The sequence below is a fragment of the Chiloscyllium punctatum genome, chromosome 3 (assembly GCF_047496795.1).
Source record: "Chiloscyllium punctatum isolate Juve2018m chromosome 3, sChiPun1.3, whole genome shotgun sequence".
Lineage (NCBI taxonomy): Eukaryota > Metazoa > Chordata > Chondrichthyes > Orectolobiformes > Hemiscylliidae > Chiloscyllium > Chiloscyllium punctatum.
Window position 1 is genome coordinate 116,977,253 of NC_092741.1, and position 288,358 is coordinate 117,265,610.

Sequence of the window (288,358 nt, forward strand, 5' to 3'; positions counted from 1 at the left end):
CTGTCAATACAACAGTACTTTATAACATTATTTCTTATTTATAAAAGTTTAGTGCAGAATTCTTATGTGAACACTTGTATTTAAATGGTTTGGTTAATTCTTTTATAAGAGGAAAAAATATGGTTTAAGTTCTCTTACATAGTCCTTTACTAGATCTGCATCTGTGGCACATTTCAGACTCTGGGATTGTCATGTATCAGATGTCGAGACTGAGTATTCATGCATCACTCTAGTGGGGAATAACTAGGATCTTGTGGAGTTTCCCATGGAGTTTTATCGTCATTTGAGCACAGAAGTAACCCATTAGAATGTTTTTTTAAAAACTGGGTGAGCCAACTGCCCCATCAACTTGTTAATTTACAGTTTGATAAATTTACAGTTTTACCTAACGTGTAATTTATAGTGTATTCAAAAGACTGCAAAATCAACAAGTCTTCCAATTTGCTATACTGGAAAAAAATTCCAAAGAACACAGCTAGGACATTTAATATAAAGCTTTTAATATTAAACTGTTTTTGTTATTTTGCACCTGTATATTCTGCTCCTACAATATTAGTTTCCTTTGCTGCATTTATGAGTTACATGCGTGACACTGATCTGCGTGCAGTTTGGTGCTCCAGTTTGTAATGGTTCAGGAAAGGATGAACCTCTATCACTACATCTGGTTGTAAAGAAATAAAATACTTTTTGATTCCTGACTTTAAGACTGTTATATATAAATCTTTTAAGTGCATTTGTTTTTGTTTTTAAAGTTTTGGTGTGAATCTTATTTTTAAAAAGGCTTTTTATTTTCTAGTGTGTCGTAAACAAAGTCACAGCAATATTGAAAAATGCATGTTTTCCCAGAAAGGTATTAAAGCTAAATAATGGCTAACAGATCATTTGCTCTTGGCTCCAGTATGTATTTTAGTAGTCAGAATTGTATTTTTTTTAATATTAATTTAGTCTGCTTGGCCAGCTTGTTGATGGATGTGTTGTGGGTTTTAGAAATCAGTAACTGCTACACACCGACCCTGTGCCATCACCACAATAGCTCCCAACTCCCATGCATGTCATGAGGTTCAAGATCCTTGCACCTAATTCAGTGCATGCCTGGTATTTTTCCCCATGGAATAACATTGTCTGTAGCTATTTCCATAATAGGTCAAATGACCCCATGTTGTAACAATTATGCTGTGCTTATTGGAGAGGCCTTGACAGTGAATGCTTTGCTTGTACTGAGAATTCCTGTATTCTGTAATCGGATGCACAAAACAGCATTTGGTAGCTAAAGGAATTTTTTGTGTAGTTTAATCAATGCTACGTTTTATTAGTTGCACACTTTATCTGAAACCCCATACTCTGAGCATTTTAATACTTTTATCTATCTGCACTTTGAAGGAATTAATTATAAAAACTAATGTTCATGTTTATCTGTACCATTCAAGGTCTTACTGTTCAGTACATTTTCCTAATCCCTATATTTCTGTACAAAATTTAGCTTGCAATTCTGCTAACTTGCCTTTCACAGTCTTTGCTGCTTTTTTTTTGCATTAGCAACCTTTAGTGATATTGTTCTTTTATATACAAGTCCAAAACAGTTCTGAACGCTTAAAAGCAAAATGTTCCATGATGTGAATATTTCTTCAAGCTAAGAATTTAAGGGTGGAAATCACTAATATTCTCCAAAATGTACCTATCCATAAAAGCAAGACCAGACTAACCATATGTGATTGGAAATTACAGGTGTAGTTATTTTTTACGTGTGGAAATTCAATTTCCTGTTTGTTTAAAATCCCCACTGTCTTGTTCAATCTAACCTAATAAACAGTCAGATTATCTAACTGCCAGAATCAAAATTTGAGACCTCGTGCGTCATTGCATTAAAACCAAACAAATCTGACTTAATCCCAGAGATCATCCTATGTACAGGAGAAAATGATGGCTAGCAAAGCTTATGGTTTTGACTTTCTTTTTGTGTGTAAAATTGTTCTGAGTATAAGGACTGTTTAATTGTAAGAAAGAAAATGCATTTCCTGTGGGTTGTCTCTGTAGGGTCTATATAATTATATTCCTGTTTGTAGGTACTTATAGGGATTGTGTTTTATGGTGTTCTTCCTCTTGATTTGGGATATTTGTGTTCCTTGCAAATTTTAATATTATACATTTAAATTGATGCTTCTGGGAAGGGGTTAACATTTGTGAAGTTTAGTTCTTAAAATTTTAGTTGGTGTGGGGAAGTTGAATCTTTTGACTATCTTCCTGCTATTTCTAGAGAATGTTAGACAATTGTCTAAGATTTGTCCCAGGATATCGCAGGAATTCTAACTATGGTTATGTTTAGGTGTTTGGAATGTTAAAAGGTTGAGATAATAAATTAAAACCTTTTTTAGGCAGAAAACATGAGAAACTGAATAGTTAGAGATTGAAATAGAGACTGCCACTTAAACACAATTAGTGTCAACATGGGAAAATATACAATTGTCTGTCGTTCGTCAAGAACCTAAAACAAATAGTAATTATGTGGCTGCTAAGACGTTTTTAAAACATTGAATAAAGCTTGTTTAGACGTGAACCTAATCTGTCATCTCTGCATATCTTGACGCACAAAATGCAATTAGAAAGATTCCTTCTCTTATCCAGTTAAAGTCTGGGTTACCCCTGCCCCAAGGATCTGTCATTTGACAAATCCTATTCATCATCAATGTATTGCCCCTCTTGCTCTGGCCTTCTGCAGCCTTGCCTGTGCCCAGGTTGCTCTGAAGAAGAAGCATATTGAGTTTGTTGGTGTGTTTGAGGTTTTTGTGAACATAGGGCCTGCCTGGAACGTTAACAAAGATGGCAAAATTACTTTGTATAAATTTCCTTGTGCTTGGATTTCTATTTGTGTGCGGCTTCCTCTTGTTAGATTTTTGGATTTTAGAGTAAAAGGAAACTGGTGAAGCAGTGTGGTTGAGTCTCAAGGTGGAAGGTGAGGTGTTCTTGCTCCATTTGTCAGATGGCTAGAATTTGATGGTGGAGGAGGTGCAGGACTTCCGTGTCCTTAATGGAGGAGTTGAAGTGGTTGGCCACTGGTCAGTGGGGTTTGGTGTGTCTGTCCCAGAGATGTTCCCTGAAATGTTCCGTGAGTTGGCATCCTGTCTCCCTACTGTAGAGAAGACCACATGGAGAGCAATGGACACAGTAGATGAGGTGTTTAGATGTGCAGGAAAATCTCTGCTAGATGTGAAAAGATCTTTTTGAGGCCTTGGACGGAGATGAGGGGCAGGTATGGTTCAGGTTTTACATCTCTTGCAGCAATGGAAGGTCCTGGGTGGTTTGGTGGGGGGATGCGTGGACCTAATGAGGGAGTCATGATGGAATGGTCTCTGCAGAACACAGATAGGGGTGGGTAAGGAAATGTATCTCTGGTAGTGAAGTCTGATTGTAGTTGGCGAAAATGGCAGAGGACAATGAGTTGCATCTGGATATTAGTGGGTTGAAAGGTGAGGACCAGGGAGGTTTCTATCCTTGTTGCAGTTGTATGGGTGAGGTTCAAGGGCAGAGAAGTGGAGGAGATGCACTGGAGGACATTGATCACATGGGAGGGGAAATTGTAGCCTTTGAAAGAGGAAGCCAATTGGGATGTCCTGGAGTGGCAATGCTGCTTCTGAGAGCAGATACGGCAGAGGCAGAGGAATTGGGAGTAAGGGATCGTGTTTTTACAGGACAATGGGTGGGAGGAGGTGTAGTCCATATAGCTGTGGGAATCATTGGGTTTGAAGTAGATGTCTGTGTTAAGTCGGTTGTCAGTGATGTCCAGGAAGGGGAAGGACATATCAGAGGTGGTCCAGATGAACATAAGGTCAGGATGGAAGGTGTTAGTGAAGTTGATGAACTGTTCAACCTCCTCATGAGACCTTGAGATGGTGTTAATACAGTCATCAGTGTAGCGGAGATGGACTGTTCCACATATCCTACTAAGAGGCATAGCTGAGGCCCATGGCTATCCCTTTGATGTGAAGGAAGTGGGAGGATTCAAAGGCGAAGTTGTTGAGGGCGAGGACCAGTTCTGCAGTCGAATGTGTGTTGGTGGAGGGGTACTGGTTTTCTTTGCCATGTGGATGGACTGTATAAAGACTGGATGTCCATGGTGAAGGTTGGGGGTGGGGGGAAAACAAAAGTCATGAAGGAGGTGGGGAGCGTGGGTGGTGTCTCAAATGTATGTGGGAGTTTCTGGACCAAGGTGTCGATATATAACGAGGTACGTTCTGAGAGGCAGGAGCAGGCATGGATGATGGGTCAACCGGGGCAGTCAGGTTTGTGGTTTTTGGATAAGAGGTAGTGTGGGATTCCGGGACTGAGGTTGGAGGCTGTGGATGGAGATTCCCTGAAGTGATGACGTTGTGGATGGTCAGGGAGATGATGACGACGACTGTTGATCCACACTGGCTCACCTTGCTCCTCCCAATTTCTGCAACTATTTCCAGTTCTAGAATCCTCTAAGGTATCTGTATACTTCAGTTGCTCAAACTTGAATTCTATCAAAATATTATCTTGTTTTCTTCTTTGATTATTCTCCTAAGATATTTTTAAAATATTATTTTCATGAGATGTAGGCATTACGGAACTCCATTAGTCACCAGTCTCCATCCCGAAAAAGACCCCTTTATCGTCACAGTCAGCCTTCTGCCAGCCAGCCAATTTTCTATCATTGCCAGAACCTTGCAATTGACACAATGTGCTCTTTTATTTAGTAGTCTACTGTGTGGTATCTTGTCAAAAAAACCTGCAAATCCAGGTAGATAGCATCTACTGGCTCTCCATTGTCTAACTTGCTTGCTACCTTCTCAAAGTATACTAACAGATTTGTCAGGTAAGCCCCCCTCTTTCCCCCCCCCATTGACAAAGCTGTACTGACTCTGCCCTATTTTACCTTGAAGTTCCAAGTTCTCCACAACCTCATCCTTAATAATGGTCTCTCAACTTACCAAAACTAAGGTCAGACAATCCAGCCTATAGCTTCCTGTCTTCTGCCCCTCTCCGTTCTAATACAGGGATGTTAGATTAGCCATTTTCCAGTCATTTAGGACCCTCCCTGAGTCCAATGCCTCTGCAATCTTGACTATCTCTTCCGAACGCTGGGGTGTTGTCCATCTGGTCCAGATGATTAATGTATCATCTTGTTAATGATGACCACTACACTCACCTCTGGCTCTCTTGAAGTTCTGGTATGCTGTTAATTTTTCACAGTAGAAGATACTATGCAAAATACCTATTGGTTCCTCTGCCACTTCTTTGTTCCCATTACTACTTCTCCAGCCTCATTTTCCAGCAATCCAACGTCCATTCTTACCTCTTACCTTTTTAGAAATCTTTTTTAAAACTCCTGCAATATTTGTTTACATTGCTAGCTGGGTAACTCTCCTATTTTATCTCACTCTCTTTCTCTTTTTCCCCCCCCCCCCCATTGCTTTTTTTTAAGTTGTCCTTTGTTGGTTTTTAAAAGTCTTCCCAATCTTCTGTCTTCCCAGTAATCTTCACTACACTGTATGCTTTTTCTTTTGCTTTTATGCTGTCCCTCACTTTTGCTCAGCCATGGTTGTCTCATTCTCCTCTTGTATGTTTCTTCTTGGGTTGAATTGTTGCTGTGGCTGTCAATTTCCCAGAAAGTCCTGCCAGTGCTACTCCACCATCTTCTGTGTTAGACTCTCATTAAAATCAACTCTCGTGTTGTCATTACCTTTACTCCATTGTAATACAGTTACATCTGATTCAATCTTCTCCCTCTCACACTGCAATGTGAATTCTATCATATTATGGCCACTGCCCCCCTAGGAATAATAGTTATACAGCATGGAAATAGACCCTTCGGTCCAACTCAACCAAGTTTCCCAAACTAAACTAGTCCCACTTGCCTGCATTTGACCCATATCCTTTATTAACCTGTCTGAATGCCTTTTAAATGTTGTATCTGTCCCAGCACCTGCCACTACCTCTGGCATTTTATTCTGCATATGAACTACCCACTGTAGAAAAAGTTGCCCCTCAGCTGCCTTTTAAATCTTTCTCCTCTCACTTTAAGAATATGCCCTGTAATTTTGAACTCCCCAATCCTAGGGAAAAGACCTGTGCTATTTATGCCCCTCATGATTTTATTAAGCTCTGTAAGGTCACCCCTAAACCGACATACCAATGAAAAAATCCCAGCTATCCAGTCTCTCCTTATCACTCTAGTTACCCTTTCCAATTTAATATTATCCTTCCTATCTCAGGGTGACTAGAACAATACACACTATTCCAAAAGTGACCTCACCAACGTGCTGTACAATCTCAACATGATATCCCACTCCTGTACTCAATAGTCTGAGCAATGAAGCCAAGCATGCTAAGTGCTTTCTTACCCACCCTGTCTACCTGTGACACAACCTTTAAAAACTATGTACTTGAACCCCTAGGTATCTGATAAATAATTCTATCCAGGGCCCTACCATCAATTATACAAGTCCTGCCCTTGTTCGCTTTACCAAAAATCTCAAGAAAAATAATTTGTGGAATATCTACAAGATGGTTATTGGAGCAGCATGGGTAGAGCCCGCTAGGGAACAGGCAATTCTGTATTTAATGATGTGTAATGAGGCAGATTTGATTAGGGAGCTTAAGGTGAAGGAACCCACATCTGGCACAGATAACTCAATTATCTATAAAACCAGCAGGAGTATACAAAGTGGATGGATCAACTCAAAAAGCAAAGTGTATTTATCCAAATAAAACTCCATCTGCCACTCCTCAGCCCGTTGGCCTAATTGATCAAGATCCCTTTGTAATTTTAGATGACCTACTTCACTGTGGACTATACCACCAATTTTGGTGTCATCCATAAACTTACTAACCAATACTCTTATTCTCATTCAAATTGTTGATATAAATGACCAACAAGAGTGGACACTGCTGGTCAAAGGCCTCCAGTCTGAAAAACATCTGTCCTCCACCATCTTACTGTCAAGCTAATTTTGTATCCAGTTAACAAGCTCTCTGAATCTCACGCGATCTAACTTTACTATTCTGTCTACTATGCGGAACCTTACTGATGAAACCACATTGATGGGCTGTTTGTGTTGTAACATTTTTATGGTCTATGAAAAGATTCTTTCTGTTGCAGGAGCCACCCATCAATCATTACTCTTTATCTGCCATCCCTGAGCCTATTTATGTGCTCCACTCTTAGCTCATAGAAACCCTACAGTATGAAAGCCGGCCATTCGGCCAATTGAGTCCACACTAACTTTCCAAAGAGCATCCTACACAGGCCCATCTCCTTGCTCTATAACTCTGCATTTACCATGGCCAATCCACCTAACATGCACATATTTGGATCATGAGAGGAAACTGGATTGCCTAGAGGAAGCAAAGAGAATGTGTGAACTCCACACGCGGTTGCCGGAGTGTGGAATTATACCCAGGTCCCTGGTGCTGTGAGGCAGCAGTGCAAACCACTGAGCTATCATGCCATCCCAAATTATCCTCCTGCTCCTAATAAATTGACAGAACATCTTTTGGGTTCATCTTGATTTTATTTGCCAATATTACTTCATTTTTCTTTGTTTTCACACTTTGCTTTTTGAGTTGATCCATCCACTTTGTATACTCCTGCTGGTTTTACAGATAATTGAGTTATCTGTGTCAGATGTGGGTTCCTTCACCTTAAGCTCCCTAATCAAATCTGCCTCATTATACATCATTAAATACAGAATTGCCTGTTCCCTAGCAGGCTCTACCCATGCTGCTCCAAAAACCATCTTGTAGATATTCCACAAATTATTTTTCTTGAGATCCAATACCAACCTTTTTGCCACCATTTACAAGGAAAATAGAGTTCAATGCAGATAAATGTAAGGTGATTCACTTTGGGAAGAATAATAGGAAGGCAGAGTACTGGGTCAATGAAAAGATTCTTGGTAATGTGAATGTGCAGAGGGATCTTGGAGTCTATGTACATTGATCCCTGAAAGTTGCCATCCAGGTTGATAATGTTATTAAGAAGGCATATGGTGTGTTAGGTTTTACTGGTAGAGGGATTGAGTTCCGGAGCCGAAATGTCATGTTGCAACTATACAAAACGCTAGTGTGGCTGCACTTGGAATATTGTGTACAGTTCTGGTCGGCCCATTGTAGGAAGGATGCGGAAACATTGGAACAGGTGCAGAGGAGATTTACCAGGGTATTGCCTGGTCTGGAGGGAAGGTCTTATGAGGAAAGGCTGAGAGACTTGGGTCTGTTCTCATTGGAAAGAAGAAAACTAAGAGGGGATTTGATAGAGACATACAAGATGATCAGAGGATTAGATAGGGTAGACAGTGAAAGTCTTTTTCCTAGGATGATGATGTCAGTTTGTACAAGGGGGTATAGCTACAAATTGAGGGGTGATAGATTTAAGACAGATGTCAGAGGCAGGTTCTTTACGCAGTGTGGTAAGGGTGTGGAATACCCTGCCTGCCAATGTAGTTAATGCATTAGGGAGATTTAAACAATCCTTGGATAAACACGTGGATGATGATGGGATAGTGTAGGGGCTGGGCTTAGATTAGTTCGGAGGTTGGTGCAACATCGAGGGCCGAAGGACCTGTTCTGCATTGTATTGTTCTATGTTCAACCTGATTTTCCCAGTCCACCTACACCGACATCCCTCATGCTTATTGTAATCATGCCTTTCTTAACTGTCTTTTGATTTAATTTCTTCCCCATATCTGATAACTGCTACATGACTCCCATAAGGAACTTTTTTTCTTTTGTGGTTCCTCAACTCTACCCACACAGTTTCTACGAGAAAGTGAGGACTGCAGATGCTGGAGAAGTCAGAGTCGAAAAGTGTGGTGTGGAAAAGCACAGGTACCAAAGGAGGAGTAGGAGAATCGTCATTTCAGGCATAAGCCTTTTGTTGTAGTAAAATTAATAAAACACAAATTCAGAACTGAGTCAATCAAATTTATTAAATCAAAAGCTTTTGGGAGGGGCAGCTTGATTCTGACCCTAACCGTGGGACTTGATCACATCAAGTCTCTCAGAACAACTGGTACAGTAGTTTTTATAGTGTGGATGACGTTTACAAAAAAGCCCGCGAAAGACAGTTTCTTGTGTTCTGCGCAAGCGCCACAGAGATCGCTATTTCCAGGAATGGTGTATCACGCCATTGTGTTCTGTGCATGCACATGCATAGATCACTGTTTCTGGGAACAGTGTACCATAATGTTGTGTTCTGCAAATATTTCTTCTTCAGTTAGTTTTTTTCTTAGTTCCAAAAACATGACAAACAGACCACCTGCATCTAATGGGGCCAGAAAGGGGATACTCCTAGGTGACTCAATATGGAGGCTAGCGCCTGGCATAATCTTTGCTGACAAAACTTTACAACATGAGTTAAAGACAGTCATAACAACGCAACAAGTGATGACAATAACAATGAACATGATGAAGGCATGCAATAGGTACGAACCCCAAGATCTTGTAGCCATCCTCACCACCCCAGGGAATTACAATCGTGAAACCATTTCCCTTCCTGCCGGATCTTATCTGCCTCCAGATGGATGTGATCCGCTAGGTTAGTTATATTGTCCAAGGCATCCAGAATGTATGTGCAGCACTCTGGGCCAATAACAGCACAGATGCCACCTTGTGCCGCTAGCAAATAATCAAGGGCCAAACGGTTCTGCAACACAACAGTCCAGGTGGCAATAACCTCAGCTGCCACCTCAGAGATGGCCGTGCTAACAGCTGCAAAGCCATCGGTGGTCTCATTAGCCAGCCTTTCCAAGGTTGAGGCCGTATTTATCAGTTCCCTACCAGCCTTAGCATTCCCATAGGCAAGGAAAGCAATCATAAAGAATCGCTCAGTCTCAGCAATGGACCGTTTGGATTGAAGTAGGTGTATATTGGGATTAAGGCAGAAGGAACTGTAATGGCAAACAAAAGGGACCACATAGGCAAGATAGCAAGATCTGGACCAATCTGGTGGGAGCCAAGGGTAGGCCTTGAGACCACAGACAAAGTAAGTACCATTGTAAGTCCTCAGGTATTCAGGTATAAACAGAAACCTCCCAGAGCTTATTGAACGAGGTTTTTAGTCCAAAGGCTATACCATCTGCATGCAACAGCCCACGCTCTTGTTCTGTTCGCAATAACTGCGCATATACAATCAACATCAGCAAGCCTAAAGCAGAGGGTGAGGATCATCAACCAGTGTCTGTATATTTCTTCAGTTGTGACCAGTGTTACCAGAACCCCTTCCCTCACATGTCAATACAGGCACAGGTGTCACTGCTAATGATAACCATTCCACTTAGGGGGGCAAAGCCAGGTTTAATGGGTAGAGTCTTAACCATAACCTTACTACCTGCTGATGGGATATCTGAACAATCCTCTAATTGCCTCTGTTCAATGATGGACTCAGGTAGTTGCATTGCCCTATCTGTCGTCAACTTGTAAGGGATCAAACCAGTTGACCGGCTTGTGGTGTACTGGAGACACATGAGTATAGCAGGTAGGACCTCAGTCCAGCATTTGTCAGAGTCCTGCATGGCCTTAGCAAGGGAGGTTTTAAGAGTTCTGTTCATTCACTCCACCATGCCACAACTTTGTGGATGATAGGGTGTGTTAAATTTCTGTTTAATGCCCATCAGTTGACATATGTTTTTTACAACTCTTCCAGTAAAATGGGTCTCCTGGTCAGAGTCAATCTGGGATGGTACCCCCACCTGTCACACAGCGGTGACAGAATTGAGCTATATCTCTGCCCATGCCCTTCCACCACCATTCCTTCCTGATGCTGGTTATCATAGCATCATGCCCCACATGAGAAATGCCATGGGTGTAACTGCATAAGAGTATGTTGGATGCACGCCGAGGCCAGGACCTTGTCATTCAATCTCCAGACACCTTTCTTATCTGGCGTGGCCCCCTGCACCTTTCACCTGGCTCATTCATCTTCAGGGGTATCCGCAAGCAGTTGGGTAATACTTATGGTAGGCCATCCTCAGCAAAGATGTCAGACAAAGGATGGATGTCTTTTGTCTCTAGAGCTGATTGAGCAGCTTTGTCAGCAGCCTGGTTCCCCTTAAAAATGTGCCACTCGGGCTTCTGTTTATCTGGTTCCCTCAGGTGGGCCTTGACATTCAACACTGCAGCCTCCAATGGGAGCTCGCTGGCCTCCCGTAAGGTCTTTATTATCTGCCCATGGTTGACATGGGTGCCCCCTATGGTGACAAATCCCCATCTTCCCCAAATGTTCATGTAATCGTGGACAATCCTGAGTGCATAATCTACTATCATTGTAAATGTTAACCCTCTTCCCTGTCTCCTTGGTGAAGGCCTGACTGAGGGCCACTAACTCTGCCACTTGGGCTGACAGGTTTCCCTCTATTCTCTCCACTCGGACAACTTGTAGTTCTGTGTTCACTACTGCCTCTCCCATTTGTGGCAAACCATCTAAATATTTCCACAGGCCATCCCCCAAACAGGGTCTCATCTGGTACCTCCATGGGTACGTCCTTTATCCTACTTTCCTCTACTTCATTGTTCACATTCCTACACACGTGGTTCACCATCACCTAACATCCCTTCTGCTGGGTTTTCCCAGGTATCTCATACAACGTACTCACTATATACCCATGACTGCATCACCAAATACCAGACTAATGCCACTTACAAGTTCACTGATGACACCACCATAGTCAGTCGAATATCAGATGGCGATGAAACAGACTCATGCCCCCCTACACATTAACAGCACAGAGGTGGAATGAGTAGAGAATGTCAAGCCCTGGGAGTGGTCATCTACAACAAACTTTCTTGGACTCTTCATGTGGACGCACTGGTTACAAAGAACCAACAATGTCTCTTCTTCCTCAGGCAGCTGAGGAAATTTGGCATGATGGTGAATACCCTTGCCAACTTTTATAGGTGCACCATCGAGAGCATTCTTTCTGGATGTATCACTACCTGATATGACAACTGTACCATTCAAGATCGGAGATAGTTACAGAGAGTGGTGAACTCAGCCCGGACAATCACAAAGGCCAATATCCCAGCTATAGAATCCATCTATCAGGCCCGCTGTCAAGGAAAGGCTGCCAGCATTCTCAAAGATCCATCCCACCCTGGCAATGTTTTTCTACAACCTGAAGGTACAGAAACCTGAACACATGCACCAGCCGGTTTCAAAACAATTTCTACCGTACTGTTGTTAGAATACTGAATGGACTCACACACACTTAACATTCGCCGTATCTGTGTTTTTGTTTTTGCCGCTGTTTACCTATTATTTACTATCTGTGTTACTTAACTATATGATCTGCCTGTCTTGCTTGCAAGATAAAGCTTTTCACTGTGCCTCGGTACACGTGACAATAAATTCAATTCAATTCAATTCAATGGTAATGGATTTGATTGGTAGCAAAAGAACACTATTTTGCCCTTTTCATGTTAGAAACTGTGCATAATTTTCCCGCATTCTGCAAAGGTGTTTTTGGTATGCAAGACTATATTCCCTGTCATCACAATAGGCTCACTGACCCTCGCAGCCTACGCAGCACACTCTAAAGCAGCTATACATCTAGGCAACCCGTTCACAACGGGACCCTCAGCAGTAGCGCAGTACCCTATAGATCGCTGCTTATCGCCATGGAGCTGGGTTATCACTACTGAGTAAAAACCTCCTTCTTCGTTGCAGTAAATGTGGAAGTCTTTACTGGCATCTGGTAAGCCCAGTCCCAGTGCTGACATTAACTCTGCTTTCAATTTTGTATAGGAATCTTCTTGCTCCGGTCACCAGTCAACGGGGTCCATTGCAGGTGGATAAACCTTTTACCAATCGTTGTATGGGCTCAACAACTTTGGCAAACCCAGGGATAAAATTCCTGCAGTAATTAAACAAGGCCAAGACCTTTCTGACACCATGGACTGTCACGGACCATGGCATCTGTTGTATAGCTGTCTTCCTGTCTGCAGGCATTTTTTTGGTGCCTTAGGAAATTAAATGTCCCAAGTAAAGAACTCTAGTTTTCCCAATTTGGGCTTTCTTTGGGCTGACTTTTAACCCTCTGTCCTGGAGGTGCTTCAGAAATAAGTATAGCGCCTCCTGATGTCTTGGTTTGGATTCAGAAGCCAGGAGGATGTCATCGACATATTGGAGTATCGTACTGCTTTGGGGCAGGTCGATCTCCCTGATTACCTCACTCATTCCACGTTAAAAGTTGCTAGTCTATTATGGAATCCTTGGGGAAGTCTGATCCAAGTATACTGTTTATCCCCAATGGTAAACACAAATTTATTTGGGAGTCACGATGGAGGGGGATAGACCAGAATCCATTCGCAATATCCAGTACCGTAAAGAGTTTGTGGTTCGGGGAGAGCCCATTTAAGATTGTGGATGGATTGGCAACTATAGGGTGTAATTTCGGAGTGACCCTGTTTTGGGCAGTATAATCAATTGTGAGGCAGTAATTTCCATCAGGTTTACTGACCAGCCATATGGGGGAATTAGTAGTGCTCATAGTGTCTCAGAGAATTCCCCTCTCCACTAATCCTTTCACAATATCCACAACCTTCTGGTTTCGAGTTTTATGGGGTGCGGCTTGTGTTCCAGACCCTTCACGACTATGGGGTCGATTTTAATCAAGCCTGTATCTAATTTTGTCTCTGCCCATACCCCTGGGACGGAGGCACAAATGGCATCAAAGCCATAATCCTCTAGCTGCCAATTGTGTCCTATAGAGGAGGTGACTTGGACAGTGCTCAAGAAGCTCGCAAATGTCCCCATTTTTTACTTTCTCCCATTGGGACGGGGCCTGATTATTTCACCCTTTCCACTGTCTATAAGGACTTTGTACTCCTTCATTAAATCATTGCCCATAATAGTTCCTTCATTATTTTTACATACATAAAATCACATCAGTGTATACAGGTTATTGATTTCTACTAGAGTGGTCTCACTCAAGTAAGCAGGGGTTCGTGGTCCACTAATCTGCTTCACATTAATCATTTTGTTAGTTGTGGGCAGGGACAGGTGAGTTATTAGTATGGAGGCTCCCATGTTGACTAGCATCTCACACTGTCTGCCCCTTGCCAGTGCAAACATGTAAATCCTTCCCTCCTTATCACCCATGCCCATGCAGGCTGCTAGATGTTAGTCTGATGTATTCTGGGTGTTTGTTGGTTTGCCGTGTTTTTCCCAACAAGTGTCTTCAGAGTAGCTCATTTTGCCACAGTACTGACAGACACAAGTGGGTTTCCCAATGTTCTGTTTCCTTCCCTGCAATCCTGGACAAAATGGCCCGCTTGCTACAACTGGGTCTGGATTTTGTCTTTGTGATGGCGCCTAGGTTTTCCTGCTTTACATACACGGGGGGGGTTCCTCCTGTGTCCTCTTTAACACCTGTTGCCCATTCTACCAGGTTGGCATAGTCTTTGAGAATGACGACCCCCATTTTTAGGACTGCCTAGTGAATGGGAGAAAGCCTGAATAATGCCCAGTTAGAGCGGTTTGTCTGGGGAAGCCCTGAGCATTCTTGGTAGACCCCAAAGAGTCATTCCCCATATTTGGAGATGCCCTCCCCCTTCTATTGTTTGGTGTTTGTTATTTTTGCCCACTTGGTGGGCAGTTTCTCCAAAACATGCTGGATCTCGGCCATAAATCTGCTGAAAGGCTCCTGCTGATCCTCTATATCTGCTTTAATAGGGGTGCCCTGGGTCCATCGGCCTCTCCTATAATCTTGACTTAGTTGCTGTGTGGCATCGGCTATGCCAGACCTGTCAGATATGAGACACCACTTGCCATTGGTCACTGGAACAGTTGGTGGATATCCCTTAGATATAGTTGGTGGCCCCACACAGATGGTATCTAATTCAGCCCAAACTCTTGCGTATTACTGCGGGGTTATAAGCGACCCAGGGAAACTACGATCTGCAGCAATTCACCTCGTGTAAATGGCTTATATTTTGCATCCACGTTAGCTCCTTCCCCACTGTGAGTTACCAGAGCAGCATGATCCTTGGATACTTAGTTCCCAGTGCTGATTCCTTGCAGCCTTGTCTCTGTGATACCCTCAACATTTGTATCCACCACTTTCAATCTGCACTACAAGCCCGTTTACCTTGTTTTGTATGCCACGTGCATTTAAGTACAACACCCTCAATCCTGTGTTGACTGGCACCTTCTCATAGTTGACCCCTTACCTGTTGTGCCTGAAGTTAGACTCTTGACCCTTCCATACTCTCTGACCTATTACTTGTTCTGAAACATTTTACCTCCGCTGAGCTCTCCCTGCTTTAAACTTTTTCCATAGTTGTTCATGCAACAACCACCGCCCTCCACTCCGCCTTCCCACTCTATTTATTTCAGAGCTCTACCCATAGCCCAAGTTTGCAGTTTGAACTCTGGTCCCAGTATGATTTGGGTGGAGCCCATCCCATTGGAGCTGCTCCAGCCTTCCCCAGTCCTGGTGCCAATGTCCCATGAATTTGAACCAATTTCTCCCGCACTAATCTTTGAGTCACGTATTTACCTCTTTAATCTCATGGCTCAGATTGCAATCTGGAGATTATCACCTTCTTGTTTCTGCTTTCTAATTTAACCTCGAGCTGCTCACATTCCCTCAGAAGAATACTTTTCCTTTTTCTACCTCTGTTGTTGGTACTTATATAGACTACGACAACTAGATCTTTCCTCTCTGTGCCCCATATAAGATATCCTGAACTCAGGCACCAGACAGGCAATACAGCCTTCTAGACTCTTGACCCTGGCCACAGAAAAGTGTCTCTTCCCCTAACTATACTAGCCCTGATTACAACGATGTTTCTCTTCCCCTTCTTGAATCACTTCCTGTACTGTGGTTCTATGGTCAGTTTGCTCCTCCTCCCTACATCTCTCATCCACACAGGGGGAGATAATTTCAAACCTGTTAGACAAGCTCAAGGGCAGAGGCTCCTTCAGCACTAACACCAGGACTCCTCTACCTGCCTCACTCATAATCACACCTCCCTGTCCCTGACGACTGACCAAATTTGAGGTAGTTAATCGAGGGGATGTGATTGCCTCCTGAAACACTGCATCCAGGTAACTCTCACCTTCCCTAATGAGTCACAGCGTTGAAGCTCAGACTCCATTTCATCAACTCCGAGCCAGAGTTTCTCAGGCAACCAACACTTGCTACAGAATTGATCACTAGGAACCACAATGGGGTCTGCCAGCCCCTAGGTCATGTAGGATGCTTGAAGAACCCAGCAAGCCAGGCAGCATCAGGAGGTGGAGAAGTCAACATTTTGGGTGTAACCTTTTTTTTCGTATTTCAAAAATATACTTTATTCATAAAATAATTTGATGGTCTGTACAGTTGGACATGCCATAGATATGAAAACATTCCATTTGTTTGCATACCGAAACAGAGTAATCATTCTTATTTACAGGTCTGTACGATTACATTTTTAGCTGAGGCGTCAGCAGAGCCCAAATGACTGCGTGGGCCCCCTGTTATTCTTTAGGCAGGCAGACGTTAGACGGTGGTCTTTCCCCACTGCGCCTTGGCAGCAGCTGCCCCAAGCTTCAGCGCGTCCCTCAACACGTAGTCCTGGACCTTGGAATGTGCCAATCTGCAACACTCAGTCGGGGTCAACTTCTTCAGCTGGAAGATCAACAGGTTTCAGACCGCCCAGAGAGCGTCCTTCACCGAGTTGATGATCCTCCAGGCACAGTTGATGTTCGTCTCAGTGTGCGTCCCGGGGAACAGGCTGTAGAGCACGGAGTCCCGCGTCACGGCGCTGCTCGGGACGAACCTCAACAAACACCATTGCATTCCTCTCCAGACTTCCTCTGCATAGGCACATTCCAGAAGGAGGTGTGTGACAGTCTCGTCCCCCCCGCAGTCGCTTCGAGGGCAGCGTGCGGTGCGGCTGAGAGTCCGGGCGTGCATAAAGGATCTCACAGGCAGAGCCCTTCTCACCACCAGCCAAGCCACGTCTTGGTGCTTGTTGGAAAGTTCTGGCGATGAGGCATTCTGCCAAATGGCTTTGACAATCTGTTCAGGGAATCCGCCCTCTCCTTTTCCCGAAAGGTCTCAAGGACACCATGTGCTGACCACTTCCTGATGGACTTGTGGTCGAAGGTGTTTTTCTTCATAAACTTCTCCACGAAGGACAGGTGATACGGAACGGTCCAACTACTCGGAGCATTCCGCGGCAGCGAGGCCAGGCCCATCCTTCACAACACCGAGGACAGGTAGAACCTCAGTACGTAGTGACACTTGGTGTTTGCGTACCGGGGATCCACACACAGCTTGATGCAGCCACACACAAAGGTGGCCATCAAGGTGAGGGTGGCATTGGGTGTATTTTTTCCCCCGTTCCCCTGATCTTTGTACAGCAAGTCCCTTCGGACCCGGTCCATCTTTGACCTCCATATAAACTGGAGATGGCCCGGGTGACTGCAGCGGCACAGGTTCTGGGAATAGGCCAGACCTGTGCCACATATAATAGCAATGACAGTGCCTCACACCTGATGACCAGGTTTTTTCCCGTGATGGAGAGCGACCGTAGCTTCCATCTGCCCAGTTTTTGCCTCACTTTGCTGATACACTCCTCCCAAGACTTGGTGCACGCCCCAGCCCCCCTGAACCAAATACCCAGCACCTTCAGGTGGTCGGCCCTGATGGTGAAGGGGATCAAGGATTGGTCGGCCCAGTTCCCGAAGAGCATGGCCTCGCTCTTGCCTCGGTTTACCTTGGCCCCCGAGGCCCATTCAAACTGGTCACATATGCACATGAGTCTGCACATGGACAGCGGATCCGAGCAGAAAACGGCAACGTCATCCATGTTCAGGGAGGCCTTAACCTGCAGGCCCCCGCTGCCAGGTATAGTCACCCCTCTCAGGCTCGCATCCTTCCTGATGGAGTCGGCGAATGGCTCTATGCAGCACACAAACAAGGCAGGAGAGAGAGGGCAGCCCTGCCTGACTCCAGATCTGACTGGGAAGCTATCTGATTCCCACCCATTGATTGAGACCGCACTGACAATGTTGGTGAAGAGCAGTCTGACCCAATTGCAGATTCCCTCCCCAAAGCTCATTTTGGAGAGAACATCTCTCATATACCTGTGTGATATCCTGTCAAAGGCTTTCTCCTGGTCCAGGCTGATCAGGCAGGTGTCCAACCCTCTGTCCTGCACATAGACAATCTTATCCCTGAGGAGTACAAGACTCTCAGCAATCTTCCTTTTTGTTTATTTCAAAAATATACTTTATTCATAAAATGATTTGATGGTCTGTACATTTGGCATGCCATACATATGTCCACATTTACAAACACAGATTTGAATTTATCCTTGTCATATACAGGTCTGTGCATTTTTCAATCTTACACATATATTTGGCTGAGGCATCAGCAGAGCCCAAAAAACGTCCGCATGGGCCCCCTGTTCTTCTTTAGGCAGGCTGATCTTACACGGTGGTCTTTCCCCACCGCGCCTTGGCGGCAGCTGCCCCAAGCTTCAGTGCGTCCCTCAACACGTAGTCTTGGACATTGGAATGTGCCAGTCTGCAACACTCGGGCGGGGTCAACTCCTTCAGCTGGAAGATCAACAGGTTTCGGACCGCCCAGAGAGCGTCCTTCACCGAGTTGATGATCCTCCAGGCGCAGTTAATGTTCGTCTTGATGTGAGTCCTGGGGAGCAGGCCGTAGAGCACGGAGTCCCGCGTCACGGCGCTGCTCGGGACAAACCTTGACAAGCACCACTGCATTCCTCTCCAGACTTCCTCTGCATAGGCACATTCCAGAAGGAGGGGTGTGACAGTCTCGTCCCCCCCGCAGCCACTTCGAGGGCAGCGTGCGGTGCGGCAGAGAGTCCGGGCGTGCATGAAGGATCTCACAGGCAGAGCCCTTCTCACCACCAGCCAAGCCACGTCTTGGTGCTTGTTGGAAAGTTCAGGCGATGAGGTATTCTGCCAAATGGCTTTGACAGTCTGCTCAGGGAACCGCTCGACAGGATCCGCCCTCTCCTTTTCCCGAAGGGTCTCAAGGACGCTACGTGCTGACCACTTCCTGATGGACTTGTGGTCAAAGGTGTTTTTCCTCATAAATCTCTCCACGAAGGACAGGTGATACGGAACGGTCTAACTACTCGGAGCGTTCCGCGGCAGCGAGGCCAGGCTCATCCTTCACAACACCGGGGACAGGTAGAACCTCAGTATGTAGTGACACTTGGTGTTTGCGTACCGGGGATCCACGCACAGCTTGATGCAGCCACACACAAAGGTGGCCATCAGGGTGAGGGTGGCATTGGGCATGTTTTTTCCCCCATTGCACCGGTCTTTGTACATTGAGTCTTTTCGGACCCGGTCCATCTTTGATCTCCAAATGAATTGGAAGATGGCCCGGGCGACTGCGGCGGCACAGGTCCTGGGGATAGGCCAGACCTGTGCCACATATAGCAATACTGAGAGTACCTCACACCTGATGACCAGGTTTTTTCCCACGATGGAGAGCGACCGTTGCCCCCATCTGCCTAGTTTCTGTCTCATCTTCCTGATCCGCTCCTCCCAGGTCTTGGCGCACGCCCCAGCCCCCCCAAACCAAATACCCAGCACCTTCAGGTTCGGCCCAGTTCCCGAAGAGCATGGCCTCGCTCTTGCCTCTGTTTACCTTGGCCCCCGAAGCCCATTCGAACTGGTCACAGATGCACACGAGTCTGTGCACGGACAGCGGATCCGAGCAGAAAACAGCGACGTTATCCATGTACAGGGAGGCCTTAACCTGCAGGCCCCCGCTGCCAGGAATAGTCACCCCTCTCAGGCTCGCATCCTTCCTGATGGATTTGGCAAATGGCTCTATGCAACACACAAACAAGGCAGGTGAGAGGGGGCATCCCTGCCTGACTCCAGATCTTACAGGGAAGCTATCTGATTCCCACCCATTGATTGAGACTGCACTGACAATGTTGGTGTAGAGCAGTCTGATCCAATTTCCAATTCCCTCCCCAAAGCCCATTTTGGAGAGGACATCTTGTCAGCAATCTTCCTGCCTACTCCTCAGGATTGAAGGTGGCTGTGGGAGAGCTGTAGGTAAAGGAGGTGGCGGGGGCTGGGTGATGAAATAGGGATAGCCCCTTGGTCATGCAGTTACAACCTATCGCCTGGCTTTGCATGTCTATTTTAATTACATCGTTCTTAATTTGATGTTTAAAATTTTGTACTGATCTTTTAGTTTGTAGCCTGTAAATATTTCCCCGTTTACCTTCAAACTAAAAGTAATCTATAATATATAATCAAATTAGTAGCTATCACCAACCAATGAACTTTTGATTTACCTGTGATGTCACTCTTTTGTCCGGGCTCCTGATGCTGGGTTTCAATTTACTGTATCCTGTTAAAGATTACAAACTATGAGCCAGAAAAAGGCAAGCAAAAGTACTAATTTCCCTCTGCACCAAATTCCCACATTACCTCCAAATTCTCAAACTGTATTCTTATTTAGGCTGTGTCTCACTTTGGATGTGACCTATCCTTCCTGAATGTGCAAAGCTTACTGATCCTACAGTATTAAATGGCTCGTCTAGTTCAGATCCTGATCAATGGTAACCCCAGGATGTTTATAGTGGGTGTTTCAGTAATAATAGTTCCATTTAATGTTAAGGGTAGATGGTCCAATTCTCTCTTGTTGGGAGTTGTCATTCCTTGGCACTTATGTGGCATGAGTATTACATGCCCCTTCACAGCCCATGCCTGAATGTTGTTCAGATGCTGCATTTGGATACTGATTCCTTAAATATGGATAGTGCTAAACATTGTGGCATCATTGGTGCACATTCCCACTTCTGACCCTTAGGATAGAGGGAGGTTTTAATGAAACAGCTAAAAATGATTTTGAATCGAACACTACCCTGAGGAACACAAAGAACTCTGATAGCACAATGGTAGTGATCCTCTCTTAGAGCCAGCAGACTTGGGTTCAAGTCCCAATTGCTCCAAAACTGTGTCATAACATCTCTGAACTGGTTAATTAGATAAATACACCTTAGGGAACAGCTGTGGCTCTTGTGGAACTGTAGTTGTGCCCCAATTCCGAGCCAGGTTCAAAACCTATTTGCTCCACAAGTGGTTAAATCACATCCTTGAACAACTTGATTAGAAAATATCTAATACACTGGTTAGAAGTATCAGATGCAACAAAAGGCAGTTTGAAGACATGGATCAAATAATTACCCTAAGGAACTAGCTAAGACTTTTGAGGTGCAGTGGTTGTGTGCCTATCTCTCCCCTATCCTGGGAGGTCTGGGTGCATGTCCCATCTGCTCCAGTGGTGTGTAACAACATCTCTGAGCAGGTCGACTATAAAATATTTACCCTGAGGAACTCTGAAGTGATTTGTGGGACTGAGATTATTGACTTCTCACAATCATCTTCCTTTATGCTGGGTTTTGACTCCAACTGGTTAAGGATTTTGCCCCGATTCCCATTTATGTTGGTTTTGCCGGGATTCCTTGAAGCCCAAGAACAGTATTTCTTATCTCACTCCTCACCTTCAACTCTTTTGCCAATGTTTGGACCAACGAGTTGAAAAACTTGGCCAAACCCAAACTGAATATCAGGTGACCATTATGTAATTTCCACTGGATGTTACTGTCATGACACAATCCATCATTTTTCCTATATTCAGAGTAGACAAATAGAGCAGTAATTGGCTGGGTTGGATTTGTCCTTTTCTGTAGGCCAGGCATACCTGAGTAATTTTTTCAACGTTGCCAGGCAAATGCCACTGTTATTGCCATACTGGAACAACTTGCCTGGAACAGCAAGTTCTGCAGCACAACTGTTCAGTGCTGCTCCCAGATCGTTCTTAGGGGTCCGTAGCCTTCACAGTATTCAATACCTTCAGTCTTTATTGATATTGTGTGGTTTGACTTTGTTTGCTAGTATTTCGATGAGTTTTTTTGTGTGTTTTAATGTGTTAAAGGCGCTATATGAATGCAAGCGATTCTTGGAACCTTGCAGTCAAATTGTGCAATGAAAAGACTCAACAGATGATGAAGTGGTAAAAACAACGACTGCAGATGCTGGAAAGCAAATACTGGATTAGTGGTGCTGGAAGAGCACAGCAGTTCAGGCAGCATCCAACGAGCAGCGAAATCGACGTTTCGGGCAAAAGCCCTTAAGTGGGACAGGGCGAGTTATATGTCACTGCAATGCGAGGCACAAACACCAGCATAAACGGGCTGAACAGGAAAACCGGTTTCCCTGTTCTAATTTTTGAAAAAGAACCTGACATACGTTTGAATGGGATTATTCTACAGAAGGTGAAAAAGGTAAACATTTTTAAAAGGGGGGGGGGGGAAACCAAAGCTGCTGAACTATCATCAAAATTTGTGTTACAAAATAAGCTTAGTGTGGTATTCGGCAGCATACTATATCCCTTCTGTTGGCAAGACTTTCTGCACTCAGCTGATTTTCTTTATTTTTACTTTTTTTTATAAAGTCGAAGATTGTTACAGACTCAGAACAGTGCACTGCAACCTAAACTACAGAGCAGGAGGGTTACGGCTTAGTTACGAGGCACAGCCATGTGAAGGGGGCAGTCCCACTCTCAGCCCCAAGTAACGTTCAAATCTCATGAGATGTAGGGTTTGTGGGAAGGAGTTGTTCTGTCCTTGTTTTGATCGGATCAGCTGATATTCTGCCTTCTAGTCTACCTTACGGTAGGATGGTTACCTGCTCAGATCTTTTCTGAATCACAAATCTTCGGCTCCCAGTTGACCAGGCAAGTTACAGAGGGGAGGGTGGGACTTTTTTTGGTTTTGGTCGACACTTTAGTTCGTGTGTTCGCTGCTTTGATTTTATTCAGGTTTCTACTCGGTTCCTCTTTTCCGACGTGGGTTTGGGAACAGAGCGAAGAAACGAGAGGCCTCTGATACTGGGCCAGAGACAAGGAGGCCTTGTCTTCTATATTCATGACAAAAATACAGCTTGTAATTCCCATTGTACGCTACTGTGGTGTTTTGCTGCTTTCATACGGCACAAATCGGTAACCACAAATAATAAGTGCTCGACCAGCAATAATAAGGGCTTTAACGATCGTTCTGAAAATAAACTTCTCTGCAAAACAGAGGATTGGGGAGTGGGGGGAATTAAACCTTAATGAGGAGGTGCGAATACTGCAACCGATTAGTCAGAGTAATAGAATCGTAGAGATGTACAGCACGGAAGCGAACCCTTCGTTTCAACTCTGCCATGCCCACTAGACATTCTAACCTAATCTAGTCCCACCTACCAGCACTTGGCCCATATCTCTCTCAACTCTTCCTATTCATATACCCATCAAGATGCCTTTTAAATGCTGTAATTATATCAGCCTGCACCACTTCCTCTGGCAGCTCATTCCATACATGCACCACCCTCTGTGTGGAAAACGTTGCCCCTTAGGTCCCATTTAAGTCTTTTCCCCCCTCACCCTAAACCTCTGTCCTCTAGTTCTGGTCTCCCTCACCCCAGGGAAAAGACTTGTCTCTTTACCCTATCCGTGCCCTTCATGATTACATTCCCCTCGGCCTCCAATGCTTCAGGGAAACCAGCCTCCTCCTATAGCTCAAATCCTCCAAACATAGCAACATCCTTGTAAATCTTTTCTAAACAATAGACAATAGATGCAGGAGTAGGCCATTCTGCCACTTGAAACTCATTTCAAGTCCTTATTTTTGATTGCTAACCCTGCCCCAGAAACACCCTGGAGTGTCCAGGAAGAAAAGGTTAAACTTTTGATTTCTACCTGCAAGCAAGCAGACACCTAGGAGATAAATCATAAGGGGGATTTTTTTTTAAAAAAACTTTGTTTTATCCTTTTATTTCTCCAGTTTCCCATATTTTTACAAGCAGTGCAAAAAGCAGTTTGACTGATTATATCAAATGTCACTCAGTTGGGTGGCGTTAAGTCTCTTTGATTTCCAGTTGGCAATGGGGAAGGTGAGGTGCTATGAGTATGATCATGATGGACACTCGGGGGTGAGGGTTCCCAAGTCGTGCAATGAAACTTCAGAGAATATTACCAATGACAGTACAAACGTTTCCTATAGATGTCAGGATTCTGCAGCTCCAAGTTCCCTGTCACCGTGAATCAGTCTGTGCTTCAATGCTTGTGCTCTATTTTTAAACTGGAGGAGAGCAAGCTGTGGTGCCATCTTGTTGTAATGGCCATTGACACAATAAATGTTAATGCGTTAACAATCACTGAATTGGATGTGCCAAGACACATCTCTTTAGAGCAAAGAAAATTAAAAGGAGCTTCATTACTGATGTTAAAAATCATTAAAGGATTTTGATACAGTAATTGAGGAGGAAATATTTCTACTGGCAAAAATGTCAGTAAACAGAGGGCACAAACTTGAGGGCACTGTCAAAAGAACTGTGGAAAATGTGTTCTTTTTTAACATAAAAATTGTAGTGATCTGGAATGTGCTTCCTGAAAGGTGAATGGATGCAGACTTATCCAATTATCTTTTGAAGTTTGCTCATAAATGTGAGACAAGAAAAACAAAAATACAGGAATATGGGGACAGAGTACAGGTTTGAGACTGCTTGTGTTGCTCCGTTAAAGAGCTAACATGGGTATGATGGACCAGATGTGACCTCCTTTGTGCTGCGAGATGCAATGATTCAGCAATAAAAGGGAATAGCTTGAAACTCAGGGGAGTGGGAACCAAAAGATTTAACCACTTTATACAGAGTATGGTATATGTACAGATTGGAATGCAAGTCAAGTGGTTAGTGATTGCATCGAAAAGAGAAAATGCTGGAAAATCTCAGCAGGTCTGGCAGCATCTGTAAGGAGAGAAAAGAGCTGACGTTTCAAGTCTAACTGACCCTTTGTCAAAGCTAGTCAGTGACTGCATCATTGACTTCGAGTGAATTGGATAAGTGCCCAGTGCAATGTTCACATGATATCAAGAAATGGCTGAAAGTACTGGATACTGTGAAGGCTATGGACCCTAAGAACAAACTGGCAGCAGTACTGAAAATTTGTGCTCCAGGACTGCTTGTTCCCCTTGCCAACCTGTCTCAGTACAGCTACAACACTGACGTTACCTAGAATATTAAAAAAATTGTCCAGGTATGTCTGGCCTACAAAACAAGGAGAAAATTCAACTTTAAATTGATCATCTACCCTATTAAAAAGATTACCTTTTTCCATTTTCTTAGCATTATGTTCGGGACACCAATTCCAAGTAGTGTGAGAGTTCTTACGCTTATATTTCTGACATCAGTCCCTCCAGACACTGGCTCCTCCTGGTTATATTAGCAAAGCTGTCTCCTTGTAGTTACATTACCAGTACTGGCTCCCTTTGGCCAAGTTAACAATGCCAGTTCTGCATAGTTACATTAATAAATCTGACCCTCACTGTTAGATTATTAAAACAGGTCAGGTCTTGCAATATGATGAGTTGGCTGAATACCATAATTGAAAGGAGTTACAGTACACTGAACAACATCAATTTTCTGGAGGTAATATTTAACTGCAGTGTTCTTCATCTGTTCACTGTCATTGTCTTTATGTTTTCCAGAGTTACCTGGCTATTGTATGTGAGATTATCCACTTGTGCTTGCAGAAAGATCGTTCATGATTTCATCAGATAGCGAAGAGGAACTGTACACTGAGAGGACGGCTCTGATGTCAGCCAGCTCCTCTACAATGCCTTCCTATCAGGAGAGGGATGGGATGCCTGGTGCTGCCAATGTCCGGACTAACCGAGTAAGCACACCAACAGATCAGAGTGAGCCATCCAATGCTGGGCTATTGACAGTCTTTGTGCAATTTAAAATCTGAAGTTGAATTACATAGTATTCTATAAACATACACACATTTCATAGAATTAAATATATGGCAGAAATAAGTCCATTGCAAAGGGTAATAGTGTTCTTCAGCATGGAGACAGGCCCTTTGGCCCAAACTGGTTCGTTCTGACCAACATGTCCATCCACACTAACCCTGTTTCCCTGCACTTGAGACGTACCCTTCTAATCCTTTTCTAACCACATATTTGTCCAAATGCCTTTCAAATGTTGTTAACATACCTGCCTCAACCACTTCCTCTGGCAGCTCATTCCATATACATACCACCCTCTGTGTAAAAAGGTTGCCCCTCAGATTCCCTTTTATTCTTTCCCCTCTAACCTTCAATTGATGCCCTCTGGTTGTCGATTCCCCAACCCTGGGAAAAGGACTGAGTATATTCACCCTATCCATGCCTCTCATGATCTTATACACCTCTGTAAGATTCCCCCTCATTTTCCTATGCTCTAAAGGAAAAAGTCCTAACTTGTCCAACCTCTCCCTATAACTCAGACCATTGCATTCTTGCAACATCTTGTAAATTTCTTCTGCACTCTTTCCAGTTTAATAACATCCTTCTTATCGGCAAAAGTGAAGACTGCAAATGCAGGAGATCAGAGTCTAGATTAGTGTGGCGCTGGAAAAGCACAGCAGGTCAGGCAGCATCTGAGGACCAGGAAAATCGATGTTTTGGGCAAAAGTTCTTCATCAGGAATGAGGAAAATCGCAAGGTGACCAAAACTAAACACAATACTCCCGAGTGCGGCCTCACCAATACCTGCAACATAACTTCCCAACTTCTATACTCAATGCCCTGACTGAGGAAGGCCAGTGAGCCAAAAGCCACCTTCACTGCCCTGCCTACCTGTGACAGGGAGCTGTGAACCTGAACTCCAAGATCCCTCAGTTTCACTACACTCCTTAAGGCCTGACCATTCACCATGAAACCCCTACCTTGATGTGACTTTTCAAAATGCAAGACCTCACACTTATCTATATTAAACTTCATTTGCCATTTCTTGACCCACTTCCCCAGCTGACCAAGATCATGCTGCAATTTCTGATAATCTTCCTCACTGTCCATGATACCGTCTACTTTAGTGTCATCTGCAAACTTACTAATCATGTCTTGTACATTCTCATCCAAATCATTGAGATAAATAGCAAACAGTAATGGATTTAGCACTAACCCCTGAGGCACTCCACTAGTTACAGGCCTCCAGTAAGCATCCTTCCACTATTACCCTCTGCTTCCTACCATCAAACCAATTTTGTAATCAATTTGCCAGCTTGCCCTGGATTCCATGTGATCTAACCTTGTAGAGCAGCCTACTATGTGGAATCTTATCAAAGGCCTTACTGAAATCCATATAGACTACATCTACCATCCTTCCCTCATCAACCTTCCTGGTGACTTCATTAAAGAAGTCTAACAAATTTGTGAGGCTCGATCTTCCACTCACAGTCATGCTGACTACTCCTAATCTGGCTGGTTATCCACTTTGGTGGCAAGAACAGGAAGGCAGATTACTACCTCAATGGTATCAAATTAGGTAAAGGGGCTGTTCAGAGAGATCTGGGTGTTCTTGTCCACCAGTCAATGAAGGCAAGCATGCAGGTACAGCAGGTCGTGAAGAAGGCTAATAGCATGCTGGCCTTCATAACAAGAGGGATTGAGTATAGAAGCAAAGAGGTGCTTCTGCAGCTGTACAGGGCCCTGGTGAGACCACACCTGGAGTACTGTGTACAGTTCTGGTCTCCAAATTTGAGGAAAGACATTCTGGCTATTGAGGGAGTGCAGCGTAGGTTCACGAGGTCAATTCCTGGAATGGCGGGATTGTCTTACACGGAAAGACTGAAGCGACTGGGCTTGTATACCCTTGAGTTTAGAAGACTGAGAGGGGATCTGATTGAAATGTATAGGATTATGAAAGGACTGGACACTCTGGCAGGAGGGAACATATTTCCGTTGATGGGGGAGTGCCGAACCAGAGGACACAACTTAAAAATACGGGGTAGACCATTTAGGACAGAGATGAGGAGAAACTACTTCACCCAGAGAGTGGTGGAGGCCCAGTCTCTGGATTCATTTAAGAAAGAATTGGATAGAGCTCTTAAAGATAGTGGAGTCAAGGGGTATGGAGATAAGGCTGGAACAGGATACTGATTAGGAATGATTAGCCATGATCATATTGAATGGCGGTGCAGGCTCGAATGGCAGAATGGCCTACTCCTGCATCTATTGTCTATTGTCTAATCAAACCCTGTCTTTCCAAATGCACATATATGTTATCCCTCAATCTTCTTAAGTAACATACCTACCACAGATGTTAAGCTTACTGGTCTATAGGTCCCAGGCTTTTCTTTGCAGCCCTTTTTGAATAATGGCACAACATTTGCTACTCTCCAGTCTTCAAGGACCTCACCCGTAGCTAACAATGATGCAAAAATATCAACCAGGGCAATTTCTTCTCTAGCCTCTTGCAATGTTCTTGGCTATATCTGGTCGGGACCAGGAGATTTAGCCACCTTCATATATTCTAATACATATAACACCTCCTTTACTGTGATATGGATGTCCCCAATATATCACCACTAACTTTCCCAAGTTGCTAAGTCTTCATGTCTTTCTCCATGGTCAACACAGAGGAGAAATATTCATTGAGGACCTCACCCATCTCCTGTGGTACTACACATGTCCACTGTGGTCCTTGAGGGGCCCTATTCTCTCTCTAGTTATTCTTTTTCCTTTTAATATACTTAAAGAGCCTCTTTGGATTCACTCTAATCTTGTCAGTCAAGGCTATCTCATGCCCCCTTTTTGCCCTCCTGATTTCATTCTTCAGTAAACTCCTGTATTCCCTTTATACCTCCAGGGATTCCCTTGATCCCAGCTGCCTGTACCTGACCCATGCCTCCTCCTTTATTCTGGTCAAAGCCTCAATGTCTCTTGTCATCCAGGGTTCCCGATTCCTGCCAACTTTGCCCTTCATCCTCATAGTTACACTGAACATACAGCACAGACAAAGACCATTCAGCCCACATGGCCATGATATTGTTACACTCTATGCAAGACTCCTCCCACCTCTTAGGATATCCTATCAGCCTATCCTTCTAGTCCTCCTTGTGTGTATGTCTAGCTTCTCCTTAAACACATTCTTGTTATTTGCCGCAATCATTCCCTGTAGCAGTAAGTTCCACATCGTTTCACTCTTGAATAAAAAAGATTCTCCTGAATTCTTTATTAGGTTTATTCATGACTATCTCACATTTGTGGACCCTTGTTTTACTTCCATCACAAATGGAAACATCTCTGTGTCTATCCTGTCAAATCCCTTCTTTAAAATCACACTAGAAATACCTGTGTTCTAGAGGAAAGGGCCTTAGTCTGTTCATTTTTTTTACCCTGGTAGATAGTCATAGAGATGTACAGCATGGAAACAGACCCTTCGGACCAACCTGTCCATGCCGACCAGATATCCCAACCCAATCTAGTCCCACTTGCCAGTACCTGGCCCATATCCCTCCAAACCCTTCCTATTCATGTACCCATCCAAATGCCTCTTAAATGTTGCAATTGTACTAGCCTCCACCACATCCTCTAGCAGCTCATTCCATACACGTATCACCCTCTGCGTGAAAAAGTTGCCCCTTAGGTCTCTTTTATATCTTTCCCCTCTCACCCTAAACTTGTGCCCTCTAGTTCTGGACTCCCTGACCCGAGGGAAAAGACTTGTCTATTTATCCTATCCATGCCCCTCATAATTTTGTAAACCTCTGTAAGGTCACCCCTCAGCCTCCGACGCTCCAGGGAAAACAGCCCCAGACTGTTCAGCCTCTCTCTATAGCTCAAATCCTCCAACCCTGGCAACATCCTTGTAAATCTTTTCTGAATCCTTTCAAGTTTCACAACATCTTTCTGATAGGAAGGAGACCAGAACTGCACACAATATTCCAACAGTGGCCTAACCAATGTCCTGGTAAAAACAATAACTGCAGATGCTGGAAAGCAAATACTGGATTAGTGGTGCTGGAAGAGCACAGCAGTTCAGGCAGCATCCAACGAGCAGCGAAATCAACGTTTCGGGCAAAAGCCCTTCATCAAGGGCTTTTGCCCGAAACGTCGATTTCGCTGCTCATTGGATGCTGCCTGAACTGCTGTGCTCTTCCAGCACCACTAATCCAGTATAACCAATGTCCTGTACAGCCGCAACATGACCTCCCAACTCCTGTACTCAATACTCTGACCAATAAAGGAAAGCATACCAAATGCTGCTTTCACTATCCTCTCTACCTACGACTCCACTTTCAAGGAGCTACGAACCTGCACTCCAAGGTCTCTTTGTTCAGCAACACTCCCTGGGATCTTACCATGAAGTGTATAAGTCCTGCTAAGATTTGCTTACCCAAACTGCAGCACCTCTCATTTATCTGAATTAAACTCCACCTGCCACTTCTCAGCCCATTGGCCCATCTGGCCCAGATCCTGTTGTAATCTGAGGTAACCCTCTTTGCTGTCCACTATACCTCCAATTTTGGTGTCATCTGCAAACTTACTAACTGTACCTCTTATGCTCCCATCCAAACCATTTATGTAAATGACAAAAAGTAGAGGACCCAGCACCGATTCTTGTGGCACTCCACTGGTTACAGGCCTCCAGTCTGAAAAACAACCCTCCACCACCACCCTCTGTCTTCTACCTTTGAGCCAGTTCTGTATCCAAATGGCTAGTTCTCCCTGTATTGCATGAGATCTAACCTTGCTAATCAGTCTCCCATGGGGAACCTTGTCGAACGCCTTACTGAAGTCCATATAGATCACATCTACAGCTCTGCCCTCATCAATCTTCTTTGTTACTTCTTCAAAAAACTCAGTCAAATTTGTGAAACATGATTTCCCACGCACAAAGCCATGTTGACTATCCCTAATCAGTCCTTGCCTTTCCAAATATATGTACATCCTGTCTCTCAGGATTCCCTCCAACAACTTGCCCACCACCGAGGTCAGGCTCACGGGTCTAAAGTTCCCTGGCTTGTCTTTACCACCCTTCTTAAACAGTGGCACCACGTTTGCCAACCTCCAGTCTTCCGGCACCTCACCTGTGACTATCGATGATACAAATATCTCTGCAAGAGGCCCAGCAATCACTTCTCTAGCTACCCACAGAGTTATCGGATACACCTGATCAGGTCCTGGGGATTTATCCACCTTTAACCGTTTCAAGACATCCAGCACTTCCTCCTCTGTAATCTGGACGTTTTGCAAGATGTCACCATCTATTTCCCTACAGTCTATATCTTCCATATCCTTTTCCACAGTAAATACTGATGCAAAATATTCATTTAGTATCTCCCCCATTTTCTGCGGCTCTGTACACAGGCTACCTTGCTGATCTTTGAAGGGCCCTATTCTCTCCCTAGTTACCCTTCTGTCCTTAATATATTTGAAAAACCCTTTGGATTCTCCTTAATTCTATTTGCCAAAGCTATCTCATGTCACCGTTTTGCCCTCCTGATTTCCCTCATAAGTGTACTCCTACTTCCTTTCTACTTTTCTAAGGATTCACTCGATCTATCCTGTCTATACCCGACATATGCTTCCTTCTTTTTCTTAACCAAACCCTCAATTTCTTTAGTCTTCCAGCATTCCCTATACCTACCAGCCTTCCCTTTCACCCTGACAGGAATATACTTTCTCTGGATTCTTGTTATCTCATTTCTGGAGGCTTCCCATTTTCCAGCTGTCCCTTTACGTGCAAACATCTGCCTCCAATCAGCTTGCAAAAGTTCTTGCCTAATACCGTCAAAATTGGCCTTTGTCCAATTTAGAACTTCAACTTTTAGATCTGGTCTATCCTTTTCCATCACTATTTTAAAACAAATAGAATTATGGTCGCTGGCCCCAAAGTGCTCCCCCAGTGACTCCTCAGTCACCTGCCCTGCCTTATTTCCCCAAGAGTAGGTCAAGTTTTGCACCTTCTCTAGTAGGTACATCCACATACTGAATCTTAGTGTAGCATCATTCTTGTAAGTATTTTTGCTCTGTCATTACTTCTTTAAGGTTTTTGTAACAAAGACCATTTCTGTGCATGCTACTCCAGCAGTGTGCTGTCTGCAGGGTTCTTTGTGTGTTTAATATGACCTTTAATGGTACCTTGTGTTGTTTTGCCTGCACAGCGCCGATTGGCAGCCAGTCAACCAGCAAATCCTGCAGAGAGGAGCAATGGCACTGAGAGTGGGCCTGCAAACAGAGATACAGGTGGAGAGGGGGAGGAGGAAGAGGAAGAGGAACTAATTCTAAAGTATGGGGCGAAGCACGTCATCATGCTGTTTGTTCCTGTTACACTCTGTATGGCAGTCGTGGTGGTGACAATTAAATCCGTCAGCTTCTACACCCAGAAGGATGGGCAACTGTAAGTGACCTGCAAATTACTACTGCCTTCTGATTTGGAGATTTGAGGATCTCTCTTGCAAATCTTGCTCATGTCTCCTGTATTTAGACAGCTCAGACACCATTCAGCCAAACAGCTCCAAGATGGTGTTAATGCTCCATACAGATCTCCTCCCATTCTTTTCATTGAACTCTATTTATATTGTCTTCCATTTCTTTCACCTCGAGCATTTCTCTAGCTTTCTGTTAAATGCATCTATACGTTTCATTTCAACTACGCCTGTTGGTACTGAGTTCCACATTCTCATCATTCTTTGGGTAAAGAAGCTTTTACTGAATTCCCGAAAGTTGAAGCATGTTCTTTACATCTATTATATCAAAGCCCTGTCTGACCTTAGGACTCCTATCAGGTCATTCTTCTCCAAAACTGAGAGAAACGAGCCTTGGCCTGGTCAGTCTCTCCTCACATGTATAGTTCTGGTATTGGACTTGGAGTTTTGTTTGCACTTTTTCCTGTGCCTGTATGACGTTTTTATACTGTGGAAACCAGAACTGAGCACAATGTTTTAATTGTAGGTCTAACTACGCTGAATGTATGCATTATTTTTAAATTATACTAGAGCAAGCTAATGTCACCCTTAAGAATTTTGTTTGGGAAGAAAAGTGGATTTTCCTTTCCTATAATGATTCAAAGATGTTTTATTTATTCCCAGTTCCCCCTCCTGATCATACACGTTCCATCTGCGGGAGAGACTCATTCAAATGTTACCCAGGCTGCAGGCTTTTTTTGCAGACCAAAGCCAGAACAAGCCAGGATAACTGTTGTGGATTTGGAAATCCGTTATTCTAGCACTGTCTTCAGGTGTCCCTTCTGTGAGCAGATGGAAAGGGGCGAACAGAAATTAGTTTCTGGCCATGAATCGAGACCACTTGCTCCAGCTTCAGTTCATGATGCTGGCTGTAACTTGCTAGTTGCAGAAAGCAGAAGAGTTTCAGCTGCCTGAGTGACCCCAGGGCAGGTTCTCATTTGGAATCTCGGAGAAACAGAGCTCAGGGCACCTGCTGTTGCAATTTCAAAAGTAATTTTTCTGAGTGTGTGAAGGGGCTCTCTAAGGCCCTGTTAGTTTCAGCAACAGCTCCAGTTCTAACTTCATGCAGTCTAGTAAAGCCCAAAAGATGTTCTTTGTCGGTGTTAAGTCCACAAAATGTTAAGACACTGAAAGGACAGCCCTTGTTTCAGGGTTTTTAATTCTTCTAGATGTTGTGCTCCAGTACAAATGAATTCCCAAGTGTACCATCAGGACAGAATATTTTCAATTATTACACGCATTAATCCTTTTGCTACATGGCAGGCACAGGAAATCTTACTCAATAGTTAAATGATGAAGCTGCTGATCATTAGTAGATATAACAAATTTTGCTAGTTTAGATTTTCATCACAACAACATAAATTGTTATAGCCCCTGATAATATGATCTGTAAATCTGCGAGTGTGTTAATCATTCTATTATGACTGATGAGAACCTAAGCTTTGCTGTTCTGTCTTCAGATCTCTGCACATCTCTTTTCAAGATGCTTCTGAAAACCTGTCCTTTTGACTAAACTCTTGGCCTTCCCTCTGAACATCACTGAATTTGTTACAATGTTAAATTTTAATTGCAGTGCTCCTGGGAAGTGTACTGAGATGTAGTATGTTAAAGTTCAAAGTTTGTGAGAAGATTTTAGCTCGGGTGCTCGTTGTTATGGTTCTGTTCGCCAAGCTGGGAATTTGTGTTGCAGACGTTTCGTCCCCTGTCTAGGGGACATCCTCAGTGCTTGGGAGTCTCCTGTGAAGCACTTCTGTGATGTTTCCTCCGGCATTTATAGTTAAAGTATGTTAAAGTGTAAGTTGTTCTTGCTACAGCTATCTAGGAAGACCTGAACAACAACTGAATTGTTGGGAATGAATTAAATTCTATTAAATTCTGTTCTCACTTTTTCCTCCACAGAATCTACACCCCATTTACCGAGGATACGGACTCTGTTGGACAACGTATCCTTAACTCCATCCTGAACACATTAATAATGATCAGTGTTATTGTCGTAATGACTATAATTCTTGTTTTTCTTTACAAGTATCGATGTTATAAGGTAGGGATTTTTAAATTTGCATTTATTGTATAATTATATATTCTTCAAAAGGAAATGATTTGGATGTGAGCACAAGAGGTACAGTTAATAAGTTTGCAGATGACACCAAAGTTGGAGGTGTAGTGGACAGCAAAGAGGGTTACCTCAGCTCACAACAGGAACTTGACTAGATGGGCCAATGAGCTGAGGAATGGCAGATGGAGATTAATTCAGATAAATGCAAGGTGCTGCATTTTAGGAAAGCAAATCTTAGCAGGACTTACACACTTAATGGTAAGGTCCTAGGGAGTGTTGCTGAACAAAGAGACCATGGAGTGCAGGCTCATAGCTCCTTGAAAGTGGAGTCGCAGGTAGATAGATAGGATAGTGAAGGCGGCGTTTGGTATGCTTTCCTTTATTGGTCAGAGTATTGAGTGCAGGATGGGAGGTCATGTTGCGGCCGTACAGGACATTGGTTAGGCCACTGTTGGAATATTGCGTGCCATTCTGGTCTCCTTCCTATCAGAAAGATGTTGTGAAACTTGAAAGGGTTCAGAAAAGATTTACAAGGATGTTGCCAGAGTTGGAGGATTTGAGCTATAGGGAGAGGCTGAACAGTCTGGGGCTATTTTCCCTGGAGCGTCGGAGGCTGAGGGGTGACCTTATAGAGGTTTACAAAATTATGAGGGGCATGGATAGGATAAATAGACAAAGTCTTTTCCCTGGGGTCGGGGAGTCCAGAACTAGAGGGCATAGGTTTAGGGTGAGAGGGGAAAGATATAAAAGAGACCTACGGGGCAACTTTTTCACGCAGAGAGTGGTACGTGTATGGAATGAGCTGCCAGAGGAAGTGGTGGAGGTGAGTACAATTGCAGCATTTAAGAGGCATTTGGATGGGTATATGAATAGGAAGGATTTGGAGGGATATGGGCCGGGTGCTGGCAGGTGGGACTAGATTGGGTTGGGATATCTGGTCGGCATGGACGGGTTGGACCGAAGGGTCTGTTTCTGTGCTGTACATCTCTGACTGACTCTAAAAGGAAATAATTTTGTACCTTAGTGGCCTGATAAATTGGCATCCCAGCCACCACCTTAAACATTCACTTCTTCAATCATTGATGTACAGTTCCAGCAGTGTGTACAATCTACAAGATGCACTGCAAAAGCTCACCAAGGATTTTTCAAAAGCACAGTCCAAGCCCATAATTTTTACCTCTGAGAAGGACAGGGACACCAGATAAATGGTAGCTCCAGCATCTGCAAGTTCACTTCCAAGCCACACAGTTTGGAAATATGTTAGCTTTTCCTCACTATCACTGGGTCAAAATCCTGGAACTCCTACTCTAACGATACTATTATTGCCACTTAATCGTATTTGGGGCTTAAAACCATTTATTCCATCAGTCTTAAACTCCTGTCTCCTGTCTCCACTTGATCACTAAGATCTAAGAACATTCCTCCCTTTGATCAGGAACTATGGGAGCGTATTATAGAATTTTGAAAATGCAGGAGAGGAGCAAAGCACCTCCTTTTGGGCAAATGTTGTTTCCCTACATGCCTGGGATGGATTCTTGTTCACTGAACTGGAATCAGAGATAGGACGATAAAACTACAGACTGATCCATTAGCCTGCACTCCTCGGGGAATATCACTAACTGAGAGGAGCTTGAACTCTGTGATCCTGTCGGCCATTAATAAACTATCATTGGCTATGGCTCACTAAGTAGCATTCTCACCTGTTATAATGACAGTGCTCAAATCTGATTTAAACAGAAAATGCCTGAAACATACAGCAGGTCAGGCAGCATTGGTGGAGAGAAATAGACTTAGCATTTCCGGTTGATTTCTTCGTCAGTAAACATTAACTATTTCTCCATAAGTATTTCCTGAGCTCCTACTTACTTTGAGCATTTTATTATTTCAGATTTCCAGTATTAGCAATATTTTACCCTTGAACACTTACTGTGATGCTTCCAATCTAGTACTGAGACAATGCTTGTGCTGTTGGAGGTGCCAGAGACATTACATCAGGGCTCTATCTGCTCTTGTCTGAATGTAAAAAATTCCCATGGTGCTATTTTGCTGAAGAGCAGGGGAGTTCTCTTTTGTGTCCTGACAATCAATTACCTGATCATTAGCCCATTGCTGATTGTAGGAGTGTGCTATTTGTAATTTATTGCTGTGTTTCCTATATGGCAGTGTAATTCGGTGCCACTGCAGATGCAGTGTCAGCCACAGTGTATCAGAATCTGTGACTGTTAAAAGTGAGTGATGATTTTTTGTGCATTTGTGCTTTCTGACAGTCAGTTATGCATTTTGTTTTGCAAGCTGGTCTTTCATAACTGTCTTCTCAATAATAAAATCAGTTCACAGAACTGTAGCAAGCGAACAGTTTAACAGGCAGTTTCTTGTAATGGCATTATGAATGATTGTAGTTTATTTTTCAATAGTTCATTTTCAATATCAATTCGCCTAGAATTTTTGATGTCAGTTTGTTATAAACAACAGAGTTCTCATAACTGGCTGAGGAAATCTACCTATGCATTGCTGAAAATAGGAGTTTACGTTTATCGGAAGTGCTTGAATATGTGTTTCTTTTGTAGCTGTGTGTTTTTTATTGATTTTTTTAATAAAAAAATTAATAAAAATCATCAAATGCAGAACTGAAGACATGACCCTTTCACTGCCAGCTGAGCCAGCAGGCTATGTAATAATTCCCTCCATAAAGCCTTTTTGACTTTGGGGACAGCTGTGACCCTTCGTAAGGAGGCTTTATTAATACAGTTTAAATGTTTCATATTTCTGAATATCAGCCTTTGTACAGATTAGCTTTTATTCTAAACTTGCTATCTCCAGTTAACAGTGGTTGAACCTTTTCAAAACTGTCCCCAAGCTCCACAAACAGTAATTCTCCTGGGGACTTTAACAGCAATGTTTCAGAGCAATTTTAGTATTTGGAAAGATAGGTGTTGCCAACATTCATAATGTGAGCCAAGTGGATATGCGCAGCCATCCCTGATGCCTTTCTACTTAGCAGCAGGAGTTATACTGTTCCTATGTGACACCAGTGACTTCACTTCAAAAGTACTTGCTGTATAGCACATCGGGGCACTACATTGTTGTGAGTGGCATTGTATAATTCATGTTCTGTGTTTAATCACTGTGATATTATACGTAGGACTATATTTAAGTTGTGAGATATTATAGGCTGTGTAGAAACATGTGATATTACAAACTGTGGACTGTTCAGTAACGTATGTTTGAGATTATAAAGGGTTTAACGCAAAACTCTATGAAATGTTGCAAACTATTGTTGGTATTTGATATCGGTTCCGTACCCAATAATGTGACCAGTGGGTGATATTAAATTGGCATCATTAGGATGCAATGGAGGAACCACCTTCAGCTTGAGTCATTACCTCTTTGCAAAGCTATTGATAGCAGACGTGGCTCAGCCATATACACTAGAAAGGTGGTTGATTAATGGTGCTACTGCAGAAAAGACCTGCCTTGTGTCACTTACTCTCTGAAGGTTACCCAGCAACTGGAGTCTTCTTTACCATGAGACGAATACACCAAGGGAGGTTTCATTTCTCACTGTTGACTCCACGTAGCAGTGGGATCAATCATGTATTTCAATCATGTGAGGCTCCAAACAACAAGTCCTTTCTATAATTGTGTTGAAAACAAAACTGGCATTCAACTCGCTGTTCACTAGCATGACGTCAGTATCCACTGCATTAAAGACTAATAACAGATCAAGGCAACACCGCAATAGCAAAGAAGAAGTAAGAACTTGCTTTATATTTTCTCTATATCTGATCCATCTCATTCCAGAGAATGGGCGGGGCAGTGTGTTTTCCCATGTATCCACGTCAATATTTAACATTCAGTTAACTTTAAAAGAAAGTACTGGGTCATTACCCCGTTGCTGTGTGTAAATTGGCCACTGTATACCTTGCATGATGACAGTAGATGCACTTTAACAGCTCTTCATTGGGGACTGTGAAAGGTGCTGTAAAAATGCACTTTCTGTCTAATTTATTATTACTCTGTAAACCTGCCAAAAACTTCAGTTGGAGTTTGATATCGAGCTAGCATTGAAGAATGTGAGGTTTTTTCTCACTGCTCTTTGGATTCAGCAGCAGATGGAATAAACAACTGAAAACAGTCACCTAACCAGAGCTTTCATGTTTTCCAGTTTATCCATGGATGGCTGATTCTATCCTCTCTCCTGTTGCTATTCCTCTTCACGTACATTTACCTAGGGTATGTATTTGTATTTTCCCTCCCATCTTCCTCAAGTTTTTGTCACTTGCTCCACTTACAGCTCAGTTTGTCTCCATTCTAGTGAAGTCTTTAAGACATACAATGTGGCCATGGATTATCCCACCCTGATCCTAATCATTTGGAACTTTGGAGCAGTAGGAATGGTTTGCATCCACTGGAAGGGACCTCTGCAGCTCCAGCAGGCTTACCTCATCATGATCAGTGCATTGATGGCCTTGGTCTTCATTAAATACCTCCCTGAATGGTCAGCTTGGGTCATTCTTGGCGCAATATCTATTTATGGTATGTGCAAAACTCTCATCAGGATTCATAAACAGAAAGCATTTAATATTCAATTTATCACATCGATTGAGTACAGGATAGTCTCAGTGGGTTATTTTACTAAAAATAAATGACAACAGCTTGTGTAGTAAGGTGCAATATGTGCCTAAAAATAATGGAGAACAGGATGTTATCATGGCTGCGCTAACATAACTGCGATCAGCGTGGCTCAGTGGGTAGTCCTGTCTTCTCTGAGCCTATCTTTCTGAGTGCCTCTCTGGAACTTAGCACACTATCCAGACACTCATGGTATAATGCTGAAGGAGTGTTGCACTATCAAGAGGTGCTGCCTTTCAGCTGAAACATCCATGCAAGGTCAGGCAGTTGTAAAAGACCCCATGGCATTATTTCAGAGAAGAGCAGGAGAATTTTCTCCAGTGTCCCTGTAAATATTTATTCCTCCACTAATGCCTTAAAAAAAAACCCTGCAGTTTGTGGGAGCTTGCTGGGTGCAGTTAAATTGCTGCCTTTTTTAAATTACAATGGTGATGACACTTCAGAATACTTCTTCAGCTTTGAACACTCAGCATCCAGCTCCATCGAGATTGAAATCTTTCTTTAATGGTAACTGAGTGTTCAGCAGTTAGAAATGAAAGCAGTATAGGAGCTAGTATCATCATTAAATTAACTCAGGGCTATCACGTGACCAATATGATATTTTATAACTATTGCACATAGTGGTTTTCATTGAGTTCAATGTGATTGTGTTGATACTTCATTATGTCTTTTTTTTTCTACAGATCTAATAGCAGTGTTGTGCCCTAAAGGTCCCCTGCGTATGCTCGTGGAAACAGCACAGGAGAGGAATGAACCAATATTTCCTGCCTTAATATATTCCTGTAAATATACATTAAACCGCACCTACACATTTAGGGATTTTTAAAATCCAAATATCACTGATTGTAAAGGAAGGAAACACCTTGTAGTATGAGAACACCACAAAGGCTGATAGAATTCCGTATCATAGGGATTAAATTGGAATGCTAGGATTCAGTCTAATAGGAACTGAGTTGGGATGGTGAGGTTCAGTGTACTATAGAGGGCATTTGGAAATGTAACTGTGCAGTGCAAGTGGGAAGAGGTTCGGATGTTGTATTATCGAAGGGAGTTTGAGAATGTTGGGCTATAAATTGGTAACAATGAATGGTGCATAAAAATGTAGTAAATTGCATATTTGAAGTTTCAGTACATCAGTTTCTATGTTTGGTTTGGTGAGTTGGCTTAACATTTGATTATATTTCAAAGGCTGGTTCTGTAATTCAGGCTCACGTTGAGGCATAACATGTTTGTGATTCTCAAGATAATCGGTTTACGGTGGGTCAGTTAGCTCAGTTTGCTGAATGGCTGGTTTGCAATTCAGTGTCACGCCAACAGCACAGTTTCAATTCCTATATTGGCTGAGGTTACCTTGAAGGCTGTACTTTGTCAATCTCACCCCGGCCTGAGACATGGTGACCCTCGGGCTAAATCACCAACAGACATCTGTCTCTAATGACAAAGCAGCCCTACAGTCTGGTAGGACCGTGGCAACTTTACCTTATTTAGTTTGGGAAAGACTAGCTCACACTCTTTTGTGTTTGGAATATGACAGGAAGAAGAACACAAGTCAGACTTGTCTTGAGCCTAACAAGTGGACACTAACTAGAAAATAAAAAAATTAAGTGCTGGAGAAACTCTGGTCTGGCAGCATCTTTGGTGAGAGAAACCAAGTTAATGTTTCAAGTCTGATATAACTCTTCTTTGGAACTAAAAAGAACTGTGAAATGGTGGTTTTATGTTGTTAACAGCAGAGGTGGAGAAGCAAATGTAACAGGTTGTAAGAGTCCCCAGAACAAAAGACATAGGAAGTGAGAATAGTGGTAAAAGAGATATAGCATGTAGAATGAAAACATATAAAAGAGAAAATAGGTTTGCTCTGCTGAGAGCAAAGTCAACAAGACATGGCCAGGGAAGGCTGGGGTATAAGAAAAATGGAGGACAGAGGTAATTGGTTGAAGTTGTGGAATTCAGTATTTCCAATGCTGACATTTCTATGCTGGGCCTGCTAGAGTGTTTCAATGATACTCAACGCAGGCTGGAGGAATAACACCTCATTTTCTACTTAAGCACTTTACAGCCTCTAGAACTGAGTTCCACACCTCCTTTCAGTTGCAACTCCAGTGATATTTTGCTTTTATGACTGTGTCCTAACCAGTTCCTTTTCTCTGCAGCCACAATGGTTTGGTTGGTAACAATGGCGAAGCGAAGTGTGGACACTGAAGAGCCTCTGAACTACACCTGTAATGCAGGTTAGTGTGGGACTCGTGCTGAAGTAACTTCCATAAAGCACTTTAAAATCTTAATCTGGGTAGTTTGTTTGTGGAATGTAGCTCCCAAACTCATTTGTCAATCACTGTGTGCTAATCATGTGTTATTGTAGGCTCTTGGCAGCATAGAGAGAGAGACCATCCAACCCACTATGTCTTGTGCTGATTTTATTTTTTGAAGTATTTCTGATTTTTCTGGAGTCGATAGTAGTAATCCATCTTGAATGCTGGGAGGTGTCTGATTGAAAATGCTTACACGTTGCCAGAGTAGGAGGAGGCAATTCAGTTAAATCATTGCTGATCTGAAATTTCACTTCATTTATTCACGTTTGTTCCCTGGCTATTAATATCCTCACCCAGCGTATCAGTCTCCACCTCAACATTTTTCAGAAGACCCCAGCTTCATCAGATTTTAGTTGAGTGAGCATTCCAGATTTCTACTATTTCCCTGTATGAAGAAGTTCTTCCTGACCTCACCCCTGAAAGGTTTGACCCCTTCCTCCCCAGGGTAAACTGTTTTTTGGTATCTACCCTATTTTTAGTCATTTTAAAACATCTTGTAAGGTTCCCTGAATCTGATACCTTATAAAATATAAAACTAGCTTTTCCAACCATTTGTCGTGAGGTAACTGTTTTGTTTCTGATATTGTTCTATTCACTTAGCATTGCACTTTCCTCAAGGTTGGTATGTTCATCTGAGGTACAGTGCCCAGAACTGAATTAAGTGTAGACCTAACCAACATCTCTCTCCAGTTGTAGCACAACTTTCATCTCTTCCAACAACCTCACTTTCCCACTCTTTCTCCACAGTCTTGCAACTGAATTTCCATCTTCTTTCTAACTTAGATAAATAGTGGCCATTCTTTCATCTCCACTTGGCTAATGTCCCGAAACTCCCAATGTAAGAGCACCATGAAAATGCCTGTAAAACATGGACTAAAGAAAATCCACCTTGTCAAGGAAGCACTGGGAATGTCAGCCTTGCTAGTAACGCCTACATCTTGAGAATCAAGTGCTGAAATTTCTACTGTCTGTCATCTGAAAAGCAGTTTATCTGCAGAAGGCAAGATAGTAGCCAGGTCTGACAAATTAGCTGAGGCAGTTCAAAGGGACTCTGGTAAATAACCATCTGAGGGCTAAACATTGCCTAGCAGTCACAATAAAATCTGGCTGTCAGAGGGGAAGTTCATTTTCTAATATTGGATCCTGTTGTATTTTTACCTTTTTATTTTCGTGGAAGCAAGCCCAGCTTCCTGGAGGCCACTTACAGGAAGTTTGTGCACATAGTTCAGTGGGTAGAAAGATTAAAGACTGAATATTACGTCAAATGACATATGGGGAGTGAATAGGCAATAGGTCCAATCTAGTGAAAGGCGCAGCATGAACAAAAATTCTGAATTGTTACACAGACACACACACACAAACACACACACACACGCCCCACTGTGCAACAGTCCTCTGAAAGTTTACAAAATTATGAGAGGCATAGACGGGGTAGACTGTGCAAATCTTTCCCCCATGGCAGATGTGTCTAAGACCAGAATGGCATACATTTAACATACGGAGGAAGTCGTTTAGAGGGAATCTGAGGAAAAAGCTTTTCACCCAGGCGGTGTGGAAAATGTGGAAAACGCTGCCTGAGACGGTGGTGGAGGCAGGTACTTTTACAACATTTAAGCAGCATCTTGATGAGTACTTAAAATACCAGGGCATAGTAAGCTATGGAGTAAATGTAGGTAAATGGCATTAGTGTAGTTTGTAGTCTGTTGGTCAGCACGGACCTGGTGGGCTGAAGGGCCTGTTTCTATACTTCATGACTATGAGAACTGGTATATTTTGGCAAATACTTGAGTGCTGTAATGAAAAGAGAAGCAGCAGGTGGAATGGTTGGGTCACAGGAGTGGCTGAATGGCCTCCTTCATCTATAACTATAACTATACTATTCATCTTTAACATTAATCTGTTATGATAATGAAAATTAGGACACTATTTGCTATCTTAGAGATGAGGGATAATATCACAACATGTCTGTGTGTGGGTAAGCTTCAGGGGGAGCACTATAGCACTAAACTTCCCAGTATTTGCTGTCAGTGAGGAGGGGGAGGGGTTCAAGACATTACCATAGCAATGAAATTGCTTTGCCCTCCGTTCCCAAAGAAGGCCATTCAGATATGACAGATGAGAGTGGGTGGTGCACCCTGGTGTCGGGAACACCCAGTAGAACAGACTTCAGGGGCGAAACAGCCTGGTTCTGTGTTTGAGGTCAGTAATTTACTGTCTGCCGTGGCAAAACCATGAGAAACAATCTGCTTATAAGTTTTTACAAGGTCACTCATGGGATGTGGGTGTTACCAGGCCAACATTTCACAAATGGGATGTGAATTTATTGTCTGTCCCTAATTGCCTAGAGGGTAGTTAGGAGTCAGCCACATTGCCTGGGGTCTGGAGTCTGGAGTCATATGTGGGTCAGATCAGATTTGTTTCTCTACAGGGCATTAGTGAAACCAAGTGATTCTTTTACTGACAACTGACAGTGATTATATATCATTATGAAACTAACTTCTAATTCTTAATTCTTCTTAAAAGAAGAATTCAAATTTCATCATCAGTCCTGGTGGGATTTGAACCCACATGCCTGGTACTCTGGATTACTAGTCCAGTGACATTACCACTATACTACCATCTTCTCCCCACAAGTAGGGTTCCTCCTTGCTGCCAATTCAACTGAGGCATTTAGTGCAAGGTTTTCACTTGCCCAGCTGTTCTTCAGTGAGTGCACAGCCCACTGTGCGATAAGAGCTTCACATTCTGAGGATGAAAATACAGTAAAGAAAAACCTATGAAGGGGAAGATGAATAGTGCATGGAGATTCATTGAATAATTTTCACAGATTTCCAGGTTATTTTCAGTAAAATGTGTCCTATAAGTTGTCTTTTGAAAAGGCTACAGTAGAAATCTGAAGGAAAGGGAGCTTTGGGAACAGGTGAGGAGTAGATTTGTTACCTGTGATGGGTTTCATGCTGCATGGTTTGAACTCATTAAAATGGTCTCATAAGGTCTCACCCAGCAATGCGCTCTCAAAATTGTCAGCCCATAGCAACAGTGAATTAGGTGTTCCAGTCCTCCAGGCCTGAGGATTAATCTCTGGTACATTACCCTCAGCAAAAAAAAAAATTCCAAGAGGAAAATCAGGGGTTCTTTTAAATAGGTGGTGTTTTTGCTTGTAACACTATTGGAATAGAGAAGAAAGACTGTTTGACTGAGGGTTGAAAATGGTCCAACTAGGTCATTAAAAGAACCTTTCCACCTTCCCCTGGGATGACCATTGACAGGAGTATGTGGGTGTGAGCAAGGTGGTTAGAGCCAAATATCCAGTCTAAGACCATAATCAACTGCACGTGTGGAATTGTTTATTTCAGTTGGAGTATTTAGTGAGCATTCTTTCATTCAGGCCAGGTGCTGATATCTTGTTGTGTTTCTGCCTAGATAATTATCCTGATGTGGAGATTGAGGCAAATCACCACCCTACTGAAGGATTGGAGAATGTTGCTGATTTGCCTCCAACTCAAATCCAAGGGGTGCGCCAATCAGCTGCCGGGGGAGAGGAACTCGAGGAAGAAAGTATGTGACCGTATCCTGCTCATTTATTAAATCTCCTCATCCACGTGCACACACACGCAACCTAAACTTCATGCAAGTATTAGGCAACACCTTGTGGAATTCCTTCCCTAAAATCTCTCCACCTCCTTTTAAGACTTCCACAAAATCCATCTGTTTGAACAGCTGTTAGTCAATCTGAATATCACCACCTTTTTGCTGTTTACTGCCAGATTACACTCCTGTGAAGCACTTTAGGGATATTTTCATATATTAAACATGCTACAAAAATGCAATATTTTATCAAGCACAGCCTCCACCTGGTTCAGTAAGGTCACACTCTCCTCTAATTCTTCCAAGGGAGAACTTAGATTGAGATTGAACTAAAATGTTGTTCCTGCCTTCCACTGACATTAGGAAAACTGCCCTGTTTTCTAATAATGTCGTGGCCAACATTCCTCCCTCAGACAGATGTTAAAGCCAGAATTGGCTCCAAGCATTGTTTTCCTCGGCTAGGCTTGGACCCTGACTCCAAATTCAAAAATAACTTACATTGTAACTGTAGTATTGGGCTCATTAAAATCACTTCACAATGGTGCTGCGGTTATACAACCCATATTCATATAATTCTCAGAACAGTATGCTCCTAAGGGTAGTTGGAGTGTGGAAATCATTGCCTAAAAGATGCAGAACGCCTCAGCTCCTTTAGCAGGGGGCGTCTGGATATGCAGCTCAAGTATTTTAACCTGCAGGGCTATGATCAAATGCTGGTGCGATTCAGCCAGATGGATTGTTCTTTTCGCAGTGTCTTATTGTGCAGTAAATTTTTTATAATTCCTCTCATCACCATCTGCCTTTAAGTAGCATTTTCACCCTCTTAAAAATTAGAAAAATACTCCAAAGAGGTTTCAGTTCATGGTATAGTGAGCTAGGCTATAGCTAGATTAAACAACACACAAGATCTATTGATCCAGTTGGTCTATTCTATGTTTATGTTCGACATGAGCTCCTCCCATCCATTTTATCAGTGGATCCTTCACTTTGTTTCTGCCTCATGTTTACTCAACTTCCCTTTAAATTCATTTATTTCCCTCACGATGAAGCCTATTTCACATTGTTATTGTCCTTTAGGCAGACGTGCTTTGAAAAAGAATTTATGAGCAAATATCTTCTATTGATAGTCCCCAGTTTAGTATTCTCCCAGAAGTAGAATGTTTACCAAATCAAATCTCTTCATAATGTTTGTGTCTTCAATCAGGCCATCTCTCTAGCCCTTTTCATTTCTAACCTATTCAAGTGTTCTTGATCACTCTCTAATCTCTTAATGATGGTATCCTTGTGACTCTATTCACAGAGGGCGTGAAACTTGGCTTGGGGGACTTCATCTTTTACAGTGTCCTGGTGGGCAAGGCTGCTGCAGGTGCCAGTGGAGACTGGAACACAACCTTGGCCTGCTTCATTGCCATTCTGATTGTAAGTTTAGAAAAATATTGATTCTGATGTTTCACAAGGGATTGTGTCAACACTACAGGAACTAAAATCTCCCAGGGGAGGCAGTTGCAAACAGAAACTAAAAGTGCAAAATCATGGATCTCTTAAGTTGTTTTTAACATCTTTCTTTAAACAATGAAGCAATGCCCTGCATCATATTGGACATGGTGAGAAAAGCTTTGAAAGTACAGTAGTCAAGAATTAGCTAAGAAACCTGGTCAGACTTTGGTTGGTGGTGTAATGAAAAATGGATATGTGGGATGACCAATATGTGGAAGAGGAACGCAGGTTTGTTTATACGATGCCATCTCTTGGGAGTATATGCCTGCAGCATTGGCAGTCCCACATTTCTCCTGTTTAAGTACACTGATAACAGCAAAGTCACATCCTCCTTTATTTTCAACAGGGATTGTGCCTCACGCTCCTGTTGCTGGCTGTGTTTAAGAAAGCCTTGCCAGCTCTCCCCATCTCCATCACCTTTGGCCTGGTGTTCTACTTCTCCACTGACAACCTGGTTCGGCCTTTCATGGACACACTCGCTTTTCACCAGTTTTATATTTAAGAACTCGACTAAAACTCCACCTCACTTGGACTGCTGATAGTAGGTGCCGGGTTGGGGAAATTTCAGCACTGATCTTACCTTGTAGAGGTCCAGTAGGAAAAAAAAAATCATTTATATATTCATAATTTAATGATGCAAATGTTATAGCCATTTTGAGTCTGACCAATTGTGCAAGATTGAATTTTAAGAAGTGTCTTTATAGAAATAAAAGTATGTTTATTAGTAACTTAAACCCCCACATTTAGTTATGTAAGAGCACTCTGCCTCACACCAACCCCCACAAAGGATTTAGAATGTAAACGTGCAAATGGACTATGAGAGTGCGAGATGGAAAATGTGCCACGAGGTTTCAGACTTAAATATGTAGAAGCTTTTATTTATTTAGTGTTACAGGAATTTTGTGTTTTAGTTGGTCAGCAAGGTGGACGGAAAACTTTAGGGGAGCAAGGAGTTGGAAGTGAAGCGAGTTTATTAACCTAGCATTGAATTGTCATACGTTGAATATGAAGGTGAAAGATGCTCTTTCAGTTTATATAACCTATAAAATGTAGAACCAGTGCTCTCCAGTCAATGTAAGAATGGAGTCATCTCTGTGCTGTGGCAGAAGTGGGTACTGCAGATGCTGGAGATTAGAGTCAAGGTTAAAGTGATGCTGGAAAAGCACAGCAGTCAGGCAGCATCCAAAGAGCAGAAAAATCGACGTTTCGGGCAAAGGTCCTTCATCATTTCTGTGCTATGTTTAGTAGTGTCTGTTTACTACAAGAATCATTCTGTTTGTCTAATCATGTAAAAGAACTATAAAACAAATGTTTAATGTCACCTAAACTTGATCATGTGATCACACTGGACTATTTGTACCAAATCATGATTGTATGAGGAAGTGATTTGTACCCAACCTCCCCAAAACATTACCTCAGGGTTTTGTAAAGTTTAAGCAAGTAAAATAGAATTTTACAATTATGTCAGTCAGTATTTGTGACATACTCTGTATTGCTTTGCCAAATGCATTGGCAGGTGTCTTTTCCCTCGGATCGGGGCCGTTAAGACGAAAGGGCATATTTTTAAGGTGAGAGGAGAAACATTTTAAAAAGAACATGAGGGGCACTTTTTAATGGTGGTTCATATGTGGAATGGACTTCCAGAGGAAGTGGTAAATGCAGGTATAGTTAGAATATTTTTAAAAACTGGATAAGTTTATGAATAAGAAATGTTTGGAAGGATATGGACCAAGTGTAGGCAGGTGGGACTAATTTACAGATTAAGGTTGGCACGGACCGGTTGAACCAAACTGCCTGTTTCCATTGCTGTATGCCTCTGATCTTTTTAAATTAAGCTGTATAAGAGGTAAACATGCAATATTCCATGATCCAGTAAAATCCAACAGAAAGACAGGACTGGGATCGGGTAATAATGTTACTTGGCCACTGTTCCAAATCATACCTAGCAAAGTCTCGCCCCAGAACTGAAACTTCACAATTATTCACTAGTGACATATGAATCAGGAATAGGCCTGCTCTGCCATTCAATAAGATCATGGCTGGTCTGATTGTAACCTCATATCCACATTCCTAACTACCCTGACAACCTTTCACCACCCCCCCTTGCTCAACCAGAATCTATCCACCTCTTCCTTAAAAAAATTCAAGGATTTTGTTTCCATAACCTTTTCGGGGAGCCTACTCCAAATTTTTTTTTTAAATCATTTAATCAATGAATTAAAGAGATGACTACTTATTTTTACACTGGTTCTCTGATAAACACATCTACCTGTCAAAATCCCTTAGGATTGTATGTTTCAAACATACAATTGAGTCACCTCTTACACTTCTAATTCCACTAGATACAAGTCCAGTGTGTCCTATCTTTTCATGTTCGAGTAGAGGTGATGACTGAGTGGTATTATAGCTAGACTGTTAATCCAGAGACCCAAATAAGGGTCTAGGGCCATTGGTTCAAATCCAGACATGACCAGATGGTGGAATTTGAATTCCTAAAAATCTGGAATTAAGAGCATATGATAATCTTGAAAACATTGTTGATTGTCAGGAAAAGCCATCTGGTTCACTAATATCCAGAATCTATCCACCTCTTCCTTAGAAAGAAATTCATGGATTTTATTTCCATAACCTTTTCAAGAAGCATATTCCAAAAGACACTTGTGTTTCAGAATAAAAATAATCACCTAATCTATGTTTAATCTATGCTGGGGCGGCGCAGTGGTTAGCACTGCTGTCTCACAGCGCCAGGGACCTGGGTTCATTTCCCGCCTCAGGCAACTGTATGTGTGGAGTTTGCATATTCTCCCTGTGTCCATGAGTTTCCTCCAGGTGCTCTGGTTTCCTCCCACAATCCAAAGATGTACAGGTCAGGTGATTGGCCATGCTAAATTGCCCATAGTGTTCGGTGCATTAGTCAGGAGTAAATATAGGGTAGGGGAAATGGGTCTGCATGGGTTACTCCTCAGAGGGTCGGTGTGGATTTGTTGGGCCAAATGACCTGTTTCCATACTGTAAGGAATCTAATCTAATCCTTTTGGGGAAGAAAACTGCTGATCTAGGTGTGACTCCAGATTCCCAGTGATGTGGTTGGCTCTTAACTGCCTTCTGGGAAATTAGGGTTGGGCAATAAATGCTAGCTTAGCTAACAATACCCACATCCAGTGAAAGAATAATTTTAAAAATCCTGGCATTATAGCTACTATTCTGGTAAATCTTCCCTGAATTGCTTCCAATTGATTACATCCTTCTTCAAATAAGGTGCATAGTTCTCTCAACATGGTCTCACCAGTGTCCTGGTGAGACAGCATAACCTTTTCTACTTATATTTTCAATTCCTCTCACGACAAATGATGATGTCCTATCAACTTGCCTAACTACTTGCGGTGCCTGCATAATAACCTTTTATGATTCATGCACAAGGGTACCCAAATCCCTTTACATCTCAGAGTTTTGCAATCTCTCACTATTCAGATAATATGTTTCCTTTTATTCTTTCTGCCAAAATGGACAGTGTCTCATACTGTATTCCATTTGCCAGATCTCTGCCCACTAACAGGCCATTCTACTGTAACACAACAGTTGTGTTCTTCTGCAACCTCATGCAATGGAAAACTGCTATAGAAAATTGCGCTGTAAAAGATTGCTAATAGAAAATTGCTATACCCCGTTCTGTAGAATGTTTGGATAACACAAACTATGTCCACAATTCATCATCGTGTTATAGCTAATTCACACTGATGAAATGCATGTTTTAGCAGAATGACCTGTACTTAACCAATCTTGATCCTTTGTCATCTTCACATCTTACTTTCCTACAAAGCTTTGTAACATCATCAAATGTAACATCTGTACATTCTGTTCCTTTTATATAAATCATTTAAAAAAATTGAGGGCCCAGCACTGATCTTTGTGGCACACCACTCCTTAGATCTTGCCAACCTGAGACCCATTTATGCATCTTTTTCGTTGTTAGCCAGCCAACTGCTATACACACCAATATGGTGTCACCTACACTTATTTTCCGTGGTAACTTTTGATATGACATCTTCTCAAATAAATCAGTAATAAGTTAGCAAGAGGGGAAAACTCTATTGGTAATATGCATAAAAGTATCCAGACTACTGCAACATATTGGAGGTTGAAAATTGAAAAATTGTGAATGCATTGGGGTGTGCACAGTAGAAGTTTACAAGAATGGTTCCGGGATAAGAAATTTCAGTTCTGAAGATAGATTAGAAAATAAAACATTACAGCGCAGTACAGGCCCTTTGGCCCTCAATGCTGTGCCAACCTGTGGAACCAATCTGAGGTCCATCTATCCTACCCTATTCCATTTTCATCCACATGTTTATCCAATGACCATTTAAATGCCCTTAAAGTTGGCGAGACTACTACTGTTGCAGGCAGTGCATCCCAGGCTGAGTAAAGAAACTACCTCTGACATCTGTTCTATATATCTATCACCCTCAATTTAAAGCTATGTCCCTTCGTGCTAGCCATCATCATCCGAGGAAAAGGCTCTTGCTGTCCACCCTATCTAACCCTCTGATTATTTTGTCTGTCTCAATCAAGTCAGCTTTCAACCTTCTGTCTAATAAAAACCGCCTCAAGTCCCTCAGCCTTTCCTCATAAGACCTTCCCTCCATACCAGGCAACATCCAAGTAAATCTCCTCTGAACCCTTTCCAAAGCTTCCACATCCTTCCTATAACGCATTGTCCAAAACTGTACGCAATTAGAAAACTTGTTTTCCTTAGAAAGAAGAAGGCAAAGAAGAAATTTGATTGAAGTTTTAAAAATCATGAGAGATTAGGACAGAGTAGATTGGGAAATTCTTTTTGTGCTGGTAAACAGATTAAGAATGAGAGGATACAGATTTAAAGTGATTTGCAAAAGAAGTAAATGTGATGTAAGAAAAACCCTTTTCACTCAGTGAGTAGTTAGCGTGCACTGCCTGGAAGTGTGGCAAAGGCAGGTTGAATTGAGGTGTTCAAGAGGGCATAAGACAATTTCTGTACTTTAATAGAAATAATGTGCATTGTTACAGGGAAAGGGCAGGAGGATGGTACCAGCATGATGCTCATTTAGCGAGCAGGTGCATGCATCATTAGCCAAATAGCCACCTTCTGAGCTGTAACAGTCTTGTGATTCTATGTCTCTTAAAGATGGAAGAAAAGGGCAGAAACTGATTACAGTGGTAATAAAATCTGGAGTTTTAAAAAAAAGTGTCTAATGGTGACTATGTACTGACTGTCATTAAAAACCCATCTGATTTAGTGATATCATTTAGGGAAGGAAATCTGCTCTCCTTACCTCATCTGACCTACATCTGACTTCAGACCTTTGGTATTCTGGTTGACTCTTAATTACCCAGTGAAAGTGCCAGAAAGCCAATCAATTCGAGCTATTTGGGGATGGACAACAAATGTTGTCAGTGATGCCAACATGTCATGAAATAATACTAATAATGTTAGGATTGACATAAGAACTATTTCTCTCACAGCAAGTTACGATGATCTGAAATACACCGAACAATAAAAGGAATTCAATAACAACTTATAAAGGAGAATTGGATAAATACTTGAAGGCAAAAGAATTGCAGGCAGAGAGCAAAATGGGACTAATTGAAAAGGAATGGATGCAGCCGTTCAATAGGATTGTTGCTGATCAAATGCTTCAATGTCTTTTACTTACCCTATTCCCATAATCCTGTATGCCATTAGTAGTCAGAGATCTCTCAATCTCCACCTGAAACATACCCAAGGACCTGCCTCCAGAGCTGTCTAAGTTAGAGAATTCACACCACTCTGAGTAACAAGAGTCCAGAGACAGTATATTTCTGTTAGGGTGAAAGGCAAGGCTTGTAGCTGTTGGGAATGCTAAATGACTAGAGAAATTGAGGTTTTTGTTAAGAAAAAGAAGGAAGCATATGTCAGGTACAGACAGGATAGATCGAGTGAATCCTTACAAGAGTATAAAGCAGTAGGAATATACTTGAGAGAAATTAGGAGGGCAAAAAGGAGACATGAGCTAACTTTGGCAAATAGGGTTCAGGAGAATCTATAAATACATTAAGTACAAAAGGGTAACTAAGGAGAGAATAGGGCCCCTCAAAAATGAGCAATGCAACTTTTGTGTGGAACTGCAGCAGATGTGGGAGATACTAAATGAGTATATTACATCCGTGTTTACTGTGGAAGATATAGAATTTGGGAAAATAGATGGTGACACCTTGAAAAATGTCCATATTACAAAGGAGGTGGTGCTGGATGTCTTGAAATGCATAAAGGTGGATCCATGGGAATCTAGGGAAGTGATTGCTGGGCCATTTGCTGAGATACTTGTATTATCGATAGTCACAGGTGAGGTGCCAGAAGACTGAAAGTTGGCTAACATGATGCCATTATTTAAAAAAGGTGGTCAAGAAAATCCAGGGAACTATAGACCAGTAAGCCTGATATTGTGGTGGGAAGTTGTTGGAGGGAATCCTGAAAGACAGGATTTACATGTGTTTGGAAAGGCAAGAACTTTAGGGATAGTCATCATGGTTTTGTACGTGGGAAATCATGTCTCACAAACTTGACTGAGTTTTTTGTAGAAGTAATGATGAGGATTGATGAGGGCAGAGCAGTGGATGTGATCTATATGGACTTCAGTAAGGCGTTCGACAAGGTTCCTCATGATACTGGTTAGCAAGATTAGATCTCATGAAATATAGGGAGAACTAGCCATTTGGATACAGAGCTGGCTCGAAGGTAGAAGACAGAGGGTGATGGTGGAGGGTTGTCTTTCAGACTGGAGGCCTGTGACCAGTGGAGTGCTACAAGGATCAGTGCTGGGTCCACTGCTTCCCATCATTTATATAGATGATTTGGATGTGAAGGTAGGAAGTATGATTTGTAAGTTTGCAAGTGACATCAAAATTGGAGGTGTACTGGACAGCGAAGAAGGTTATCTCAGATTATAATGGGATCTTGATCAGATGGGCCAATGGACTGGGGAGTGGCAGATGGAGTTTAATTTAGATAAATGTGAGGTGCTGCAGTTTGGAAAGGCAAATCAGGGAAGGATTCATATATTTAATGGTAAGGTCCTGAGGGGTGTTGCTGAACAAAGAAACCTTGCATTCCTTGAAAGTGGAGACACAGGATAGTGAAGAAGGCATTTGGTATGCTTTCCTTTATTGGTCAGAGCATTAAGCATAGGAGGTGGGAGGTCATGTTGTGGCTGTACAGGACATTGGTTAGGCCACTTTTGGAATATTGCGTGCAAATCTAGTCTCCTTCCTATTGGAAGGAAGTTATGAAACTTGAAAGGGTTCAGAAAAGATTTACAAGGATGTTGCCAGGGTTGGAGGATTTGAGCTTTAGGGAAAGGCTGAATGGATTGGGGCTGTTTTCCCTGGTGTGTTGGAGGCTGAGGGGTGACCTTGTAGAGGTTTATAAAATCATGAGGGGCATGGATAGGGTAAATAGGTAAAGTTGTTTCACTGGGGTGGGAGAGTCCAGAATTAGGGAGCATCAGTTTAGGGTAAGGGGGAAAAAATTTAAAAGGGACCTAAGGGGCAACTTTTTCACACAGGGTGGTGCATGTATGGAATGAGCTGCCAGAGGAAGTGGTAGAGACTGGTACAATTACAACATTTTTAAAAGGCATTGGGTGAGTCTATGAATAGGAAGGGTTTAGATGGATATAGGCCAAGTGCTGGCAAATGGAATTAGATTAATTTAGGATACCTGGTCTTACCCGTACCTAACCTATCTATCCCTTTATGTATTTTGTAGTTTCCACTGACAGTTTCAACCTGACATTCTTTGCAACTCTCTAGAAAACACAGACCCAGTTTGCCCAATCTCTCTTCATAGGACAAGCTCCCATCCCAAGAATAAGTGGTGAACTTTTGTTGCACTCCCTCCATGGCAATATTTGACCTGAGATATGGAGATCAAACAACATACAATTCCAGGTGCTGTCTAACCAAGCTCCCATGCAATTGAATCAAGACTTCACTACTGTACTCAAATCCTCTTGCAATAAAGGCTAACATCTATTGGTCTTCCTAATACTTACTGAATCTATGTTGTCTTAATTGACTTACTAGATTAGAGTGGTGCTGGAAAAGCACAGCAGGTCAGGCAGCATCCGAGGAGCAGGAAAATCGACGTTTCAGGCAAAAGCCCTTCATCAGGAATGAATCTGATGAAGGGCTTTTGCCAGAAACCTCTCTTTTCCTGCTCCTCAGATGCTGCCTGACCTGCTGTGCTTTCCCAGCACCACTCTAATCTAGACTCTGATTTTCAGCATCTGCTGTCCTCACTTTTGCCTTGCTTAATTGACTTACTGACAAGGACTCCTATTTTCATTTTACATCTACACTTTCCATCCTCTTGCTATTTAGGAAGTACTCTGCACAAAAGTAATAATTTACCTTCTCTGCCATATCTCTATTCCCCATTATAATTTCTCCTGACTACTTGTATTGAACCTATACTGAAAACAAAAAATGCTGGCGATCTCAGTGGGTCAGGCAGCATCTATTGAGAGAAAGCAAGCTATATTGAACCCAGATTTGTTTTAAGCAAATGTCTTCTTTGTACGTTACCTACAGAAGCATTTAATCATGTTTTTTTTTTAAAAAGATTATATCATATTGTATTCTCCCTTTTCTTATTAGTTTCTTGGTCCCTTTGTTATATTCTATAAACCTTCCAATCCTCAGAATTACAATAATTTCTGGCAACTTTATTGGCCTGAACTTAATACAAGAAGTCTTAAGTTACTTTGTTTGTAATAGTTGACTGACCTTTTGAGTTCTTGGACATTTGCTGCAAGTCATGTCGTAGTTCTTTAAAGGCAGTCCATAACCATATACAGTCATGTGTTTTAAAGTCTGTTCCCAGTCCAGCTCAGCCTTTGTGCCTTATGCCTTTGTGCCTCCATCACACTGCTTATTCAAATCTGAAACCCTTGCTACAGATTGAACTACCTTCCTTTAAAACAATGTAAAATTCTGTCTTACTGTGGGCACTAATCCCTGAAGTTTCTTTTACAACAGGATTACTTAGATTTAGATTAGATTACTTAGTGTGGAAACAGGCCCTTCGGCCCAACAAGTCCACACCGCCCCGCCGAAGCGCAACCCACCCATACCCCTACATTTGCCCCTTACCTAACACTATGGGCAATTTAGCATGGCCAATTCACCTGACCTGCACATCTTTGGACCGTGGGAGGAAACCGGAGCACCCGGAGGAAACCCACGCAGACACGGGGAGAACGTGCAAACTCTACACAGTCAGTCGCCTGAGGTGGGAATTGAACCCAGGTCTCTGGTGCTGTGAGGCAGCAGTGCTAACCACTGTGCCACCGTGCCGCCCTAAATGGACTAGGCCAGACCACTCAAAACATTCTTAAGCAGGCAGCCCAGACCATAACTTTGCAATTTGTTTCGGTGAGTGTACAATGAAAATTACCTGGATTAAATTAGTGAGGTTGACTACCAGATTTAAACAAGACAAATTTATTCATAAGATTACACAATGAAACACTAAGAATAGAATAAGGAACGCCTACAGGACTCAATATATCCAAACTGGACTTAATTATGCTGTTCCGAATATACACGAAAGTCCCAATAAGCAAACCCCCTATAAAAAGGAGAGAGTTTCCACACAGCTCCCTGTTGAACTCCCAACCAGTTCTGGACTGAACTAAATTGCTCAGCTCAGCGAGAGAGCTGACCACTCCCCTTTCTTTATATAGGTCACTCATAAAACATGACCACTTTAGCTTGAAGTCTCATCTATTTACATATATCCCTTAATCTCTCTACCAAACCAGACTGATCGGAGCCCGGCCTGGTTTATTACCCCTCTGAAAAAATTCAAGGACACGGTATCTTTGAGCCAAGGAATTGCTTCTAAAGAAGAAAAAGGGACTAGCTTTGTGACAACTTTTTCATACTAGATCTAAAATGGCATGTTGGTATCTCCAGTGTGTTCTAGAAAACCATCCCTAACCATCATTCTCTATCAAACAGCTGGCAAAAGCATAATGGCCAAGGAGTATCTTAGTACTGCATCATTGAAATTCATAACGCCACAATTGCAAAAACAAAACTGGCCACCAACTGAAATATTTTGATTATTGGCCGTCTGAAATGGTCCTTGCCTCCTGCTATCTTAGCTTGGCTGAGTGCTCAACTCCACAGGCTGTGGATTCAAATTCCTCTCCAGAATATCCACCTGATCTATTCACCCACCATGCTGTTGTTGGATCCAACCACTAATTTCCCCCATGTACAGAGTGAGACTTGCTATTAATGTAATGTTTTGAACCTGTGTACACAGAAACAAACAGAGGATTAAGTATTTAAACTGAAGGCTGCTTTGGCCCTGCTTCAAGTTAGGACTCAGCAATTTATAAATTACCTAAGTTTTACAGAAATATAGCATACTTTTGATTACTTTTACAAGTTGTGATAATGGAGTCCAGTCACAAAGGTTGTTCTGTATAGTCATTCACTGCCCAAGAAAAAAATGTTGAGCTTTGGCCTTGTTTCACCAAAATTTAAGTGGTCACAAAGATTTGAGGGATACATGCAATGTCATGATTGAAGGGCATAATATTGTTTGTATGTCATGAGTGCTGTATCATTTCTTTCTGTTGAGTATACTGTAAAGATTAGATAGTGAGTTATCATCAGAATTTAGGAATGGGACCAATTATTGGGAGATGCTGATCGAAGTGAAGCTAAAAAGGCATTAGGGTAGCCTATAAATTTTTAACATCTGTTGATTATAATTTTTCTTGTTATCCCAAATTCGTTACTGATATGTATATCACAATGTTGAAATTATGTTCCCAATGTCTAATTCCAAATATCTTTTAAAAAAAAAAGGCAATAAGACTGTGTCATACAAACTGAGAAGCATCCATCATCCCTAATCTCAGTTTCTGGCAATCAACTCGCTATCCATCTGGCTTTACTTCCTTACACCATATGTATAAGTTTTGCAGAAAAACTTCCGACAATACATTTTATACCTTTGAAAAGCTATAATGCTGAATTTGCTGCATTCCTTTCATCTGTCCAATTTTTCAGTTGTCAACATAGCCTTCCACTTTTTAAAAAAAAACTAAGGCTAGGTAAATGGGATTTTGTGTAGTTTGGTGTTTGTTGGTCTATGATGCAAAGTTTTGGCTAAACAATTCCACTGTGCATTTTTAAATGCTCACTAACTTCAACGAGATTTATCCCCAACAAACATTTGTGTAATTGGTCTATATAGTTACCAATTTATTCTACTTTCACTTCAAGCACAAGCATCACACTAGTCACATCCCAGTCTGCAGTAATAATTATTTCATAACCAGAAGACTAACAAATTGGATTGAGATTTCCAGTTTGCTTACTTTAACAGAATGATGCATTCCATTAAAGACAGTTAACATCTATTTTGAATACCTTAACTTTTTTCATATCCAAATATTTTTCTGTTATCTGACATTTAGCTGTCATCTCCTCGTGGCTATAATGGTAACTTTCATCACTGTAAAATTTACAATTATACATTTTCACCTTATCTGCACCCTCCACAACTTGATTGTTTTCAATTAATTGGTCTTAGCTGCTCTCCAGTTGTTTTGTTCTTGATATCCTTAAGCTGGCTCTAATTATGTCATTTTTAATATCCTCAATTATATGCCACTGGACAGCTTCTCTCATTATCCCTTTTAATCTTCCTTTTCACCAGTTCACTTTCTTAATCTCCTTTCATCTGCAGTATTCAATCATTACTCAATCTGGACATACAACTCATTTGAAAATTTCCCACTGTTAGTACATTGTCCTGTTTGGTTTCCTTCCCAGCCCAGATAATTTAGGTCTGTTTCATATCCACCCCTCCATTATTTTGTTTAACCATAATTCTTTAATCCGTCAAATACTATCTCACTTGGATAATCACTGCAAAAGAAAACGTCTAGTAAGGCAGAGTTTTCTGAAGTCAGAGTGAAGCAAAGAACTGCACATTACTGAACCGATGTAAAAACACAACTGCTTTATTTAACATCACAAATGTTTACATAAATAACAGAAAATGGTGATGAGCTCTGCACAATTACCATTCTTTAGATGGATTATGGGCCACTTCATGCACATTCTGGTCTTCTGCATTTGTTTTTGTTTTATTCTCAATTGCTTTTACAAATCATATTATTCTAAGAGTCACCTCCCTCTTCTCAACTTCAATGGATCTGATGAAGTCTTCAGTTTTACATTATCTGCAAAAGCTAATTTCTCTCTTCGAACTGTGACTTGTTCTTCAAAAGGTATGCAGCCAAAAATTCAATAGGATTTGGAGGTCTGGAAAATTAGGCAGAATAAACCATTTGTTGGTAAATTAACTGATTTTTAAAATTGCACACTTAATGTTAAGGAATGACCAATGTACAAACTTAGCTCATATGAAAATGGATAAGTGCAAGCTTCTGCACAAGATATTTGCTTCATTGTCTTGTGGTTGCAACAATTTAGATTCATCTGAAACCATCAACTGCTGATATCAACTGCTTTGGTCACACTTGATAAGAGATTAACTTAGCTGGGACTAAAGGCAAATTAATTGTGGAGGAAAGGTTCATTTGGAATCTTCACATTCAAAACTACTTAAACTCAATAACCAAAGCTTGACAAATTTGTAGAAGTTGGGTATAATGTTGCTCTCACTGAATTGAGAAAGCTCAATTTGAAGTTGAAGTTTCAAATACTTGATAGAGTCATCGAATCAGAAATAATCAGGATGAAAACTTACCCTTCAGTCCAACTCGCCTATGCCAACCAGATATCCTTTATAAATCTAGCCCCATTTACCAGCATTTGGCCCATATCCCTTGAACCCCTTCCTATTCTTATACCCATCCAGATGCCTTGTAAATGTTGTAGTGTACTAGCCTCCACTACTTCCTCTGGTAGCTCATTCCATACATGCATCACCCTCTGCATGAAAAAGGTGCCCCTTAGGTCCCTTTTATATCTTTCCCCTCTTGCCTTAAACCTATGCCCTCTACTTTTGAACTCCCCAACCACAGGGAAAAGATCTTGCCCATTTACCCTATCCATGCCCCTCATGATTTTATAAACCTCTATAAGGTCACCGCCCCAGGGAAAACAACCCTAGCCTATTCAGCCTCTCTATAACGCAAACCCTCCAACCCCTTTCAACATCCTCAAATCTTTTCTGAACCCTTCCAAGTTTCACAACATCCTTCTGATAGGAGGAAGACCAGAATTGCATGCAATACTCAAAGTGGCTGAAACTATTGATTTCTTGACATTTATTTTCTGAAAGTTAAACGAGAGAATTCGGAAAATCCCAAAATTAGAGAAACATTGGATACTTGCTCCCAGTTTTCTATTAGCCTATTAGATGTATTACAAATGTTCAGTTGCAGACATAAGTTTTTCTTTGCAGCCTAATTATAAAATAGGATGAAAAGAACTGAAGGATTTGTGATTACAATTAACATCAGAGATTCTGGCACTAAAATATACTGCAGTACAAAAGCCATTTTCCCCAACAGGTCCATGCCTGCTTTTTGAACGACAATCTAGTGAGGTCCTCTACTTCACTGTATCCCCCCGTATCTCTACAACTTTTATTCTTAAAATAGTCATTAACAATTTCTTTGTGAAAACTGCAAGTGTATCTGTGTCCATGACTTCCAAATTCTAACCACTTAAAAAAAAGTAATGTCTCATTCTTTTGCCTTCTCCAAAACCTCCATGTCCTTCCTACAGTGTGGTGCCCAAAATCTGATATAATACTTCCGTAGGAGTTCTGTACAAACTTCCATACAAAACATCCTGACTTTTAATATCTATAAATAGAAATGTAAAGTCCAGGACCTAATATATTTTATAGATTGCTTTGTCAAACTGTCCCTCCGTGGTTAATAATCTGTGCACAAGTGGATCATTCTTCTCATTCACAACTTTTAAAAATTGTACCATTTATCATGTATTCTTTCTACCAAAAGAAAGTATCATCTCACAATGTTGAACGTCATCTGCAATATGCTCTTGTATTTCATTTGTCTGTCTACATCACCTTGAAGGGTATTACTCCCTATATCAGTGTCTCTCCTGGAAATTTTGAAATTATGCTGGTATCCCTAGTTCTAGTCACTAATCTGGATCAGAAACAGCAGTTGTTCTTTATACTTTCCTCCAGCATAAAAACAATACTATGACTATAATCATCATTCTATGCAGGTCTCAACATGCACATTTTGTTGGTGTTAACACAAAAGGATAAGGTAATCCCAGATTTAGCTACATTGTGGGACTTTGCTCCATGAATTCCAGAGTGACCCCTTGTACCCATTCTATAACAAACAACAATGTCACAAATGGAGGAAAGTGAGAAATCCTGGATTCATAGCAATCAAGTAGGCCCTACAACATACAAATGGTTAAATTGCTAAATTCAATAAAAACATGCTGGTTGTTACCATGGCACCTATACCTCAGAGTGATTCTCACAGCATCAATAGGATTCAGAGATACTGTTTCTCACCTCATTTTACAACACACACAAGATAATGTGAAATAAAAGCTCCTGGACATCCTATAACTTCTGAAAGAATGCTCTCAGCCCTCGCACTAGTGCACGTAAGGCTGAATTTTAAACAACTATGACCCCATGAGCCATATATACTCACTTTTCATAAGCATCTTACCTTTCTTTTGCCAGAACTGAAAGGCCTTGCAAAAGAATGGGTACCACTGTTTGATCCAGATATGCCCGAGTTGGAAGGGACTGCAGATCCACTTTCTGTTTAGATGTTTTCTCCGCATTCAGTTTTTCATTCTCAACTATCCTCTATCCCATTTAGACAAAAAAAGCAAAAAGTTTTCACTTTATTCCTTATGGTAAATCTTCAACTAAAGTGTTTCTAATGCAGTTTTTAACTCAAATAGGGTTGCTATCAATGACCACTAACAAAGTTCAATACAAAAGACATTTCTTTATGCTTTTTAAAAGTGAAGTTTATGATTCTCCTATATTATCCTTCTACTAATTTCTCCAAGCAAGGGGACAGCAAGCACTCCCAGGCAAATATTATTCAGACATTAATTAGTGAGGGAGGCTTAGGGCAACTATTGTAGACCTTCTGTTGAATGGAGATCATAATAAAGTTTGTGGGTTGGGGAGGGAATTAAATCTGTGGCAAAACATTGTGTAACCCAAAACAAACCCTTGAAATTATATTCTTCATGATGCAGCTTCGACTCACTCATCTGTATGAACACAAACAGCAAATATCAGTTGAGTTCTGAAAAGTCAAATTGGACGTAAAACATTAACACACACTCTCCACAGATGCTGTCGAACCTAAGTTTCCCCAGCATTTTCTATCTTTGATTTAGATTTCCCATTTCTGCAGTATATTATCCTTATTTAAAAGATCACTGGGCTATGAACTGCAAGGACTTTACGTTAAAGCATCAGACTGCCCAAATAGACTTTACAGCTATAGCTTCACTTAATAGCTATCAGGAAAGGCTGACCACAAGGGCAGTTGTAATAGCCAAGAACCTTAAATGTGCAGAGTATAAAATAGTTAATATACTTCCTCTAAGTATTCACAGAAACACAATTTTAAAAACCAAGCTATATTAATTCTACCAGTTGACTGACTCAGTGCTATGTGGAATAATGACAGCCACATAAGTCTAAGTAGGAGACTAGGAAAAGTTTAATGAAAAATAATAACTAGGGAGGTGTTTTTATTTATAATATTTCATAATTCATCCATATGTGCAAACTCCTGAGTTTTCGGCATTTAAATTAATTCAAATTGAATTTTATTTAATGGCATTTGTAAATCTGTGAATACTATGGGACTTATTGTAAATGCTTGGCAGTTTATACAAATGTATTTATAGAATCTGACAAGGTGCAAAGAGAAACGTGCAGCATTAAAATTTATATTTCCTCCAAACATTCACTATAAACAGTATTTTAAAATCCCAAGCCATTTTAGCTTTATTTCATACTTACTGGCTGGAATGTCTGCAAACAATCCATTGGAGTAAATTAGGAAAGCTTTGACAAAGGTTAACGTACTGAAGATAACTTCAATTTAATTGCACAGCTAAGCTTCAATACATAGAGGGGTGACTGTGCGTGAACCTGCCTCTGCAGTAAACTGCCACATGGCTCAGTTCAGTACCTGCACATTCTCAGAGAGACCGTACTCCGCGTGAGGATTTTCTGATATCTGAAAGAAAAACACTGTCTGAGAACAGTACAATTTTTGTCCTAGCCAAATAAAGACAAGAAATTTGTGTTCTTGAATATCACTTAATTCCAGTCTAGTATTACCTGCATCTGTCCTTCCATGTTTTGTTCTGCGAGCGTTTCACCATGCTCTAAGGAAGTAAAGACATGACAATAAAATCAAATCATGTTTCAGCACAATTCTTCATCAACGTACATCGGGGCAAGGAATTCCTATGGTGAAGGTCCATCAAATCTTCATTATATAAGCAGTCAGCAAATTCTGGCAAACGCAACTGTTGTTTCCTGATAACTGGATATGTTCCACTTATATAAGCATGTATGCCTGTTGATTATGACTGACATCTTCACAGACTGAATATGGAGGCTGAGAACCTGATGACAATAGTGGGTGGAATAAAACAGAAATAATAATTATGTACTGATAGCATCCTCTGCAATCACCCCAAGAATTTCAAATGTTGTTTGCCAACCTAAAGGTAGGGTAAGGAATATTTCTACATACCTAAAAAGGTAGGGAGAAAATCTAGTTATGATATTCATCTCATGACCAATGACTTAGGAACAGAGTAACAAGGAAGCAAATCCTGCCCTGCAATGACATGGAGAGTTCAAGAAGACAGTTCACCACTACTTTCTCAAGGTCAACTACAGACCGGCAATAAACAGTAGCCCAGCCAGCAAAGCCCACATCTTGTGAGACATACAGGGGGTTTCCCGATTTACAAACATCTGATTTACAAATGCTCATACTTTCACATGCAATCACATACAAGGGTTTAATTTTAAAGTCTCACCATACAAACATTGCCCGTATTTAGGAACATGCCCTTTATATTGTCCTGCATTGTGTTCCAGCTCGCATACAAATCGACTTCCGAATGGACTCCAGAACGAAATCCATTTATAAACCGGGGACTGCCTGTACAAAATTAACGGCTCAGACAGTGTTGGCAGGAAGGAATTTTTCCCCTTTTGTAGTGATCAGGGGCACAGATTTAATGTAACTGCAGATGGTTTAGAGCATATGTGAAGAAATTCTTCTTTTATCCATTTTGGTAGGAACAACAGAGGCGCAGAGTATTTCTCAAATGGAGAGTGATTACTAAGTGTTGACAAGTGAAGGACTCTAATTCCTAACTCAATGAAAGCTAACATGAAGGACCAGAAATTGGGAAGGCAAATGGTATGTGTGCCTTTATCGCAGAGGATTTGAGTATAAGAGTAAAGATGTCACAATTGTACAGATGATATTGAGGCAGTACCTGGAGTACTGTGTACAGTTTTGCTTCCCTTACCTAAAAGAAAGATTTATTTTTCACAGAGGGAGCACAGTGGAGGTTGACCAAACCTGTAGTCATTGGAGTTTAGTAGAATGCATTGTGATCTTATTGATCACAAGCAATAGCCTGACAGTCATACTCACGGAATCATACCTTACAGACTATGTCCCAGACACCACCATCAGAACCCTAAATACGTCCCGTCTCACCTGCAGGACAGACACAGCAGATGTGACGGCACAGTCAGGAGACAGTTGCTCTGGGAGTCCTCAATATTGATTCCAGACCCTACAAAGTCTCATGGCTTCAGGTTAAACATGGACAAGGAAACCTCCTGATGATTACCGCATACTATCCTTCCTCAGCTGATGAATCAGTACGCCACCATGTTGAACAACACTTAAAGGAAGCACTGAGGATGGCAAGGGCATAAAACATACTCAGAGGGGGGAATTTCAATGTCCACTACCAAGAGTGGCTCGTCAGCAGTGCTACACATTGAGCTAGTCAGGTTCTAAAAGATAGTTGCTAGACTGAGTCTGTGGCAAGTAGTGAGAGGACATACTTGACCTTATCTTTACAAATATGCCAGCTACGGATGCATCGGTTCATGACAATATCGGTAAAAGTGACCACCGCACAGTCCTTGTGGAGACAAAGTCCCATCTTCACACGGAGAATAACATATATCATGCTGTATGGCACTATCACTGTGCATAATGGGATAGACTTCGAACAGATCAAGCAACTCAAGACTAGGCAACCATGAGGCACTGTGGGCCAGCAAAAGCGGCAGAAATGTACTCCAGCACAATCTGTAACCTCATGACCTGGCATATCAACCCTGGCTTAATGAAGTGTACAGGCATGTCAGGAGCACATCAGGCATACCTGAAGATGAGGTGTCAACCTGGTGAAGCCACCAAACAGGACTTGCATGCCAAAAACCAGAAGCAGCATGTAACAGACAGAGCTAAGCAATCCAACCACCATAGGGTCCTGCCACATCTTTGCAGGAGTTCCTCAGAATAATGTCCTCGGCCCAACCATCTTCAGCTATTTCATCAATGACCTCCTCTCCACAGAAGGTCAGCTGTGGAGCTGTTCACTGATAATTGCACAATGTTCAACACCATTCGTGACCCCTCAGATACAGAAGTCCATGTTAAATTGCAACAAGATCTGTAAAATATCCAGGCTTGGACTGACAAGTAGTTAAGTAACATTCGTGCCACACAAATGCCAGACTATGACGTTCATGATTAAGAGACAATCTAACTACCACCCTCTGGCATTCAATAGTGTTATTATTACTGAATCCCCCACTATCAACATCCTGGGAGTTATCATTGACCAGAAGTTCAACTGGACTCACCAGAAACACAATGGCTACAATAGCAGGTCAGAAGCTAGGAATACTGCAGCAAGTAACCCACCAGCTGACTCTTCAAAGCATGCCCACCATCTACAAAGCACAAATCAGGAGTGTGATGGAATACTCTCCACTTGCCTGGCTGAGTAAAGCCCCAACAACATAAGAAGCTTGACACCATCCAGGACAAAGCAGCCCGTTCAACTGAAACCACATCCACAAGCATCCAGTGCGCACTGCTGCTACTATCAACAAGATGCACTGCACAAATTCACCAAAGATCCTCATACTGCACCTTCCAAACCCACAGAAACTTCCATGTAGAAGGACAAGGGCAGCGGATATATGGGAACACCACCACCTTCAAGTTCCCCTCCAAGTCACTCACCATCCTGACTTGGAAAAACATAGCCATTCCTTCACTGTAGCTGGGTCATAATCCTGGAATTTCCTCCCTAATGGCATTGTGGATGAATCCAACAGCACTTGGACTGCAGCAGTTCAAGATGGCAACTCACCACCACCTTCTCAAGGGCAACCAGATTAGATTAGATTCCCTACAGCGTGGAAACAGGCCCTTTGGCCCAACCAGTCCACACCGACCCTCTGAAGACTAACCCACCCAGACCCATTTCCCTCTGACTAAATGTACCCTACACTATGGGCATGGGCAATTCACCTAACCTACACATCTTTGGATTGTGGGAGGAAACAGGAGCACCCAGAGGAAACCCACGCAGACACAGGGGGAATGTGCAAACTCCGCACAAACAGTTGCCTGAGGCTGGAATTGAACCTGGGACCCTGGTGCTGTGACGCAGTGTTAATCACTGTGATGCCCTTCCCCCAAGGGATGTGCAAAAAATGCTTGCCAGGGAGCAACACCCACATCCCACAAAAATGAATACATTTTAAAAATTACAATTTAAGGTGATGGTTAACATGTCATAATACAAAAAGAGGCCTAAAATAATGTTCAAACTGTCTCAGCTCTCAGTATAGTTTTCCTCACGGCATGATTTAAAGACACCAGGAGAACTCCACTCATAGGGTTCATTTTCAAGACCTTTGCAATGGAAACATAATGGTCACATTATTCAGTACTGGTGACTCAGGTGATCATAGCAATAAGGCAGGACCTAATTTAAAAACAGAGCTTTCCACTGTGTCAGGATTTTTCATCTCTGTACCATACAGTTTCTCAAAATCTACATGTCATTATTAAACAAAAACTCTTAATTAACTGACATTTCAATATTTGATAATCACATACCACCTTCAATGTCCAAAACAATTCAGAGACTCTACACTGACATATAGGGCCGTGTCCAAAGAAATGGTAAAAGAGAAGGGTTTAACATAGAGCTTAGAAGAGCGAGTAGCACAGCAAAACTCTCGACTGGAGCTTGAGCAAACTACTGATAGTGTGATACACAAGAGGTGACTTTGTGGGCTGGAATAAGGTCGAGGGGTTGGATAAGTGAGCACAAAAGGGTATAAAGCACGGGCAAGAACTTTTCCCGAGGCGCTGAGGAAATCAGGAGCCAGTGTGAGTCAATGAAAGTTGTTACCGAGCATTCACCTTTGCCAGAAGCTTGTGAGGCAACACCATAAACCAGGAATAAACAGCTGACTGTAGGCGGGTGGGGGTGTCGAGTGTAAGAAGGTCGGGGAGGCGCTGAGAAACGCCGAGCGGCGGCTCTCTCACATCTCAGACTGAGACGGCCCTGACCACATTTACTCCAGGATCAGGATCAGGATCAGGATCAGGATCATCACCGTCATCTCAGGGAACGCCACTCCGACCATTCCAGCGGCTCACAATACCGCCCCGACCCCGGGCACGTACAACAAGCAACCAAATTGTATTTTTAGAGAGGGGGGAAAAAGCTAGGAGGCCCCCTAGCTCGACGCCGAAACACTCACCTTCCGCCATGTTTGTTGACCGTTTCTACGCACTGCTTCCCGTCCCCGGTGAGACGAGCTCGGCGATTGGTCACCACTGCCCCGGCCGCCATTGGCCGCAAGCTCTGATTGGTCCGATCGTTACGCCTTTTTGAGAGGCCGAAGGGGATTGGTCATGGTGGGCGGGGCCACACACCTGCCCGGAAGAGACCCGGGCAGGATTGGAGAATGTGCTCAGTTTACGCATGCTCAGTCCTGGCAGCCTGGAGGCGGGAGAAAGCACTGTGTTGGCTTTAAGTGCAAAACGATGGAGGGATCCTGAGTGTAACATTGACTCTGCTGTGCTTTTCCAGCACCCCACTGTCAACTCTGACCTCCAGCATCTGCAGTCCTCACTTTCTCCTCTTTAAGTGCCAAATGTTGACTGGGGAAACTGTTAAATTACAAGGATTGTGGAACAATTTTACCGTAAACATGATGAACTGCAGTTCAGTTGAGGCTGAATGCACGTATGATGCCTGGGCACTTCGGTTCAGTTCCAAATCAGCAAGGCTTGAGGGTAGAACAACATTTAGGTAGCTTCTTAAATAATGTAAAACAGCCCAATGCTCTTTGAAGGAGATTCATACAAAATGTGATACCCACCATGCAAGGAGATGTGCCTTGCCACTCATGTCAGATGACCAAAAGTTTTGTCAAAAAGGTACATCTTAAGGAGAGTCTTAAAGAAGGAAAGTGAGGGAAAAAGACAAGGAGGTGAAGGGAGGAAATTGATATTGCTGTTGGTGCTGAGTACCAATGGCTAGAATCTTGTGGGCATATCCAGCAGGTATTGAGCGCGCTAGATTTGGCTTTGAATGGCAGCCATCATCCTGTCAATGGAGGCAGCTAGATGCTTGCATGTCAGAGGCAGCATGGTACGGATATAAAACTGGAGTTCTAAAGAAGTCATACCAGACTTGAAATGTTAATTCTATTTCTCCGCACAGATGGGGAGCATGGTGGGCAGCACTTTTGCCTCACAGTAGAGGGAACTGAATTCAGTTCCAACTTTAGGTGACTGTGTGGAGTTTGCATATTCTTCCCGTTTTTGTGCTGGTTTCCACCAGGTTTTCTGGTTTCCTTCCACAGTCAGAAGTTGTGCAGATAAGGTGGATTGGCCATGCTAAATTGCTCAGTAGTGTCCAGGAATGTGCAGGCTATGTGGATGAGACATAGTAAGTGCAGAGATACAGGGGGGCTGGATCTGGGTCAGATGGTCTTCTGAGGATCAGTGCAAAACAATGGGCCAAATGCCCTCTTTCTGTGTTATTTGGATTCTATGAGATGGTGCCAATATGGTGCTGCAATCATTTGTGCACTCCTTCGACCTTGGAATTAGTCTGGCCAATGCCTCTGACAAACCTGCCTGCTACTCTTGTGTCTGCTTGTGAATTTGAATGAAATTATGGATAGCCAATACTCAGGAGTTCTTTTCAACCTGGTCTCTAGCAATCCTCTGAGCAGCAGCTACCTGGGGTGTTTCTGTGTCAATCAACTACAGAGATTAGCAGGTCTTAGTGGGATATGGAAATCTTCATATCATCACATGAGCAATCATGATCCTGTCCTAATAAGGAGATGAACATTGGGCACTCCACCACCCATTTTAGCTCTCTCTGAATTATGAAGAAATGTTTTCTCCTGGATTGAGACAGAGAGAAAGATTGAGTGAGATGTAAGTGGATTACATCACTGTTGGAAGTGGGGGAAAAGTGATAGGTGTTCCGGCTATTTGATTAGGTAGTGCAGAGGCCATGCAGGATAATTCATCTTGAGTGATTAGAATGGCTAAGAATGAGTGAGGGAAGATGTTTTATGCAATACATGACTCTTAGTGGGAAGTGGGTACAGCGACAGAGTCAGTGAGTGTGAGGTAGTAGAGAGAGACAATGATGGTATTTAACTTTGCAGAGTGTAGAATGTCATTAACCTTCTTTCTGCACTCCTGGGTATTCGTTCAGATTATGGGTGATGCACTGACCTGGGTAGCAACTTCAGACCAGGCTGTCAGGGTCTGGTGCTGTGTTTTCCTATGGTTGTCCTGAGGAAAGAAGTTTGGCCTTCCTCTGCACCACCCCATCCACCAGAATGGTATCTAAGTCCCTGTTGCTGAAGGAAGGAGCCAACTTCTTTTTCTGAGCTTTCTTTGAGACGTTTGTTCACACACAGAAAACCGTCAAGGACAGCTCCTGACTGACAGTGCTTGACTCAGTTCCCAGCTGCATATTAAAATGGTACTGGTGCCAGGAATTCCACATGTTTCTGGCAGTGACAGGGACCTCCACCACTGGTGAGTGCTTGATAGCAGGAGCACACACCATAGCTGTAATGTGCATACAGATTGTAGAATGTCATTAACCTTTTTTCTGCACTCCTGGGCATTCTTCCAGACCATGGTCGCTGCACTGACCCGGTGAATGGCAGAGAATTGCATGAGACAACTGGCTAGAACTCATGGAGAAACACCCTTACGTGAAAATCCCTGAAATTGACAATTAATGGATTTTGGTAAAATTCAACCCATAATCATGTTTCTGTGCTTACTGATGTTGATGTAATTACATACACATACACATACACACAGCGGAATACAGGGAGAACTAGCTATTTGGATACAGAACTGGCTCAAAGGTAGAAAACAGAGTATGGTGGTGGAGGATTGTTTTTCAGACTGGAGGCCTGTGACCAGTGGAGTGCCACAAGGATCGGTGCTGGGTCCACTAGTTTTCATCATTTATATAAATGATTTGGATGTGAGCATAAGAGGTACAGTTAGTAATTTTGCAGATGACACCAAAATTGGAGGTGTAGTTGGCAGCAAAGAAAATTACCTCAGATTACAAAGGGATTTTGATCAGATGGGCCAATGAGCTGAGGAGTGGCAGATGGAATTTAAGATGGATAAATGCAAGGTGCTGCATTTTGGGAAAGCAAATCTTAGCAGGACTTATACACTTAATAGTAAGGTCGTAGGGAGAGTTGCTGAACAAACAGATTTTAGAGTGCAGGTTCATAGCTCCTTGAAAGTAGAGTCGCAGGTAGATAGGATAGTGAAGAAGATGCTTGGTATGCTTTCCCTTATTGGTCAGAGTATTGAGTACAGGAGTTGGGAGGTCATGTTGCGGCTGTACAGAACATTGGTTAGGCCACTGTTGGAATATTGCATGCAATTCTGGTCTCCTTCCTATCTGAAGGATGATGTGAAACTTGAAAGGGTTCAGAAAAGATTTACAAGGATATTGCCAGGGTTGGAGGATTTGAGTTATAGGGAGAGGCTGAACAAGCGAGGGCTGTTTTCTCTGGAGGCTGAAGGGTGACCTTATAGAGGTTTACAAAATTATGAGGGGCATGGATAGGGTAAATAGACAAAGTCTTTTCCCTGGGGTGGGGAAGTCCAGAACTAGAGGGCATAGGTTTAGGGTGAGAGGGGAAAGATACAAAAGAGACCTAAGGGGCAACTTTTTCATGCAGAGGGTGGTACGTGGTATGGAATGAGCTGCCAGAGGAAGTGGTGGAGGTTGGTACAATTGCAACATTTAAAAGGCATCCGGATAGGTATATAAATAGGAAGGGTTTGGAGGGATATGGGCCGGATGCTGGCAGGTGGGACTAGATTGGGCTGGGATATCTGGTCGGCACGGACGGGTTGGACCGAAGGGTTTGTTTCAGTGCTGTATTTCTCTATGATTCTATGATTGAACACACTACACTGACTTTATTATACAGAGAGTGACTGCAGGTACCATCACATAAAAACATCACATATATTGATGTCTTGTAACTCTCTTAACACTGCTGTGCCTATGTCTTCTAGAATTTATGCTATAATACAACAGTTTGTAGGCAGATATAGCAAGCCATTAGGAAAGTTAATAGATAGTTGTAATTTAATGCAAAGGAAATTGAATCAAAATTAGGGATGTTATGCTTCAATTATACCATATCTGGAGTACTGTGCTTCCGTGTTGATCTCCTTATTTAAGGAAGGCGGTAAGTGCGTTGCAAACAGTTCAGAGAAGATTTACTATACTAATACCTGAAATGTTTGGGTTATTTTGTGTAGAGAGGTTGGACAGGCGAGGCTTATATCCATTGGGGTTCAGAAAAGTTGGAGGTGACTATGATTGGAAGATATAATCCTAAGGGGTCTTTATAGGGTTCATGTGAAAAGAAAATTCTATCTTGTGGAAGAATCTAGACATAGGAATCACTTTTTTAAAATCAGAGCTCATCCATTTAACACCAAAGTAAGGAGATTTTTTCTCTCTCTCAAATAGATAGATTCTTGAGAAGCAAGGGGATGAAAGGTTCTTGTAGATAGAATGTGGAGTAATCAGATCAGCCATGAACTAATGAATGGCAGAACAGACTTGAGAGGCCCAGTAGCCTATCCCTGCTAATCAGTCATATTTTTGTCTGTTCAATAGTGTCCCAGTTGCAGAAATATATTAGAAACTGTGCGAACAATATTCCACTGCAGATAGGCTGCTAAATATTGAAATGGGAGGGCAAATCCCCGAAACACTCAGCAACTGTGAAACAAGTAGCCACGTGGTCAGAGGCCACACTTGAAACTTCCAGCCAGAGGCAATAAAACCAATCCCAATCCAGAAAGAGAAGAGATGGGTCATGTGGTGAAGGTTTAAACAGACATCTCCTCTACTCTGGGGAGGCAAAGCACAGACTGGGTGACTGTTTTGCAGAACACCTATGTTCAGTCCAGAAAAATGATGCAGAGCTTTCAGTTGCCTTCCACTTCAACACACCACCAAGTCTCCTGGCCAACATTTCTGTCGCAGTCTTGCTGTAGTGTTCTAGCGAACCTCAATGCAAGCTCGAAGAACAATATCTCATTTTGCGCTTGGGGACCTTGCAGTTTCGAGGACTCAACATTGAGTTTAGAACCCGATTCCAATCTTCCTTTTTTTTAATCCACCCCACACCAGGTCCTATTATGGACATGGGTTGCTTTTAGCACAGTCACCCATTCACATGTACTCCTGGCCCCATTATCACATTGTACAGAACAAAAACAGAAATTGCTGAAAACATCTGTGGAGAGAAAGTGGAGTTAACATTTTAGGTCCAGTAACCCTTTTTCAGAACAGATTCTAGTTAGAAAAATGATATGTACACTGAAGATGGGCTGAGAGAGTGGGGAGGAGTAAATAATAGGTGAAAATTACTCACAGACAAAGGAATGGGAAAATCAAGAGCTGCTAATGGGACCATTAATAACTGAGAATGGGTTGGTTGTAGTAGCAGCCCATGTGATGACAAAGCCTGGTGTGTGGGGGTTGGGGTAAGGACTTGGGAGATAGTGATCAGGCTCCAATACTATTACGTCAATATTGAGTATTTGAATCACAGAATCATCCCACTGAGTCTTCACTGACACATGAGAAACACTGACCTTCAATCTAATCCTATTTACCAGCACTTGACCCATAGTGTTCATCTTGACACTCATCCAGGTAGTTTTTATAGGCAACTCACCTCTACTGCCCTCCCACGCAATGCATTCCAGACTGTCACCAACCTCTGGGTAAACCTTTTTCCTGACATTCTCCATAAACCTCCTCCTTGAACCTATTTACAGGAAGCAGGATCTGTAGTCAATTGTAGTCAATTGTCAGAGTCAGGAGTTTGTAGTAGATAGTGGTGGCCAGCCTATCCCCAAAAACGAGATGTCAAGGAAGGGGAAGGATGAGTCAGTGTTAGGTTCTTTTTTTTTTGAGATTCTTACACACTTGATGCAACTACAATATGTCAACATCTGTGAACAACCAAAATATAGTAAGCAAGTACAAGCTTTGGAAGATCACTTAACACTCTTTACAATGCTTGTAAAGCATGTCAAGAGAAGATCTCTGAACAAAGGAACAAGCCTTCTTTTATACAAAATCTTTACATCACAGTCAGTAACTCCCACAAGACAACCCCCCAGCCACTCCCTCACAGTCACATGTCACACAAGACACAATGCAGCAACCATTTCCAGAACAATGTAGTGTAAATCATTCTTTAATGGTAAGATCTGGTGTGAATCTTTTTTTTTAACCACAGGGAGTAGTCAGAATTTTAATTGCAATGTTTGTATTGATTCTGAATAGGAGATGACAATGTAAATTTGCTTCTGAATGATAGGAGATGGCAATACCTGCAAGACAGAGGAACATACCACTCTACCTTCAGAACATCCAATTTCTTGCAGGTCAGCAGAACAAATTAACCCCTTAACATCAGAGATGGACCAAGTGATGGTCAGGGCAAGGTGGAAATGGGAAGTGAAATTTATAAACTTTTCCAATTCTAGATGAGAGAGAGAAGGAGCACCCATGATGTCATTGATGTTCTGGAGAAAAAGTTGTGGGCATACACTTGAGTAACACTGGAACAAGGAATGTTCCACTTACCCTACAAAGAGACAGACATAACTTTGACCTGAAGAAAATGAGATGCGTCAAATGAGAAGTTGTTCAAAGTGAGGACTAGTTCAGCCAGGTTGGTGGTGGATGGGAATAGTTCTGGCCTTTATTTCCCAGAAAGAAGCAGAGAGCCCTAAGGCCCCATCCTGATGGGGAATGGAGATGTAAAGGGATTGCAAAGTTTTAGAGGTGATGACTAGATGTTTTGATAAGGGTAGTGCAATAGATGTAGTTTATATGGATTTCAGCAAAACCTTTGGCAAGGTTCCACATAGGAGACTTATCAAGAAGCAAATGCATGTAGGATACAGGGTAATTTGTTAAAATGGATTCAAAATCAGCTCAATTGTAGGTGACAGAGGGTGATGACAGAAGGCTGCTTCAATTACTAGAAGCCAGTGTACAGAGATCCATGCTGGGACCTCCTATTATTTATCATTTATATAAATAACATAGATAACTGTGTGTGGTTTGGATTAGTAAGTTTGTGGATAACACAAAGATTGGCCGGGTGGTTAACAGTAAAGTTGAGTATCTTGGGCGACAAGAAAATATAAACGAGATGGTCAAATGGACAGATAACTGGCAGATAGAATGTAATCCTGAAAAGGATGAGGTATTTATGGCTTTAAGAGTGTATTTTGTCCCAGGTTTTTTTATGAAGACAGATATGACAAGTGGTCTGTTCGAAGTTAATACATAGATATTACTTGGTTAAGTATTTTGATAGAGCTACAGTTAAGCTAATTCTTCTCTTTTCTTTTTATTTTGTCTGTATTTTGACAGTAGTGTAAAATAAAGTGTGTTTTGCTTAAAGTTGAGTAGTTTGACCAAACAAATTGCATCTGGAATGCAATGCCTTCCACTTACCTTTAAAGTAAGAAAAAAAGGTCTAGACTATCTTATTAATATATTTTGAGGGGGTTTGGTCTGGTCCATAGCAATGATACCCTTTTGAAGGAGTAATTTGACAAGGAAGTATCCAAGGAATTGCATGATACTAGGAAATCTTGTTTAGCAAAGGGAACTTAGAGTGTTTGACCATAGGTCTCTGAATGCAGAAGGGCATGTTAGTAGGGGTGCTGAAAAAGGTACTTTCCTCTATCAATTGAGGCATAGATTACAAAAGCAGGGAAGTCATTTTGGAGTTGCATAGAACTTTGGTAAAATCATAGCTAGGGTACTGTGTGCAGCTCTGGTGACCACATTAGAGAAAGGATGTGATTGCACTGAAGTTGTGTGCAGAGCAGATTCACCAGGATGCTGCCTGGGATGGTAAAGTTTGGGTTGTTTTCTTTGGATCAGTGAAGACTGAAGGGTAATCTAATTGGTTCAATTACAGACCCCTACATTTACCCCTTACCTAACACTAGGGGCAATTTAGCATGGCCAATTCACCTGACCTGCACATCTTTTGGACTGTGGGAGGAAACCCACACAGACACGGGGAGAACTTGTAAACTCCACACAGTCAGTCGCCTGAGGTGGGAATTGAACCCGGGTCTCTGGCGCTGTGAGGCAGCAGTGCTAACCACTGTGCCACCGTGCCGCCCACTTATAAACGACATATTTGCCAGCATGGACTTCAGAGGAAAGAATACAAAACTTATAGTGTCTGATGATAATGGCTTGTTAGAGTTTGTTTCAAGAGTAGTTTTGTTTTTCCACCTGAGTCCGTAATGAAATATTTGCCCTGAGGAAACTGATGTTGTACTTGCATGGTGAAAGTCACAGTTAAAGTACCCTTCAGCACTCCGCAGCCAAGAAGTGCGATTGAAATATAATCAGTCATTTCCTTCCATTTCAGGCCCATTACCACTGGGGTCCTCCAAGATCTTCATCAATGCCTCCTATTCCTCATGTGTTTCTCTGCTGCCACCCGATTAGGGATCTGACTGATTAGGGATAGTCAACATGGTTTTGTGCATGGGAAATCATGTCTCCCAAACTTGATTGAGCTTTTTGAGGAAGTAATAAAGAGGACTGATGAGGGCAGAGCAGTGGACGTGATCTATATGGACTTCAGTAAGGCATTCGACAAAGTTACCCATGGGAGACTGATTAGCAAGGTTAGATCTCGTGGAATACAGGGAGAACTAGCCATTTGGATACAGAACTGGCTCAAAGGTAGAAGACAGAGGGTGGTGGTGGAGGGTTATTTTTCTGGTTGGAGGCCTGTGACCAGTGGAGTGCCACTAGGATCGGTGCTGGGTCCACTACGTTTTGTCATTTATATAAATGATTTGGATGCAAGCATAAGAGGTACAGTTAGTAAGTTTGCAGATGACACCAAAGTTGGAGGTGCAGTGGACAGCGAAGAGGGTTACCTCAGATTACAACAGGATCTGGACCAGTTGGGCCAATGGGCTGAGGAGTGGCAGATGGAATTTAATATAGATAAATGCGAGGTGCTGCATTTTGGGAAAGTAAATCTTAGCAGGACTTATACACTTAATGGCAAGGTCCTAGGGAGTGTTGCTGAACAATGAGACCTTGGAGTGCAGGTTCATAGCTCCTAGAAAGTAGAGTCCCAGGTAGATAGGATAGTGAAGAAGGCGTTTGGTATGCTTTCCCTTATTCGTCAGAGTTGGGAGGTCATGTTGCAGCTGTACAGGACACTAGTTAGGCCACTTTTGGAATATTGCGTGCAATTCTGGTCTCCTTCCTATCGGAAGGATGTTGTGCAAAAGTGTTCTGAAAAGATTTACAAGGATGTTGCCAGGGTTGGAGGATTTTCGCTATAAGGAGAGGCTGAAGAGGCTGGGGCTGTTTTCCTTGGTGCGTCGGAGGCTGAAGGGTGACCTTATAGAGGTTTGTAAAATCATGAGGGGCATGGATAAGATAAGTAGACAAAGTCTTTTCCCTGGGGTGGGGGAGTCCAGAACTAGAGGGCATAGGTTTAGGGTGAGAGGGGAAAGATATAAAAGGGACCTAAGGGGCAACCTTTTCACAGAGGGTGGTATGTGTATGGAATGAGCTGCCAGAGGAAGTAGTGGAGGCTGGTACAATTGCAACATTTAAGAGGCACCTGAACAGGTACATGAATAGAAAGGGTTTGGAGGGATATGGGCTGGGTGCTGGCAGGTGGGACTAGATTGGGTTGGGATATCTGGTTGGCATGGACGAGTTGGACCGAAGGATCTGTTTCCGTGCTGTACATCTCTATCACTCTAAACACAACAGGTCTGGCAGCATCTGTAAAGAGAAAACAGAATTAATATTTATTAAGGGTCATTGGACTTGAAATATTAACTCTGCCAGACCAACTGTGTTTCTCTACCTCTCTCCATTTTTGTTTCAGATTTCCAGCATCCACGATTCTGTGTTTATTTTGTCTCCAGACTCTTCTCTGTCTTCTGCTCCCTATAGATTTAAACAGAATATGTCTAAATTCACATTAGACATATCGAACAGAATAAAATGGAGGTAATTAAAAGGCTGACAGAATTCAAAGAAGAAAATCATCTGGACTAGATGGGGTATATTCTAGGTTGCTGATGGAAGCCAGAGCAGAAATTGTAGAAGCTCTGGTCTAATTATTCCAATCGCCCTGAAAATGAAAGTGGTGCCAGAGAGCTGGAGCATTGCAAAATTTATGCCTTTGTTCAAAAACACAGGAGAATGAATAACTTAGCAGTACAAGATCAATCAGTCTAATCTTTTTGGGGGGGATTGTGGAGAGAAATTCCTGGAATTTGGCACTTGGAAAAATGTCAGATAATAAATGAAAGCTTTCACAAATTTATTCAAGGTCAATTGTTTTATTAACTTGGTCAAATTGTTTAATGAAGTAATGGAGAGAGTGGATGAGGGCAGTGCAGCTAATGTATATATGGACTTCCAAACTGATTTGGTCTGGAATGCAGCACCTGAAAGGTGTGGAAGTCAATTCAGTAATAAATATAATAAGAGAAACGGACAACAACTTGAAAAATAATCACTTTGCTTTGGGGAAAATGTCAGGAATAATTGGATGTCTCAGGGCAATCAGCCAAATTGCCTCCTTCTGTCCAGTTTCATTCTATTAAACTAACAGGTCAAAAGGATATCGATAGGGTCAAATAGGGATCAGCACTAAGTTCATTGCTACAGTTGTTAGTATATTATCCGTGTTAGTTTATTACAAAATATTGTTTGTAATGAATATTAACAAGCTCCTTTGAACTGTGTAAGCTCATGAACAGGTTTCTATTGGTTCATGCTGTGTAGTACAATCTGGTACAGCTGTATTCTCTGGCTCTGTTTTGGGCTTCTAGAAAGCCGTTGGAATGTGTCCAGAATATTGTGAGCATGCTGCAGACTTAGATAACATCTTATCATTTTAAGTCAGACTGTATTCATTAATCAGCAGTGTTTATTACCAGAGGAGCAGGAAAATCGACACTTTGGGCAGAAAGATTCCTGATGAAGGGCTCCTGCCCGAAACGTAGATTTTCCTGCTCTTTGGGTGCTGCCTGACCTCCTGTGCTTTTCCAGCCCCAGTCTAATCTTAACTCTAATCTCCACCATCTACAGTGCTCACTTTTGCCTAGTATTTATTACCAACCAGAATGTAAAAATCTGTGGAATTTCAGCAACAGCTACTGAAATTGAATCCAACAGCTATGTTTACACCTAGGATTTTCTCTAATCTGAACAAAAACTAAATTCTCTGTTAAAACATTTTAGATTTAGATTTAGATTTAGATTACTTACAGCATGGAAACAGGCCCTTTGGCCCAACAAGTCCACACCGACCCTCCGAAGAGCAACCCACCCAGACCCATTCCTCACCTAACACTACGGGCAATTTAGCAGTGAACACATGAAAAATGACAGGTAGGAAACTGATCCCTCATCCTGTGCCATACATTTGCACTGCTAAATGTATTGAAAGAAACAAGGCTTGGGAGTGACCTGAAGTAGATCTTTAAGATTATGGAAACATTTGTCAAGGTAGACCATAGGGAACAAGTTACACCAAACACCTGATCAAAATTTATTAGGGCGTCACAGTGACTCAGTGTTAGCACTGCTACCTCACAGCGCCGGAGACTTGGGTTTGATTCCACCCTTGGAGGTTTGTCTGTGTGGAGTTTGCATGTTGTCTATAGGTTTCCTCCAGGTGCTCCAGTTTCCTCCCACAGTCCAAAGGTGTGTGGTTTAGATGAATTGACCATGCTAAATTGCCCTTCATATCCCAGGATGTGCATACTAGATTCCGATTCTATGCTTGTGGGTGAAAACAAAATTATAGATTGTGAATATAGTCACTGATAAATTGAACAGGAAACTCAGGAGAACTATTTTTACGTGGTGTTGTTAGAGTGTGAAACTTGCATATTCATTGAGTTGACAGGATAAATACATTTTAATAGAGCTTAGATAAATATATGAGGGAGGAATGAGTAGAAGATTACACTTATAGAATTAAACTAGGTAGTAAGTGGCACTTGTAGGTCAGTGTTATATAGGAGGATTTTGTTGCTCATCAAACGCCAATACAAATTATATGGAATATTAATGAAACAAATGTACAATCTTTATGAAACAACTTCAAGATTTTAACCAATCGGCAATCAAATCTGATACACTGACTGATAGTACCAGGAGAACAGCTTCAAAAGGCTTTTTCTACACAACTGTTCAGCAAAATAAGACTCTTGTATATACTCTTGAAAGGTGGTGACAATCTGTTGACTCAAGTGTTCCATTTCCAGTATTCTCCAGTTTATTTGTAAAAACAAACTTATTCAAGAAGGACTGTCACTATTTCAGAGAGGGAAAAGAATTGTCAAATGTACATATTGGCTGTTGCTTTGCTTATACTCTGTCACTGTCATTACCAAACAAGGCACCAGGACATTGAACAGACTTTTGCCTCATGGTTAACCTCCTTTAATTTCTTCTTTTACACCAATAGTGTCCTATATTGTTTCATTGTTGCTTTAATTGATCTATTAAATTGAATGTTGTTACACATCACAAATTTGTTTAATCTGCACATGGATGTAAAAGATTCTATGGCACTATTTGAAGAAGAGAACAGGAGTTCTCCTGGTCCCCTACATAATATTTATCCTTCAACTAACACCTTTGATTACTATTTATGGGGGCTGGCTCATTACATATTTCATAATGTTTTCAAAATAAGTACCCTTCAAATATTTAATTGGCTATGAAGAACTTTGCAACTTCCTGACATTATACACTTGGTGGTAAGGTCTTGGGGAGTGTTGTTGAACAAAGGAACCTTGGGGCATAGGTTCATAGTTCCTTCAAAGCAGAGTAGCAGGTAGACAGGATAGTGAAGGCATTTGATATTCTTGCCTTTATTGGTCAGTGCATTGAGTAGAGTAGTTGGGAGGTCATGTTGTGGCTGTGGCGGACATTGGTTAGGCTACTTTTGGAATACTCCATTCAATTCTGGTCTCCCTACTGTAGGAAAGGTGTTGTGAAACTTGAAAGAGTTAAGAAAAGATTTACAAAACTGTCGCCACAGTTGGAGGGTTTGAGCTGTAGAGAGAGGCTGAATAGGTTGGGGCTATTTTCCCTGGAGTGTCAGAGGATGAGGGATTGACCTTATAAAGGTTTATAAAATCATGACTGGCATGGATAGGGTGAAAATCAAGGCCTTTTCCCCATGGTAGGGAAGTCCAAAACTAGAGGGCGTAGATTTAAGGTGAGAGGGAAACATTGAAAAGGAGGTAAGGAGCACCTTTTTTCATGCAGAGGGTTGTGTGTGGATGGAATGAGTTGCTGGAGGAAGTGGTGGAAGATGGTACAAATACAACATCCACAAGGCATCTGAATGGGTATATGAATTAAAAGGGTTTAGAGGGATATGGGCCAAATGCTGGCAGACGGGACTTGATTAATGTAGAATATCTGGTTGGCATGGATGAGTTAGACCAAAGGATCTGTTTCCATGCTATACATCTCAGTGAGTCTATTATACAATATTCTTTAGAATACAAGACTTTTTCTTTCTTAGTAGGACAGGCCCAGCAGAAGTGGCGGCATAGTAATTAGATTAGATTAGATTCCCTACATTGTGGAAACATGCCCTTCAGCCCAACAAGTCCACACCGACTCTTGGAAGTTGAGAATAACCTCCATCATGTTGTATAGCACAATCACTAAATGGGATAGACTTTGAACAGATCTAGCAACTCAAGACTGGATATTCATGAGACACTGTGGGTTATCATCAGCACAGAATTGTACTCCAACCCAATTTGCAGCCTCATGACTTGGCATATCTTCCACTTTACAAGTACCCTCTTGCCAGGGTATCAATGGACACTGCAGGAGAGCATGCCAAAAGCAGCATGAAGATATGAAGTGTCACCTTGATGACAGGCAGAGTTAAGCAAACTCACAACCCACGGTTCAGATCTAAGCTCCTCAGTCCTGCCACATCTAGTTCTGAATGATGATGGACAACTAAATTAGTCATTGGAGGAGTATACTTCACAAATGACCCCACCCACAATGATGGAAGAAATCAGTGCAAAATGTAAGTCTGAAGCACTCACAACAATCTTCTGCTCTTCAGCCAATTTGCTTCACTTCATTTGATATCAAGAAACAGTTACAGGCACAGAATGCTGCAAAGGCTATTGGCTCTGACAATCTTCAGCAAAAATGCAGAAGATTTGTGCTCCAGAACGCATCGCAACCCTAACCATGCTGTTCCAGTAAGCTACAACAAAAAACATCTGTCTAACAATGTGGAAAATTGACCAGATATATTCTATACACAAAAAGCAGAACACTTCCAGCCAGTTACCTCGCTGTTGGACTACTCTCTTGATCATTGTCAATACATTAAGCAAAACCTCCGGATGAATGACTTGCTCATTGTGTTCAATTTTGGATATACCAGGCTATCTTAGTTACTGATCTCCAATACAGCCTTGACTCAAATATTTCAAAGATCAAAATGAAAGTTTGAAAAGTAGAATGAAAAGTTGAAAGGTAGAGGAAACCAGGCTACCAGCTTATAGAGGCTTATAAAATCGTGAGGAGCATACATAAGGTGGATAGGAAAGATATTTTCCCCAGGTTTGGGGAGTTCAAAACTAAAAGGCATAATTTTAAGGTGCGAGGAGAAAGATTTAAAAGGGACCTGAGGAGCAAATTTTTCACACAGTGAGTGATTCATATGTGGCATGAACTGCCAGAGGAAGTGGTAGACGCATGTATAGTTACAGAATTTAAAAGACATTTGGACAATTACATGAATAGGAAAAGTTAAAAGGGAGATGGGCCAAATGCTGGCAAACGAGACTAGTTTAGTTTGAGATGGGTGAGTTGAACCAAAGGGTCTGTTTCTGTGCTGTATGACTCTATGACTCATTGACTATAAAGCATTTTGGAACAATGTGGCTGCCTGAAAAGGTACTTTATGAATGGAAGTCATATATTTTCTTCATAAATAATTCAGTATCTATGTGCTGACATATCACAGAGTATTTCAATTGGGATTAAACATCTATCAGGAAATTCAGATAGGATCGAACATTAAATATACCATGGTGGTTATTTTGAGAGTGTGAATTTTTGGATTAAACACTAGATAAAACAACTGTTTAACAGAATTAAGCAATCAATATGTCAATCTGTTTGAATTAAACTCAAATTTCAAAACTGAATTTCATAGATTTTGTAATCCAAGGATATTTGTATATAGATATATAATGATACAATGATGTACATAGATATATTAATATTGATATTTGAGGTAATCCAAGTGTTAAACAAACAGTTAAGGACAGAGCATGGTCTAATTGAACAACAAACTAAGCTTAAATGGTTTACTTCTATTCCAATGTTCTTTCCTATGGAACGAAAGCACTGAACAAGGCCACTTGGCCTATTGTGCATATGTCAGAATTAATCCTTACATTATAACATTAGTTGATGTTTACTTTAATCCACAGAGTAATAAGGAACTCAGATGAGGACAAGCAGAAACACTACTTGGCTTTGCAGGCAGCTGCTGCAGCCTGACCACTTTCAATAGATTTTTGTGGATTAAACTTCTCATATACTCGAGTCCATCAGCTGGGTCTAATCAGTTGATGATGTGTTAGTGCAAGCAGAGAATGATAATTCTGGATATGTCCAAAATAATTATTATGCTTAGTTTAATGGTATAATCAGGTAGGGCCAGTTAACACAGTTAACGAGAGCTGATCCTTAATCATAGCACCTGTGTGAGTTCAGACCCTCATACTTGGTAAAGTTGTTCTTCAGGCCTGCATCTTCTACCAGCCTATTCTATGAGTCATGGTTAGCACCTCTTGGACATTGCATGAACCAATAGAGTAATATGGGTGTGCAATGCTAGCTCTGATTAGAGTGAAGGTGACTGGAAAGTTGTATATCTAATTACAGTAATATGTTGAATTAGAGAATGGCTGAGTTTTAATTTTGCAAAAGTTAAGTTAGACTGTTTTTGAGTTGATTTCTGTACAGTTGGCCACCATACATGCAGCTGTGGTAACGTATTCAGATGCATTTGGGATTTGAAAAAAAAAGTTTGATATGCTAATTGTTTTAAAACTGCAAATGATTAATTTTGAGCTTACGTTGCACTGAACTTGTAAATAGTAGCACAGAGAAAGAAACCACACAAATCTAGGAATATTATTTTGAATAATATAAGCCATAACTATTAATTTAACCTGGGGCAGTGTTTGCAGAGGAATAAGACGGTATTCATTTCTGGGTCTGTAAATTGTGAAGGAGCAAAAATGGCCTTTAATAGAGTGATATGTACTTCTTGTCAGATTGGGAGTTTAAAGAGAGTTTAAGGGTTACTGCGGATTGTATCTGCCATAAATGCTGTTGGCTGCGAATCTTATTAGATCGAATGGATTGGTTGGAGAGACAGTTAGAAGCGATGAGGAATTTGCAACAGCAACAATATGTGATGGATGGCAGTTATAGGAAGGGAGGAAAGTCTCAGATACAGTCACAGAGGTGGGTTAACTCCAGGAAAGGTAAGAGAGGTAGGCAGCTAGTGCAGGAGTCTTTAATGGATATACCCATTTCAAACAGGTATGCTGTTTTGGAAAATGTAGTGGGGGAATGGATTCTCAGTGGAACGTAGCATGAACAGCCAAGTTTCTGGTATTGAGACTGGCTCTAATGCAACGAGGGATACGTCAGGTTCCAAGCGATCAATTGTGTTTGGGGATTCTGTAGTCTGAGGTACAGACTGACGTTTCTGTGGCCAGCAGCAAAAAAAGAGAATGGTGTGTTGCTTCCCTGGTGCCAGGATCAAGGATGTCTCAGAGAGGGTGTAGTGTTCTCATGGGGGAGAGGAGTCAGCAAGAGGTCATTGTCCACATTGGAACCAACGACATAGGAAGGGAAATGGTTGAGAGTCTAAAGGGAGATTAGAGAGTTAGGCAGAAATTTAAAAAAGGAGGTCTTCAAGGGTAGTAATAACTGGATTACTCCCAGTGCTATGAGCTAGTGAGGGCAGGAATAGGAGGATAGAGCAGATGAATGCCTGGCTGAGGAGCTGGTGTATGGGAGAAGGATTCACATTTTTGGATCATTGGAATCTCTTTTGAGGTAGAAGTGACCTGTATAAGAAGGACGGATTGCACCTAAATTGGAAGAGGACTAATATACTGGCAGGGAGATTTGCTAGAGCTGCTTGGGAGGATTTAAACTAGTAAGGTGGGGGGGGAGGGACGGAGGTGGGATCCAGAGAGACTGGGTACATCTGAGAACAGAAGCAAGTCAAACAGTCAGGACAAATAAATTAAACTGCATTTATTTCAATGCAAGGGACCTAACAGGGAAGACAGATGAACTCAGGGCATGGTTAGGAACATGGGACTGGGACATGATTGCAATTATGAAAACATGGCTCAGGGATGGGCAGGACTGGCAGCTTAGTGTTCCAGGATACAAATGCTGCAGCAAGGATAGAAAGGGAGGCAAGAGAGGAGGGGAAGTGGCCTTTTTGATAAGGGATAGCATTACAGCTGTGCTGAGGGAGGATATTCCTGGAAATACATCCAGGGAAGTTATTTGGGTGGAACTGAAAAATAAGAAAGGAATGATAACCTTATTGGGATTGTATTATAGACCCCCTAATAGTCAGAGAGAAATTGAGAAATAAACTTGTAAGGAGATCTCAGCTATCTGTAAGAATAATAGGGTGGTTATGGTATGGGATTTTAACTTTCCAAACATCGACTGGGACTGCCATAATGTTAAGGGTTTAGCTGGAGAGGAATTTGTCAAGTGTGTACAAGACAATTTTCTGATTCATTATGTGGATGTACCTAGTAGAGAAGGTGCAAAACTTGACCTACTCTTAGGAAATATGGCAGGGCAGGTGACTGAGGTGTCAGTGGGGGAGCATTTTGGAGCCAGCGACCATAATTCTATTAGATTTAAAATAGTGATGGAAGAGGATAGACCAGATCTAAAAGTTGAAGTTCTAAATTGGAGAAAGGCCAATTTTGACAGTATTAGGCAAGAACTTTTGAATGCTGATTGGGGCAGATGTTCATAGGTAAAGTGACAGCTGGAAAATGGGAAGCCTTCAGAAATGAGATAACGAGAATCCAGAGAAAGTATATTCCTGTCAGGGTGAAAGGAAAGGCTGGTAGGTATAGGGAATGCTGGATGACTAAAGCAATTGAGGGTTTGGTTAAGAAAAAGAAGGAAGCATAAAAAAGGTATAGACAGGATAGACCGCGTGAGTCCTTAGAGTATAAAGGAAGTAGGAGTATACTTGAGGGAAATCAGGAGGGCAAAAAGGGGCCATGAGATAGCTTTGGCAAATAGAATTAAGGAGATTCCAAAGAGCTTTTACAAATACCTTAAGGATAAAAGGGTAACTAGGCAGAGAATAGAGCCCCTCAAGGCAGCCTTTGTGTTGAGCTGCAGAAAATGGGGAAGATACTAAATGAGTATTTTGCATCAGTATTTACTGTGGAAAAGGATATGGAAGATATAGACTGTAGGGAAATAGATGGTGACATCTTGCAAAAAGTCCATATTACAGAGGAGGAAGTGCTGGATGTCTTGAAACATGTAAAGGTGGATAAATCCCCAGAACCTGATCAGGCATACCTGAGATCTCTGTGGGAAGCTAGAGAAGTGATTGCTGGGCCTCATGCTGAGATATTTGTATCATCGATAGCCACAGGTGAGGTGCCGGAAGACTGGAGGTTGGCAAACGTGATGCCACTGCCTAAGAAGGGCGGGAAGGACAAGCCAGAGAACTACAGACCAGTGAGCCTGACCTCGGTGGTGGGCAAGTTGTTGGATGGAATCCTGAGGGACAGGGTGTACATGTATTTGGAAAGGCAAGGACTGATTAGGGATAGTCAACATGGCTTTGTGTGTGGGAAATCATGTCTCCCAAACTTGATTGAGCTTTTTGAGGAAGTAACAAAGAGGATTGATGAGGGCAGAGCGGTAGATGTGATCTATATGGACTTCAGTAAGGCATTCGACAAGGTTCCCCATGGGAGACTGATTAGCAAGGTTTGATCTCATGGAATACAGGGAGAACTAGCCATTTGGATACAGAACTGGCTCAAAGGTAGAAGAGTGTGGCGTTGGAGGGTTGTTTTTCAGACTCTAGGCCTGTGACCAGTGGAGTGCCACAAGAATCGGTGCTGAGTCCTCTACTTTTTATCATTTACATAAATGATTTGGATGCGAGCATAAGAGGTACAGTTAGTAAGTTTGCAGATGACACCAAAATTAGAGGTGTAGTGGACAGCAGAGGGTTACATCAGATTACAACAGGATCTGGACCAGTTGGGCCAATGGGCTGAGAAGTGGCAGATGGAATTTAATTCAGATAAATGTGAGGTGCTGCATTTTGGGAAAGCAAATCGTAACAGGATTTATACATCTTAATGGAAAGGTCCTAGGGAGTGTTGCTGAACAAAGAGACCTTGGAATGTAGGTTCATAGCTCCTTGAAAGTGGAGTCACAGGTAGATAGGATAGTGAATAAGGCGTTTGGTATGCCTTCCTTTATTGGTCAGAATATTGAGTACAGAAGTTAGGAGGTCATGTTGTGGCAGTACAGGACATTGGTTAGGCCACTGTTGGAATATTGCGTGCAATTCTGGTCTCCTTCCTATCGGAAGAATGTTGTGAAACTTGAAAGGGTTCAGAAAAGATTTACAAGGATTTTGCCAGGTTTCGGGGATTTGAGCTATAGGGAGAGGCTGAAGAGGCTGGGGCTGTTTTCCCTAGAATTTCGGAGGCTAAACCTTAGAGGTTTACAAAATTGAGGGACATGGATAGGGTAAATAGGCAAAGTCTTTTCCCTGGGATGGGGAGTGCAGAACTAGTGGGCATAGGTTTAGGGTGAGAGGAGAATGATATAAAAGAGACCTAAGGGGCAACTTTTTCACACAGAGGGTAGTATGTGTATGGAATAAACTGCCAGAGGAAGTGGTGGAGGCTGGTACAATTTCAACATTTAAGAGGTATTTGGATGGGTATATGAGTAGGTAGGGTTTGGATGGATATGGGCCGGATGCTGGCAGGTAGGACTAGATTGGGTTGGGATATCTGGTCAGCATGGACGGGTGGGACCGAAGGGTCTGTTTCCATGCTATACATCTCTATGACTCTGTAATTGACAGAACCTTGGCTATGAGTCTGCAGCAACAATTTCCAAAATTTGGGTTGCAACCCCCACTTCAAGCAGTAAGTGCCATGTGGGCTCAGTATATCTGTGCTCTATGTTGGTCTAGGCCTAGATCAGCAAAGAGTGTGTGAGTGTTCGAAAAACTAGGGAGTCATACAGCTGAACTAGGAAGGCAAGTAGCGGCTTCAAACATTACTGTGTTTCTACTACTGTCAGCTCATTGGACAAGATCTTTAGCCAGCGATAATGATACTGCTTTTGTACCCACTAACAAGTTGGCCTAAAGGGTGGATTGTGAAGGAGGGAGTGGGCAGGGAACAGCAATGGAGGTAAAGATATTGATTACTATATTTGGAGGGAGAGGAAGTGACACTGGTTATAGTATGTGGAGTGGCGAAGAGGTGCTGAAAACAATGTGGGGGGCAAAGAAGAGTGTGGTGCTAGAAAAGCACAGCAGGTCAGGCAGTATCCGAGGAGGAGAATCAACATCTTGGGCATAAGCCCTTCATCAGGAATGCTGAAAAGTCATCCTGAAGGTCTTATGCCTGAAACGTCAATTCTCCTGCTCCTCGGACGCTGCTTGGCCTGCTGTGCTTTTCCAGCACCACACTTTCGACTCTGATCTCCAACATCTTCAGTCCTCACGTTGTCCAGGTTGAATACAGTGCATGGATTGTTAAGTGCACTAGGAGAGAGAGGAATGTGAGGGGTGGGGAGAGGGCCTGATTACTATGTGTTAGCGTGGGGTCTGTTTGGGGTTTCACTGAGTGTTCTTGTCATTCAGAAAAATGGAAAGCTTAGCTGATCCCTCCATGAGTATATATGATGTCAATTTACAAAGTATTTTAAGGGCATAGACATTTTAAATTGTATGTTAATTGGTAATGCCCAAAGTTTCACGATTATATACTGAATATTACCATGCCACTTCCTTTCCTGATGTTTGTAGTAACATTAATTTTCAAAAAAGGAATTGTTTTGAAAATAGTTTGGGAAGCACCATCCTCAGTTTAATTTTATGTGAGCACCAGACTGAACCCAAAAGAGAAACTATTCTTCAAGCAGTGCTTTTCCATGTCTGAAATACAGACGTGTTTGCAAATAACTCAAGGAGAAAAATCTTTCTTGTTTTAATATATCAATGTCAAAACTGGTTGTAACTCCTTTATGTTATATTTTGCACTGTATATTGATTTGTCAAACCTTCGTTAAATATTGGACTCAACATTGAATCTGTTTCTGTCTACATAGATGCTACCAAACCTGCTGAGCTTCTCAAGCATGTTTTGTGTTTGTTTCAAATTTCCAGCGATTGCTAGTTCTTAACTTCAGTTCCTTAAAGATAGAGCCTGTACAGTGAATCTGTTAATCTGGTTGTTGGTTGGTTATTGATCCCTAAGACTTATTTACTTGAGCAATAGGCAGGAAAAGTGGTGCAATGTCCAGTTCAGAAAATGAGCAGTAAACCCTTGAAACCCTACTTTTAGATGTTCAGGTAATGGCATGACATGCCTTTGGAGCAGGTGGGACTTCAGCCTGGGCATTTTTGCCCAGAGGTAGACACTACTGTTGTAGCAGTGCTGCCTTGAAGTAGAATATATATTTTCAATTACACAGCAATAATTTCTGTTACTCCATTTAGCACCACTAATATATTAAAAATTTGTTATATAAATGCAGATCTTTATTTTCTTTGACTTAACCCTGTTTCATATTTCTTTCTTTTTTATGCTTCAAGCTAACAATTCAATTCATATTTAATCTTCAGTTGCTCTTTACCAAGCTCATTGTTTGTTCTCCTGCGTCGTTTGTCTCATTTACTCCCTGCAATTTTTTTTGGTTGCTAATCTGTGATCATATTCACTGCTGAGGAACGAGGGAGTGAAGGTGTTTGCTGGGGACGCCTTGTCCATCTGTTTTTGCACAGAGCTGCCTGACCCACCAATGGTTTGTTTTGATTGACCGAGCGGCCGCTGCCCTGGACTCTGATTGGTTAGTTACCGCACCAGGAATCGCGGTAACACGCTGCTTCCATTGGATGGCTGGCGAAGAGCCCGCCTTCCGATTGGACAGCGGCGCGGCCATCCGGCCAGCGGATTGGAGGGTGTCGGGACAATGCTGAGCGGCCGGCGCGCCTGCGCTGTGCCTGTGGGTGATGGCGGACAGAGGGCGGGTGGATGAATACTCCGGGTGGCCGAGGCAGAAAGAAGAAGGGACCGGTGCGAGTGCCGCCCGACGGCACCAGCGACAGACTCTCGCTTCACAAGCGAAACCTTTACTACTTTGCGTATCCTCTGATTGCGGTTTTCAGCTTCCTGCGCTTCCTGGCCTTCCACCTTTGGCTGTTCTTCGCCTACGTCTGCCAGCGTCTGGCCGCGATGGCATCGCGCAAGGCAGCCCCGTCCATCACCACGGCGGAACCCGAGCAAATCCGCCAGTCCCACAAACTGGCCTTCGACTACATCTCCACCGCTCTCAAAATCGACGAGGACGACAAAGGTAAGCAAGGTCCCCCCCCCCCCCCCCCACACACGCACACACACACACACTTAAAGTGGACAGATTAGGGGGGGAGGGCTTTTGTTGGACAGTTGCAGTGGTTGTTGGGTCAGCGCCCTACCCGTTTGACCCATGTGAGAAACCAAAAGGATAGTGTTTATTTGCAATGTTAGTATGCATCACATTGTAACGGTCTGGCATTGTAATACAATTAGTGTTTTTTAATGGATTCTGTACTATTATATTAAATTATATAATGCATTATAGTGTAGCTGGTATTATATTTGTCTATCACACTTCTCCAGTTTCCTCATTCCCCCCCTCCCCTGTCTCAGTCCCCCCCCGAACTCAGCACCTCTCCGCCCCCACCCCCACTCCGGCCTATCACCCTCACCTTGACCTCCTTCCACCTATCCCATTCCCAACACCCCTCCCCCCAAGTCCCTCCTCCCTACCTTTTATCTTAGCCTGCTTGGCACACTCTCCTCATTCCTGAAGAAGGGCTTATGCCTGAAACGTCGATTCTCCTTCTCCTTTGATGCTGCTTGATCTGCGCTTTTCCAGCAACACATTTTCAGCTATCACATTATCCTGTAGTGTTACTATGTTACAGGCACTACTGTGTCGTTTTATACCTATTACCATGTTTTGGTGTTGCGAGGTAATGGGATACATTTTGTAGTACATTATATATTTCATGCCTTACTGTCATGATGCATGATAATATGCATGCCTTACTATATTACATGCTGCTGCATTGAAATATGTGTACATTACTGTGTTGTGTGCTACATTGTAATGTAGTGCAAGCCTTACAGCATCAGATAACATTTCCCTGTAAAGCAGTACACACCTTAACATGTCAAGTTGCATTGCCATGTCACAATGTTGTGCTGGTCCAGATTTTACCAGGCATCAAGTCAAAGTGTGGTGCTTATGACTGACCTCAAGGAAAGTGATGATCTAATGAGTTCTGAGATGTTGACTTCCCATATTTAGGTTTGATTCCCTACAGTGTGGAAACAGGCCCTTCGGCCCAACCAGTCCACACTAACCCTCTGAAGAGTAACCCACCCAGACCCATTTCCCCTATGACTAATGCACCTAACACTATGGGCAATTTAGCATAGCCAATTCACCTGACTTGCACATCTTTGGACTGTGGGAGGAAACCGGAGCACATGGAGGAAACCCACGCAGACACGGGGAAAATTTGTAAACTCCACACACAGTTGCCTGAGGCTGCAATCGAACCTGGGACCCTGGTGCTGAGGCAGCAGTACTAGCTGCAGTGCTAGCCACCGTGCTGCATTGGTATCATTGAGGTCCAGCTAAAGTCCAAGATTAGCAAGCTGAGCAGTCAACTAGATAAAAAAAATTCTTATAGTAAAGCAGAAAGGTGATTCATTTTTAATAGTTTTACAGCAAGTTAGATAAAGAGTTGGACATGCAGGTTTAAGGTAGAAACTGAATTATGAATAAAAGATATTTTGTAAAGTTAAATATAGAGTTAACATCATAAAAGGAATGAATGACCCTTAAGACTTTAGAGTCCTAGAGCTACGCAGCATGGAAACAGATCCTTCACTCCAACTTGTCCAGGCTGACCAGATATCCTTAATTAATATAGTCCTACGTGCCAGCATTTGGCCGATGTCCCTATAAACCCTTCCTATTCATGTATATCCAGATGCCTTTTAAATGTTGAAATTGTACCAGCCTCCATGATTGCTCTGGCACGTCATTCTGTGCATGCACCATGCTCTGCTTGAAAAAGCTGCCCCTTTAAATCTTTCCCCTTTCACCTTTAAACCTTAGTTTTGGACTCTCTGAGAGGTCCTGTTTTCTCCCTGGTTACCCTTTTTGTCCTTTAATGTGTTTATAAAATCCCCATGGATTCTCTCTAACTCTATTTGTAAAAGCTATCTCATGTCCCCTGTTTGCTCTCCTGATTTCCCTCTTAAGTATACTCTGACTGCCTTTATACTCTTCTAAGGATTCACTTGATCTCTGCTGCTATACCTGACATCTGCTTCCTTTTTTTTTGACCAAAATCTCCATTTCTCTAGTCATCCAGTATTTCCTCCACCTATCAGCCCTGCCTTCCACTCTAAAAGGAACATACTGTCTGTGGACCTTTGTTATCTCATTTTTGAAGGCTACCCATTTGCCAGCTGTCCCTTTACCTGCGAGTATCCATCCTAGTCAACTTTTGAAAGTTCTTGCCTAATACAGTACTGTCAAAATTTGCCTTCTGCTGATTTAGAACTTTAATTTTTAGATCTGGTCTGTCCTTTTTTTTTCCATCACTGTTTTAAAACTAATAGAATTATGGTCGCTGGCCCCAAAGTGCTCCCCCACTGACACCTAAGTCACCTGCCCTGCCTTATTTCCCAAGAATAGGTCAAGTTTTGTACCTGCTCTAGAAGGTACATCCACATACTGATCTGAAAATGTTTCCGTACAAACTTAAGAAATTCCTTTCCATCTAAACTCTTAACACTATGGCAGTCCCAGTCAATGTTTGGAAAGTTAAAATCCCCTGCTATAACCACCCTATTATTCTTGCAGATAACTGAGATCTCCTTACTAATTTGTTTCCCAATTTCCTGCTGACTGGGAGGGGTCTGTAGTACAATCCCAGTGAGATGATCATCCCTTTCCTATTTCTCAGTTCCACTCAAACAACTTCCCTGGAGGTTTTGCTAGGAATATCCTCTAAGTATTGCTATAATGTTATCCCCTACCAAAAATATCACTTCCCCCTCCTCTCTTGCTGCTGCCCCCACACCCCATTCTATCCTTCCTTTAGCATTTGTGTCCTGGAACATTAAGCTGCCAGTCCTGTCTGAGCCATGTCTTTGTAATTGCTATGGTATTCCAGTCCCACGATCCTAGCCATATTTTTAAATTTTAACAAAGAGACAGATATCAATAAAAGATATAATAAAAAAACCGTCTCTACTCCCTGTTGTAGATTTACAAAAAATGTTACACTTGAAAACCAAGTACTTAACTGCTCCTGTGCTGTGAGATCTCCCACATGGGTTCTTCTAAGGTCAGCTGTGATTATCACTGTTTGTTAATTTTTCTTGGATTCACTCCGTTCAGAAATACTTGAATTCAAGCATCAAAGGCAGTAGTTGTGCAGATTCACTGCTGTGTCAGTGACCATGTGGTCTCTGCCTTTGTCTCTCTTCCTCCTATTTAAAGTGCTGTTGTTTTTGATTTTTTTTTTCTCCCCAAAGTTCCAAAACAATGCAACAGCTTGTTAAACAATAATTACTGCTCCTGGAATCTAAGGAAATCAGCTCCAATATCTAAAATACTTCAAAAAAAGAGCAGGTCTGACAGCCAAATCTTTTCCTGTCCTCCATCATTGATTGGGTGAGGATTCTCAGTAATCAATATCCTGTATAGCCGCAACATATTACTTCCCAATTCCTATACTCCATGCACTGACCAATAAAGGCAATCATACAAAACACTTGCTTCACCAACCTGTCTGCCTGCTACTCTGCTTTCAAGGAACTATGAACCATCACTTCAAGGTCTCTTTGTTCAGCAACACTACCCAGGACCTTGCCATTAAGTGTATTAGTCCAGCCCTGATTTGCCTTTGCAAAATGTAACCCCTCACATTTACCTAAATTAAACTCAACCTGTCAATCTTTGGCCCATTGGCTCATCTGATCAGGGTCCTGTTGTACTCCAAAGTCACCTCCTTTGTTGTTCACCCCTCCAACTTAGCTGTCATCTGTAAACTTATGAACGTACATCCTATGTTCACATCCAAATCATTGAGTTTATTCAGCAATATTTATGACTCTATTAATCAACAGTGCAATGAAATCTGCTGTAAAAATATTCAGTAGGTTTTATAATAAGAAAGTGCACTCCAGGTCCCACCAGAATCCTTCATGACAAAATCAAAACTGAGTTCGCCCCAGTGGTGGTTCCTTTCCAATTTTCATTGTTCTACCCTTGCCTATGATGAGACAAAAGTCTGTAAACATCTGGCACAGATCTACCTAGTTCCTCAAAGCTTATGGAGGAAAATGAGGATGAGATGCTGAAAACTGGAGTTTAATTTAGTGGATGGAGACTGTTCATCTATAGTGTTTAGCACACATTTTAATTAGACAGTGCCTGGAGTAAATTCCTGCATTACAATAGAGAGAACGTGTATAAAATTGTGACTGCATTGCTGAACATTGCAGCGTTAGGTGTAACATTGAGTTAAGTTCTATAAAATCTTCAGAAAGAAACACTATTATACTGTGCAGGTTGGAATGCTTTACATTGCTAAATGTTTATATTGGAAATGAAATAACTTCTTTTTTTTTTAATTCTTGCTTACAATACCTCCTGCTTGTTGCTAATCATGCTTCTCAAATGTCTTGGTCACTGCTATTTCTCCACCTCCCTGAGCATCTAACATGCCCCATTCTCTAAATTTTTAGCTGACAATGAAGCTTTGATGCTTTCTTTTAATGCACCAGCTTGTCTCTTCCCTCTCTTGAACCCTTGCCGTGCCTGTGGCTTCTAAAAATGAATGGCTCTTACAAGAGGCTGGTGGATCAGATTTAACAATCACTTAATACCTGGATTATATTAGCCCCAACCTGGCACTTCTGCACCATTCTTGCCTATGTTTTTGCCTTTGCTTTGGATTGAATCTAGATCTTGAAGAAGAAGCCACATTCAGGAGACCGAACCAGTAAAGGTGGAGGTTTGGTGAGATGTGAGGTTAGGAAGGGGAAAAAATAATCCACGAATCGAGGGTTGGGCATAGAGAGAAGCTGCATGTTGGCAGCCTGAAGAGAGGGAGCATCCAAAGATCTGCCATGGAGCTAGTCCTGCACTATGCAGCCGGGGGAGGTTTACAGCCCATGGTTGCAGGGCTTGATTCTGAGATGCTACTTCAAATAGGAGCTGTTTGGTGTCTCAAGATTTTCTGTGACCTCAAATCTCATGATGCTCAGCAAGATTGTTGACCCCATTAACCTAGCATTCTTTTGGTTCAGCATTGAGAAATGGGGCAATGTTAAACAAGGACTCGCTGTACTTTATTAGATGTAAAATGCCTCAGCATATCCTGAGGTTGTTTAAAACTGTTGCTATTCATGTATTGTTGTGTTCTAGTTGCAAAAATGGATAACTAAGGCTACTGATTTGCTGTGCCTCAGCTTTGCAACTTCTATTTTGTCTCTTCAAGCAATGGTTTAAATGTCTCCATCTAGTAAGCTGGACCAAATATCATGAAAGCCGATAAAGTTTGAGTTGAAATTTTTTGTCTGTGTGCAGCTCATGACACAATGTAACTGGACAAGCATTGTATTGTAATTATTGGGCAGCATTTAATCCTTAACAAATGTCAGAAACAGATGACCTGCTCAGTTATCACATTTGTGTATATGGGACCCCATTGTGTAACCTTGCTGCTGCATTTACAATATTGTCTATGCTTCAAAATTACTTGATTAGCTTGTGATTTTTAGGATGTCCTCTGTATAAGATGCTGTAGCAATGGAAGTCCATCTCTTATATGCTGACTATGTACATGCCTATTGTAATTAGTAAGTAGAAGAGCAGAATTAACTGAAGGTGATAAAGAAACTGATTGATTAGTTTCATTTTATCTACTGGTATAGTACCAGGGTAATTGTGCCAGAACTTGGACTATGGTTTTATATTAGGTATGTAACTACAATAAATCCATGCAAAATAAAGTGAAAAGCTTTGAGCAGTACAGGCAGATCATAGCAAACAAGAACATAGAGAACAAAGGGTGCTTAGTGAGGCATACAGGTTACACTGCACAGGAGGTACGCAAAGCATGATTGACATTATTTGAAGTTAGAGAGTCCATTCATCAGTCTAATAACAGCAGGGAAGAAGCTGTTGTTGAATCTGTAGTTACGTTTTCAAGCTTCTGTATTTTCTGCATGATGGGAGAGGTTATAGGAGAGCACCACTGAGGTAGGAGGGGTCTTTGCTCTAGGCAATCTTTTTATGGAAACAAGAACTGTAAATGGCATCTATGGCTGGGAGATTGGCTTCCATGATGCCCTGGGCTGTGCACACACCCTTATGTCATTTCTTCTGGTGTGGGCAGAACAGTTGCCTAACCAGGCCTTTATGCACTCAGAATGTTTAAATCTTATGCCTTTTGTTACTTATTCCACATTTTGGTATCCTCTCATCAACCTGTTCAAAAATGTTACAGTACATTGCACACTTCCGGAGCTTGAACCCAAACTTTCTGGCCCAGAAATAAGCCCATTATCATTGTGCCCCAAGAGCCCTTTTATTTCATATTTATTAGGACAACATCTTCTGTAAATTTGTAATGTAGCAGCATACCACTGTCAGTGCCCCATTAGTTGAGAAGATGCATTTATGGCTCAAGGCATTTGCAAAATTATTTTATCAGTGCCATAGGAATTTGAGTGGTGGGGAATTTTTTTTAAACATGAAGATGAGTGGATACTTGGGTAACAATATTGATTCAGTCGCATGTTACTTGTTTTGAGAAGACGTATTTGAAAAAAATTGACTTAATTCTTTTGGAAGAATTGTAACATGATGGAAATATTTAAAATTGAAAGAATGGGCAGAGTTGATAACTACTTAAAATATGTAATCCCCATAAATTATTTCTAGAAGACAGGAGAATCCTGTTTGGGCAGATTTCAAAGGCTCTGGAGTTACCTTTTAAGAACGTATGGCTGAGACACAACCTGTTAATATTGAACAGTGGAACAGATTAAGGCAAAGGGATTTTGAAGCAGTTGGGATAGCTTTTGAGAATGTGATTTGCTTTTGAAAAGTAATGGATTGGAGGGTCCAAATTATATTTGAGTGGACTTGTCTAGTTATCCCTTACTATCTAATCTCACTTCACTTTCTACTTCATGCACACCATTCTGCTACAGGCTACTAAAACTTCCAACCTTCCAAGATCATCGGCAGAAGTATGATTAGGGAGGGAATGCCAGGATTTTGACCCAGTGTCAGTGAAGGAATGGTGATTATATTTCCAAGTCAGGGTGGTGAGGCGCTTGGAGGGACACTTCATGTGTTGGTGTTCCCAGGTATCTGCTGGCCTTATCCTTCTAGATAGAAGTGTTGAGAGTTTAGAAGGTGCTGTCTAAGTTTCTCTGGTGATTTTATACAGTACATCCTGTAGATGAATATGCTGGCGGCGTGATTGAATGGCAGAACACTCTCAAACAATTAATTGGTGGGTGGCACAGTGGCTAGCACTGCACCTCACAGTGCTGGAGACCTGGGTTCAATTCCCGCCTCCGGCAACTGTCTGAGGAGTTTGCACATTCTCCCCGTGTTTGCGTGGGTTTTCTCCAGGTGTTCTGGTTTTTTCTTCTCAGTCCAAAAATGTGCAGGTTAGGTGAATTGGCCATGCTAAATTGCCTGTAGTGTTAGGTGTCGGGGTCTGTTGGGTTGCTCTTCAGAGGGTCGGTGTGGACTTGTTGGGCTGAAGGGCCTGTTTCCACACTGAAAATAATCTAATCAAGCAGGATGCTTTGTCCTGGACGGTGTTAAGCTTTTTGATGTCCATGGAGTTGTATTTATCCAGGCAAATGGGGAACTTTCCATCATTTGTCTGACTTGCGTCATATAGATGGTGGACAGGCTTTGGGGACTGGGGAGGTGAGTTTGCTCACTACTACATTCCTAGCCACTGTATTTATATGGTGGGGTTTCGTTGAGTTTCTGGTCATTGGTAGCCCCATGGATGTTGATGGTTGGGGAGTCAGTGATGGTAACGCCATTGAATCTCAAGGGGCAGCAATTAGCTTCTCATTTTTTCCACCATCAACCACACAGTAGCTACTAATGTGCGGCAGTACAGATTCTAGACAATGCAATGTGCCAAAATCCCTTTGACAGCTCCTTACAAGTCGCACCACTCATAATGAGAAATATATTGTTGCTTAATTGTCCTGGATCCTTCTGTTTCAGTCGACCATAGTTGAGGCAACTACCTATAGCCATATATTATTATGTTATAAAATGGTGTGCTGTTGATTGTGAGGCATTGTGGGACCTGATCACCTTGACCACATTCCTGCATTTATTCAGTTACTGCAACCACAGACCTTAAACCTACTCACGAGGGCTTATCATTTCAATTCACAGATAGCTGCATGGAGTAACTCACTGCTAGAAGAAACAAACCAGACATGTAGGTGAGATAAGGAAATTCTGAGCACTGATATTATTAATTGTGAAGGTCCAGGGAAAATAGATAATGTCTAGTAAATATCATGAGATGATCACACATCGAATGATGCCTAATTACTAATTTGATTGACAAGTATGTGATCAGTTAATATTGCGCTTGGTTTGTAACCAGCAGGGATGGGCTGAAGTAAAAGTATAGGAGGGTATGATTTCATTTGTTCAATGATCTCAGTGACTTATTCCCTGCCAGTGTGGAATAAACCATTTGGTGATTGGAATGGACCTGCTGAGTGATGTGTTTTACCAAAGAATGACTTAACACTTACAAATCCTGGAACTTGCTGCTTAGTGATGTGCAACTCCTGTCACCAAATGGACTGAGGTAGTTTGAGACAGCAGTTCACCACAATTTTCTCAAGGGTAAATAGGGGTGGTAAATTAATGAAGACATTGCTAATGATGTGCATGTCCATGAGCAAATTCAGAACAATTCATCTGAAGACTGTATTTTGCCTTCACACAGTGTGTTCCTAGGACTTCAACCAGCATGTGGTCTAATGAATTGAAGCTGATTCCATTGGGACTTTGCATTTAGAGTTGTAGTTACAATATTGGATGGTACATTTAGAGGCTTGGCTACCTTAATATAAATAGAGTAGATTAAAGTTGGCATGTTTTAAAGATGCCCTATATTGCTGTATCATAAATTTTATGGATGAGCTGAGCGATATAGCTCAGTTTTGGAATTTACGTGCAAAATATATAATCTCAGTGGCTTGAAGACCAGCTGTGCTCTTTTCCCTTCCTTTCGTTCCTGCCAGCATTGTTTGTTTGCATCTTGACATTTTATGCTTTCTTGGCAGTTAAATTTTTTATTCATGCTTAAAATCAAGCACCACAGACCACATACAGCATTCATTGCTCCCATTAGTTTATATATGTCCCAACCTGAAAGTATTAAGTGATTCTTCTAACTTTTTTTTGATGTGTGATGTATCCAATTTACTTTTTAGTCGTACTTTTCATATCTTCAGACCCACACATTTTGATTGAGATGCTGTTGAGAGTAAGAAGCAGAAACTAGCGTAAATGAAGGAACCCAAGCCTCATGGGCTGATTGGTGCCGAGAAAGTTTGATGTTTGGATATCATGCCCACTTGAGTGGGCTCTTAGATTTTATTGGTCTTTGCTTATAAGTACATAAATGACTGCATTAAGTTTCTGTGGCTTTAAGTAACTGCATGGCATTGTTTGGGTCATCTGTGCATGTACTCATGTATTCATTATGATCAATGCCTTGATTCCTCCTGTTACTTTCACACAAAATTACTTTACCCTAGACTTTGTATAGTCCTGACTGCATGCTTAGGCAAGTTAAAAGTTTGACTGAACAATGTAAATAGGCTTACATGTCACACATTATTGAAATGTGTGCCAGTCTTCATAGAAGTAAAAACAGCACATTGTGTTCAATCCTGAAAAAGGCCAAGGTAAATTTAACAGTACTATTTTTGAGTGTTTGTGGACAATGACTGTCATTCTGTTCCTTTGTTCCACCAGGACAGAAGGAAAAAGCTGTAGAATGGTATAAGAAGGGGATTGCAGAACTGGAGCATGGGATTGCAATCCAGATTTCTGGATCAGGTAAGGCATGTATGTTTAAAATATACTAACCTGTTGCTGTAATGATTTGAGGGTGCGTAGAAAATAGATGGTTTTGAGTTGTCTCCCCATGTGGCTTGGAAGTCAAGTAAGGTTCAATGGGAATAAGAAGTGAAGAGGAGGTTGTGAATGGCTGATTGAAAAGACTTTGGCACAAGATTTTGGTGCTCTGTCATCTTGAATAATTGGAATTTATTCTGGATGGAAACTGTACATTTGTCAATTTTAAATATCACTTCAAATCAGACATTTATAGCAGTTCTTCCAAACTGTGGGCATCTCATCACTTCAGAATTGTTACCTTCTCCATGCTAACTCAGTGCTACATATCTGCATGCTGTGCTGTATCATCTTTGTTTCTGTGTTTTTGCTTTTTTTATTAAGTTAAACATTTGTGACCAGGAGCCCCATGTCATGCAACCCGCACAGAGGAAATTATTACAATCCCTCCATAGTGATTAAAAGAAGAGTTGATCCCTCGTGGGCAATTTTACTGTGAGCAGCCAGTGAAAGCTAAGTTGACATTGGCAGAGAGTAATGGGGTTCCTCTGTATGCATGTGTGATGTCTGAAATAAAAGTTTTAAAAAATGGATTAAAGCATTCAATCGACTGACCCTATTCTGTTTTTTAGTAAAATCATAATTAATCATTTACTTTACTTAACCCATCCTGTCTAATCAAAAAATCTAATGATTTGCATCTTGAATCTACTCAAACTAAGCATTCATAGCCCTTAGTGAAAGAATCTCCAAGATTCATAATCCTCTGAGTTAAGCAATGTTTCCTTTTTGATAAATGGTCAACCTGTTATCCTGATGCTGTAACACTCTTCAGCTAAGGGAGTCTTTATCCTAGTGTTGATCCTATTAATATTTTTATATTTCAATAAGATCACTTTTTTTTTTCTTTTAAGATCTTAGAAAAGACAGGTCTAGTCTACTTAATCTTTTCTCATAGGATAACGTCCCCATTCCAGGATTCTAACCCAGTGAACCTTGCAGGCAAGGGAACTATATCCATCCTTGGTCGAGAGCGGGGTGCTTGAAAAGCTCGCAAGTCAGTCAGTATCCGAGGAGCAGGATAATTGCCGTTACAGTCAAGAGACCTTCATCAGGAATGAGGATGAAGGGCTTATGCCCGGGATGGCGATTCTCCTGCTCCTTGGATGCTGTCTGACCTGGTGTGCTTTTCCAGCACCCCCACATTCGACTCTGATCTGCAGTCCTTGCTTTCTCTATATCCATCCTTGGATAAGGAGCCCAAAACTGTACACCGTATTCATGATGCCTCATACTTAAAATAAAGCTGCTTGATTCTTTTACGGATTGTTTTTCAATAATATCTAATGTAACATTTCCTTGTTGCTTGTTCGCCCATCTGGTGTTAACTTGGTTATTTGTGTACAAAGGCATCCAGCTTCCTCTAAAGATGGATGAATTCTTGTCTTTCTCAATTTAATAAATATTCTGCTGTTCTAACTTCACATTTTTCAACATTATGCTCTTTCCTGCCCACTCAGTTAATCTGTCACTTCACAGCCTATTTGCTGCATCCTTAAATCTCACTTTCCCACTTAGTTTACAGTTTGCAAACTGGGACATGTTACACTCCGTCTAGTTTAAGTCTTTGATATTGATTGCATTTGGCTGACACCTAGGCACTGATTCTTGAGGTATTCAACAAGTTTCATAGCCTGCTAATCTGAAAATGATCCTTTTATGCTTACTCTTTGTTTTTTGCCTTTTATCCATCCTATATCTGGGGATAATATGTTATTGCTAATCCTAAGAGTTCAAACTTTGTTTAAACAAGCACATCATAGGTTAATAGTAATCTAAAAATATCCACTGATTTCTTGTTACTTTAGCCTGCTGGTTACAAATCTATAAAAGATTTGTGAAACACTGTTTCTCTTTACCTAAAAATCTGCATTGATTTTGCTGTTATTATTTTCCATGAGCCCTTAATAATGGATCCTTAGTGTTCTGTTTACTGCTAACTATAGGATGACTGGTCCCTAGTTCCCTGTTTTCACTCTCCCTCATTTGTTGAACAGCAGTGGTATGTTTGCTCCCTTCCAATCTGTAGGGACGATTCTTTGTATTTATCTGTAACACTGTCTTTAAGAGCATGCACACACACCCACCTGTCCATCCAACCGACTGTCTGGGTTGTCGTCCATCAGGCCCAGGCAACTTTGTCAACCTTTAGTTTCATAATTTCCATGCTGTTGTTTATTTGCTTCTAGTAAATTCTCAAAGTTCCTCAATCTGCCTGTGTTCCTTGCTACTTCTAGAATTTTTACTGTCTTCTCTGGTGAGGTTAGTGACTTTGCCACTTCCTCATTCCCCATTTTAATCCTTGTTTCTTCTGTCTCTAAGTGACCCAAATTTACTTTGCTAAACTCTTTCCTTGCCTGTTGAAGCTTTTACATACCACTTTTATGTCTTTAACCTATTCTGACTGACCTGACTAATTTCTTAGCTATTCTTTAATTCTACTACAAAGCCAAATTCCTGAGGATTGCTCCTCTTTTTGACAGAACTATGAACCTCTTCCAATAATTTGTTAGCCATGGTTGAAACACCTTTTCAATGAGATACGTTCCCTTAAGGGATTAAAAGCATTAATTGTGAATTAACTGTCTAGATGTGAACTGTAGCTTATCTACTTAATCAATTAATCAAGTTTTCCACTTTACCTTTTAGGAATTATCTCATGCGGCAGCTTAGTTTGCTTTGGATTTCAGACCATAGTTTTGGCCTTAACTCAATGACTGTTTTTAAATTTGGCTTGATCTCAAGATTTGAGCACTTAAGTGCAAAATTTTCATACACTTTATGCACTGTGAAAATGTAACACTATCAGAATTATGTTGAAAATTAAATTGTGGTTCAATCTCTCTGGCATAGATAATCTCATTGTACCATTGAAAGAACAAGATTTAGAGTCCTAGAGATATTCTGCATGGAAATGAGACCTTTGGTCCAAGTTGCCCATGCCAACCAGACATCCTATATAAATCCAATCCCATTTGCCAGCACTTGCCCATATCCCTTTAAACCCTTCCTATTCATGTACCCAGTTGCCTTGTGAATGCTGTAATAGTACTAGTCTCCACCACTTTTTCTGGCAGCTCTTTCCATATATGCACCACCCTCTCCTTGAAAATGTTGCCCCTTAGTTCCCTTTTAAATCTGTCCCCTCTCACCTTTAGAGCTATGACCTCTAGCTTTGGACTTCCCCATCCTGGGAGAAATACCTTGCCTATTTATCCTATCCATGCCTCTCATGACCTTGTAAACCTCTATAAGGTCATCTCAGCTTCTGATCTTTCAGGGAAGATAGCGTCAGCCTATTCAGCCTCTCCCTGTAGTTCACACCCTCCAACCCTGCCCACATCCTTGTAAATCTTTTCTAAACCCTTTCACATTTCACAACATCCTTCCTATAGGAGGGAGACCAAAATTGCACGCACTATTCTAAAAGTGGCCTAACTAATGTCTTGTACAACTGCAACATGATTCCCAATTCCAATACTCAGTGCACTGACAAATATTTAAGTTGAGGCCATTACTTATTCCTGTGCTAGCACCATATTATCTTTCAATTTTCATTGCAGTTTGTAGGATTCTGCTGTGTTCAAATTGACTGCTACGTTTCCCTAAAATACACCTTAAAAGTATTAATTGGTTATGACTACTTTGGTCAAAGGTCATAGAAAGAACAGTCAGAGTAGAAGTTCATTCCGTCTTACATTTATAGAACTATGCTAGTTTTTCCTTGCATTTTGTCATGAAAAAATATATTTTGAGGAAGTTGTCTTGCCCTGTGTACGGTTTTAGTTGCCCTGCTGTAGGAAGAATATTATTGACTTGGAAAGGGCATAGAAAAAATTACAAGGAAGTTACTGGGACTGCAGGGTTTGAATTATAAGGAGAGGCTGGGACTTTTTTCCTTGGACCATTGGAGATTGAGTTGTGACTTTAGAGAGGTTTATAAAATAATGTGGGGCATGGATAAGGTAAATGTCAAAGGTATTCCCCTTAGGGTAGGGGAGATCAAAACTAGAGGGTATAATTTTAAGATGAGGAGAAAGATTTTAGAAGGGACCTGATTGGCAACCTTTTTACACAGTGGTTTGTATGTGGAATGACTGCCAGTGGAAGTGGTAGGTACAGATACTGTTACAACATTTTAGAAGATATTTGGACATAAACGTTTGCTATTTGTGTTTAGAGGAATATGAGCTAAGCACTGGAAATAGGGACCACTTTAGTTGGGAAACTTCATTTGGCATGGATGAGTTGGACCAAAGCATCTCTTTTAGTGCTGAATGACTCTGACTTCCAAATTCAATATAAGATGTATTTTATAATGTTGTTCTTGCTTGGAGGCTTCCTTGCTGTTGTTGATTCTCCCACACCGCATAAAATAAGTCCTTGCTTAATGTTCCAATTAAGTTCCTGAAATGTGGAACTTTAAATAGAATATGTAAGCAAATTAGAATTTCCCATATTGTAAAGGCTACAATCAGGTTTTGAAGGATTGTCCCTGGCAGAAAAAAATCCTATAAATTGATGTTCTTTATGTTGCTAAATTGCTATATTCATAACCTTTTAACATAAAGACATAAAAGATATATGCTATCTCTTTCTACATACCTTCAGAACTGCCATCTCCTCAACTCTCTGACTCTTGTCTGACATGGCCTAGCAAGCTGCTCAAGTTATGAGCAAAAAGACAAAGAACTGCAGATGCTGGAAATCAGAAACAAATACAGAAATTGCTGGAAAAAAAGCAGCATGTCTGGTGGCATCTGTGAGGAGAAAGCAGAGTTAATATTCTGAAGAGGGGTCACTAGACCTGTTATCTTTTTGCAGTTTCTCAGCAGTTAGGGATTGGAAAAATGGATACATCACATTAAATATGTTTTATCAGTCATGTACAGAATTAGTGTTCCTCTTTATTGCTCAAGATCAGTGTTTGTATGTAAAAGATCTGTGTTTTCATACCCACAGAGGGACTATTCCATTTGAAATTATTCCCAACAACAAACTTTTGAGTTTTAAAATGAAGTTTATTTAATATCGCAAGCTTATCCCGGATGTTTAAATGCAGTGTTTCACTCATTTATCCCTCAAGCATGGTTGTCAGATGCAGGTGAAGATAAAGCAATATGATTGCATTGGATCATTGTCTCTGTCTCAGTCTTTTTTTTCATGGCAGTCCTGTAACTTCTTAATGAGTTGATTCTGTAGATGAAGTTACATTGTAAAGCAGCGGATTCTGCGTAAGCTACAAGACTTTCTGTGGTTAAATTTCCAGGAGTTTGATGCCTCGGTAAACTTTATGGAAGAGGTTGGAAGGAGACAATCTTCCACTTTTTAAGTCGTTACCTTAAGTCAAATGACATACGCTAGTTTGATGGAACACTATCTGTAAAACAACTCTTGCTGTTATTTTAAAGGCAGACAACAAAATTGCATCCTCACAATGCAATGTACATTAAAAGCTGAGTTGGGTAAGGGAAGCTACCATACTATAGTGAATATTGAGTGTTAGGTAAATATGAATGGCTCTCAATGACTTTCAATGTTTTTGACGATGATGAAACAGTAAGACAAGTCAATTGAAGAGCTGATGTTATTCTGTTGATGGTTTGACTTCAAAGGCACATGTGAATTTCTGGCTGTAAATGTTCATATTTAATGTGCTTAAGATTCTGGAGATTGAAATTCCAAAGATTACATGACTTGCAGCAGACTAAAATTCTGAAAACAAATGAATTGTAAATGTATTGATGTCCTGGACATAATGTACTGCAATGTAAATAATGGGATGGTAGTTTAAAGCTGAATGGCCTCCTGTTCCTATATTTCAAATGGACTTGAGAAATGATTGAAGCATTTGACTTGGTCTTCATTTCTAAGATTCTGATTATGGCAAAGGTACAAATTTCAGAACACCCATTCCCTGCAGGATCTCACTTGTGCTATTTATTACTGATTTAAGAATATATTTACTGAACTAAGTCATACAGTCCTTCAAGGCAATTCCACTCTGATCATCACTGATCTGATCCCTTCAAATCTGTATCATTTGATGCCCTTTTTTAAACAAAATTACACATTTATTAGCAATGCCACAGCTGAGTGAAGCGTTGCTGTCCATAAGTATGAAGGTTAGTTGTACTTGATTTGGAAAAAGCGACTGTTGTACCAAAACTTGTTACAAGGGGGAAGTGAGTAACCAGTGTGCAACAATTTCTTACATTTAAATGTTCACCTAGATGAAAGATCTGGGAAAGGAACAATAATCAGCCTTTGATCTTCTTTGCAATTCTGTGCTTCTCGTAACTGCTACTTAACCTTGAGTTACAATCTTAACATTGAATAGCAGCTCTTTAGAGTCCAGGCTGATATGCTATTCTTTTTGAGAGAAATTCACCATGAAAGTAAGGATTTTATCCTTCACTTAGACAGGCATTGTCAATTCCTGCCTCAGGCGACTGACTATGGGGAGTTTGCATGTTCTCCCCGTGTCTGCGTGGGTTTCCTCCAGGTGCTCCGGTTTCCTCCCACAGTCCAAAGATGTGCAGGTGAGGTGAATTGGCCATGCTAAATTGCCTGTAGTGTTAGGTAAGGGGTAAATGTAGGGGAATGGGTCTGGGTTGGTTGCTCTTCGGAGGGTCGGTGTGGACTTGTTGGGCCGAAGGGCCTGTTTCCACACTGTAATGTAATTTAATCTAAACCACATCTTGAATACTGTGAGCAATTTTGATCTTTTTTTAAATTTAAGGAACAATGTAAATGCATTGGAGCTTTACTAGATTAATACCCAAAATGAGGAGTGAAGAGTGTGGTGCTGGATAAGCACTGCGGGTCAGGCAGCATCAGAGGAGCAGGAGAATTGACATTTCAGGCATAAGCCTTTCATCAGAAAAACCTTAATTAAGGGCTTATGCCTGAAACATTGATTTTCCTCCTCTTTTGATGCCACCTGACCTGCTGTGCTTTTCCAGCACCACACTCAACTCTGTCAGACATCTGGAGGCCTGACTTTCTCGCGCACAAAATGAGTTCGTTGAGAGGAGAGGTTCAATGGACTAGATTTGTTTCCTCGAGTTCAGAAAAGTGAGAGGTGACTTGATTGAAGATGGATGTGGAAAGGATGTCCAGGGTGCATCCTGAACTAGGGATCATGTTTAAAAATTAGGATTGCTCTTTTAGGATTAGAGTCAGAATCATTGAGATGTACAGCATGGAAACAGACCTTTCGGTCCAAACAGATGTCCCAACACAATCTAGTCACACCTGCCAGCACCCGGCCCCTCCAAACCCTTCCTATTCATATACCCATCCAAATGCCTCTTAAATGTTGCAATTGTACTAGCCTCCACCACTTCCTCTGGCAGCTCATTCCATACACGTACCATTCTCTGCGTGAAAAAGTTGCCCCTTAGGTCTCTCTTATATCCTCCCCCTCTCGCACTAAACCTATGTCCTCTAGTTCTGGACTTCCTGACCCCTGGGAAAAGACTTTGTCTATTTATCCTATCCATGCCCCTCATAATTTTGTAAACCTCCATAAGGTCACCCCTCAGCCTCCGATGCTCCAGGGAAAACAGCCCCAGCCTCTTCAGCCTCTCCCTATAGCTCAAATCCTCCAACCCTGGCAACATCCTTGTAAATCTTTTCTGAACCCTTTCAAGTTTCACAACATCTTTCCGATAGGAAGGAGACCAGAATCGCACGTAATATTCCAAACGTGGCCTAACCAATGTCCTGTACAGCCGCAGCATGACCTCCCAACTCCTGTACTCCATACTCTGACCAATAAAAGAGAGCATACCAAATCCCGCCTTCACTATCTACCTGTGACTCCACTTTTTCAAGGAGCTATGAACCTGCACTCCAAGGTCTCTTTGTTCAGCAGCACTCCCTAGGACCTTACCATTAAGTGTGTAAATCCTGTTATGATTTGCTTTCCCAAAATGCAGCACCTCTCACTTATCTGAATTAAACTCCACCTGCCACTTTTCAGCCCATTGGTCCATCTGGTCAAGATCCTGTTGTAATCTGAGGTTACCCTCTTTGCTGTCCACTGCACTTCCAATTTTGGTATCATCTGCAACGTTACTAACTTATGCTTGCATCCAAATCATTTATGTAAATGACAAAAAGTAGAGGGCCCAGCACCAATCCTTGTGGCACTCCACTGGTTACAGGCCTCCAGTCTGCAAAACAGCCCTCCACTACTACCCTCTGTCTTCTACCTTTTGAGCCAGTTCTGTATCCAAATGGCTAGTTCTCCCTGTATTCCATGGGATCTAACCTTGCTAATCAGTCTCAGATGGGGAACCTTGTTGAACACCTTACTGAAATCCATATAGATCACATCTACTGCTCTGTCCTCATCAATCCTCTTTGTTACTTCTTCAAAAAGCTCAATCAAGTTTGTGAGACATGATTTCCCACACACAAAGCCATGTTGGCTATCCCTAATCAGTCCTTGCCTTTACAAATATATGTACATCCTGTCCCTCAGGATTCCCTCCATCAACTTGCCCCCACCACAGATGTCAGGCTCACCATCTATAGTTCCCTGGCTTGTCCTTACCGCTCTTCTTAAACAATGGCACCATGTTTACCAACCTCCAGTCTTCCGACACCTCACCTGTGACTATTGATTATACAAATAGCTCAGCAAGAGGCCCAGCAATCACTTCTCTAGCTTCCCACAGAGTTCTAGGATACACCTGATCAGGTCCTGGCGATTTATCCACCTTTACCAGTTTCAAGACTTCCAGCACTTCCTCCTCTGTAATCTGGGCATTTTGCAAGATGTCACCATCTATTTCCCTACAGTCTATATCTTCCTTGTCCTTTTCCACCGTAAATACTGATGCAAAATACTCATTTAGTATCTCCCCCATTTTCAGCAGCTCTACACGGAGACTGCTTTGCTGATCTTTAAGCAGCCCTATTCTCTCCTTAGCTACCCTTCTGTCCTTTAATATATTTGTTAAAAACCCTTTGGATTCTTCTTAATTCTATTTGTCAACGCTATCTCATGTCCCCTTTTTGCCCTCCTGATTTTCCTCGTAAGTATACTCCTACTTCGTTTCTACTGTTCTAAGGATTCACTCGATCTATCCTGTCTATACCTTTACATATGCTTCCTTCTTTTTCTTAACCAAACCCTCAATTTCTTTAGTCTTCTAGCATTCCCTATACCTACCAGCCTTTCCTTTCACCCTGACAGGAACATACTTTCTCTGGACTCTCGCTATCTCATTTCTGAAGGCTTCCCATTTTTCAGCCATCCCTTTACCTGCGAACACTTGCCTCCAATCAGCTTGCGAAAGTTCTTGCCTAATACTGACAAAATTGAATAGGAAGAAATATCCTCTGAGCATTGAGAGACTTTAGAACTCTGTCTTACAAGATGGTGGGAAGGATTGCATTGAATGTTTTGAAGGCACATGTAGTGTATTATTAGATAAAGGAGCGCTATTGAAATATAATCGGTCATTTCCTTCCATTTCAGGCCCATTACCACTGGGGTCCTCCAAGATCTTCATTAATGCCTCCTATTCCTCATTTGCCACCTGACCCCCCCCCCCCCCCCCCCCCCCCAAACCAACCTTTCATCTGAGAATACAATGTCAGTTTCCACATGAATAAGATTGTAACCAAGCAATCTTGACACATGTGCTGTAACTGATTTGTTATGCTACTTCCTAACATCCAATTCTGAGTGAGATGGATGTTTTTTCAACTACATATTTGGAAGATGCAAGGCATTGTCTCAGCACGTTCTGAAAACATTCTGGTCCCTTGCCACTTATTATTGCTTCAGGCAAACTGTTTGCAACACCAGCATTCTATTCAACCTTGAACTGAGCCTCTGACCAAATTTTCTTGCCATCAGTATGAAGCTGTTGGGGATCAATAGCATTGTCTGTCTTTGCCTCAGTTTAGTGCAAGTTAATACCTTAGCCATACCACTCGTGACTGTATTAGTGTTCACCTGGCTGACTCTTCGTAAATATGAATTCCTCTGAAGTTCCCTGCTGTATCCCCCAACTTGCCTTTTGTTCTTTCACCCACTGATTTATGTTGGGTCCCAGACCGGCAATGCTTTGATTTTAAAATTGATTCTCATCTCGTATCCCTCTATGGTTGTCCCTGCCTATGTTTGTGATCTTCTTTTGATTCTATGACCAGTTGGGAACCCTGTATTCTGTCATTTGTGGCATCTTGTAAATTCAATTTTCATTGCTATTTCTAAGCTGTTAAGCAGTCTCTTGCGTTGATGGTGATGAGATTTACTTTCTCTTTAAAAGTTGAGTGTCTTTGGAACTCCTCCACAGAGAATAGTGGAAGTAGAGAACAGTGGAGGCAGAATTGCTCAACGTCAAGGTAAATGTACATGGATTCTCTTATGAATCAAGAGACTGTGGTTGTTGGGGCTAGATAATAAAGTGGACTGTGGCTTCAACTCCAATCAGCCAGGTTCTTATTGAATAGCAACTAGCTTGAGGGCCTACTCCTGACCTAATTCATATTTTGTATTCTACACTATCTTCAGCATGTGTCTGACATTCATCTGAGATTGTTGATTTCCAGAACTGTAACCCTTGTCTGTCTTTGATCTTCAGCTCTGCTTGCCCATTGATGTCTGATCTGGCTTTCTGAAATCCAATTCCAGTCAAGTTTCAATTTGACCAAAGCTTGCCTGCCCATTCTCAAGTTCCATTAAAGGTTCAAGCTGCCCATCCCCACCACTATCATTGCATTAATTTCTGAAAACGCTTCCTCATTTACTTTCAAATCTCTACTGTCTAGCATAGTAGATGAAATATGACATTGGAAAGTGTAAAGGTAACTGCTTTTGGGGGGGCAGCACAGTAATACGGAATAATAACTTTAGTGACTACCTGGGAAATATTGGCAATGAGAAGGACTAGTGTCCTTTTACAAGTTAACCTGCAGGTACTGCAACCAATAGGGGAAGTAGAAGGAGTGTTAAACTTTTTTAGTTTGAAAGGTTAGACTGTGATTGTGAAAAACTCTAACTGGAAGTGTATAGAGTCTTAGTGAGACCACACAGAGGCTTGACAGAGTAAATGCTGGAAGGACTTTTCCCTCACTGAAGAGTTTAGGACTGAAATGAAGTGCTATTTCTTCTCTCAGGTTGTGGATCTTTGAAATTCTTGATCCCAGAAAACTGTGAATGCTCTTTTATTTAAGCATGTCAAGAATGAGATTGCTAAGTTTTTAGATACTGAAGGAATTGAGAGCTATCAGGATAGGGTAGATTGGTGAAGTGAAGGTTGAAATCTGACCATGATCATGCTCAATGATAGAACAGACTCAAAGCTGCAAGTGGCTTACAGCAGCTCCTATTTACAAGTTATTTACCATGCCACTTTTTGGAGCTAATGATCTGCCAGCCATGTCATCATTCTCCACCTTTGCCTAATCATCATTTGAAGCCTTTACTCTTTCTCAAGCTGCTCATTCATCTTGTACTATCTCAGAGTCATAGTCATACAGCATGGAAAGAGACCCTTCAGTCTAACCAGTCCAAGTTGAACATAATCACAAGCTAGACTAGTCCCACCTGCACTTTCCTGACCCATATCCCTCCAAACCTTTTTTTATTCATGTACTTACCTAAATGTCTATTAAATATTATAACTTCCTTTGGAAGTTCATTCCATAAGCAAACCACCATCTTTTTTAAAAAAAAACCCTCATGTCTTTTTTAAATCTCACACCTCAGGGACAAATGTTAATGGACATCTGGTTTAATTGCTGACCACTAAATTTGTCTGGGCCACAAACCCTCTCATCTAACAAAACTACTCAACAGTACTGGATATAATCTTGGAATGAAAAGCAAACTCTTGGTTCTGTAATTGCAGATCTCTTTCCATTTGCTCTGTCCTTGCCTCCAAGAGCAAGTAGATGACTTTGGTAATCTATTTTCCTTTTTCTCAATATCGCATGAAAACACTTGGCATCCACATCTACTAGCTGACGTCCAGATGTGACTAAATTGTCAAACGGTTTCTCTGACTGACCTACAGTACTGCAATGACTTATAACCAAATGTTGGGAAAACTAAAGCCATTGCCTTTGATCTCTCAAATTCTAATCTGTAACTGCTGACTCCAATCCTCACATTGGCTCAGCTTCAGTTGTTGTCAATTTGACCTTGGATTGAACTTTCAGTTTCATAATCTGCTTCATTACTAACATTCCCTATTTTTACATGGGCAGCATTGTCCATGGCAGGCCTTTGTACACTTGTGATCATCCAAAACTTTGCTTTTGTCCTAAATCTCCACCCTAAACCTGCTGACCTATAAATGGTTGATCAGAGCATCTTTTAAAATTCACATCCTTGTTTTCAAATTCCAAAGGGCTTTGCTCTTACCATTTCTAATTTCCTTCAACTTCGGATACTCCATGACATTCCCCTCCAATTTTGACCCCATGAATAGAGAAACAAAGCATTTTATAAGGGCTAATTTTTGGTTTTTGGGACTCCTTTTTACATTTTCGCTAACTCAATAATTGAGTGATACAGTCAGGTTATTACAAGTGTGGAAAGTATCATTTTATCATACATGGGATTAGCCTCTCACCAAAATCGAATTAGAAAAATTGATCAGTGCCCTGAGCAATGATCAACATTCTGTTTAATACTTTCCTTCGGCTTTAAGTTAACTTAGTAGGCACGACAGTACTTATATGCCTGTTATTTTGTACCAATTTTTGCTTTCAAAATATCTGACAAACTTTTATGCAAAATGTCATCATCATCACAGTCATAGAGTCATGGAAACAGATCCTTCGGTCCAACCCGTCCACGCCGATCAGATATCCCAACCCAATCTAGTCCCACCTGCCAGCACCCGGCCCATATCCCTCCAAACCCTTCCTATTCATATACCCTTCCAATTGCCTCTTAAATGTTGCAATTGTACCAGCCTCCACCACATCCTCTGGCAGCTCATTCCATACACGTACCACCCTCTGCGTGAAAAAGTTGCCCCTTAGATCTCTCTTATATCTTTCCCCTCTCACCCTAAACCTATCATAGTCATGTTTTCTACAGGCTGGTGAGCTCATGCATTTACATCATATATGAACAAAGCTAGAAGACTTTAACATGGCAGTTGCTACCTTTTGTACTGAATCTCAGATCTTAATCTCCGATTTAATTTGAACGGTGGCACAGTGGTTAGCATTGCTGCCTCACGGCGCCAGAGACCTGGGTTCAATTCCCGCCTCTGGCAACTGTCTGTGTGGAGTTTGCACATTCTCCCCGTGTTTGAGTGGGTTTCCTCTGGGTGCTCCGGTTTCCTCTCTCAGGCCAAAGATGTGCAGGTCAGGTGAATTGGCCATGGTAAATTGCCGTAGTGTTAGGTAAGGGGTAAATGTAGGGGAATGGGTCTGGGTGGGTTGCTCTTTGGAGGGTCGGTGTGGACTTGTTTGGCCAAAGGGCCTGTTTCCACACTAAGTAATCTAATCTAATCTCAAATCTAATTGACACGCTTATAATATGCTATTTTTCCATTATAATAGCTGGTACACAAATGCAGCCTTAATCTCCAGAGATTCCACATTTATTTACAAGGCAATTTCAATAGGTCCTTGTTCCTTATTAGCTGGTATTCCTTTGTTGGCAAGTTTAGAACTTCCGCAGCAGCAGTTTTTTAAAAAAACCTTTCCGTTAGGTGCGTAACCTCAACTACGATACGCAGCTCCTGTTCGTCGACTGTGATGGTTTGGAGGTCGCCCTCAAGACGCTGCCTGTCTTTTACCAGGACCTGATCACTGTCTGGAACATGGTTGAATCGCGTCGCGCCTACCCTCCGGCAGGAGTAGTGGCTGTCGTCAGGGAGCCGTTGCTCAGGAATCTGCACCTCCGTACTCGCGGGTTCGAGTGGCTGTCGGAGGGAAGGGCCGTGGCGGCGAGGGCGATCAGGGTCGGGGACGTGCTGGGTGCCAGGGGCCTGGGCTGGACGCTGCCACAAGACATAGCGAGCAGGGCAGCGGTAGACGTCCGGTACGTGGCCACCGCCATCCGACGCCTTAAAACGGCGGTGCTCGGACCCGATGTAGTGCACCAGTTGGAGGACGCTCAGGTGTGCGGTGGGATCCCGTCCGCGCTCACCCCAGCCCGGACGGAATTTCACATTTGCCCCAAGGTCCCGTACTTCCCGCGGGAGCCCGTGCCCCACAACCTGAGTCGCCTCCGGAATTTTAATTTTGTTCCCTTTCAGGGGGTAAAAAGGCGGGCCCTATATAGACTGCTGCTGCACACCGTCCACCTCTTCTCCCTCATCCACTGTCCAGACAAGCCTTGGCGTGCCCATTTGCCACCGGGCGGTGGGGATCCCCAGTGGAGGGCTCTCTATGTGGGAGTCCTCCCCCTTTCTCTCGGGGATCTGGGGTGGAGGGTGCTGCACGCAGCAGTCCCCTCCAACCGCAGATTGCGGTGGTTCACGGACTCCCAGCCCAACTGTTTGTTCTGTGGCGCTGTGGAGTTCGTGGACCATGTATATATTGGGTGTTGGAGCTTTTGCACTCCCTTTTTGATTTTCTTAAAAACCTCCTCCTCTGCTTTTGGTTGCACTTCAGTCCCACGCTCCTGATCTTCGACCACTCGGTACGGAGGAGGGAGGGCAGGTCTGAAGACCTCCTCGTGGATCTGCTCCTGGGCCTGGCCAAACTGGCCACAAACAGGTCCAGGCATCGGGCCGTGGAGGGGGTTGTTTGGGCTGACTGCCTGCCCCTCTTCTGTGGTTACGTCAGGGCCTGGGTGTCCTTGGAGAAGGAGCATGCGGTGTCCACCAATACCCTGGAGTTGTTCAGGGAGAGGTGGGCGCTGCAGGGAGTGGAGTGCATTACTTTCCCTCTCCAACTCTATTTTGATTTAGTCCCTGCCCTCCCCTTCACTGTTTGATCACACAGCATTTGCCCTTTTGTGACTGGCCACTCAGGTGTTTTCCCGTCTTCCTGGTGGTGGAAATTGAATAAAGATGCGTACACCTTGTGTCTCTCACTGTGTCTCACACCTGCACACACACACACCATGGGTACTGGGGAAAAAATAAGCACTACCGCAGTTAGGCGGTAGTGTGGGGGTTATATATTAAAAAAATATATAAAAATAAGCAGGAGTGTGAGCATTACCCTTTGATGTGAAGGGCACTGCTTGTCACTGGCCACTTGGGTGTTTTCCTTTTGGAAAAAACGAAAAAATAAAAAACCTTTTCAGTCATGAGGGAGGGAATTCTAGAATTTTGACCCAGCAACATTGAAAGGATAATGAGATATTTACAAGACAGGACTTGTAAGTGGTAATGCCCCCATTTATCTGCTGCCCTTGTCCTTCTAGATCTGAGTAGTTGGTGTTTGGAAAATGCTATCTAAGGAGTATTGGTGAATCTCTGCAGTGTATTTTATAGGTGGTGCACACTGCTGCTATTGAACGTTAGTAGTGGAGGGGGCAAATGTTGTGCTAATCGAGCACTGCTTTGTCCTGGATGTTGTCCAGTTAGTGTTGAGGTAGCTGCACTCATCCAGGCAGTGGGAAGTATTCCATCACACTCCTGACGTTTGCCTTTATAGATGATGGCTTTGGGGAGTCAGGGTTACTTGCTACGGATTGGGAGCCTCTTTGTAATCATGTAATATGGTGTGTCCAGTTCAGTTTCTGGTCACTAACCCCAGGATGTTGATGGTAATACCATTGAATGTTAAGGGACAATGTTTAACTTGTTCTCTATTGGCGATGGCATTTGTGTAGTGCCAATGTCACTTGCCACTCTTCCGTTTAAGCCTGGATACCAACCAGGTCTTGTTGCATTTGGACATGGACTGCTCCAGTACCTAACTGGTCACAAAGAGTGCTAAATGTTGTGCAATCGTTAGTGAACATCCCTCCGTCATAAAGGTCAGAAGTGGGGAAGATTTGATGAAGTAGTCGGGGCGTGTTCAGCTTAGGAAACTATGCAGAGGAACTTCCGCAGAGAAGCGGAGATGACTGCCCTCCAACAACTACAAACCTCTTTCATGTGCTTGGTATAACGACAGCTAGCAGAGAGCTTTCCCCCTTTATTTCCATTGATTCCAGTTTTGCTCGGGCTCCTCGATGTTCGACAGTGTGGGGCATAGCCTTGATGTCGAGGGCTGTCACTGAAACCTCCCTTTGGGAATTCTGCTATTGTCCGTGTTTGAACCAAGACCATAATGAGGTCATAAAGCTGAGTGGTTCTGGTCTAACCCAAACTGGAAGTCAGGAAGCAAGTTCTTGCTGAATAGGTACTACTTGATAGCACTGTTGAAGATGTCTTCTGTCACTGTATTGATCAAGATTAGTTTGATAGGGCAGTAACTGACTGGGTTGGATTTGTCCTGCTTTTTTATGTACAGAACATACCTGAGCAATTTTACACTGGATAGATGTGTTGCAGCTGTACACAATGTACCTAGGGTTGTGGCAACGTCTGAACTATTTTCATGATGCATAGCAGTTGCAGCATCTAGAGTCTCCAAGTGTTTCTTGATATCGTGCTGAGTGAATCAAATTGTCTGAAAAACTGGTAGCTGTGATGCTGGGGACCTCTGGAGAAAGCCATGAATATCAGTTTAATGAGACTACTTAGTACCAAAAGAGAGGTCTGTTGGAAACTTGCAAATGTAAACATCAGTGTTTGAAGTTACCACTCAGTGCAGTCAGTCGATTGACAGTTTGGATGGTAAGTTCTTCACAAATTATATATCCAATGTTTGAACTATTGTTAATAATTGTGTGTGTACTAATTCATGCAAAACCTAATGGTATAAGGCTCCATTAAATTTTTTTAAAGAAAAAGATACTGATTGGTTTTCATTTAAACAATGATGGGCAATCCATAGTGAAAGGTAATGAAGTCATCGAGTCCTAGAGATGTACAGCACGGAAACAGACCTTTCGGCCCAACCTGTCCATGCTGACCAGATGTCCCAACCCAATCTAGCCCCACCTGCCAGCACCTGGCCCATATCCCTCCCAACTCTTCCTATTCATATACCCATCCAATGCCTTTTAACTGTTCAACTGTACCAGTCTCCCCCACTTCCTCTGGCAGCTCATTCCATACACCTACCACCCTCTGCGTGAAAACATTGCCCCTTAGGTCTCTTTTATATCTTTCCCCCCTCACCCTAAACCTATGCCCTCTAGTTCTGGACTTCCTGACCCCAGGGAAAAGACTTTGTCTATTTATCCTAATAGCTGGGATTGCCATTAGAGAAGGAGTAGGGTGTAAAGGTGGAAATTGCTCAGAACCAAGAATTGTAGGGTGCCCAGAATAAAAATATTCTGACATTAGTTTGCACCCAAATATTCATGGGAACAGTGATGCAATGAATGAGTGGTGGGCCAATTGTTGGGCAAAGTGATCTTCTAGTGTGTTCGTCACCTTGACATGAAACATATTTCATCAAAGATAGGTTGGCCTCTCATTATCTATGATAGTGTGCTTTACAAAACACTTCTGTTTAGCTCTTTGAACCTAAGCATATGCCTACGGTTTGAAGTGCAGTCCCAATTATTTTTCATTCAAAGTATCCAATCCTTTCTCCCAAGTGTTCTGTTGGGATTTATCTTCAGTTCTTGCTACCATTGTGTCCAATGAGTTCAGCTCGGTGTCTCAGTGGCTTGAGACTAAAAATATTGCATCAGACCATATTATGGAGTTGGGTTGTTTACCAAGCAATTGTACTGTTTTGGAAAAGTTGAACACTGAATGAGCCTATATTCCCTGGAGTTTGAAATGTAAAAAATTGCAGATACATTTGATTGAAGAGATTTCCATGTATGGGAGTCCAGAACTAGGGGTCAGATTTTTAGAATTAAAAATTTACTAACTTAGTATGAAGATGAAAATTTTCTTCACATATGATTGAGGGGCATGGATAGAATAAAGAGACAAAGTCTTTTCCCTGGGGTCAGGGAGTCCAGAACTAGAGGCCGTAGGTTTAGGGTGAGCGGAGAAAGATATAAAAGAGACCTAAGGGGCAACTTTTTCACGCAGAGGGTGGTACGTGTACGGAATGAGCTGCCAGAGGATGTGGTGGAGGCTGGTACAATTGCAACATTTAAGAGGCATTTGGATGGGTATATGAATGGGAAGGGTTTGGAGGGATATGGGCCGGGTGCTGGCAGGTGGGACTAGATTGGGTTGGGATATCTGGTTGGCATGGACAAGTTGGACCGAAGGATCTGTTTCCATGATGTACATCTCTATGACTCTATATGTTTGTGAATATTTGAACTCACTCCACCGTCTGTGGATCATCATTTGATGAATATATATAATTTAAAGATCAGTGTTTTACTAGAATGGGCTTGAGTGCTCTATTACTTGCATTATTTAACTATTAATTTAATTCTAATATGTTATGCTTAGCATTCATTGTTTATGGAGCTCAAAATAAGATAGGGCTATTAAAGATAGTAAAGTTCCAAAATCATAGAATCCCCACAGTGTTGAAACCCTCCAAAGAGCACCCCTGTAACCCTGCATTTCCCATGGCTAATCCACCTACCATGCACATCCCTGAACACTGAGCGATTTAGCATGGCCAGTCCACCTAACCTGCGGGTCTTTGGACAAAATAGAGGTTATTCTTTGAACTCTTGCATGTGAATATTAGTGTAAAAGACTCTTGGGTAGGGCAGTAAGAAGTGAACTTGTTGTGAACAGTGAAGAAGTTAGCTTTAATCCTTTATACATTGTTAAATTAAATAATGAAAGTAACTGTTCCATGAAGTGGTTCTGAAGAAGCAGATTAACCTACAACTGAGACTTGGTTTTATATCCAGGAAACTCTATGGAAATGAATGTCTGTGCAATTTTAAGAATAGAAAACAGATACTTTCTAGTCTTTAGCTATACTCTAACAAATGCAACTGATCTCTCCAAAACAAATAAGACTTTAAAAATTACTGGCTCCTTTAGTGTTTCTTCCGATATTGATCAACGAATTGAAGTTGCTAAACAATTAAAGAGATGGAAGCTAATCATGGTTAAATTTCTAGGATTTCTAGGACAAATTTATATTTGATCAAGCTTAAATAATTGCTTGAACATTAAGGAAGATGAGTGAAGGTAATGTGGTTCATATGTTAATGTCTTTTTTTTCCCAAAAATCATTTGGTAAGGATGCATATTAAGGGATTATTATGGCACGGGAACTGAGGTGAATGTAGCCAACACAGATGGTTTGAAGACGATGTAAATGAATAAAGTTTAAAGGAAATTTCTTTGACAGTAAAATTTCAATTGAAATACAGAAGCAGATATGCTGCATACAAATGCACATATTGTTAAGTGTAGATGAGATTGAGGAAAACTGAATTCCTGCTTTTGTCTGGAGAGACAATACAAAAAGTTGGGAATTACACAACTTTAATTAGGCAGCTTGGAGTGATATGTGGTGGTTTGGGCTTCTGATACTGAAAATAAAGAAATGTAAGTTGTAGGAGCAGTTCTTATTGAACATAGTGGATCTTAAGTAAACTATGTCCTGTCAGAGCTAGCTAATTTCTCAATTGCACACAGTTTCCTAATTGCTTAAGGTTGTAGATAACTTTGGTCCTTGAGCAGCCTGAATATGTTCTATATTAATTGTATACTGACAAGTACCTAAGTGTTATGTGACAGTAATTCTCAATATGTTTGTTTGGCTTTGTCTTTTAAATATCCAATGATCTCCCTTCCAGGTGAGCAGATTGAACGCGCCAGGCGCCTACAGAGCAAAATGACGACCAACTTGATTATGGCCAAGGATCGTCTGGAATTGCTGGGTGTGTAATACTTCTCCTTCTTTTTTAAAAAAAAGTTGATTTATGTGTCAGTGACTGCCGATTTATAAATAGGTTTATCTTATGCATGACTTTAATTGAGCACTGGTTGCATACACTAATCTTTATACCACTAAATGTAAAAGATAAAGGGTATAATAATTAACGTCATTAGTTTTTCGTCATCAGTCAAATCCATTATTGTGTTGGAAAGTTCAGAACAAAGGGATATATAACCAGTTAAAATTGCTAGCCTGTTCAGGAATTGATGTCAGTATACACAAACTGCACACCCACGCTCACTAACATATGCAGGGCTTAGCTTGAGGGTGAACTGTAAGTTTTTCAGAACTGAGATTGATGGATTTTTCTTCATGAATAAGAAGAGGTATGGAGCTGTGGTAGCGATAGTTAACAAAAGATCAGCTCTGAGCAAATTCATTGGTGGAACTCACTTAAAAGTCTGAATAGCCACCTCCTGTTTCTGTTTTCCACCCCTTGTCCTTCTTCCCACGTTATTTTTTTTCATTTTTTTTATATAGTTGTATTGAAACCCCTGTAATCCCCATTAGTCTGTTTACATCAGTTCTAACACTCAATCCTTCACTTTGTTTTCCTTCATGCCACCATGCTCGTTTCACCTGGAAGAATGGTCATTCTGCATGCCAATCTTCTATCCATCAATGTTATTTTAAGTTTGTAACAACTGCTAAATGCACCATAGGGAAGGAAACTTGCCTGATCTTCCACTAAAAGGCCTTTTTGTGATTCCAGTCCATGCGACATTGTTAACTCCTAACCACCTGCTGGTTATGTACCAGAGAAACTAAGATTTGCAAAAAAAAAACAAAATGCCAGTGACAGTTATTAACTGCAGTCAACCTCCTTTCTTCTATGCATCATAATGACATCTTTCAAGTAAGCATTTGAAGGTGGAGTAAATGGAACAGTCTATATTCATTTACAACTTGGGTGTATTATGAACCAGACCAAACCCCCTCAAAACATTTCAAGGAAATAGCCTAGGCCCTAACTTTTTCTCTTATTTAAGGGCAAGAGTAAAGTACTTTATTCCAGATGCGACTAGGCTTTAAGCAAAACAAAATTTATTCTACACTACAATTAGAATATAAACAAAAGAAAAATCGGCATAACTGTATTCAAATACTTAACAAAGTAATATGTTAACAATTACTCATCAATTGTTCCAATATAGCAGCATGCCATAAACACAGCCTTGGAAAAAGGCAAATTCAGCAAAACAGATTTTCCTGCCTTGCCATCTCCAGTGTAGGAGAAAGATTAGATTAGATTACTTACAGTGTGGAAACAGGCCCTTCGGCCCAACAAGTCCACACCGACCCACCGAAGCGCAACCCACCCATACCCCTACATATACCCCTTACCTAACACTATGGGCAATTTTAGCATGGCCAATTCACCTGACCTGCACATCTTTGGACTGTGGGAGGAAACCGGAGCACCCGGAGGAAACCCACGCAGACACTGGGAGAATGTGCAAACTCCACACAGTCAGTCGCCTGAGGCGGGAATTGAACCCGTGTCTCTGGCGCTATGAGGCAGCAGTGCTAACCACTGTGCCACCGTGCCGCCCAAGAACACTAGCAGCATTAATTTAGCAGCAGAGAGAGAACTCAAACTTTTTTGTGACAGCAGAGAGTTGTATCTAGTAGCTTTAACTCCAAAAATCGTATCATCCATCGTCATTTCCACCACCTCCAAACGGACCCCACCCCTATCAGCGTTCCCAAAAGACCACTCCCTCGTCAGGTCCACACCCCCCACCAACCCAACCTCCACTCCCGGCACCTTCCCCTGCAACCGCAAAAATACAAAACTTACGCCCACACCTTCCCTCCAAGGCCCTAAGGGATCCTTCCATATCCACCACAAATTCACCTGCACCTCCACACACATCATTTATTGCATCCGCTGCACCCGATGTGGCCGCCTCTATATTGGGGAGAGAGACCGCCTACTTGCGGAGCGTTTCAGAGAACACCTCTGGGACACCCAGACCAACCAACCCAACCACCCCGTGGCTCAACACTCCAACTCCCCCTCCCACTCCACCAAGGAAATTCAGGTCCTTGGACTCCTCCATCGCCAGATCATAGCAACACGACGGTTGGAGGAAGAGCGCCTCATCTTCTGCCTCGGAACCCTCCAACCACAAGGGATGAACTCAGATTTCTCCAGTTTCCTCATTTCCCTCCCCCCACCTTGTCTCAGTCAAATCCCTCGAACTCAGCACTGCCTTCCTAACCTGCAATCTTCTTCCTGACCTCTCCTCCCCCGCCCCCACTCCCACTCCGGCCTATCACCCTCACCTTGACCTCCTTCCACCTATCGCGTTTCCAATGCCCCTCCCCCAAGTCCCTCCTCCCTACCTTTTATCTTAGCCTGCTTGGCACACCCTCCTCATTCCTGAAGAAGGGTCAAAAGCCCGAAACGTCGATTCTCCTGCTCCTTGGATGCTGCCTAACCTGCTGTGCTTTTCCAGCAACACATTTTCAGCTCTGATCTCCAGCATCTGCAGTCCTCACTTACTCCTCCTTAACTCCAAAAACCTCAACTTCAACAACTAAAAGCAAAACTAAACCCTAGGTTTGTGTGAGCCTGACCTGACCTCCTCGTGCTGCTTTTGTCTAATTTAAAAAAAACCCAAAGCTATTTACTCTGTTTTCCTTGGAGCTGACACCTCTTCACCAGGTTTATAAATACCTCTTCAAGAGAAACTGGACAGAACAAATCCTTCTTAAAGGCACATCATGTCTCAGGCACATCAATCTGTGTTGTAAATAATTATTTTTTTCATAGAATCACAGAATCCCTAGTGTGGAAACAGGCCATTTGGCCCTGCAAATCCACACCTACCCTACAAGTATTAACTCTCTCAGACCCATTCCCCTGCCCTATAACTCTACATTTGCCTGAACACTGGGCAATTTAGCATGGCCGGTTCACCTAACCTGAACGTCTTTTGGATTGTGGGAGGAAGCCGGAGCACCTGCAGGAAACCTGCACTGACACTGGAAAATGTGCAAACTCCACATAGATAGTCAGCTGAGGCTGGAATTGAACCTGGGTCCCTGGTGCTGCGAGGCAACAGTGCTAACCACTGAGCCACCGTGCCGCCAGAGCTTTTTTGATTTCTAGTTTTATCTTATAAGACCTCCTGAAGAAGTATTGAAAACCATGCTCCTTCAGTTCCTGAATCCTTTGAAAACAGTCTCTTTGCTCAAGTAGTTGTTGTAGGGTCATAGAGCACAGAAACAGACCCTTCAGTCCTACTTGTCTATGCCAACCAGATATCCCAACCTGACCTAGTTCCATTTGCCACCATTTGGTCCTTTAAACCCTTTCAATTCATATACCCATCCAGATGCCTTTTAGATGTTGTAATGATACCCACCTCCACCACTTCCTCTGGCAACTTGTTCCATGCAAGCACCACTCTCTGCGTGAAAAAGTTTACTCTTCTCTCACCTTAAACCTTTGCCCTCTTATTTGGACTCCTCCAATTGATGAAAAAGACCTGGCTATTCACCCTATCCATGCCCCTCATGACTTATAAAATCTCTGTAAAGCCTCCAAATCTCCAAGGAGAAAAATGTCCCAGCCCATTCAGCCTCTCCCTATAACACAAACCCTCCAGTCCTGGTCACATCCTTGTGAATCCTTTCTGCATCCTTTCAAGTTTATCAACATCCTTCCTATAGAAGAAGGGTGGCCAGAATTGTATGCAGTATTCTAGAAGCTGCAACATGACATCCAAACTCCTATACTCAGCATTCTGATCAATGAATACAAGCATGCTGAATGCTTTCTTAACCATCCTGTCTACTTGTGACGCAACTTTCAAAGAAATATGTAGCTGAACCTCTAGGTCTGTCTGTTCGGCAGCATCAGACAGTGAACTTTCACAGCTGACTGCCTCTGCTGTTTAGTTTCAAGTATCTCTGGACATTGGAATTCGGTCAAAGAAAAATGAACAAACAGTGAAGTTCAAGGCTGACCTCTGAGAAACTCCACATCAGGAGCTCCTCACAGTGGGGGAACAGCTAAGTGCCTTATTAAGTCTAATCCTACTGTTTGTAAAGCTAAAGTGAGAAGGGTGAATTTTCAAGGACAGGTAGTCCAGAACTGGAGGGCATAGGTTTAAGGTAAATGGGGAAAGATTTAAGAGAACAAAGGGACACCTTTTTTCAGAGGGTGGTGCGTGTATGGAATGGGCTGCCGGAGGAAGTGGTAGAGGCTGGTACAACTACAACATTTAAAAGGCACCTGGATGTGTATATGACTAAGAAGGGTTTGAAGGGATATGGGCCAAATGCTGGCAAATGAGTCCAAATTAATTTAGGATATCTGGCCAGCATGGACAAGTTGGACTGAAGGGTCTGTTTCCATGCTGTACGTTTGACTCCCTAGGGCCCTATCATTAATGTACTGTTTAAGTAGTAATACACTTGAAAGCTGCTTGGCTCAGGTTAATCTTTAAGTCCACTCAAATTGTTTGAAGAGCTGCAGTTTTGACAGTACACTTTATAGTTTATATTATTGTTATTAGATCCTTGTACCCTTATTTATTACTCTAGCTTGCATAATTGTACCGTAACACTCATGGCTGATGTCAGTAGCAATCAATATTTCCTTTGAAGAGCAATTCTTGTAAATACTGTAGCATACATAAATCGAAAGCCAGAGGCAAACCACATTTTTCTCCTTGTGACACTTCAAACCATCCTGTTTATCTCACTAAGTCTGTTGCTTTAGGATATGATAGTAGTTAATCTTTAACTCCTCTATGTGCAACATATAACTCTATATCCCAATAGCTTGCCCCTCAATATAGATACAAAATGCTCAGAGAATTAAAACATTCTGGCTGCTGTCTCAGCTCTGTTTTGACAGTGTTCAGACCCTTGCTACACCAAACTATGACCAGCGTTGGGGGGAAGTAGACCATGAAAAGCTTTTCGTGCTCAGTTGCACATCATTTATTAATCAAATATGGTCCTTTTTCTTTAAATCAACAATTGTTTGAAATGAAGTGAAAATGATAGAAGTTAATTTGTAATGGAAGCATTATCCATGAATTAAATTTAACCAGTAGGAAGGGAAACTGAAACTGACTGCATATGTGTCACTCTCTGCAGCCTCTCCACTTCCTCATCAGTATTTGTCCCTCCACCTATCTTTGTATCATCTGTAAATGTGGCAGCAATGGCCTTGGTTTCTTTGTCTAGATCATTAATGTATAATGTGAATTTTTATGGCCCAAACACAGACAACTGGAATTCCAGGAGTCACCAGCTGCTATCCTGAAAAAGACCCCTGCTGCCGGTCAGCCAATGCCTGTACCGGGGCCATGATACTCTGGGCTCTTATCTTATTTTCGCTGAATATATCTTCTTTTCCATCTGGTTAGAAGACCAGTAAAGTTAGTTTTGCAACCTTCAGAGCTGCTTACACAAAAGCACTGGAGCAAAAATGTGAAATTAAATGTCAGAACTGGAGATATTTGTTGTGCTGTGCTAAATTATTTATCATTTTAATGACATTGAGGATACACAGTGTAAATTGAAAGATGGAAATGGAAGTTATGACAACAATGCTTTCTGAACTGAAATTGGTATTCTTGCTTGGAACAAAGATTTTTTAGATTAGATTTACATTACAGTGTGGAAACAGGCCCTTCAGCCCAACAAGTCCACACCGACCCGCCGAAGCGCAACCCACCCATACCCCTACATTTACCCCTTACCTAACACTACGGGCAATTTATCATGCCAATTCACCTGACCTGCACATCTTTGGACTGTGGGAGGAAACCGGAGCACCCAGAGGAAACCCACGCAGACACTGGGAGAACGTGCAAACCCTATACAGTCAGTGGCCTGAGGCGGGAATTGAACCCGGGTCTCTGGCGCTGTGAGGCAGCAGTGCTAACGAAGCACTGTGCCACCGTGCCGCCCTTAAGGAAGATTATAGGAACAAAACAAAAGGGCATTCAACCTGTCAAGCCTGTTCCACCATTTATTTATTTTGTGCTTCAGGTAAACCACAAATCCATCCACAGATCTTAGTTCGGTAAACCTCAAGCCTTCTCATTTAAAAATAGTTCATTCATTTCAGTTTAAAATTCACAGTTGATCAAATTTTTTTTTAAAAAAGGCAGTGTGTCCCAGATTGTCACTTACCCTTGCACAAAAAGGTGCTTCCTGATTTTTAGGCTGCATTACCTAGTACATTTAAGGTGCCCTTGTTCTAGACAAAATAATTCTTCCTCTTATTTACCCTATGAACTCCTTAAATCATCTTGCACACTTTGATTTTGTTGCACCTTAATCTTGTGTAAATGTCACCAAGTCACGTATGGAGATATTAGTACAGATGGCCCAAACAAGTAAATGGGTTAAAGGAAGAAAGTAAGAGAGAGAGTTTGAGAACTTTAGAGAAGAATTCTAGAACATGTGGGCTAGACAGCAGAAGGTACAACTATCAGCTTGAAGTGATTTTGATTGAGAACGTCCAAGACCTTTTAGAATTAAGGGATTGCATAGATCTTGGATGGATATAGGACTGAAGGACATTACAAAGATGAGAAAGGATGAACCATGGACATCTTTGAAAACAAGGATGAAAGTTTTAAACTTGAAGTGTTACTCAACATGAGTCCGTGATGCTTAGTAGAATTTCATGCATGTTAGGACAGCAAACTTGGGTGACCTTTTAGTTCGGGAAGGACTGAGTGAGAGACAAGCCAGGAGTACGTTAGAAAGGGAAGTCTGGAGGGAACAAAGGCATGGATGAGAACTTTAGTAAAAGATTAACTGCTGTAGTGTTGATCGTGGACATGTGATTGGCAGCCAATTGCAGGGTCAAATATGACCTCTAGGTGCCATACATTTGGTTCAACTTCAGACCTTATTAGAGAGAGATTGGATTTGATGGGGAGAGTGTGCCTTTGTGTTGGAGTCCAAAGGCTTCAGTCTTTCCAATATTTAACTTAAGGACATCTCTCGTCTAGTATGAGATAAGACCAGCAGATTAGAAACAATGGGGCGATTGAGGTGGTGAGGCGAAACTGGATACCATTGGTGTGCATGTGGAAAATGATGTTGTCATTTGAGAGGACACCAGCTCTGGTCTAGCTAACTCGGTGTTTGATTAATTTCAATAATCATTATCTGCTATTCAAAATCCAAATGGTGTCAGTTGATTGCAATTAGTTTGCAGTTTGTTAAATCCCATACTTCTGTATATTTACTGGCAAATATTATTCCCTATTCAACATTTACAGAAATTATTAGATCATTATAACATTGCTGTTTGTGGAATCTTGCTGTGCACCATGTTTCCTCCATTACGACTGTGATTTCCTTACAAAGGTACTTCATTGGCAGTAAAGATTTGGGGTATATTCATTCTTGCATTTAATGACCTCAGAACAGCCCAAAGTGATTTGCAACCAATACTGGGTCAATTTGCAAGGCAGCAAAAGATGAAACTTTTATGTTCTCCTGATTTGGTCCCTATTGCAAGCTGCAAAATAAGACAACATTGGACTTGTGCTTTACTTGGGATGGGATGTGGCAGTGAGCAAGTGTAATATCTCAGGAAGCTTTAGACCGAGTTGGCTGGAAGCTGAACCAAGTGGAAAATTCACATTAACTCTTAAAATAAAATGATTTAATTCCTCACCTTCATTTAAAAGTGCCAGCAAGCTTTCATTTAAGACAGCACTTCAAAATGTATGCTTTGGTAAAGGAACAGCTCTTGATTTATGGTATCTTTGAAAAGTTTCTGCAGGTTGGTTTATTTATCCACTATTTCTAATTAGACTCTCTCAGGTATACAACAGTAGATCATCACTACTCTCCCTCTTATTTTTATTTTCAACCAAATGGTCCTATCATGTTTCAGGATTTTTGACTAATTTCTTTACAAAAAAGGATTTGAGGGACCAAACCTCGGGATTTTCAAAGCAAAGTGTATTCACATAAGTAGTCTTTAAAGCCTTAAGATGAAAGGTGCTATGCCTACCATTGAAGCTAAACCTGCATTTTCATGAAGATGTATTGTAACTCTGATTTACAATTAATGTGGAGCAGACAGCAGGGTGTCAAAAGGTTTTTTGTGATTCTACAGCAAAGCAGCATCCAAATGTTTTTTTCCCTGGCACTGTTTGATTTTTTTTCTCTCTCTCTCAAATAACTTCCTCAAAAGTTTTTGAAAAAAAAAACTTCTGGCTATTTTTATTCTGAAACGCACTGCCCAGCTGTAGAAATTTTAAATCCACAATTTTTTTCATTCTATTTTTTTAGCTGGCAATTAAGGTATTCTAAGTTCTGTAGGCCTGTAAGTGCTTGGATGCCCTACTGTTGCAACCAAATGACTGTTCTCTGGAAGTGGGTGGTGCTTGCAAGTTTGTTATATTTGAGAAGCTAGTAGTGGACCTTCTTAAACAACTTCACCAACTGGACTGCAGCTATCGTATTGGGTGGCGAGTTCCATGTTTTTGCCCTGATGAAATTTCAGGAATTAAATTAGAGGCAGTATGTGTAGAGTTTCTAGATGATAGTGTAAGCAATGCACTTACTCAACCCAGAATGTATGAGGCTAGTTGACCTTCAGTTGGGGCAAGGTGTTTTTGTGGAACATTTGAGAAGAGACGGTGATAAACTTTCAGTTGGGGTTGAAAATGGGTTTGAAACTTTCTTTTTTGGGGGCATGTAATGTCAGGGATCCTTTGTAGAATTGACTATTGGCACAAAATGAGGGTTTGAAAACTAACACCTTTTTGTGGCATCCTCTGATTTTCTTATCCTAATTTGGAAAAACTCTTACCTAGCACCCTGCCCATAAGCTGGAGGAATGCTATTTGTCACAAGAAAATGCAGGTCATTGATCAGCTTCTGCTGTTTCTTAATTGCTACCCTTTAAACCTTCAAAATTTAATGTTGACAGGAACTGTGTGAAATCTCATCCCAAGTTTGTTATTTTAATATTATATCCATTCACTTCAAAACTTTCTCTAGCACAATCTATTTAACTTGTTTACTCTGTCTGTACTTATTTTGTTTTTGTTGTTGTTTGTGCCCACTTATTGTGTTGTATAGAGCAGATGCTAGCATGCGCGAGGTTTTCCAAGCCCGAGAGGGAGGTGTGTAGAGACAACTCGGGCCCGCCGTGCCCTAGTGCGCGGATCCAGTCAGGTGGGTTTCCTCTGCTCAACAAAACAATGGTTTTATTAGATGGCAAACCAGTTGATTTCATTTAAAAAAAAATGTATATTCCAATGCAGTTGCCTTGTGAAAATAGATTGTATGCAGAGTGTTCCATATGATTAAAGGATGATACTTCTGGGTCAACTTGCCAATGTCATGTTCACAAGGAGTGATGCCACATTCAAATTGAATGATGATAGTAAAGCAATAGTATTAATGTTCTTCCCTTTGCTTATTCTGTGCTGGGCAAATGGGATCAACCCTCGAAGTGTCCTCACCTTGTGAGGATGAGCAATTGCCAGAAAACCAGATGGCTGTTATTGAAATTTTATATAGAGACAGGAAAAAAAAAACTGCAGATTTGGAATCCAAGGTAGACAAGCAGGAGGATGGAAGAACACAGCAAGCCAGACAGCATCAGGAGACTGAGGGTGGGTGTAAGGGGAGCTGCAGATAAAAGGAGGAGTGTGTGGGGAGAGGGGTGGAATGGTGAATTAGGGGTAGGGGAGCACAGGTAGAGGGTATAATCTCTACCTGTGGTTGGGAGGAATGGTAGTTGGAAGGGAAGGTTGCTCAGAAATGGAATGGGAGGGGCTGGAGAGGGAGTTGGGCGATGGGAAGGGAGGATATTTGAAATTGGAGAACTCTGTGTTGAGTCCTCTGGCTATAGGCTGCCCAGGCAGAAAATGAGGTGGTATTCCTCCAAATTCTGGTCTTATCCACTGTGGCAATGGAGGAAGCCTGAAGATGGTCATTTTGGAAAGCGAGTGGGAAGAGGGATTAAAATGGGTAGTGACTGGGAGGTCATTTTGGTCCCTGCAGGCTGGGCTGTGAAACGTGCCCTGAGTTTACATGTGGTCTCACCGATTGTAGAGAAGACCACGTAAGGAGCACTGGATAAAGTAATCTAAATTGGAGAGGCAGGTGAACCTCTCCTTCAACTGGAAGGACTGTTTGGGGCCTTGGATGGAGGTGAGGGTGGGTGTTGTGCTGGCAGATGTTGCATCACTTACTGTTGCAGGGAAGGTACCTGGAGTCTTTGAAGGGGTTGTTGGAGAGGGTGGCAAGAACCAAGGATTAATGAAGGGAATGGTCCTTGCAGAAAGCAGAGAAAGTTGGAGGGCGAGGTGTTCTTGGTGGGGTGTTACTGGAGTTGGCGGAAGTGTTTAAGGATGATAAGTTGCATGTGGAGACTGATGGGGTGGTATATGTGAACAAGGGGTTCCTATCTTTGTGTTTTGGGGTGGTGGAGGGAGATATTTAGAATAGTGGATGGGGGAATGGAGGGCTGACTGACAGGCGGGGCAAGCACAGTGTTCAAACTTAGTGGACATCTGGGATGCTTGGGCATGCAATGTCTCCTTATTTGAGCAGATGTGACAGGAATGGGAAAATGGGATGGAGTTCTTGCAGGATACTGGGTGGGAGTCTGTGGGTTATAGTAAATGTCTGTCTGTAGACTGTCACCGGAGATGGAAATTAAGAGGTCAAGAAAGGGAAGGGAGGAATCTGAGATGGACTAAGTGAATTTAAGGGAGAGCTGGAAGTAATTTTATATGATTGAAGATCCTGTGGAGCAAGTTAGAAGTGCCTATTTATGGAGCTTTAGTACAAATCAAAAAGGTCATGAAGGGTTATTGTTGCCTAAATGAGGAAAAATTGTTTTGAGTGGCAGAGGGTCAGTTACCAGAGGAACCAGAATTTAAGGTTAGAAGAATAATTTTTATGTAATGTTATGATCTGGAATGCACTGCCTGTGGAAGGGATGCAGGTTAATAGTAAATTACAAAAAGGAATGGTAAAATTATGCTTATGTTATTGAAGTAGTTGTCCAGAGGCACGAACATAAGATTTCATTTCATGTCTCAAGTTCATATCATTAATTGTGATCACCTAACAATGTCATTTTTTTTAAAAAAAAAGTTTCACCTAATGACTTTTTAGGGAAGAAATTTTGGCAGTCCTTAGCCGTTATGACCTTTTTGTGGTTGGCTCTTATCTGACCTTTGAAATGGCCTGATAAATCACTCAATTCAAGGATAGTCACGGATTTCCAAAAATGGTACTGGCACTTGCAACCTGTAATTACCAGAAACTTGAAGGATAGAAGGTTGTAGGGTAATGGGTAAAAAGTGTGTTAGTAGGACTAACTGGTTTCCTTTTCAAAAAGATGGTACAGGCACAAAGGTCCAGATTTTTGTGACTTTATATTTCAGTGGTTAGGAGAATAGAATTTTTTTAGGTTAAACTTTGCAAGAAATATAATTATATGCTTTCTTATTTGGCCACTTGTTTATAATATACTTTCATTTTAGGCAAAGCATTTTCTGTTTACCAAAACATCTGTACGTTTTATGCATGTATACAGGTTTAATGTGTATTGGCTATTACTGAGACAAGCTACAGAGTCAAAAAATCTATAAGTTGTGAAAGTTTTTTTTGTGTATTACACCTTAGTTTAAATAGTACAGTAGATCAACTTGTGTCATTATAAATGGTGCAATTTAGAGAAACATACTGCCTACACACCATTTGTGATGTGTAGGGTAATTGCATATAATTTCTCATAGAATCCCTACAGCGTGGAAGCAGGTCCATCGGCCCAGTAAGTCCACACTGACTCTCTGAAGAGTAACCCACCCAGAGCCATTTCCTTACCCTAATTACTCCACATTTTACCCCTGGCTAATGTACCTAACCTACACATCCCGGAACACTATGGACAATTTAGCATGGCCAAGTCATCTAACCTGCACATCTTTGGATTGTGAGAGAAAACTGGAGCACCCAGAGGAAACCCACACAGACACTAGGAGTCTGGAATTGAACCTGCGTCCCTGCCGCAATGAGGCAGCTGTGCTATCCACTGAGCCACCATACTGCCCAATGTGTTCCAAGGGCATACAATGTTATTAATTAGCCTGTTGAATCAAAAATGTTGCTGTTAAACTTCCAGAAAGTTTCATTAAAGTGAAATTGAAGTCAAGAGACTGTTGGCTAACTGTCAGAAAGGGTAAGGTTTTAAATGTGCTAACACAGCAGTTGTTTCAGAACTCTTCCAACAATGTAAAAATGTCGACATATCTGATGGTTGATATCCTCTGGAGGAGGTGATGGGAAAGGCAAGACCTATTTTAGATGTACAGTGGGGGAGAAAACAATTCAGTACTGTTGTAAACAAGATGAAAATCCTGGTCACCAGAGTTTAAGTAATGCAGGTTTTAATGTTGAACTGAAAAGTCATACAATGATTTTTCTTTTTAAAATTGACCCTGAAGCTGCAATGCTACCACGAGTATGCCTGCTCTATCTCCACTGTTGAAATCCAGAACCACAGTTCATATGGCAGCTTCTTGCCATAAACTCAGATTGCTCACCATTCCTATTCTGCTCCACATTATGTCCATTGCATCCATTACAATTTTTCTTAACTGAGTTATTAGTTCCCTCCCACCTCCCTAATTAAATTTTGTTTTGTTCTGATTTATCATTATCTTACCCCACTTCACATTCACAAGCTCTTCCATATCTGTAGATATACACTCTTCATTGTTTGCTGACTCCATTTTCTAAATTTCTAACATATCTCTAACCTTAAGGTAAGGGGCAGAAAGTTTAGATGGGCCGTAAGGGAATGTTTTTCCAGTGAGGGTGGTGGGTGCGAATTTGGAACTTAGGCCTGTAAATGTTGTAGAGGCAAACACTCTCATAATATCTTAAGTATTTAGATGTGTACTTGTGATGCCAAGGCATACAAAGCTGTCGGCCAAGTGCTGAAAAGTGGGATTGGAACAGTAGGTCATTGTTTTTTGACTCAAACCGACCTGAAGGGTAGAAGGACATTTTTCTGTGCTGTAGACCTCCCTCCTTCCTATTTAGGAAGTCTATGTGTATGAATCTTTTATCAGTATCACTGCATATCCTTAAAATTACTTCTGTCAAAATAAATCACTTCAACTCTATTAAATTCCATCTGCTAACTGCTCATTCTACTACCTTTTCGGCATCCTACTTTAGTTAATTTGTGTCGTCTTTACTGTTCATCCAAGTTTAGTATTGTTAAAAAAATTGAGATTTTGCTCTCTGTCCCAATATTTAAATCATTTGTATACACCATAAAAAGAAATGCATTCGCACAAAGACTGAACCATGGATAATGTTGCTGCCTGTCTCATCCTTTAGTCTGGCAAAACAGTTGTTTGCTACTTTTGTTTTTTTTTGTCCTTAAGCCACTTTTTAATCCAGGCAGACACCGGCCCTTCTTTTCCAAGGGTCTTATTTTAATTATTCAACCTTTTCACTTGTGTACTTTGTTTTCAAAGCCATTTAGAAATATTGCTTTCTGTTAATCAAACTTTACTGTTAATTCATCAAAAACAAATGAGAATGGTCAAGCATAATCTACTTCCTGGAACTGTCTGGCTCTCCTCAAGTAATTCCTACCTTTCCAAATAGCTTTTGATTTTTTTTTTGCCTATTTGTTATTTCTAACGTCTAATTTCTGCTGTTAGATTGACTGGTCTATAGTTATTAGGGATGTCCTTCTATCTTTTCTTCAGAGAATATCACATTTTCCACTGCCCAATCATGTGCTTCCCCCATATCTGGGGAAGCTTAGATTGCGGCAAGTTCTTCCACTATCTCCATTCCCACTTCCTCTTAGCAACCTGGGATTTTAGTCAGATCCACCAGGTTACCCATTCAAAACATAGTCATCTTTTCTGGTTTAGTCTTTCGAGACATTTATCTCTGAAATATAAACTTCCATAGCACGTAGGTGCAGAATTTGGCCATTTGATCCATCCAATCTACTTTGCTGGTTGATCATAGCTGATCTGTTTTTCAATCCCATTCTGCTTTCACCCCATAACCTTTAATCCTCTTAATAGTCCAGAACCTATCTATCTCTGTCTTAAATGTACTTTATGGCTTGGTGTTTGCAGCAAGGAATTCCACAAATGCACTGTTCTCTGAACAAATTCCCCCTCCCCTCAATTCGAATAGGTTGTTCCTTCATTCTGAGGCTGTGCTGTCGAGTCCTAGTCTCTCCTCCTGCTGGAAACAGCTTCCCCTGTCCAGACTATCCAGGCCTCTGTTCTGTAATTTTCAATCGGATCTCTCGTGCCTTTCTCGCTGCTTGCTCTTGCTCCTTCCCCCTTTCGCGCACCATATTCTGAAGTCAACCAAGCACAGACCCAAAGTCCTTAAGATCCTCTTTTGACAAACCCTTCATCCCTGGGATCATTCATGTAAACCTCCTTTGAACCCCTTTCTAAACAATAGTTTGCAGAATGCACTTCTTAGGGAAAAAAAAATACTCATTCAGTATTCAAGAGGAGGCGATGGCCTAGTGATATTATCATTGGACTGTTAGTCCAGAGATCCAGACAGTGTTATGGGGACCTGGTTTCAAATCTTGCCATGCCATTTGGTGGAATTTGAATTCAATAAATATCTGGAATGAAAAATCTAATGACTGTGAATCCATTGTCATTTTTTGAAAAAACCCATCTTGCTCACTAATGTCCTTTTTTAAGGAAAGAAACTACTCTCCTTACCTGCTCTGGTCTGCAGTGACTCCAGACCCACAGTCATGTGGTTGAATCTTATCTGTCCTCTGGGCAATTAGAAATAGGCAGGGTTTGTTGCCTAGCTAGCAATGCCCTCATCCCATGAATGAATAAAGATAAAAGGTATTAGATTCTTGTTCTGCATCTCTACACGGATTACCCTTTTTGTCCTTACACGTTTTTACTCAGCCTCTCTCTTGCAGATTTTGGTTTCTGTTAGGTTGAGTGCCTTTCTATTCTAATTCTCTTTGAACAGTTTTATTTTCTTTCTCAGCTTATTGCATTTGGCCTCATTCTTGCTTCAAAAATTCACCTGACATGTATTTCATTGTTCTCTAACCAGCTCTGATGAAGGGTTAAGCCTGAAACAGTAGCTCTCACTCCCCAGGTGCTGCCCGACCTGCTGTGCTTTTTCCAGCACCACACTTTATTGACTCTCACTCCCTTTCATCCAGCATTGGTTCACTATCATTACCATTGTTAGGATGTATCTAGGTCAAATCTAAAACATCCCCACCTTAAAACCATTTTAACTCAATCCTGTCTCATGCCGTTGATGGTAGCCTACCAACATAGAAATTCCACTTATCGTAGAGTCCCTATAGTTTGGAAGCCGACCATTCGGCCCATCAATTCCCCCCCCCCCCCCCATCCCCACCACCTCTTGCAGAGCATCCAACATACCAACCCTTCCATTCTATAGATGACTTTGCATCGTCAGTCCACCTAACGTGCACATCTTTGGACTCTGGGAGGATACCAGAACATCCATTGATTTGTCTTTGTCCTCTTCTATTATTCATCCAAATGTTGATCACATTATTCTTATACCCCCACAGATAGTTGATGCACTTGGCCCACCTATTTTTCAGCACCTGACCCAGCACTGTCTCCTTCCATATTGAATCGAGAACACACTGATGAAAGAAACTCTCGCTCATATTTCAGAACTTCCACTCACTACTTTATTCTAATATTTCCCAAGTTGGTAATTGTCTGATTTGAAGTACCCTAATATCACCAATCTACAGTTTTTTTGCACCTATGGTACACATTTGTATTGATTGACATTCTTGGGACCAATCCTCTTTTTTTGTTCATGATTTTTGTCCCCCCAGTTTGGTTTAAACAAAAGTTTCTTTTACTTTCTTCAGTATCACATCAGTCAGTTTCCTGTAAGCATCTGGAAGACTCAAGATAATATTAAATATTGATATGAGCTTAATGTATGAGGATACAGATGATTGAAAGCAGATTGATTTATTGCCTGCTCCACTGGCTTATGATGCTGGGCTGCACAATAATTGAGCTGTTGATAGTTAAGCTGTTGTGGTTGGTACACTGTACTTTTGACCATCAATATAGAGATGGTAAGTGTAGTGTAGGTTTGATTAAGGGATTGCTCCAAGATCATTTTCTGGACAAGCCTTCATTAGGCTTCTGGCTGTCAGATACAGCCGTAACTTTGTGGAGCATTCATCGATAGAACATTATCGCTTAGACTTTGCTCATCCTTTTGGCAAACTTTATTTGACTGCCAAGTTTGAGTTGCTTAGCAACTCATTTGGCCATATGCCTCAGGTCTGTGTAGAGCAGATTTTAGCTACATTTTAATTTTTAAAAAACTTGACTGGCTGGGTTACTTTAAAAGGGACAAATGAAAATTTTATATTTGTAAAAATATATGCTGAATTTTTTCACTTTATGAAAGGCAAGAGTATCTCACATCACCATCTACTGCTACAAAACTGTACTGCAATGTTGTTTAGATTTTTAAAAACTGCATCCTGTGAGCAATGAACATTATCACATGCTCTTACTGTAACATTTTGCAGTAGATTGAGTAATTAGATGACTGTGTATATTTAGAATACCTCTGATCATATGGTCTTTGTTCTGACTCCAATTGTCTTTATTTGTCTCTAGAAAGTGGAGCTGTCCCAAAGAAAAAGGATCCTTTGACCCACACGAGTAATTCCCTACCCCGCTCCAAGTACACAGCAAAAATCACTTCCCCAGGGCAACGTGGTCACCAGAGGGCCCAGAGCCATAGTGGAATCTCCAACGGTACTGGAAGTTCACGAATGCCAGCCCAACCCAGTACCTCTACTGCTAAGGTAACAAAACAGAGCATTTGACTTCTCTTTGTCATGCTTATACACACCCATAATACCTGTTCTACTGATTATCTGTCTGATGTGACTTATTAATGAAAGAGACATTGAGGGTAGGCAAGTTTCTAGGGCTTGGGACCCTTCACTGCCTGGCTGCAAAGAACCTTTTTAACCTTGTGTTTGTTATGAGTAGCAGGCAGCTTAACAGAACATTGTACGTGCAAGCTGTAAAGAAGCAGGGGGTGCTGGCTAAAAATACATTTTAGGAAGAACCAGGTTACATCAAACATAAGATGATGAGTTTATACAACATTTAAGTCTGTATTAGATCAGCTTACTTAGTGGGCAACAGGCCCTTCGGGGCAACAAGTCCATACCGACCCGCTGAAGCGCAACCCACCCAGACCCATTCCCCTACATTTACCCCTTCACCTAACACTACAGGCAATTTAGCATGGCCAATTCATCTAACCTGCACATTTTTGGACTGTGGGGGGGAAACCGAAGCACCCGGAGGAAACCCACACAGACGCAGAGAATGTGCAAACTCCACACAGACAGTTGCCTGAGGTGGGAATTGAACCGGGTCTCTGGCGCTTTGAGGCAGCAGTGCTAACCACTGCCACCCATTACTGATCTAAAATAATTTGATTACAGTACAAGTACTACTGACAACAGGTGGAATCAGTAGACCTGATTAAGTAAGGTGACAATAGACATGGGTGACAGTGAAACAGAAGAAACATGGGCTAGGGTGGAGTCACTGTCCTGGATCACTGCATGTGTCATGGTTGGAATGAAATGAGCCATAAACTGGAAGAGGGGGAAAGCTGTGAGCAGATAGAATGGAAAGCATGTGACAGGGTTTTGGCTCTGTCCAGAGAAGTGGGAAATAATTTGTTTACACTTCTGTACTGTATCTAAAGCAATTTTTAAGAGCTTTATTTAATTTATATCAAAGTTAACACTGTTAAAATGGAGCCTCTTTGCACATTCAAAGTCAGTTAAACTTCAGTAGGGTGCTTAGATCCACCCCTATATGTCTTCAAGGATTGGCAAGAACCGAGCCTTAAAATGGTTTGAATGTGGAAACAGTTTGTGTATTTACTCAGCAGCTGGTTTGTCATATATATACTTGTGATGGGTTTTTATGCAAGTTGACTGGGCAATTCACTGTAGTCTTACAAAATATTAAGTCACGAAACCTTTTAAGTCTTTCAAAGCACACTTGGTAAACAACCTTCAAAGTTTTTTGACTTGAACAAAGAAGTTGGCTTTTATTTTAAAATGTTATTATTGTCAATGCTATTTGCTTTCCTCTAGTTTGGCAATTCTCTTTTATGTCAGTAACTTGCTTTAATATTTGACCTTTTAATATTCTGATGCCTTTAACATATTTTAATGAACTATGTAGTCAGTTCAGTTCAATTGTGTGGGCTGTCTTGAATCACAGGAAGAACTATTTGGCCACCCTATTTATTTTGGATTACTAAAAGAGCTTTCTAATTGTCTCCCCCCTCTATCAGCTTGTCAATATATTTAATGCTAATTCTTTTTATATGGATGCTCAAAATGCCATAGGAAATAGACATGGTAAACTTGATAAATCAGAGATACAATGATCACCAGATATAGACCAGCTGGACCACACCCTAGAGTTCCAAGGGAGATAGCTGAAGAGAAAGTGGAGGTATGACTGGTGATGTTTCAGGAATCCCTAGAATCAGGGAGGGTTTCAGACTGGAAAATCACTAATGTAACATCCCTGTTTTAAAAAGGGAGTAATGCAAAAGACAGAAAATTACAGACCAATTAGCCTAACCTGGGTTGTGGTAAGATCCTGGAATCCATTGTGAAGGATGAGATTTCTGAATACTTGGAAGTGTATGGTAAAATAGGGCAAAGTCAACATGGTTTTGTCAAGGGGAGGTGATGCCTGACAAATTTGCTAGAAATCTTTGAGGAAGTAACGCTCAGGTTGGGCCAAGGAGTGCCATTGAATGTTATCTACCTGGACTTCAAGAAGGCCTTTGTCAAGGTGCCACACAGGAGGTTATTGAGTGAGGGAAGGGCCCCATGGTGTTAGAGGCAAGTTGCTGACATGGATAGCAGCTCTGCTATCTGGCAGGAAGCAGAGATTGGGGATAAAAGGGTTCTTCTCAGGATGGCAGCTGGTGACAGGTGTTCTGCAAGGCTCAGTATTGGGGCCACAACTTTATACATTATAAAGTAATGATCTCTAGATGAAGGAACTGAGGGCATTCTAGATGAGTTTGCAGACAATACAAAGATAGGAAGAGAGACAGGTAAAATTGAGGAGGCAGGGCGGTTGCAGAAGGATTTGGATAGGTTAGGAGAGTGGGCAAAGAAATGGCAGATGGAGCACAATGTGGGAAAGTGAGAGGTCACGCATTTTGGTAGGAAGAATAGAGGCATGGACTATTTTCTAATTGGGGATGAAGTTCAGAAATCTGAAGTGCAAAGAGACTTGGGAGAATCCTGGACTAGAACTCCCAAGGCTGAGTCAGTAGTTAGGAAGGCAAGTGTCATTTATTTTGAGAGGACTTGAATGTAAAAGCAGGGATGTACTTCCGAGGTTCTATAAGGCTCTGGTCAGATCACATTGGAGTATTGTGCATAGTTTTGAGCCCCATATATTAGGAAGGATGTACTGGCCTTGGAGCATGTTCAGAGGAGGTCAGCAAGAATGGTTCCAGGAATGAAAAGCTTAACGTATGTTTAACTTTTGAGAACTCTTGGTCAATAAACTATGGAGTTTAGAAGGATGAGAGGGGTCTCTAATTGAAACTTAAAGAATACAGAATGACCTGGACTGAGTAGATGCTGGGAAGATGCTTCCATTGGTAGGAGAGACTAGGACCCGAGGGCACAGCCTTCGAGTAAAGGAAGATTTTTTAGAACGGGGATGAGGGGATTCATTTTCAGCCAGAGTGGTGAATCCATGGAATTCACTATCGCAGAAGGTTGTGGAGGCCAGGTCATTGATTGTATTTAAGACTGAGAGAAGAAGGGTCTTGATTATCAAGGAGTTCAAGGGTTACAGTGAGAAGGTAGTAGAATATGGATGAGAAACCATCAATCATGATTGAATGGCGGAGCAGATTCAGTGGGACGAATGGTCTAATTTCTGCTCCTTTGTCTTGTGGACCTGTGCTGTAGAACATAATGGAAGCAATAAAAGTTTGGTCTGACCTGCTGCGCTTTTCCAGCAACATACTTTCAGCTCTGATCTCCAGTATCTGCAGTCCTCACTTTCTCCTATTTCCCTATTTACTTTTGTTTCATTAGCACATTGGCTGCATTATTCTGTTGCTTCACCTAAAAAAAAATTAATATCGATCAGAAATAATTGAGGCTGCAGCACTACACTAATTGCAGTTTTTCAATCTGAAAATAATTTACTGAATCTGACTCAGTTTCCTTTAATTAGCCAAACCTCTATTCATACTAATATATTGCCACAACACTCTGAACTTCTCTGCAATAACCTTGTACGTAACAATTTATCAAATGCTTTTTGGAAATGCAAATACAGGTACTGGTTCCCTCTTAATCCACCCTTTTAATCTATCTCTTCAAAGAAATTTAGTAAATTTATCAAACACAATTTCTCTTTCATAAAACATGTTGGCTTTCCCTGATTAGTATTGGGTTTGGAAGATGTTACAGACTTGAAGGCAGCTGTGGTTTCTATAGAGAATATTACAAATTCAGTTGATGGTAATACTGGGTAGGTCTAATCCTAGGATGAAACCTGATAAATTGCATTTATTTTCAGTTGTTTACTACAGTGATCAGCCACTGAAACATATTTACACAAGGCTGCAGGTGTTCTTTAACAATCCAGCATAAAAATGGGGGAAATAAATCAAACAGATCTTAAAAAGGTAGAAAGATAGTAACATAAACAGCAAAACAAAGTTTCAACGTTTTCCCTATTACTATTCTTTCGTAGATAGAGTTCCAGAGAACTGTCACCCCTATCTCAGCTGTTCAAGTTTTCCCTAAACTGCCACCTCCCAATTTCTTTCCCTAGGCCTATGGATGCAATTTTACAATTCCTTTTGAGTCTAAAACATTTTTTTAGTTCTAAAACCTTGATTTCTATCGAAACTCTCATGGCTTGGAAACAGTACAAAAGTTAGCAAGTTTTGAGAAAGTTTGTAGCTCAGTTTGAGGTTCTGGATGTAAAATGAACCTTCCAGCCCAGCGAGCAAACCTACATCCACCGTACAAAAGTAAAACACTTCATCTTTAGTGACTGGCACCCCAACTAAAGCTGGGTTCTCCAGTTAGGAAAAAACTGTTTCCCCTTACAATCATAGAATCAGACAGAACAGAAGAGGCCTTTCAGCCCATCAAGTCTGTACTGCCAAAAATATACTTTGTCCCACTTTCCTGCACTAGGCCTGTGGCCTTTAATGTTCTGGCACTTCCGGTGCTCATCCAAGTACTTTTTTAAAGGTTGAGGTTTTTTGCCTCAACGACCCTCCCTTCTGAACTGAACTCTTTCTGATTCTTCTGAAACTGACTCTGAGCCTGCTGTTTAGAAGTCAAATCTAAACTGATGGTTTTCTGATCTGGTGTAAGCTAGGAAGTACAAACATTCCATCTGTTTACGAGTGAGTGTTCTCTCCATCACATGCTTTCTTGGAATTGATACACTTGGGTTATTGTTCCAAATCAGTTCCTGACTTGTTTTAAAACAAAAATATCTTCACAGAACTTACTCACCTCCACCTGCCTCTTTTAAGATCCAAATCCTTATTTCTAAAATATTCATACGTATGCCTTTCATCACCAGAGATGGAGGGTTGTAGGTCTGGTAGGGGCTTTGAGAGAGGGAGGGTTATATGGATGGAGAAGTTTACAAAAACAGTGTGCAGAGCCAGAGAGATTTGCACTTAGCCTGAATCTTTCATTTTTGAAACCGTAACCACTTGCTTCAAGGTTCATTGTCATGTGCTCGAAATTGCACTTTTTGCAGGCTACAAGTACAAAAAGTACCATCAGACCAAACAAACCGACCACTCCTAGTGCAACTCCTCGAAAGAAGATGGACTTGAAAAATTTTCGAAATGTCGATAGTAAGCTGGCAAATGTGATTCTGAATGAAGTTGTGGACAGGTAAATTTGTGTTATGTGTCATTGATATTGGTTGCATTATGCATGCAAGCGGAAAATACAAAACTATTTCCATCAGAGGAATGTTTGATGTTCTCAAAGTTTTGAAAAGTATCTAGCTGTCTTATCTTACTTGTACATCTAATGACAATTAAAACATAGGCTAAGTCTTGTACTTCATATAGTATATAATTTCAGTATAGGGATGCCCCACCAGAGTTGGTGTATTTCAGATAGAATTAAGCCAAGGTCTTGTTCACCTTAAGTAGTTCTAAAGATTCTGTGGTACTCTACAAAGATGATCAGTGATGTTCTAGTCAGTGTTGGTGACACCTGGTATTTTGTACTTTAAAACGCAATTCACGGGATAAAGTTCTGGGCATGCTCAATATTAATTACCCATCACTAGTTGCTGAATTATATCAGTAGGTTTGATGTAAAGAAACTTAGGAACATGTACTGAATCGTGAATCAGAGACAATTGAGGAAAATATTAGCAGTTTTATATATACTGCAAAATCGTAATTCAAAATCGTTTGGTGTTTGAGTTTGGACAGAATTGTGCTGCCTGGTAGTATTAGTGGAAATATTCTGGTAGATGTTTTGGGAGTAAGTGAATCGGTGGAGTTGAGAGAGAAAGAGAGGATGGACCCTGTATTCAAAGGCAATCGTTGGTCAAAGAAAAATGACTGAAGGTGATTGCAGATGAATTGATGGAAGTATAACATCTCTTACTTAGTGCACCATCTGTCCGTTTTGAAGATATTGCTGGGCAAGAGTTGGCAAAACAAGCTTTGCAAGAGATTGTCATTCTTCCATCTCTTAGGCCTGAGGTAAGCAAAGTGCATGCACCTGAAAATCTTTGTGGTATTTGTTGCTCGCTGACTTGCTTTGATTTCATACTTTGAAATTTTAGGTAATTCACGATAGCCCATCTTAAATTTTGACTTGACCCACATGTTCAGAAGCATTTGTAACTAAGTGAGATTCCCTTCGAGGCCAACCTTAGATAAGTTACTATTATTGTGATTTATTTATATTTACCACACGCGTGGTCTTAGAAGTACACTGTATAAGTGGTTTCATGCAGTGGACTCATGCCCATGTGAAACTGAGCTGCAATTGTATAATATCCTATTCTATGGAACGCTTACAGCCTTCAACCATAAGGGGATTGTTTTCAATTGGGGATAGAACATAAAACTAAGGCAGAATGTATACTGAGTTTACTATATGTAATGGGTGATCATGTAGTGAAGAGAAAAAGGTAGTACCCTCTATCCAACAAAAGAAAATGGGTGAAAATTTAAACATTGTTTTAAGTAGTCTTTTGTTCCTTAAAGGGGAAGGGAAATTACTCCATTTGAAGTCTCTACCAAATTTTTATTTATTTTTTAAAAACAAAAGATCCATTTAATCCACTTCTTTGTATTTTCTAATATCCCTGCAGTTTTTTTTCCTGCTTCAATCACTTTTTCCAGTTTTCTTTTTGAAGGTTGTTGTTAAATATCTATTCATGATCCTATTAGTCAGCTGCACGATCATTATCTCTTGGTAACTTTGGTTTTATGTTGAAGGCATTCTCAAAAACTTCCGGTTTTTAAAACAAAATTTTATTTTTTAAAGAATGTTCTCATGTATAATTGCATCGAATGCACAGTATAAGAACAGGCCATTTTGCCTAACCAACTTTACCAATGCTTATGCTCCAAAAGAGCCTCTTCCCACCCCTCTTTGTCGAATCCTAAAAGCATGTCCTTGTTGTCATTTTGACCTTTAATTATTCATCTATATTACTTTTAAATATAATTATACAATTCACGTCAACTACTGTATGTCTTCCACATTCTGAGCACACACTAGGTAAGGAGGTTTCTCCTGAATCTCTTGGAGTTATTAGTGATTATCTTATGTTTATACATGATGATATTCAGTTGGAACTCCAGTAAGATAAGGGATTTCATTGTGTTATGCTACTATGTGTTTTTATTGACTGGGCCCTATCCCTTTTATATTCTGGGCATATTCCAATGACTAAGCATGCAAATAACCTCCTCTTGAGAATCAGTCTTTGTTCTGGTAGTGAAGGGAGTGAAGTGGTTTCCACAATACAATTACGTTTGCTGTGCACGAATCAACTGCCTTGTTTGCCTGCAGTTTAAAATAGTTCAATGACTCCGATGTTTCAAGGATGCTATTTTCATATTATGTTAAAGATTTTTGTTTTCCAATGGAGGTTATTTCATTAATGACCTGTTATTGGACATTTCTAATATGCAAATTGGTTCACTTTTCAGTTTTCTAATCCTGTTTTATTCTCTGCCTTTTTCTTTATGCAAGTTGTTCACTGGACTTAGAGCTCCTGCTCGGGGATTGTTGCTATTTGGCCCACCAGGAAATGGGAAGACAATGCTGGTATGTAAGGTTTATGTGTATGGTATTGTATATCCACAGCCATGATATATCCATGTTATCCTTAATGTATGATCTTTTGTACCATCTATTTCCTGATTTGGTTTAACTTGTAACAAATGCTGTAAGTTTTTAGTATTAAGCCATGCTTCATTGTGTCACACTTTTGTCTTAAGAATCAAAATTGTTGTCAGCATAATCAAGGGTGAACAGCTGCTATTTGTACAATCCAAACACCACAGAATCAAACTTCTATGTTCTCACTCTGCAACTCATAGCCAGCAAAATACATTGAAACTTTAATTGTTTGTGACACCTTTTTGAGCTGATAGAGAGTAGAGGAAGAGCAAAATTACTCCTTCATCTCAGCACAGTAGTGTATGTTGATAGTGCAAAAGATATTTTTCAACTTAATCTATGTATACAAAGCTATATTGAATTTTATAGCTGTTTAATAAAGCTATGACTATAGAAATGAGGCTAATGCAGAAGAGAGAGTGAGTTTGTTTTATACAGTGCCTTCCATGATCTTGGGATATCTGAGTGCTTTGCACCCAAAGAAATATCACTTTTATTTTGTAATTTGGGTACCTCAGGTTCCACAAAGAGCAATGCGATGATAATTGGATAATAATACCTGGTACCAAAATAATACCTTTAGATCTTTTATGTTTACATTACAAGGCAAACTAATGAACATCACTTTTCCATTTGGAAAAAAAAAGATAAATCAACAATTTGCACTTATTCAGTGCTGCACTAGAATCTCTGCTTAAACTTTGTGGCTCAAATTACTGATGTGGAACTTGAAACTACAACCATTTGGACCCCTTCATGTTCCTTGGTGCAAGAATATTTTCAATGAATATTTCTGTTAGAATTGCAGTTGAAGCTCTTGCATAGAAGCCTCATTCTTGCTAAAAGGGTGTTTGAGCTCACCTCATTCTTTTTTATATGGTTAGAATGCCTTCCTTTATATCGTTACACCCACTGCAGTAATGGCTGAAATACATCTTGAAAGATGTACATAATTATCTGAGAGTTATGATGCCATCCATATTTCAGATCATTATGCTTCTGAAACTAGCTATGAAGATAAAATTGTGTTTTAGTTTGTGTAGGGTCTTTGCCAGTGAAAAGGATTTCAGTGGAAATGGCTGCTTATTTGTCATGATTTAACTCGCTGGTTACATGTATCGTGGTGAACTGAAGTAAAGTGTTTTACTTGTGCAACATTTCCAGTTGTGGTTTGGCTTAGTAGGCAGTTCTCTCACCTCTAAGACAGAAAGAAAGGGAGTTGAGCATAGGTACTCCTTGACTGACAACCATCTTCAACTAGGAGAACTGCAGATGCTGGAGAAGTCAGAACCAATAAAGTGTAACACTGCAAAAAGCACAGCAGGTCAGGCAGCATTTGAGGAGCAAGCAAGTCTATGTTTCAGGTATAACCCTTCGTGATGAAGGGTTACGCCCAAAATGTCAACTCTCTTGCTCCTCGGGTGCTGTCTGACCTGCTGTGCTTTTTTCAGTGTTACACTTTATTGACTCCTCCATCCTCAGCTTCTTTGTCAGTGACCTTCCCTCTATTATTAAGTCAGAAGCCGGGATGTTCAACATCATTCACAGTGACTCATACTGAAGCCATCCATGTCCAAATCTAGCAAGGCCAGGGCAATATCCAGATTTGGACTGACATATGGAAACTAATATTCACACCTCACCATGACAAATGGTGACCATCTCCAGCAAGAGAGTCTAACCATCACCTTTTCACTTCACTGAATCCCCCACAATCAACATGAGGGGTTGCTGTTGACCAGAAACTGACTAGGCTAGTCGTACAAATACTGAAGCTACGAGAGCAGTTCAGTGGCTCAGAATCTTGTAACATGTAATTCACCTCCTGACTCCCCAAAGTCTGTCGAACATTTATAGGACACAAGTCAGGAGAGTGATGGAATACTTCCCACTTAGCTGGATGAGTACAGCTCCAAGAAGCTTGACTGCCACTAAGATAAGCAGCCTGCTTAACTGGCATCACATTGATAAACATCCATTTGCCTCCACCATTGTTCAGTAGCAGCATTGCATACCATTTACAAGATGCACTGCAGGAATTCACCAAGGCTGTTTTGGCAGCAACTTTCAAACTATGACCGCAACCACTTAGAAGGACAAGACAGTCGATCCATTGGAACAGCACCACCTGCAAGTTCCCTGAAAAGCCGCTATCCATCCTGACTTGAAAATATATTATAGTTCCTTTTTGATATTCCTGGTTCGAAGTCCTGGACTTGCTTCCATCATAATATTGTGAATGGTCCTACAGCAAATGGATTGCAGCAGTTCAAGAAGGCATCTGTCCTCTACCTTCTGTGTAGAGATATGGAAGATACAAGCAGAAGTGGGCCATTCCACTCCAAGTCTGCTCTGCCATTTGATATGATCATGGCTGATCATCGGGCTCAGTACCTTTTTAATCCTCCCCTCTTTCTATATCCCTTGATTCCTTTAGCCATGAGCTTGATCTACCACCTTGAAAGCACACAATGTTTTGGCCTCCATCACTTTCTCTGGTAGTGAGTTCCACATGCTTACCACACTCTCTCTCTCTGGAGTTTTGATTTCCCAGAGGCATCTGCATCTAGCACAAATGAAGGTGGTAGCAGAGGCAAGTTTGGGGCCCAGTACAAGACCCAGTTGCATCAGCAGCAGCTGAATCAGCGAGATGAGCTAAAGCAGATTCATGGCAGTGACTCAGTCGAGTTTGGTCTGATGAGGTACTCTGCAGCATTGGTGGCATCTGAATTGGCAAGGTCTAGTAAGGACTCAGTTACAAGGGCATCAGTGGAGGCGAAAGAGTGGCAACTTTTATTCCACTGGAACAGCGAAGCATGGCAGAGCACTTAACAAGAAGGACACAATCAAGAAGTTGAATATGTTTTTTCTTTATTTCTTTAATTTCCTGTCTTTTGTATTCCATGTTTTGGTTTATTTTTGTGTTTATAGATGGCACCAGAGAGTGGTGACACTATACAAGACTTTTTCACTTTTATAACAAAATACATGTGACAATAAATATATCAGATCAAATAAAAATGATGGACACCAGCATCTTCCCAACTGCAGACATCAGATTTGTTGTACTTCCCTATTTTCTCTTTCCCCTCTTTATTTTTTTTAAATAGTGGGGTTACATGAGCTACCCTCCAATCTGTGGGAACTATTCTGGAGTCTGAAGATTGCAAAGAACCACCAATGCATCCACTATTACTAGGGTCACTTCCTTAAATACACTGACCTCTGGATTATCAGGCCCTGGGAGTTTATCAGCCTTCAATCCCATCAATTTCTCCAACACTTTTTTTTTTCCTCTATGAATACAGATTTGCTTCAGTTCCTCCCTCTCCCTAAACCCTGTGTATCGCATAATCCCTAGTATGTTATTTGTTTTCATAAAGGAAAACACAGAAGCAAAATATGAATTTCGTTTGTCAGCTGTTTTTGTTTCCTACTATAAATTCTCCCATTCCTGACTGTAATGGACCTATATTAATTTTCACCAACCTTTTTCTCTTTAGATACCTATAAAAAATTTTAGTCAGTGCTTATGTTCCCCACAACCTTATACTCGTACTGTTTTCCCCCTCTTAATCAATCCCTTGGTCCTTTTTTTTTCGCTGACTTCTAAACTGTTTCCATTCCTTGGGGTTTTTTTTTTGTTGCCCAATTTTATAGATTAGTTTTAGATACAAAAACATCTGACTTCTCTCGCACCCTTGTTTGGCTATTGTTCTCTTTGCACTCTTGTGCTGGACAATAATAAAACAACTTGCCCATTCGCTCTTTGAATGTTTGTCATTACCAGTCCACTGAGATTCCTTTTCAAATCTGACCTTTCCCAATCTGCCATCGCCAACTAAAATGCTTTACACCATCACAGATTGCCTTATGAAGACTTGCGACCCTAGTCTCAGAATCAACTATCTCTCCATCTTGGTGAAGAATACTCTCCTGGTCACTCATCCCCAAGAGGTGTCTCAACTGCATTCACAGTAATTCACTTCTTACTGCAAAACACCCATTTGAATATGGCCTGTTCTCTAGTTGCTTCCTCAACATGTTGGTCCAGAAAACAATCCTGTATGCACTGTGTGAATTCCTCCACCGTGGTATTGTGACTAATTTGATTCACACATCAATAGGCGGATTAAAGTTGCCCATAATTACAGATCTTCCTTTCCTGCATCCATCTGTGATTCCTATTTAATGCAATTTCCAGCATCATTGCAGTTTGGTGGTCTGTATGCTACCTCCATTCATGTTTTTGTCCTCTTGATATTTCTGAACCGTACCCTTACAGATTCTACATTGTCTGACATATCTTTCCTCAATATTGTGTTTATACCATCTTTAACCAGTAATGCAACTCTGCTACATTTTCCTTTCTGTCCTTCCTAACTATCCTAGGGTGTCATTTACCATACCACAACTGTATAATCTGAGGCAACTAGGGTTTGGCAACTAATGCTGGCCCAGCTAGTGATGCCCATATTCCATAAATTAATATGAAAACAGAACTTGGCTAACACTATCAGTCATAGTTCCATTAGTAGCTCACTCACCTCTATCAGAGTGTTACAGTTCTAGCCCCACTCAAAAGCTTGAGCACAGAAATTGAGGCTCAAGGTGATACTCTGAGAAATTGCAATGTGGTGGTGTTATCTTTCAGATGAGGCATTAAACTGAAGTATTATCAGCCTACTTGGTGAATGTGAAAAATCGTGGTGCTGATTTTGAAGAGGCAGTTATCCCTGGTGTTCTGGCCAACATTTATCCATCAGTCAGCAACACAGAAAAGAGAGATCTGATTATCATGTTGCTATTTGTGGCAGGTTGTTGATTAGTGCTCAGCAGCCATATTTCCTACATTACAGTAGTGACTACACTTCCAAAAGCAATTAATTAGTTATAAAACACTTCTGTGAAGTCTGGTCGTAAAGTGCAATTTAATGCAAGATTATCCATCTGGAACACTGTATTGGAGTGAGCTCCTGTAACACACCTTTTGAAACAGTTACTGTATTAAAGACACCATATTAGTGCATCTTGCTGTTCTTGGAAAATAACTTGCTTCCTGGTATTCTGCCTCAATGTTTCTCTGTTCAGAAGTATCATAACATGTACATTATTGCAACAACAGCACAGGGATAGGTCCTTCAGCCCAGTATGTCTGTACTGACCATGATTTCATTCTAAACTAATCCCATCTGCCTGCACATGGTCTGTATCTCTCTATTCCATGCCTGTTCATGTCTAAATGCCACTTAAACATTGCTACTGTAACTGGTTCTGTCATCTCCCCAGGCAGAGGGTTCAAGACACTTGCCACCCTTTGTTCAAAAAGAAATTCCACTTCCTTTGGTCATTTCTTCCTTTTTAAACTTTTACCCCCTCTCACCTTTTAAATGTGCTGCTGCCTTTCTTCCTCCCCCCGGCAACCCCTTGCCCAGTATCCAGTTTTCCTGCACCTCCAGTGCTGCCTGACCACCTATGCTTTTCCAGCGACACACTCCACTCTGATCTCCAGCATCTGCAGATCTCACCGTCTCCTAATTTTGTATCCAACTTGCTGACTCACTGTCAGTCCTATGTGACTTAATTTTCTGGGCAAGGCTACCCTAAGAGGCCTTGTAAAATGCTTTAGTGAAGTCGATGTAGACTACATCCTCTGCCCTACCCTCAACAATCATCTTTGTTATTTCCTCTAAATACACTATTAAACTTGAGCGACTAGACCTCCTTTCACAAAGCCATGATGACTATCCTTAATAGGTCAATTCCTCTCCAAATGTGAGTAAATCCTGTCCCTAAGAATTTTCTCCAATTTTCCTATAACTGATATAAGGTTTATCGACCTAGAAGTTTCCTGGATTATTCCTGTTGGCCTTCTGATAGAAAGGAATGATGTCAGCTGCTCTCTAGTCTTCTGGGGCTTCACCTATGGTTAAAGAAGATATGAAGATCTGTGTCAAGCCTCCAGCAATCTCCTCCTTTGCCAATTTCGGTGTCTTGGAATAAACACCATCAGGTCCTCAGAGCTTATCTACCTTCTATACCTTTTCAAGATATCCACCACCCACCTTTTTTTAATATTGACATGCCCTGGAATATTAATACCCCACTCTCCCATCCTCCTTACCATCATCCATGTTGTTCTCTTTGGTGAATACCAATGCAAACTACTCACTTAGGACCTTACCCACTTTCTCTGGCTCCAGGTAGAAGTTACCTTTGTCCTAAAGTGGACCTATCCTTCCCGTAGCTTCCCTTTTGCTCATAATTTATGTATAAAATGCCCTGGGATTCTCCTTAATCCTACTTCAAGAATTCAAGATGATTTAATGGTGCCTTTTAGCTCCCCTTACTCCTCGTTTAAGCTCTTTCCTGCTCCCTTTATATTCCTCAAGGGCCTTGTCTGATTTCAGTTTCCTCAACCTTATACAGAGGAACCTGAATTATCCGAAGGGGATCTCAAGGTCCCAATAGAAACGTTACGTAAAAAAAACCTATTTTAACCCTGCTGTGTCTTTTGTTTACAGGTACAATGATTAAAAACTAACTCTGCTCACTGAAATGCTGCTGAGAACAGTCCTGGACAGTCCAGGCACCGTCTTCAAATGACTGACCTCCCTCTCTCCCCACACTTTTCCTGGAGTTATACGCAAGGGTGAACTCTAAACCTCCCTTCCCCAGATAATTGTCCTGTACAGGGCAGAGGTGGGACCTATCAAAGTGTGTGTGTGTGTCGTGCACATATGCGCTATTTGGTGGCTTATCCCACACAAGCAGCAATAATCTTCCTGTTGGTGTACAGTCCAGGAGCAGACAGGGCTGGGGGTGGGTGGGAGGGCAGATTGGGTTGGGGTGGGATCACATGTGCAGTGTGCTACTGCCTAGTCACCTGAACTGGAGCAGACTTCTTCACAGAAAACTGAGCCCTAGAGGAAATCAATTAACTGATTAATCAATTAGCTGAATGAAATAGTACCCACCCATCTCGTTTGGGTAATCGAGGTTTCTCTGTATGTTCTTCCTTTTCTCTTCATAAACTTTCAGTAGCTTTTGTCATCCCGAGTTCCCTAATCTTATCATCCCTTTCTTTCAGCCGCACAGGAACATTCTGGTCCTGAAATCTCATTAACTGGTCTTTACAGCACTCCAACATGTCAGATGTAGATTTATCCTCAAACAGCATTCCCCAATCTAATTTCTCCAGTTTCCTGCTTAATGCTGTTGTAATTAGCCTTCCCCTAATTTAGCACTTTCATCCAAGAATCACTCTTATCTTTATCCATAGCTATCTTAAAATTTAAGGAATTATGATCATTGTTCCCAAAATGTTCCTTTACTGAAACTTTGATAACCTGGCTAGGCTCAGTCCCTAGTCCAAGGTCTGTTATGCCTTTTCCTAAGTTAGACTATCTGCATATTATTCCAAGAACCCATCCTGGATGCCCCTAGCAAATTCTGCTCTCTCAAACTCCCTGGCATTAAGGGAGTGCCAGTCACTTTAGTGGGGAAGTTAAACTCTTCCCCACTACTACAATCCTGATGTTTTTACACCTTTCCATGACCTGCTTATATATGTGTTCCTCTATCTTTTGCTGGCTATTGGGAGCCTTACAATAGAGCCCTATCATAATGATTGTGCCTTTCTTATTCCTGAGTTCTAACCATAATGCCTCAGTAGATGAGTTCTCCAAGACCTCATCTAACGGCAGCTGTGGCATTTTCCATAATCACTAATGCAACTCCCTCACCCCTTTTACATCCCTCTCTAACATGCCTGAAACATTGAACTGTCAGTCCTGTCCTTCTCTCAGCCAAGTTTCTTTATTGGTTATAACATCATAGTTCCATGTACTTATCTAGGCTGTAACTGTTCACTAATGTCCTATAGGGAAAGAAACTGCTATCCTTACCTGGTCTGGCATACGCGTGACTCCAAACCCACAACAATGTGGTTGTCTCTTAACTGCCCTCTGGGCAATTAGGGGTTGGCAATGAATGTTGGCCTAGCCAGCTGCTGCTTCATGCAGTAAATTAATAAAAAAAAAAGCCAAAAAAAACCTGGTTATACTCCTTTCATTAAAATAAATGCATAACAGACTGCCTGTTCATTAACCTGGCCCTGCCTGTTCTTCCTATTAGAGCTGAAAATATGTTGCTGGAAAAGTGCAGCAGGTCAGGCAGCATCCAAGGAGCAGGAGAATCGATGTTTCAGGCATGAGCCCTTCTTCAAGAATGAGGAAAGGCACTTTCCTCATTCCTGAAGAAGGGCTCATGCCCAAAACGTAGATTCTCCTGCTCCTTGGATGCTGCCTGACCTGCTGCACTTTTCCAGCAACATATTTTCAGCTCTGATCGCCAGCATCTGCAGTCCTCACTTTCTCCTTTTGTTCTTCCTATTAGTCTTACTTGACCTAATGGTGACCTTCTCCTCAATCACTCCACATGCTTGACCTGCTGCTCTAGTTTCCACACTGCTGCCACACTAGTTTTTGCCCTGGAAGAGATTTCAATGGTCTAGATATCTGAAGCTCGCCCTCCTACATCAGCTCTTTAGCCATGCACTCAACTGTATTATCTTATTATTTCTGGCACAAAGTAATCACACAATTTACAACTCTAGAGGTCCTACTTTTCAACTTTATACCTAACTCCCTAAATTCCCTTTTCAGGACCACATGACTCTTCCTGCCTATGTCATTATACCAGTGTGGACCATAACCTTTGGCTGTTCGCCTTCCCCTTTCAAACTATCCTATTCCATCCTTTGATCTTGGCACCAAGGAGGCAACAGACCATCTTGGTGTCTCACGCACGGTCATAGAAACACCCATTTATGTCCCTGACTGTAGAGTACCCTATCATACTGCTTGTCTATACTTTGATCCACAGGGGGCTCTTGTACTGCCTGCCCATGCTTACTCATCTTCCTGGTGGTCTTCCAGCGCTTTTCTGTTGGTGTAGTTCTTTCTTGTGGTGTGACCAACTCACTAAACATGATGTACTCCGCATCATAACTGCTCCTTAATGAGTCTATCTGTAGCTCCAGCTACCCCATGCAGCAAATCAGGAGCTGCAGCTGAACACATTTCCTGCATCTGTAGTCACCATGCATGCTGGAAGTGTCTCTGATTTCCCATATAGGAGCTGAAGGAGGCAAGCTTCTCCTGTTGCAATCCTTGCCAATGACAAACAATAAACTGGGAACCAATTACACAACCTTACCCACCAAATCAGATATCTTATTCTCACTCTCTACTCCTAACAAATCTACAAATCTCAAAAGTCAGGATTTTACACCCAATTCTTGGGTGTTACTGTCACAGCCTCCAGGTCTGGTTTCCAAACAGCCAATCGTACTTCACTATCCATGCACTGTCACATTTGTTTATATAGGTTATAGACTTTAAGAAAATCTGTAATGAGTAAATCATCAAACGAAAGTCAAGGCTGGTGTCTGCACTCAGTTACTGGTGCTGCTGTGATGTCCTGCTTGATTAATATATTACATAATGTTACTGATCTCTTCATAAGAACAAGGCGATTTTGTGTTCATTGCCATTGGTTTTAACTAGGTCATCAGTAAGTATGATAAAATAGGCTTATCTTTTGCGGTTTTAAGGTTTAGAGATCTCAATCAAGGGGCATTTGCGTGCTTTGTCAATGTGTTGCGTGTGAAGCATTTATCGTTTCTCAGTCACCTCTTCTGTTTCAATTTAGGCCAAAGCTGTTGCCTCCGAATCCAACGCAACATTCTTCAATATCAGTGCTGCAAGTCTAACCTCCAAATACGTGAGTAATTTTGATAGCATCCGAATGTAGTGTTATGATCCCACTGTATATTATTACTGGACACATCAGACCCCAAACTGAAATCTGGCCTATAGAACATATTTTGTTGTTTTTATAATTTAATGTGGTCTTTCACAGAAGAATAAGCACACATAGCTGCAGGTTTGGTTTTGACAATAAAACAAAAGCTTATCATACAAAAGAAATGAAGATATAATAGAACAAACCAAGTTATTTACATATAATTGCAGTTTTGAAATACTGAAACAAAATTCCATCTATTCCAACACTATCACTTTATAGAACTCTAATATCACAGTTCCATTTTCTATCATTTTCTACAGGTTTAATTTGACAGCTTTCTTTCAATTCCTAGTCTTGATAGCATGATAGCTTTTTCTTTAATTGTTCACACAATTGAGTTTCAACTTAGCTTCATATAACCCCCTAACTAAGTCTGGAATTTCTGAATTAAATACTGACCCTGAAGTAACCTATTCCTGTCATGAGCTAACTTCTTTCTCTAGGAGAAACTCTTCTTCTGACCACAGCTAGGTCTTCTGTGAAACTGAATCCAGAAGTTTTCCAACTAAGGGATTTTTTTTCCCCCCATAACAAAAAAGTCAACACTTGATTCCGCTAGTTCAAAAGCATGGTTAACACTTTTCAATGATGTAAAATTTAAACAGATTTTACAGTAGCTGATAAAGCATTTAACTTTCGGCACCCTTTTGAATGTTTAATTTCACTTTTATGCATTAAAACAGTTTTCCATATTAATGTTTTGGTAAATTGATAGAACTAAATTGTTTGATCACTTCCTTAGAAGCTGTTTCTATTTTAGGTTGGAGAGGGAGAAAAGTTGGTGAGAGCTCTCTTTTCAGCAGCACGAGAGCTTCAGCCATCCATCATTTTCATTGGTGAGTGCAGCACCAGCATTTAAAAATCTGTACCTATTAGCATTATTTGTTTATATCTAGTAGTACTGTACGCTAGTGTATTGCAAATTCTGTCTGACAACGTGAGATTTGTCTGTTTATAAATGTATTGATCTTTCTCTCAGATGAAATAGATAGCCTTCTTTGTGAGAGGCGAGAAGGAGAGCATGATGCGAGCAGACGCTTAAAAACAGAGTTTTTAATAGAATTTGATGGGGTGAGTACAGTTGGCCATCCATTATAATATGTTCATATTTAGGGGCAGAATGACTCAAAATGGTTATAGTATTGTTTTTACCACAAGTGAGAGATGTGAAACTGACCCAGTTTGGACTACCAAGGAAGATCGTCACTGATGATAAGGAGGCCAAAGAGGCATAATATTCTGTAACTTGCAGAGACAATGGATGCTATTTGTGTACATTGACCAGGTTTTAATGTACTTTTTGTGTTCATTGTCACTGAGCACTCCTGTAACAAACTTTATAGTTTGCCTTTGCCAGTACCCAGTCAAATGACTGAGCCCTTGAGGCTGTAGAAATGAGACCCCCTCCAAAATGTACAACTTATTGCATGCTCATACATGCATTTTAAGAAGGCAGTCGATTTTAAAACTCCAGTCGAATTAAGTTAATTGTAAACCATGACAGTAGTTTATTTCTTGTACAGAGCAGAATATAATCTTTAGTGAAATGCAGTCTGTTTAACTTTGACCTTGTTAATGGACCTAATTCATTTTCCAGTCCAGCAAATTTTTGCTTCTAAGGAATTGTTGGCCCATTGCAATTGTGGAATTTTCTGAATTCTTGAATTCAGGGAAAGGGGGGGGGGGGGGAGAAAAGGGAGGGGGGGGGGGAAAGGGAAGGGGGGAGTGTAGCACTACTAATCAGAGGGTATCACAGCTACAGAAGCTTCCATTATCGAGGAAGATCTGCCTACCGAGTCAGTTTGGGTGGAAGTTAGGAACAGCAAGGGAGCAGTCACCTCGTTAGGGGTTTACCACAGGCCCCCCAATAGCAGCAGGGAGATGGAAGAAAGCATAAGTCGGCAGATTTTTGAAAAGTGTGGACGTAGTAGGGTTGTTGTAATGGGTGACTTTAACTTTCCCAATATTGATTGGAACGTCCTTCGAGCAGAAGATTTGAATGGAACTGTTTTTGTAAGGTGTGTTCAGGAGGGTTTCCTAACTCAGTACATTGACAGGCCGACAAGGGGAGAGGCCATTCTAGACTTGGTACTCGGAAACGCGCCGGGGCAGGTACCCGATCTTGTGGTGGGAGAGCATTTTGGTGATAGTGACCACAACTGCCTCACATTCTACATAGGTATGGAGAAGGAGAGGATTAGGCAAAATGGGAGGATATTTAATTGGGGAAGAGGAAATTATGATGCGATTAGACATGAGTTAGGAAGCATGGATTGGGAGCAATTGTTCCACGGTAAAGGCACTATAGACATGTGGAGACTGTTTTAAGGAACAGTTGTTGCAAGTGATGAATAAATATGTCCCTCTGAGACAGGCAAGAAGTGGTAAGATAAAGGAACCTTGGATGACGAGAGCGGTGGAGCTTCTCATCAAAAGGAAAAAGGTAGCTTACATAAGGTGGAGGAAGCTAGGGTCAAGCTCAGCTCTTCAGGATTACAGGCAGGTGAGGGAGGAGCTCAAAAATGGTCTGGGGAGAGCCAGGAGGGGGCACGCAGAAAGGCTTGGCAGAACGGATTAGGGAGAACACAAAGGCATTTTACACTTATGTGAGGAATAAGAGAATGGTCAAAGAAAGAGTAGGGCCGATCAGGGATAGCATAGGGAGTCTGAGGAGGTAGGGGAAGCCCTAAATGAGTATTTTGCTTCTGTCTTTACGAAAGGAACGACTTTGTAGTGAATGAAACCTTTGAAGAGCAGGTGTGCATGCTGGAATGGATAGAGATAGAGGAAGCTGATGTGCTGAAAATTTTGTCAAACAATTAAGATTGACAAGTTGACAGGCCTGGACCAGATTTGTCCTCGGCTGCTTTGGGAAATGAGAAATGCAATTTCTTTGCCATTTGCGAAGATCTTTGCATCCTCGCTGTCCACTGGAGTCCTAACTGAGGACTGGAGAGAGGCAAATGTAATTCCTCTCTTCAAGAAAGGAAATAGAGAAATCCCCGGCAATTACAGACCAGTAAGTCTCATGTCTGTCGTCTGCAAGGTGTTAGAAAGGATTCTGAGGGATAGGATTTATGAACATTCTGGCAGAGCATGGCTTGATTAAATGCAGTCAACACTGCTTTGTGAGGGACAGGTCATGCCTCACAAACCTTATCGAGTTCTTTGAGGATGTGACTAGAAAAGTTGATGAGGGTCGAGCTATGGATGTGATGTATATGGACGTCAGCAAGGCATTTGATAAGGTTCCCCATGGTAGGCTCATTCAGAAGGTCAGGAGGAATGGGATACAGGGGAACTTAGCTGTCTGGATACAGAATTGGCTGGCCAACAGAAGACAGCGAGTGGTAATAGAAGGAAAATATTCTGACTGGAAGTCTGTGGTGAGTGGTGTTCCACAGGGCTCTGTCCTTGGGCCTCTACTGTTTGTAATTTTTATTAATGACTTGGATGAGGGGATTGAAGGATAGGTCAGCGAGTTTGCAGACGACACAAAGGTTGGAGGTATCGTTGACAATATAGAGGGCTGTTGTAGGCTGCAGCGGGACATTGACAGGATGCAGAGATGGGCTGAGAGGTGGCAGATGGAGTTCAACCTGGATAAATGCGAGGTGATGCATTTTGGAAGGTCGAATTTGAAAGCTGAGTACAGGATTAAGGATAGGATTCTTGGCAGTGTGGAGGAACAGAGGGATCTTGATGTGCAACTACGTAGATCCCTTAAAATGCCCACCCAAGTGGACAGGGTTGTTAAGAAAGCATATGGTGTTTTGGTTTTCATTAACAGGGGGATTGAGTTTGAGTCGTGAGATCTTGTTGCAGCTCTATAAAACTTTGGTTCGACCGCACTTGGAATACTGCGTCCAGTTCTGGTTGCCCTATTATAGGAAAGATGTGGATGCTTCAGAGAGGGTTCAGAGGAGGTTTACCAGGATGCTGCCTGGACTGGAGGGCTTATCTTATGAAGAGAGGTTGACTGAGCTCGGACTTTTTTCATTGGAGAAAAGGAGGAGGAGAGGGGACCTTATTGAGGTACACAAGATAATGAGAGGCATAGATAGAGTTGATACCAGAGACTATTTCCCAGGGCAGAAATGACTAACACGAGGGGTCATAGTTTTAAGCTGGTTGGAGGAAAGTATAGAGGGGATATCAGAGGCAGGTTCTTTACACAGTGTTGTGAGAGCATGGAATGCGTTGCCAGCAGCAGTTGTGGAAGCAAGGTCATTGGGGACATTTAAGAGACTACTGGACATGCATATGGTCACAGAAATTTGAGGGTGCATACATGAGGATCAGTGGTCGGCACAACATTGTGGGCTGAAGGGCCTGTTCTGTGCTGTGCTGTTCTATGTTCTATGGTTGACTCTTGATTGCTTTATAAAGTAATCTAACCAGTTTTGTTTTTTATTATTGCATTAAATATTTACCACTGGTTTGAGAAGAAGGCCCAACATCATTGTCTCAGGGCAACAAGGAATGACTATTGCCAACAGCACCCATATCTCAAGACCAAACTCAAAAGGTTTCCTGATGCAACTTTTCTATTTTTTTATAGATAAACTTATATATTAGTCTTTGAATTCTGATACAGCAGCAACATGATTTATATCTGACCAATAGGAAAGATATGTCATTCTTCCCATTTCTGTTTTTTTCCAGCAGTGGAGTGCTTGGCATCATTCAATGATGATCTGGGAAAAAGTCATGGGCACCAGCTGATGCCTTGCCTCACTGCTGCATGAGTTTGAATTTCTGATATCATATGTTACATATGTGCTGTCATTAAGTAGTTAAAAATGGAAATATCATACAAGCCTTTTTTAAAAACACAACATGTGGAAGGGTGAATCCTTTCATTACCGGGAAGTAATGACAAAATAAAAATTCCAGTTACGTTCGGATATTTTGAACATCATCAGAAACATTAAAATCCATTTTAAAAAACTATCTGAATATATTAGTATTTTACAAGATCTCCTTTATTTTTAGGTGCAGTCCAGTGGGGATGACAGAGTTTTAGTAATGGGTGCAACAAATAGACCGCAGGAGCTAGATGAAGCTGTCCTTCGGTAAGTAGTCTGTGCCACCACAGCACTGAGACTAGGGATATCAAATTTAGGAAAAACACCATGTTTGTTTTAAATGTGCATTTCACTGATTTATATGGAAAGTCCTGCAGCTGAGAAATGTCTTTTCTAAGCAATCTTTGAGCATTTGATACTTTGGCTCAATATTAGTTTATTTTTGAACCTGGAGATAAAAGTGTATTTTAATCTGCCTGTGTATCTATCAGCAAGTGTTTGAACGTCTCAATGTTTTTGTTGCAGCAACTTAACTAACAAAGCTGCTTTTTACATTTAAATTAAACTCTGTGCTGTACATTTGACCTCTGCAGGTTTTGATGTTAAAGCAAACCATGGTACCTTAATATACAATTTCCTGAATTATCCATATTTGAAATTGTCTTTCATTTTGTTCAGTTGTATCATAACCACCTGAGCCACAGAAGTGGATTCAAGTCAAAATTAAAGATTTTAGACTAGGATCAAAGCTAACACTTACAGTGCAGTACTGAAGGAGTACTGCACAATTAGGAGTGCTGTCTTCCCAACATGTCATTAAACCATGACCTTATTAACCCTTTTCAGTTGATGCAATAGGTACTCTAGAACCTAGAACATTACAGTATTTCCCTTCGGCCCTCTATGTTGCACCAAGCTGTGAAACCAGTCTGAAGACCATCTAACCTACATAGTTCCATTATCATCCACATGTTTAGAAAATTTTTGTCTTGTCTCAGTTTGCATTCCACTTTGTCCCCAGTGTCTGGGGTAGATTAGTAGCCACAATTGTACACCATTCTCCATATATAGTTATAACATTGCCAATGTCCTTTCCTCAGAAATTTCTAAAAAGGAAACTAGATGTGCTTGAAGGGAAACCAATTTGATGTCCTATGGGGAATGACCAGGAGTATGCTACTAATTAGGTAGCTCTTTGAAAGTGCAGGGACAGGCACAGTGGATCAAATTGCTCCTTGCTCTGCTGAGTCATTCTGTGTTTAGATTATGAATACTTGTATTTACAATGAAGATAATTTAGGTGAGTTAATTTGTTTTGTATAATATGCAATGAACTAGTTCATATAAAACAATTCTGTAATTATGTGCAAGTAATCTTTTTCCATTCTTATCTGCAGACGTTTTACAAAGAGGGTGTTCGTCTCACTACCAAATGAGAAAGTATGTGAAAGCATTACAAAAATTTTAGCCTGGTTTAAAATTGTGTATTTATCAATGTGCACTAGTGATAACCCACTCATATATATGGTACAGAATATCATGGCTTCCTAGACTGGACAGATTTGTAAATTTGGCTCATCCTTTAACCAACCCTAATATTATAATTGAACTATTAGATATGAGGATGACCTTTTAACTATTGGATTACTAATTTTAAAAAAAAGCTTGTTTTGTACTCCTCTCTTTAGCTTGTTTCATGCATTTTTGTCTAAAAATAAAATGCATAAAGTGGGCGTACAAACCTGTTTGCAGGAGGATGCATTGTGTGCCTTGGGTGATGTTGCCTGAACAGCAAGTTGTGCAAACTTTGGAGTACTGGGTTGGAGTAAATGTATCTAAGATTTTACGTTCTTGATTATGGGAACCAATCAGTTCTAATAAATGTTTAATAAACTCACTATTTTAGTCCTCTCTCCTTGTGTTCACTGTATAAATTCTTCAACTAAGGAACACCGCAATAGTATATCATATAATTTGTGTAGTTCATTTTCTGAAGAGTTTTGTAGAGCAACTTTCATTTTGTTTTCTGTTCCCTTCTTCTGCAGACACGGCTGTTGCTGATTACAAATCTTTTGGCCAAACATGGGAATCCGCTAAGTCGAAAGGACCTTGAACATCTGGCCAAGTAAGTCATTTGTAATTAAGGTCTGCCTGTCTGCCTAGTTTTTCAGGGCATTCTTGTTCTGTTTCATATTATTAACTTTTTTTGGCAGTCCCATAACTGAAGCTATCCTGAATTCACTCCTAAATGGCCTGGCTTTAATCTAATTCCTTATTCTTGATTCCACTACTGGAGGAAAAATCTCTCTCTACCTACCCTGTCAAATCTATTTAATCTTCATTGGTTGATCCATCAACCACCTACATTGGGGCAGTGAAGTGAGTTGTATGTAATATTATCTCTTCTGTAAGTATCTGGCATAAAATCAGATTATTCTTAAATGCAAAAACAAAGCAGATAGGATCCCTGTCTGTCTCCCCTGTCTGTCTCTTCCCCACCCCCCCCTCTAGGTTTACCCCCTTATTCTTAAACTATGAGCCTGGTTCTGGACCTCCTCACCATTCTGACTCCTTGCATGTAACCTGGTCGGTCCTGTTAGAACTTTATAGGTTTCTGTGAGAAGCCCCATCATTCTTCCTGACTCCAGTGACCACAATCCTAACCAGCTCTCTCTCCTCCTATGTCGCCTCTGCCATCCAAGGAATCAATTTGGTAAATCTTTGCTGCACTTCCTCTATAACAACAGTATCCTTCCTCAGATATGATTTGGAGATGCCGGTTTTGGACTGGGGTGTACAAAGTTAAAAATCTCACAAAACACCAGGTTATAGTCCCAACAGGTTTAATTGGAAGCACACTAGCTTTCAGAACATTGCTCCTTCATCAGGTGGTAGTGGAGGGCTCAATCCTAACACACAGAATGTATAGCAAAAATTTACAGTGTGCTGTAACTGAAATTATACATTGTAAAATTGATTGTTAAGCCTTTCATCTGTTAGAATACCATGATCGTTTCATTTCTTTCATGTGCAAATCACAAAACCTTTTTTAAAAAGTTGCATTCTCAGATTAGCTGTTAACAATGGGGATAGCTCCGACAATATGTTGCACCTTCAACATATTGTCTAGTTATCCCCATTGTTAACAGCTAACCTGAGAATGCAACTTTTTAAAAAAAGGTTTTGTGATAGTACACATGGTATTCTAACAGATGAAAGGCTTAATAGATAATCAATTTTTCAATGTATAACTTCAGTTACAGCACATTGTAAATTTTTGCTATAAATTCTGTGTGTTAGGATTGAGCCCTCCACTACCACCTGATGAAGGAGCGACGCTCTGAAAGCTAGTGTGCTTCCAATTAAACCTGTTGAACTATAACCTGGTGTTGTGATTTTTAATTTCCTCAGATAAGGAGTCTTAAGACTGCACACTACTCCAAATGTAGCCTCAAAAATATCCTGTACAATTGCAACAAGACATTCTTGTTTCTGTACTTGAATCCTCTTGCTGTGTAAGCTAACGTACAGTTTGCCTATCTGCCTGCTGCACCTGTCTGTTAACTTTCTGTGATTTTCCGCAATATTGTGTTTATATCCTCTTTAACCTTTTTCACCTTTTTCCTTTTTGTCTTTCCTTTCTGAATATTGAATACCCCTGGATGTTTGATTCCCATCCGTGGTCACCCTGTAGCCAGCTCTGTCATACCAATTCATTTACATCTGGTTGTATGATTAATTTTTCTACTTTGTTTTGTATGGTCCACGCGTCCAGACACAAAGCCTAGACTTTTTAATGTTCCTTGTCCCATTCCCACTTCTTTTTTTACTGTGGCCTTGTTTGATTCTGGCCCTTGATTCTGCCCATCACTTCTCTTGTTCCCCTTTTTCTCTATTTGTGTTTGTTAGCCAAAAGACAAAAACAGAGCTGGAGATGTACAGCATGGAAACACCCTTCAGTCTAACTTGTCTATGTTGGCCAGACATCCCAACCCAATCTAGTCCCACCTGCCAGCACCTGGCCAATATCCCTCTAAACCCTTCCTATTCATATACCGATTCAGGTGCCTTTTAAATGTTGCAATTATGCCACTTACCACCTCCACTTCCTCTGGCAGCTCATTCCATACACATGAAAACGTTACCCCTTAGGTCCCTTTTTATATCTTTCCCCTTTCACCCTTAACCTATGCCCTCTAGTTCTGGACACCTCCACCCCAATCTTGCTTAAATTCCCATTCCCCTGCTAATTTAGTTTAAACTTTCCCCAACCACTTTTGCAAGTAGTTTCCCTATGGTATTAATCTCGGGTGTAACCTTCCAGTTTGTACTGGTCCCAAAGCCCCAGGAATCCGAAGCCTTCCCACTCCCATCGTAACTTTAGCCACATGTTCATTCAACGTGTCCTGCTATTTCTCCTCTCAGTAGCAAGTGGCACTGGCACTGATTTTTGAGGTCCTATTTTTTGGCTTGCTTCCTAAAATGCAAATATTTTGCATTTCGGCCTTTGCTTTAAAAAAAATATGAGTACCATATTTTCCATTCATCAGTACCAATGTGTACTGCAGCCATTGGCTGCTCACTGTTCTGAGACATCTTGACCCTAGCACTAGGGAGGCAATATACCATTGTGGCGTATCATTTCTAGATTAGATTTCCTACAGTATTAGATTGATTCCCAACAGTATGGAAGCAGGCCCTTCAACCCAACAAGTCCACACTGACTAACCTACCAGACTGTTTTTAGGGGAATGGTCACAGGGGATTTCTGCAATTCCTGCCTTGTCCTTTTTTGCCTGTGGTGTGACCACCCGTCTGTGTGCTTTCTACAATTTTCTCTGTTTTGCAGTTGCTCCATAATGTAACCAGCCACTGGTCCAGCATGAAACCCAGGCTTCCAGAAGCTGCAGTTGGAAACTCTTCCTGCAAACTTGCTACTTCTGGGCACAGGAAATGTGCCTGTCTTCCCAAGTAGAGCAAGGCAGCACACCACAGCTTTGAGCTCTCCTGCCATGACTTGTCCCTTTTTCATGCTTAGTATCAAATAGTCATAGAGATGTACAGCATGAAAACAGACCCTTCGGTCCAACCCATCCATGCCGACCCAATATCCCAACCCAATCTAGTCCCACCTGCCACCATCCGGCCCATATTCCTCCAAGCCCTTCCTATTCATATACCCTTCCAAATGCCTTTCAAATGTTGCAATTTCACCAACTTCCACCACTTCCTCTGGCAGCTCAATAGCTTGTCTGCTGCTGAGATCCCAGAATTGATCTGCAGAGAATACAGGTTGCCAGTATCAGTGAACAATCCAGTTATCCGCACTCTCATCTCCTACCTCCAAATAATTGGCTATCTAAATTATAAGGGTGCACAATCTAATTTTTGCAGCTAATCTTTCTTACAGAATATTATTCATTGCTATTGTATATGTATGGGTGTGATCCTCAAGAAAAGTAACTTGTATGGTAAAATCTATTGTATTCTTCACAATCTGTCTCTGAAGGACTTATGTCTGAAATGTTGACTCTCCTGTTCCATGGATGCAACCTGATCTGCTGTGCTTTTTCAGCACCACACTTTTCAACTCTGATCTCCAGCATCTGCAGTCCACTTTTTATTCTGATCAGTTAATCCAAAGCTTGGTCATTCTGTCACCAATAGGTTCCAATAATTTCCCCACAATTAGTATCAAACTGATTTGGCTTGTGGCTTTCTGGTTTCTCCCTTTTGTGCAATGGAAGTTTCCAATCCAAAGTCGCAGTTTCTATGTCTAGTTTTCAAAATTATGGAATCTTTGAATAGTAGGCATTCTCACCAATATCTCTATTTCGTCCCTTGACTTGGGGATTTTGGAGTGTGATGCTCAGTGATGTTTTCATGTTGTCTCAGTAGACCAGAGTTGACACTTCGTGCAGTCATGTTTCCTTTGCTCCTGGAGTTAACATTTAGTCAGACAAAACCTTTTTGTTGCAAACCATGCATTCGAAGTCCTCCAGATGAACAAATGAGGCTTGAGTTCTATTTGGTCCTGTGTGACAATTTAATACTTGCAGCTTGCAATGTTAACCAACAGTTGAGACGGATGCCCATTGTATCAGGTAGATGGAGTTAAGATGTAGATGATGGATAAGGAACCGAATGAACTCCCCTCCCTATTTTCTGTCTTGCACTCTACCTTTTTTGAGATTATCCAGTGAGCAATGTAAGGGTACCTGATTGCTCAACATGGTGAGTAGAGTGCAAAAGTCAAAACAGCTCAAAGGTTTGTGACATCTTCAGAATTGTTAAGAGACATTTTGAAATCATCCCTTATGGTTAATAAAACATTATATAGAATAGGCAGCAGTTGTCAACCTTGCTATACTCTTTTAAAAAGAAGAAATAGAAGTATAACTTTTAAATCGATCATGACCTCCTGAAGCAAACCTTTGTATTTCCATCTAAATTTGACCCACAGCTTTCAACTTCTTCAATATGCCAACATTATCTAGATTGAAATTGGTGTAAATGAGATGCCTTTAAATCTTACGTTCTACAATCCTCTTCATAACCAGAATCTACCCCATGAATTCCATATAAGTATAACTTTCAAAGATGCCCAGACTTTGGCAATCGATGACCAGACAGTTCAGTCCCCTTTAACATTATTGCTTTGTCCAGGTTAAAATCAGTGAGCTTGGAGGTCTGAAAAAGACCATGTTTAACAGTGTAGCTTTATTTAATGCTTATGCTCCTATGTAACTTGTGAAGGCAGAAGTTTGGGTGCTATCATTCCAAATCTGGCTGAGACAACTGAAAAATCATCTTTTAATGAGGCACTATCAGCACGATTCCCCACAAATCATTGAAGGTTCAAATTATACTGAATTCCTGATTGCATTCTGGAATGAAGATGATGGATGTCGTAGTGCATGACGTGCACATAGGATGGTTAAACATTAAAATACATCAATATCTGAAACAATAGCAAGACTTCTTAAGTGATCAGCTAGTTAGATGAGTCCTGATATATTTCCATTTTTTATATAGCTAAAGTGGTTTAAGATTCTAGGGACATCATTTTCTGGGCAAATCTTCTGATGTGTTCCAATATTGATACATTCATTCCAGTGTGAACTCTGACTCAACCTCCCAGACTCTGGTTCTCTGAATCTTACCTATGTATTCACTAACCTTTCAGCAACCTAAACCTTTCTCTCCAATTCCCTCACTTTGTTTTCCTCCTTTAACAAGCCACTCAATAATTCTCTCTCGCATCCAAACTATTGACTCCCTTCTCCTAAGTACTCTGCCTTGTTTTTATGTTCTATTTGAGACAGATATTTAGTTTTATATTGTTGGAGCAGCTTGATTGAAAATAGAAACAAACTGAACAGAAAATGCTGGAGAACCTCCGGTCTGGCAGCATCTGTGGACAGAGGAACAGTGTTAACATTTCAAGTCTGGTGTGACTTTTCTGCCAGACTGCAAGTTTTCTTGAGCAAATCTTTGTTTCAGATTTCCAGCATTTACAGTATTTTGCTTTTGACTGACATGCGATAGTTTGTGCTAGAACACAGTTCTGTATTATTCCTTTTAAATCCTCTAATGTTCTTTAGTAATGTACTTTCTGGTCTCTGTTTAATGCAAAACACTGAATATTTTCAACAGGGGCTCCATGCATATGTGAATGTATATTTTATTGACCCACTCCTCTTTACAGGCAGACAGAAGGGTATTCAGGGAGTGACCTGACTGCATTAGCAAAGGATGCAGCACTGGGTCCAATTCGAGGTATGTGATGTGTTACAGGCTAGAAAGCTGCACCATAGTAAGTGATCGTTCATTCTACCCAAGGTACCTGTGTTGACACTTTCCTGTTCCCATCAATACCATTCCTGTGCTTTAATCTCTTAACTTTTGCATGTTTTTCTGGTTGCCTTTGGAAATTTATTAGTAAATCTGTATCCAGATAACACATACTAGAGGATCATGATTGACAGCATTTTAAAAAAAATCTTCCTCTCGCTCTTTTGGTTCGTATGCTGATTATCTTGATCTGTGATACTTCTGCCTCTGGGAGCATTTCTCCTCATCTGTTGCATTAAAACCGTTCATAATTTTGAACATTAAAGTTTCCGTTGTTTCCTCTACTCTCAGGCACTCAACTCCCCTATTTCCCAGTTTCTGTGCATAATATAATCATTTTATTGTGGTACCATTCTAGTAAACGTGTTCTGCATCATTGTAAAGGTCTTGACTGACTTCCAAAAGTATAGTGCCCAGAACTGGATACATTACTACTTCAGTTGATCCATGTCTGCCTTTTAAAAAGCACTTTATCCTCCAATTCTGATACCTGAAACTGTTAGAAATGACTAAGATTTTACCTGTTAACTTGTATTGTGTAGCTATTTCCCATTGAATTGTATTTTACTGGAGAATCAACTCTGCAGTACATGGGAGGCTTCATTTGCTATTGTTTCTGCCATGACATTGAAATCTTCAATCCTGGCATACCTCCAACTCAGCTGATGTACGGATGTCAATATCCATTCTTTTTCAAATTAATTTTGTGAATTATGGGTGTGACAAAAAAAGTGTTTATTGTTCATCCATTATTGCTATTGAAAGGTAATAGTTGTTTGAAACTGGCACCACTTCAGAGATCAATTTGTCAGTGCTTTTTGTTTTTTGTTTCACTTACTCTGGTTTGAAGTAAGAGTTGATGGGTTTTTATTTTCCTTTCAGAGCTAAAGCCAGAAGAAGTGAGAAATATGGCTGCTAGTGAGGTAAGTTCACATCTATTCCTATGATTAAAACACTTCCATGTGTAAAATCTTTGGTATTCATTTCATATATTTTTGTATACTAGAAGCATTTTGGAGATGGGGATTTTGAACATTTTAGCTGTTTTGCTAATAAGAACCATCAATAACTGATGGTTTACAATGTTTTTTTAAGGAGGCAAAGCAAAAGATAAGAATGGCGTGCAGTGATTTTGAGCGGCAAGCGAATATTGTGTATGATTACTTGCTCCTTAACCAAATGTGACTTTGTACCTTGTATTGCTTGTCTGTCAAGGTGAGAAAGATCAGACTGTCAGACTTTGAAGATTCACGTAGGAAGATCAAGCGCAGTGTCGGCCCTCAGACTCTAGAGGGGTACAAACGCTGGAATGAGGAATACGGAGACACTGCTGTTAATTCATGACGTGTCAAACCAGGACAGGCTCTGATCACTGCTGTAAGGAACTCTCCTTGATCAGAGTGCTACATCAGTTGTCAATACCAACTGGCATGCACCACCTCCGGCCTTCCACAGGGCATCCAGAGTTGTTTCATCACAGATTCTAATGCAGAATCAGGAATGCTAAAACTGATGGGACAAGTTTACAAAATGAAATCCTTTCTATCAACGTGCTATATCCTTTTTAAAATTGAGTTTCAGGAAACTTTGTACCTCTGGATCTGGGACCAGCTGGTTGTCAGTGAAGGTGGAATTTAGGCTCTAGCAATGGATAAAAATATTTAATGATTTTGTATATTTTGTTTCTGGTGTAAACAAGTCGGTCCCTGTTCAGAGTATACATGGTAGAAGCACAACAGTAGGAAGATTTGTGCCTTAAGTTTGCAGTACATTTGCTTGCCCTAGCGTGTTTGGTCCTTTAGCTCTCCATGCCTAATCTGTTCTGTTAGGCATGTCAGCATAATTTATTCCTGACATTATTCAACCTGTTCAGCAGTGCCAAATAAGTTGATAGTTGTGCACTTGGAAATGGATTCTTTGAAAGAAGACCATTTGCAGTGCTTGCCAGATGTTGGTAGTGTTTCTTCCCCCTAATATCAAGTAGCTGGTCTCTTGATTTTATAACAAATCCGCCAATCATTTCGCTTCAGTGGTTAAATATTTCAGTGCAGCCTTTTATGGTAGTCTTGGTACAAAAGCCAAACAGGTTTTTGAGGAATATTAATATATGGATGTGTTTGAACTTCCAGTTTAGTGTGTCACTTGCCTATGATGTGTGATGAACAGTGTTATTGATAAAATCAGTATATTCAAACTAATAATTCACTTAGTCTTCTGAATAACTCTTTTCTTCACACAAGTGAATCCAGGGCTTGAGTGAGTTAAGTGATCCTAACAGAGTTTTGCAATCTTGAGGCAAAGACACTGTCCCTATCTTTTATGTAAATACAAAGCTTGATATGACTATCTTGTAATTTGCAGTGAGCAATTCCACAGGAAATTTGGCAGTCATTCTTTCAAAAAAAAACACAATGTGTATTTCCTGCCCATTGCATTTCTGTGCCGTGTTCAAATTGCTGTCTCAATTCGGCTTAAAAAAGCGTATATAAAGAAACCACCAGAAAAATTGTCTGTTTCCTTTAAACTACTTCAGAATGAATCAGTCTTGTCTTGTTTTTAAGTAACTATTCTGAAGACTACTTATTTGCAAGCCATTATGTTTATATTACCTTGAAGGTCACTTGGTCAATGCCCCTGATCAAATAACAGCCTTTCTGTTCAGTCTTGCTGAATGTAATGCTCCAGCTATTACACTTTGTTAATAGAAATTACATTGTGCTTGTCTTTCAATAGTAAGTATACTTCAAAAAGCACTTCATTGACTGGAGATCGCTTTGCTTTGGGTTGTCCTGAGGTAGTGAAAGGTATTATAAACTGGAGGCTTTCTCCCCTAGAGGGAGGCATTACCCTTAAGCCTAAAATATGCATGCCTAGTCATATGACAGTTTCCTAGGTTTGACCATTTAGCAGGCTATCTACTTCATTCTTGAACATCCCTTGGTGATCCTATAGTGAAGCATTAATGAGATTATCAGAAACCACTATGGCCTTCCCTTAAACATTAGTATGACAAATGTAGTTAATAACATTAATTCTGCAAATTGAGTTGCATCTGTGAATGGTTGGGGATCATGATCGAGATTATATCTGAGCTAAGCTGGAAGGTTTGTGAATTTTTCTTCAGTAGGCTTACAGGTTTAAATGACCTTTGTACCAATTCTACCTTGCAAAATGTCTGTGTATTTCTTAAATCATCAACTATTCGCTTGTACCTTAATTTATGCAGTGTTCAGTTGGTCCCTTTACTGTGTAACATCAGACCAAACAATTTCAAGGGCCCTTTTTATAAGCATTGAAAGCTCTTGTGCTGCAGACTGTTTGAATGCAGGACCCAAAGGCACTGAGAGTGAATGCTGAGCTGAGATTAAAAGTGTCCTAGAATTCAGAACACTGAAATATTAAACAGCCTGAAGGTAAACACCGTGTACTTACTATTCAGTTTAATCTGTGGTTTGAAACTGTAACTCTCTTCCATTGAAAACTTGTGCAGCAGTGAGCTTGCAAACTGCAACCCTACACTGCTGGAGTTCTTGTCAATAACTTGCAAAAAGCAATTAACTAACTTGTGGGTTCTTTCTAACTTTGATAATTTTTTGATGACGTTTTAACAGATTTGTACATCATTGAATTAAATTTGACGAGTGAGGAATTTAAATGTGAGTGTGGTATTCAGTAGTATGCAAAAATTCAGTTTGTTTTATTTCAGCACTTGTCATTTCAGTGCCCTGGTACTGCTGAAACCAGTATAGGGAAAAGTGATATGTCCCAGTTCGTAAATGTGGTATTTTGGCAATTTTACTTTTATTTTTTGTATTCATGTGCATGATCAATTTATTTTGATCCATTGTTTCTTTATGTCTAATATATTGAGAAATAAAAGTTTTGGTTCAATGTTTGGAAGTTGTGAGATTTGTTTTTTTTATTGTACAACTGAAGTGGCCTGTCAGACATGAAAACTGCTACAGTTCATGAAATGTCTGCACCAGTTAGGCTGATAATGCAAGTAGCATTGAACTATTGTAAATCAGAGGAAATGGCCCAGTGTTTGAACAACAGCATTTACTGTGCCTTTAATCTTGTAAAAATTCACACTGAAGAGCTGTCGAACAAAATTAGATCATCATGGTGATGTAGAGGAAATGAGTTAAGCTAATACAACTGAAGTGTTTGCTGACACTCCAGTGACACAAACTGCAACTTCAAACTTTACAAACATCAGTTTTCATTTTAAAATATTAAAATGATCTGTACTGCCATAAATGCTCCTGCAGGTGTCATTGTTCCTTCATTATCAAAGTGAAGGAAGACATTGATTTGAATGGAGTGGAAGCATCTGAGCTGTTGCTTTAATATCCCTTCCCTTCCCCCTACTCTTGTACCTCCCCACAGCCTGTTGATCCCATGATGGGATTTAGATGGAGGATTCAAACAGAAAGCATGAAAAAATTTTGACCTTGAGATGTATGAACGTCTAATGCTTTGCCACAAAACAGATGCTAAAAACATCATTTTGAAGTGAATGGGATAAATAGTTTGAAAATGAAAGATATACAAAAGAGGGGAAAAGTTAGAGCAAGTAAGATGAGAACAAGCTACTTGAAGAGCTAGCATTGGATGAATAATCTTCACTGAGCCTGAACTAGGCAATATTCCCTCCTTGAATTCTGTTGGCTATGAAATGCTGCTGTGTGCACTGATTAATATTCTGCTGTCTTCACTCCAACTTATTCTCAATGCTGTCTCTGTAAACTCTGGCTCTTGTTCACAGACAAGGCCATCTTCACTTGCTCATTTCCTTCTTTATTCATGTTAACCTGATCTGTCTTTGTTAATGGATGTTGGCAAAGTTAAGTTGAATGCAGTCCATTCTGTCAAGTGCTCTTTCTTGCAAATAGCTGCTTACCTCTTTGCTTGCACCGACCCTTCCCTTGATTTCCTAACACTCTTGGCTGTGCCTCCTATGAAGTCCCAAATAGTCTCTCACTTTTGACGCTCCCTTAGTCCGCTTCAAATTATTGTCTGGATACTCACTGTTAACATTCAGCTTAGTGTTGCAAAGCAGTTGCCACTCTTCTTCATTCCTGATGAAGGGTTTTTGCCCAAAATGTTGATTTTTTTTTTCCCTGCTCCTCAGATGCTGCACTTTTCCAGCACCCCACTCTTGACTGCCACTCTTCAGCTACTTCCAGCACTTGCACATATCCTGTCTCCAACAGTGCCTTGTGTGATTGCTAGTATGCACTCAATATGCCTCCTAAACATCTGGTGAAGCTGTACCACAGGAAGAGATGTTCAGCCCCTTGAGCCTGTATTATCAATCAAATTACATGCATCTGAAGTAAGGATTATCTGTAGCAGAATTTTGTTTGCCCACCTTTTCTTGATGCCCATACCCAGCTCAAATTTAATGACGCTGAAAATGTGTTGCTGGAAAAGCGCAGCAGGTCAGACAGCATCCAAGGAACGGGAGAATCGACGTTTCTGGCATAAGCCCTTCTTCAGGAATCATGGATGCTGCCTGACCTGCTGCGCTTTTCCAGCAACACATTTTCAGCTCTGATCTCCAGCATCTGCAGTCCTCACTTTCTCCTCAAATTTAACGACCTCAGTCTTGAGAGCTCCGATCAAAACTCTGCACCAGCAACCTTGTTTTGTTCTTTTTATTGATGTAAATTCCAGATATCCACAAAGCTTCGTATTTAGAAACTACTTCCTGATTTTACTTATGAATAGTCTGACTCCTCTTATCAATTTGTATTTTGCTCAATTTGTTGAAGAATTTAAGAAATACATGAATATTCTGCAAAATCAAGATGATGATTTAGTTCTTGCACCCACATTTCTAACTGCTTCACTTCTATACTGAAAGGAAATCTTTCAATGATTTACGTTGATACCTCTTTGCAGACGTTGCCTTATGAAAATACATATGCAGGAGATTGAATACATAACTTAAATTCCTCACATTGCCTGAGCAACTCCAAGTACAGTGTTAACTCATTTTTAGAGCTTTGTGACTGGGATTAACAGCTGTGTAGGCTACACGGAATTCTAACTGCCCAGACCTGTCAGCTCCCTGTCCCTTAAATAAAATAATGAGTCAATATGGACACTTTCTCAAATGAATAACTGGGGTGCCTTTCCAAGAGAGTAGAATACATGTGACTGCTGAGAATCTGAAACACAAAACAGATGATCCCCAGTTTTGTATAGACTGTGACAGACGCAGGCCATTCAACTCCTCCAATCATTCAGTAAGATTACTCCACATTACCACTTACCATAATCTTTCACCACCCCTGCCCCGCTTATCAATAATCTGTATACCTCTGCCTTAAGAAATTTCAAAAACTCTACTTTTACTGCCTTTAAGGAAGAGTTCCAAAAGTACTCAACTCTGAGAAAATAAATCACCTTACTTCAGTCTTAAATAGACAACCCCTTATTTCATTATTTTGAAACAGTGATTCCCAGTTCTATACAGTGTATTTGCTCAATAAGAAGTGTCCTTTCAATATTAATGCTAACAAGACCCCTCAGGGTTTTGTTTCATTCAAGCTGCTTTTTGCTCTTTGAAGCTCCAGTAGTTAGAAGCTTACGTTATCTCACCTTCCCTCATTAGCAAACTGCGCATTGCAGGTGTTAATCTGCTCAACTTTCTCTCTCTCAATTGCTTCTGATGTATTTAATTCCCTTCGCAATAAATTATAGCATTCTATTAACTTTCCCAATTTCTTGCTACTCTTTTGCAATTCATGCACCAGGACATCCAGATCCCTTTCCATCTCTGCTTTCCATCTGTCACCATTTAAATAAGAAGTGTCCTTATTTTGTCCACCATTTTCTTTCTGCTAATGGACAATTTCATACTTTCCACACATTATACTCAATTTACTAGTTCTTTACCCATTCACAACCCATTTATATTCCTTTATATTCCCCTTTGTATCCCCTTCATAACTTGCCACCTTAGCTATAAGTGTCATCAGCAAATCTAGCAACCATACTTGTAATAACTTGATCCAAGTTATTTATATAAATTGTAAAAGAAAATGTTGAGGCCCTAGTACTAATCCCTGTGGCACAGCATTCGTTAACCATACTTGTTTTCTCCTGTTATCTGGACAATCTTTTGCCCAGAGCTGAAAATGTGTTGCTGGAAGAGCGCAGCAGGTCAGACAGCATCCAAGGAGCAGGAGAATCGATGTTTCGGGCATGAGCCCTCCTTCAGGTACGCCCGAAATGTCGATTCTCCTGCTCCTTGGATGCTGCCTGACCTGCTGCGCTTTTCCAGCAACACATTTTCAGCTCTGATCACCAGCATTTGCAGTCCTCATTTTCTCCTCGAATCTTTTGCCCACATTGTTGCCTCTTATGCCATGAGTTTTTATATTCTGCAATAACTTTTGTGGCACCTCATCAAATGCCTTCTGAAATTGAAATATGATGCATCCATTGTTTCTCCTTTATTCAGCGCATGTTACATCTTCAAAGAACTCCAATAAATTAGCTAATTGCCTTTTCACAAAACCGTTTGACTCTGCCCTATAACTTGAACTTTTCTGTGTGTTCAACTACACCGTCTTTAATGGTAGCTTCAAACATCATCCCTCTGACCAATGTTAAGCTGACCCTGTTGTTTCCTCTTTTCTGTTTCCCTCCCTATTTTTAAGAAAGGAGTTTCTAATAGTAATTTCCAATCTCGTGGAATCTCAGGAATTTTGAAAAATCTAAGTAACAAATGCTGCCCTCTGTGATTTCGGGTTCATTACCTCATGTTCTGTGATTAGCCACACTTCAGGCCATAAGACACAGGAGGAGAAACTAGACCGTTCAGTGTGCGCTGCCATTCAATCATTTTGTTGTGGATTTTTTTTTTTGCTTTTGTTGCCCTGGAACAGCTTCCTGATGTCCCCCCCCCCCCCCCCCCCCCCCCACAGGAGGCTGGGGCCCCATCTCTCTCCATCCCTGTTCCGTCTCTGGATGCGGCATCGGACTTGGAGCCAGGATCCCTCTGTCAATGTCCAGTGTTGAAGAGATGCAGGACCCACTCAGCATGACTGTCTCTGGTTTGGGGGTGGTGGATGCAGAAGGAATAGCACCAGTGGTGGCAGAAAAGGAGCACATTGCCAGGGCCCTGGGGATGATGTGGGATGGCAGCGCCTGGAGTAGAGAGGGTGAAATCTACAGAGAGGAAAATATGAACTTTTGAAGCTGTTTCATATTTAGTAATATCAAGTTAATTAGCTTATTCAGTATTTATCCATTTATACAATTTATTCAGTAATCCAGGATGCTGCTGGAATGTGGCAACATCATCCAGTTTTCACTGTACCTAGTTCCAAGGGACAATGCATTAAATAAATGAATCTACTACATTCTCTTTTTTTTTTGTTTTTGTTCCAGAGAAGCAGCTAAATTAGTTACAATCTGGTAACTTTTATAAATAGTTGAAGTTTGAGATCCTGGGTACTTAAGACAATAAAGCTGCAAGATTCCCCATTTTTGAACAAAGAGTAAACTTTATAAAGAAAGGAAAGTATCCATGTACAGCTTTATATTCTAGCATCCAGAAGTAGCATGAGGTAACTGAGGAACAGCCAACTGTGGTTAATAGCTAATCCAGTGAGCATCAAATAGATGTAGTCAAAACAGATCCCACACATTTTTCAGCAACTTACACAGATGGTAGAGTTGACACTCAAAACCATCAGCAAAGTTCATTAAGACTTTGTCTTTGTTTCAAGGGACTCCAGTTGTTTTTTTGAAGATCCTAGCTTCAAACTTCAACATGCATTTTGTTACAGACTACTTCAACAACTGCCCACATCCTGGTGGTTCAATCTCTTCCCTGATGGTGTATTTGGTTGCATTCCTGAGGTTGTATTTCAGTACAGAATAGTTAGGTGCTTGTTTTTGACTAGCATGGACACAATAGGCTGAAGAGCCTTTTTCTGTGCTGTAGACCTTATTGACTTAGTTCACACTTACTGTTGATTCCATCCCCTTTCCCTTCCACTGTTTCACATCAAAACAGTCTTCTTGACCCCGAGCTTGACTTAACAAATCCGCATTCTCTTCATTGCCAAGAGTGGCAACTTCACTTTCATGAAGTTGTCCACTTTGCCTGTCTACTGGGAACCCTCGTCTGGTGGTTAGTTCTTGTCCATTGTGCTTTGTAACTTTGAGCTAATCTAAGAATTAGGGTGCTAGTATCCAGTGTAGCATCCTCCTTTACTCGTGACCTGTGTTGAATTCAAATGCTGTTGGATGAATTATATGAAGCATAATCCGTTTTGGGAAAGCTGGAATCTTTCATTGGCAACCGACAATTTCTGCACCTTCAAAATCAGTAAAGAGCAAATGTTTGGGCATCAGCACCACAGCACTCCTGTCATCCAGAGATATTCATGTGGATCGTAAGCCATTTTGTATATACAGGTTATATTAATCTGGCACTCTGGTCACAGTGCTTCCAGGTTTCCAAAGAAGGTACGCTTTACAGGGCAGTGAGGAAGATTTCTAGGCATTTGACTGATGGTCAACTCATTCAATTTATGTTCCCTTAAATTTAAATAAATGTCTGAATTTATGCACTGTTTGCTTTTGTTTCAAGGGAAACGCCTTCAAATAAATAGAAGAGGAATTGGAGTAAAGAAAGGAATAGTTTAAAAATTCCTGTGCTGACCCTCTTGTGTTCCCTCACATGGTCTAACCCTAATACTGCTGGATTTTAGAGGAGCAATCAGTAGCGAGGCCAAAGTATAAATGTTGAGCTAGGACACCAGAATAAATCAATGATTTGCTTTTAAGGTAATAGAACCTACCAAGATGTTCCCGGGAGCGAGTTTTTGAACAAATTTAACACCAAGCCATATTGGATGTTAAGTTTTATCAAAGAGATAGAGGTTTAAAGAAATGTTTCAAAGGAGAAGAGAACAAGCTGGTAAGATTTAGAAGGGAAATTTAGGGCCTGAGTAGAAAATGGGTAAAGAGAAATGGGTAGCCAGTGTTGGCCTAGCCATTGAGGCCCATGTTCTGAGAGACAATTAAAGCAAAGGCCCAACTGCCTAGAGGGGTGGGATACCCACCTGAAAAAACACTTGGGGCTTCGCGGCAGAACATTTAAGATTTCTACTCTACTTGGTGGAGAAGAAAATGCATTCCTGAATTCACTCCTAAACTGCCCAGCTTTAACTGTAAGGTAATATCCCCTCCTGGATTCACCCATCAGAGGAAATCACTTCACCTCATCTACCTTTTAAAATTTCCTAATCATTTCAAACACGTAGATTATGTCAGCTTTCTAAACACAAGGGATTGTAAAGTATGGTTTATGGAATCTTCCCCTTGATTTAGCCCTTGAAATCCAGGCATCATTTTGATGAATCTGTGTTGTAAGTCCTCCATAAGTGTGCCACCCAAAACTCAGTAGAGTACATCAGATAGGTCTGACCAAGACTTTTGACAACTGAGATACTGTATGCCTTCTGTTCTTTTGTATCCAGTATTCTTGAGAGAAATGTTCAAATGACAAATTACCTTTTTTGATTAAGTTTTGTTGTTGCATTTGCCTCTGCACTAATGCTATCAGCATTTAACTCGGCAGATCACAGGTTGTGAAGTATTTTTGAATGTTCTGAAATATTAGGCCTTTCTTTAAGGCAAGTTCACTGGGTGTAGACAGCTGAAGTCTGACCTGTTTCCATGATAAAGTTTGGTTCAAGGATAGTAACGATGGTGTCCAAATCATCCGGAAGGAACCCAGTGTTCCATAAACTCATTCTACTTATAATTTTGGCTAACCTCTGATTTTTAAGGCTCTCACGTGTGAGTCAAAAGCTTCTGAGTTTGGATTCCACTTCAGAGGTTTATTCTAGTGGCTGTACTGAGGGAATGCTGCTTTGTTGAAGGTGTTGTCTTTTGAACGAAGTCTTAAACCAAAGCTGCTCCTTCACTCCTGGAACAAAGTTAAAGGCCCCTCTTTGAAGAAGAGCAGGAAGTATTTTCCTGGTGTGTTGGCTGTTGTTATATATTTAATGGTCAACATCTCTAAAAGCAGATCATTCAGTCACAATCTGTGTCGCTAAAGGAAATTGCTGTGTGCAACCCTTTTAAAAAGTACTTCAATCACTGTAAAGGCTCCCTGAGGTTTGTAAAAGTACTAAATAAGTGCACATCCCTTCTTTAGTTTACATGATGTCAGTAGCCAAAGCAGCCTTGTTGCTGGGAGTCCCCCATTAGTGCAGCCTCCTGTACATGCCTGGCCCCATCTCCAGTTTGAAAGAGTCCACCTCCACCTTCACACCAGTGGGAGGGTATAGCCCTGGCATTCCAGCTGTCAGGCACAGGGTGATGCAGCCCAGTGAATCATTCAGCCTTACGGGTGAGCTGGGAGATTTTAGACGTATTAATATGAAGCAGGTGTACAAGTGTAAGCTGAAGCTGGGACATAGCAGCCACCCTCCCACCACCTGCACTGCAAGTGACTACAGTGCAACAAATGTTTTATTGGCTGAAAAGTATTTGGGTTTTCGTGAGATGATAAAAGCCACTGGAGGAATGCGATTCCTTTTTATTTAATCTGTCAGGAAAGGCAAAAAGAATACGGGACAGTTAAGGGATTTAAAAAAGGCTGAAGAAGTTTCCATCTGATCAGTTCAGGTCATCAAAACTGAGCCAGTGTTACCCTCTTTCTCTATGTCTCTGTCTCGGTCTTTTTCTCTCTGCCTGTCTGCTTCACACTGCATCACTCTCGCAAGTCTCCTTCTTTCTCTTTCACCTGTCCCTCCCCTCCCTTCCACTCACTCCCTGAAACTGAATCTACAGCGGCAATTGCACTGACTTAAACTTGGAAGAAGGTTAACAGCTTCAAATATTAATGAGTGAGTTGTATGGGCCATGTGATAAAAGGGCAACATAAGCCAACATTAAGAATTGAGTCAATTGTATTATTTCAGGTTTCTCTTTGTGTCACAAATTATTCAACAGAATATTTGAGATGTTGGCAATCACCAGTGTGCTTTATTGCATTATTTGAAGATTAGAAAGTGAATTCTTGAACAATTACCTGCTAAGTCCTCAATGAAAATTACAGGCAAGTTCTGACTTAGTCCTAATGAAAGCAACACCGGCAGCCTATACATAAGACCAAATGATTTATGAGACTCTGAAGGATGTGATATTTCAGTTTGCAAACCTGTTTGAATTCGTAACAGAACAAAACCATAATGAGATTTCTTTTTTTTTTCTTTTCAGTTTTCACTGAAATGATGTATTGCTTCCAGTTTGCAAATTAAATAAGTTAATAAATGAGATTTTAATATGTGAAAGGTTATCAAGACCCATCTGTTAAACAACATGAAGCCAACAACAAGAATTTAATAGTTTTAACAGTCTTTTCAGAAACCTTGCAATGCAGGCTGGCTGAAAGGTAAGGACATGCATTTCTGTAGCACCTTCTATGCCTACAGGAAGTCCCAAAGCACCTCACAACCAATACAGTCCTTTTGGCATGCAGTTACTGTTGAAATGTGGCAATCAATCTATACACAGCAAGATCCCACAAATGATAATCAGGCAGTCATATTTGTTGAGGGATTAACTTTCTTTTATTTATTCATGAGATGTGAATGGCACTGGCTAGGTAAGCATTTATTGCTCTTCCATAATTACCCTGGCACTATGTGGTTTTACTGTAACTTGCCATTTATCAGCCCAAGCCTGGATATTGTCCATTTGGGCACAGACAGCTTCAGTATCTGAGTCATCATGAATGGTGCCAAACATTGTGTAATGATTGATGAACATCCCCATTTTGACTTTACGATGGAGGGAATATCATCAATGAAAATGTTGGAGGTGATTTAGCCTTGGCACTAATGTCCATGGCAGTGTTCAAAGTGCCTTAGCAAATAATCCACGGGCATTTTACATTCACCTGAGAAGACCAAAACTAAATTTAACATCTCATTCAAAATGACAGCACCTCTGACATTGCAGCATTCCCTCAATACTGTACTGCGATTTAGCACATAGCCGCTTCTGTGGAGTGAAGCTTAAAACTGCAACTCTCTGGTTCAGAGGCTAGAGAGGCACCCATTGAGCCAAGGCTGTCTACAACTGACCCTATCCCTGATTCCAATTATTCCACCATTGGCAGCCATGCTTTCAGCAAACCTCACTCTGAGCTCTGGACTTCCCCACTAAACTCTCCACCTCTTCTCTCCTCCTTTAACACCCTTTTCAAAATCTATCTGATCATCCTTCCTGATACTTTCTCTGGCATGTGTTCATTTCTGTATGATTCATCCTCCATGAAGTGACTATATTTTCAAGTTTTAAAGGTACTATATATAGTTCTGCACATGGAAGTTATTGAGATGTTGGCAACACAAAGAAACCTTCCTTTGTTCCATCGCTTGGTATATTATGGCATGCAGTATAGAAGGAGGTCATTTGTTTTCACTAAAACTGTTTGCCTTTGTGCATTCCTTTTCCTGTCCTGTTTCAGTCTTCACCTTTGAATGCAGATCCAATTCTATTTGTAACTGCTGGAGAATCGGGACTATCCTCAGATAGTCCTTACACCTGACTACAATAGGTGAAGACCAAGATGGTGAGGTAATGCTCTGCCCCATGGTAGTGGACCTCGTAGGAAGAGTGCAAGTCACCAGTAGTGACAACAGAGAACCCTGATTACGAGGGTTGGATGTCTCTGCTCAGTAAACCAATAATTTGCCAAGTGTCTTAAGGTAAGAGACAATACATTCACTTTTCTACTTGTAGTGTATTGACTCCCAAGCTATATCTACTGCTCTGATTGCTCCCTGTAACTCTGCAGCAATTTAAATGTAATCCTATTTCACCACACTTTTCAAAACTATGACTATAACACTAGTCCCAGGGTGCCACTCCTTGTGGCCCTGTATCAATCTGAACTAATATCATTTTCTCACTCTCTTCTTTAACTCTGTCCTGATTTCAAACTACTGCTGCCTCACTCCCATCCTGTGACTCTATCCCAATTCCAAACTAATACCATTTCCCTGCTCGCTTCCTGAACTTTGTCCTATTCTGAACTAATACCACTGCTCACTCACTTCCTGTAACTGACCTCTGCCCCATTCAGCCTCACACTCTAATTTGGACTGTATTCATGCCATCTATTGAGCATTTTCAATAAATCAGATAAAGCACCAATGAATAATAAACACTAGAGAGTTAAAGAGAATTTTAAACACTCAGTAATTTTATGTTGATGATTTGCACCTTGCATTCATCAGGATAATTTGCAAGACTACCTATTTAAAGGGAAAGCATGAGAGGAAATGCTGATTGTTGGGGAAGTGGTCTCTGGAAGAGGCATTGACATGAATAATGCACCAGTTAATGATAATTGACAGTTAAATATCAGGCTTTGTCTAAATTTTAAACCAGCAGGTTGATTCTGGTTATTAAGGCATTACCATGAGAGATTAACCAGTGAATAGCTGTCACCTATTTTGTTGAGTTGAAAGAGGCAAGGTACGTGTATATGTTCTTACCCCAGAGTAATCTGAAATGAACTGGGCATTTTTCAGGTCTAAAAGTAACAGCCCAAACCCAGTCATGTGTCTGTGTGATACAGGATTGCTCCAATCAAGGTAGTCATTAACCTGCAGGATTACTTTGATGCTCCCTTTTTCAGCATCTACCTTGTACAGTGGACAAATGGCTTGGGCTCTGTTTACAAAGTTGCTCATAAGGTCAATTTTGTAATGTGTGGAACTGTAAGAATGCTCAATGTAAACAGAAGAGATTATGATGATATGGGGCATGGGTGGACTGCACCTGAATGGATAGCTTAATTAAAGGCAAGATATTGGTTAGATAATAGTTAATATTTAAGGAATGAATGCATTTCAACAGTTATCCATTCCTTTTGGGTGAAGAGCACAAGAAAAGTGGCACAACAATGGCTAACAAAAGAAACTGAGGGTGAATGAGAAAAATCATATAAAGTTGCTAGAAAATCTACCAAATCTAAGGATTAGATGCAGTTTAGAATTCAGCGGAGGTGGACCAAGAAATTGATTAAGAAGAGAAAAATAAAATATGAGGGTAAATCTGCAAGAAATATAAAAGTGAACTGTAAGTGCTTTTCATAAGTATATACAAAGCAAGGTGAGTGAAGACAAATTTTGACCCCTTACAGTCTGAAATGGGAGAGTTCAAGTCAGAAACAAAAAAAAAACCCAGAAATTGCTGGAAAAATTCAGCAGGTCTAGCAGCATTGGCTGGAGAGAAATCACAGTTAATATTTCAGGTCCAGTGACCCATTTTCAGAGCAAGACAAAAACAATTACTTTAGTTTTACCTTCACAGAAGAAGACACAATTAACTTGGGGAAAGTGGTGGCAGAGTGGTAGTGTCATTTGACCAATAATCCTGAACTCCAGGAAGATGTTCCTGCGACACGATTTTGAATTCTATCATAGAGGATAGCGAAATTTGAATTCAATAAAAATCTGCCATCCTTACATGGTCTGGCTTATATGTGACACCACATCCACAGTAATGTGATTGACTCCTAGCTGCTCTTTTGGGTAGTTAACGATGGGCAATATATGCTGGCCTTGTTAGTCTCTGAATGAATTTTAAAAAACACAGCGGAAATATGCAAGAGATAGGTTAGATGTTATTCCATTGAAAACAGATTTCCCATGGAATTGAACAAAAGATATTTTTGGGGTTGGGCTGAGCAAAGATCCCATGGCAACACTGACTACTTGACTATATGTTATGTCATTAAAATTGTTCTCAATTGTGTGAATGGCTTAGTTCATAAGACCAATGGATATTGATTCTCTCAATGGCGGATCTAGATTGTTTTGGTGTATTGCCACAGCATAGGTCTCGATGGCTTCCTTGAGTGGTATGTTGGCTCGCAGGGTCAAATAAACCTATTGGAACTGCATTGGAATTTATGTGCGGGTCCCATCTGGCCTTTGTAGGTATGAAGGGATCCTTCACTGTCTGAATGAAAAACTTGCTGAGCACTAGTTGTAACAATTCATCTAATCATTTGACTGATTGGTGTTGTGCAGAGTCGGTCATAGATAAGGGTGTAAAGGACCTTGAGCCCCATGTACTTAACACACTGGTAATGGGCCTATTGTATGTATCTCACTGAAGCACCCACAGCTCTTACACATATCAAGCAAATGATATTTTTGAAGCTTGCTTTCCACCAAGGCTATCTGGTCAGGCTGAGCGGCAGATTCAGTGGATACGAATTTGAGCCTGCCATTAAGAATGGTGAACATTTCATTGATAAGGCTGATCAGCGACGCCTATTCCAGTCTCTTTGTTGGGTTTACTGATATGAATGTCCAGGTTGGCCTTGAGGCCTCGCAGTTCTGGCAGACATTCATGTTCCTTGTGAAAACCAGAGAAGATGTTTGGAATTCTGCAATGTATGGGCCAAATCAGCTGGACATATCTTCAAAGATTCACCGCCTTTGGTGGATATTGAATTTTAGAGAGAAGTTATGAGTACCTGTAGAAGGATTCAAACTCAGCAAATGCCTCTGCCTGTTTGTGGGATAAAAGCAAACCACATTCCTTGTTTTCAGACAGTACATGGTCAGAGATTTACTATATGTATAGTGCCATTGTTAATGTATTGCCAAACCATTTCCAGCTAAGTGAGTTTATGGTGCTGGTGTTTTTTAAATGGGCACTGTTTATAGTCTGATCATCCATTGAAGCAATATAATGGCACAAATGGATCAAATGGAAAAAGAAAGGAAATACATGCACTTCAGACAAAGCACAGCCTCGGCATAGTGTAAATGAATAACCTTGCTAAGAATCTATTCAATCTCATCTCGCATGAACACTTGTATTTACTTTTACATTACTAGTATATTTGGAAATGAAAACTGACACAACATTGAATTTAATAACATCTACATAGAAAATTAAAACAAGCAGTACTAAATTAATGCTATTATTTGTCAAGACTTTGAGTTTAAAACTGCTCCCCTTTTAGTTCTTAATTCCATTCAAGTGCTTAATCATCTATTATGAGGTTGTGGTGATTTATTCACTTCTCCTTTTGGATATTCCACAGCTCTCCAGAATTCACTTTAATTTCTTATTAATATGAAATTTTGTGGGGATTCTTCCATTAGTTTTTAACTAAGCGGTCCTTCATTGAATTCATGCTCAGTATTTAGAAATACTCTCTCTCTTTCTCTTTAGAAGGCTAACTGCTTATTTTCACTATGAGTTACTGTAAGTTTCTTTCTCTAGCTCCAAGCTAAGCAAATCTTCAACCCGTTTTTTTTAGATCCATGAGCTCTATCTCCAAACTGAATTCAGGCTTCCACTTGCATTTACCTCTTTTGCTCCATCATCTCAGTGAGCTGCAACTGTCTCTGATTCTAAATTGAATTGCTGACCTCTTCCTTCACTAAGTCATAGAGTCATAGAGATGTACTGTACGGAATCAGATCCTTTGGCCCAATTCATCCATGCTGACCAGTTATCCTAAATTAATTTAGTCCCATTTGCTAGCATTTGGCCCATATCCCTCTAAATCCTTCCTATTCATGTACCCATCCAGATGTCTTTGAAATGCTGTAATTGTACTAGCCTCTACCACTTCCTCTGGCAGCTCATTCCACACATGCCCCACCCTCTGCATAAAAAAGTTGCCCCTTAGGTCCCTTTTAAATCTTTCCCCTCTCACCCTAAATCTATGTCCTCTAGTTCTGGACTCCCCCACCCCACTGTCTCCTTGCCCTAAACATGTCCCTCATAATTTTATAAACCTCTATAAGGCCACCCCTCAGCCCCCGAAACTCCAGGGAAAACAGCCCCAGCCTATTCAATGTCTCCCCATAGCTCAAACCCTCAAAACCTGGCAGCATCCTTGTAAATCTTTTGTGAACGCTTTCAAGTTACACAACATCCTTCATATTGAGGAGACCAGAATTACAGACAGTATTCCAAAAGTGGCCTAACCATAAGTCGTTTCTTTTTTAGAGCCCATTTCTATGACTTGCATCATAGTTTCTGTTTTCAACGTTGTTGCCAATCATTACCAGAGGCTGCACTGTCATGTATTGCTTGTTTAATGCTGATGGGATGTGGGGTCCCTTGACTCAATCAGCTTCTGAAATACTAATCCCAACGGTTCTCTGAAGAAATCTTGCCACCAAATCATGGCAACTGGTCAATGTTGACTTGTGTTCATTTGGAAATGTAATGAATACAGGAAGTGTACAGAAGCTTAGTCAAGGCAGTGGAGTGAATGTCAAAACTTCCAAACAAACTGACTGACCAGCCAAGCATATGGCAGGATCTGGAGATTGCGCACATTGTCCTATTAGCCATTCCAAAACCCCTCAATATTTTAAATACACACAGGCAGATGTCAAAACTTGCCCACAAAGATGTCCCCAAGGGAAATTCATTCACCAGAGAAAAGTCAACAGACAAATTACACCAAATGATTGCCCCCATAGGCCACCTCTGTGGCATGATGACATACCTGAGATGTTGCAAACAGAAATGTTGATTCACCATCTTTTACCTTCAATACAGCACAGATTGTTTTTGGCAATATCTGTCTGGTTTCACCAAGGAATCCCATATTTCCAAACAGTTGTGAGCTTATTTCCACTTGTAGACTCCATAAATAATCTAAATCTTTCACTGAATCAATGATAGACATAATGGTTCTACCAAGAGGTCCAGAGATATGACATACATTATTCAAGTTCTGAGTCCAACTGGGACTTTATTAGATAGATCTTTTAACAGTAATGAACCCAAGCTTATTTGATTTGTGTTTACGTTAGGATTATTCTCAATCAGGTTTTTCCATTTCCATTTTTAGAAAATCCAAATACTGAAGCTAGAAGTTATATTCTAAGTCATATGAATGGTGAAGCTAGATATTCATAGGAAATGAAAAAAATACTTTTAGGTGCCCAATTATTCTGCCATGCTTTTTTTATCTGCAAGAACTTTGGAACACCTTTGAAAGTAAATATAAGCTAAATTATTTTCAACAATGTTATTAAATTTTGTATTGTTAATCATGAAGACAACATAAAGCAAAATTTGGAGCTGTGCCTGAGAAACACGTTTAAAACTGAGAGTTGTAACATGATGCACAGACTCTAATCACGTAATGCACGTCAGATGTACTTTTATATTTCGTCTTTGAGTTTGTTTCGATTCCTGGAAGAAGTACCCATTTTGCTCCATGCAGACTGTGTTCAGAGTGTTCAATGGATTCTGAGTGATGGGACCACTGAAGCATGACAGGAAAGCAAGATGAGCAGTGTAACATCTGCCTGAACTACGTAACTGAATTCAGTGATTGATTCAACCCAGTCCCAAACAGTGCCTGCAATGAAAAAAAGAAAACGTGTGCCCATGAACTTTTAATAATATTAAGCAGTGAGTTTTGTTAGTAGTTAGCCCATAATCAGGCGTTACAGATTCATCTTGATATAGGGCTGTCTATTACAATGCTTTTTAGCAATATTGTACTTAAATAGACTATTTAGCCCCTCTAGTCTCTACTGATGTTTCTGCTTCAGGTAAGCCTTCCCCCATCCTAATCCCGTCTCATCCAATTAGCATAACCTTTTATTCCTATCTCACTCATGTGATATCTACACACTGCCCCTCAACCACATGGTGGTGAGATCCACATTCTCCCCAATCATTAGTTAAAGATGTTTCTCCTGAATATATGTTTGAATTTGTATCATCTGCAAATTTGGCTGCAGTACACTCAGTCTTTTTATCCACATTACTAACATAGATTGTAAATAGTTGAGGCCCAGAAATGATCCCTGTGGCACTCCACTAGTTACAGTTTGTTAACTTGAAAATTATCTATTCATTCTGATTCTTTAGCCAGCCCTCTAACTAAGCCAATATAGTATCCACAACAACATGAGCTTCTATCTTAAGTAATAACCTTTTATGTCACTCTTGACTGAATGCCTTTTGGAAATCCAAATGCAGTACATCTCCTGGTTCCCCTTTATCAACTCTGCTTGTTATTTCTTCGTGGAACTCTAATATATTTGTCAAAAGTGATTTCCATTTTACAAAACCATGTCAATTTTGCCCGATTGTGTTGTGATTTTCTAAGTAGCCTTCTATCACCTGCTTAACAACAGGTTCCAGTATTTTTCCAATGATAGATGTTAGGTAAGATGGCCTACAGTTTCACATTTTCTGTCTCCCTTTCTTTCATTAATAGGAATGTTACGTTTGTGATTTCCAGAATTTAGGGATTGGAACCCCAATTCAGGAAAAACAGGTGAACTTGCAAGACAACATGAGCATTTCAGACTTCACCAACTCGATGGGGACTGCAGCTGCCTGATCTGTTTGGCTGGCAGATTGGGAGCATCAGTGCTGTCATTCTGAGAGACAACAGCAAGTTGATTATCCATGGAGCCACTGTCATGGTGCCTGAGTCACCCCGATCATCTGTCAGAGAACAGATTGGCAGACTGCTCTGACACGTTCAAACTTTCTTTAAAGTCTGGCATCCACAGCCATGATGGCAAGGTGTCTGACTTAGCAAGGCAGCAGTCTGAACCTCAACTCAGAGCTCTGGTGGAAGCTGCATTTGCTGCAATGAAGTCTGTGATATCTACCACTGAATGCTATATCACAGTGGGTTCCACGGTATACTCACCTATGATGGTGAGAATGGGCTCCAGGCTCAATGTAAAAAACGATGACAAGTTGATGCCTGATTCTCTCTGAGCTTGACATTGAGTGCTGACTTTCTTGTGTGTGAAGTATTTTTTTTAATATGTATCCAGTGTTCTCCAGTAGCTTGGCCAATCCAAGTCCTCTTCTGCAGCAGAACCCAAGTGTGAGCTGGCATCAGTGCCCCAGTCCTGCCTCCTGCACACTTGTGCCCAATGCCACACCAATGCCCAATCCCACCTCTATCACAGCCTCTGAAACAAGTGAAGTGTTTCTGTTTGAGCCTGAGGGGAGTGAGGAAGTGGTCAGAATGGGAGAGGAAGGGGGGGGGGGGAGGGGGGGGAGTGTGTGAAGGTGATTGGTATGAGAGATGAGCTGGATCTGTTTTGGTTAAATTAGTTAACCTCTTGTCCCTGTTTAATCTGGTAGAGGTTATTTCCACATTTAATCAATGAGTGCATGGTGTCAAGTAACAGAACATATTATTATAATAAAGCTCATTGTATATGGACAGCTCCCTGTAAAATATATGTTAAAAAGATAGACATTTGGGGCTGTTTTTAGGAAGCTGAAGATTCCACTGTTCCTGATTATGATTCATTTAGTTTCTCATGCTCCAGTAATAAAGTGCTGTTAGATTTTGTAACATACCTTTCCTCCCAGCTCCTTATAGCCTGTTATTCTGACAGTTAGCATTTTGATGAATGTTAAATTTAGATCCTGTAATTTACTGTGATTAGTGAAACTGTTGGAACTTGTTGCAGTGATGATTGATGCCTTGCAGCTCCCGACTGCTTTCCATGGTGTTTACTATTCCATATTGAGATTGTAACCACAATGTCACAGAGAGTAATGGGAGCTGGGTAGAGTGGGTGGAGGGAGGAAGGGAGTGAGAGACTGGTCAGCGAGGGAGGAGGGGAATGAGGGACTGGGCGGACTGAGGGACTGGGCAGAGTGGGGGGAGGGGAGTGAGGGATTGGACAGAGTGGGAGGAGGAGGGGTGAGAGACTGGTCAGAGTGGGAGGACGGGAGTGAGGGACTGGGCAGAGTGGGAGGAGGGGAGTGAGGGACTGGGCAGAGTGGGGGGAGGGGAGTGAGGGACTGGTCAGAGTGGGAGGAGGGGGGTGAGGGACTGGACAGAGTGGGAGGAGGAGGGGTGAGAGACTGGACAGAGTGGGAGGAGGAGGGGTGAGAGACTGGTCAGAGTGGGAGGAGGGGAGTGAGGGACTGGGCAGAGTGGGAGGAGGGGAGTGAGGGACTGGGCAGAGTGGGAGGAGGGGAGTGAGGGACTGGGCAGAGTGGGAGGAGGGGAGTGAGGGACTGGACAGAGTGGGAGGAGGGGGGTGAGGGACTGGACAGAGTGGGAGGAGGGGAGTGAGGGACTGGTCAGAGTGGGAGGAGGGGGGTGAGGGACTGGGCAGAGTGGGAGGAGGGGAGTGAGGGACTGGGCAGAGTGGGAGGAGGGGAGTGAGGGACTGGACAGAGTGGGAGGAGGGGAGTGAAGGACTGGGCAGAGTGGGAGGAGGGGAGTGAGGGACTGGGCAGAGTGGGAGGAGGGGGGTGAGGGACTGGGCAGAGTGGGAGGAGGGGAGTGAGGGACTGGACAGAGTGGGAGGAGGGGAGTGAAGGACTGGGCAGAGTGGGAGGAGGGGAGTGAGGGACTGGACAGAGTGGGAGGAGGGGAGTGAGGGACTGGATAGAGTGGGAGGAGGGGAGTGAGGGACTGGATAGAGTGGGAGGAGGGGAGTGAGGGACTGGGCAGAGTGGGAGGAGGGGAGTGAGGGACTGGGCAGAGTGGGAGGAGGGGAGTGAGGGACTGGATAGAGTGGGAGGAGGGGAGTGAGGGACTGGATAGAGTGGGAGGAGGGGAGTGAGGGACTGGGCAGAGTGGGAGGAGGGGAGTGAGGGACTGGGCAGAGTGGGAGGAGGGGAGTGAGGGACTGGATAGAGTGGGAGGAGGGGAGTAAATCTGAAAACGCCCACACCTGTATCCTAGTTTGCATCAATTTTAACATTCTCACCTTTGTTTGGTGCTTCATCTCCCTGAGCCCCAACCTCTGAATTCCATCTCAAAATCTCTACTTTTCTCCTCCTTAAAGCCTCGGGTTTTTGGTTACCTTTCTGACTGGCTGCCACATTTTATCACATTGTGACTTTACCTGATTAAAGGCACGCTAACATTACCATGGTCCCATTGTCTCACTTGCACTCTGAGTTGGTGGTTTGGGTATGGAGCTTGAATAACCAAGTCACTGCATGTTGTGACCAAGAACGAAACAAAAACACGACCAAACAGCACTTTTCAGTTTCAGCTGTAAAACTCAGGTGGAGTGAACTCAGGCTAAGGAGGGTGTAAAACCCGAACCAATATTCAAAGGGTGTAACAGCACAGAGTTAGTGCATCGTTATCATAAGGGTAATGAAATAGCTTAAAATATAACGTTGCAAAAGCATGGCCTGCTGGAGGGACAGTTTGTAGCCTTTTGTTTCAAGGTTGAGTGTTCAAATTTGGAGAAGGTGGGATGAGCAGTGAGGGGAGTTGATGGAATTCAGGAGCTGAGGCCAGCTTTATCCATCCAGCTGTCTATAGTCACTGAATAATGGCCCGATTTCTGCCCTGAACTCTTATTCGCCTCGTGCTGTGAATTCATAACAGCTTTCAGCAAGAGTGAAGGTTATAATTCACCTTGGGGGCTGCTTAATAGTCCAGCCTCACCCTTCCCTCTGCCCCACAAGGGAATGCCTGACATTACTTGCAGCAATGTTTAACAAGGCAAATGTATCTTGCTTGCTGTACCTCCTCATCTGGGAGTTAAATAAAGGCTGAAGGTTGTTTGATTCTGTGACCACTGACAGTTGATTTGTACTAACCATGTCCATACTGGAATGTGTTATAAATCCTTGACAGCTCTACTTTTCAAATTTAGACAGTCTCGCTTCCTGAACACTGTGCTTCTTGCCCCACCCTCTCAAGAGCAATTTATGAGAATTACGGCAACCTGATGTGCAGTTTAGTAAATCAGACAGAAATTTGGCTGCTAATGGGTGGGAGCACCCGCGACAGGCAATTTAAAACAGCTCGGTAATATTGTCCAGTCGAAGGATGCTAAAATGTGAGTCAGAGGCAGGGCCTTGTGAACATTTTTCATTCACTGACATATTTCTGCTTCCCAAGATTGGATGAGATAAGGAGTGGCTGGGGGGAGTCAAATGATGAAAGATTTACAGACGGCTTTTTTTTGAGGTGGGATGTTGGATGAGCTATATTAGTTAGGGCAGTGGCTATTCAAGAAGTGTGTGAAATCGATTGTTCCTGTCCATAATTCTCGCTAGGATTTTTCTGACTAACTTCCTCACTGTATGGATTTATAAAGGCCCCATTCATCTCTCAGCTGTCACTTTCCTCTGCCTTCCCCTCCTCCTGCTCCCGCCTCCCTTTCTGCCTAAATGCACTGATCAGCTCCAGCTATCAATCACTGTTTCTCTTCTCTCCATCTAGTTACAGCCTAATGGTGCCTCAAGGCACAGTTCATCATTACTTACTTTTTGCTACCTGTCACAAATCTGGACTTACAAAACCCTGCAACGTAAACTATCTCTGGATTTTGCTACACCCTCAACACATCAACCAGCATAAGACTGTATTCTGTGATACATGCACCTATAGTTCCTGTGCATATACAATGTATACTGTGTGTACAGAATAGTATAATGCATAAAGAGACAATTTTGTCCACATATAGAGTCATAAAGTCACAGAGATATACAGCACGGAAACAGACCCTTCGGTCCAACCCATCTATGTCAACCAGATATCCCAACTCAATCTAACCCCACCTGCCAGCACCCGGCCCATATCCCTCCAAACCCTTCCTATTCATATACCCATCCAAATGCCTTTTAAATCTTGCAATTGTACCAGCCTCCACCACTTGCTCTGGCAACACATTCCATACACATACTACCCTCTGCGTGAAAAAGTTGCCCCTTAGGTCTCTGTTATATCTTTTCCCTCTCACCCTTAACCTATATTACAGAGGAGGAAGTGCTGGATGTCTTGAAACGCATGAAGGTGGATAAATCCCCAGGACCTGATCAGGTGTACCCTGGAACTCTGTGGGAAGCTAGGGAAGTGATTGGTGGGCCTCTTGCTGAGATATTTGTATCATCGATAGTCACAGGTGAGGTTGCGGAAGACTGGAGGTTGGCTAACGTGGTGCCTCTGTTTAAGAAGGGCGGTAAGGACAAGCCAGGGTACTACAGACCAGTCAGCCTGATGTTGGTGGTGGGCAAGTTGTTGGATGGAATCCTCTCAGTATAGCTGTAATGCTATCCCTTATCAAAAAGACCACGCCCCCATCTCTCTTGCCTCCCTTTCTATCCTTCCTGTAGCATTTGTATCCTGGAACATTAAGCTGCCAGTCCTTCCATCCCTGAGCCATATTTCTGTAATTGCTATGATATCCCAGTCCCATGTTCCTAACCATGCCCTGAGTTCATCTGCCATGCCCTGAGTTCATCTGCCTTCCCATGTGGATGCATATAAAATATACACTGTGTGTCTGTCACTACAAGTGTATGATCATTACAGAGACAACATAAGTGCTCCAGGAATAATGACCGGTTCGCATCTTTTTTTCCAGGCCATTACATAGGTCCCATTTGGTTTCAATTTTCTTTATACTCACTAGATCCAACCTGTCCACTCTGCAGCAGGAGGTTACTCGTCTCCAGCTCTGACCAAGCCTCTTTAGTTAACTAAGATGGGCATGGGTTGTTTCAGTGGATGAGGTACCCCACTTGCTGTGGATGGAGTGTGTTTGGCTATTTCCTCTTGACATGAATAGACCATCGCGCAGAGAGAGACAACAATTTGAACTACAATATACAAACAATGAACACTCATGATCACACATTCAACACAATAACAAAAAAATGTTCTTGCTTTATTTCAAAAAGAAACTAAGAGTTCAGAATTGGACAAATATTAATAGGGCAGATATTTCCAGAGTTATGGCAAAGGAGCAGGAAGCCAAGGGCTCCTCTCCTCTCCCAAGGGATCAGAACAGGCACAGTGGGCTGAATGGGCTGTTCTTGTGCTGTTTAGTTTTGTGGAGGACATTCAATTATTTTCCAGTTAAAATTATTGAAAAGCATATTCCCATTTAAACTTATTTTTATTCTGCTTTGAAACAGTTAATTCTTTAGGCAACATGAAAATGCTGCATTGACAGCTGCTTCAGGGAGGAATTGTTCCAAATATCTCTCAAAGTGTGGGTGTTGCTGACAAGGCTGACACCTCCCCATCATAGAGCCGTGCAGCACTCAAAACTACCTCAGAGTGCTGACAGTGATGCATAAGTAGTCACATTTAGAGGTTCAGACCAGATAAAGATGACCAGTTTAATAAAAGCAAAATGCTGCGACGTTGCAAATCTAAAATCAAAACACAAAGTTTTTTGAAGAAACTCCAAAGGTCTGGCAGCATACGTGGGCATAGAAATAGTGTTAACATTTCAGGTCTGCTGTGAGTCTTTTTCAGAGTCAGTTTCCCCTCCTAACTGATATCAGTTAACCAGTTGGGTTCACAAGTACATGATAGAGTCATGCTCACTTTTAATAAAGCCAAGCTCTTGGTCCCAGACTTTTTAAAAATTCAAATTTAATTCTGAAATTGCAGTTGCTGGTTTTGGACTCTCATTCCCTCAGTTATAAATCAAAAGTTCTATAATGCCAAGGGCTGGTTGGAATTATGGTGAAAGCGAGGACTGCAGATGCTGGAGATTAGAGTCGAGAGTGTGGTGCTGGAAAAGCACAGCAGGACAGGCAGCATCCAAGGAGCAGGAGAGTCGACGTTTCGGGCAAAAGCCCTTCATCAGGAATGGCTGATGAAGGGCTTTTGCCCAAAATGTCTATTCTTCTGCTCCTTGGATGCTGCCTGACCTAGATGGAATTGTGCTTATGAACGGGTGGATTGTAATGGGAGGTGGATGTATCTAACATTCTCTGCAACTTGCCTGGCCAATGGTCATCACTGCCAAGGGTCACATGCACAATGAAGCTAGGATATTGGCATGAGTGCCAGCTTCCTACTCCTGCTAATACTGCAACTTCTTGTGGCTGTAACAACAGTAATGTTTTAGAGCTTTTAACTTTGTACAATGTCCCAAAGTGTTTCATGCTAGCATTAGCCAATAAAATCTGACACAGATTAGATTAGATTAGATTAGATTACTTACAGTGTGGAAACAGGCCCTTCGACCCAACAAGCCCACACCGACCCGCCGAAGCGTAACCCACCCATACCCCTACATCTACCCCTTACCTAACACTACGGACAATTTAGCATGGCCAATCCATCCTGACCTGCACATCTTTGGACTGCGGGAGGAAACCGGAGCACCCGGAGGAAACCCATGCAGACACGGGGAGAATGTGCAAACTCCACACAGTCAGTCGCCTGAGGCGGGAATTGAACCCAGGTCTCTGGCGCTGTGAGGTGCCACATATAAGTGGCCAATCATAGAGCCAAAGAAATGAGCTTAAGGAGGGGGTAGGTTTAGGTAGGGAGCACCACCACCTGCAGGTCCCCTTACAAGCCACTCACTATCGTAATTTGGAAATACATCACCGTTCCTTCAGTGTCACTAGTCAAAACTGGAGCACCTTCCCTAATAGCATTGTGGACTACAGCAGTTCAAGAAGGCAGCACACCATCAACTTCTAAGGGCAAGTAGGGACGACATTAATGTTGGCCTATCCAGTAATGCCAATGTCACATGAATAAACAAAAGGAATTCCTGAGATAAGGACCCAGGTAGCTGAACAAAAGCCATTAGGACTGGAACAATGAAAAGTGGGAATGTGCAAGAGATCAGAATTGGAAGGTTCAAGCCAGGATAGCCTGGATTCCCGAATAGAAATGCATCACAAGTCTACATACACACCACACTTTCCCAGTGCAAAGATAAGGAAGGTAAATTCCCACAGGATCCTGTAACAGATGCTTACACAGAGCGTGGGGCGGGGAGAACCTCCAACAGCCATTGGGAAAAACTGAGCCTTGGGGTGCCATTGGGAGATTCAGAATGATGAAGGTGATACTTATGGAGGTTAGTTAGTGTCTGATGGTGCTCATTGCTTTGACAACTCTGCAGGTAATGGTGGAAGGAAAAGCTTGTATATTTCTGTAGCAGCGTTCAGAACCTGAGGATATCCCAAAGTGCTTCACAGTCAATTAAACACTTCTGAAGTACACTATCATAGTGCATGCCAGCCAATCTTCACAAGCACTATTGTGCTAACTGAGGATTAGAAATTCCCCTGTTTTTCCTAAGTTTCAAGGGACCTAACATGTGCCTCCAACAAAGCCGATAAAGCTATCCATGACATGGTCCTTCTGACAGTGCAGCATTCTCTTACTGCCACACTGAAGTGTTACTCTGGATGATGTCCTCAAAACCCTGAAATTGTTGAAGTCTGGAATGCCTGAACTCAAAACCTTCTAATTAAGAAGAAAGATGAATGATGGCGATAGTGACAGAGTTCAATGCTAGGTAATGAATTATTCCATCATTTATTTCAGCCACAGGGATGAAGCAGCAAAGTGTTGATCCACAATGCTCTTATTTAAACTCTGTTTCAGGTGCAACCTATTTGACAGGAAGGCATAGGTTGTGGCAAATAACTTTGAGAGAAAGGAGAATCTTTTTGTTTGTATTGCAGCAACAGATTTTCTACATCTCAGTCTGGCATTCAATCCTGATCATTCAAGACAGGGCTGGATAAACAAAAAGAAGGGAAGGACATGCTGATAGAGTGAGATGAGAAGGGTGTGAGGAAGTTAATATGGAATATGAACACTAGAAAATTAGAAACAGGATTAAAAACAAACTCTTTCAATGGGTATTTACCTCTTACTCTCAAGATGCTCTGAAAACCTACCTCTTTGACGAAACTTGAGGCCATCAATAGTTCCTCTGGCTCAGTATCAGATAAAGCTCATGTGAATTGCCTTGTAATATTCAAGGAGGGAGGTTACATTATTTGATCATAGTGATGCATTCTAGCCTGGAGGCTAGTTCCTTCCATTGATGCTGGTGATGAAAGTGCAGTGATCTGTTCAATCTTGCACAGCCTTGACATAGCATTCTTGGCAGCAGGGCAGAAACTAGTCTATTATAAAGATTACACGGGCTTGAATCTCGCATCGGGTGAATAAAACTCAACAAGTTCACTTCAGACAGTTTGAAAACCACACAGCTGTCTTTATGGTGAAGAACTGTAAATATAAAAACATAAGAACAGGAGGTTCCTCAGCCTCGAGCTATCCCATTATTCAATTATGTCATGCTTGGTCAGAGTCTTAACTCCATCCATCTGCCTCATCAGCGTTAATAATTTCACGAAACAGAACTATCTGTCTTGCAGCCTGAATATCTTGTTGGGAAAGAAAGTTTCAGATTTCCATCAACCTTTGTGTGTCAATGTGCCTCTTGACATCATCCCTAAATGACCTAGCTCTAATATTCAGATTCTGCTTCCTTGTTCTGGACTCTTCCACTGGAAGAAATACTCTCTCTATCTATTCTGAAAATCCTTTAACAGCCTAAACACTTCAATTAGAACACTCCTTAATCTTCACATTCGAGGAAATAAAGGACTCGTCTAAAAAACTTGGCCTCACAACTGAATCTCTTTTGTCCTGATTTTGCTCTGGTCACATTGTTCATTTTTCCAGACTGAACACAGTCCTCCAGCTGGGATCCACAGAGAATCTAGCCCTTTCGAATCCAGCTCTGAATCAAAGGCCAATAATCTATTAGCTTTTTATTCATTATTGCTCTATACCTGACTTTCACTTACACTATCAATGACCATTTGCAACTTTCTGCTCCCATCCACATCTATTTCTGAGCGAAGGGAGGCCTCACAAGGGTAAAGTTATTAGTGTCCTCCTCTTGTTGCCTCTTTGTTTAGACTTTGCCACGTATAGTGGATTCTTTTCCCCTCTGTCCTCCCACACAGCCATTTTGAGCTTAACCAAGGCCACTTTGAAGAAGACACCAACAGTTGACTCCAGCACCCTCCAATAACTGGGATCTGATTGGACAGATACCTGGAGATTTCATCACGTGTCCTCTTGTCTCCAACTGCCCCATGCAGTTAGAGGTTCCTTGTCAACTGTTTTATCACAAAAAAAATGAATCGTCCGAATAAACTGGGGAAATGGCCCATTCTTTAAACGTCAAACAGAGGACCAGTCTTCAATTTAAAGCTGGGTGGGATTGTGAATTGTGAGGAAGAGGCAAGGAGGCTTCAAGATGATTTGGACAAATTGAGTGAATGGGGAAAGACATGGCAGATATGGTACACTATGGTTAAATGCACATCAGTATGAAAAATAGAAAGGCAGGGTGATATTTAAATGATAATACATTGGGAAGCGTGGATATACAACGGGATCTGGGTATTCTTGTACCCAGTGAGAGTACCTTGTACTCAATGAAAGTAGACAAGCAGGTGCAGCAAGCAGTTAGGAAAGCACATGGTATACTGGCCTTCGTGACAGGAGGATTTGATTTCAGAAGGAGGGACGTCTTATAGCAGGTATGAGATCACACCTGGAGGATCATGTGCAGTTTCTGCCTCCCTTACTCAGAAAGAATATACCTGCCATCGATGGAGTACAACGGAGGTTTACTAGACTGATACTGAGCTGGGCATGACAGGACCGTCCTGTGAGGAGAGATGAGTTCAACTGAGCCTGTAGTCACCAGAGTGTAGAAGATGAGAGGGCATCTGATTGAAACACTGAAAGTTCTAACAGGGCTAGACAGGCTAGGGAGGATGCTCTTGCCTTGTTTGGGGAAATCTAAAACCAGGGTCACAACCTCAGGATACCATTTAAGTTGACCATTTAAAGCTGAGATGAAGAAAAATCTTTTGACTCAAAAGGTAGTGATCCTGTGGAATTGTCTACCACAGAAGGCTATGGAGGCAAGTCTCTGAATATATTCAAGAAAGTGATAGATATGTTTTCAAATTCTAAAGGCATCAAAGGTTATGGTGAGAAAGTGGGAGTATGGCATTGAGATAACAGATCAGCCACAATCATACTGAACAGCAACGCAGCCTTGAAGAGGCAAGTAGCCTACTCCTGCTTCTAGTTTCTACATTTCTGTGTTCCGTTCTCAGAGACATCAGGTTGATAACCCTGTCATTTATCTTTAGTTTAGATTTGATTTGGGAGCCTTACTTTCAATCTGGATTGATTCAGCATTTCCTTCAGTTTCCAATCCAATTCTCCTTATCACAAAGTAGTCAAAGAATTGAGCTTGATCTTTCCTTTCTACCACCCCTTTCCTACCCCGTTAGCCATTGATACCAATGCTGTTTTCCTTGTGACGTTCACCATATCCTTACAGAGGAGAAAAATCAAATTGTGCACTCCATTACAGATCAACCATGATCTGGCTAAATGACTCGAAAAAACTTGATGATCTGAATGACCTGTTCCTGTTCCTTTATTGAAATCAATTTTCTAGGAAACTCTGTAGTAGAGAGGACTTTAAACTACATGATATGGGAGTGAAGGATCAAGCTTGGGTCGATGTAGCAAGTCAAAAGTTGGAATCAAGTCAGGAGAGCAAAATGGTAATATGGGAAGTGAAGGTCAGAGAATGGCAGAAAGGGAATAAGCCGAAGAATATACCAACAGTCAGAGCTAGGTACACAGATAACAAAAAGACAAAGATAAAGGTTCTATATCTGAATTCATAACAAAGTAAACAAATTGACAGTATACATTAAAGTAAATAAATATGAACTGATAGCCGTTGTGGAGATGAGCTGCATGATGCCAAAGATTGAATCTGGGATATTGTTAGGAAAATAACATTCAAGAAGAATAGGATACTAGGTAAAGGTTTAATCAAGATGGTGTTTGTGTTATAGTCAGGAATGATACTAGTTTAGGAGATTAGAATGAAGGATTGGTTTGAGTGGAAGTGAGGAATAGTCAGAGACAAAAGTCATTGGTGAAAATGATCTACAGCCCCTTCACAGTAGCCACAATGTAGGACAAAGTGTACAGGAAATATCAGATTGGCAATGGTAATCTGATAGGAGCTCACAGAAAGCTTTTAAAGTCGTTTCTTAGAACAGTACAACCAGGTGGCTTGGTGTTGTGTAATATGACAGGATTCATTAATGATCTTAGAATAAAGATCTGGCTGACACAAAACCATGAAAATGGGTCTTTTTTTTCTGAGTGGCAGGATTTAATGAGTAGAGTCCTGCAGGGATCTGGGCTAGGGTCTCAAGTTCTAACAATTTACATCAATAACTCAGATGAGGAGAGTGAAGGGATGGCAGCTAAACTTGCAGATGACACAAAGATAATTGGACTGAGAGCCAATCAGCTCAAGGGCAATTAGGGATGGGCAGCTAACGTGGGCAAATTAAAATAAAAATTCTGTGCATGATCAAGTTGCTGTTAATGGATCGTCACAACTCTTGCATTACAACAGTCATTGCATTTCAAAAAATGTTTCATTGAATGCAAAACACTTTGAGACTGTATAAGGTCATAAAGTGGACATCTTTCTGTCTCTCTCACTCAATTTCTCTTTTACTCCCACATGAAGAGGAGACAGGGCCAGTAATGATCACCAAAGAACCAAGTCCCTTGACTGGACCTCTTGTTCTGTACCCACGTCCGCAGCCCACTGTTGACATGCACCACCTATTTCTTGCCACCCTCAGCTCGGTGTCATACAGTATTGTACACTCAGAACAGGAGTACCACATAAAAATGGTTCTCCCTGATGTACACCAGGTGTGGGATGAGTGATATCCCCATCAGAGATGACTGAGACATAACAAGATGTAAAAATGTAAACAAATGGTAAACTGTGAAAAGCCTGTGTACTAAAACTGGAATTCAGTTTACATTCCTTAACAGGACACTTTAGAAGATTTAACTCTTTGTAGATAGTGAAATTCAATGTCAACATTTGCAGATGATATGAAACATGGAGGTATTGTGAACTGTAAAGTGGACAACTGTATATTGTTCAAGAGAACATGGATAATTGGTGGAATTGGCAAGTATTGTTTAAGCAACCATTGTGTTAAGTGACCTCTCTGTACTATGGCTCACAATTGAAAGATTTGCTGCCACCATCCTCTTTCCTGTTAGGATCTATCGGCTGCACAGCAGAGGAAAACGTCTGGTAAGTCTAATGAGAAAAGCCTCTTAAAGAAGATGTAGTTTATTGTGTGATACTAATCAGATACAAGTTACATTAATATGATAGACATTGTTGCAGAGACAATGCAGAAGCCTGATATGGCAGATCCTACTCTTTTGAGACCTTAAGCTGTTCTCCAACCAATACTATGTCACATCATCATAGTGGATGGTGCTGAAGGCATTCTTGAGTTTTAATCCTTTTAGACCTTTGCACTGTTATCTATTGCACTGTAACCTTCCTCACCGTTATAAATATTGATACATTTGTATATATAGTTACTTCAACCATTCATGTCTGGCCAAGTTTTTGACTTCACAGGTTTTACTACTCTCCAAAAACACTATCTCTCTGGGATTGAGTTCTGACCCCCAACTGATGGTATTACCGGAGAAGTGACATCCCATACTGAAATCTGGCTTGATAGATCCCATTTTAACAATGTGGGCTCTGTCTTATTTTGAGTTCTGCCTGAGGTCTACAGAGCTCTACAAAATCTTCTGCTGATTACCCTTTGACCAGTTGTTCCATGACTGGTTGTTCAGTAACTGAATATGCCTTGTTCATACAAACATGTAAATTAGGGATAGGCCACTCAGCCCTTTGAATCTAATTTGCCACTCAATAAGATCATGGCTGCTCTGATTTTAACTTCAATTTTACATTCCTGCTTATCCCCAGAACCTTTCACCCCTTTAGTAATAAAAAATCTATCCACCTCCATTTTATGAATATGCAAAGATTCTGCCTCCATTGCAGGAAAAGAGTGCTAAATACAGCCAACCCTCTGAGAGAAAGACAATCTCCTTGTCTCTGTGTTAAACTGGAGACTCCTAGTTTTTAAACAAAGACCCTAAGCTCAAGATTCTCCCACGAGTGGAAACATCCTTTTCAGATTCTTTTCTAACTCACCTCAGGATCTTACTTGCTTCAATCGATTTTCCCTTTACTCTTCTAAACTCCAGCAGATGCAAGCCTGACCTGTCTGACCTTTCCTCATCAGACAGCCCACCCATTCCAGATATTATTCTAGTAGACCTTCTCTGACCTGCCTCTTAAAGCATTTCTATCTTTCCTTAGATAGGGAGCAAACAAAGCTTAGCAGTCAGCTGACTGTCATCCGTAACTGATGCATTCTCCATGGCATGAGCTCCATCAGTCACAGTTGCCAACAAATCAGTGCTCTCATCTCATGCAGTACAAATGTTATTTTCTGCTCAGAGTCATAGAGACATAGAAATATACAGCATGGAAACAGACACTTCAGTTCAACTCATCCATGCCAACCAGACAACCTTTATCAATCTTGTCCCATTTGCCAGCATTTGGCCCTTATCCCTCTAAACCCTTTCCTATTCATATACCCATCTAGATGCCTTTTAAATGTTGTAATTGTACCAGCCTCCACCACTTCCTCTGGCAGCTCATTCCATGCATGAACCACCCTCTCTGTGTGAAAAAGTTGTCCCTTAGGTCTCTTTTATATCTTTCCCCCTCTCACCCTAAACCTATACCCTCTAGTTCCCCAACCCCAGGGAAAAGGCCTTGTCTATTTATCCTATCCATGCCCCTCATGATTTTATAAACCTCTATAAGGTCACCCCTCAGGCTCTGACGCTCCACCAATGTCAAAACTTGGGTATTTCTTGTTATTTGTTCTGATGAGTGCCAGATGAAAAACTTTGAGAAAATTTCAGCAATATTCAAATTGTCTGCTACCAAACAATTATTTACAATAAATGTTGTTACAGAGACAATGGCCACAATTCTCCAATCAACAGCTTGAGTTTGGGGATAGACAAGTTTAGTGGTGACTGACTTGCTGCCCCATCTACTGTGAATGCCCTCTGGATTACAATACAGTCTATTTATTAAGAACTGAGCAACAAGCTTCTGGACCTAAGCTCCCAACCCAAACCCTATCTCAGGCTCAGCAAAGCTGCCAGCCAATCAAAGGCCTGTAGCACCCTTGGAACCTAAGGACCATCAGTTGAGGCCTGGTCATCAGGGAATCTAATGTCAAGAAGGTCAGTGGTTTTCTTTGTTCTCATGGGATGGGTTCATAAAGAGAAAGGGCTGTGGATTGGATGCCACTTTATCTGTAACTCTGATTGACAACAAATTGAGGCAAATATAGACCCCTTTCACAACTCAGTTGGGCAGGTCACCTTGTTGGAAACCTTAATTGCCTGCTAGAAAGGCACATACTTGGGCAGATGACAAGTCGAGGTCCTCAATAAGGAGCAGTTAATTGGCCAATTGGTTACTAGTGAGTCAAGAAAGTCCCCATTCAACCCTCGAGATTACAACATGGCAGATGATGACTTAAACACTCTTTCCATGGCCCTAACTAAATGGATGATTAGAGATCGACAACAAATGATGGCTTAGCCAGTGACACCTACCTCCTGTCAAAGAATGTTTAGTAAAAAAGTTTGTCTTATTTGTCAGGCAGTTTGTATAGCCTACCTTACCCTCCAAACGAATGTGCCCTGCTGGGTTTCAACAGTTAGTGATCCAGCCTGCACTCACTAGGAGAGGGTATCTCATGCAGCACTTTCTGATTGAGGTCCAGAGCTCCAGCATAGCTTGGATCTCACACCTGAATGAGAGGTTGTGATACAAAGTGCCAAACTAAAGACCAGCTCCAACAAAAATAATGACACAACATCACCAGGTTATTCTCCTCCCTGTCACATTCAGTCATCCATTCTTTTTATAACGAAACCTTCTCTATACCGTGGAGATTGAGTCTTAATATAGTTGTATGTGGCATGTGGCCACAGGGTGATGACTGGATATGACTGGCTGTTGGCAGAGGGAACGTACTTTGTGGTGCCATTTTGTTTAGTGCCAGTGGCCATTATGGCTGTGAATAAGACTCACATCCTGGTGCTGAATTACATTTTGACTAAAAGCAGAAACACTAATTATGGATCGCCCATTTAATTCTGTCTCAGTTTGACTGAACTGAGACGTCCAACTTGAACTGGAGCTTTTTAACTGTCGAACAGTTTGGAAAATTCCATGTTTGTTGATTAAACACGATTTGAGAGCGGGGGCGGGGGTAGACAGTCGCATTTTGTTCCATTTTGAGCAACATTCTGGCACATAACGATTGCAGCCTCAACCTAACTACTGAAGGAAAGGATTTTCATATTTAAGCAGCTTGTAGCAGGCAAGGGCAATTGTGCAGTTCACCCATTGAAAACTGAATTGAGTTGATGAAAGAAAATTTTATATATATTTAAACAGTGACTGTTGTAATGTAGAAAACATTGCGGCTAATTTGTCTGTAGTGAGATTTCAAAAATAGGAATGAGATCAATAATTAGATAATTGGATTTTCTACTGTTCACTGGGAGCTAAACATTGTCCAGACTACCAGGGAAGTGCTCCACTGATCTCCTTCATTACAGAGACTGTGAGGTGTTTTGGCTCCACTGGTCTCCTTCATAACAATGATTGTGAGGTGTTTTGGAGCTAAGGCAGAAGCACAAGACTTCGGTTTAATTGAATTCTTAGCAGAAAGATGCAGTGCCTCTGGCAGTGTAGCCACCCTGGGACTGTCAAATTTGCACTGAAGGATAGAACTTTTCCAGGGCCCGGGGGATGGGATTGGAGGCAGAGACTGTTAGAATAGTGGGGATCAATGTTAGTATGGCTCACTGCTATCAGGGCGCTTTCCCAAGTGGATTAACTTCCAGGAAGATTAGGGGGTACGTTCACTCAATTTGAGGACTATTTCATCGACGGTAGATAAGTCCCAATGGAGACCTGGCTTCTAATGGGAGCAGTCGAGAGTGTGGTGCTGGAAAAGCACAGAAGGTCAGGCAGCATCCGAGGAGCAGAAAGATTGATGTTTCGGGCAAAAGCTCTTCATCAGGAAATGGGAGCAGCCTCCCTGTACTCACTGCCTGCTTTATTCGGACTGCAGCCCCTCAGACAACCATTTAGGAGGCTACTCCCAACAAGTGTGGCCCCAGGACCTGCTGTTTGCTCCCCTCAATACCCCAGAAATGTTTAGATCTGAGTTTCTTGATTGAAGGTTACACTTGTGATTCATAGTGGGCCCTGGGGAGTTCCTGTTAGGGAGTGCTGTGTGGATGCACATGGTAGGAGCCAACATTCTGAGGCTCATTGACAAGAAGTTCCAATTGTGAGGGCGGAATTAGAGAAGTGCTTTTGGATCATAATTATTTTCTACTCTCTTACCATATTGTAATCAGTCATTGAACTCTGCAGGAGATTAGCGGTGTATGATCATGTAAGAACATGTTTGAAACTCCAGCATCTCACTAAATTATATTCAGCACTCTGACCGCACCATAACCTTAGTCAAGTATCTCACTGAAAAACTATTTAAAGTATACAGTCCGTTCAGGCCACCTGGTTAATGCCTCAAATGAGCTTCCTCTCCTCCTCACATTAATTTCAAGTTCGCAACCTAGCCTGTGCCTCTCTCTGTCTCTCACTTATCTGATATTTCCTTAAACACATCTATGCTATTTATTGCAACCTCTCCCAGTAAGAACACAGTCCACATTCCCACCACTGGATAAAGAGTTTCTCCTGAGCTCTCTTTCTGTATTTAGGTGTTGAATGTGAATAATGAGTTTAGATCAGAGTGGTGCTGGAAAAGCACAGCAGTTCAGGCAGCATCCGAGGAGCAGGAAAATCGATGTTTCGGGCAAAAGCCCTTCATCAGGAATAAAGGCAGGAAGCCTCCAGGGTGGAGATAATCAGTGACAGGCTGACAGGAAACCTACTTTGATTGGTGATGTGATAGGAGGTGTTGTCCCCCCTCCCCCCAACCCCCTACCATTCTGTCCTGGGATCATTACGTGGTGTAGAGGAAGGAATAGAAAGCTCAATATGCCAAATTACATTGTGTCACTGCTGGGAGGCGCAATATGTGGTGTGGATAATTTACTCTCATCCAGGCTGACTTGGCATCTTATGTACATCACATCAAGGGTAGAGGATTAAAATGACATGGAGACAAACCATATCTGACTTTGCAACAACAATTGGCATTCATTTAGCACCTGTCCTGTAGCAAAATATCCCAAAGCACTTGACAGTAGTGCTATCCAAGACAGGTCCATAATAACTTCATCAAAGCAGGAGGTTTTTAAGGAATGACCAAGGAAGAGAGCAGAATGGTTGGAGAGGCAGAAGCAGTAACACAATTGGAAATATGCAGAAAGCCAAAATTACTAGAGCAATGGTTTTCAACTGTTGTTACCTCTTGTGGAAGGGGCATCAACGTACTTCTGTTCCAAGAGGAAGTAACACTGGCCCAGATCTTCTACTAGGAGCATGGCTGTTGGTGTAGCATTGACTCGATTTGTGTGCAGCTGAGTCCCTGGGAATTGACAGGGAAATTGAAACTTTTCCAATGAGTGCAACCTAAAAATTCATCAACTCTGAGTTAGAATTGGAAACCTTGGAAGGTTTTGACTGACTTAGTTAGCTAGGAAAGCTTAGAGGGATGAAAATCTGTTGGAGCTCCTGACTAATTGTAAATTGACTAACTGTATCCCTCTGCAAAGTGACCACTGACCACTGACCACTGACCACTGCCTCCTCCTCCCACTGAGCTCTCGAACCTCATGACACCAGACACCCCATTCTCCCCCATCCTGAGATGACCCAAACTCAACTCTCCACTGACCTTCATGGATATCCCACAATCTGGATCCAACACCATCCAACCCAACCCCCCAATTCCCCATGGATCCAGAACCCCCACCCCAAATCTCCTGTGGACACAATACATATCCACCCAATCCTCATGGATCCAACACATTCCCAACCCCCAATCCCCTATAAACCCAACACATCTTGGCCTCCAATTCCCAATAGACTCAATACACCCCTACCTATAGTTCCTCATTGACCCAACATATCCTGCCCCTAACCCCCTGGATCCAACACACCCCCATTGCAATCCTCCATGGACTCAGCCATGCCCTCCCATCCTGACATCCAATCCCTTGACTACCTCTAACACTCATCTGTCCACTGACAACCTCTGATTCCCCCACTGAAACCCTTTCCCCATCCCACCAACACCCATACCCTCTGATCTACCCCGGCCTGAAAACCTCCCTGACTCTCCCACCTTCGACTCCCCCAGACCCACAACACCTGATCCTGAACTCTTCATGGACTCTTTAACAGCTGCCCAATCCCCTCATTCTTCTCCCAGTCTAATTCTTGCCCCTTTACCCCACCTGAATCAACTAACATAACTGCCAACAAAGGAGAGGTACATCTTTCCCCCTTAGTGTTTTGGATGTGCAAAGAACTGGACTGAATTCTCTGGATAGTGTATTTCTATAGCAACTGCTGTTTAAAGTAGACAGACCCTCACCTGTTAAATCTCTGGTCAAGTTATTGAATGTTGAAGTGCTCTTCAGAGAAATAGTAACATTGGGTTCATTTATGTAACTTGTTCATTGAACCAGCAACTTTTATTTGTTGTTCTCAGTCAGACACTGCCGATCATCAGATTGGGTGGACCTCAGTGGAATATGAACATTAACTCCTTCAGAAGCATTGTCCTAACACCAACCTTTCCCGTGGACCCAACCGTTGAAGAAGGTGGAGTATAAAAGGAGGCTGCTGATTCACTATGCTACAACGCCCATCACAGATAGGGGTTGCCAACTCTTCAGGATTGCTGAAAAATAAAAGCTTCATCTCTTGGGCACACTCCTGCGAGCAGAAAACCTGGCATTTTACCTTGCCTACTTGCAGGTGATCCAAGGTCCCATCTGCTCTTACACTGCTGTTTCAAACAATTCCTCCCAGTGTCCTGGAAACACAGAACATGCAACCGAAAACACCTGCAAACAGAACAGGTCACTCACCGCTATTTGAGGAAACTCACCATCAGCAAGTTGGTTTTCACGTTTCAAAAAAAAACAAAAGTAACTTCACTTCCATAGGACAGTAAGATGTAGGAGCAGAGTAGGCCATTCAGCCCATTGAGTCTGCTCTGCCATTCCATAAAATCATAGTTGATCTGATAATCCACACGTCCAGGCTCTTGCCTTTTCCCCAGAACCCCTAATTCCCTTACTGATTAAAAATCAGTTTATCTTAACCTGGAACATACTTAATAGCCTTCTATGATAATGAATTCCATAGAGTCATAACCTTCTGAGAGAAGAGGCTCCTCCTCATCTCTGTCTTAGATTGATGACCCCTTACTCTGAGATTATGACCTAGACTGTCCTGGAAAGGAAAACTACCTTTCCATATCAACACTGTCAAGTCCCACCAGAATTTAGTATGTTTCAACAATGTCGCCGCTCATTCTTCTAAATTCCAACAAGTACCGATCCAAAATACTCAACCTCTCCTCCTTAGACAGTCCCTCCACACCAAGATCAGCTGAGTGAACCTTCTCTGGACAGCCTCCAATGCCAGGATATTCCTCCTTGAAGAAGGGAACAAAACCTGGTCACAGTGTTTCCCTTATGGTCTAACTAGTATAGTCAAGATTAGAGTGGTGCTGGAAAAGCACAGCAAGTCAGGCAGCATCTGAGGAGCAGGAAAATCGACATTTCAGGCGAAAGCCCTTCATCAGGACTTCCTGCTCCTCATATGCTGCCTGACCTGCTGTGCTTTTCTAGCACCACTCTAATCTTGACTTTACTCTCCAGCATCTGCAGTACCCATTTCCGCCTAGTCTAACTAGTATAGTATAGTTTAGGTAAGACTTCCCTATTTTATGCTCTATTCCTTTTGAAATAATGGCCAACCTAACACTTGCCTTTCCTATTACCCACTGAACCTGTATGCTAGTTTTTTGTGATCCATGCACCAGAACCCCCAAGGCCTTCTGTGCTGCAGCTTTCTGTAATCCTTCCTCTATCTTCAATAAATAAATTATTGGTTTTCAAGCGCTTCTGGGTATTCTGAGGTCATCGAAGATGCAATGGAAATGTAAGGTGCTAGAGAGTTCAGTACAACCTGTGATGATTCTGTATAAAAGAGGATTGGCCCAAACTTGTTCTGTTCAACATGAATTTCTGAGTGTTTAAAAGAAGTATTGACCTCCCTTGGGATGATCAAACCCAAGCATTCTCACTCTTTTTTACAGGGATTTTAACATGGGATTACGGATGTACTGCTGTACGATGTGTTCCCCTTTAAATTTTCACTGCCCCTTGATAAGACTGGGCTAATGCTCCCAGCACCTCTGGCTATTTGTACAGCTCTTTGTACTGTATTGTAATCCAGATTATACAGCCAGGGAGATCAGAGATACCTGTAGTAACATTTCCATCTGTTCCAGCTAATTCTGTCAAAGTGATTAAACCCCCTCTCCCTCTTTACTTAGCGTAAGAGGAATTGCCTCCCACTGACCCTGCCACACTTACACACACATTCCCAAACCCCCAAGCAGCTTCCCCACCCACAATCCATACTATCTCCAATATTTTTCTAACTATTCTCAAAAATGTTTGACGTAAAAGTGTAGAAAACCTGTTTCTTTAAACAGTCTCATAATTTTCCTCCTGGGTCCTCTGCTGGCAGCCGTGTGCCTAGGGGATGAAACTTTCATTTCTGGAGATAGAGGAACCTAAGTGGAGTTATAAAGTGCAAAGGTCGCAGGGCCCTAATTCCCATATTTAAAGGCGCCTTCTGCCTGATGCAGGAAGGAAGGCTTGTTGGGCACTCGGTGATAGATTCCTTTCAAAGTGGCACCTCTTTGCTGCCTCTCCTGGTCTAAGTAGCGACAGTAAGGTTATTGATACCCATCTTAAAACCAAAACCATCTCCATTCATGCCTCAAGAAGGGAGTCAAAATGGACCTCATTCACTTTGAAACGTAGGTCGAGTCTATCTGCTGTGGTAGGGTTGCCAGTTCTCCAGGATTGTCCTGGAGTCCAAAAGGATTATCACTTAACTTCCCGGACACTACTAAATGAGTGGAAAATCCAGGAATTCGTGTGTTTAAAAAAATATACATTTTTTTCTTGAAACGTTTTTGTTTACCAGTTAAAATTAAAATATCAGTTTATGGGAATAATATCTGCTTTCCTTGCAGTCAAGAATTTTCCCATTTAGATAATGGAGGGTGGACCACTCTACACAGTGAAGGCCCATGGCTGATTCATAACCAATGATGGCAATTGATGAGGAGAGTTTGGTTGAAGACAGGAGGTGATTTGTTGGCAATCTAATGATATTATGAATTAGCGTTGTTTAAAGTCAGGCTGGTGATGAGGTATGCCCCAAACCTGTCACTCACCAGGAGCTGGAGAAGTATATCAGCACTGGGAATAGTCTCCCCACTCCCATGTCACATTCCCTGGGTTGGGGTTCAGAAGAAAAGCAGGGAGTGAAGGCATCAGATTGAACAGTCCCTCTTCAGAGTGTAAGGCTGAGGGAAGTCAATACAGTTGAAGGTGGTTTGAGCTGAGGATACTGCCTTGAGGACCTCCTGCACTAATGAACTAGGGCTGTACTACATGGCCTCCAACAGCTAAAAAACTGTGCTAGTAACGACCTCAGCCAATGAATAGTTTCCCCCAATGTCTAATGACTTTACTACTGGGGAGTGGAGATTGGATTGGAGTGAGGAGAAGGTGAGAGGCAAAGGAACATCGAATCACAAGTGTGAAAATCTAAACAGCTGTAAGTATTGATGCCAACAATGGGGCAATGGAAGTGGGGGAATACGTAAAGAAGCCAGAACTGGAAGAACACAGAGTTCTTAGAGGGCTGTAGGGCTAGAAGAGATAGAACGTAGTACCCTGATTTAACAATGATGCAAGATAATATAGAGTCATAGAGTCATAGAGATGTACAGCACAGAAACAGACCCTTCGGTCCAACCCATCCATGCCGACCAGATATCCCGACCCAATCTAGACCCACCTGCCAGCACCCGGCCCATATCCCTCCAAACCCTTCCTATTCATATACCCATCCAAATGCCTCTTAAATGTTGCAATTGTACTAGCCTCCACCACTTCCTCTGGCAGCTCATTCCATATACCCTCTGCGTGAAAAAGTTGCCCCTTAGGTCTCTTTTATATCTTTCCCCTGTCACCCTAAACCTATGGCCTCTTGTTCTCGACTTCCCCACCCCGGGGAAAAGACTTTGTCTATTTATCCTATACATGCCCCTCATGATTTTATAAACCTCTATAAGGTCACCCCTCAGCCTCCGATGCTCCAGGGAAAACAGCCCCAGCCTGTTCAGCCTCTCCCTATAGCTCAGATCCTCCAACCCTGGCAACATCCTTGTAAATCTTTTCTGAACCTATAATATGTTTTCGGTTTGGGATCAAATATATTTTATTGACATTGAATGCATTTGAAATTGTAACACACATTTCCTTTATTACAAAGTCTGTTTCATTCAAATGCAGCACGAAGTGTAATTTTTCCTTTATTGATAATAAGGTATGTACAGTTACCTGACAAATGTAACTTGTCAATCGCAATAAAGGTAATCCCCATCTAAAACCATGCGATCTCTTTGGAGAAGTGAAAAAAACTGAAAACAAATCCTGGATATGTCAAGAGATTAAACATTTGTGAAATTTCTCTCTGATGGCAAATATTCCAGGAGGTCACTCTGTCCCTAATCATTTATGCAGTTCCCTGCCTTCACTGCAAGGCGATCTCCTCAACATTACCATGATTGTAAGCAAATTGTTCTGCCCTGTGTCCTCCCTGCTGAACTAACTCTCCTGAGGAGAGATTAAACGGGCTGACGTCAAATGCAGGTTAGCTCTAAAGCTGCTGTTAGGCTGGATTAAGAAGCAAGATCGAGCCATGGGATTGGTTCATCTGAAATGCATCGCTCTCCTTCATGGTCTCGCACTCAGACTGTCCTGTTCAGTCGAATGGAGCTCAGTGAAGCTCTCCTGCACTATAGCTGGCAGTCAGTTGTAGGCCCTTGACCTAATCAATGTGGAGATTGGACAACAGCCCTTGGAAAGATGGCCAATAGTCTGTGGAGGAGCCAGAACAGCAGCTTCCACCCGAAGGAGACCACTGTCTCAGAACAGGGGGAGACTGTAATTGGCATTTACCTGCTGACTCTCGGTATGTAGCATTGATTCACAATCTATGCTGAAGCATATATTTTACAAACATTGTGTAAGATCAATACAGAATTGTACAGATTACATCAAATCACACATGGCACACAGAATGTACAGCAGGGAAACATTTCCTTCATCCTCATTGGTCCATTCTAGGGTTTATACTCCACAGGAAGCTTCTTGCACTCTTTTTCATCTGACTCCATTAATGTATCTTGCTATTCCTTTCCCCCTTGTATGTTTATCTGGCTTCCCCCAGAAATGTGTCTGTACTGTTCCCTTCAACCACTCGAAATGGTGATTGTGATCATTCTCTGGGGAAGAAAGGTTCCTCCTGAGCTCCCTATTGATGGCCAGTTTGTATTCATGATGACTGATGTTGTATTCACTAATGAGTGGAATCATCTCTATGTCCACCTTTCATATCTTCAAAGATTTCTACCAGGTCATGCCTCAGCCTTCTCTTTTTAAGGGAAAGGAGCTGTAGCCTTCTTTATTCGTATTCTGTTGTAAGGTGTGATATTCTATTGGAGACGGGGGTGTCATCTAGTAGTGAAAAAAATGCTTCACATATGCTTCCCTCCTGGTCAGTATCTCCTTCAGTTTGGCAGCAATCATTCAAGATGAGACTTGGTGATCTGTTTTCTCTCTGTTTCTTCTCTAGGTTGGTTCTCCTGGTTTGGAAACAGTGTGGTGATATTTGTGCTGTGCAGGCAGAAAACAACACTACAAGCAACAGATTGTTTAACCTTTAACCTGGCTGTATCAGATGCCAGTATCTCTCTGTTTGGATACTCCCGTGGAATTATTGAGATTTTCAATGTATTTCGAGACGATAGGTTTCTGATTACCTCAATATGGACGTGTCAGGTAAGGCACACTGACAAGGTAGTCTAACTAGTTTCTGTCTGAGCATTTGCCCATTGTAGAACTCTCAACACTGAGCCTTAAAGTCACAAGTTCGAGTTCCACTCCAGGGAGTATAAACTCGACTGTGATGCTGCGGTGCTGTACTGAAAGGGTGCTATACTGTCAGATGCATCACTTTCCACAACAATACCAAAACCCTCTCTGTGTTTTCAGGTGAATGTAAAAATACCATGACACTATTTCAAACAGACTGAAAATATTCTCTCCTGTGTCTTTGTCAATTTTCATGCCTAAAACAGGTGGCAACTAGATTGCTGTTCTTTTGAGAGCTTGCTGTGCTCAAATTGCCCACTATATTTTCTACATTCTAATAGTAACTATGTATCCATGTCCATGTCCATAGATCCCTCAAAGTTGTCACCCAAGTTGATAAGGTTGTCAAAAAAGGGGTATGATGTGTTGGCTTTTGTTAGCAGGGGGATTGAGTTTAAGAGGTTATGTTGCAGCTCTATAGAGCCCTGATTAGGCCACAATTGGAATATTGTGTTCAATTCTGGTCACTTCATTTTAAGAAAGATGTGCAAGCTTTAGAGAGGGTGCTGAGGATTTCCCAGGATGGTGCCAGGACTGGAGGGCAGGCCTTATGATGAAAGGTTGAGGGAGCTAGGGCTTTTCTCATTGGAGCGAAGAAGGATGAGAGGTGACTAGATAGAGGTGTACAAGATGATGAGAGGCATAGATAGAGTGGATGACCACAGACCTTTTCCCATGGAGGAAATGGCTGTCACAAAGGGATCATAATTTTATGGTGATTTCTGAAAGGTTTAGGGGAGATGTCAAAGGTCTGTTCTTGACACAGAGAGTGGTGGTGCATGGAAAGCACTGGCAGCAGTGGTAGTAGAATCAGATACATCAGGGACATTTAAGTGACTCTTGGATAGGCACATGGAAAATAGTACAATAAAGGGTATGTCAGTTAGTTTGATCTTAGCGTAGGATAAAAGGTCGGCACAACATCGAGGGCTAAAGGGCCAGTACTGTTCTATGTTCTATCAAAAGTCCTTCATTGACTATAAGGCACCTCAAGATTTCTTGAGGTTGCGAAATAGACAGCAAAAGTGCAAGCTCCTTTTTTCTGTGCACTCTGTCACTAGTCACATCCATTCACCATGACCTTGAGATCAGGACTCTGACACTATCCCTGAGGATATTGTTAATCTTCATCATCTATAACAGGCAACAGTGAGATCTCATTAATTGTGAGTCTTGTTTTTTCAGGTTGATGGTTTCCTCACACTACTCTTTGGTCTGTCCAGTATTAACACCCTCACGGTAATCAGCATAATAAGATATATTAAAGGCTGTCACCCATACAAAGGTAAATGCAGTTCTATTTAAAAGGTACATCTCTCAGGGCTGGGTTGTAACCCACCTATTGGAAAGAAGGGTGAGTTTCAGACTCACATTCCCCCTATTCATGTTGAGAAACCTGGCCTTCCAAAGAAAAATCTTTGTTATAAAGGTGGACTGCCTTTTCTTTATTCATACATCGGATGTGGGATAGAATGGCAGGGGATAGGAGGGAATGAGGAAGGGAGGTGGTTTATGAGGTGAGAGAAATGGAGTGGGAAGTAGTTTGATGAGGATGAGGCGTATCATGAGAAGGGAGTGATTAGGAATGACGGAGATAGTTGAGAGGGAAAAGGGGAAACACAATGAATGGAAATGGGATGATGTGGTTTATGAGGGGAAGGGTGAATAGAGAGAGGATTGCTGAAGTGGGGGACGGGGTGGGCCAATGGGAGACAAGGGTTTTATGAGGGGGAGGAGAATGGGGAGGGGTGGGAGGGGAATAGGGTGGGCTGGGATGTTGATGACAGGGAGAGGAATAGGGACAGGTGGGGGTGATGGGGGAGGGGAATGGTGAGGAGAAGGGGTTGATTTGGGAGGGGAATGGAGATTGGTAGAGGTTGATGAAGGTGGGAAAGAATGGGGAGGACAGAAGGGAATGAAGAGGAAAATGGTATTGAAAGGGAAATGAGGACAGACCTGAGAGAATGATATAGTAGGGCTAAGGGACAAGTGATCAAATATAGAACAAGGCAGGATAGTAGGTAATAGGATGAAAGGCAATAACTGACTAGGACATTCAAGATACTTCCCTCACACAGTCCCTAGGTGAGAGGCCCCTGGAGCAGATTTTCTAACTGACCTTCTGTTTGGAAATCCTCTACAGATGGTTGTAATGTATCCGAGATAGATTAACATCTGAGACACTAAACTGAAGATGGAACCCTGTTACCAAACTAATACCAAGAATTAGATACAGGTGGTGTAGCTGTCCTAGGCCTCAGCTTAATGTTTGCTATTATGTTTCTGCAGCTCAATATATTAACAGACGGAACATAAACCTGTTGATGACACTGATATGGGCGACTGCTCTCTTCTGGTCAGCATCCCCTTTGTTCGGATGGGGAAGTTACACAGGTGAGTTACACAGGAGAGTCACAGTCGCACAAGTGAGTTACAGTCACATGGGAGAGTCACAGTCGCACAGGTGAGTTACAGTTACATGGGAGAGTCACAGTTGCACAAGTGAGTTACAGTCACACGGGAGAGTCACAGTCGCACAGGTAAGGTGCAGTCACATGGGGGAGTCACAGTCGCACAGGTGAGTTACAATCACACGGGAGAGTCACAGTCGCACAGGTGAGTTACAATCACACGGGAGAGTCACAGTCGCACAGGTAAGGTGCAGTCACATGGGAGAATCACAGTCGCACAGGTAAGGTGCAGTCACATGGGAGAGTCACAGTTGCACAGGTGAGTTACAGTCACACGGGAGAGTCACAGTCGCACAGGTAAGGTGCAGTCACATGGGAGAGTCACAGTTGCACAGGTAAAGTGCAGTCACATGGGAGAGTCACAGTCGCACAGGTGAGTTACAGTCACACGGGAGAGTCACAGTCGCACAGGTAAGGTGCAGTCACATGGGGGAGTCACAGTCGCACAGGTAAGGTGCAGTCACATGGGGGAGTCACAGTCGCACAGGTGAGTTATAGTCACACGGGAGAGTCACAGTTGCACAGGTGAGTTACAATCACACGGGAGAGTCACAGTCACAAGGAAGAGTTACAGTCGCACTGTTGAATTGCAGTTACACATGAGTCATAGTCATAGGAGAGTCACACTTACACAGCTGAGGCAGTCACACATCTCACTGAGCTAGAGAATTAAGACAGAGTTGCCAATTCTGCACATTTGCCTTGGATTCTCCTGGAATTAAACAAAAATCTCCAGGACTCTTATCAGCAAGAAAATTGAGGGATGAGAAAGACATTTAAACACTGTGTTTATAAAAATAAAACATCTTGGGCAATTTGTGATCTGAGATGTGAGAAAGGTCTTCTCGAAGGATAGAAAATCCATCACCCAACCAGGTCAGGAAGAATATATTTGTTTTCTAATTGGCTGTAGGAAGGTGATTCTGGCTACCCTGGGTGTTTAGAGACATAGCAACATGAAGATGGCCATCACTTTGCTAAAATTTTACATTACAGTATTGTCGAGATAATAGAGTCCAGTTATCTAGCTTGCAGCTGAGCACATATAGATTAGTGTAAAATTTGATAACCAATTCACACTCAGCATTTTCTATCGTGATAATGACAAGATCAGCTTTTTTTTAGTGAAACAGTCCAAGACTTGGGAACAAAGATCAGAATAAATATACCAGTGCTGTACTGAGGGAGTGCTGCACTGTTAGAAGTGCTGTATTTCAGATGAGATGCTAAACCAAGGCCTACAAAATCAAGTAGGTTTGGACTATTAATCTGGTGACAATATGAATTCAAGTCCTATCATGGTCAATTCAAAGAACTTAGATCCGGGTATAAAAAAAACTGGCATCATGTAATCAGTAAAACTTGTGTATCTCTAGCACCCCTTCTGACCACAGAACATCCATGTAAGTCTGTTTGAAGTGGAGCCACAGCAAGTTACAGACAGCAATGATCAGATCATGGGCTTTGGTGATGTTGATTGAGGGATAAATCTCCATTTGGACACCAGGGAGAATTCTGATGGTCTGCTTCAAAATAATGCAATGAGATCTTTATATCCACCCATGGGCAAAGGCAGGGCCTGGCTTAAATATCTCATTGGAAAGACAGTGTGGCAATCCCTTAGTACTGTGCTGGTGTCTCAATTCTGATTTGTATTCTCAAATCCTGGTGTGTCTCACTAAAAACAATAGATCTGGTCATTATCATCCTGCAATTTATGGAAACTTGTGTGAAAATTGGTTGCCAAATTTCATATATTGCAATCATGACTCCGGTTCAAAAAGGTGGTTGATTGGCTTTAAAACACTGTGGGATATTCTGAGGTTGTGAAAGGCATTAGTGTATATGAGTGCTAGTACTTGCTTGTCTTTAGTTGTCTCTTTTGTGCTTTCTCTCAGTTTATCTCCATCTCTCTCACTTTCTCTATTTCTTTGTCTTATTCTCTAGCTTTATCTAACTACCTCTCCCTCAGTTCTTTCCCCTCTTAACCTTTTCCATAACTTTTCCACATTTTCTCTTTCATTAACTTTACTTTATCATTTCCTTTATTGGTTTGTCCATCTTTTTATCTTAATGTCTTTCTCAATCTCTCTTTCTAACTGTGTTTCTCTCTCTTCTCTCTTCCTTTGGCACAGACCGGATGTATGGAACATGTGAGATAGACTGGGGCAGAGCGGTGTTCTCCACTGTCTACAAATCCTACATAGTCTCCATCTTTGTCTGTTGCTTCTTCCTGCCAATGTCCATCATGCTCTTCTCTTATATCTCCATCATCAACACCGTCAAGTCAAACCGGGCACTGACAGGAGCAGAGGTTCAAGGAGAGCGGCAAAGGAAGCTGGAGAGGGATGTAACTCGGGTGAGCTTTCCGACAGCACAGCCTGCTGCTCAGGTTCAGTTTAAATCCCAAATCTTACATGGAAGAACAAATACCTAGTTCCCATTTGTGAGACTAATACTGAGGGAGAGTGACACTGGGCTGGGGGGAAGCGGGGGAGAGTGACACTGGGGCTGGGGGAGAGTGATACAGGGTTGGGGAGTATGACACTGGGCTGGGGGGGAAAGAGTGACACTGGGCTGGGGGGGTGGAGAGTGACACTGGGGCTGAGGAAGAGTGATACAGGGTTGGGGAGTGTGACATTGGGCTGGGGGGGGAGAATGACACTGGGCTGGGGGGGGAGAGTGACACTGGGCTGGGGGGAGAGTGATACAGGGTTGGGGAGTGTGACACTTGGCTGGGGGGGAGAGTGACACTGGGTAGGGGGGAGAGTGACACTGGGTAGGGGGGAGAGTGACACTGGGCTGGGGGGAGAGTGACACTGGGTAGGGGGGAGAGTGACACTGGGTAGGGGAGAGAGTGACACTGGGCTGGGGGAGAGTGACAGTGGGCTGGGGGAGACTGACACCGGGCTGGGGGAGAGTGACACCAGTTTCTGGGCAATGGTAAGCCCTCAGGATGTGGATAGTAGTGGATTCACTGATGGTAATGCCTTTGAATGTCAAGAGGTGATGGTTAGATTCCCCCTTGTTGGAGTTGGTCATTGCCTGGCATTGTGTGGCACAATCATTACTCAATATATATCAGCCCAAACCAGGATGGTGCTGAGTGCTTAACAGTGAATGGGCATAGCATGGTCCCATGAATGTGCTGTTCAGCTTGAGCTAAGTTATGGAATTATAGTATTGATGGCAGACTGTGGCTGCTCTTCCTTAACCTAATCTTGTTTCACCATTTCCAGGTTTCCATGGTGATCTGCACTGCATTCATTATAGCCTGGTCACCATATGCAGTGATCTCCATGTGGTCAGCAAGCGGGCATCATGTCCCAAAGCTTACCAGCCTGCTCGCCAGCCTCTTTGCCAAGTCTGCCAGCTTCTACAATCCCATCATCTATTTTGGAATGAATTCCAAGTTCCGCCGGGATGTCTTGATGCTCCTGTTCTGTATCAGCGACAAGGACAATGTGAAGCTCAAACGGATCAAACGGTGTCCAGAGAGAGGCCTGGAATATGAGGCAGATGTGCTGAGGGACAGCCCCAACTCTGGGCCGGACAGCCCCAATGACAGAGACCAGGGATCATCGTACTTCCCCAACTCTGTGAATTCAGGTTATGAATGTGACAGACTGTAGCAGTTTGCTACAGAGAGCTGTATCATTACTGTAAGCACCTTGGTGCACTGTAACAAGCAAAGTGTGCTCAGATAGGAACCCTTGTCCTAAATATTTCCAAATTCAGAGATAGATTAGTGGTCCAATCCCAGAATCAACCCTGTATTGTGTACCATGGTGACTTGTAAATTGATGACAAGCTGTTTCTGCCATTGCATTTCACTAGATTGCAGGTAGTATTATAACACCATAGAGTCCCTCTGCACCCGGACTAGAGACAGGGTTGTAACACCATGGAGCCCTACTGAACTGGGACTGGAAACAGGGTTATAACACTATAGAGTCACTCTGTACTGGGACTGGAGACAGGGTTATAATACTATAGAGTCACTCTGTACTGGGACTGGAGAGAGGGTTATAACACTATAGAGTCACTCTGTACTGGGACTGGAGACAGGGTTATAATACTATAGAGTCACTTTGTGCTGGGACTGGAGACAGGGTTATAACACTATGGAGTCACTCTGTACTGGGACTGGAGACAGGGTTATAACACTATGGAGTCACTCTGTACTGGGACTGGAGACAGGGTTATAACACTATGGAGTCACTCTGTACTGGGACTGGAGAGAGGGTTATAACACTATAGAGTCACTCTGTACTGGGACTGGAGACAGGGTTATAATCTACTGAGTTCCTCTATATTAGAGAGAGGGTTATAATACTATAAGAGTCCTTCTGTACTGGTATTGGAGTTAAGGTTATAACACGATAAAGTCCCTCTGCACTGGGACAGGAGACAGTGTTATAACACCATAGAGCCCCTTTGTACTGAGATAGGTAGGAGGATTATAACACCATGGAGCCCCTCTACACTGGGACAGGAGACAGGATTATAACATCATAGTGTCCTTTTGTACTGGGACTTAGGATAGGGTTATAACACTATACAGCCCCTCTATACTGAGTCTGATGATAGGATTAGAACACTTCGAGTCATAGAGTCATAGAGATGTACAGCACGGAAACACACCCTTCGGTCCAACTCATCCATACCAACCAGATATCCCAACCCAATCTAGTCCCACCTGCCAGCACCCATCCCATATCCCTTGTTATGATCAAAGCTGGAAACGCACCCAGTTGCTTTAGACTGGACTCCTGGGTCCAAAAAATACAATGATACCATTTTGCTCCAGTTATCAAGATGGCTAATTGAATATTTTATCAATATCAAGTTTAAAATAAAAAACTTGGATATCTTAGGTTCCTTTAATAAATGTAAGATTATTGATTTAATATAACACAAAATGTATTCACTGTAAATGCAAAACCAGCCAATATGTAAAGTGTTTACTATGGATGTATGAACACTTACCTGCCCAAATACTTAAAACACCCTCAACAAACACACACCAGGTAAAGGATGTAAAATGGATTTCTCTGCAGAGTTGCATTTTTGGAAAAGAACACATTGGCCAATGGATTTTAATCTTTGAAGAGGAAAACGCTGAGGTGGGAAATGTTCGCATTGTCTTCTGATCCAGTGGTCTGGTATCTGTAAACCTTCCATTAAACAGTTGTCTCTGAAGGCTTGGTAGATATATATTGCTCAGGAAATATAACATGAAGAGATTCTCTCAGCTACTTTTCCAGAAGAACGAACTTTCACCTTGACCTCACATCCTGAATCAGGAACTGATCAGCTCAGCAAGTCTGATTAAGACTTGCTACTGAAGACCACAACAAACTCCAAGCCAGTCAGTGTTCAAACAGCCCAGCAGGAGATTTCCAGCAAAACAAGCAGTTATCATTGTTGTGTGATTTCTATGAAGTTGTGCTTTTAAAAAAAAATCCAATGTCCTTTTCTACAACCACTTTTTAAGAAGCAACTCTAGATTAATTTTTCTTTTAGATTAGATTCCCTACAGTGTGGATACAGGCCATTTGGTCCAATAACCAACCCAGACCCATTTCCCACTGACTAATGTACCTAAAATTGTGAACTTGACCAATTCAACTGGCCTCACATCTTTGGACTGTGGGAGGAAACTGGAGCAGGCTGGAGGAAACCCACACAGTCACAGGGAGAATGTGCAAACTCCACACAGACAGTCGCCTGAGGCTGGAATCGAATCTGGGTCCCTGGCGCAGTGAGGCAGCAGTGCCAACCACTGAGCCACTGTGCCGTCCTAAACACCTCCCTATTGGAGAATTGAACCCCGGTCTCCCATGTGACAGGCAGGGATACTAACAAATAAATCCATTTTCCATATTCCTTAAAAAGTTACATCCTCAAATCAAATATTACACGTGCAGCATCATTATAACACTATATGCCTCATTCTATACTGGGAGTTAAGGTTACAACATGATAGAATTAATACAATAACTTGAGTGAAGATAAACTTGCAATTCTATTGACATTTTGTATGTTGGAAGTAGAGATAACAATATAAGACTGACGATCCATTCTAAACTTTATTATTCTTTCCTGGGGTTTTGGCATCAATGGCAAGACAGCATTTGTTGCTTTCCTTTAATTGTCTTTGGACAGAGTGGCTTGCTCAAACAATTAAAGTTGAATCAATTACATTGCTCTGAGTCTGGAGTCAAATATGGATTAGACCAGGTAAGGATGACAGATTTCTTTCCCTAACAGAGCTTTAGTGAAACAGATAGTTTCCTCACAAATATCAATAATCGTTGCCATAGCTGTCACTGAGACTAATGCTCAATTTCAGATTTATTAACTTAATTTACAAGCTTAGAAAATAGGAGTTGAAGAACACTATTCACCAGTCAATAAGATCATGGAGGATCTGTTCATGTTTCAAATTCCACCTTCCCTTTTACCCCAACATCCTTTCATTCCCTTGCCTAACAAGACTCGATCTACCACCATCTAAAGTATATTTGATTACCCTATTTCTAACATCTTTTGAAGCAGAGAATTCTAAAGTCACACAATCCTCTGAAAGAGAAAAAAAAAAGAATCCCCTCATCTCTGTCATAAAAAGGCAGTCCCTATTATTAAATGTGTCTCCTAGTTCTGGACTGACCCAGAAGAAAAAAACACCTATCCATCTCCACCTTGTCAAGATTATTCATGATCTTATACAGTGCAATCAATTATCCCTCACTCTGCTCAACTCCAGTGGAAGCAAGGTCAGCCTGTGCAACCTATCCTCATAAGACAGCCTAGTCCTTGCAGATATCACTTTGTTGCCAGTCAGCCAAGCTTCTATCCATGTTAATTTGTTACCCTGTCTCCGACGCGGCCTCTAATAGTTCAGAGTGTTTATAATAACCAACTGACTCTACTAACCCACTATGTCAGGAAAAACCTGCTGTTACCGTGTGGGCGGCACGGTGGCACAGTAGTTAGCACTGCTGCCTCACAGCGCCAGAGACCCAGGTTCAATTCCCGCCTCAGGCGACTGACTGTGTGGAGTTTGCACATTCTCCCCGTGTCTGCGTGGGTTTCCTCCGGGTGCTCCGGTTTCCTCCCACAGTCCAAAGATGTGCAGGGGCAGGTGAATTGGCCATGCTAAATTGCCCGTAGTGTTAGGTAAGGGGTAGATGTAGGGGTATGGGTGGGTTGCGCTTCGGCGGGGCGGTGTGGACTTGTTGCACACTGTAAGTAATCTAATCTAATCTACTGGAAGCCCGCACTAAACAAGTGGGGAAGGAAAGAGAGAATGAAACATTGCATTTATGTAACCTCTTTCACTTCCTGAAGAGAGCTCAAATCATTAAAAGCTCAATGAAGTATTTCTGAATTGCCATCCCCACTGTAAAGTGCAGCAGCGACATTGTGCTCTGTAGAATCCCACAAAGAAATTGTTTAATCTGCTTTTGGAACAGATGGATTTCCAGGCAGATAGAAGAAACATCTTGTCAAGGTTAAATGCCCAACTCTGTTTATAGATTCTGCTCTGCTACAAATATTGTGTTTCAAACTTTAAAAGTCTTTTGAAAACTGAGCCCAGCTTACAGACACCACAAACAATATGATGAAAGTTTCACAGCTCCTGTACAGCTGGCGATAACTTCTCAATTCCCTATCGGTCTTTTAGTTATGTGAAGCAAGTTACTTAGATGTTTCATGACTCACATCTGGAGCAGGTGGGACTTGAACCTAGACGTGCTGGCTCAGAGGTAGTGATGCTACCACTATGCCATAAAAGCCCCTCAAGTAGTCTTTTAACCGTCCTGTAATGAACTCTCACGTAGAGTAAAATGATTCCTGCTGCTCTCCATTTGAGTAATGAGTTAAAACACAGTCAGTAACTGATTAATAGGGAGATTTACTTCATGATGTGAAGCTAATTCTGCAGAAGAACAAGCAACTTGAGGCGGTACTTTACAAAATGCCTATACAGTGAACATTAAAATTTTGAACCAATATTTTACGCGATATAGAAGCATAGTATTTTCTTCAGAAGAAAACACAACATTAAATCTGAAAATATTAAGGATTTTGATTGAACATCTCACTGAAACTAAAAGACTAAAGGAGGTTGTTCCGCCATATTGGTCACTATGCTAGATAGTCGACCTGATTTATGATTCCTGTTCCCAATGGAAGCACCAACATAACAACTGGCAATGTAAATTGGATCTGACCCGCAAACTGTGCAACTGTGTTTTCTGTTTGTCCAGAAGACACTTCAGAAACAGTGCGGGAATAGGGAAGGAATCATGAGGGGAATTGGGCCGCAGTTGACATCAGAAAAGAAGGTTCTCACTGGGGAGTGGGCCGAGTGTGGTGTTATGGCTGAAGAAGAGAGTACACACATGGGAGCTACTGAAATCTTCACTGTGAGAACTCAGACTGAATAGCTAAAAGATTCGAGTTGAAGGAAAGCAATATGGTGGGCCAACTGGGGCGATAGGAAAATTTGATGAAGAGTCAGACAATTGGACTCTGTACAGGGGATGCTTTAATTCAATCTTAAAGGCAAATGAAGGGCAGAGGACATCATGATACTGCTTTCTAAAGTACCGTCAGGAGCAAGCTATCCAAGAGAAGCTATGAACAAGGAGAGACTTGGATTCCAAGGCAGATTTTTTAGATTGATACCTCGATGGATTCGGCTGCCAGCAACAGAACTCAGTTGGCTGGTAATGCCTGGATGCATCAAGTAGTGGAAACTTGACACAAGTGTGGAGTCAACAATAGAATGCCACCAGTGTGGCAAGACTGGCCACAAGGAGGCAGCGTGTTGGACTCGACAAGCCCAGTGCCACAGGTGTAAGTGAGTGGGTCATATTGACAGGTACAACCCAAACAAGAGAAAGGGAGTCAGAAAGAATCAACCCTGTGGGGCAAGGTGGAAGGCGTCAGTCAGGGAGTAGACAGGGAGTCAGCTGAATCTGCAGAAGGAACAGAAGGTCCGCAGTCAGCAAAGTTTCACTTAACCAGCCTGTTAGTGCAGGGTAAAACCGTCTGTTTCTGGATTCTTCCCAAAGCAGAGTGGAAGACCATAAAGATGGAAGTGGATGCAGACGCGGCCGTCTATTGGGAGAGGTTGAGGGCACTACCATTGAAACGTGCCATACATAGAACAAGTGGTGCCTCTGAAGGGCTATGTACGGGTGAAAGCAAGGTTAAGAGACCAGTGTGAAGAATTGCCACTTCATATGGTTAATGGTGAATGTCCTGCATTATGTGGATGCTCCTGGTGACAAAGTTAAGGTTGACCTGAGGTGTGGTTAAATAGGCTGGCGGACTCAAGCATGAGTTTGCAAGAGATGCTGGACAAATACAAAGACATCTTCAAAGGAACCCTGGGGGAAATTACAGCTGAAGTTAGAGGCTTGTCCTGGGAGTCTGAAGGTACATCTGGTACCTTACACCAGCCAGCCTAAAGTGGAGGTGGTTCAGGAACTGCTGGTGACTTTGGGAGCATTGAAACCAGTAACCACCAACAAATGGGCCACTCCCATCACTCTGGCCTGAAACACAGATGGCACAATGAGGATATGTGATTACTTTCAGGTCACGGTCAACACAGCCCTGCGTGCAGATAAATACCCCCTGCCACTCATAGAAGACCTATTCAGTGGACTGGCTGGGGGAAAGAAATTTTCAAAAATGGATCTGTCACAGATCTACCTACAGATGGGGATAGTGACACAGAGGAGACCTTTCCACTACAAGTGACTTTCCTTCAGTATCATGTCAGCAGTGGCACTGATCCAAAGGGCAATGGATCAAATATTAAGTGGATGGCCTGGGGTTCAGTGTGATCTGGACAATACTTCGGTTACTGGATCCGCCAAAGAGGAGTATTTGAAAAATGTAGCAAGAACCCTAAAAATCTTGCAGGAACATGGTCTACACCTGAAAAGAGAGAAATGCAAGTTTTTAAAAACACTCCATTGAGGACCAGGGCCATGTAATCGATGTTGAGGGTCTAAATAAGACGCTCAGGAAGATAGAGGTTATCATGAAGGCCCCGAGAAAGAGAATGTGTCTCAACTGAGATCGTTCTTGGGACTTGTAAATTACTATGGCAAGTTTGTGTCTGATCTGGCAACCATGGTAAACTCCTGCATCGGTTGCTGGGAACAGGGCAATCATGGAAATGGACCTAGGAATGTCATAGAGGTGAAGTAAGCCTTAAAAAGCTTGGAAGTGTTTGACGCATTTTGACCAACTTTGCCACAGCAGACAGCATGTGACACCTCACCTTATGAAGCAGGGTGGGACTTATGCACTTAACAGTAAGGTCCTGGAGAGTGTTGCTGAATAAAGAGACTGTGGAGTGCAGGTAGACAGATGAAGGCAGTTTATATGCTTGCCTTTATTGGTCAATGCATTGAGTACAGGAGTTGGGACATCATGTTGCAGCTGTACAGGACATTGGTTAGGCCACTTTTGGAGTATTGTGTGCAATTCTAGTCTCCCTCCTATAAGGAGGATGTTGTGAAACTTGAAAGGGTTCAGAGAAGATTTTACAAGGATGTTGCCAGGCTTGGAGGATTTGAGCTACAGGAAGGGGCTGAATAGGCTGGGGCTGTTTTCCCTGGTGCATCAGTGACCTTATAGAAGTTTATAAAATCATGAGGGGCCTGGATAGGGTGAATAGACAAGGTCTTTTCCCTGTGATGTGGGAGACTAAAACTTGAGAGAATATGTTTAAGGTGAGAGGGAAAAAAATTAAAAGGAATCTAAGGGCCAACTTTTTCACACAGAGGGTGATGCATATATGGAATAAGCTGCCAGAGGAAGTGGTGGGAGTTGGTACAATTACAACATTTAAAAGGCATCTGGATGGGAATGTGAATAGGAAGGGTTTAAAGGGATGTGGGCCAGGTGCTATCGAATGGGACTAGATTAATTTTGGATCTGGTCGGCATGGACGAGTTGAAGTGAAGGTTCTGTTTCTGTGCTGTACATCTCTATGACTCTGTATACTGTTGTACATCTTACTGAACAGAGGGGAAAGGCCCACGATGTTCGCATCAAGGTCACTAACGATGATGGAGGAGAATTATACTCAAGTCGAGAAAGAAGATTGAACATTGACATCGGAGTTAAGTTGTTCATCCATTTGCTTTATGGCAGGCACTTCATGTTGCTGACTGAACACAGGGCACTAATCACCATTTGTGGTCCATATAGTGGAATACCATCAATAGCGGCAGCATGCCTGCAGAGATGGGTACAGACTCAGTCAGTCTACTCATGAGATGAAATAGCGATAAGCAGACAAGCAATACAGAGGCCTTGTCAAGGTTCCCACGACTGGGGAGTAAATATGAAAATTCTGTACTTTTCCCAGGGTGACAAGGTGCCGGTGTTAGTGGAACACTACTCGGAATGACCCGGTTTTGAGCAGAGTGTTGGCTTAGAGCTGAGAGGGAGGACCAGTCATAGTAACCACCTAGAATTATGCCCTTACCTGTCCAGGTGGTGGGAGTTGTTTGTATCAGATGGCTGTTTAATGTGGAGAATGTGAGTTGTTAATTCTCCCCCGTTGAAAGAACAAGTGCACCCAAGGCACCCTGGTGTAGTGTGAATGAAAGAAATAGTCAAAGACTACTTTTGGTGGCCGAATGTAGACTCCTAGATTGAGGTGAAATTGGGATCATGCAAATCCTGCACATTAGTGTGCCACCTTAGGGTCAAAGGAATTCCAAACAAGAGAGACTGTGTTAACCTGGAATTATACATCTGGAGATAAATGGATCCCAATGGTGATGGTGGCTTAAACAGGACTCTTGTCATACACACTACAGACTAGGGATGAGCTAGTCTGGAGGAGACATGCGTAACAACTGGTCACTGCACCTCACCAACCAACGGGATGAGGGGGGGTGATGTCCCTCAGAACACCGGGCGAGATGGGACTGGGATGTGTTTCCAAGCCAGGACTGGCCATACCCAGGGAGGAGACATCAGCAGTGTCACAGAGCAACTACAGCCAATCAGAGAAGGACATGCCTGCGGAACAACAGAAGCTTCCTGAGACCTGGGAGGCAACAATAAAAAAGGTTCCTGCCACACAGTGACAGTCTTTGAGGATTCACCATCATCCTGAGAAACTGATTGCGCCAGTGTTGGCTTTTTTTTTGTATATTTCTGATGACGTGCTACAATGCTTGTATAATAGTTATAATTTCCGTGTGTTAATATTTGTTGTATGTTTATTAATAGGAGTTTTCAAATAATGGGGGAGGGGTATTATGTATTTAGTTGGAGGGCCTGCCCCTTTAAAAGAGCTGATCAGGTGACTAGGGGGTGGAGCTGTGGAGGTGTGAGCATCATTAATAAAGTGTTCCTATTCATACTTACCATGTATCTACCTGATGTATAATTCCTGGTTCCAAATGAAGTGCCAACAGCCACTGGCAAGGTGGCTCAGTGGTTAGCACTGCAGTCCCTCAGCTCGAGGATCCCAGGTTGGATTCTAGCCTTGGATGACTGTCTGTGTGGAGTTTGCACATTCTCCTTGTGTCTGTGTGGGTTTCCTCCGGATGCTCCGGTTTCCTCCCACAGTCCAAAGATGTGCAGGTGAATTGGCCATGCTAAATTGCCCATAGTGTTAGGTGCATTAGTCAGAGGGTAAAGGATCTGGGTGGGTTACTCTTCGGAAGGTCGGTGTGGACTGGTTGGGCCGAAGGGCCTGTTTCCACACTGTAGGGAATCTAATCTAATCATAATAACCTTGTTTAATAATCAGGGAACTGGTAGTAGCAGTTATCTGTCAATCAGTTGAAAGTAATTAGTTCAATTGGTGTTAGTTACTGTAGGAAGCTAAACTAGCAAGTGACTCATCAAAAGCTCAATGTAAGAGACAGATTTTATAAACTGCAAGATCAATAAGGGGTGCACAGTCTAGAGAGTCCACCTGGGTGAGACATAAACTGAATGAGCAGCAAATTAGGTTCACATGGCAGTAAGGTGCTTTAAGTTTCCTGTAAAGTGTACGAAGCATTAATTGGATTTTTCAGTATTAGTAAGGTTTAACAATAGTTGTAAAATTTATTAGATGAAGGCAAGTAAAATCAAGTTAGTGCAAGTAAACCAAAGTAAAGTTAATATGAGTAAGTTGAATTTAAGACATGCTTGGGTAGCTCGGTTGCATGGTAAATGTGCTTAAAAATATGCTGCTGGAAAAGCGCAGCAGGTCAGGCAGCATCCAAGGAGCAGGAGAATCGACGTTTCGGGCATCAGCCCTTCTTCAGGATTGAGGAGGGTATGCCAAGCAGGCTAAGATAAAAGGTAGGGAGGAGGGACTTGGGGGAGGACCCTCAGAAAACACAAGGGATGAATGCAGATTTCTCCAGCTTTCTCATTTCCCCTCCCCCCACCTTGTCTCAGTCCCAACCCTTGGACTCAGCACCGCCTTCTTGACCTGCAATCTTCTTCCCGACCTCTCCGCCCCCACCACCTCTCCGGCCTATCACCCTCACCTTAACCTCCTTCTACCTATCGCATTCCCAATGCCCCTCCCCCAAGTCCCTCCTCCCTACCTTTTATCTTAGCCTGCTTGGCACACCCTCCTCAATCCTGAAGAAGGGCTTATGCCCGAAACGTCGATTCTCCTGCTCCTTGGATGCTGCCTGACCTGCTGCGCTTTTCCAGCAACACATTTTTAAGCCCTGATTTCCAGCACGGTATATGTGTCCTGTAAATATGCAGCTATTGGAAAAGATCAGATTGCCTAGATTTGTTTTCCCTGGAACAGAGGAGGCTGAAAGGTGACTAAATTGAAGTGTATAAAATTATGAGAGCCTAGATAGAATATACATGTCCTCTCGTGGAGAGATCAATTACTGGGTGGCACAGATTTAAATGATTGGTAAAACGATTAGAGGTGTCATGAGAAAAAAATCTTTTAATCCATAAGGGTGGGATAGTGATTAGCTCTGGGTTCAATTGCATCCTCGGGTGACTGTCTGTGTGGAGTTGGTACATTCTTCCTGTGTCTGCATCAGTATGTTCTGGTTTCCTCCCATAGTCCAAAAGTGTGCAGGTTAGGTGGATTGGCCATGCTATATTGTCTGGTGTCCAGGGATGTGCAGACTAGGTGGATTAGCCATGGGAAATGGGCAGGGTTATAGGGACTGGGTGGGATCCTCTTCAGAGGGGTGGTGCGGGCTTGAGGGGCTGAATAGCCCTTATCTGCCCTACAAGGATTCTATGATTCTAAGGTGGAACATGTTGTCTGGTTTAATGGTGGAAATAGAAATCCTCAACTTCTTAAACAGGTACTTGCATCTGCACCTAAAGTGCTGGAACTTTCAAGGCTACAGAGCAAGTATGGGAAACTGGGATTAGAATGGGTGGCTGGTTTTATTTGGTCAGCACAGATACATTGGGCTGAATGGCCACTTTCTGGACTGTACCTTTCCATGGGTCTAGCATCAATGCCTATGGAATATAATTTTCCATCTTTTAACAATCTGACTACCCTGAATCTCTCCTTCCGGTTTTGTATCCAGCTTGGTTTCCACCCAATTACTTGTCTCCTCATTCCACACATTCTCCTTTTAATCATGAGTGTGCTCTGTAGTAGTTTCTCACACCTGAAGACCTTTTGAAAATCCAAGATACATCATGTCTACCATAGCACCCCTATTAACTCTCTGTTATTCTTCTATGGATACAGTAAGGTTGCTCAGGCATGAACAAGCGTAAAGGAGCTTGCTATGCCTGTTGGTCATTACTGTGGTTCAGGGAATGGGAAACCAGCTCAGCTCTCCTGTGAATGCTGTGACTGTGAACTCTGTTTCATCAGAGTCTGTTCAGAAGGTGTGGTGAGCTGGAAACGCTCAGGCACTTAGGGCTGCCTTGGCATATGGGCAGTGTGTCTGCTTCCCTTGCACACTGGAGGCCATATGTTTGGCGACTTTGGCGATGTTAGATGTTGATGGGATGGGAGGTTGCAGTTAATGAAGGTCACTATCTGTTCTGTGGTGGCTTTGATGGTTGTGTATGCTGTGTCTAACACTTTGCACTACATGGGAGATGGACGCAGCAATGTCTCTGAAACCGATAGTGCTCTCTGCCTGACTGCCTGGGCTGGTCCAGTAACGTACAAGGCCACAGGCCTCTCCTGAACAAAGCAGCTTTGGTCGTTCACTTAATGTGGTAGTGATCTGCCATTGTCTCTCAAAACTCTGTTCTCCACAGCTTTTGAAGGGCAAGCTGGGGTTGGAGTGCCTGATTTGCACCACCTTCTGTGGGACAAGTGTGGCTCAAACTGGATGCTGATGTTCCCTTCCTCCACTGGGAGGAAATAATTTCTCAAAGTGTTTACCCAATCAGGACTTTTCAACATTTTAATCACGTCCTTGCTGTTTATTTGAGCTGTTGCAACTTGTAAAGGTCATTTTCAATATTCAAATTCCAAAACCTTCACGCATTCACTGCGCTTGTTGATCGAGTAACAAAGCTCCTCAGAACTTATGAGCAGACTGCTCTGTAAAGAAAGGAATGTTTAACCTTTTCTGGGACACTTGTTCTTTGAGATCAAAAATACAGCAATTCTTTTATTCAAAGAATAATGTGAACTCAGAACTGGTTTTGCACATTGCAGTGCACATCTTTTGGCTGGGATGTTAAACTGAGTAAAAGATTTCACAGCCCTATTGTGAAAGAATGTGGGAGAGTGGTGCTCTGTGCCTTGAGCAGCATCTATCCCCCATCCAAAATCATTAAATACAGGTCATGCTATGTCCTTCAAGTGTAACTGATCAGCCCTGAGTCACTTTGGCCACGCTGTAAGAACATCATAAGGAGCTATTAGTGGTGCTTGTTTGTTCTTGGATGTTTTAGACCTAATCCTTTTACATGAGATCATTCACCCCATCGAGCCTGCTTCAGATCACTGAAAGAACTCTCATTCCCCAGACCTGCCACATACCTTACCAAAGCCTGTCATAAGTCTGAACACCTCCATCAGACCTCCTCTTGCTCTTCTATTGAAGCTTGCTCTAACTTTTCCTTATAATTAAAATCTCATCGCCCTCATGTCCGAGAGTCCTACAGCACGGAAACAGGTGCTTCGGTTGAACTCCTCTGCATCGACCAGACACATCAATCTGACCTAGACATCTCTGAATCATTTCTCCCCACTCTCCATGATCTTCACTCACTCTCTGAAGCCATTTCCCGAAAAGCTGGACGCAATAATCTAGCATCATGGTGTGAAGGCCATTGGAGAAACACAACAAAGACCTCTCAGCTTTCAAAGGATTATCTTTGTGCAAAATTTGCTGACCTCAACAATCCAAATATACACAAGGTCTTTTATTGTGAAGTTCCAATGTTATTTTTGTAAGAAACCCATCATCTAAAGCGATCATTCCGCATACTCTCACAAAGAAAATAGAAAGATTGTGAGGATATTAGCAATTGTGTAGGCAGCAAAGGTCAAGTGGAAACTCAGCACGCTTCAAAAAGCATAAAGCAGAATTGATTTCAGATAGACCAACAAACTCTTCATAGCAATGTACCACAAAAAAACGTAAACAGTTACTCCCTGGTTGATTGACAGGATGGAATGGGAGCATTGTAACGGCCAGTGGCGGTATGGAATGGGGTACTTGAAAGGACCAGTGATGGGATGCAATAGGGGTGCTGTAAACACCAAGGACAGGATGGAATGGAGGCCAGTAAAGACTAGATTAGATTACTTACAGTGTGGAAACAGGCCCTTCAGCCCAACAAGTCCACACCGCCCCGCCGAAGCGTAACCCACCCATACCCCTACATGTACATCTACATAAACCCCTTGCCTAAGGCTACGGGCAATTTAGCATGGCCAATTCACCTGACCTGCACATTTTTGGATTGTGGGAGGAAACCGGAGCACCCGGAGGAAACCCACGCAGACACGGGGAGAATGTGCAAACTCCACACAGTCAGTCACCTGAGGCGGGAATTGAACCCGGGTCTCCGGCGCTGTGAGGCAGCAGTGCTAACCACTGTGCCACCGTGCCGCCCATATGTTCCTAATGTTTGCTTGGGCTGTGCTGTTTGGCAAAGAGTTGTATTCATCAGTCACACTAGAGATTTTTAACAGAAAGCATTAAGTAGGTGAGCAGCCTTTTGCACTAGTTAGTTTGACATGAAGCTCCCGTCAACTTTTAGCACCTTTGTTTTGGGGAGACATTTTGCCACTGGGGTGTTGCTCTGTCATCTTCCCTCATCTATTTCCCATTATGAAGCAATAGTGTTGGCTTCAAACCAAGCAGTTATTTGAGTTAACAGGGGAGGTGAGTTTCTCCTTTATCACAGCAGCACAATACAGGGAGATGTTCTCACCCTAATAGTCCAGACAAATCACCCATGATGGAGGCTGAAAGTTCCTGAATGACATTAAGGACGGGCCAGGAATTCATTCTGAAACTGGAGTTTCTGCACAATGAGTACTGTCTGTTATCAGATGATGGGAGACTGAAGGGAGGGCAACGTTGGCCCTGGCATCTCATTGATACTAGATTACAACATCAGACTCGATCATTCTGCACGGAAAATTGACGAATGCAGATCAAAATCAACACTTTGTTTAATGTAACACTTCACTTTTATTGTTGTAAAGAAAAGATCTAAATTTGTATAGCATCTTTCATCCCTCAGAGCCTTCTGAAGCATTTCAGAGTCAACTAAATCCTGAAAGGGTTAAAGCTGAGAGGGCTAAATGCGGGTTGAGTTCAGTGTTTGTAGTAAAGTAAATATGAGTAGATGGCAAAGAGCCAGGCCAGGGGCTAACTGATGGAGACAAGGATGTAGCAGAGACTGCATGATCAGCAGGATGAGGGAGGCCATGGGTGGGTAAGAACAATGCCTTCTCTGCATACTGTGGGAAATAAATAACATCTTGTTAACATACGATTATGAGTATATCAGATCAATAATTGGGTATGTGGCTTAATATGTAAAAGAAATGTAAAAAGATAAATTGTGGGTTTTTTACAGTTCAGTCTTCATATGCAAAAGATTTGATTTGATTTATTATTGTCACATGCACCTAAGTACAGTGAAAAGTTTTGTTGTGTGTACAGTATAGGCAGATTATAGGGTGATTGAACAGAGTGAGGAATACAAAGTTACATCTGCAAAGAAGGTGCACAAAAAGCAAGATCAACATTAGATTTGAAATTTGAGGTCCATTCAGCAGTCTAACAACAACGGGGAAGAAACAGTCCTTGAACCTACGTGTGTTCTAAACTTTTGTATCTGCTGCCTGACGGAAGAGGTTGGAAGAGACTATAATTGGAGTGGAAGGGAGCTTTAATTACATTGGCTGCCTTTCCGAGGCAGTGAGAAGTGTAGATGGAATCAATGGATGGAAGGTGGCTTGCGTGATCGACTGGGCTGTGTTCACAACTCTCTGTACTTTCTTACGGTCCTGGGTAGAACATTGTCACACCAAGCCGTGACACATCCAGGCGGAATGCTTTCCATGGTGTATCTTTAAAAGTTGGAAAGAATCCTTATGGACATGCCGAATTTCCTTAGGCTGAATCATTGAGACTGTGTATATGACTGTTTGTGTATGTGTATATGTGAGAGAGACGTGTGTGCATGTGCTGAGTTTCTTTGGCATGCCAGTTTCTGTTGATTTCCACTCTTGTTGGTTTGGTCGTCTTTAATTAGATCAAAGGAATATTTGGCTGTAAATTAAAACTAAATTTGGCCCTGATTTGAGCAAAATCTTAAGTGACAGCCTTGAAAGAATTTCTCAGCCCACAAAAATGTCAGCTGTGGCTTGTGGCTAGATTTTCAACTTCTGGCCCACAGTTAACAAGTTCAAGTCCCACTCCATAGTTTCTTCAACATATGAGGCATATACTCCAGTGCAGACCTGAGCAGGTGCTGCACTCAGATTGTCATTGTATCTCAGATAAAACGTTCAACAAAGGCCCTATCTGCCCTCAATTGTGAATAATAACCTCTGCGTCCTACCCTGAAAGAGGAATCCTATCTGATATCTTGGCAAATATCTATCCCTCAATCAGCATGACTGAAAAGCACATTGCTGGGATCTTGCTTTGTCTCTCTGAAAGTGAAAATGGAACTGCGCTTCCAAAGGACTTCCTCAGGTTGCAAAATTCTCTGGAGCACAACACCAATGCAACTGTTACAATAGCACAATTTGGAAGGCTGCTGCAGGAAACCTGAATCAGTAATTCAGGAAACGATACATGAACAGACAGGCCTCAGGATTGGGAGGGAAAGGTCTACAACTACTGATACACATCCACATTTACTGACAGAAATCCAGATCTCCCTATATTTCCATTAAGAGTGTTGCCTTAAGTTTCATTTTGTATTTCTAATCATATTCACTTGACAGTTTTACAAATTGATAAATCTACATGATGATCCCAAAATTGTGAATCAGTAAATAACACCAAAGAACGCAGTTTAGTACAACTCACCTTGATCGTAATGATTATTGTTTGTATAAACTGTGTGTAAAAACAGTTAGTATCTGTTACATCACCTGAGCCATTATAATGTGAATCACTCCGAGTAGATAGCTTGTGGAAATTCGTAGTCATAGAGATTTACAGCACGGAAACAGACCCTTCAGTCCAACCTGTCCATGCCGACCAGATATCCCAACCCAATTTAGTCCCACCTGCCAACACCTGGTCCATATCCCTCCAAACACTTCCTATTCATATACACATCCAGATGCCTTTTAAATGTTGCAATTGTACTAGCTTCCACCACATCCTCTGGCAGTTCATTCCATACACGTACCACCCTCTGCGTGAAAAGGTTGCCCCTTAGGTCTCTCTTATCTTTCCCCTCTCACCCTATGCCCTCTAGTTCTGGACTCCCCCCACCCCAGGGAAAATACTTTGTCTATTTATCCTTTTCATGCCCCTCATGATTTATAAACTTCTATAAGGTCACCCCTCAGCCTCCGACACTCCAGGGAAACAGCCCCAGCCTGTTCAGCCTCTCCCTATAGCTCAAATCCTCCAACCCTGGTAACATCCTTGTAAATCTTTTCTGAACCCTTTCAAGTTTCACAACATCCTTCCGATAGGAAGGAGACCAGTATTGCATGCAATATTCCAACAGTGGCCTAACCAATGTCCTGTACAGCCGCAACATGACCTCCCAACTCCGGTACTCAATACTCTGACCAATAAAGGAAGGCATACCAAACGCCTTCTTCACTATCCTATCTACCTGCGACTCCACTTTCAAGGAGCTATGAACCTGCATTCCATGGTCTCTTTGTTCAGCAACACTCCCTAGGACCTTACCATTAAGTGTATAAGTCCTGCTAAGCTTTGCTTTCCCAAAATGCAGCACCTCACATTTATCTGAATTAATTATCCACTTCTCAGTCCATTGGCCCATCTGATCAAGATCCTGTTGGAATCTGAGGTAACCCTCTTCGCTGTCCACTACACTCCAATTTTGGTGTCATCTGCAAACTTACTAACTGTACCTCTTATGCTCGCATCCAAATCATTTATATAAATGTCAAAGAATAGCGTACCCAGCACTGATCCTTGTGGCACTCCACTGGTCACAGACCTCCAGTCTGAAAAACAACCCTCCACCACCACCCTCTGTCTTCCATCTTTGAGCCAGTTCTGTATCCAAATGGCTAGTTCTCCCTGTATTCCATGAGATCTAACCTTGCTAATCAGTCTCCCATGGGGAACCTTGTCAAACGCCTTACTGAAGTCCATATAGATCACATCCACCACTCTGCTCTCATCAATCCTCTTTGTTACTTCTTCAAAAAACTCAATCAAGTTTGTGAGACATGATTTCCCACACACGAAGCCATGTTGACTATCCCTAATCAGTCCTTGCCTTTCCAAATACATGTACATCCTGTCCCTCAGGATTCCCTCCAACAACTTGCCCACCACCGACATCAGGCTGACTGGTCTATAGTTCCCTGGCTTGCCCTTACCACCCTTCTTAAACAGTGGCACCACGTTAGCCAACCTCCCGTCTTCTGGCACCTCACCTATGACTATCGATGATACAAATATCTCAGCAAGAGGCCCAGCAATCACTTTCCTAGCTTCCCACAGAGTTCTTGGGTACACCTGATCAGGTCCTGGGGATTTATCCACCTTCATGCATTTCAAGACATCCAGCACTTCCTCCTCTCTAATATGGACCTTTTTCAAGATGTCACCATCTATTTCCCAACATTCTATACCTTCTATGTCCATTTCCATAGTAAACACTAATGCAAAATACTCCTTTAGTATCTCTCCTATCTCCTGCGGTTCCATGCAAAGGGGCCCTATTCTCTCCCTAGTTATTCTTTTGTCTTTAATGTATTCTTAAAAACCCTCTGGATTCTCCCTAACCCTATTTGCCAAAGCTATCTCCTGTCCCCTTTTTGTCCTCCTGATTTCCCTCTTAAGTATACTCCTACTGCCTTTATACTCTTCTAAGGATTCATTTGATCTATCTTGTCTATACCTGATCTATGCTTCCTTCTTTTTCTTAACCAAACCCTCAATTTCTTTAGTCATCCAGCATTCCCTACACCTACCAACCTTCCCTTTCACCCTGACAGGAATATACTGCCGCTGGACTCTCACTATCTCATTTCAGAAGGCTTCCCATTTTCCAGCTGTCCCTTTAGTTGTGAATATCTGCCCCCAATTAGCTTTTAAAGATCTTGCCTAATACCTCCAATTTAGAACTTCAACTTTTAGATCTGGTCTATCCTTTTCCATCATTATTTTAAATCTAATAGAATTATGGTCACTGGCTCCAAAGTGCTACCCACTGACACCTCAGTCACCTGTCCTGCTTTATTTCCTAAGAGTAGGTCAAGTTTTGCACCTTCTCTAGTAAGTACATTCACATACTGACTCAGAAAATTTCTTGTACACACTTAACAAATTCTTCTCCATATAAATCCCTTAACACTATGGCAGTCCCAGTCCATGTTTGGAAAATTAAAATCCCTACCAAAGCCACCCTATTATTCTTACAGATAACTGAGATCTCCCTACAAATCTGTTTCTCAATTTCCCCCTGACTATTAGTGGGGTCTATAATACAATCCCAATAAGGTGATCATCCCTTTCTTATTTCTCAGTTCCACCCAAATAACTTCCCTGGATGTATTTCCGGGAATATCCTCCCTCAGCACATCTGTAATGCTACCCCTTATCAAAAATGCCACTCCCCCTCCTCTCATGCCTCCCTTTCTATCCTTCCTGTAGCATTTGTATCCTGGAACATTAAGCTTCTGGTCCTGCCCATCCCTGAGCCATGTTTCCCTAATAGCTCTAGATTCATCTGCCTTCCCTGTTAGGCCCCTTTGCATTGAAATAAATGCAGTTTAATTTATCAGTCCTATCTTGTTCTCTGCTTTGTCCCTGCCTACCCTGACTGTTTGATTTGCATCTTTTCTCAACTGTACCAGTCTCACCATCTCCCTGGGTCCCACCGATCCCTCCCCCCCCCACCCCAAACCGTACCAAATTAAATCCTCCTGAGCAGCTCTAGCAAATCTCCCTACCGAGTATATTAGTCCCCTTCCAACTCAGGAGCAATCTGTCCTTCTTGTATAGGTCACTTCTACCCCAGTAGAGATTATAATGATCTAAAAATGTGAATCCTTCTCCTATACACCAACTCCTTAGCCATGCATTCATCTGCTCTATCCTCCTAATCCCAACCGCACTAGCTCACAGCACCAGGAGTAATCCAGATATTATTACTCTTGAGGGCCTCCTTTTTAAATTCCTGCCTAACTCTCTACATTCTCCCTTCAGAATCTCATCCTTTTGCCTTCCTGTGTCATTGGTTCCAATGTGTACAGTGACCTCCTGTTGGGCTCTCTCCCCCTTGAGAACATTGTGCACTCTGTCTGAGACATCCTTGATCCTGGCACCAGAGAGGCAACACACAATTCTGATTTTTCACTGTTGGCCACAGAAACGTCTAACTGTGCCTCGGACTAGAGAGTCCCCTCACACAATTGATCTCTCATTAGAGCCTGTCTCAATACCAGAAACTTGGCTGTTTGTGCTATGTTCCCCTGAGAACCCATCACCCCCTTACATTTTCCAAAACAGCATACTTGTTTGAAATGGGGATAGCCACAGAAGACTCCTGCATTACCTACCTATCTCTTTACCTTTCCTGGAGTTAGCCCATCTATGTGACTGTATCTGAGACTTTCCCCCCTTCCTATAACTACCATCCATCACACCCCCTTGGTCTTGTAAATTCCTCATTGCCTCTAACTGTCTCTCCAACCGATCTGATAGGATTTGCAACCAATGGTATTTATTGCAGATATAATCCTCAGTAACCCATAAACTCTCCCTAAACTCCCAGATCCAACAAGAAGAGCGTATTACTCTCCTAAGGGCCATTTTGCTTCTTTCAATCTACAGACCCAGAAAATAACACTGTCTTATTCCTCTACAAAACACTGTTCCAGGCTAACTTAATATTTATGGCTTATAATTTTAAGTTTAATCAAGAGACATATCTCAATAAAACATATAATCAAGAAAGAACTCCACTCTACTTACTCCTGCAGACTTTCTGTAAGGTCAGACATTAAAATATTTACTTATCTGTTTCTGTGCTGTGACCTCCCTCCAGATCAGTTGTGAATTTCACTGTTTGTTAAGCTTTCCTAGACACACTCCAATGTCCAGCGATACATGAATTCAAACAGCAAAGGGGGTAACTGCACAGATTCACTGTTGTGTCAGTTAGCAGTGTGGGTTTCTCTCTCTCTCTCTCTCTCCTTCTCTCTCTCCTTCTCACTCTCTGTCTCTCTCTCTCTCTCTCTCTCCTGCACTGTCCTCACCATGTGCTTCCTATGTCTGTTACTCTCCCTTTTAAAACTGCTGTTGCTTTGACTTGTTTTTCTCCAAAGTTCCAAAACAATGCAACAGCATATAAAAGAGTAATTGCTGCTCCTGGAATTCGAGGAAATCACCTCCAACACCTAAAATACCTCAAAAAAGGGACAGCCTGTTACAACCAGAAATGTTTCCTGTCCACCAAAAGTGTAGAACAATGAGGAGCAGAATAAGTTTTATAATATTCTCCTTTCTCACATAGAATATATCTGTCATTATAAATGCCGATTTTTCAAATTCTTACTAGTAACCAGTATTTAACTTTTGAAGTTAGTTGTTGGGGAGCTGGAGAAGGGCATTGTTCGAGTCCAAGGGTTCAGCTAGAGAGCTTAATAGTTTGGCACTGACTCGTGTTGGGACTACCTGAGAAATGCAAGTTATTCCTTTCTCCCAGAGATTAGTTTTTAACACATTATTCAATTGCCTGCCATGTCAGGGCGATGGCTGGAATGGTTAAAGGATGTGGGAAAGGCTGGAAATAAGTGGACAGCTCTTTCAGAGAGTTGGTAGCAGGGAACCAAATATTTGCTTACTGTGCTGTAAAATGCAACCCATATACAACACACGCATGCATGCACATGCACAGAGTCACACACAAACAACAGCAAAAAAAGTTTGTATTTTTATTTATAGATATAATTACAGGGCTCAATACTAAATGAAGGCATTTTGTTCCAAACTCCAAAGGCAAACCCGGAAATCATTATTTAGTGCAGTGGTATGTACCAACTGCTAATTGGAAAAATAGACGACTTTTATGCTTAATTGACTGTACTTTAAAGTCGATTTTTAAATTACCAGCTGAAAATGCTGAAACAACAGGTTACTGAGTTATCAGGTAAGCTCAGGTAATGTACTGGTTACATATCCTTGGTAATTGTGGTGAGAAATATAAAAATACATAGACAAACTACTTTTAGCTTAAGGCTTGTCGCTGCCAGACTTTTTCAAAGTTAGTTATCTCCTGCCCATCTGGAATCCAGCAGTCTGTTCCAATGGGTGTGTCCCTGGCTATTCATTCCTGGAAAATGGATATCACTGACCACAACAATCATACAGCACCTGTCAATAGAAAACTGTCCCAAGATGACTGAAAGGGCTGCAATTGGACAAGAGTTAACAAGTCACACAAGGGCATATGGAAGAGAGTTGGTTGGTGTCAAGGAACACCTTAAAAGAGGAAAGCGAGGCTTAGGAATGAAATTCCCTAGTATAGGGTCCAGGCAGCTCAAAGCAAGGACACCAATGGCAGAGTGATTTAAATCAGGGACATTCTAGAGGCCAAATTCAAATCAGTGCAAGTTTTTCAGAGGGGGAGGATCTAGCGGAGGTTACAAAGAGAGGGAGGATTGTAGAGGCTGGAGGAGGGGACACAGATGGAGGAAAAGTCATATGGGCTGGAGGAGGTTGGAGAGAGAGGAAGGTTGTAGGGGGCTGGAAAAAATTATGCAAGACATGCAACAAACAATATGAAGACAGAGCTCTGACAAAAGGCAATGGGGTAAAAACAAGATGGCCTGATGTGAGGACTAATAGTAGTTATTAATAGTAGTTGTTCCAAGTTTATTGATGACACCAAACCGGGTGGTAATGTAAGCTGAGGAGGATGTAAAGAAGGTTCATGTAGACTAGGACAGTCTACGTGCACAGTGAATGTGCTGCATTTTGACAGATGAAACAATGAGTATGATGTTACTCGCTTGGTAGAAAAAACAGAAAGGCAGAATATTTTTTAAATGGTGTAAGGTTGGGAAGGGCAAGTGCCAAAGAGACCCAAGTATTTCTTTCATAAATCAGTAAAAGCTCTCCTGGAAATGCAGTATGCAGGTGGGAAGGCAAATGGTATGAGATCCATTTGAAGAAACTGTGGAAATTTCAGGTTTGAGTACACGTTCAACGCTTTTCTTGTATTTCTGCTGTTGACAGACCTCCTTAAGATAACTCCATGAGTTCACTAACTGACCTTGGTATTATTTTCCAATGTCCCTCCCTTTAATTTGTCCATACTATAATGGTTTGTGCCTCCTGCTATCTATAGCTTCCTATCACCTCCTGCAAGACAGCTTTAACAATATAGCCTTACTGTGCTGAATTATTTGCGGATGTAACAATTGTTCTTTTCTTGTGTTCTTTGTCTCCTCTGTACTGCTTTCTACATTTACCTACTTCTCGAAATACCCTTAATCTTTTCCTTATATTATGAAGGAGGCCATTCCATTCCCACATCAACACCCACACCATCCCACCCCAAATACCTGCCTTGTTCTTTCTATAAAAAGGTGTCCAACATAGAAATAGGCCAATAGGTCCATCATGTCTGCACTGGCCCTTTGAAAGAACTGGTCAGTTAGTCTCACTCCCCTATTATTTCCTCTACATTTTTTTAAATCTTCAAGTATTCACCATAAAAGCAATAGGAACATAATAATAGGAATAAGCCATTCAGCCCATCAAGCTTTTCCTACTATTTCATTAGAATGGCTGATTACCTCCAGTTTCTCACATTACTTCCTGATCCTTCATGCTAATACTCTCCAGAATCTAGTCAATCTCTGTTTGAACGTGCTCAATGACTGAGCTTCCACAGATCTCTGGGAGGTCTACCCTCTAGACAAAGGAATTCCTCCTCATCTCACTTTGAAAGAACCTACTCTTACCCTGATATCCCCTGGTTTTAGACATACCAGCCTGGGGATGTTTCTTGTCTACATTGTCCCTATCACAGCCTTTTGGTAGTTTCAATAAGGCCACTCCACATTCTTTCAATTACCAGCAGACATCGATCCAAATTCCCCAATCTTTTGTTTTAAGACCAAATCGACGTTTCGGGCATAAGCCCTTCTTCAGGAAACATCGATTCTCCTGCTTCTTGGATGCTGCCTGTCCTGCTGCACTTTTCCAGCAACACATTTTCAGCTCTGATCTCCAGCATCTGCAGTCCTCACTTTCTCCTTGCAGATACTCCAACCTACAACTTCACAATCCAGAAAGAAATGTAGTATTTCTCACCTTTGTGTGTGGGCAGGAAGGATGGGATATGTTGGAATTATTGGATTTCAAATTCACCCTGTTCTGCCATTCATGGTTGCTTGCAGCTTGACTCCATTTGCCTACTTCAGTTCCATTGCTCTCATCCAGCAGAACTCTATCAATCTCAGGCTTGGGTATTTCAGTTCACCCCCAGGTTTTTGGGGAAGGGTGATCCTGGTTTCCATTTGTGTGACAAAGTATTTTCTAAAGCAATGACCCAGCTGTAATTGCTCTTTACTGTGAACTCTTCAACCAGAAATAATTTCTTTCTACTGACTGTATAAAATCCTTTTATACTTTTCACCAACTTCCTTGGCTCATTGTGGGGAATCTTCTAGTGGGGGAATAATGGAACTCTGGTTTAAAATAAGATGGAAGGGAATTTCTTCTTCCAGAGGGTTGCAAATGTCTAGAATTCTATATCCCACAGAGTTATTGAGGCTAGATACATGAGAATATTTAAAGAGGAGGTGGATAGATTGTTGAGTTATTGAGGAATTGTGGGCTATGAGGCAATGATATAAAAGAGGAGTTGAACCTGAGACTGATCAGTCATGATCTTATTGAATGACGATGCTATTGTTCCTAGTGTTGGTTTGGTGGTCTGACTGTTGCTACTGATACTGTTACTGTGAATGGTGGTACTGCTGCTGTGTTGGTGGCACAGATGTTAGTGTTACTGATTTTTGTGTTAGAGGTACAGTTGTTGGTGTTAGTCGTACCGGTGTTATCACTGTTATTTGTGTTGGTGTTACTGCTCTTAGTGACACCGTTGCTGGTACAGGCTTTGGTATTGCTGGTTTCACTGTTGTTATCATGTTCCTTTTATTTAGTCGTTTAATATTTTAACAAGCCAATAGTTATTGCCTATCGCTAATTGCGCAGAGTGCAGTTGATTGCTGTGGGATTGGAGTCACATGTAGAACAGACCAGGTAAGGATGGCAGTTTCCTTCTTTAAAGGACATCGGTGAACCAGATTAGTTTTTCCTGACAATTACTACTCTTAATTCCAGACTGTACTTTTTTTGAATTCAAATTCCACCATCTGCCATGGCAGGATTTGAACATGTGTCCCAGAACATTACCTGGGTCACTGGATTAATAATATAATGCTAACGCCAATGGGCTATCGCCTCTCCTCTCCTCTTTACATTGCTGTTGCTAGATAATTTTACTGTTGACTGTTATAGATGTTACTATTGCTGGTGTTAGCTGTTACAGATATTACTATTGCTGGCGTTAGTGTTACAGATGTTGCTGTTCTTGGTCTTAGCTGTTACAGATGTTAAGTTACTGGTGTTAGCTGTTACAGACATTACTGTTGCTGGCGTTAGCGGCTAGAGATGTTAAAATTACTGCTATTAGCTGCTAAAGTTGTTACTGTTGTTGTTAGCTGTTACAGATGTTTATGATACTGGTGTTAGCAGTTGCAGACATTACTGCTGTTGGTGTTAGCTTTTACAGGCGTTACTGGTGTCAGTTGTTGGAGATGTTACTGTTGCTGGTCTTAGCTGCTACAGGTATTACTGGTGTTAGTTGATGGAGATGTTACTGTGTTTGGAATGAGCTGTAACAGGTATTACTGGAGTTGATTGTTGGACATGTTACTGTTGTTAGTCTTAGCTGTTACAGGTGTTACTGGTGTTAGTTGTTGGAGATGCTACTGTTGCTGGTATTAGCTGTTACAAGTATTAGTGGTGTTAGTTGATGGAGATGTTACTGTTGCTGGTCTTAGCTGTTACAGATATTACTATTGCTGGCGTTAGTGTTACAGGTATTACTGGTGTTAGTTGATGGAAATGTTACTGTTGCTGGTATTAGCTGTTACAGGTGTTACTGGTGTTAGTTGATGGCGATGTTACTGTTGTAGTATTAGCTGTTACAGGAATTACTGGTGTTTGTTGTTGGAGATGTTACTGTTGCTGGTATTACCTGTAAAAGCTATTACTGGTCTTAGTTGTTTGAGAAGTTAATTTTGTTGGTCTTCGCTGTTTCAGGCATTCCTCTGTTAGTTGTTGGAGATGTTACTGTTGTTGGTATTAGCTGTTACAGGTATTACTGGTGTTATTTGTTGGAGATGTTACTGTTGCTGGTAGTACCTGTTACAGGTATTACTGGTGTTATTGTTGGAGATGTTACTGTTGCTGGTATTAGCATTTATCTGTTTACAGGCATTATTGGTCGGTGTTAGTTGATGGAGATCTTCCTGATGTTCGGCAATAGCTGTTACAAATATTAGTGGTGTTAGTTCTTGGACATATTACTGTTGCTGGTCTTAGCTGTTACTGGTGTTACTGATGTTAGTTTTTGGGGATGTTCCTGTTGTTGGTAATAGCTGTTACAGGTATTACTGGTGTTAGTTGTTGCAAGAGATGTTACTGTTCCTGGTCTTAGGTGTTAAAGGTATTCCTGTGTTAGTTGTTGGAGATGTTACTGTTGTTGGTATTAGCTTTTACAGGTGTTACTGGTGTTAGTTGATGGAGATGTTACTGTTGTTGGTTTTAGCTGTTACTGGTGTTACTGGTGTTAGTTGATGGAGATGTTCTATGTTTGGAATTAGCTGTTATAGGCATTACTGGTGTTAGTTGATGGAGATGTTGCTGTGAGGTCTCAGCTGTTACTAGTGTTACTGGTGTTAGTTGCTGGAGATGTCACTGTTGCTGGCCTTAGCTGTTACGAATGTTACTGGTGTTAGTTGATGGAGATGTTACTGTTAGGTCTTAGCTGTTTCTGGTGTTACTGGTGTTAGTTGATGGAAATGTTCCTGTGTTTGGAATTAGCTGTTATAGGCATTACTGGTGTTAGTTGATGGAGATGTGACTGTGGTTGGTATTAGCTGTTCCAGGTATTACTGGTGTTAGTTGTTGGTGATGTTACTGTTGCTAGTATTAGCTGTTACAGGCATTACTGGTGTTAGTTGTTGGAGATGTTACTGTGTTTGGAATTAGCTTTTACCGGAATTACTGGTGTTAGTTGTTGGAGATGTTACTGTTGCTGGTATTAGCTGTTACAGGGATGACTGGTGTTAGTTGTTGGTGATGTTACTGTTGCTGCTATTAGCTGTTACAGTTATTACTGGTGTTGGTTGTTGGAGATGTTACTGTTGCTGATATTAGCTGTTACAGGTGTTACTGGTGTTAGTTGTTGGAGATGCTACTGTTGCTGGTATTAGCTGTTACAAGTATTAGTGGTGTTAGTTGATGGAGATGTTACTGTTGCTGGTCTTAGCTGTTACAGATATTACTATTGCTGGCGTTAGTGTTACAGGTATTACTGGTGTTAGTTGATGGAAATGTTACTGTTGCTGGTATTAGCTGTTACAGGTGTTACTGGTGTTAGTTGATGGCGATGTTACTGTTGTAGTATTAGCTGTTACAGGAATTACTGGTGTTTGTTGTTGGAGATGTTACTGTTGCTGGTATTACCTGTAAAAGCTATTACTGGTCTTAGTTGTTTGAGAAGTTAATTTTGTTGGTCTTCGCTGTTTCAGGCATTCCTCTGTTAGTTGTTGGAGATGTTACTGTTGTTGGTATTAGCTGTTACAGGTATTACTGGTGTTATTTGTTGGAGATGTTACTGTTGCTGGTAGTACCTGTTACAGGTATTACTGGTGTTATTGTTGGAGATGTTACTGTTGCTGGTATTAGCATTTATCTGTTTACAGGCATTATTGGTCGGTGTTAGTTGATGGAGATCTTCCTGATGTTCGGCAATAGCTGTTACAAATATTAGTGGTGTTAGTTCTTGGACATATTACTGTTGCTGGTCTTAGCTGTTACTGGTGTTACTGATGTTAGTTTTTGGGGATGTTCCTGTTGTTGGTAATAGCTGTTACAGGTATTACTGGTGTTAGTTGTTGCAAGAGATGTTACTGTTCCTGGTCTTAGGTGTTAAAGGTATTCCTGTGTTAGTTGTTGGAGATGTTACTGTTGTTGGTATTAGCTTTTACAGGTGTTACTGGTGTTAGTTGATGGAGATGTTACTGTTGTTGGTTTTAGCTGTTACTGGTGTTACTGGTGTTAGTTGATGGAGATGTTCTATGTTTGGAATTAGCTGTTATAGGCATTACTGGTGTTAGTTGATGGAGATGTTGCTGTGAGGTCTCAGCTGTTACTAGTGTTACTGGTGTTAGTTGCTGGAGATGTCACTGTTGCTGGCCTTAGCTGTTACGAATGTTACTGGTGTTAGTTGATGGAGATGTTACTGTTAGGTCTTAGCTGTTTCTGGTGTTACTGGTGTTAGTTGATGGAAATGTTCCTGTGTTTGGAATTAGCTGTTATAGGCATTACTGGTGTTAGTTGATGGAGATGTGACTGTGGTTGGTATTAGCTGTTCCAGGTATTACTGGTGTTAGTTGTTGGTGATGTTACTGTTGCTAGTATTAGCTGTTACAGGCATTACTGGTGTTAGTTGTTGGAGATGTTACTGTGTTTGGAATTAGCTTTTACCGGAATTACTGGTGTTAGTTGTTGGAGATGTTACTGTTGCTGGTATTAGCTGTTACAGGGATGACTGGTGTTAGTTGTTGGTGATGTTACTGTTGCTGCTATTAGCTGTTACAGTTATTACTGGTGTTGGTTGTTGGAGATGTTACTGTTGCTGGTATTAGCTGTTACTGGTATTACTGGTGTTAGTTGTTGGAGATGTTACTGTTGTTGGTGTTAGCTATAACAGGCATTACTGCTGTTAGTTGTTAGAGATGTTAATGTGTTCGGAATAAGCTGTTACAGGTATTATTGGTATTAGTTGTTGGAGATGTTACTATTGCTGGTATTAGGTGTTGAAGGTATTACTGGTGTTAGTTGATGGAGATGTTACTGTTCTTGTTAATAGCTGTTACAGCTATTACTGGTGTTAGTTGTTGGAGATGTTACAGTTGCTGGTCTTAGCTGTTACAGGTATTACTGGTGTTAGTTGATGGAGATGTTACTGTTGCTGGTATTAGCTGTAACAGGTATTACTGGTGTTAGTTGTTTTATATGTTATTGTTGCTGGTATTACCTGTTACAGCTATTACTGGTGTTAGTTGTTTGAGAAGTTACTGTTGTTGGTCTTCGCTGTTTCAGGCATTCCTCTGTTAGTTGTTGGAGATGTTACTGTTGTTGGTCTTAGCTGTTTCAGGCATTCCTCTGTTAGTTGTTGGAGATGTTACTGTTGTTGGTATTAGCTGTTACAGGTATTACTGGTGTTATTTGTTGGAGATGGTATTGTTGCTGGTAGTACCTGTTACAGGTATTACTGGTGTTACTGGAGATGTTACTGTTGCTGGTATTAGCATTTACCTGTTTACAGGCATTATTGGTCGGTGTTAGTTGATGGAGATCTTCCTGTTGTTTGGCAATAGCTGTTACAAATATTCGTGGTGTTAGTTCTTGGACATATTGCTGTTGCTGGTCTTAGCAGTTAATGGTGTTACTGATGTTAGTTTTTGGGGATGTTCCTGTTGTTGGTAATAGCTGTTACAGGTATTACTGGTGTTAGTTGTTGCAAGAGATGTTACTGTTCCTGGTCTTATGTGTTAAAGGTATTCCTGTGTTAGTTGTTGGAGATGTTACTGTTGTTGGTATTAGCTTTTACAGGTGTTACTGGTGTTAGTTGATGGAGATGTTACTGTTGTTGGTTTTAGCTGTTACTGGTGTTACTGGTGTTAGTTGATGGAGATGTTCTATGTTTGGAATTAGCTGTTATAGGCATTACTGGTGTTAGTTGATGGAGATGTTGCTGTGAGGTCTCAGCTGTTACTAGTGTTACTGGTGTTAGTTGCTGGAGATGTCACTGTTGCTGGCCTTAGCTGTTACGAATGTTACTGGTGTTAGTTGATGGAGATGTTACTGTTAGGTCTTAGCTGTTTCTGGTGTTACTGGTGTTAGTTGATGGAAATGTTCCTGTGTTTGGAATTAGCTGTTATAGGCATTACTGGTGTTAGTTGATGGAGATGTGACTGTGGTTGGTATTAGCTGTTCCAGGTATTACTGGTGTTAGTTGTTGGTGATGTTACTGTTGCTAGTATTAGCTGTTACAGGCATTACTGGTGTTAGTTGTTGGAGATGTTACTGTGTTTGGAATAAGCTGTTACAGGTATTATTGGTATTAGTTGTTGGAGATGTTACTATTGCTGGTATTAGGTGTTGAAGGTATTCCTGGTGTTAGTTGATGGAGATGTTACTGTTCTTGTTAATAGCTGTTACAGCTATTACTGGTGTTAGTTGTTGGAGATGTTACTGTTGTTGGTATTAGCTGTCACAGGTATTACTGGTGTTAGTTGATGGAGATGTTAATGTGTTCGGAATAAGCTGTTACAGGTATTATTGGTATTAGTTGTTGGAGATGTTACTATTGCTGGTATTAGGTGTTGAAGGTATTCCTGGTGTTAGTTGATGGAGATGTTACTGTTCTTGTTAATAGCTGTTACAGCTATTACTGGTGTTAGTTGTTGGAGATGTTACTGTTGTTGGTATTAGCTGTCACAGGTATTACTGGTGTTAGTTGATGGAGATGTTACTGTTGCTGGTATTAGCTGTAACAGGTATTACTGGTGTTAGTTGTTTTATATGTTACTGTTGCTGGTATTACCTGTTACAGCTATTACTGGTGTTAGTTGTTGGAGATGTTACTGTTGCTGGTATTAGCTGTTACAGGTATTACTGGTGTTAGTTGTTGTAGATGTTAATGTGTTCGGAATTAGCTGTTACAGGTGTTACTGGTGTTAGTTGATGGAGATGTTACCGTTGCTGGTATTAGGAGTTACAGCTATTACTGGTGTTAGTTGATGGCGATGTTACTGTTGCTCGTATTAGCTGTTACAGGAATTACTGGTGTTCGTTGTTGGAGATGTTACTGTTTCTGGTATTACCTGTAAAAGCTATTACTGGTGTTAGTTGTTTGAGAAGTTACTGTTGTTGGTCTTCGCTGTTTCAGGCATTCCTCTGTTAGTTGTTGGAGATGTTACTGTTGTTGGTCTTAGCTGTTTCAGGCATTCCTCTGTTAGTTGTTGGAGATGTTACTGTTGTTGGTATTAGCTGTTACAGGTATTACTGGTGTTATTTGTTGGAGATGGTATTGTTGCTGGTAGTACCTGTTACAGGTATTACTGGTGTTACTGGAGATGTTACTGTTGCTGGTATTAGCATTTACCTGTTTACAGGCATTATTGGTCGGTGTTAGTTGATGGAGATCTTCCTGTTGTTTGGCAATAGCTGTTACAAATATTCGTGGTGTTAGTTCTTGGACATATTGCTGTTGCTGGTCTTAGAAGTTAATGGTGTTACTGATGTTAGTTTTTGGGGATGTTCCTGTTGTTGGTAATAGCTGTTACAGGTATTACTGGTGTTAGTTGTTGCAAGAGATGTTACTGTTCCTGGTCTTAGGTGTTAAAGGTATTCCTGTGTTAGTTGTTGGAGATGTTACTGTTGTTGGTATTAGCTTTTACAGGTGTTACTGGTGTTAGTTGATGGAGATGTTACTGTTGTTGGTTTTAGCTGTTACTGGTGTTACTGGTGTTAGTTGATGGAGATGTTCTATGTTTGGAATTAGCTGTTATAGGCATTTCTGGTGTTAGTTGATGGAGATGTTGCTGTGAGGTCTCAGCTGTTACTCGTGTTACTGGTGTTAGTTGCTGGAGATGTCACTGTTGCTGGCCTTAGCTGTTACTAATGTTACTGGTGTTAGTTGATGGAGATGTTACTGTTAGGTCTTAGCTGTTCTGGTGTTACTGGTGTTAGTTGATGGAAATGTTCCTGTGTTTGGAATTAGCTGTTATAGGCATTACTGGTGTTAGTTGTTGGAGATGTTACTGTTGCTAGTCTTAGCTGTTCCAGGTATTACTGGTGTTAGTTGTTGGTGATGTTACTGTTGCTGGTATTAGCTGTTACAGGTATTACTGGTGTTAGTTGTTGTAGGAGATGTTACTGTTGCTGGTCTTAGGTGTTAAAGGTATTCCTCTGTTAGTTGTTGGAGATGTTACTGTTGTTGGTATTAACTTTAACAGGTGTTACCGGTGTTAGTTGATGGAGATGTTGCTGTGAGGTCTCAGCTGTTACTGGTGTTACTGGTGTTAGTTGTTGGAGATGTTACTGTTGCTGGTATTAGCTGTTAGAGGTATTACTGGTGGTAGTTGATGCAGATGTTACTGGTGCTGGTATTACATGTTACAGGTATTACTGGTGCTAGTTGTTGGAGATGTTACTGTTGTTGGTATTAGCTGTCACAGGTATTACTGGTGTTAGTTGATGGAGATGTTACTGTTGCTGGTATTAGCTGTAACAGGTATTACTGGTGTTAGTTGTTTTATATGTTACTGTTGCTGGTATTACCTGTTACAGCTATTACTGGTGTTAGTTGTTGGAGATGTTACTGTTGCTGGTATTAGCTGTTACAGGTATTACTGGTGTTAGTTGTTGTAGATGTTAATGTGTTCGGAATTAGCTGTTACAGGTGTTACTGGTGTTAGTTGATGGAGATGTTACCGTTGCTGGTATTAGGAGTTACAGCTATTACTGGTGTTAGTTGATGGCGATGTTACTGTTGCTCGTATTAGCAGTTACAGGAATTACTGGTGTTCGTTGTTGGAGATGTTACTGTTGCTGGTATTACCTGTAAAAGCTATTACTGGTCTTAGTTGTTTGAGAAGTTACTGTTGTTGGTCTTCGCTGTTTCAGGCATTCCTCTGTTAGTTGTTGGAGATGTTACTGTTGTTGGTCTTAGCTGTTTCAGGCATTCCTCTGTTAGTTGTTGGAGATGTTACTGTTGTTGGTATTAGCTGTTACAGGTATTACTGGTGTTATTTGTTGGAGATGGTATTGTTGCTGGTAGTACCTGTTACAGGTATTACTGGTGTTACTGGAGATGTTACTGTTGCTGGTATTAGCATTTACCTGTTTACAGGCATTATTGGTCGGTGTTAGTTGATGGAGATCTTCCTGTTGTTTGGCAATAGCTGTTACAAATATTCGTGGTGTTAGTTCTTGGACATATTGCTGTTGCTGGTCTTAGCAGTTAATGGTGTTACTGATGTTAGTTTTTGGGGATGTTCCTGTTGTTGGTAATAGCTGTTACAGGTATTACTGGTGTTAGTTGTTGCAAGAGATGTTACTGTTCCTGGTCTTAGGTGTTAAAGGTATTCCTGTGTTAGTTGTTGGAGATGTTACTGTTGTTGGTATTAGCTTTTACAGGTGTTACTGGTGTTAGTTGATGGAGATGTTACTGTTGTTGGTTTTAGCTGTTACTGGTGTTACTGGTGTTAGTTGATGGAGATGTTCTATGTTTGGAATTAGCTGTTATAGGCATTACTGGTGTTAGTTGATGGAGATGTTGCTGTGAGGTCTCAGCTGTTACTCGTGTTACTGGTGTTAGTTGCTGGAGATGTCACTGTTGCTGGCCTTAGCTGTTACTAATGTTACTGGTGTTAGTTGATGGAGATGTTACTGTTAGGTCTTAGCTGTTCTGGTGTTACTGGTGTTAGTTGATGGAAATGTTCCTGTGTTTGGAATTAGCTGTTATAGGCATTACTGGTGTTAGTTGTTGGAGATGTTACTGTTGCTAGTCTTAGCTGTTACAGGTATTACTGGTGTTAGTTGTTGGTGATGTTACTGTTGCTGGTATTAGCTGTTACAGGTATTACTGGTGTTAGTTGTTGTAGGAGATGTTACTGTTGCTGGTCTTAGGTGTTAAAGGTATTCCTCTGTTAGTTGTTGGAGATGTTACTGTTGTTGGTATTAACTTTAACAGGTGTTACCGGTGTTAGTTGATGGAGATGTTGCTGTGAGGTCTCAGCTGTTACTGGTGTTACTGGTGTTAGTTGCTGGAGATGTCACTGTTGCTGGTCTTAGTTGTTACTAATGTTCCTGGTGTTAGTTGATGGAGATGTTACTGTTAGGTCATAGCTGTTTCTGGTGTTACTGGTGTTAGTTGATGGAGATGTTACTGTTGCTAGTATTAGCTGTTACAGGCATTACTGGTTTTAGTTTTTGGAGATGTTACTGTTGCTGGTATTAGCTGTTACAGGTATTACTGGTGTTAGTTGTTGGAGATTTTACTGCTGATGGTATTAGCTGTTTCAGTTATTACTGGTGTTAGTTGTTGGAGATGTTACTACTGCTGGTATTAGCTGTTAGAGGCATTACTGGTGTTAGTTGATGGAGATGTGACTGTTGCTGGTTTTAGCTGTTACAGGTATGACTAGTGTTAGTTGTTGGAGATGTTACTGTTGCTGGTATTAGCTGTTAGAGGTATTACTGGTGGTAGTTGATGGAGATGTTACTGGTGCTGGTATTACATGTTACAGGTATTACTGGTGCTAGTTGTTGGAGATGTTACTGTTGTTGGTATTAGCTGTCACAGGTATTACTGGTGTTAGTTGATGGAGATGTTACTGTTGCTGGTATTAGCTGTAACAGGTATTACTGGTGTTCGTTGTTTTATATGTTACTGTTGCTGGTATTACCTGTTACAGCTATTACTGGTGCTAGTTGTTGGAGATGTTACTGTTGCTGGTATTAGCTGTTACAGGTATTACTGGTGTTAGTTGTTGTAGATGTTAATGTGTTCGGAATTAGCTGTTACAGGTGTTACTGGTGTTAGTTGATGGCGATGTTACTGTTGCTAGTATTAGCTGTTACAGGAATTACTGGTGTTCGTTGTTGGAGATGTTACTGTTGCTGGTATTACCTGTAAAAGCTATTACTGGTCTTAGTTGTTTGAGAAGTTACTGTTGTTGGTCTTCGCTGTTTCAGGCATTCCTCTGTTAGTTGTTGGAGATGTTACTGTTGTTGGTCTTAGCTGTTTCAGGCATTCCTCTGTTAGTTGTTGGAGATGTTACTGTTGTTGGTATTAGCTGTTACAGGTATTACTGGTGTTATTTGTTGGAGATGTTATTGTTGCTGGTAGTACCTGTTACAGGTATTACTGGTGTTATTTGTTGGAGATGTTACTGTTGCTGGTATTAGCATTTACCTGTTTACAGGCATTATTGGTCGGTGTTAGTTGATGGAGATCTTCCTGTTGTTTGGCAATAGCTGTTACAAATATTCGTGGTGTTAGTTCTTGGACATATTGCTGTTGCTGGTCTTAGCAGTTAATGGTGTTACTGATGTTAGTTTTTGGGGATGTTCCTGTTGTTGGTAATAGCTGTTACAGGTATTACTGGTGTTAGTTGTTGCAAGAGATGTTACTGTTCCTAGTCTTAGGTGTTAAAGGTATTCCTGTGTTAGTTGTTGGAGATGTTACTGTTGTTGGTATTAGCTTTTACAGGTGTTACTGGTGTTAGTTGATGGAGATGTTACTGTTGTTGGTTTTAGCTGTTACTGGTGTTACTGGTGTTAGTTGATGGAGATGTTCTATGTTTGGAATTAGCTGTTATAGGCATTACTGGTGTTAGTTGATGGAGATGTTGCTGTGAGGTCTCAGCTGTTACTCGTGTTACTGGTGTTAGTTGCTGGAGATGTCACTGTTGCTGGCCTTAGCTGTTACGAATGTTACTGGTGTTAGTTGATGGAGATGTTACTGTTAGGTCTTAGCTGTTTCTGGTGTTACTGGTGTTAGTTGATGGAAATGTTCCTGTGTTTGGAATTAGCTGTTATAGGCATTACTGGTGTTAGTTGTTGGAGATGTTACTGTTGCTAGTCTTAGCTGTTACAGGTATTACTGGTGTTAGTTGTTGGAGATGTTACTGTTGCTAGTCTTAGCTGTTACAGGTATTACTGGTGTTAGTTGTTGCTGGAGATGTTACTGTTGCTGGTCTTAGGTGTTAAAGGTATTCCTCTGTTAGTTGTTGGAGATGTTACTGTTGTTGGTATTAAATTTAACAGGTGTTACCGGTGTTAGTTGATGGAGATGTTGCTGTGAGGTCTCAGCTGTTACTGGTGTTACTGGTGTTAGTTGCTGGAGATGTCACTGTTGCTGGTCTTAGTTGTTACTAATGTTCCTGGTGTTAGTTGATGGAGATGTTACTGTTAGGTCATAGCTGTTTCTGGTGTTACTGGTGTTAGTTGATGGAGATGTTACTGTTGCTAGTATTAGCTGTCACAGGTATTACTGGTGTTAGTTGATGGAGATGTTACTGTTGCTGGTATTAGCTGTTACAGGTATTACTGGTGTTAGTTGATGGAGATGTTACTGTTGCTGGTATTAGCTGTTACAGGTATTACTGGTGTTAGTTGTTGGAGATTTTACTGCTGATGGTATTAGCTGTTTCAGTTATTACTGGTGTTAGTTGTTGGAGATGTTACTATTGCTGGTATTAGCTGTTAGAGGTATTACTGGTGTTAGTTGATGGAGATGTTACTGTTGCTGGTCTTAGCTGTTACACGTAATACTGGTGTTAGTTGATGGAGATGTGACTGTTGCTGGTTTTAGCTGTTACAGGTATTACTAGTGTTAGTTGTTGGAGATGTTACTGTTGCTGGTATTAGCTGTTAGAGGTATTACTGGTGTTAGTTGATGGAGATGTTACTGTTGCTGGTATTAGTTGTTACAGGTATTACTGGTGGTAGTTGATGGAGATGTTACTGGTGCTGGTATTACATGTTACAGGTATTACTGGTGCTAGTTGTTGGAGATGTTACTGTTGTTGGTATTCGCTGTCACAGGTATTACTGGTGTAATTGTTGTAGATGTTACTGTTGTTTGTTTTAGCTGTTACAGGTATTATTGTTGTTAGTTGATGGAGATGTTAATGTGTTTGGAATTAGCTGTTACAGGTATTACTGGTGTTAGTTGATGGAGATGTTACTGTGTAAGGAATTAGCCTATTTCAAGTATTACTGGTGTTAGTTGTTGGAGATGTTACTGTTGCTGGTCTTAGCAGTTACAGGTATTACTGGTGTTAGTTGATGGAGATGTTACTGTTGCTGGTCTTAGCTGTTACAGGTATTACTGGTGTTAGTCGATGGAGATGATACTGTTGTTGGTATTAGCTGTTACAGGTATTACTGGTATTTGTTGTTGGCGATGTTACTGTGTTCGGAATTATCTGTTACAGGTGTTACTGATGTAAGTTGTTGGAGATGTTACTGTTGCTGGTATTAGCTGTTACAGGTATTACTGGTGTTAGTTGATGGAGATATGACTGTTGTTGATCTTAGCTCTTACAAGTATTACTGGTGTTAGTTGTTGGTGATGTTATTGTAGCTAGTATTATCTGGTACAGGTATTACTGTTGTTTGTTGATTGAGATGTTACTGTTGTTGGTATAATCTGTTACAGGTGTTACTGGTGTTAGTTGATGGAGATGTTACTGTTGCTGGTATTAGCTGTTACAGGTATTACTGTTGTTGGTGATGGAGATGCTACTGTTGCTGGTATTAGCTGTTAGAGGTGTTACTGGTGCTATTTGTTGGAGATGTTACTGTGTTTGGAATTAGCTGTTACAGATGTTACTGATGTTAGTTGTTTGGGATGTAACTGTTGCTGGTCTTAGCTGTTACAGGTATTACTGGTGTTAGTCATTAGGGATGTTACTGTTGCTGGTCTTAGCTGTTACAGGTATTACTGGTATTAGGCGTTGGAGATGTTACTGTTGATGGTCTTGGCTGTTACAGGTATTACTGTTATTTGTTGTTGGAGATGTTACTGTTGTTGGTCTTAGCTGTTACAGTTATTACTGGTGCTAATTGTTGGAAATGATACTGTTGCTGGTCTTAGCTGTTACAGGTATTACTGGTGTTAGTTGCTGGAGATGTTACTGTTGCAGGTCTGAGCTGTTACAGGTATTACTGGTATTTGTTATTGGCGATGTTACTGTGTTCGGAATTAGCTGTTACAGGTGTTACTGGTGTAAGTTGTTGGAGATGTTACCGTTGCTTGTCTTAGCAGTTACAGGTATTACTGGTGTTAGTTGTTGGAGATGTTACTGTCGATGGTATTAGCTGTTACAGGTATTTCTGGTGTTAGTTGATGGAGATGTTACTGTTGCTGGTATTAACTGTTAAAGGTATTACTGGTGTTTGTTGATGGAGATGTTACTGTTGCTGGTATTAGCTGTTACAGGTGTTACTGGTGTTAGTTGATGGAAATGTTACTGTTGCTGATATTAGCTGTGACAGGTGTTACTGGTGTTAGTTGTTGGTGATGTTACTGTAGCTAGTATTAACTGTTTTAGGTATTACTGTTGTTTGTTGATGGAGATGTTACTGTTGTTGGTATTAGCTGTTACAGGTGTTACTGGTGTTAGTTGATGGATATGTTATTGTTGCTGCTATTAGCTGTTACACGTATTACTGGTGTTAGTTGTTGGAGATGTTACTGTTGCTGGTATTAGCTGTTAGAGGTATTACTGGTGGTAGTTGATGGAGATGTTACTGTTGCTGGTATTAGTTGTTACAGGTATTACTGGTGGTAGTTGATGGAGATGTTACTGGTGCTGGTATTACATGTTATAGGTATTACTGGTGCTAGTTGTTGGAGATGTTACTGTTGTTGGTATTAGCTGTCACAGGTATTACTGGTGTATGTGTTGTAGATGTTACTGTTGTTTGTTTTAGGTGTAACAGGTATTACTGGTGTTAGTTGATGGAGATGTTAATGTGTTTGGAATTAGCTGTTACAGGTATTACTGGTGTTAGTTGATGGAGATGTTACTGTGTGAGGAATTAGCCTATTCCAAGTTTTACCGGTGTTAGTTGTTGGAGATGTTACTGTTGCTGGTCTTAGCAGTTACATGTATTACTGGTGTTAGTTGATGGAGATGTTACCGTTGCAAGTCTTAGCTGTTACAGGTATTACTGGTGTCAGTTGATGGAGATGATACTGTTGGTATTAGCTGTTACAGGTATTACTGGTATTTGTTGTTGGCGATGTTACTGTGTTCGGAATTAGCTGTTACAGATGTTACTGGTGTACGTTGTTGGAGATGTTACTGTTGCTGGTATTAGCTGTTACAGGTATTACTGGTGTTAGTTGATGGAGATATGACTGTTGTTGGTCTTAGCTCTTACAAGTATTACTGGTGTTAGTTGTTGGTGATGTTACTGTAGCTCGTATTAGCTGGTACAGGTATTACTGTTGTTGGTTGATGGAGATGTTACTGTTGTTGGTATTAGCTGTTACAGGTGTTACTGGTGTTAGTTGATGGAGATGTTATTGTTTCTGCTATTAGCTGTTACACGTATTACTGGTGTTAGTTGTTGGATATGTTACTGTTGCTGGTATTAGTTGTTACAGGTATTACTGGTGTTAGTTGATTGAGATGTTACTGGTGCTGGTATTGCATGTTACAGGTATTACTGGTGCTAGTTGTTGGAGATGTTACTGTTGTTGGTATTAGCTGTCACAGGTATTACTGGTGTAATTGTTGTAGATGTTACTGGTGTTTGTTTTAGCTGTTACAGGTATTACTGGTATCAGTTGATGGAGATGTTAATGTGTTTGGAATTAGCTGTTACAGGTATTACTGGTGTTAGTTGATGGAGATGTTACTGTGTCAGGAATTAGCCTATTTCAAGTATTACTGGTGTTAGTTGTTGGAGATGTTACTGTTGCTGGTCTTAGCTGTTACAGGTATTACTGGTGTTAGTTGATGGAGATGTGACTGTTGTTGGTCTTAGCTCTTACAAGTATTACTGGTGTTAGTTGTTGGTGATGTTACTGTAGCTAGTATTAGCTGGTACAGGTATTACTGTTGTTTGTTGATTGAGATGTTACTGTTGTTGGTATTAGCTGTTACAGGTGTTACTGGTGTTAGTTGATGGAGATGTTACTGGTGCTGGTATTGCATGTTACAGGTATTACTGGTGCTAGTTGTTGGAGATGTTACTGTTGTTGGTATTAGCTGTCACAGGTATTACTGGTGTAATTGTTGTAGATGTTACTGGTGTTTGTTTTAGCTGTTACAGGTAGTACTGGTGTTAGTTGTTGGAGATGTAACTGTTGCTGGTATTAGCTCTTACAGGTATGGCTGGTGTTAGTTGATTGAGATGTTACTGGTGCTGGTATTGCATGTTACAGGTATTACTGGTGCTAGTTGTTGGAGATGTTACTGTTGTTGGTATTAGCTGTCACAGGTATTACTGGTGTAATTGTTGTAGATGTTACTGGTGTTTGTTTTAGCTGTTACAGGTATTACTGGTGTTAGTTGATGGAGATGTTACTGGTGCTGGTATTGCATGTTACAGGTATTACTGGTGCTAGTTGTTGGAGATGTTACTGTTGTTGGTATTAGCTGTCACAGGTAATTACTGGTGTAATTGTTGTAGATGTTACTGGTGTTTGTTTTAGCTGTTACACGTATTACTGGTGGGAGTTGATGGAGATGTTACTGTTGCTGGTATGAGTTGTTACAGGTATTACTGGTGTTAGTTGATGGAGATGTTACTGGTGCTGGTATTACATGTTACAGGTATTACTGGTGCTAGTTGTTGGAGAAGTTACTGTTGTTGGTCTTAGCTGTTCCAGGTAAAACTGGTGTCACTTGTTGGAGATGTTACTGTTGCTGTTATTAGCTGTTACAGGTATTACTGGTGTTAGTTGATGGAGATGTTACTGTGTAAGGAATTAGCCTATTTCAGGTGTTACTGATGTAAGTTGTTGGAGATGTTACTGTTGCTGGTATTAGCTGTTACAGGTATTACTGGTGTTACTTGATGGAGATATGACTGTTGTTGGTCTTAGCTCTTACAAGTATTACTGGTGTTAGTTGTTGGTGATGTTACTGTAGCTAGTATTATCTGGTACAGGTATTACTGTTGTTTGTTGATTGAGATGTTACTGTTGTTGGTATAATCTGTTACAGGTGTTACTGGTGTTAGTTGATGGAGATGTTACTGTTGCTGGTATTAGCTGTTACAGGTATTACTGTTGTTGGTGATGGAGATGCTACTGTTGCTGGTATTAGCTGTTAGAGGTGTTACTGGTGTTGGTGATGGAGATGCTACTGTTGCTGCTATTAGCAGTTACAGGTATTACTGGTGTTAGTTGATGGAGATGTTACTGTTGCTGGTCTTAGCTGTTACAGGTTTTACTGGTGTTAGTTGTTGGAGATGTTACTGTGTTTGTAATTAGCTGTTACAGATGTCACTGGTGTTAGTTGATGGAGATGTTATTGTTGCTGGTCTTAGCTGTTACTGATGTTGTTGGTGTTAGTTGTTGGAGATATTACTGTTGCTGGTTTTAGCTGTTGCAAGAATTACTGGTGTTAGTTGATGGAGATGTTACTGGTGCTGGTATTCCATTTTACAGGTATTACTGGTCTTATTTGTTGGAGAAGTTACTGTTGCTGCTTTTAGCAGTTACAGGTATTACTGGTGTTAGTTGTTGTAGATGTTACTGTTGTTTGTTTTAGCTATTACAGGTATTACTGGTGTTAGTTGATGGAGATGTTAATGTGTTCTGAATTAGCTGTTCCAGGTATTACTGGTGTTAGTTGATGGAGATGTTACTGTTTTTCTAATTAGCTGTTACAGATGTCACTGGTGTTAGTTGATGGAGATGTTATTGTTGCTGGTCTTAGCTGTTACTGATGTTGTTGGTGTTAGTTGTTGGAGATGTTACTGTTGCTGGTTTTAGCTGTTGCAAGAATTACTGGTGATAGTTGTTGGAGATGTTACTGTTGCTGGTTTTAGCTGTTGCAAGTATTACTGGTGTTAGTTGTTGGAGATGTTACTTTTGTTGGTGTTAGCTGTTACAGGTGTTACTGGTGCTGATTGTTGGAAATGTTACTGTTGCTGGTATAAGCTGTTACAGGTGTTACTGGTGTTAGTTGTTGGAGGTGTTACTGTTCTTTGTCTTAGCTGTTACAGGTATTACTGGTGTTTGTTGTTGGAGATGTTACTGTTCTTGGTCTTAGCTGTTACAGATGTTACTGGTATTAGTTGTTAAAGATTAATCTGTTGCTGGTTTTACCTGTTACAGGTATCATTGGATGGTGTTAGTTGATGGAGATTTTACTGTTGTTGGTCTTAGCTCTTACAGGTATTGCTGTTGTTAGTTGTTGGAGATGTTACTGTTGCTGGTATTATCCGTTACAGGTATTACTGGTGTTAGTTGATGGAGATGTTACTGTTGCTGGTCTTAGCTGTTACAGGTGTTACTGGTGTTGGTGATGGAGATGTTACTGTTGCTTGTATTAGCTGTTACAGGTATTACTGGTGTTAGATGTTGGAGATGTTACTGTTGCTGGTATTAGCTGTTACAGGTATTACTGTTGTTAGTTGATGGAGATGTTCCTGTTGCTGGTCTTAGCTGTTGAAAGTAGTACTGGTGTTAGTTGTTGGAGATGTTACTGTCGATGGTTTTAACTGTTACAGATATTTCTGGTGTTAGTTGTTGGAGATGTTACTGTTGCTGGTATTACCTGTTAAAGGTATTACTGGTGTTTGTTGATGGAGATGTTACTGTTGCTGGTATTAGCTGTTACAGGTGTTACTGGTGTTATTTGTTGGAGATGTTACTATTGTTGGTCTTAGCTGTTACAGGTATTACTGGTGTTAGTTGTTGGAGATGCAACTGTTGCTGGTATTAGCTCTTACAGGTATGACTGGTGTTAGTTGGAGATGTTATGGTTGCTTGTATGAGCTGTAACAGGTATTACTGGTGTTAGTTGTTGGAGAAGTTACTGTTGTTGGTCTTAGCTCTTACAGGTATTATTGGCGTTAGTTCCTGGAGATATAAGTGTTGCTGGTATTAGCTGTTACAGGTATTACTGGTGTTAGTTGTTGTAGATGTTACTGTTGCTGGTATTAGCTGTTACAGGTATTACTGGTGTTGGTGATGGAGATGTTACTGTTGCTGGTCTTAGCTGTTACAGGTGTTACTGGTGTTGGTGATGGAGATGTTAGTGTTGCTTGTATTATCTGTTACAGGTATTACTGGTGTTAGTTGTTGGAGATGTTACTGTCGATGATATTAGCTGTTACAGGTATTACTGGTGTTAGATGTTGGAGATGTTACTGTTGCTGGTATTAGCTGTTACATGTATTACTGGTGTTAGTTGATGGAGATGTTCCTGTTGCTGGTCTTAGCTGTTGAAAGTAGTACTGGTGTTAGTTGTTGGAGATGTTACTGTCGATGGTTTTAACTGTTACAGATATTTCTGGTGTTAGTTGTTGGAGATGTTACTGTTGCTGGTATTACCTGTTAAAGGTATTACTGGTGTTTGTTGATGGAGATGTTACTGTTGCTGGTATTAGCTGTTACAGGTGTTACTGGTGTTATTTGTTGGAGATGTTACTATTGTTGGTCTTAGCTGTTACAGGTATTACTGGTGTTAGTTGTTGGAGATGCAACTGTTGCTGGTATTAGCTTTTACAGGTATGACTGGTGTTAGTTGGAGATGTTACGGTTGCTTGTATGAGCTGTAACAGGTATTACTGGTGTTAGTTGTTGGAGATGTTACTGTTGCTTGTATTACCTGTTACAGGTAGTACTCGTGTTAGTTGTTGGAGAAGTTACTGTTGTTGGTCTTAGCTCTTACAGGTATTATTGGCGTTAGTTTCTGGAGATATTAGTGTTGCTGGTATTAGCTGTTGCAGGTATTACTGGTGTTAGTTGTTGTAGATGTTACTGTTGCTGGTATTAGCTGTTACAGGTATTACTGGTGTTGGTGATGGAGATGTTACTGTTGCTGGTATTAGCTGTTCCAGGTATTACTGGTGTTAGTTGATGGAGATGTTACTGTGTAAGGAATTAGCTGTTACAAGTATTACTGTTGTTAGTTGTTGGAGATGTTACTGTTGCTGATATTAGCAGTTACAGGTATTACTGGTGTTAGTTACTGGAGATATTAGCTGTTACAGGTATTACTGGTGTTAGTTGATGGATATGTGACTGTTGTTGGTCTTAGCTCTTACAGGTATTACTGGTGTTCGTTGTTGCTGATGTTACTGTAGCTAGAATTATCTGTTTCAGGTATTACTGTTGTTTGTTGATGGAGATGTTACTTTTGTTGGTATTAGCTGTTACAGGTGTTACTGGTGTTAGTTGATGGAGATGTTACTGTTGCTGGTATTAGCTGTTACAGGTATTACTAGTGTTAGTTGATGGAGATGTTACTGTTGCTGGTATTACATGTTATAGGTGTTACTGGTGTTAGTTGTTGGAGATGTTTCTGTTGTTGGTCTTAGCTGTTTCAGGTATTACTGGTGTTAGTTGTTGGAGATGTTACTGGTGCTGGCATTACATGTTACAGGTATTCCTGGTGCTAGTTGATGGAGATGTTACTGTTGCTGCTTTTAGCTGTTACAGGTATTACTGGTGTTAGTTGTTGTAGATGTTACTGTTGTTTGCTTTAGCTGTTACAGGCATTACTGGTATTAGTTGATGGAGATGTTAATGTGTTCTGAATTAGCTGTTACAGGTATTACTGGTGTTAGTTGATGGAGATGTTACTGTGTAAGGAATTAGCTGTTACAAGTATTACTATTGTGAGTTGTTGGAGATGTTACTGTTGCTGGTATTAGCAGTTACAGGTATTACTGGTGTTAGTTGCTGGAGATGTTACTGTTGCAGGTTTTAGCTGTTACAGGTATTACTGGTATTTGTTGTTGGCGATGTTACTGTGTTCGTAATTAGCTGTTACAGGTGTTACTGGTGTAAGTTGTTGGAGATGTTACCGTTGCTTATCTTTGCAGTTACAGGTATTACTGGTGTTAGTTGCTGGGGATGTTACTGTCGATGGTATTAGCTGTGACAGTTATTTCTGGTGTTAGTTGTTGGAGATGTTACTGTTGGTAGTATTAACTGTTAATGGTATTACTGGTGTTAGTTGATGGGGATGTTACTGTTGCTGATATTAGCTGTTACAGGTATTACTGGTGTTAGTTGATGGAGATGTTAGTGTTGCTTGTTTTAGCTGTTACAGGTTTTACTGGTGTAATTGTTGTAGATGTTACTGGTGTTTGTTTTAGCTGTTACAGGTATTACTGGTGTCAGTTGATGGAGATGTTAATGTGTTTGGAATTAGCTGTTACAGGTATTACTGGTGTTAGTTGATGGATATGTTACTGTGTAAGGAATTAGCCTATTTCAAGTATTACTGGTGTTAGTTGTTGGAGATGTTACTGGTGCTGGTATTGCATGTAACGGGTATTGCTGGTGCTAGTTGTTGGAGATGTTACTGTTGTTGGTATTAGCTGTCACAGGTATTACTGGTGTAATTGTTGTAGATGTTACTGGTGTTTGTTTTAGCTGTTACAGGTATTACTGGTGTCAGTTGATGGAGATGTTAATGTGTTTGGAATTAGCTGTTACAGGTATTACTGGTGTTAGTTGATGGATATGTTACTGTGTAAGGAATTAGCCTATTTCAAGTATTACTGGTGTTAGTTGTTGGAGATGTTACTGTTGCTGGTCTTAGCTGTTACAGGTATTACTGGTGTTAGTTGATGGAGATGTGACTGTTGTTGGTCTTAGCTCTTACAAGTATTACTGGTGTTAGTTGTTGGTGATGTTACTGTAGCTAGTATTAGCTGGTACAGGTATTACTGTTGTTTGTTGATTGAGATGTTACTGTTGTTGGTATTAGCTGTTACAGGTATTACTGGTGTTAGTTGTTGGAGATGTTACTGTTACTTGTATTACCTGTTACAGGTAGTACTCGTGTTAGTTGTTGGAGAAGTTACTGTTGTTGGTCTTAGCTCTTACAGGTATTATTGGCGTTAGTTCCTGGAGGTATAAGTGTTGCTGGTATTAGCTGTTACAGGTATTACTGGTGTTAGTTGTTGTAGATGTTACTGTTGCTGGTATTAGCTGTTACAGGTATTACTGGTGTTGGTGATGGAGATGTTACTGTTGCTGGTCTTAGCTGTTACAGGTGTTACTGGTGTTGGTGATGGAGATGTTAGTGTTGCTTGTATTATCTGTTACAGGTATTACTGGTGTTAGTTGTTGGAGATGTTACTGTCGATGATATTAGCTGTTACAGGTATTACTGGTGTTAGATGTTGGAGATGTTACTGTTGCTGGTATTAGCTGTTACATGTATTACTGGTGTTAGTTGATGGAGATGTTCCTGTTGCTGGTCTTAGCTGTTGAAAGTAGTACTGGTGTTAGTTGTTGGAGATGTTACTGTCGATGGTTTTAACTGTTACAGATATTTCTGGTGTTAGTTGTTGGAGATGTTACTGTTGCTGGTATTACCTGTTAAAGGTATTACTGGTGTTTGTTGATGGAGATGTTACTGTTGCTGGTATTAGCTGTTACAGGTGTTACTGGTGTTATTTGTTGGAGATGTTACTATTGTTGGTCTTAGCTGTTACAGGTATTACTGGTGTTAGTTGTTGGAGATGCAACTGTTGCTGGTATTAGCTTTTACAGGTATGACTGGTGTTAGTTGGAGATGTTACGGTTGCTTGTATGAGCTGTAACAGGTATTACTGGTGTTAGTTGTTGGAGATGTTACTGTTGCTTGTATTACCTGTTACAGGTAGTACTCGTGTTAGTTGTTGGAGAAGTTACTGTTGTTGGTCTTAGCTCTTACAGGTATTATTGGCGTTAGTTTCTGGAGATATTAGTGTTGCTGGTATTAGCTGTTACAGGTATTACTGGTGTTAGTTGTTGTAGATGTTACTGTTGCTGGTATTAGCTGTTACAGGTATTACTGGTGTTGGTGATGGAGATGTTACTGTTGCTGGTATTAGCTGTTCCAGGTATTACTGGTGTTAGTTGATGGAGATGTTACTGTGTAAGGAATTAGCTGTTACAAGTATTACTGTTGTTAGTTGTTGGAGATGTTACTGTTGCTGATATTAGCAGTTACAGGTATTACTGGTGTTAGTTACTGGAGATATTAGCTGTTACAGGTATTACTGGTGTTAGTTGATGGATATGTGACTGTTGTTGGTCTTAGCTCTTACAGGTATTACTGGTGTTCGTTGTTGCTGATGTTACTGTAGCTAGAATTATCTGTTTCAGGTATTACTGTTGTTTGTTGATGGAGATGTTACTTTTGTTGGTATTAGCTGTTACAGGTGTTACTGGTGTTAGTTGATGGAGATGTTACTGTTGCTGGTATTAGCTGTTACAGGTATTACTAGTGTTAGTTGATGGAGATGTTACTGTTGCTGGTATTACATGTTATAGGTGTTACTGGTGTTAGTTGTTGGAGATGTTTCTGTTGTTGGTCTTAGCTGTTTCAGGTATTACTGGTGTTAGTTGTTGGAGATGTTACTGGTGCTGGCATTACATGTTACAGGTATTCCTGGTGCTAGTTGATGGAGATGTTACTGTTGCTGCTTTTAGCTGTTACAGGTATTACTGGTGTTAGTTGTTGTAGATGTTACTGTTGTTTGCTTTAGCTGTTACAGGTATTACTGGTATTAGTTGATGGAGATGTTAATGTGTTCTGAATTAGCTGTTACAGGTATTACTGGTGTTAGTTGATGGAGATGTTACTGTGTAAGGAATTAGCTGTTACAAGTATTACTATTGTGAGTTGTTGGAGATGTTACTGTTGCTGGTATTAGCAGTTACAGGTATTACTGGTGTTAGTTGCTGGAGATGTTACTGTTGCAGGTTTTAGCTGTTACAGGTATTACTGGTATTTGTTGTTGGCGATGTTACTGTGTTCGTAATTAGCTGTTACAGGTGTTACTGGTGTAAGTTGTTGGAGATGTTACCGTTGCTTATCTTTGCAGTTACAGGTATTACTGGTGTTAGTTGCTGGGGATGTTACTGTCGATGGTATTAGCTGTGACAGTTATTTCTGGTGTTAGTTGTTGGAGATGTTACTGTTGGTAGTATTAACTGTTAATGGTATTACTGGTGTTAGTTGATGGGGATGTTACTGTTGCTGATATTAGCTGTTACAGGTATTACTGGTGTTAGTTGATGGAGATGTTAGTGTTGCTTGTTTTAGCTGTTACAGGTTTTACTGGTGTAATTGTTGTAGATGTTACTGGTGTTTGTTTTAGCTGTTACAGGTATTACTGGTGTCAGTTGATGGAGATGTTAATGTGTTTGGAATTAGCTGTTACAGGTATTACTGGTGTTAGTTGATGGATATGTTACTGTGTAAGGAATTAGCCTATTTCAAGTATTACTGGTGTTAGTTGTTGGAGATGTTACTGGTGCTGGTATTGCATGTAACGGGTATTGCTGGTGCTAGTTGTTGGAGATGTTACTGTTGTTGGTATTAGCTGTCACAGGTATTACTGGTGTAATTGTTGTAGATGTTACTGGTGTTTGTTTTAGCTGTTACAGGTATTACTGGTGTCAGTTGATGGAGATGTTAATGTGTTTGGAATTAGCTGTTACAGGTATTACTGGTGTTAGTTGATGGATATGTTACTGTGTAAGGAATTAGCCTATTTCAAGTATTACTGGTGTTAGTTGTTGGAGATGTTACTGTTGCTGGTCTTAGCTGTTACAGGTATTACTGGTGTTAGTTGATGGAGATGTGACTGTTGTTGGTCTTAGCTCTTACAAGTATTACTGGTGTTAGTTGTTGGTGATGTTACTGTAGCTAGTATTAGCTGGTACAGGTATTACTGTTGTTTGTTGATTGAGATGTTACTGTTGTTGGTATTAGCTGTTACAGGTATTACTGGTGCTAGTTGTTGGAGATGTTACTGTTGTTGGTATTAGCTGTCACAGGTATTACTGATGTAATTGTTGTAGATGTTACTGGTGTTTATTTTAGCTGTTACAGGTATTACTGGTGTTAGTTGATGGAGATGTTACTGGTGCTGCTATTGCATGTTACAGGTATTACTGGTGCTAGTTGTTGGAGATGTTACTGTTGTTGGTATTAGCTGTCACAGGTATTACTGGTGTAATTGTTGTAGATGTTACTGGTGTTTATTTTAGCTGTTAAAGGTATTACTGGTGTTAGTTGATGGAGATGTTACTGGTGCTGCTATTGCATGTTACAGGTATTACTGGTGCTAGTTGTTGGAGATGTTACTGTTGTTGGTATTAGCTGTCACAGGTATTACAGGTGTAATTGTTGTAGATGTTACTGGTGTTTGTTTTAGCTGTTACACGTATTACTGGTGTTAGTTGTTGAAGATGTTACTGTTGCTGGTATTAGCTGTTAGAGGTATTACTGGTGGTAGTTGATGGAGATGTTACTGTTGCTGGTATGAGTTATTACAGGTATTACTGGTGCTAGTTGTTGGAGATGTTACTGTTGTTGGTATTAGCTGTCACAGGTATTACAGGTGTAATTGTTGTAGATGTTACTGGTGTTTGTTTTAGCTGTTACACGTATTACTGGTGTTAGTTGTTGAAGATGTTACTGTTGCTGGTATTAGCTGTTAGAGGTATTACTGGTGTTAGTTGATGGAGATGTTACTGGTGCTGGTATTACATGTTACAGGTATTACTGGTGCTAGTTGTTGGAGAAGTTACTGTTGTTGGCCTTAGCTGTTACAGGTATAACTGGTGTCACTTGTTGGAGATGTTACTGTTGCTGTTATTAGCTGTTACAGGTATTACTGGTGTTAGTTGATGGAGATGTTACTGTGTAAGGAATTAGCCTATTTCAAGTATTACTGGTGTTAGTTGTTGGAGATGTTACTGTTGCTGGTATTAGCTGTTACAGGTATTACTGGTGTTAGTTGATGGAGATGTGACTGTTGTCGGTCTTAGCTCTTACAAGTATTACTGGTGTTCGTTGTTGGTGATGTTACTGTAGCTAGTATTAGCTGGTACAGGTATTACTGTTGTTTGTTGATTGAGATGATACTGTTGTTGGTATTAGCTGTTACAGGTATTACTGTTGTTCGTGATGGAGATGCTACTGTTGCTGGTATTAGCTGTTAGAGGTGTTGCTGGTGCTATTTGTTGGCGATGTTACTGTGTTTAGAATTAGCTGTTACAGATGTTACTGATGTTAGTTGTTCGGGATGTAACTGTTGCTGGTCTTAGCTGTTACAGGTATTACTGGTGTTATTGTTGTAGATGTTACTGGTGTTTGTTTTAGCTGATGGAGATGTTTCTGTTGCTGGTATGAGTTGTTACAGGTATTACTGGTGTTAGTTGATGGTGATGTTAGTGTAGCTAGTATTAGCTGCTACAGGTATTACTGGTGTTAGTTGATGGAGATGTGACTGTTGTTGGTCTTAGCACTACAAGTATTACTGGTGTTAGTTGTTGGTGATGTTAGTGTAGCTAGTATTAGCTGGTACAGGTATTACTGTTGTTTGTTGTTGGAGATGTTACTGTTGTTGGTATTAGCTGTTACAGGTGTTACTGGTGTTAGTTGATGGAGATGTTATTGTTGCTGCTATTAGCTGTTACATGTATTACTGGTGTTCGTTGTTGGAGATGTTACTGTTGCTGGTATTAGTTGTTAGAGGTATTACAGGTGGTAGTTGATGGAGATGTTACTGGTGCTGGTATTACATGTTACAGGTATTACTGGTGCTAGTTGTTGGAGATGTTACTGTTGTTGGTATTAGCTGTCACAGGTATTACTGGTGTAATTGTTGCAGATGTTACTGTTGTTTTTTTTACCTGTTACAGGTATTACTGGTGTTAGTTGATGGAGATGTTAATGTGTTTGGAATTAGCTGTTACAGGTATTACTGGTGTTAGTTGATGGAGATGTTACTGTGTAAGGAATTAGCCTATTTCACGTATTACTGTTGTTAGTTGTTGGAGATGTTACTGTTGCTGGTCTTAGCTGTTACAGGTATTACTGGTGTTAGTTGATGGAGATGATACTGTTGTTGGTATTAGCTGTTACAGGTATTACTGGTATTTGTTGTTGGCGATGTTACTGTGTTCGGAATTAGCTGTTAAAGGTGTTACTGATGTAAGTTGTTGGAGATGTTACTGTTGCTGGTATTAGCTGTTACAGGTATTACTGGTGTTAGTTGATGGAGATGTTACTGTGTTTGGAATTAGCTGTTACAGATGTTACTGATGTTAGTTGTTCGGGATGTAACTGTTGCTGGTCTTAGCTGTTACAGGTATTACTGGTGTTAGTCATTAGGAATGTTACTGTTGCTGGTCTTAGCTGTTGCAGGTATTACTGGTATTAGGCATTGGAGATGTTACTGTTGTTGGTCTTGGCTGTTACAGGTATTACTGGTATTTGTTGTTGGAGATGTTACTGTTGTTGGTCTTAGCTCTTCCAGTTATTACTGGTGTTAGTTGTTGGAGATGTTACTGTTGTTGGTCTTCGCTGTTACAGGTATTAGCTGTTACAGGTATTACTGGTGTTAGTTGCAGGAGATGTTACTGTTGCTGGTATTAGCTGTTACAGGTATTACTGGTGTTGGTGATGGAGATGTTACTGTTGCTGGTATTAGCTGTTACAGGTTTTACTGGTGTTAGTTGTTGGATATGTTACTGTGTTTGTAATTAGCTGTTACAGATGTCACTGGTGTTAGTTGATGGAGATGTTATTGTTGCTGGTCTTAGCTTTTACTGATGTTGCTGGTGTTGGTTGTTGGAGATGTTACTGTTGCTGGTCTTAGCTGTTGCAAGTATTACTGGTGTTAGTTGATGGAGATGTAACTGGTGCTGGTCTTCCATGTTACAGGTATTACTGGTCTTAGTTGTTGGAGAAGTTACTGTTACTGCTTTTAGCTGTTACAGGTATTACTGGTGTTAGTTGTTGTAGATGTTACTGTTGTTTGTTTTAGCTGTTACAGGTATTCCTGGTCTTAGTTGATGGAGATGTTAATGTGTTCTGAATTAGCTGTTCCAGGTATTACTGGTGTTAGTTGATGGAGATGTTACTGTGTAAGGAATTAGCTGTTACAAGTATTACTGTTGTTAGTTGTTGAAGATGTTACTGTTGCTGGTATTAGCTGTTCCAGGTATTACTGGTGTTAGTTGCTGGAGATGTTATTGTTGCAGGTCTTAGCTGTTACAGGTATTACTGGTGTTAGTTGATGGAGATGTTAATGTGTTTGGAATTCGCTGTTACAGGTATTACTGGTGTTAGTTGATGGAGATGATACTGTTGGTATTAGCTGTTACAGGTATTACTGGTATTTGTTGTTGGCGATGTTACTGTGTTCGGAATTAGCTGTTACAGATGTTACTGGTGTAAGTTGTTGGAGATGTTACTGTTGCTGGTATTAGCTGTTACAGGTATTACTGGTGTTAATTGATGGAGATGTGACTGTTGTTGGTCTTAGCTCTTACAAGTATTACTGGTGTTAGTTGTTGGTGATGTTACTGTAGCTCGTATTAGCTGGTACAGGTAATACTGTTGTTTGTTGATGGAGATGTTACTGTTGTTGGTATTAGCTGTTACAGGTGTTACTGGTGTTAGTTGATGGAGATGTTACTGTTGCTGGTATTAGCTGTTACAGGTAATACTGTTGTTGGTTATGGAGATGCTACTGTTGCTGGTATTAGCTGTTAGAGGTGTTACTGGTGCTATTTGTTGGAGATGTTACTGTGTTTGGAATTAGCTGTTACAGATGTTACTGATGTTAGTTGTTCGGGATGTAACTGTTGCTGGTCTTAGCTGTTACAGGTATTACTGGTGTTAGTCGTTTGGGATGTTATTGTTTCTGCTATTAGCTGTTACACGTATTACTGGTGTTAGTTGTTCGATATGTTACTGTTGCTGGTATTAGCTGTTAGAGGTATTACTGGTAGTAGTTGATGGAGATGTTACTGTTGCTGGTATTAGCTGTCACAGGTATTACTGGTGTAATTGTTGTAGATGTTACTGGTGTTTGTTTTAGCTGTTACAGGTATTACTGGTGTTAGTTGATGGAGATGTTACTGTTGTTGGTATTAACTGTCACAGGTATTACTGGTGTAATTGTTGTAGATGTTACTGGTGTTTGTTTTAGCTGTTACAGGTATTACTGGTGTTAGTTGATGGAGATGTTAATGTGTTTGGAATTAGCTGTTACAGGTATTACTGGTGTTAGTTGATGGGGATGTTACTGTGTAAGGAATTAGCCTATTTCAAGTATTACTGGTGTTAGTTGTTGGAGATGTTACTGTTGCTGGTCTTAGCAGTTACAGGTATTACTGGTGTTAGTTGATGGAGATGTGACTGTTGTTGGTCTTAGCTCTTACAAGTATTACTGGTGTTAGTTATTGGTGATGTTACTGTAGCTAGTCTTAGCTGGTACAGGTATTACTGGTGTTAGTTGATGGAGATGTTACTGTTGCTGGTATTAGCTGTTACAGGTATTACTGTTGTTGGTGATGGAGATGCTACTGTTGCTGGTATTAGCTGTTAGAGGTGTTACTGGTGCTATTTGTTGGAGATGTTACTGTGTTTGGAATTAGCTGTTGCAGCTGTTACTGATGTTAGTTGTTCGGGATGTACCTGTTGCTGGTCTTAGCTGTTACAGGTATTACTGGTGCTAGTCGTTAGGGATGTTATTGTTGCTGCTATTAGCTGTTACACGTATTACTGGTGTTAGTTGTTGGAGATGTTACAGTTGATGGTATTAGCTGTTAGAGGTATTACTGGTGGTAGTTGATGGAGATGTTACTGTTGCTGGTATGAGTTGTTACAGGTATTACTGGTGTTAGTTGATGGAGATGTTACTGGTGCTGGTATTACATGATACCGGTATTACTGGTGCTAGTTGTTGGAGAAGTTACTGTTGTTGGTCTTAGCTGTTACAGGTATTACTGGTGTCACTTGTTGGAGATGTTACTGTTGCTGTTATTAGCTGTTACAGGTATTACTGGTGTTAGTTGATGGAGATGTGACTGTTGTTGGTCTTAGCACTACAAGTATTACTGGTGTTAGTTGTTGGTGATGTTAGTGTAGCTAGTATTAGCTGGTACAGGTATTACTGTTGTTTGTTGTTGGAGATGTTACTGTTGTTGGTATTAGCTGTTACAGGTGTTACTGGTGTTAGTTGATGGAGATGTTATTGTTGCTGCTATTAGCTGTTACATGTATTACTGGTGTTCGTTGTTGGAGATGTTACTGTTGCTGGTATTAGTTGTTAGAGGTATTACTGGTGGTAGTTGATGGAGATGTTACTGGTGCTGGTATTACATGTTACAGGTATTACTGGTGCTAGTTGTAGGAGATGTTACTGTTGTTGGTATTAGCTGTCACAGGTATTACTGGTGTAATTGTTGCAGATGTTACTGTTGTTTTTTTTACCTGTTACAGGTATTACTGGTGTTAGTTGATGGAGATGTTACTGTTGCTGGTCTTAGCAGTCACAGGTATTACTGGTGTTAGTTGATGGAGATGTTACTGTTGCTGGTCTTAGCTGTTACAGGTATTACTGGTGTTAGTTGATGGAGATGATACTGTTGTTGGTATTAGCTGTTACAGGTATTACTGGTATTTGTTGTTGGCGATGTTACTGTGTTCGGAATTAGCTGTTACAGGTGTTACTGATGTAAGTTGTTGGAGATGTTACTGTTGCTGGTATTAGCTGTTACAGGTATTACTGGTGTTACTTGATGGAGATATGACTGTTGTTGGTCTTAGCTCTTACAAGTATTACTGGTGTTAGTTGTTGGTGATGTTATTGTAGCTAGTATTATCTGGTACAGGTATTACTGTTGTTTGTTGATTGAGATGTTACTGTTGTTGGTATAATCTGTTACAGGTGTTACTGGTGTTAGTTGATGGAGATGTTACTGTTGCTGGTATTAGCTGTTACAGGTATTACTGTTGTTGGTGATGGAGATGCTACTGTTGCTGGTATTAGCTGTTAGAGGTGTTACTGGTGCTATTTGTTGGAGATGTTACTGTGTTTGGAATTAGCTGTTACAGATGTTACTGATGTTAGTTGTTCGGGATGTAACTGTTGCTGGTCTTAGCTGTTACAGGTATTACTGGTGTTAGTCATTAGGAATGTTACTGTTGCTGGTCTTAGCTGTTGCAGGTATTACTGGTATTAGGCATTGGAGATGTTACTGTTGTTGGTCTTGGCTGTTACAGGTATTACTGGTATTTGTTGTTGGAGATGTTACTGTTGTTGGTCTTAGCTCTTACAGTTATTACTGGTGTTAGTTGTTGGAGATGTTACTGTTGTTGGTCTTAGCTCTTACAGTTATTACTGGTGTTAGTTGTTGGAGATGTTACTGTTGTTGGTCTTCGCTGTTACAGGTATTAGCTGTTACAGGTATTACTGGTGTTAGTTGCAGGAGATGTTACTGTTGCAGGTCTTAGCTGTTACAGGTATTACTGGTATTTGTTATTGGCGATGTTACTGTGTTTGGAATTAGCTGTTACAGGTGTTACTGGTGTAAATTGTTGGAGATGTTACCGTTGCTTATCTTAGCAGTTACAGGTATTACTGGTGTTAGTTGTTGGAGATGTTACTGTCGATGGTATTAGCTGTTACAGGTATTTCTGGTGTTAGTTGATGGAGATGTTACTGTTGCTGGTATTAACTGTTATAGGTATTACTGGTGTTTGTTGATGGAGATGTTACTGTTGCTGGTATTAGCTGTAACAGGTATTACTGGTGTCAGTTGATGGAAATGTTACTGTTGCTGATATTAGCTGTTACAGGTGTTACTGGTGTTATTTGTTGGAGATGGTACTATTGTTGGTCTTAGCTGTTACAGGTGTTACTGGTCTTAGTTGTTGGAGAAGTTACTGTTGTTGGTCTTAGCTGTTACACGCATTACTGGTGTTAGTTGTTGGAGATGTTACTGTTGCTTGTATTACCTGTTACAGGTATTACTCGTGTAAGTTGTTGGAGATTTTACTGTTTTTGCTATTAGCTGTTACAGGTATTACTGGTGTTAGTTGATGGAGATGTTACTGTGTAAGGAATTAGCCTATTTCAAGTATTACTGTTGTTAGTTGATGGAGATGTTACTGTTGCTGGTCCTAGCTGTTACAGGTATTACTGGTGTAAGTTGATGGAGATGATACTGTTGTTGGTATTAGCTGTTACAGGTATTACTGGTATTTGTTGTTGGCGATGTTACTGTGTTCGGAATTAGCTGTTAAAGGTGTTACTGATGTAAGTTGTTGGAGATGTTACTGTTGCTGGTATTCGCTGTTACAGGTATTACTGGTGTTAGTTGATGGAGATGTTACTGTGTTTGGAATTAGCTGTTACAGATGTTACTGATGTTAGTTGTTCGGGATGTAACTGTTGCTGGTCTAAGCTGTTACAGGTATTACTGGTGTTAGTCATTAGGAATGTTACTGTTGCTGGTCTTAGCTGTTGCAGGTATTACTGGTATTAGGCATTGGAGATGTTACTGTTGTTGGTCTTGGCTGTTACAAGTATTACTGGTATTTGTTGTTGGAGATGTTACTGTTGTTGGTCTTAGCTCTTACAGGTATTACTGGTGCGAGTTGTTGGAAATGATACTGTTGCTGGTCTTAGCTGTTACAGGTATTACTGGTGTTAGTTGTTGGAGATGTTACTGTTGTTGGTCTTCGCTGTTACAGGTATTAGCTGTTACAGGTATTACTGGTGTTAGTTGCAGGAGATGTTACTGTTGCAGGTCTTAGCTGTTACAGGTATTACTGGTATTTGTTATTGGCGATGTTACTGTGTTTGGAATTAGCTGTTACAGGTGTTACTGGTGTAAATTGTTGGAGATGTTACCGTTGCTTATCTTAGCAGTTACAGGTATTACTGGTGTTAGTTGTTGGAGATGTTACTGTCGATGGTATTAGCTGTTACAGGTATTTCTGGTGTTAGTTGATGGAGATGTTACTGTTGCTGGTATTAACTGTTATAGGTATTACTGGTGTTTGTTGATGGAGATGTTACTGTTGCTGGTATTAGCTGTAACAGGTATTACTGGTGTCAGTTGATGGAAATGTTACTGTTGCTGATATTAGCTGTTACAGGTGTTACTGGTGTTATTTGTTGGAGATGGTACTATTGTTGGTCTTAGCTGTTACAGGTGTTACTGGTCTTAGTTGTTGGAGAAGTTACTGTTGTTCGTCTTAGCTGTTACAGGCATTACTGGTGTTAGTTGTTGGAGATGTTACTGTTGCTTGTATTACCTGTTACAGGTATTACTCGTGTAAGTTGTTGGAGATTTTACTGTTTTTGCTATTAGCTGTTACAGGTATTACTGGCGTTAGTTCTTGGAGATGTTACTGTTGCTGGTATTAGCTATTACAGGTATTACTGGTTTTGGTGATGGAGATGTTACTGTTGCTGGTATTAGCTGTTACAGGTTTTACTGGTGTTAGTTGTTGGAGATGTTACTGTGTTTGTAATTAGCTGTTACAGATGTCACTGGTGTTAGTTGATGGAGATGTTATTGTTGCTGGTCTTAGCTGTTATTGATGTTGCTGGTGTTGGTTGTTGGAGATGTTACTGTTGCTGGTCTTAGCTGTTGCAAGTATTACTGTTGTTAGTTGATGGAGATGTTACTGGTGCTGGTATTCCATGTTACAGGTATTACTGGTCTTAGTTGTTGGAGAAGTTACTGTTGCTGCTTTTAGCAGTTACAGGTATTACTGGTGTTAGTTGTTGTAGATGTTACTGTTGTTTGTTTTAGCTGTTTCAGGTATTACTGGTGTTAGTTGATGGAGATGTTAATGTGTTCGGAATTAGCTATTACAGGTATTACTGGTGTTACTTGATGGAGACGTTACTGTGTAAGGAATTAGCTGTTACAAGTATTACTGTTGTTAGTTGTTGAAGATGTTACTGTTGCTGGTATTAGCAGTTACAGGTATTACTGGTGTTAGTTGCTGGAGATGTTATTGTTGCAGGTCTTAGCTGTTACAGGTATTACTGGTGTTAGTTGATGGAGATGTTAATGTGTTTGGAATTCGCTGTTACAGGTATTACTGGTGTTAGTTGATGGAGATGTTACTTTTGTTGGTGTTAGCTGTTACAGGTGTTACTGGTGCTGATTGTTGGAAATGTTACTGTTGCTGGTATAAGCTGTTACAGGTGTTACTGGTGTTAGTTGTTGGAGGTGTTACTGTTCTTTGTCTTAGCTGTTACAGGTATTACTGGTGTTTGTTGTTGGAGATGTTACTGTTCTTGGTCTTAGCTGTTACAGATGTTACTGGTATTAGTTGTTAAAGATTAATCTGTTGCTGGTTTTACCTGTTACAGGTATCATTGGATGGTGTTAGTTGATGGAGATTTTACTGTTGTTGGTCTTAGCTCTTACAGGTATTGCTGTTGTTAGTTGTTGGAGATGTTACTGTTGCTGGTATTATCCGTTACAGGTATTACTGGTGTTAGTTGATGGAGATGTTACTGTTGCTGGTCTTAGCTGTTACAGGTGTTACTGGTGTTGGTGATGGAGATGTTACTGTTGCTTGTATTATCTGTTACAGGTATTACTGGTGTTAGTTGTTGGAGATGTTACTATTGTTGGTCTTAGCTGTTACAGGTATTACGGTGTTAGTTGTTGGAGATGCAACTGTTGCTGGTATTAGCTCTTACAGGTATGACTGGTGTTAGTTGGAGATGTTACGGTTGCTTGTATGAGCTGTAACAGGTATTACTGGTGTTAGTTGTTGGAGAAGTTACTGTTGTTGGTCTTAGCTGTTACAGGTATTACTGGTGTTAGTTGTTGGAGATGTTACTGTTGCTTGTATTACCTGTTACAGGTAGTACTCGTGTTAGTTGTTGGAGAAGTTACTGTTGTTGGTCTTAGCTCTTACAGGTATTATTGGCGTTAGTTCCTGGAGATATTAGTGTTGCCGGTATTAGCTGTTACAGGTATTACTGGTGTTAGTTGTTGTAGATGTTACTGTTGCTGGTATTAGCTGTTACAGGTATTACTGGTGTTGGTGATGGAGATGTTAGTGTTGTTGGTCTTAGCTGTTACAGGTGTTACTGGTGTTAGATGTTGGAGATGTTACTGTTGCTGGTATTAGCTGTTACCGGTATTACTGGTGTTAGTTGATGGAGATGTTCCTGTTGCTGGTCTTAGCTGTTGAAAGTAGTCCTGGTGTTAGTTGTTGGAGATGTTACTGTCGATGGTTTTAACTGTTACAGATATTTCTGGTGTTAGTTGTTGTAGACGTTACTGTTGCTGGTATTACCTGTTAAAGGTATTACTGGTGTTTGTTGATGGAGATGTTACTGTTGCTGGTATTAGCTGTTACAGGTGTTACTGGTGTTATTTGTTGGAGATGTTACTATTGTTGGTCTTAGCTGTTACAGGTATTACTGGTGTTAGTTGTTGGAGATGCAACTGTTGCTGGTATTCGCTCTTACAGGTATGACTGGTGTTAGTTGGAGATGTTACGGTTGCTTGTATGAGCTGTAACAGGTATTACTGGTGTTAGTTGTTGGAGAAGTTACTGTTGTTGGTCTTAGCTGTTCCAGGTATTACTGGCGTTATTTCCTGGAGATATTAGTGTTGCTGGTATTAGCTGTTACAGGTATTACTGTTGTTAGTTGTTGTTGATGTTACTGTTGCTGGTATTAGCTGTTACAGGTATTACTGGTGTTGGTGATGGAGATGTTACTGTTGCTGGTATTAGCTGTTACAGGTTTTACTGGTGTTAGTTGTTGGAGATGTTACTGTGTTTGTAATTAGCTGTTACAGATGTCACTGGTGTTAGTTGATGGAGATGTTATTGTTGCTGGTCTTAGCTGTTACTGATGTTGCTGGTGTTGGTTGTTGGAGATGTTACTGTTGCTGGTCTTAGCTGTTGCAAGTATATCTGGTGTTAGTTGATGGAGATGTAACTGGTGCTGGTATTCCATGTTACAGGTATTACTGGTCTTAGTTGTTGGAGAAGTTACTGTTGCTGCTTTTAGCAGTTACAGGTATTACTGGTGTTAGTTGTTGTAGATGTTACTGTTGTTTGTTTTAGCTGTTACAGGTATTACTGGTGTTAGTTGATGGAGATGTTAATGTGTTCTGAATTAGCTGTTACAAGTATTACTGTTGTTAGTTGTTGGAGATGTTACTGTTGCTGCTATTAGCAGTTACAGGTATTACTGGTGTTGGTTGATGGAGATGTTACTGTTGCTGGTCTTAGCTGTTACAGGTATTACTGGTGTTAGTTGATGGAGATGTTACTGTTGCTGGTCTTAGCTGTTACAGGTTTTACTGGTGTTAGTTGTTGGAGATGTTACTGTGTTTGTAATTAGCTGTTACAGATGTCACTGGTGTTAGTTGATGGAGATGTTATTGTTGCTGGTCTTAGCTGTTACTGATGTTGTTGTTGTTAGTTGTTGGAGATATTACTGTTGCTGGTTTTAGCTGTTGCAAGAATTACTGGTGTTAGTTGATGGAGATGTTACTGGTGCTGGTATTCCATTTTACAGGTATTACTGGTCTTAGTTGTTGGAGAAGTTACTGTTGCTGCTTTTAGCAGTTACAGGTATTACTGGTGTTAGTTGTTGTAGATGTTACTGTTGTTTGTTTTAGCTGTTACAGGTATTACTGGTGTTAGTTGATGGAGATGTTAATGTGTTCTGAATTAGCTGTTCCAGGTATTACTGGTGTTAGTTGATGGTGTTAGTTGATGGAGATGTTACTGTTGCTGGTCTTAGCTGTTACTGATGTTGTTGGTGTTAGTTGTTGGAGATGTTACTGTTGCTGGTTTTAGCTGTTGCAAGAATTACTGGTGATAGTTGTTGGAGATGTTACTGTTGCTGGTTTTAGCTGTTGCAAGTATTACTGGTGTTAGTTGTTGGAGATGTTACTTTTGTTGGTGTTAGCTGTTACAGGTGTTACTGGTGCTGATTGTTGGAAATGTTACTGTTGCTGGTATAAGCTGTTACAGGTGTTACTGGTGTTAGTTGTTGGAGGTGTTACTGTTCTTTGTCTTAGCTGTTCCAGGTATTACTGGTGTTTGTTGTTGGAGATGTTACTGTTCTTGGTCTTAGCTGTTACAGATGTTACTGGTATTAGTTGTTAAAGATTAATCTGTTGCTGGTTTTACCTGTTACAGGTATCATTGGATGGTGTTAGTTGATGGAGATTTTACTGTTGTTGGTCTTAGCTCTTACAGGTATTGCTGTTGTTAGTTGTTGGAGATGTTACTGTTGCTGGTATTATCCGTTACAGGTATTACTGGTGTTAGTTGATGGAGATGTTACTGTTGCTGGTCTTTGCTGTTACAGGTGTTACTGGTGTTGGTGATGGAGATGTTACTGTTGCTTGTATTAGCTGTTACAGGTATTACTGGTGTTAGATGTTGGAGATGTTACTGTTGCTGGTATTAGCTGTTACAGGTATTACTGGTGTTAGTTGATGGAGATGTTCCTGTTGCTGGTCTTAGCTATTGAAAGTAGTACTGGTGTTAGTTGTTGGAGATGTTGCTGTCGATGGTTTTAACTGTTACAGATATTTCTGGTGTTAGTTGTTGGAGTTGTTACTGTTGCTGGTATTACCTGTTAAAGGTATTACTGGTGTTTGTTGATGGAGATGTTACTGTTGCTGGTATTAGCTGTTACAGGTGTTACTGGTGTTATTTGTTGGAGATGTTACGATTGTTGGTCTTAGCTGTTACAGGTATTACTGGTGTTAGTTGTTGGAGATGCAACTGTTGCTGGTATTAGCTCTTACAGGTATGACTGGTGTTAGTTGGAGATGTTATGGTTGCTTGTATGAGCTGTAACAGGTATTACTGGTGTTAGTTGTTGGAGAAGTTACTGTTGTTGGTCTTAGCTGTTACAGGTATTACTGGTGTTAGTTGTTGGAGATGTTACTGTTGCTTGTATTACCTGTTACTGGTAGTACTCGTGTTAGTTGTTGGAGAAGTTACTGTTGTTGGTCTTAGCTCTTACAGGTATTATTGGCGTTAGTTCCTGGAGATATCAGTGTTGCTGGTATTAGCTGTTACAGGTATTACTGGTGTTAGTTGTTGTAGATGTTACTGTTGCTGGTATTAGCTGTTACAGGTGTTACTGGTGTTAGATGTTGGAGATGTTACTGTTGCTGGTATTAGCTGTTACAGGTATTACTGGTGTTAGTTGATGGAGATGTTCCTGTTGCTGGTCTTAGCTGTTGAAAGTAGTACTGGTGTTAGTTGTTGGAGATGTTACTGTCGATGGTTTTAACTGTTACAGATATTTCTGGTGTTAGTTGTTGGAGATGTTACTTTTGCTGGTATTACCTGTTAAAGGTATTACTGGTGTTTGTTGATGGAGATGTTACTGTTGCTGGTATTAGCTGTTACAGGTGTTACTGGTGTTATTTGTTGGAGATGTTACTATTGTTGGTCTTAGCTGTTACAGGTATTACTGGTGTTAGTTGTTGGAGATGTTCCTGTTGCTGGTCTTAGCTGTTGAAAGTCGTACTGGTGTTAGTTGTTGGAGATGTTACTGTCGATGGTTTTAACTGTTACAGATATTTCTGGTGTTAGTTGTTGGAGATGTTACTGTTGCTGGTATTACCTGTTAAAGGTATTACTGGTGTTTGTTGATGGAGATGTTACTGTTGCTGGTATTAGCTGTTACAGGTGTTACTGGTGTTATTTGTTGGAGATGTTACTATTGTTGGTCTTAGCTGTTACAGGTATTACTGGTGTTAGTTGTTGGAGATGCAACTGTTGCTGGTATTAGCTCTTACAGGTATGACTGGTGTTAGTTGGAGATGTTACGGTTGCTTGTATGAGCTGTAACAGGTGTTACTGGTGTTAGTTGTTGGAGAAGTTACTGTTGTTGGTCTTAGCTGTTACAGGTATTACTGGTGTTAGTTGTTGGAGATGTTACTGTTGCTTGTATTACCTGTTACAGGTAGTACTCGTGTTAGTTGTTGGAGAAGTTACTGTTGTTGGTCTTAGCTCTTACAGGTATTATTGGTGTTAGTTCCTGGAGATATTAGTGTTGCTGGTATTAGCTGTTACAGGTATTACTGGTGTTAATTGTTGTAGATGTTACTGTTGCTGGTATTAGCTCTTACAGGTATTATTGGCGTTAGTTCCTGGAGATATTAGTGTTGCTGGTATTAGCTGTTACAGGTATTACTGGTGTTCGTTGTTGTAGATGTTACTGTTGCTGGTATTAGCTGTTACAGGTATTACTGGTGTTGGTGATGGAGATGTTACTTTTGCTGGTCTTAGCTGTTACAGGTGTTACTGGTGTTAGATGTTGGAGATGTTACTGTTGCTGGTATTAGCTGTTACAGGTATTACTGGTGTTAGTTGATGGAGATGTTCCTGTTGCTGGTCTTAGCTGTTGAAAGTAGTACTGGTGTTAGTTGTTGGAGATGTTACTGTCGATGGTTTTAACTGTTACAGATATTTCTGGTGTTAGTTGTTGGAGATGTTACTGTTGCTGGTATTACCTGTTAAAGGTATTACTGGTGTTTGTTGATGGAGGTGTTACTGTTGCTGGTATTAGCTGTTACAGGTGTTACTGGTGTTATTTGTTGGAGATGTTACTATTGTTGGTCTTAGCTGTTACAGGTATTACTGGTGTTAGTTGTTGGAGATGCAACTGTTGCTGGTATTAGCTCTTACAGGTATGACTGGTGTTAGTTGGAGATGTTACGGTTGCTTGTATGAGCTGTAACAGGTATTACTGGTGTTAGTTGTTGGAGAAGTTACTGTTGTTGGTCTTAGCTGTTACAGGTATTACTGGTGTTCGTTGTTGGAGATGTTACTGTTGCTTGTATTACCTGTTACAGGTAGTGCCCGTGTTAGTTGTTGGAGAAGTTACTGTTGTTGGTCTTAGCTCTTACAGGTATTATTGGCGTTAGTTCCTGGAGATATTAGTGTTGCTGGTATTAGCTGTTACAGGTATTACTGGTGTTAGTTGTTGTAGATGTTACTGTTGCTGGTATTAGCTGTTACAGGTATTACTGGTGTTGGTGATGGAGATGTTACTGTTGCTGATATTAGCTGTTACAGGTTTTACTGGTGTTAGTTGTTGGAGATGTTACTGTGTTTGTAATTAGCTGTTACAGATGTCACTGGTGTTAGTTGATGCAGATGTTATTGTTGCTGGTCTTAGCTGTTACTGATGTTGCTGGTGTTGGTTGTTGGAGATGTTACTGTTGCTGGTCTTAGCTGTTGCAAGCATTACTGGTGTTAGTTGATGGAGATGTTACTGGTGCTGGTATTCCATGTTACAGGTATTACTGGTCTTAGTTGTTGGAGAAGTTACTGTTGCTGCTTTTAGCAGTTACAGGTATTACTGGTGTTAGTTGTTGTAGATGTTACTGTTGTTTGTTTTAGCTGTTACAGGTATTACTGGTGTTAGTTGATGGAGATGTTAATGTGTTCTGAATTAGCTGTTCCAGGTATTACTGGTGTTAGTTGATGGAGATGTTACTGTGTAAGGAATTAGCTGTTACAAGTATTACTGTTGTTAGTTGTTGGAGATGTTACTGTTGCTGATATTAGCAGTTACAGGTATTACTGGTGTTAGTTACTGGAGATGTTACTGTTGCAGGTCTTAGCTGTTACAGGTATTACTGGTGTTAGTTGATGGATATGTGACTGTTGTTGGGCTTAGCTCTTACAGGTATTACTGGTGTTAGTTGTTGGTGATGTTACTGTAGCTAGAATTAGCTGTTACAGGTATTACTGTTGTTTGTTGATGGAGATGTTACTTTTGTTGGTATTAGCTGTTACAGGTGTTACTGGTGTTAGTTGATGGAGATGTTACTGTTTCTGGTATTAGCTGTTACAGGTATTACTGGTGTTAGTTGATGGAGATGTTACTGTTGCTGGTATTACATGTTATCGTTGTTACTGGTGTTAGTTGTTGGAGATGTTTCTGTTGTTGGTCTTAGCTGTTTCAGGTATTACTGGTGTTATTTGTTGGAGATCTTACTGGTGCTGGTATTACATGTTACAGGTATTCCTGGTGCTAGTTGATGGAAATGTTACTGTTGCTGCTTTTAGCTGTTACAGGTATTACTGGTGTTAGTTGTTGTAGATGTTACTGTTGTTTGCTTTAGCTGTTACAGGTATTACTGGTATCAGTTGATGGAGATGTTAATGTGTTCTGAATTAGCTGTTACAGGTATTACTGGTGTTAGTTGATGGAGATGTTACTGTGTAAGGAATTAGCTGTTACAAGTATTACTGTTGTTAATTGTTGGAGATGTTACTGTTGCTGGTATTAACAGTTACAGGTATTACTGGTGTTAGTTGCTGGAGATGTTAATGTTGCAGGTCTTAGCTGTTACAGATATTACTGGTATTTGTTGTTGGCGATGTTACTGTGTTCGTAATTAGCTGTTACAGGTGTTACTGGTGTAAGTTGTTGGAAATGTTACCGTTGCTTGTCTTTGCAGTTACAGGTATTACTGGTGTTAGTTGCTGGGGATGTTACTGTCGATGGTATTAGCTGTTACAGTTATTTCTGGTGTTAGTTGTTGGAGATGTTACTGTTGCTAGTATTAACTGTTAAAGGTATTACTGGTGTTAGTTGATGGAGATGATACTGTTGTTGGTATTAGCTGTCACAGGTATTACTGGTGTAATTGTTGTAGATGTTACTGGTGTTTCTTTTAGCTGTTACAGGTATTACTGGTGTTAGTTGATGGAGATGTTAATGTGTTCGGAATTAGCTGTTACAGGTATTACTGGTGTTAGTTGATGGAGATGTTACTGTGTGAGGAATTAGCCTATTTCAAGTATTACTAGTGTTAGTTGTTGGAGATGTTACTGTTGCTGCTATTAGCAGTTACAGGTATTACTGGTGTTAGTTGATGGAGATGTTACTGTTGCTGGTCTTAGCTGTTACAGGTATTACTGGTGTTAGTTGATGGAGATGATACTGTTGTTGGTATTAGCTGTTACAGGTATTACTGGTATTTGTTGTTGGTGATGTTACTGTGTTCGGAATTAGCTGTTACAGGTATTACTGGTGTAAGTTGTTGGAGATGTTACTGTTGCTGGTGTTAGCTGTTACAGGTATTACTGGTGTTAGTTGATGGAGATGATACTGTTGTTGGTATTAGCTGTTACAGGTATTACTGGTGTTAGTTGATGGGGATGTTACTGTTGCTGATATTAGCTGTTACAGGTATTACTGGTGTTAGTTGATGGAGATGTTACTGTTGCTGGTCTTAGCTGTTACAGGTATTACTGGTGTTAGTTGATGGAGATGTTACTGTTGCTGGTGTTAGCTGTTACAGGTATTACTGGTGTTAGTTGATGGAGATGATACTGTTGTTGGTATTAGCTGTTACAGGTATTACTGGTGTTAGTTGATGGGGATGTTACTGTTGCTGATATTAGCTGTTACAGGTATTACTGGTGTTAGTTGATGGAGATGTTACTGTTGCTGATATTAGCTTTTACAGGTGTTACTGGTGTTGGTGATGGAGATGTTAGTGTTGCTTGTTTTAGCTGTTACAGGTTTTACTGGTGTTAGTTGTTGGAGATGTTACTGTGTTTGTAATTAGCTGGTACAGATGTCACTGGTATTAGTTGATGGAGATGTTCCTGTTGCTGGTCTTAGCTGTTGAAAGTAGTACTGGTGTTAGTTGTTGGAGATGTTACTGTCGATGGTTTTAACTGTTACAGATATTTCTGGTGTTAGTTGTTGGAGATGTTACTGTTGCTGGTATTACCTGTTAAAGGTATTACTGGTGTTTGTTGATGGAGATGTTACTGTTGCTGGTATTAGCTGTTACAGGTGTTACTGGTGTCATTTGTTGGAGATGTTACTATTGTTGGTCTTAGCTGTTACAGGTATTACTGGTGTTAGTTGTTGGAGATGCAACTGTTGCTGGTATTCGCTCTTACAGGTATGACTGGTGTTAGTTGGAGATGTTACGGTTGCTTGTATGAGCTGTAACAGGTATTACTGGTGTTAGTTGTTGGAGAAGTTACTGTTGTTGGTCTTAGCTGTTCCAGGTATTACTGGTGTTAGTTGTTGGAGATGTTACTGTTGCTTGTATTACCTGTTACAGGTAGTACTCGTGTTAGTTGTTGGAGAAGTTACTGTTGTTGGTCTTAGCTCTTACAGGTATTATTGGCGTTATTTCCTGGAGATATTAGTGTTGCTGGTATTAGCTGTTACAGGTATTACTGTTGTTAGTTGTTGTTGATGTTACTGTTGCTGGTATTAGCTGTTACAGGTATTACTGGTGTTGGTGATGGAGATGTTACTGTTGCTGGTATTAGCTGTTACAGGTTTTACTGGTGTTAGTTGTTGGAGATGTTACTGTGTTTGTAATTAGCTGTTACAGATGTCACTGGTGTTAGTTGATGGAGATGTTATTGTTGCTGGTCTTAGCTGTTACTGATGTTGCTGGTGTTGGTTGTTGATGTTACTGTTGCTGGTCTTAGCTGTTGCAAGTATATCTGGTGTTAGTTGATGGAGATGTAACTGGTGCTGGTATTCCATGTTACAGGTATTACTGGTCTTAGTTGTTGGAGAAGTTACTGTTGCTGCTTTTAGCAGTTACAGGTATTACTGGTGTTAGTTGTTGTAGATGTTACTGTTGTTTGTTTTAGCTGTTACAGGTATTACTGGTGTTAGTTGATGGAGATGTTAATGTGTTCTGAATTAGCTGTTCCAGGTATTACTGGTGTTAGTTGATGGAGATGTTACTGTGTAAGGAATTAGCTGTTACAAGTATTACTGTTGTTAGTTGTTGGAGATGTTACTGTTGCTGCTATTAGCAGTTACAGGTATTACTGTTGTTAGTTGATGGAGATGTTACTGTTGCTGGTCTTAGCTGTTACAGGTATTACTGGTGTTAGTTGATGGAGATGTTACTGTTGCTGGTCTTAGCTGTTACAGGTTTTACTGGTGTTAGTTGTTGGAGATGTTACTGTGTTTGTAATTAGCTGTTACAGATGTCACTGGTGTTAGTTGATGGAGATGTTATTGTTGCTGGTCTTAGCTGTTACTGATGTTGTTGTTGTTAGTTGTTGGAGATATTACTGTTGCTGGTTTTAGCTGTTGCAAGAATTACTGGTGTTAGTTGATGGAGATGTTACTGGTGCTGGTATTCCATTTTACAGGTATTACTGGTCTTAGTTGTTGGAGAAGTTACTGTTGCTGCTTTTAGCAGTTACAGGTATTACTGGTGTTAGTTGTTGTAGATGTTACTGTTGTTTGTTTTAGCTGTTACAGGTATTACTGGTGTTAGTTGATGGAGATGTTAATGTGTTCTGAATTAGCTGTTCCAGGTATTACTGGTGTTAGTTGATGGAGATGTTACTGTTGCTGGTCTTAGCTGTTACTGATGTTGTTGGTGGTAGTTGTTGGAGATGTTACTGTTGCTGGTTTTAGCTGTTGCAAGAATTACTGGTGATAGTTGTTGGAGATGTTACTGTTGCTGGTTTTAGCTGTTGCAAGTATTACTGGTGTTAGTTGTTGGAGATGTTACTTTTGTTGGTGTTAGCTGTTACAGGTGTTACTGGTGCTGATTGTTGGAAATGTTACTGTTGCTGGTATAAGCTGTTACAGGTGTTACTGGTGTTAGTTGTTGGAGGTGTTACTGTTCTTTGTCTTAGCTGTTCCAGGTATTACTGGTGTTTGTTGTTGGAGATGTTACTGTTCTTGGTCTTAGCTGTTACAGATGTTACTGGTATTAGTTGTTAAAGATTAATCTGTTGCTGGTTTTACCTGTTACAGGTATCATTGGATGGTGTTAGTTGATGGAGATTTTACTGTTGTTGGTCTTAGCTCTTACAGGTATTGCTGTTGTTAGTTGTTGGAGATGTTACTGTTGCTGGTATTATCCGTTACAGGTATTACTGGTGTTAGTTGATGGAGATGTTACTGTTGCTGGTCTTAGCTGTTACAGGTGTTACTGGTGTTGGTGATGGAGATGTTACTGTTGCTTGTATTAGCTGTTACAGGTATTACTGGTGTTAGATGTTGGAGATGTTACTGTTGCTGGTATTAGCTGTTACAGGTATTACTGGTGTTAGTTGATGGAGATGTTCCTGTTGCTGGTCTTAGCTATTGAAAGTAGTACTGGTGTTAGTTGTTGGAGATGTTGCTGTCGATGGTTTTAACTGTTACAGATATTTCTGGTGTTAGTTGTTGGAGATGTTACTGTTGCTGGTATTACCTGTTAAAGGTATTACTGGTGTTTGTTGATGGAGATGTTACTGTTGCTGGTATTAGCTGTTACAGGTGTTACTGGTGTTATTTGTTGGAGATGTTACGATTGTTGGTCTTAGCTGTTACAGGTATTACTGGTGTTAGTTGTTGGAGATGCAACTGTTGCTGGTATTAGCTCTTACAGGTATGACTGGTGTTAGTTGGAGATGTTATGGTTGCTTGTATGAGCTGTAACAGGTATTACTGGTGTTAGTTGTTGGAGAAGTTACTGTTGTTGGTCTTAGCTGTTCCAGGTATTACTGGTGTTAGTTGTTGGAGATGTTACTGTTGCTTGTATTACCTGTTACTGGTAGTACTCGTGTTAGTTGTTGGAGAAGTTACTGTTGTTGGTCTTAGCTCTTACAGGTATTATTGGCGTTAGTTCCTGGAGATATCAGTGTTGCTGGTATTAGCTGTTACAGGTATTACTGGTGTTAGTTGTTGTAGATGTTACTGTTGCTGGTATTAGCTGTTACAGGTATTACTGGTGTTGGTGATGGAGATGTTACTGTTGCTGGTCTTAGCTGTTACAGGTGTTACTGGTGTTAGATGTTGGAGATGTTACTGTTGCTGGTATTAGCTGTTACAGGTATTACTGGTGTTAGTTGATGGAGATGTTCCTGTTGCTGGTCTTAGCTGTTGAAAGTCGTACTGGTGTTAGTTGTTGGAGATGTTACTGTCGATGGTTTTAACTGTTACAGATATTTCTGGTGTTAGTTGTTGGAGATGTTACTGTTGCTGGTATTACCTGTTAAAGGTATTACTGGTGTTTGTTGATGGAGATGTTACTGTTGCTGGTATTAGCTGTTACAGGTGTTACTGGTGTTATTTGTTGGAGATGTTACTATTGTTGGTCTTAGCTGTTACAGGTATTACTGGTGTTAGTTGTTGGAGATGCAACTGTTGCTGGTATTAGCTCTTACAGGTATGACTGGTGTTAGTTGGAGATGTTACGGTTGCTTGTATGAGCTGTAACAGGTATTACTGGTGTTAGTTGTTGGAGAAGTTCCTGTTGTTGGTCTTAGCTGTTACAGGTATTACTGGTGTTAGTTGTTGGAGATGTTACTGTTGCTTGTATTACCTGTTACAGGTAGTACTCGTGTTAGTTGTTGGAGAAGTTACTGTTGTTGGTCTTAGCTCTTACAGGTATTATTGGCGTTAGTTCCTGGAGATATTAGTGTTGCTGGTATTAGCTGTTACAGGTATTACTGGTGTTCGTTGTTGTAGATGTTACTGTTGCTGGTATTAGCTGTTACAGGTATTACTGGTGTTGGTGATGGAGATGTTACTGTTGTTGGTCTTAGCTGTTACAGGTGTTACTGGTGTTAGATGTTGGAGATGTTACTGTTGCTGGTATTAGCTGTTACAGGTATTACTGGTGTTAGTTGATGGAGATGTTCCTGTTGCTGGTCTTAGCTGTTGAAAGTAGTACTGGTGTTAGTTGTTGGAGATGTTACTGTCGATGGTTTTAACTGTTACAGATATTTCTGGTGTTAGTTGTTGGAGATGTTATGGTTGCTGGTATTACCTGTTAAAGGTATTACTGGTGTTTGTTGATGGAGATGTTACTGTTGCTGGTATTAGCTGTTACAGGTGTTACTGGTGTTATTTGTTGGAGATGTTACTATTGTTGGTCTTAGCTGTTACAGGTATTACTGGTGTTAGTTGTTGGAGATGCAACTGTTGCTGGTATTAGCTCTTACAGGTATGACTGGTGTTAGTTGGAGATGTTACGGTTGCTTGTATGAGCTGTAACAGGTATTACTGGTGTTAGTTGTTGGAGAAGTTACTGTTGTTGGTCTTAGCTGTTACAGGTATTACTGGTGTTAGTTGTTGGAGATGTTACTGTTGCTTGTATTACCTGTTACAGGTAGTGCTCGTGTTAGTTGTTGGAGAAGTTACTGTTGTTGGTCTTAGCTCTTACAGGTAGTATTGGCGTTAGTTCCTGGAGATATTAGTGTTGCTGGTATTAGCTGTTACAGGTATTACTGGTGTTAGTTGTTGTAGATGTTACTGTTGCTGGTATTAGCTGTTACAGGTATTACTGGTGTTGGTGATGGAGATGTTACTGTTGCTGGTCTTAGCTGTTGCAAGCATTACTGGTGTTAGTTGATGGAGATGTAACTGGTGCTGGTATTCCATGTTACAGGTATTACTGGTCTTAGTTGTTGGAGAAGTTACTGTTGCTGCTTTTAGCAGTTACAGGTATTACTGGTGTTAGTTGTTGTAGATGTTACTGTTGTTTGTTTTAGCTGTTACAGGTATTACTGGTGTTAGTTGATGGAGATGTTAATGTGTTCTGAATTAGCTGTTCCAGGTATTACTGGTGTTAGTTGATGGAGATGTTACTGTGTAAGGAATTAGCTGTTACAAGTATTACTGTTGTTAGTTGTTGGAGATGTT

At 41.4% G+C, this 288,358-nt stretch overlaps 5 protein-coding genes and 1 long non-coding RNA gene across 7 annotated transcripts in view; 4 read left to right on the forward strand and 2 right to left on the reverse strand.

The window, feature by feature from the left end:
* The window catches only part of fam89a (family with sequence similarity 89 member A), a 6,527-nt gene extending 5,829 nt beyond the window's left edge, over nucleotides 1–698 (forward strand). The window contains exon 2 of the mRNA XM_072559057.1: nucleotides 1–698. This exon is cut by the window's left edge and continues 2,095 nt beyond it. The gene's annotated coding sequence lies outside the window, so the exon portion shown is untranslated.
* A 21,912-nt stretch (nucleotides 699–22,610) lies between these two features.
* Nucleotides 22,611–47,711, forward strand: psen2 (presenilin 2). Its single transcript, XM_072559066.1, has 11 exons — nucleotides 22,611–22,751; nucleotides 25,546–25,733; nucleotides 31,992–32,227; nucleotides 34,194–34,335; nucleotides 38,516–38,583; nucleotides 38,666–38,886; nucleotides 39,666–39,764; nucleotides 41,136–41,213; nucleotides 44,718–44,852; nucleotides 46,183–46,301; nucleotides 46,726–47,711. Exons 2-11 carry the CDS (start codon nucleotides 25,602–25,604, stop codon nucleotides 46,879–46,881), a joined length of 1,386 nt encoding a protein of 461 aa, XP_072415167.1. The 5' UTR covers nucleotides 22,611–22,751; nucleotides 25,546–25,601; the 3' UTR covers nucleotides 46,882–47,711.
* Nucleotides 47,712–58,425: 10,714 nt separating this feature from the next.
* dpy30 (dpy-30 histone methyltransferase complex regulatory subunit) lies at nucleotides 58,426–67,344 on the reverse strand. The gene is made up of 5 exons (XM_072559072.1): nucleotides 67,267–67,344; nucleotides 62,770–62,816; nucleotides 62,618–62,665; nucleotides 61,121–61,263; nucleotides 58,426–58,745 (listed from the first exon to the last, which is right to left on the reverse strand). The coding sequence occupies exons 1-5, from the start codon at nucleotides 67,274–67,276 to the stop codon at nucleotides 58,673–58,675; spliced, it is 321 nt and encodes a 106-aa protein (XP_072415173.1). The 5' UTR covers nucleotides 67,277–67,344; the 3' UTR covers nucleotides 58,426–58,672.
* Nucleotides 67,345–89,496: 22,152 nt separating this feature from the next.
* Nucleotides 89,497–170,592, forward strand: spast (spastin). Of its 2 annotated transcripts, XM_072559082.1 has the most exons (17): nucleotides 89,497–89,843; nucleotides 99,612–99,695; nucleotides 119,512–119,595; nucleotides 128,739–128,834; nucleotides 136,343–136,533; nucleotides 141,539–141,678; nucleotides 142,415–142,508; nucleotides 144,016–144,090; nucleotides 153,880–153,951; nucleotides 154,796–154,871; nucleotides 155,015–155,106; nucleotides 159,031–159,110; nucleotides 160,241–160,283; nucleotides 160,889–160,968; nucleotides 166,552–166,622; nucleotides 167,580–167,620; nucleotides 167,913–170,592. In XM_072559082.1, the coding sequence occupies exons 1-17, from the start codon at nucleotides 89,522–89,524 to the stop codon at nucleotides 168,039–168,041; spliced, it is 1,770 nt and encodes a 589-aa protein (XP_072415183.1). In that variant the 5' UTR covers nucleotides 89,497–89,521; the 3' UTR covers nucleotides 168,042–170,592. The 2 variants fall into 2 exon arrangements, with proteins under 2 accessions (XP_072415183.1, XP_072415189.1); XM_072559088.1 differs by lacking the exon at nucleotides 128,739–128,834.
* Nucleotides 170,593–184,709: 14,117 nt separating this feature from the next.
* LOC140455081 (uncharacterized) lies at nucleotides 184,710–195,561 on the reverse strand. The gene is made up of 3 exons (XR_011952766.1): nucleotides 195,378–195,561; nucleotides 192,122–192,311; nucleotides 184,710–186,102 (listed from the first exon to the last, which is right to left on the reverse strand). It is a non-coding gene; the product is annotated as an uncharacterized lncRNA (long non-coding RNA).
* A 14,964-nt stretch (nucleotides 195,562–210,525) lies between these two features.
* On the forward strand, nucleotides 210,526–220,368 carry opn6a (opsin 6, group member a). The gene is made up of 6 exons (XM_072559089.1): nucleotides 210,526–210,766; nucleotides 211,430–211,635; nucleotides 212,914–213,013; nucleotides 214,018–214,122; nucleotides 216,335–216,558; nucleotides 217,439–220,368. Exons 1-6 carry the CDS (start codon nucleotides 210,661–210,663, stop codon nucleotides 217,829–217,831), a joined length of 1,134 nt encoding a protein of 377 aa, XP_072415190.1. The 5' UTR covers nucleotides 210,526–210,660; the 3' UTR covers nucleotides 217,832–220,368.
* The last annotated feature ends 67,990 nt before the right edge of the window (nucleotides 220,369–288,358 follow it).

Excerpts from the sequence above, each read along its gene's own strand:
- spast (XM_072559082.1), top strand. The coding sequence starts at position 89,522 with ATGAATACTCCGGGTGGCCGAGGCAGAAAGAAGAAGGGACCGGTGCGA. Across the intron at positions 128,835-136,342 it reads TAGTGCGCGGATCCAGTCAG|AAAGTGGAGCTGTCCCAAAG; the intron begins GTGGGTTTCCTC and ends ATTTGTCTCTAG. Across the intron at positions 153,952-154,795 it reads CAAGTCTAACCTCCAAATAC|GTTGGAGAGGGAGAAAAGTT; the intron begins GTGAGTAATTTT and ends TTTCTATTTTAG.
- opn6a (XM_072559089.1), top strand. The coding sequence starts at position 210,661 with ATGGCCAATAGTCTGTGGAGGAGCCAGAACAGCAGCTTCCACCCGAAG. Across the intron at positions 210,767-211,429 it reads CATTTACCTGCTGACTCTCG|GTTGGTTCTCCTGGTTTGGA; the intron begins GTATGTAGCATT and ends TTTCTTCTCTAG. Across the intron at positions 216,559-217,438 it reads TGGAGAGGGATGTAACTCGG|GTTTCCATGGTGATCTGCAC; the intron begins GTGAGCTTTCCG and ends CACCATTTCCAG.
- dpy30 (XM_072559072.1), bottom strand. Across the intron at positions 62,666-62,769 it reads ACATGGAAGGACAGATGCAG|ATATCAGAAAATCCTCACGC; the intron begins GTAATACTAGAC and ends TTTTTCTTTCAG. Across the intron at positions 58,746-61,120 it reads TCAGTTCTGGCAAAAGAAAG|ACCTCCAAATCCTATTGAAT; the intron begins GTAAGATGCTTA and ends CTAATTTTCCAG.
- psen2 (XM_072559066.1), top strand. The coding sequence starts at position 25,602 with ATGATTTCATCAGATAGCGAAGAGGAACTGTACACTGAGAGGACGGCT. Across the intron at positions 32,228-34,193 it reads ACCCAGAAGGATGGGCAACT|AATCTACACCCCATTTACCG; the intron begins GTAAGTGACCTG and ends TTTCCTCCACAG. Across the intron at positions 44,853-46,182 it reads AGAGGAACTCGAGGAAGAAA|AGGGCGTGAAACTTGGCTTG; the intron begins GTATGTGACCGT and ends CTCTATTCACAG.